We start from the raw sequence: 288,358 nt of genomic DNA, 5'->3' as shown, positions 1-288,358 counted from the left end.
TCTTCTTTCTCTGCGTTCTGCATTCTACAGAATTTAAGGATTATTTTGGGCAGGAATGTATCCCTTACTGCACAAAAAAACATTTCTGACTGTAACACAGGCAACCATGCAGCATGGCGCAAGAGTGCCTGTGTTGGTACTAAGCGGTACACAGAGCGCCTGCGCTAGGAGATAGCAGAAATGCACCATATCTTTGTAAATATGGTGCATTTGTAAATATGGTGCATTCCTGTAGTCCCTCTTTCATTCAATCCATCACAGCAAGTTGCCTTGATGCACTGTGTGGTGTGAAACCTTAGTAAATCTCTTCCTCAGTGTCTGTATACATTTCTAACGCTATACATTGTTAATGTGACCATGACATCTAAAAAGTCCATAACGCCATGCCTTGTTGGTCTTCCATGACCCATTTGTTAATCAGAGCAGGCTCCATTGCAGCACAGAGCAGGGCTTTCAGTGTAAACCCATGCTCTGTTGTCTTTCAGTGTCATGCCCTACTGTGGCATGAAAAGCTTCGAGCTGCCTTGATCATACTCTCCACTCTAGCAAGTAGCGGTTAGGGCCGGACTGGCTGTAGCGGGCACCCGGCATTTCCCCGGTGGGCCGCCAGGGCGGGGGCGGTTTTGGCCCCCTGGGGGGGCGTTTTTGTTACTGGGACGTTTTTGCAGCATAGCTGCAATATCGGCCCTGGAACAAAATTGGCCAAAACCCGCTCTGGCAAACAGCTCTGCCGTCCCCCTCAATCCCTCCTGGGGGGCCGGCCAGACAATTTGCCTGGGCCGGTTTTTGTTTCCAGTCCGGGTCTGGTAGCGGTGGTTCCACCAGAAGTCAGAAGCAAAGTCTGTGCTTTTTTCTGCTACTGTGAAGGGCCAAAGGCCATGGTCTGCAGCAAGGCCCCACTGTAGTCGGAAACAGTTGTTAAATTAACTGCATGAGAAACAAGATGAAGAAAAACAGCAACAAACTGGCTTGTGGCGAAACTGTTTATTTACACCCTCTTTGACTGCCAAGCCCAGAGAGCTGAGAGAAAGCAAGAGAACACATATTGTAGAAAAAACAGGTAATTTCTCCTCCTGCTTTGTAAGCCAACATAAAAGAAACTTCAGAAATATACTATGAGAAAAGGCACTTGTATGAATGTTTGTGGCAGACCACTCGCCAGATAACAGTATTTGAAATGTAGGTCCATCCTTATCCCACCAGTTCATCAGAGTCTCTAGTTTCTACCCTTTTGGCAGAGGATCTTCGAGGTCCCTACCAGTTTTTGAGGGATCTCATGGCTTACAATGCAACTGCCAATAGATGATGTATGGCAGTCAGACCAGTATTTCAAGTTCACTCCATGTGTTTTTTTAGGCACAGCTTGGCATACCTTTTTTTCACAAAGCAGGAGCTAGTTTCAGTTAGGTCAAAAAGTAAAGGCCCTGGTGCGTAGGGATGCATATAGTTCCCAGTCAGGTCTGCAATGCCTCGTATAGAGAATCCAGACAGGGAAAATTGGTGATGTTATCCAGCTCTAAATATGGATGAGCCACCGTCGCTGTGACCTGAAGGGCCAGTGGTGGACAGGCCGAGAGGCTAGGGGGTTCCAGAAGCTTAGCCAACTAAGGCTCTATCATTGTTACTTTGCTGCTCCTTGCCTCTAAATGGGCCAAGGATAAAGAGAAGTTGTGTGTTCAGGGCAGCCACCATTTTTTGCCGAGGTCCTGCATCCACCAACCTCTAAAATAGTTCTGTGGCCTTGGAGGAGTCCAGTAAAGGAATACGTTTACTAGCGTAGGGAACTGATCATCCTCAATTTGGTGAGCACACTGACACCAAAAACACTATGGAACTGTTGTTGAAAGGAACTTAAGGTGGGATTGGATTGAAACAAGTTTTATTCATGTGATCAAGACTCATCAGTCCACCGGGCAGCGTGGCTACTGCCCGGGAAGTGGGCCTCCTAGACTCTGCTCTGCCAGGCCCACTTGTTATAACGCCTTTTCCCTACCGCCTAGAGGGGCAGTTCCTTGGTACCAGGGAAACAACCAAACCACTGATGATGTGGTGCATCTAAAGCACCAATCAATTTCCCCCGCTGTGCTGCTGCACTAAATCTCCGACCCATCACCCTCTCACCACATGACACCCTGGTGAGACGTGCTTGAAGGTAAAATGCCCGCCACTGGGACACAAATCTACAGATGTGACCAGGTAGTGCTGTTTGGATCCACCAACAGCCCCCCCCCCCCCCACAATATTTGGCTTAGCACCCAATTGGGGTGGGTGCCCTTCTACCTTTATTCCTTCCTGCAGTCTTCAAGCCTCCACCTTGAGGAAGCTTAGATGCCATACCTGACTTCAAAATAGCTGCTGCTAGGGCTCATATCGCCCAATAGAATCACCCAGCTCCCCTTGGATCTGCCTGAGTCCTCCAAACAGCCAAAACTGGCCTCAGAGACCCTGTTAAGAATGGGAGCTCCCTTTTGACTGTGACGCTCTTACAAGAAGTTGCTTAGTCTATAGTTTTTTCGCCCGCTGGAGAAGGAGCCTGGCCTACAGTTTAAAATCTGGCCACCTGACACGGATGACCTTCCTTCTCCTTTCCAAGGTTCATAAAATTTTCAGCATATACTCAACCTAGCTGATTTGAATCGCTTGTGGCTGCATCCACCAACACATTCCAAGGACAAATCCTCATCCTGCAAGCACCAAACAAACAGTGGCAAAATGTATTCTTCAAATCCTTTGCTTATTTTTTACAAAGGACTTTGAAATAACACAAGCCTACGAAGTCCCTACCTTAAAACAAAAACAGCACTTCACCCAGAGCTCCAATGGTTAGACCGCTTGTTATTCACACACTGAAGCAATCCTGGCTTCGATAAGAAAGGTGCGAAAAATCAACTAGCAAGGCTCCTCCATTGGTCTCCCAGGACTATTCCAAGGACACTGTCAGAAGATAAATCATTCTTATCCCAGCAGGAAACCCTTAAAGACTTAGCAGTACAATTCTCCTTCATCGGACCAGTTCAGTTGGAGACCACCTACAACAGAAAGTTTAACGTCTTTGAGGACCCCAATGATTTGGACTCATTCCTCACTAAGGTTCAGGGAGTAAACATAAACACTTAGTAATACGGTTGCATGCTCTACATATTTGAATGCTCTACTAATCATGATGAAATTTGCCACTAACCCTCCCTCTTATGAAGTATGAAGCTTGAAGTGTGATGGATAAAGTATGCTCCCTTGGCACAGTGCCTTTCTGTCCTATATGGTTGCCACTGTTGACATCCCCCAACCACTCTATGATACAGCTGTGTTGCAAGGGAAGGTATTGGCTATAACCCTTTCTTGAAGTGCCCATATGATCTGAATATGTCCTAATATGAGTTTAATCCTGACTCTAGATGCTCACCTGTTCGCATTGTTTTAGTACTCTCTATTTTTTGTCTCTACCATCGCTGAGACTCACGGATCAAATATAATACTTAGCTATTTGTCTGCATAATCTACTAACCATCATGTAATTCACCACTAACTCTTTCACGTATGAAGTATGCTACCACTTCACCTGCCTACTAACAAACTCACCATCTTAGTGCACAGCCTATGTATATTCCATTGATGCAAAACCTTTGTATGATCCTGTTACTCACTGTTCAGACATTTTCATTGCTTATTTGTGTGTTAGTTAATCTGTTGCTATCTATATACAAGTTTCCTCCAATAAAACCTCATATTCACATGGAGGAGTTATTTCACACCCAGGTTCTACTGCCATGATTTGCCCTATACAATACATTATCCTGGTAATGCCCTTATCATTCCTCTATAAGCCAATATAAGGGTGGGGCCTCAAGCCTTGTGTGTCTAGGCTTAACCTCCTTGTGTTCTTCACTGCCTAGCCTCCAAATGTGATTACTTCTGTACCTTTCTTTGGTACATTGGTTCTTACTCGCATTGTTCACATTGTCTCTTCCTCTGTCTCTCCCTCTGTCTCTCACACTCTCTCTCTCTTTCTCAAATATGTATGGCATAAAGATCATAAAGATATTATCTCTTAACACGTTTGATGCGTTGAGCTGCCAATGGCCATCGCGAACACTACCTCCGTAGTGCTGCGCACGTCCGTTGGCCAACGCGGCCCACCCCCTCCGCTTAACTGCCGCACCACGATGGAAATGCCGTAGCGATTAAGGGGTTAATGTTGAGGGACCAATTAACCCAGTGAATTCTAGACTACCCCCATAAACTCAAGGGAGGCCTAATACTCCTACAAGAGACAAAAGTTTTGAAAGAAGCTTTCCTTCTAAAGAAACTTTAGGGCAGCGAACTATCCTGCGCCCTAGCCATCATTAAAAAAAAGACAGCCTCATTACCATTATTTTCAACTCCTCTGGCTGTAGAATTACATCCTCGGAAGCGGATCCTAAAAACAGATGGCTCATAACCAAACTTCAAAAAGACAATACCAAAATTATAATTGTGAACATTTACGCTCCCAATTGGAACCTTCCTGCATTTTGGTTGCAACTAAAACAAAAAACAGTCTCTCTTGCCCCCTCACAGCAGAATTATCAGGAGTGGGGATTTTAACCTGTCTTGGGACACTATCATCGATAGGAAATCCTCCTGCCAATTTAAACCAAATAAGTCTCACAAATACATGCTAAATCTATGTAATGACCACAAACTGAAAGACGTATGGAGAATATTCAACTCTACTGGCAAAAACATTTTATTTTTCTCTCATCCCTACAACTTCTTTTCTCGCATAGACTATATTTTAGTTGACAAAACTCATATCACGGTCACCTCCAACCCCACCATCTAACCAATTCTAGTGTCAGATCATAAATGCATATCCCTTCTATATGATATCTTGTTTACCATTACTAAACCTAAATCATGGAGAATGAATGACCTTCTCTCAGAAGACCCCACCTTTAGAGACAAGATTGAAAAAGAGATTATTCAATCTATAGCATTTAACAGAAACATGTGTCCCAACCCTCAAATTGTGCGGGATGCCCTCAAACCACCATTAGCGGTCACATGATCAAACTAATGTAATGGAAAAACAAAAAAGATAATCATACTCTAGATATCCTGGAACAAGAAATAAAGGGGCAGATTTACAAGCCCCTTTCGACACTTTTACTCTGCAGTTGCGTCGTAAACAATGTGCCAAGTTGCCACACATTTACAACGTGATGCATCTAGGGAGATGCGTCACATTGTAAAGCCCTGCTTTACATTATACCTGCCTCAGGTATAATGTATGCAGGGTGGGCGTTCCGACGCCTCGTAAAAGTGAAGCAGTGAAATCTACAAGATTTCACTACGTCACTTCTACGATGCCACTGCATCAAAACCTTGCGCCTGCTTGAAGCAGGCATAAGGAGTGACGCACCAGAATAGGAATTTGCATTCCTGAGCATTGCTGGAGTTTTGTTGCGCTTGCGACATGACTCAAGCAATGCGTTACCTTTACACCAATTGATGCGTGACGCATATGTCAATCATTGTGCCATGGTGTGCCGCATTGTAAATGCGACGCATCCATGGTGGCTAAAATGCAAAGATGCCTCAGTTCTTGTAAATATGCCCCAGAATCTTTAGAAAAAGATATTAAACCTACACGAGTCAGAACACATTTCAACCATTTAACAAAACTAAAGTATGAATACAATAAATTCCTAAGCATCAAAGCACACGTAATTGTTTAAAGACAAAGGCATTTCTTTTTTGCAAACAAATTAAATCAGGGAGTATACGAGCCTCTTCTCTGAAACAAACATACCGTAGACCTAGAATGACCTCCATAACCAATGAACACGGCACACTCACTACCAAAGAGAAGGATAAACTCTCCAACTTTGAAAACATTTACCGCAACTTCTATTCCAAAAGCAACAATACTCCCTACAAGACTTGCCTAATGTCATGCCACTCACCTGGCTCTTGTCCTCAGTGACACTGATAGACCTCTTATCTCTCCTAGGGTGGCATCTGATCAGGGAACTGTAACCGTGACTCAACTCCCGCCCCATAAGGGAAGTGAGGTCGGGACAAAATAACAAACAGAGAGACTTATGTGACTTCGAGATCGTCCACTGTCTTCTTGTGTCATGTGGTCAGAACAGGCCCACTTAGAAATGTGACATTTACATGCTCACTGTAGGATGGTGGCTCTGTATATACTATAGCAAAGTAAGATATAGTGTGTACAGAGTCTTGGGAGTCCCCAGAGGTATAGCAGAGGCTAAATTAGGTAAGTACTAACAGCTCTCTTTTTGGTAGTGTGGGCGAGCAGTTGGGCTTATCTGGAGGGGGAGGGTGTAAGCATTTATTGTATTCACCCAATCAAGACTGATGGCACACACTCAGAGACAGAATCCCAGACCAATTGGGTAAGTATGAAAAAGGTATACTTATATTTTATTTCTAGAACCAGGCAGGACTTAGTACAGGTAGGTGAAATGGACTTTCAATTATAAACCTGTACACAGAAATGCAATTGGGGATGGATTTGCAATTGTTACAGGTTGGAATGTTTTCAAAAAACAGATTCAATTACACATTAATTACTTTTAGAATACTTTTTGATTACTTTGCGATTACAATGATTACTGGGGGAGGAATGCCTAAATACCACACTGACGGATCGCACAATACAAGGTAAGTAAGACTTTTCTTGGTTTATGTTATAGTGACTTTTTTCTCCATACAAAACTACAGTTCAACACTTAAAACATTTTAGGTCCAAAACTCATAACATGGGTTCCTATGGGAGAAAAATGGTTATCAGTTTCACAGGTAAGTAAACGTCTCATGAGTGGGAGTTTTGGGGATTAGGACCAAGGTTCTCCAAGTTCTAGATAGGCACTCAAGTTGCACCACCAGCGACACTGGGGCGGTCGAGTGCAGAGTGCAGGGGCCCTATGGTAAGTTCCTGGGCGACTTGACGTATATTTAACAAGGACCCCCTGAAAACATAGATACTATAGTTCCTAGGTCAGGGAAAACAGCGCAATTGAAAGACAACAACCTAGGCAACTGATGTTTAGAACAGGTTAAGAATAGAAAAGGACAATCGGCTACAACTTGCTACAAAACTCGGTATTTTATTAAATGGTTAAAAAATAGAAAAATCAATGACATAGCACAATTTAAGATTGACGACGAAATGACAAAATTAAAATCCTACAAAACACATTATCAATGAAAAATACATTTTAAAGACTTTACACAAACACAAGTTAAAAAATAGTAGATAAGTGGCACAATGAGTCTCTACGCACGTTTCGGCGGCCAGCGCCTTCTTCTGGAGCAGTCACGTAATTTAAGTAGCAGTGACCGTGAAACTACTGAGGTATAGTTTCTGTTTCTTGTTTAAGTTCTCATTCTGATGATAAAATATTACAGGAGCTGATTAAGTAAAGGTTATTGATTTAATTCCCGCCAACCGGAACCTTTAAGAGAGGATGTTGTTGGTTATATAGACTCAATTGGTGAATTCTTCCAATGGAGGATCTTGTGTGTCAGGATATCTAGTAGCCTTTAGAAATAGGCGTTGTATTTCTCACAGCTGTACAATGTGTTGAACCAAGGTTACGATCTAATAGATGTATGCAGCTTTAAATAACTTCCTGTCTAAAATTGTGGAGCCTTGTTTCAAAAATTATAGACAGTTTATCATGGTTCTTGGATTTTGAACACAAAGGAATTATATTAAAAGATCTCCCTGCCCGAAGATAATCGGCAGGGCTCCGTATATCCGGCGGCAGGTTACCAAGAATGACGATTAGGAACGCGAAAATGATGATCCACCAGCGACACTGGGGCGGTCGAGTGCAGAGTGCAGGGGCCCTATGGTAAGTTCCTGGGCGACGTCTGGAAACCATTGTTTGGGCCACCCAAGGCCATGGGGTGTCGGGTGCAGGGGTGTCTTTTGGTGCCGGGTGTCTTTGCCAACTCTGGTCGTGGTCAGGGGGACCGTTTAGGTTGAGACTGCAGGCATCACCTTGAAGCTTGAGGGAGGTTGGGAATCACCAGATCCCAGGTCAGTATCACTGGGGAGACCTCCTGTTGGTGTTGGGCCACTCAAACTCAGGGCACGGTATTTGGGTGCAGAGTAGTGCAGAATCACGGAGCCGCCGGGATCCCAACTCTGTGGGAGAGTCTTGGCTTGTGCAAATCTGGTGCTCACAGGATACATAGTCAGCTAGTTAAGGGCAGGCAGGTCCTCCAGGCACTGGGGTTGCTGGCTCCTGGACACGCCAGTTTCTTTGCTGACAAAGGGGGTGGGATTGTCATTCAGGAACACGTAGATTATGACACAGAGATAAGCAAACACATTTCTAAAGAGAAGCCCTATAAAAAGCTCAACCACAATCCATTATCAGAGATTAGGAATGAGATATTGCGCATAACTACTGAAGGTTTAGAAGAGGGTTTTCTAACCAAGAAAGAATTTGAGTTCCTCAACACAGACAATTCCAGAACCCCAGTACTCTATACTCTACCGAAGGTACACAAAAGCGTCACCAACCCTCCAGGTAGACCATCCTATGAGGATGTGGTTCCATTTTGGAACCAATTGGGAGATACATTGATTTCTTTATGAAGGAGTTTGTTCCAGCCCAAGACAGCTATGTCCGTGACACCATGCATATGATCAACTTAGTGGATGGCTTACCCTACAATCTGACCACCGACTGTCTAGCAACACTAGACATATCGTCTTTATACACTAACATCCCCTAAAATGAAAGTATCATGGTTAAAGAACAGCTACTGGAAATAAGACCATTACATGTACCCACCTCCTTTACAATTTCATTACTACGGGTTGGGTTACAAATTAACTATTTTGTATCAGGGGGCCAGTATTACCAACAATGCTCTGGTACCAGCATGGGAGCAGTTTTCGCCCCAAATTTAGAGAACATCTACATGGATCATGTAGAACGTATGTATGCACTGAGCAATACTAATCGCCTTCGCACCCCAACTCCGGGACATCATTAACTGCTCCTTCAACACCGCTACCTTCCCGGAGCGCTGGAAGCATGCCGAACTCAGCGCCCTCCTGAAGAAACCTTCAGCAGACCCCACCGAACTTAAGAACTACCGCCCCATCTGGGTGGCCTCCCATTCCCCGCCAAAGTCATAGAGAAGACCGTCAACAAGCAGCTCGCAGCCTTCCTTGACTAATGGCTCCCTCGAGCCTTTACTGTCCGGCTTCCAAGCCAACCATAGCACAAGACCGCCCTCATCGCAGCCACAGACGACATCTGAACCCTACTCGACAATGGGGAAGCAGTGGCCCTCATCCTCCTGGACCTCTCCGCAGCGTTCGACACTGTCTGCCACCGCACCCTAGTACAACGCCTCAAAAACGTCGGGATACAAGATAAGGCATTGGATTGGATCATCTCGTTCCTCGCCGGAAGAACCCAGAGAGTCCGCATCCCCCATATCAGATCTGAGGCCACCGAAGTCATTTGCGGCATACCACAAGGATAATCACGTAGCCCCACCCTCTTCAACGTCTACATGAGCCCCCTCGCATCCATCGCACACCAACACAACCTAAACATTATCTCCTACGCGGACGACACTCAGCTAATCCTCTCCCTCACCAAAGACCCAACCATCGCCAGAACCAACCTACACAAAGGGATTAAAGAAGTAGCCGAGTGGATGAAGAACAGCCGCCGAAAACTGAACTCAGACAAGACAGAAGTCCTCATCCTAGGATCATCCCCCTCTGCCTGGGACGACTCCTGGTGGCCCCCAGCCCTTGGCAGCGCACCCAAACCAACTGACCAAGCTCGCAACCTGGGCTTCATCCTAGACTCCTCCCTCTCGATGACTAGACAAGTCAACGCCGTCTCATCATCATGTTTCAACATCCTACGCATGCTGCGAAAGATCTTCAGATGGATCCCCATCGAAACAAGGAAGACGATCACCCAAGCACTTGTCACCAGCCGACTGGACTACGGTAACACCCTCTACACCTGAACCACGGCCAAACTGCAGAAAAGACTTCAACGCAACCAGAACACCTCCGCTCGACTCATCCTGGACATACCTCGACAAAGCCACTTATCCGAACACCTAGGAAACCTTCACTGGCTCCCCGTCAGCAAGAGAATCACGTTCCGTCTCCTCACCCACGCACATAAGGCCCTCCACGACCTTGGACCCAAATACCTCAACAATCGACTAACCTTTTACACTCCCACCCGCCAACTGCGATCATCCAATGAAGCCCTCGCCACGATTCCACGCATCTGAAGAGCCACCATGGGTGAAGATCCTTCTCCTACCTGGTGGTGAAGACCTGGAACTCCCTCCCCATCCACCTCCATCTTACCCAGGACCACCTCTCCTTTAGAGAACAACGCAAAACCTGGCTGTTCGATCAATAGCGAACCCCTCCCCCTTAAGCGCCTTGAGACCCTCTGGGTGAGTAGCGCGCTATACAAATTTCTGATTTGATTTTGATTTAATCAACAGCGCTCCTGCATCAAATGCTGGTACGGGTACATAGTAAGCATGGGCGAATTTTGCGAATCTGGCGTTCGCGAATTTTGCGAATTTGCGAACTCGCAATCCGCAAAATCCGCGAATTCTCGCGGATTTTTTTTCTTTTTGTGTTCGCAAGGGTTTCTGCCAGTTCGCGAGTATTTGGTACTAGTTCGCAATTGCGAACTTACTTGTCGGCTCGCAACGGTAGCGACTATGTTGTTTCTACGTCTGGTTCATCATCACAGCCTCCCAGCACCCTCTGTTTCACCACTGCCACCCTCTCTTTCACCCATGCCACCCTCTGTTACATCAATGCCACCCTCTGGTTCATCATCACTGTAGAAGATGGGGGGGAAAAGCAAGCACACCTGCCCTGCTTCAACTGACATGAATTAATTTGGGGTTAGTTTATTAACAACACCTGCCCTGCCCCAACTGACAATAATGAATTAGGGGCTAATTAATGTGTCACTGAATTTGAAGTTCCAGCCTGGCACCTGCTTGTCTGCTCCCTTAGCTGTAAATCAGGACCTTTGTGGCATACTGTTAAGGTCAGAGCAGGGTCACACAATAGTTGCAAGTAGGCAACCGAATTCTGGAGGGCCGCCTCAGGAAGCACTACAGGGAATCGTTACAAATCATGAGAATGACCTTTTGCACCTGCTCATTGGTTTTGCTTTTGCAAAAATCGTTTTTCGGTAATTTCGCGCTATTCGCGAGGCTCGGCGTCGTGCGAAACCGACCGCGGAAGCCGCCAATTTGTGCAAATGAGCTTTATATTTTTTTGCGGCGTGTTATTTCGCGATGTTTTTTGCAGTATTTGCGAGACGATTGCAGCGCAACACGCAAATTTACCCCAAGGTCGAGTACGGGCGCGGCCATTTTGTTTGCGTGACGTATTTCCGTTTCCGCCCGCTATGTATAATCTCGCGAAGTAAGCGCATTGTGAGTACAAGTTCACACGAGATCGCGAGGAAAATCGCGTGCGAACTTACTTTCGCGCTCGTGAACGGGCGGCCATCTTGTTTTTCATTCATTTCCTGTGTCTGGGCATGGTGTTTATCCTCTTGCTATCTTTGCCATTCTTTGCTTGTTTTCAGTTTTTTTTCGAACGATTTTGCTTCTTATCTATCCCTCTCTTTTCCTAGCTGTATATTTTTGTCTTTTCTGCTATTTTTGTTTACTTTTAAACTACTTTTTTAAACTCTTTTCTTTTCTTCTTCCCTATCCTATTCCTTCTTAATTTTCTACTTCCTACCTTACCTGCCCAGACCATGGTGAAGCCAGGCGCCGTGAAGCTGCCCAGGCACTTGAGGGCCGCAGCGGCGGCGGGGAGGAGGAGTCCTGGACCCCGTGCCAGGACAGCATGCAGGCGATTGAGGGGGGAGTAGGTGACGCGACGGGAGATCTTCAGCCCGGAGGAAGTGGGCGCGCTGGTCTTCTTCGTCCAGCGCCGCCTGCCCAGGACCATCGCAGGAGGCGGCAGGATCACGGCCGGCTACAACATCCGGGAGCGCCGGAAGCGGTGGCAGAAGGTGTGCTGGGCCATGTCCCAACTCTCTGGGGTCCAGCGCACCTACAGCCAGGCCACCCATCGCTGGACGGACCTCCTGGACCGGGAACGGGACCTGCTGGACCAGCTCGGCTTGGAGATCCCCGGGCTTGGTGAGTAGTAGTAGCTATTTCATCACTCACTACTATGTTTTCTCCTGCTCTGTGTTGTTGTATTGCAAATATTTGTTTTTTACATGGAGCAAGCCAATAATGCTGCTGACGATTACATTGTAGTTAAATTATATTTCAAAATCTTCTGTGCATTTCAGGTGCACTGCTCTCCTTCTCAGTGGCGTTGCTACTATGCTTATTTGTTTTCTATTTTGTGGTCTCATTGGCCTGAGTAACTATTATGTATGAGTGTACTTTACAGAACTGCGTAATGCTAGACACTATGGGGCAGATTACATTTACAAGCCCCTTGCGCCACGTTTACGTTGCCTTGCGTGACGCAACAGCGGCGTAAACGTGGCGCATCCCTGCGAGTCATTTACAGCGTGACACATCTAGGGAGATGCATCACGTTATAAAGCCATTGGCCTGCGCCACAATGGGTGCGTTCCTAGTACGCAGGGTGGGCGGTCCGGCGGCTGTGCCCCTCGCAAAAGTGCCTGCGGTAAATCTACAAGATTTAACGCAGGCACTTCTGCGACGCTGCTACGTCAATTCAATTCCTTATGCCTGCTTGAAGCAGGCGTAAGGACTGACACAGCATGTTAAGTATTGGGTGGCCCTGAGCATTACTGGAGTTGCATTGCGTTGGCGACGTGACTCCAGCGATGCGCCGCTCTTACGTGACGAGATGCGTCACGCAAGTGCCTACCCTTGCGCCAGGGCGCGCCGCATTGTAAATGAGGCGCGTCTGCCGTGTCGCAAGGGTAGTTTTGCGTGATGCATTTGATCTGGCGCATCTCTGGAGATGCGCCAGAACGCGTAAGTAAGTATGCCCCTAAGGGGCAGAATTGCAATTACCGTCGCATCCCTACAAAGCAGCAGGGATGCGCCAGTAATTGTGCGACCCGCTACCACCACCAAACATGGTGCGCCGTATTTGCAATGCGGCACACCATGGGCCCAAAACGTCACCGAAGCTTTACTGCTGGAGTTGCGTCGCAACGATGGCGCAGCTCCAGCAATGCTCTGGGGTACCCTATCTCCCCAATGCTGGGTCAAGCCGTACGTCTGCTTCAAGCAGGTGCAGGGTTTGTGTGACGCATCATTGTCCTAAAGGTGACTGATTGAAATTTTGTAGATTTCCCTCAGCCACTTTTAGGATGTGTTCCAGCGCAGGAATGCCCTCCCTTGTGCCGGAACGCCCCCTGATGGCGCAGGGCTTTAGAACGGGATGCATCTCCCAAATGCGTCACGTTGTTATAATATTATACGCCGCACCATGGCGCCTCTTTTGTTCAGCTGCTGCGTCACAAAAGTCACGCAAAAACGGAGCAAAAGAGCCGCAAGGGGCTTAAATCTGCCCCTTCCTTTGTACCCCTGACAATAAGAAAAATAGTGGCGGTGGATTGATAGTTTGACTATTTAAATGACTGGTTATGTAGCAGGCAACTGTTAGTGTTGTCACTGATCTGACTGAAATCACAATGGAGTTTGTCTGTCACTTTGAGTCTTGCCTGCGGACTGCTGCCTGCCAGTCCTAGGTGAACCTTTCAGTACTTTGTTTAGTGAGTTACGTGACTTTCGAAGTCGCAGGTCCGCAAATCAATGAAAACTAACCCTAATCAATATAATTTCGCGGAAATATTTTGTTATTGTTGTTTTGAAATGTTTGATTTGGTTGACATTGACAAGCAACAATCATCCATGTTTTCTGTTCTTTCTTTCATGTTGTACGTCAGCTCCCCCCAGGGGCGAGGGGACACAGGAGCAGCAGGCGGCAGATGCTGTTGAACAGGGCCAGGATCAGGCAGGCGAGGGCTCCTTTGCTGGCCCCAGTAAGTTTTCATTTTAGACTAGTACCTATTTTTCCTAGCGTTCCTCATTTGATTTTTTCAAAATCGTCTTTGATCTTCTTGTAGACTGTATCTAAATTCTTATCCTGCCTCTACTATGACTCCCTGTGGTATTACTAGATTATTCTTATTAGTCTGTCTGTGTCGCTAACTAAGATTGCACGGTTGGCGAAACTCCCATTCTAGTCAGCAATAGCTCTATCAATTTAGTGCAGTCCTCTGGGATTGTCCATAATGTCTTTTGAAGTGTTCTATCTGCTTTGAAAATTCCCAACTATAAAATGTGAATGACCACCAAGAAAGAATAAGATACTACCTTTTGGTTTGGATAGGAGGACAATCCATACCACTACTGTTGCGGGGACAATTCTTCTGCAGAAACAGAACTATGGACAATAAATAGTGCATTGCTTATCAATTATAATAGGCGCTGTTAGAGTTTCCACATACCTCTGTGATAACAGACTTTGAACCCCCAATGTCCTTACTGACTGACTACATAGTGTAGCACAGTCATTTACCTCCCGAATTCATCGATGATTGATCCCCAATGATGATTATCCAACGTAGCTCAAGAGTACGGAGTCAGAGTCAAGAAGTGTCAGAGGCACGGACTCATGCTTGCAAAAATTGCAAAACCTTTCGCTCAGTCACTCTAGTCTGGACCAAAAAACACAGAGTCTATTTAAGTTTAAAAGCTTTATTAAAAGTAAACACATTTATTAAAATGAATTCATAATAAAACTAAACGTTTAACTGATAATGGAAAAGTGGTTAGTGCTGACGATTAATTGAAGACATTTCTTGTGGTGGAGCCGAGCTCTCCGCTGGTTTCAACTTGATCTTGTTGTTAGAAGTCCATCTTCTGTCTGTGTGGAGGAAAAATGGTGCGTGTTAAAAAGCCAGCCTTCATCAGTTGTGCCAAAAAGTGCAGCAAGACAACACCCTTCCCTGGAAAAAGGGACATTTTTTTTACTTTAGAGTAGACAGTCACAAATTACATTGTTTTCACATGTCTTCATTCCTAGACCAAATACTAGTGAGTGGTTTATTCTAACATTCTTAAATGTACTTTGTAGGTGGAACATCTGGTGGCGGGGCCAGCGCGGAGGTGGTGGTGCTCGACACGGAGGCGGAGGGCAATTCTTCAGGGGAGGAGGCGGCGGCTGTAGTGCCGGCTGTGAGAGTTGAGACGGTGGTGGTGGCGGGCAGAGGTAAGCTCTTATATATTCCTTACTTATTGAGATTGAAGACGTGGCTGGGAAGGAAAGAATATGAGATGCATGGCTGGGTGAATGATGAAGCAATGATGGGTGGAAGGACAACAGCCTGGGTGGGTGACACAGAAACTGTATGTGTCCATATACCTGGATCATGCTACTATCTGACTCTTAGATAGCATATGTGTATCTAGAGCAGGGGTACTCATAGTACGGCCCGCGGGCCGGTGGCGGCCTGGCAAGCCTTCCTTGGCGGTGCGCAGACCTTGCAGACAATCACTGCTCCCCGGCCCCCACAGAGCAGAGGCTTTGTTGTATTTCACCTGTTAGCGCCCCTGCATCTCCACTCTGACAATCACTGCTCCCCCGGCCCCCACAGAGCAGAGTGGAGATGCAGGTCCACAAAGAGGTGAAATAGAACAAAGCCTCTGCTCTGTGGGGCCGGGCGAGCAGTGATTGTCAGGGTGGAGATGCAGGGGCGCTACAACAAACAAAGCCTCAATAATATGTTAATGGTCTTTTAAAGACCTGTTAAGTACTTTGGTGTGGATGTCTGTGTGTGCGCGTTGAGGAAGCTGTCTCAGCCCGGGCTGAAGGCTGACACAGACAGACACACACACAGTGAGATGACAGAGGGGGAGGGAGAGGGAGGGCAGGAGGGAGAGAGAGATGGAGAGGGAGGGCAGGAGGCAGAGCAGGAGGGAGAGAGATGTATGTAAATGCTGGGTCTGGTGGCTCAGTGGTTGAAGTCATCTGCTGCAGGGACCTGTGTGCAACCTCATGGTCACAAGTTTTCGTTTCGCTTTAGCCCCGCCCCCTCTGACTCCGCCCCCACCAGTGCGGCCCTCGGCCACAAACTAGACTGTAAATTTAGCCCCCGAGAGAAAGTTTGTAAGTACCCATGATCTAGAGAGAGTAGACGGTCAGTGGATGAACTAAGTGTAACTTTGAAGAGCATGTAACACTGCACCCGCACGTCCGTTCCAGTGTAGGAAAGGCAAGGAAAAGAAGTTGTAATTTTGTCCAAATACTACCATCAATAGTAGCAGTAGTTTGTTTTGCAAGCACAGCATAGATCCGGTTATTACGGTGGCCACTCCCTACCTCTCTTAATAAGTTTAGTAGTACTCAGTCATTCATGTGTGGATGTATCACTGGTCACTCAATAAAAAGCAAAGCACCTAAAGTCATCCCATATGTAAGCGAAAACATCCCATGTGAAGTGATAGATAATCAGATTATTTATCTTCTTCATTTTCCATTTCTAGTACTCATTTGCACTGTAGGGTGAAAGTTAAATTAATTAAGCAGTAGCCCTTGTAACAGAGTATTCTCAGTGCCACCCGTAATAGAAAAGTAAGAGCTTCACCACCTGCAAGTACTGGACCGGTATAGTAACGCAAGTCTAGGTCACTCATCATGGCGTGTGTCTCTTTTTCTCGGGTGCAAGTTCACTGCGCTGGCATTATGCCGGCTTGCAGAAGATAACGTACCAATTTTCCTAAAGAAGAGACAAGAAGAAGAATAAGACTGGTGTACTTTCATAGTCGACTCCAATGGAAGTCCATAGTGCTCGTAGAATTTGTTCCTTAAACTCCCACTAATGTTAGAGCAAGGATGAAGAAGTGGGAGGTTAGATAGATACTGGCCTCAATAGTTATGTAATGCGCTTGCAAGTTGCTAGTTGTACTGTAACACAAATTTCTGCTGAATGATTGAGTTAATCTTAAAGAGTATTGGTTACAGACTATGTCTTTCTTTCTTCATATAGATGCTCCTTCCAAACCAACAAGGAGGAAGGAGCTGGCTAGAGCGGCCCGGCAACGGAGGATCGATGCCACTGTTGCTGAATATCGGCGGCTGGTGGCCCTGGAGGATGACGAAAGTGCGCAGTCGACCACGACAACAACGTCGGCTGCATCGGCCTCCGTGCCCCCACGGGCTGCCACCCAGCACAGTGCTCCAGCCAGACCGAGCCGGGCTGCCAAAGCCAAACGCCGACGCCGAGCACCAAGGACAACAGCTGCCTCCCACAGCCATTGCAACAACAAGGCACGCCTGAGCCGCAGTACCCTGAGGGTGTCCCGCCTTCAGCAGGAGCTCCACCACTTTACCAATGTGTTGGAGGATCTCCGCTTAGAGCACGCCTTGCTCCGCGAGGAGTTTGATGCCCTGGCCCAAAAAGTCAACAGCATCCACCCATAGTGTCCCTTGCCCCTTTTTTAGAGACTTTTGGGGGGTGGGAATCGGGAGTTGGGTTTGGGACTTTTAAAGGACAACCGTTGGGGTTAGGGAGGGTCTTGCGGGAGATTATTTTGTTAGGGATACAAATATACTTTTTCAAACTTTATCTGAGCGTACCTGTTTTTTACTGCTTTTGAGTCTGGTGGGTGGGGGTTTAACAGTAAGTTTGTTTTCCTGAATAGTCCTAGGACTTTAGTAGTACTACCGTCAATCTCTTGTCTCTCCTAATACTCCATTATACTACCTCCAACCAAACGCTTATCTTACCTGTAATTTGTGTTTGAAAGTAGGGCTAGGCCCAGGGCTGGCTCCACGGGAAACAGCGAATAAGGTTGGCAATCCAGGGCGGATGAAATGTCCTCACTGCGGTGCGGTGGTACTAGTGGTGTGACACAGTGGCAGTTGCATGCCTATGGAAAAAAAGAAAATGAAACCTGGTTTGTCCTTACTGTAGCATTACAACGGTACGATAGAGAATATAGCAGGTGACAGTACACTAGACTACAACAGTGCCACAATGTAGCCTAACAAATGGTAAAGTATTTATAGTATAACTTGTACTTGCGTAGGATTTCTTTTACATTGGCTAATACTACAAGAAATACTACTGAAGCTGAGTAAGTCTAGAATATATCCTCGGATTCCTTCACCAGCCTGTTGCTATGCCCTTATCCTCCCCAGCAAGTGTGTGGAATTATTGTCAGTTAGTCACACATCAAGCAAAACCACACAACCTGGGGGAAGAGGGTTAGGGTTTGTAAAATGGATAGGAATGGGGGTTCCTTTTTGGGTAGGTTTTGTTGAGAGAAAAAAAAAAGCACAGCATGGACAAACAATAATTGAACATAAAGAAATTTTTAGTTACAAAGCTAACCATAAATCTTTTACGTGACATAAAGGAAGTGCATGCACTACTGAATGCATTGTTACAGAAAAGTAAGTAGTACTTTCGACAACCGTGAATGCCAGAATGCGACAGTACAGGGCTACATTAAATTAGGTTAAAAAAATAGCCGAAGTAAAACATATAGAATGGCTGTTGTGATCAATTTAGAAGCAGAGAGAGATCCAAGAAATGCAGTCACACACACTCAATGAATAAAATAATGGATACTGTATCTGTATTGTTGTAGTTGTGCTGTTGAATTTGGTAAGTAAGTTGCATGCAGCAAACAATTCCTCTTATTAGCGGCACTCCTCCATTCCAGCTGACGCTTCGTCCATCAATGTTGGTGACCAGAAGACACCCTGTACACTGCCTGCCTGGCGGATGCTGAATTGCGGCTCGCTAATGTGAAGCCTGACTCCATCCTTTTTTCCCCATTGCAGACTGAAACCCGGCCTGTAATTTTTTGAACGAAAAACAGCACAGATAAATAAATATAAGGTATGTACGCTGTGTAGTGCAAAAAGTCACACTTTGATTTTCCTAATAGACAGTACAACATTTTTGAAAGTGAGTACTCTGTCTGAGTCACTTTTTCAAGGATAAATAAGTATGGGCGAATTAATTTAGCGGATCTTTCCCCTCAAGCTAGGTGTACTGTAAACTGTGTTTTAGAGCAAAATTAGACCTTACCAGCAGTGCTTCCACCCAGACCCTTACTAAAGCCAGTTGCAAAAATGTAGAAGACCCCCAATCAGATCTCAAAAAACGAGGCCTAGCAGAAAACTGGTGACAAAACGTACTTCAAAAGTAAAAGTAGGCCCAAATACCCCCTTACCCACCGTGGATTGTATTCAAACCACTTGCAAGCAAGCAAAAGTATCCATAGCCAGCATCGCTCCAAGACTCGAAAACCCCCCCACCCAAACACAAGCAATAGAAATACTGCTAACCCTAACGAGCCCTAAGTTAAGAATAGTGGCAGAGGCTTTCTTTAACTATGCCAAATCCCCCCTTTCCTACCATGGATTTTCTTTCAAATGACTTGCAACCAAAATTACACATTCTCACGAGTGCTCTAAGACCCCAGAACTCAGTTGCAAAAATCTAGAACACCCCAAAACACATGCAATCCTGCTGCTAGGGCTAACCCTAACGAACCCTAAGTTACAAAAAGTGCCAAAAGGCTTTTCCTTATGGATTTTGTCCCAACCACTTCTATCCGGTATTAGACCTTCCCAGGAATGCCCCAAGACCCGCCAACCCACCCGCCAAAAAGCACAACACCCCCAAACAGCCCAAAAGCAAAACCTCCTACTTACAATATTTCTCGGCCTTCGGTCCAAACGCGCTGTGTAGCTAGGCCATAACTCCGGTTTACCACCACGGAGTTCCTGAAAAGCAAATGCAATCAAGATTAGAGTGTCCCAGCAGTGCTCCCAGACCCCGAAACCCACCCACAAACACCAGGAATCCCCCCAAACAGGCCCCCGAAAACACTACATTAAGCAAAATGTCAGAAATAGCAAAAAAAAATCCTTATGGATTTTGTTCCAACCACTTCTATCCGGTATTAGACCTTCCCAGGAATGCCCCAAGACCCGCCAACCCACCCGCCAAAAAGCACAACACCCCCAAACAGCCCAAAAGCAAAATCTCATACTTACAATATTTCTCGGCCTTCGGTCCAAACGCGCTGTGTAGCTAGGCCATAACTCCGGTTTACCACCACGGATTTCCTGAAAAGCAAATGCAATCAAGATTAGAGTGTCCCAGCAGTGCTCCCAGACCCTGAAACTCACCCACAAACAGCCGGAACCCCCCCAAAGAGCTCCTCAAAGGCAAGCAAGTCAGCAAAAACACAAAATAAATTCCACCTCCGATTTGGTCCAAACCACTTTTATCCGGTATTAGAGCTTCCCAGCAATGGCCCCAGAGCTGTCAACCCAGGAGAAAACAAGTAGAAGACCCCCAAACAGCCAAAGACCAAAAGTACAAAAATGGGGACTTAGTCATTTTTTGGCCAATTTCCCAAATCACTCCGCGCGCGCTCTGCAGCTAGGCCCTAACTCCCCTCTGCCACCATGGATTTGCTTCAAACCTCTTGCAAAGTAAAGTATCCATAGCCAGCAGTGCTCCCAGACCCTGAAACCCACCCACAAACACCAGGAAGCCCCCCAAACAGGCCCCCGAAAACGCTACATTGAACAAAATGTCGGAAATAGCAACAAAAAAATATCCTTATGGATTTTGTCCCAACCACTTCTATCCGGTATTAGACCTTCCCAGGAATGCCCCAAGACCCGCCAACCCACCCGCCAAAAAGCACAACACCCCCAAACAGCCCAAAAGCAAAATCTCATACTTACAATATTTCTCGGCCTTCGGTCCAAACGCGCTGTGTAGCTAGCCCATAACTCCGGTTTACCACCACGGATTTCCTGAAAAGCAAATGCAATCAAGATTAGAGTGTCCCAGCAGTGCTCCCAGACCCCGAAACCCAACCCACAAACACCAGGAAGCCCCCCAAACAGGCCCCCAAAAACGCTACATTGAGCAAAATGTCAGAAATAGCAAAAAAAAAATCCTTATGGATTTTGTCCCAACCACTTCTATCCAGTATTAGACCTTCCCAGGAATGCCCCAAGACCCGCCAAACCACCCGCCAAAAAGCACAACACTCCCAAACAGCCCAAAAGCAAAATCTCATACTTACAATATTTCTCGGCCTTCGGTCCAAACGCCTTGTGTAGCTAGGCCATAACTCCGGTTTACCACCACGGATTTCCTGAAAAGCAAATGCAATCAAGATTAGAGTGTCCCAGCAGTGCTCCCAGACCCCGAAACTCACCCACAAACAGCCGGAACCCCCCCAAAGAGCTCCTCAAAGGCAAGCAAGTCAGCAAAAACACCCAAAAAAATTCCGCCTCCGATTTGGTCCAAACCACTTTTATCCGGTATTAGAGCTTCCCAGCAATGGCCCCAGAGCCGTCAACTCACACGCAAAGAAGTAGAACACCCCCACAAGTGCTGAGTCTTTCTTCATTGGGCGTAAACCAGCCCTCTCCTTTGATGGAAATAGGAGACTGGAGGAGGAGGATAGAGGAGCATGTTCTTCTGAACTTGTGAACCTGAGGAATGCAGACTGCGGCACCTTCAAATCAATAAGCAAACAAGTGAAGACAGTTCTGCTGATGGGCTTGTTTTTTGTGATTAGGTGATTAAAGTTTGAATTATATTAACTGTGCACAACAAAGAAAGACAGGCCCACAGGAATAAAAGTGAATAAGGACGAAAAAGAAAGTTATTGATTCAATGTCTCATTTTCAGGGCTCGGTGTCACGGTCCACGAATAAGAATAAGGCTTCGTCATCATACTCTGCGAATTCAGGCAGGGTGAGCTCAGTGTCACCTGACAGAGAAGAAATTCCCTCATCTATGTTGCTGTCCACCTCGTCTTCATCCGGCGTGCTTTCTCGTACTCTGTAATCTGGTGGTATGAGGTGCTGATTCATCTTGATCATTGTTAACCTCTCCACATTTTTGGGCTAGAGGCGGCTCCGTTTGGAAGTTACAATGTCACCAGCAGCACTGAAAACACGTTCAGAAGACACACTTGTGAGTGGGCAAGACAAGTAGTTTAAAGCCAGGTTGGAGAGCTGTGGCCACAATTCTTTTTTCCTATGCCAATACGCCAATGGGTCAGCATTAACATAGACCTCTGTTGAGTAATTCAGATAGTCCTTCAGCATCGACTCAAGGTGCTCCTCCAAGGTTCCTCCACTTTGCTTAGCTGTTGCTGTGACCTTTTGAGAACCAATACCAAGCCGAGCTAGCCAATCCTCTTCAGCCTCCAATGTTACTGTTGTGTTTGGTGGTGCAGATGATCCGGTTGCCGGTGTCTTTAACGGCTGAGAGGTCACTTGTGCCGCAGCCACAGGTGCAGAAGTGGATTGTTGTGACTGGGGATGGCCTGCTGATGCTGATGTACTGCCTTTTCATTCAATTTTCTGCCGTTCTCTTTCAAACCTCTTGGCTGAGGAGGCTAGCCACTGTTTGTACTTTGTAACATCTTCATCAGCAAAAGGAAAGAATGCTTGGCCTGCCAGCGCCTTTTTGTAGCGTGGATCCAGAATAGTAGCACAAATGTAATGCTGGTTTGAGTGGATCATTTTAAGACGTTCATCACCTTGTAGGCGCTCTAATAATTTCTCCGCCAGAACAAAAGGGTCTTAGTTTTTTTCATCTTTTTGAAACACAGAACCCACCTCCTTCAGTTGGTGCTCCAGCATGTACAACAATGAGATAGCTTTTCCCAAATTACAGTCCTCCTTGCTGACTGCACGCGTGAAGAACTCAAAAGGACGAAGCATGCGTGTCAGGCTTTTAACTATGTCCCATTGCGCCGCACCCATCCTCAGGTCCTCCTTCTGAGCTGTACCCTGTGTTAAGAAATAGTGATCGAGTACCTTATACTGCTCATACAGACGCTCAAGCATGTAGAAGGTTGAGTTCCAACGTGTTGCCACCTCCTGGATGAGTGCTTTCACTGGCATTCAACGTTCATATAGCAGGCTCCTCAGATGCTTCCGGGCCTTAAAAGAATGGCTGAAATGTTTGCACATTTTTCGGCAGGTGTCCACTACCCTGTACGCTGCACTGTCTTTATCACTCAAGAATTTTTTGACAACCAGGTTTATACAGTTTGCCAAACACGGCACTCTGAAATAGTCACCCAGCTCCATGGCCTTAACTACATTGGCGCCATTATCCATGGAAACATAACCGACCTGGCGTTTTTTTGGGGACAGCCAGTCAAGGACCTTTGTGTTAAACACATCCAAAATGTTTTCTGCTGTGTGACGTTTCTCCAAACCAAACATGGCTAGTGTTGCATGTTTCCGAGCAGCTTTAAAAACTTGGTCCGGGTCAACACCTGCGTTTAGCTTTGCTTTAACCCCTGAAAAAGAGACCCAGTGTGCAGTGATGCACATGTAATCAGCGCCTGCGCCACTGGTCCGCATGTCTGTTGTCAGATGTATAGTGTGAACAGCACTCTTCTGCAAAGCTGCCCCAATCACCTCCAGAACATCTTCATGTAGTGCTGGAACCGCAACTCGGGCAAAATAGAACCGGCTAGGAACCTTCCATTTAGGGCAGAGCGCTGCCACTAATTCTAGAAAACCAACCACTTCTACAAAAGAAAAAGGGAGAAGGTCCAGAGCTAGCATTTTAGCCAGCTTATGTTATACAGACGCGTCAGTGGGTGGTTGCGTTCATATTGCGCTTCTGTAAACAACATCTTTTTAATGTTGCCCTGGACCAAGGATTTACGGGATGATGATGATGATATCTTCGACCCAGTTACGCTCGCTGATGAACTTTTTCGCATTGGTGTATCACTCTCTCCCACACTCTTAGTGTGGCTCACATGGGGTGTGCTGCTGACAGGGGTACTGGGTGTAAGTGAAGTGTTTGACACGTCTTCTTCCTCCTCGTCATCATCAGATGAAACATCAACGTTTTCATTACGTGCAATTCGGGCTTCCTTGATTGCCTGTAGGTGTGCAAACCATTGGACAGCGTGCGGTCTCCTAAGATGACCTCTCTGGCCTCCGGTACCATAGTTGGTACCAAACTTACCACGACTAACTCGAAGCTTACAAATGCTACAAATGGCTACGTTTTCCTTTTTTGGGCAAACACTAAAGAAGACCCAAACTGCAGACTTGAAATGTCTTTAGGGGCCGGAGGAGGCAGCGATACTGGTGGTGGTGGTCCTGCTGCTAATGCCAGATGAAGTGGAGGATGTGGATTGCCGAACTTCAGTACGTTTTGCACTTTCACCACCACTAATTGAGGTCGAGGTGGATGGAGGTCCCTTCTTGCGAGGAAGAAATATGGAAGCGGTAGGTGTTGGTGTACTAGTTAACTCCAATGATTGTTGTGTTTCCATTGCCTCCTCGTCGACATCATCATCACGGTCAGCAGCTTCTCGGGATAGGGTCAAAATGTCTCTTTGCTGCATGCCCGCTGGGGCTGCAGTGACCTTTATGATGACTGGCTCGTCGTCGTGAGAGGCTTCATCAGCAGCAGTATCCGCCGTCACTTCTTGTTGAGCCTCATCACACTCCATAGCTATGAGTTTTTCGACGACCTTCCTTTTACGCTTAGGTACCTTTGTCAGATCATGGTGTGCCTCACTCTCAGACTGCCGTGATGGTTCCCAATCTTCATCCAGATCATCAGAAGGAGGTGGGCTTGAAGAAGATGTAGACACCCCCCTTGATCTTTTCCTTGCTAGGGATGTGGAAGACAATGAATGATCATCAGGAGGAGTGGCTTCCTCAAATGATACCTCGGTTTGATTGTCAATTTCCTGATGTGCCCCTACTTCGGGAGGAACAACTATTGTGGGCACTTGTGACCCTCCATGCACCTCTGCTTGCGCATCTCCTTGCGCTGCCTCTCCTTCCACATGTACTTGGGCTTGTACTTGCACATGTTGTTGTTGTTGCGGCTGTGGTTGTTCAACACTTGTCAGATGAGTTATAACAACCTGTGTTGATTCAGGGACATTGCTGCTACTTTCTTTTGCGATGAGCCAACATCACTGGTCGATGGTGATTGAAGAAGTACACTGACTGCCTCTGCAGCACTCAAGGGCTTTGACTTAAGTTGGCGTGGTGGTGGAGGCACTGAGCCCAATGGTGCTCCCAGCTTGGTCCCCAGCAGATCCCGCTGCTGCTGCAGGCGTACTTTCTTTTTTACTCCCAAAAAACGCGGCGGCCGGCACACCAGCCTCCTTGGTAACTTGCTTCTTCTGCTCCTTACTGGCAACTTTCTTGCTAGAGGAGCTACGGAGAACTTTTTTTGGGGCCATCTTCTTCAGAGCAGGTCAGAACAGCAGGCCGCAGTTGCACGAGTTGCAGAGTTGTCTGTGGCCAGACGTGACGTCGCGTGACGTTATGCTGCACACACACACCGCTACAGGACTTCTTCCTGGCACTGGTGGTTCTCTTGAGTCTTGTGCACCTAAAAGCAATGGAAGACAGAGGAGCAACACTGCCCATAACACTCATGAAGTTTTTATGTTACTGTTCTTATGGATGCATGTGGTTGACCCACCCACACACTATTGTAACATTGTTTAGTTTACGCATTTGTATTCTGTGCATAATCATTGATTTGGGTCATTTTGTGTTCTTTGTTGCAGCGCTCCTTGAGAAAGGACTTCTCAGTCCGAAATGCATTGGAGCATTTTTCAAGTTTATGTCGTTTGATGATTGATATCAAGAGTTTGATGATTTATATCAAGAAAGCATAAAATACGTTACAATGAAAATCTTTAAATAAACTCTACAACCTCATTATTTGGAACTTTGATTGAACTTTTACGGAATCTATTGTGTTGTTCAGCACAAAGAACCACATGAGTGTGCCCAACAACAGGGATGCGCCTACACCCCGGTAGCGCACTCAACCCTTCATTCATAAATTCAAGACAACCCACAGAAAGACTAGGCCCATGCACCACTCACTACCCCTGGGCATAATGGATGAAAGCTAGGCAAAATGGGTGCAGGCCTGAGAACACTGCATGCATTCAAAATGGCCCCCTCCCTCCCAGCACATGGCCATGGCCTGTAGCAGCACTCAAAATGGCCCCCAACCACATGGCCTGTCCACAACAGGCCAAAAAAACGAAAATCACAGAAAAATCAGCACAATCCCAAGCCAACCAGCCCCTCCATGATGTTTAAATTCAAGACAACCCACAGAAAGACTAGGCCCATGGACCACTCACTACCCCTGGGCATAATGGATGAAAGCTAGGCAAAATGGGTGCAGGCCTGAGAACACTGCCTGCATTCAAAATGGCCCCCTCCCTCACAGCACATGGCCAGTGCCTGTAGCAGCACTCAAAATGGCCCCCAACCACATGGCCTGTCCACAACAGGCCAAAAAAACGAAAATCACAGAAAAATCAGCACAATCCCAAGCCATCCAGCCCCTCCATGATGTTTAAATTCAAGACAACCCACAGAAAGACTAGGCCCATGCACCACTCACTACTCCTGGGCATAATGGATGAAAGCTAGGCAAAATGGGTGCAGGCCTGAGAACACTGCCTGCATTCAAAATTGCCCCCTCCCTCACAGCACATGGCCAGGGCCTGTAGCAGCACTCAAAATGGCCCCCAACCACATGGTCTGTCCACAACAGGCCAAAAAAACGAAAATCACAGAAAAATCAGCACAATCCCAAGCCATCCAGCCCCTCCATGATGTTTAAATTCAAGACAACCCACAGAAAGACTAGGCCCATGCACCACTCACTACCCCTGGGCATAATGGATGAAAGCTAGGCAAAATGGGTGCAGGCCTGAGAACACTGCCTGCATTCAAAATGGCCCCCTCCCTCACAGCACATGGCCAGGGCCTGTAGCAGCACTCAAAATGGCCCCAACCACATGGCCTGTCCACAACAGGCCAAAAAAACGAAAATCACAGATAAATCAGCACAATCCCAAGCCATCCAGCCCCTCCATGATGTTTAAATTCAAGACAACCCACAGAAAGACTAGGCCCATGCACCACTCACTACCCCTGGTGAAAAGGCCACAATAGGCCAAAGAAACGAAAATCACAGAAAAATCAGCACAATCCCAAGCCATCCAGCCCCTCCATGATGTTTAAATTCAAGAAAACCCACAGAAAGACTAGGCCCATGCAACACTCACTACCCCTGGTGAAAAGGCCACAACAGGCCAAAAAAACAAAAATCACAGAAAAATCAGCACAATCCCAAGCCATCCAGCCCCTCCATGATGTTTAAATTCAAAACACCCCACAGAAACACTCAGTGCACCCACCACTGAGTACCCCTGGGCAAAAGGCCCCAAAACAGCCCAAAAATCGAAAATTCCAAAATTGTAGTTGTAGCAACTGTAATGCCCCAAACAAACTTACTTGTGAAATTTCTAATCCAAAAGTGATCCAAAGAAAGTCAAAAAGGCCTCAAATCCAAATATCCAGCAGCATCCACAAAAAGTAATCCTTCCAGCTCCAGATCCAAATGAAAAGTGACCAGGAGATGGACAAAGCACTGGGAGGAGCCTGCTGGACAGGAACAGGAAGTTGAAGACTGTGCGACACTTCCTTCCTCCCACCCCCCCCTCCCAAAAATGGACTCCTCGCAAAAAAAGTGCAGGCAAATGTCAACCTGAGGAGTTATTCAGATAAAAATCATCATTTCCAGAAGGTTTATGCTGCTTGCTGGTGGATTTCTTGTGCAGAATTGCAAATTTTGTATTTTCGCGAGTGCGAGATTGTTGCTGCTGCTCGCCGCATCTCCAAGCTCGCAATTGCGAAGTACCGCGATACGTGATCACGGCGTACTCGCGTTGACAAACTCTCGCTGTACAAGTTGGCAAGCCGCGATTACGTAATCGCGCTTGCCAAATTCCCGCGGGATCCCGCAGCAAGATCCAAAATGGCGCAGCACTGGCAAAATATCAAGAAAAATAACTCAGCAAACGATGAATGACGGTAAGTAAACGCCGCACGCTGCAAAATTGTATCACCAAGGAAAAAAAATCCGCTGCGTGCTAATTTGCGGATTTTGCGGGAAATTCGCGAATCTCGCGGATTGCGAATTTACCGAAAATCCGCAAAATCCGCGAGCGGAACGGAGTTTACGCCCATGCTTAGTACATAGACAATATCATTCTAATTTGGAGTGGTAATGGAAGGAACTTCTATGAGTTTGTAATATATCTCAACAACATTCAGGCACACCTCACTTTTACGGCCACCTTACACAAATCAACCATAGCATTCCTAGACCTAAACATTCAACACGCAGAAGGCAAGCTATTCACCTCACTCCACAGGAAACCAATTGAAAGAAACACCCTTCTCGCCTAAAAAAGCCATAATCCTCGGCACTCAGGGACGGTCTACCCTTCGGACAGTTCCTGCGAGTTCACAGGAATTGCTCTCTCAAAGAGGATTATAGGTGGGGGGCGGGGTATTGAAAGCCAAATTACTATCCAGGGGGTACCCGAAACAATTCATCAAAAGGTCTTTGAAATGGGCCTGGTACTGCCCCAGGGAGGATTTGTTGACTACCAAAACCAAAACACCACTTAACAAAATAGTATTTGTCAACACCTTTGGGGTGCATACCAACAAAATCCGTAATCTAATTACTAAGAACTGGAACATAATAAGAAGCATAGATCCCTCTATGGAGGTACCGTTGTTTGCTTACAATTGAGGAAAAAACATAAAAGACCATTTGGTCAGATCATCCACTGAGACAACTAAAAAGAAGGAGAACACTCTAGAATCCATGTGGGGTTTACCAGAGGTTAGAGGCCATCACAAATGTGGGAATTGTGTAATTTGTCCCTACACTGAAAATACCAAATCCTTCAAACATGGCGACTGCAAACACACCTTAAATTAGTTTTCGAATTGCAACACTTGGAATGTCGTATACTGCATCTGGTGTTCCTGCGGACTACCGTACATAGGACAGACACAACAACCCATCAAGGCTCGGATAGGACAACATCGCAGCCGCATCAGGTGCTCAGTTGTCAATGCCCTGGCTTTACTCTCCACGCGGGGTGAAACACGTGTCGGTTGTTGTTTTTGCTCGTCTTAAAACAACATTTTTCAAAAGGAAAGATAATGAATAAGAAAAAAAAATATATGAATGAGTGAAAATGGATGGAATAAAGTGAAAAAGCATAAATAAAAAGAACTACTTTCACTCCAAGCATCCTAGTACTGTACTATTTCTATGAAGAAAATACACCCATTGATGAGATGAACATAATATTTGAATAGGACGATTACATGCTCACAACTTTTCTGCTCAGTTGACAATGCCCCTTTGGTCTCACATTATAATGAGAAACACCATACAGCAAATGAGATCAGGTGGCAAGTCATTGACATTGCGAGAGTTCCCGAAAGAGGGGGAGATATAACACAAATACTGTAAAGACGAGAATGTCATTGGATAGACAGAATTTACTCTATTAATAAAGGACTAAATTACGCGGAGGAATGGTGTTGTTTTGTAGCAACACTAAAAGTATAATACCTTGGTTCCCCTTGCCTGACGTCATCTCATTTGTTCTGTTTTTGGCCCTACAATGTGGCCCCACCTAGTCCCCTTGGTACCACTACCAGGGTTGCCAGGACATCAGACAAGCACAGTATAATAACAAATGGAGGCTCCGCTGCAGGACAGAACCCCAGCTACAGGTACACCCAACACTGGCCAAATGATGTTAAAATCGGCGAGCTGCATTAATTTCAGGTATCCATATATGTAGGCACTATCCACCCACATCATTAGTGTACTTTTTCCAACGCTGCAGCAACTTTTTTCTATTCCCATAAGGAGACAGAGAATATGATCACTCGCAGTCGCGGCAAAGATTAGTTTGCCTGCGCACGCTTTCCAACCATTATGGTACCCTACATATGCCTCACGAACGTCCGACAAACACGTTACCGACCGCTGGCAGCGAGACACACACAGATTGCTGACTGCACGTATCCTTCCTGCACCACGAACTACGTATCCAAAGTATGAAACTGGGCTTCGTGTGCACTTTAACCGAGTGCACACATTAGGACCCCCATGGTCACTGATGGCTGCCTCGTTTTTCATTGCAGGAATTTCCCTGTTTCACAGACGCGGTGCCATTACCAGGCTCGCATCATTATCCAACGAACGAGTGGCTCCACATGAATATGCAGACCAATGATTAACTTCAGGAAAATTCATCATAACAGCTGACTCACATGCTCACCTGGGGTAAGTAGTCACCTTGCCGGTTATATGCATCAAAGCCAGCTGAGCCATTTTTTCCCTATCTGACAGAACCATTACTTACTATTTTTCCCTTTTGGTTCTTCCCCCATCTTAACCTCTTGACTCCACCAGAACCCGGATGGGTTTAATTGTGAGTAATTCTGTTCACTTCCACTCACGGTTGGCACCTTACACACAAGTATCTAGCGATTGAAAAAGACAGGTATTTTTCTTTGCCCAACGTGATCCCATGACATAGAGCTACCATAAGTTCCAATTCTCTATCTTATACCACTTTTTGCTCTCTCCCTATTATCAGAGGTCCTGATGAGACCCCATATACTAAGCGGGTCGAAACGCTGTCGACACAATTGATGAAAGTGAACCAGTCACGCAGCACTTATTGCTAAATATGTTTGCTGCATTTACTGTATGAAATATTTTAGTAATGGTCACTTTCCATGTAATATATTTTGTGAAACCTTGTAAATATTGTCACTACATGTCACACTACTGCAATGTTCCTTGTATTTATTGTTATATATTGTTTGATTAATACAGTTCTATATCCTAAGTAACCCTTGGTGTGTCTGGCTCTCTCTCTTTGACATCGATATAACCTGTGTATTGCGATTACACGTCGGATTTATGATTATACCCGACAATTACTAGTCCACTGGAACCACTGTTTCCTTATATAAATTACTTACCTTGGTTCCGCTGTGAGTAGGGTTCCCTTGTTCCCACTTTCAGAGTTTCTTTAATGTAGGCAGGTCGGAGTCGGGACAGGCCAGCAGGACTGCAGTCAAAGCACTTTGTGACCTCTTCTTCCTGGTTCAGCACAGCTCTTCTTCTTTCTTCCTCGAATCTGAGAGGGCAAGATTCAGGGTTGTTCCCCTAATAACTAAATGTAGGGGTGTTTAAAGGGATGTGCAGATTAGGACCAATGGGTCCCTTCTTCTTTCCGTCCCCTCATCTTCAACATGGAGGAGACTGAAATATGTGCTTCACCATGCCTCCGCCACCTGAGAGGTGATTGGCAAAGATGGGCACATCTCTCTTTCTAGCTTGGTTTTCCTGCCGATTCTCCCACCGAAAGTGGGGGACAGAACGAATGGGAGCCAGTAGCTGGGGGCAGCAAAAGGCTGGGACAGCTTTCAAAGGCAGCAGGCCTTTAAAGCTTCCTCTTCATGCACCAAGCCCATCCAAGGGGAGGAGGCATAACACCTCTGCCCAGGATGGGATTTGTTTCAGGACCAAGAGAGTGGAGGCTCTCTACCCAGGGATCCAGAAACCTGTCTGGTGGTGGCAAATAGCAGACAGCCATTCAGGAATAACACCAGGGCTTGTCGGTTTTCAGGGGGCATCTCTAAGATGCCCACTGAGTGCATTTTCATTAAATCCCAACCTGCCATCGGTGTGGATTTAATGTGCTGAGAAGTTTTCAGCAAAACGTTCTCAGTTTTTAATAAAGCCATTAGGGAGCTGTGGAGTTCGTAATGACCAACTCCCAGACCATATACTCTGGCTTTATACACTTACACTATCTATGAATGGACTTAGACACTGTAGGGGTACCAGGTTCATGCCACTGCACCCTCATCTGATGGCTAGTGCACCCTGCTAGAGGGGTTACTTGTCTAGGCCTCATGCAGTTGGATGAAGGCATAGCACACAGGGATGTGTGCCAGGTTGACTCTTCACTTTTCTCTGCACCAAAACACCCAGCCTGCAATGGCAGTGTGGGGGTGTTAAGGTTCGGGCCCCTAAGGGTGGCACAACAGGTGCTGCAGTCCTTAGAGGCCTTCCCTGGTCACAGTGCCCTTGGTACCCATGGTACCTTTTAAAATGGGCTTAGCTGTGGCCAGAGATGTATCAATTATGGGTACAAAGGTACAGTCTTGGGAAAGAACACAGATCCTGGGACCCTGATAGGCAGGGTCCCAGGGCACATCAAGCCAGGTTTCATCAGATGTCAAGCAAAATGTGGGGGTAACCATGCAAAACAGGGGTTCTTTCCTACACAATCCCCACAAACGAAAGAGGATGAGACTAACCTTTCCCAATAGAGTCTTCATTGTCTAAGTGGAAAAATCTGGAAGGGCCATCTGCATTGACATTGGCATTGACATGTAGGGAGAGGGACCACCTCAAATGTTTTGAGTTTTCTCCTTCCATCTTCATCAGCTATCTGGGAGGTCTGTGGTCAGTTTAAACTAGGAAGTGAGTACCAAACAGGTATAGTCTCAAATTCTTCAGGGACCAAACCACAGCATAGGACTCCCTCTCAATGGCACTCCAACACTGCTCCCTGAGGAGTAGCCTTCTGCTTATGAAAGCACATTATAGGTCTTGTCCATCATCATTTGTCTGGGATAGGACCGCTCCTATCCCTAGCTCAGAGGCATCTGCCTGCACTATGAACTGCTTAGAGTAATCGGGAGCCTTAAGAATAGGTGCTGAGAAAATTGGCTCTTTTAGGGTGCCACAAGCCTTTTGACAGCCAAATGTCCATTACATTTTTTGGGCATCTTGTTTGAGGTGGGTTCTGTGAGGGGACTCACAATGGACTCACATCTCTTCACAAACCTCCTGTAGTATCCAGTCAAGCCAAGGAATGCCCTGACTTCGGACTGGGTTGTTGGAGCTTCTCAGTCCAGAATGGTCTAGATTTTAGGTTGAAGGGATTGGACTTGGCCTCCACCTACAAGGTAGCCCAAGTATACAACAGTTCCCTACCCTATCTGGCACTTGTATATCTTGATAGTTAGGCCTGCAGCTTGCAGGGCCTGTAAAACCTTCCCCGGGGGGACCAGGTAATCCTGCCTGGAAGAGCTAAACACAGCAATATCATCAAGATAAGCTGCACTTAAACCTTTCAACTCAGCAGAGACTCGATTCACCAACCTTTGGAAGATGGCAGGGGGATTTCTTGGTCCAAAGGGCATCATACTGAATTGGAAGTGCCCATCAGGTACGGAGAATGCTGTGTTTTCTTTTGCTCCAGTGGCCTTGCTAATCTGCAGGTATCCTGCAGTTAAGTCAAAAGTACATAGGTATTTGGCAGCCTACAACTTACCTCTCAGTTCATCAGCTCTGGGTACAGGGTGTGCATGTGTCTTGGTGACAGCATTGAGGCCTCTGTAGTCCACACACAACATACTTTCTCTCTTTCTACCCTGTGGATGAGGTTTGGGGAGTAGGACAGCAGGGCAGGCCCAGGGGCTCTCAGAAGGTTCAATGACCCCCAACTCCAGCATCTTGCTGACTTCATCCTTGATGTTTTCCTTGACTTGGTCAAACCACCGATATATTTTCTTGTTTTGACTTGTTTTGATACTTAATGGGGTACCTCCCATTCTTCTCCGACAAATGAGAGTGGTCCCCTTACATGATGGCTAAATAAAAGTTCAAAGGGTGAAATTTCTACTCCCTTCTGAGTCACCTCCCTATAGGCAAAAAGCAGGCACAGCAACAGAACATTCCATCTCCTTTTGAGCTTTCCAGTGAGCCCTGTTATCATGCCTTTCAATGACTTGTTGAATCTTACAACAAGGCCATTGGTTTGTGGGTGGTAAAGTGTTTTGAAATTGTGATCACTCATCCCACATGTGTTTTAAATATGCAGACATGAAATTGGAATCTCGGTCTGATTCTACCTCCTTAGGAAACCCTACCCTCGTGAAGACACCAATGAGGGCCTTGGCTACCACAGGGCCTGTAGTAATCCCAAGGGGAATTGCTTCACAACACCTATTAGCATGATCCACTACTACTTTAGGTACTTGTTTAATGAGGCTGTGGGAGGTTCAAGTGGACCCACTATGTCTACTTCTACCCTCTCAAAGGGTACCCCAATCACTGGTACTAATGGATGTCATGCATCTTTCCTGGGTAACACAACACTAGGTATGGTAACAACTTACAGTGTTGGGAAGTTGTGCCTTGAGCATCTAAAGTGCTCAACATTGTCCCAGGTGAAACAACACTTGACCCTTCTTTCTGATGACATGGGACGACAGGACTTTATACTAGGTCCTCGAAAACCACATCAAAAGTGTTTCTTCTATGCGATATACCATGAGGTCTGGAAGGTTTCCAAGCAGGTACCTGCTGAGAGACTGCACAAAATTGTCAAGACAAATTTAGAAAGGCTTTTTAACAAAAGGGGAACGGAAGCGGACGATATTTAATGGGGTCCAGTGTACATGTCCTAAAGTAAAGCTAGCAGCAGAGTACACAGTTCCCCGGGGGGGTGTTTAAGACAATGTGGAGCAGGGAGTTGGTATAATCAATACCGTGGCTGCGAAGAAAGGGTTCCCTAGTCGGAACTTAGAGAGCCTCACACACCCAAAGTAATAAGCGTGAAACACACCCTTACTGGAGGGTGTCCGGTGTCATCATCGGCTCACTGCCCCTCGTCAGACCGGCGCTGCAATGTCTGACGGAGTGCCCAAAGGTACTCTTTTGACGGGGTTCTTTTAGTTCCTAGCCGATGGTGGATGTGGGTGAGGATGAGAGAAGGTGTAGTCAGTGCAATGGTGAGTGAAGGCGATAAAAAAGGTAGTCAGTCCACTTGCAACTTTAATAACGTGGCTGATTCCTTAGTTAAAAGGGGTGGGAGGGGAGTTTAGAGACCGTAAAGGTGTACAGAGCAATAACTCTACCCCCTAGTGTGGTCAACATGTTTCTCGCCAAAAGGCGATTCGTCAGGACCTAAAATAAAGTACTACACAAAGAAACAAAAGTGGACTCAATGCTCTATCTATATAAAGAAAGCACATACAACCTCGCTGGGTCGGAGGACAAGAGGGCCAAGGGGTCCTGCTCTATTTAGGCGACCTAGAGGTAGGAGAACAAAATATAAAGAAAGAAAGAACAGCTCAGGTCAAATGTAACATAGTGACTCAATGCTCAAATCGTGCAGCGTGACTCTTGTGACACAGGCTCCACACTGTGAAAGGTGAAGGGGGGTGGTGTGGAAGGGAGAATCAATTGAACCGGGGAATTTTGGGTGCAATATCCCTTCTCTGGCAAACACCACCCAGATGTCACACTAGGGGAATTACCATTGTGTGTTTATTTAAAAGAAAATTTTTTTGGTATATAACCGAAGCTTTCAAGATAACAACCCGTTCCTCCGGAAACAACAGTAGGCATGCAGCATTAATCAAGTTCTTACCCTAAGGGGATAAAGACTGGGCCCCGCAGCTTGCTCCCGTGAGGCCAGCGTTATAGGGTTTGGATAAACCTATTGGATGTAAAAATTGGTAGCTGATAACCTAGACAGGTAAGGTAGATGTGAATGGTGGTACACTTAGTAGTAGCAAATAGCGGCCCCAGATAGCGTGTAAAACATTCACCCAGCAGCAGTTCATAGTCGTGTCAGGTGTGGAGAAATGGTGGGCGGGATATTCCCCATTTACTCTGACTCCCTAGTTAACAGCACTGGAAACGTATCACTCACACCACTCCTATCCATTGTGATAGGGGACAGGGAGGCAGGGGAGGTACAACCCTCAGCCCCTTTCAGCAATAGGACGGGCGGGGTGGGGGCGGGTACATGGTCAAAAGGGCCATAATATTATGCTCTAAAATGTTGTACTTAGACATACGCTCAGATGGACCCCAGGGAGGCTTATGTGAAGCAACAGCCTGCCCTGTTTCTATGTAGATGGAGACACGGCGGGCTAGGGGCGGGTCAGAACAGTGGCCAGGTGAGGCATAATTGAATCATTTAGACTCTGCATAGCGGGGCCTCAGGGCAGGCTTCCGAACAGCAGGGTGATCTATGGCGGGATCTATGGCGGGGCCCACGCGATAATCGCATAACTCCGCCCGATATTGTCTCGGCATCAACACTCCATGGAGACGATGGGGCTTTTACGGTCTCGAGGTGAAGCTTACCTTGCTGAGGACACTGGATCGGCGGAACACCTACCCCTCACGCTCTCGGCACCTGGTCAGGGTGCGGAGCAGCTGGTGGAGGTTTCTGCCGGTGTTCGCCGTTTTGAAGGGAGTGAGGGCGCATTTGGAATGCGTCACGCGCATGCGCAGTAACCGGTCTGATGCAATGGGCAGAGCTAGATGCTCGAATGGCTAAGTAAAGGGGCCATCTTGGAGGTGGCAATCATGTTTGCACAGATCGCGAAAGGCTTCAAACTCAATATCTCAGGAAGGCAAGTGTCATTAGACCAGAGGGGGAAACGTAACAGGAAGTGCCTGATTGAGTATTTTAACGAAAGTAGCCATAAGGGGTGTAAAGGTGCGGATGTAGGCGCCTATTGTGTCATAGTCTACGCATAATGTCCAGACACTGTCTGCAATGATTGTTAGCTGCCGGGACTGTATGGCTAGACCCAGTCAGTCCGTGAAGTAATGTACTACAGGTGTACTGTTAGGAGGGATCAAGGTGGACTGGGATGGCAGAGCCGGTAACAGTAAGTGGTAAGGGGTTGGGCAGGGGGTAATGTTACACCGCTGGTCAGAGATATATAAGGCGGGAGAGGAATCTCTGGGAAGTGATACCATTACAGTAGGGGTAAACAGGTGTTAGAGAATAAGGTGTCTACCTCGAGACACTCGCCCAGGGAATAGCGTCATTCAGTCCTATTGTGTCTAGCTGGAGGCGATGCACCCATCTCTGTTCAAGCCTGAACAGAGCTTGTCTAGTCATAGCTGGTTGGGACTCGAGCACTAACCATTGGATGCTGTCGGCCGGGTGATTATGTTGTTGGTAATGTTCATACAGTCTCGTATGAGTCTTGGAGCATCGTATGTTGCTCTTATGCTCCGTTATTCTCAATTTGACCTGTCTCATGGTCATCCCGACGTAGAATTTGCCACAAGGGCAGATAAGAAGATAGACACACTTGGAGCTATTACAGTTAGTATGTCTATTCAGTCTCCAGGTGAAAGAGTCTGTTAATGTGATTTCTTTGCACTGTCTAGAGCAACGGCGCCCCAACTGGAACCGGGGCTTCCATCAAGGACCCTTGTTCCACGGACCCCCACAAATGCTGCCTCCATGGCAATACCCCTTTTACCCGCAAGGCCCCCCACAATTCTACCCCCAGAACCCTTTTCACGACAGAGGTTGGGGCAGAGGAAAAGGGCGCAAACGGAACGGCACAAGAGGGGTGCAGTGGCAAGACCAGCCATCGACATCAGCCCCGATGGAAACCAGGAGTGCAGGCTTGAACAGAGATGGGTGCATCGCCTCCAGCTAGACACAATAGGACTGAATGACGCTATTCCCTGGGCGAGTGTCTCGAGGTAGACACCCTATTCTCTAACACCTGTTTACCCCTACTGTAATGGTATCACTTCCCAGAGATTCCTCTCCCGCCTTATATATCTCTGACCAGCGGTGTAACATTACCCCCTGCCCAACCCCTTACCACTTACTGTTACCGGCTCTGCCATCCCAGTCCACCTTGATCCCTCCTAACAGTACACCTGTAGTACATTACTTCACGGACTGACTGGGTCTAGCCATACAGTCCCGGCAGCTAACAATCATTGCAGACAGTGTCTGGACATTATGCGTAGACTATGACACAATAGGCGCCTACATCCGCACCTTTACACCCCTTATGGCTACTTTCGTTAAAATACTCAATCAGGCACTTCCTGTTACGTTTCCCCCTCTGGTCTAATGACACTTGCCTTCCTGAGATATTGAGTTTGAAGCCTTTCGCGATCTGTGCAAACATGATTGCCACCTCCAAGATGGCCCCTTTACTTAGCCATTCGAGCATCTAGCTCTGCCCATTGCATCAGACCGGTTACTGCGCATGCGCGTGACGCATTCCAAATGCGCCCTCACTCCCTTCAAAACGGCGAACACCGGCAGAAACCTCCACCAGCTGCTCCGCACCCTGACCAGGTGCCGAGAGCGTGAGGGGTAGGTGTTCCGCCGATCCAGTGTCCTCAGCAAGGTAAGCTTCACCTCGAGACCGTAAAAGCCCCATCGTCTCCATGGAGTGTTGATGCCGAGACAATATCGGGCGGAGTTATGCGATTATCGCGTGGGCCCCGCCATAGATCCCGCCATAGATCACCCTGCTGTTCGGAAGCCTGCCCTGAGGCCCCGCTATGCAGAGTCTAAATGATTCAATTATGCCTCGCCTGGCCACTGTTCTGACCCGCCCCTAGCCCGCCGTGTCTCCATCTACATAGAAACAGGGCAGGCTGTTGCTTCACATAAGCCTCCCTGGGGTCCATCTGAGCGTATGTCTAAGTACAACATTTTAGAGCATAATATTATGGCCCTTTTGACCATGTACCCGCCCCCACCCCGCCCGTCCTATTGCTGAAAGGGGCTGAGGGTTGTACCTCCCCTGCCTCCCTGTCCCCTATCACAATGGATAGGAGTGGTGTGAGTGATACGTTTCCAGTGCTGTTAACTAGGGAGTCAGAGTAAATGGGGAATATCCCGCCCACCATTTCTCCACACCTAACACGACTATGAACTGCTGCTGGGTGAATGTTTTACACGCTATCTGGGGCCGCTATTTGTTACTACTAAGTGTACCACCATTCACATCTACCTTACCTGTCTAGGTTATCAGCTACCAATGTTTACATCCAATAGGTTTATCCAAACCCTATAACGCTGGCCTCACGGGAGCAAGCTGCGGGGCCCAGTCTTTATCCCCTTAGGGTAAGAACTTGATTAATGCTGCATGCCTACTGTTGTTTCCGGAGGAACGGGTTGTTATCTTGAAAGCTTCGGTTATATACCAAAAAAATTTTCTTTTAAATAAACACACAATGGTAATTCCCCTAGTGTGACATCTGGGTGGTGTTTGCCAGAGAAGGGATATTGCACCCAAAATTCCCCGGTTCAATTGATTCTCCCTTCCACACCACCCCCCTTCACCTTTCACAGTGTGGAGCCTGTGTCACAAGAGTCACGCTGCACGATTTGAGCATTGAGTCACTATGTTACATTTGACCTGAGCTGTTCTTTCTTTCTTTATATTTTGTTCTCCTACCTCTAGGTCGCCTAAATAGAGCAGGACCCCTTGGCCCTCTTGTCCTCCGACCCAGCGAGGTTGTATGTGCTTTCTTTATATAGATAGAGCATTGAGTCCACTTTTGTTTCTTTGTGTAGTACTTTATTTTAGGTCCTGACGAATCGCCTTTTGGCGAGAAACATGTTGACCACACTAGGGGGTAGAGTTATTGCTCTGTACACCTTTACGGTCTCTAAACTCCCCTCCCACCCCTTTTAACTAAGGAATCAGCCACGTTATTAAAGTTGCAAGTGGACTGACTACCTTTTTTATCGCCTTCACTCACCATTGCACTGACTACACCTTCTCTCATCCTCACCCACATCCACCATCGGCTAGGAACTAAAAGAACCCCGTCAAAAGAGTACCTTTGGGCACTCCGTCAGACATTGCAGCGCCGGTCTGACGAGGGGCAGTGAGCCGATGATGACACCGGACACCCTCCAGTAAGGGTGTGTTTCACGCTTATTACTTTGGGTGTGTGAGGCTCTCTAAGTTCCGACTAGGGAACCCTTTCTTCGCAGCCACGGTATTGATTATACCAACTCCCTGCTCCACATTGTCTTAAACACCCCCCCGGGGAACTGTGTACTCTGCTGCTAGCTAAATTTAGAAAGGCTCTCGTAGTAGTTGATAATGGTATGACTATATTGTGCACTAGGATACACTCTCTGGGTAACATCGTGTCATCAGCGATAGACATCATACAGAATGACAAGTCCTCTATTCAACATGGGTAGTCACAGCTTAGTTCAATTAGGTTATTATGCTAGACCCTGCAGACACTACATTCCAGTGCAATAACATAGAGACACCTTTTTTACCTTACAATGTTACAAAGCAGCAAACAATTATGGCATGTACGGATGCAACATACACTATGTTTCACATAGAGAAGTTAGAGAAATTACCATTCATGGTGGAGAAATGCCTTCCTCGGATTGGATTATCCACAGTGTTATTTCTCTACCAATCCTGACATTCCACATCCAATACGATTTACAACACCATCAAGTAGGCAGATACGAAGCGCTAGGAGAGCAATATGTGCAAGTAATGGAATTTACCTTTTGGATATTGCTGTAGAAATGGTGTGACGGAAGTCTCTCTTAGTTGGACTGACTGCGTGAAAACTTCAGGGCATTCCTTGGTGTGTAGGGAGGTTTTACTTCGTGGGGTGTGTAAGGGATCCATGGCAAATTTGTTCTGCTATCTGAAGGGTTCCCCAGCTACTGTGATATGTCCGGCTTTCAGATTGGCTTCAAATGGGAGTTATTTAATGTTGAACGATCAGAGCTACTGTGGCATCAAACTGGGCATCACCAATCTGGTGACCGTTTCTGCAGTCATGACTTGTTGCACACAAGTACTGTTTCTACTTGCCCGCACAGTTAGACAGGCAATGATTTGCACTTCGATAAAGCTTTCAAATGTGCACTTTGATGCTTTGAACAAACTGAAAGTCATACAGTTCCAGAAATATGTGGCCTAAACATCTGCAAATGAGACGTTCAGTCTTCTAGTTGCAAGGTCCTCTTATGAGAAACAGTTGCAACTTAGCACTAATTTCCCACTACATTTTGGGGAACTTGCGCTCTGCAGTTTTAACATGTCTAGCACCACGGTAGTGGTGCTCTTTTTAAGAAAATATGCTCTGCTTTGGTTAGCACATTCCAGAGAGTTTTGGAGTTATTCCATCATTTATATTCTCCATGCCATGAAGCATTTTTGGAAACCTTCTGCTAGTCCTGTTCCTAATTATTGGGACTTTGCTTTTACTTTTTCCGCTATGTCATGGATGCCCCATCAGGAGGCCAAATGGAACTAGCACTACTGCATGTGTTCCTATGTCGTGAACACATGATGCTGTGTTTTTGTACACCTTTGCTTCAGGAACCAAATGAACACTGGTTCTTGTCTTTTCAGCCTGTATGTTATGTTATGTTATGTTATATTGAGCTTGTAAAGCGTGCAGCTACTCAAAGTGTCCCGACTCTGGCTCCTGAAGAAAGGATGAGCAAGTATCAGGTTAAAACAGCAAGGTCTTGAGTTTTTTTTTAAAAAGCACTGGGTCTTGAGTAGTCCTCAGGGCTAAAGGCAGTAGATTCCAGGCCAAACCGGCCTTACGCACAAAGGAGTTACCACCAAGTTGCTGGCGCTTTAACTTTGGAATCTGCATCAGCCATTGGACAGAGGACCGAATCACTCTGCCAGGCACATAGAAGGCAAATCTCCTCTGTAGGTATAGGGGGTCGGTATCATACAAGTCCCAGTGAGCGATGGTTAACATTTTGAATTTCAGGCGGGACTCAACTGGCAGCCAATGCAAGGCACGCAAGTCTGTCCGCACACTATCTCCAGGAGAAAGCCACATAAGGAGTCTAACCGCAGAGTTCTGCATGACCTGTAGTTTTTTGTATGGCTATGCTGTGTGAAGCCAGTACTCCACTGTTTTCTGTGCACTTTTGAGTGTGCCCTGGATATATGCCTAGAACCCAATGGGTTTGGTCTTGGACATTGACCTACTGGTGAGTGACTTGTGTGGATGAGTCTAGTGCCAGTGGCAGGAAAAGGCCCTAAAACACAACACGGAGACACCAAATTTTCATGATCAAAATTTACCTAGTTTGGCGATGAGGGTGCCATGGGTTTAAATACCGGGCTCAGACACTACACAGGTAAATCTACCAAATCCAGAATTATCTGAAAATAAGACACCCAGGTGATTCCAGGGTGGTTTGGCTCAAATGTATCAATATGTTTTCTTACCCAGAATGCAAATATCTAACTATGACCAGAAACAAGCATTGTCAAAATATCTCTTTGAAGTGGCGCATCCCTACGAGGCATTTACAACGTGACGCATCTATGGAGATGCGTCACGGTGTAAGGCCCTGCGCCACATGAAAACTGCCTCAGGTTTCATGGAGGCGTTCGGGTGCAGGGGGGGCGTTCCGTCGCAGGAACGCCCCTGGAAAGTGACTAAGTGAAATCTACAAGATTTCACTGAGTCACTTTCTACGTCATTTCCTTATGCCTGATTGAAGCAGGCGTAAGGGTGATGCACCATGCAATGTAGGGGTGGCCCCTGAGCATTGCAGCAGTCATGTGGCACTTGCGACATGACTCCAGCAATGCGCCACCCGTACGCCGAAAGATGTGTCACGCATCTTCCCTGCCTTGCACCATGGGTGGCGGAGCTGTGGCGCACTGTGGCGCACATTAACTGGCGCATCCCTGGGGATGTGCCAGTTAACGTAAATCTGCCCCCAGGTTTTGAGGAGGGAGAGGTCAACATTCGAGATGTTATGTTATAAAATGTGTAAAACGCATAGCTGTCCCACCAATGGGACGACCCAGCGCTGGAGGCAAGAGCGGAGGGTGAGGGAAGAAGCTAAAGGTCAACGAAAGAGCTAGGTCTTCACCGCCCTCCTGAAGGTCAGTTGGTTGGAGATGCTTCTGATGGAAAGAGTCAGGGAATTCCAGAGGGCCGACGCGAGCACCTTAAATGAACATCCTCTGGTTCTGGTTCTACGAAACAGAGGATTTCGTACCAGATGGACATCGGCCGAGCGTAGATCACGCATCAGGATGTAAGAAGACATAGATCACTCAAATTACTGGGCCTGAGAAACCCTGAACTTGGCATTTAGATAGGGCATGAAGAAGCCAGTTTTCAAGATATGGAAACACATTCAAGTCTGAAGATGAGGAGAGCAATACAGGGTGCATCCAAATCATCTTGGTGAATACAGACCAATAGAAATACCTGTAACTGAAAATGTTGGTTTTGCATACAGAGCCTCAGGTGCTTCCAGGGGTAGATTTATTAATATATCAGTAAATGCAGTGCAGCAGACAAATTTGATGTACTGCATTGAATGAGGAGGAGGGAGCAAAACAGTGCTGTATCTACTAAGGTATGGTGCTTCTGCTCCATAATCCTGTACCACAATCAATTTTACTTGCCTAGCACTATACACACATCTTTGCACCAAAGTGCAAATATGCCTGTGTAATGTCTAGCATGAACTGGAAGGGTTCCTTTCTGTACAAACCACAATGGTCCGATTACGGGTTTGTCAGTCCACGGACCGCCAGACTCATGTCATGGGGGCACGGCGGTGGCGGTCTACCAACTGCCCTATTATGACCATAGCTGTCGGGCTGCTATGGGACCACTGCAGCTACCAGGGATCAGAGATCCCTGTCGGTGAATCTTCGGTCTTAATGTCACAATATGCGAGGCTGGGCTGATGCTGCCCCAGCAAGCAAATTACGAGTTTCCTCACAGGGTTCAGGGACTTCAATTGGTTGAAGCCGTTTCAAGCTGGTTTTTCAAATTTGGACTGCAGAACTTGTGGGATGACCCTGTCTCCATGTTACATATATGTTTTATGTGTTTTCTCATGCTTGCATGCAGGAGCTGTTGTTATGTTATGAGTCTTGGTTCCTGGCACGATCATTATGTTCTAGATTAGAACATCTAATCGGCCCTGGAATCAAGACTGACAGTTGTGTGGAGCTAGCCGGAGCCTCCAGTCTTGTAGCCGGTGGTGCTTCCTTTTCTTATGGAATAAACTCTTTAAAATACTTCAAGAGTCATCTTTTCATCTTAACACTCCATTGTAAAATCAGATAATAAATTGAAAAAAATTTGATACTGGGCTTATGTAAATGTCCATTACGTTACGAATTCCAATAATGGGTCTGTAATCAGCACTTTCTCATATCATGTTTATCCCCATGTATGAAGAATGCCTTGATTTAATATATTAATTTTCAACTAGAAAGTTGAACATAAGATTCCATTACGCGATCTTACCACTGAGGTCTTTTACAGGTAAATGGTGTACTAAGCAAGATCTCAAACTTTGTCCTACATGTGGTTCAAGTAACGAAAATGAGAGACATGTACAATTCTTCTGCAGGGAGTACCATTCCATAAGCTGCAAATGGCTTGTTCCAATCTGCCATGACTTGGCTCCTAGCAGTCACCTGGAAGCTTTCAGGATTTTAAAAAGTGGCACATTGCTAAAAATAGTATTTACTGTTAGTACATTTTTACAAGCAATGCGGTACAAGAGACTAAACTTTTCAAATGCTGTAGACTCCTATGCTCACTAGCTGTTTCCTTTAATTGATATATGTAACTTAATTGACTATTTGCACTATGCACATGTCGCTTTATGTAATTGTTGCATTGCCCCTATTGCTATTCGAGGCTAACGTTGCTAAAGTACAGGTGGCTTTTAGCTACTTGTCTTGTTTTTTTTTCCCTAAGTAACACTTATTTTAATATTATCCTGCCTTTTAGCATCTGTTGCATTTTGCATGGTTAAGTGCGAATGTAAACATTTTTTACTGCCTGGAGGAATATTGGGCCAGATGCATCAAGCATCCATTTTGCGATTCCTTATTAGCGAAAAATAAGGAATCGCTAATAAGGAATAGCAAAATGGAATGCATCAAGCAATCACTATAAAAATAGCGATTCCTTAGAATTCCTTAATTGCGACTCGCAAATTGCGAGTCGCAATTAATGAATACCTCCCCATTAATTCCTATGGGCCTAGAGGCCAATAGGAATGAATGGGAAGACAAGCTCAATTTGCGAATCGCAATTAGCGATTCGCAAAATGAGATTGCGAGTTCAAGGGTGCAGGGGTGTCCAAAGGACACCCTGTTACACCCCTGAATGTGATCTGTGCACATATGTTGCGCACACACATGCCCTTAGGGCATGTGTGTGCGCAACATGAAACTTTGAAAAATGTACAAAAGTGCATTTTTCAAAGTTTTTGCAAATTACCATGAAGTTGTACTTCGTGGTAATTTGCGTGCCCTATTAGCGAATTCGCTATTTTTGATACTTTCATGCATTGCATTTAAGGAATCTCAATTTGAGATTCCTTAAATGCAAACAATCGCAATTTAGCGAATTCTCTATTTGCGATGTTTGCATTTGGGATGATGCATCCCAAATGCAAAAATTGCACTCGCAAAGGGCCAGATTCTGAGAATCTGGCCCTTTTGCGAGCGCATTTCGCTTGATGCATCTGGCCCTTAATGAATTGTATTATGAACTCTTAGAAAAGTTTTAATGATCTTGTTTCACTGCAATTCTAATACGGACATTGTGATTTTGTGGTAACAGGGTGCATATAGGTCCCCCTTTTTACAAAGGAACTATATGTACTATTTTGCTTGCTTATTGTGCAATGGTGCTCTTATGTATTTTTTGTTGTGTATGCTTTGATGGTTATTCAACCGAATAAAGTAATACTACTACCACACAGTGCACAGTGCAGCACACATGCAAAATTGTAAAATGTTGTCAAAATAAAAACATTTTACCTTTTTACGCATGCCTCAAAGAGACACAATTTATCTGGACAAAGCTGTGTCTACCATTATTAGAAGATAGGTCTTTGCACCAAAAAACATGGTTGACTTCATGGGAATACCAATCTACCCTCCCTTTCAGGCAACTTTCCAGCACAAAACAGGTTCTATGCTAGAAAAAAATCCCAAATAAGCATTTGGTACCAGTTTGTGTAACATATGTGATCCAAACCTGCTGCAAAATTTTAATAAATGTGCCCCCGATGTGATGTTGTTATGGGAGCATGAATGTATGCATCCATAGCTATTAGAACAAATGCTTTCTGGAACCATGGGTAATATCCTTTGTAGAGTCTCCTTTTTGAACGGCATTTATTTCACCCATAGATTCAGATATTGCATATCCATTACCAAGCTGAAACCCCCGCAACACTTTTGCCACCAGAAAGATTCTTGGGTAAACTTCCTTTCTCCTCTCTGTCTGTGGGACTGAATTGACGGCTTTCTTCATATCTTGGTCCTTGATATCATTTTCAAATGGAGCTTTGGACTCCTTCATTCTGGCCTGCAACCTGAATCAGAATGTGTAGACACAGAGGACCTGATTCACAAAGGTAAGTTATACTTTTAAATAAGTTTGCACTTTGTAGTAAGTTTACTACTTTCACTATTCACCAACTCTAAGTGTAAACATACTACTGTTTAATTTACACGTCTCCAAACCAGAGAAATGCATCTGGCTTATTCTGGGGTGTGTGGGTGACATACTTTCTTAACCCCTTCTATGCTCATGACGAGCCTGGGCTCATCATAACTGCTGCAGCGCACCCATGCACAATTAATTTCCCGCCTAGGTGGCAGAATTAATCAGTGGGCGGGGTTGTGACGAGCCCAGCTTATCATGAGTACAGCTCTACTGTGACTCATGATGAGCTGGGCTCGTCATGAGCACGCGGCGCAGCGACTCCCCCGCGCCGTGGGGGAATTACCCCTGCGGCGAAGGGGTTAACCCTTCCCTAAACACCTCTTACTCCTCCCTTATCCCAACCCCTTTAGCAGAAAGTTACCCCTTTTCCACACCACTCCCATGTGCCCATCCCACATTTATGACTGAAATCATACATGCAACAGTTACACTTTGTAAAATGCCTTGTAGTAATACAAAATGTACTACAAAGTGCAGTACCCATGCATCTGAAGTAGACATTTTCCAATGTTCCACAAACTGCTGAATCGGAAACAAACGTCCCCTGCCTCCTTGATTCTTTCTCCAGGAGATGTCCTCATTATATTAGTCATCCACTTGAGAAAGCAACAGGCCACAGTTCCAACTCAAATCTTCTGAACAGGAATACCCTTACAATACACCTTCTTCTTGTACAAATGTGTAGTTCCTCAATGAAATAAGCTTCTCTGGCATCAATTTTATGTTTTCTTTTCAGTTATAAAGATAATTAAAGTTCAAATATTTACTCTTTTCACCATCCAACAGCCTGTTCCTACATCTTATTTCTGACTGTTATGGCTGATTTTGGCTCTATTTGGGTGTTGAAGGAAAATTATTATTTGATCATATTGCGCCATCTGAAAAAGAGCAAGGTGAACTTGAAGGGATGATCTAATTGAAGAAAAAAAGAGAATGCAGCCTCATTTCAACAAAACTATGATTTATATTACGCAGATAGGGAACTTCACCACACACATGGCGGAGTACCTGGTCTGTCTAGCCATTGATCTTACCTCTCTATTTTTGGTCGGATGGACCCTCAGGTTTCCAACTATGGGGGCATATTATCAAGCAGCAGTGATAATTATTGCTGGCCGCGCTTAGCGTGAAATTATTTCTTCGCTGGCTATCTATGGAAACTATCGCCATGCTAGTGCTGTATTACCAACGCATTCAGAAAAGGGGGTGTGATGAACAGAGTGTCTGAATTAAGCAGACCACTCTTACCCAGTCCAAAGATCAGGGCTTGATCCATCACCGTTTTTTAGCTCACTGCACCATCCCAGCTCAGAACCTGGCTACATGCAAATTAGTCTGTTCCTGTCCCAGTGCATGATGGAAACAGGGAAAACCAAACTACCAAGCCAATTCTTATACTGGGAAGGAAACAAGCTTCCGGGGACCGGTTTCTGGCATTTCAGCCGTCGTAGGCCCGGCTTGCTTGAATCCTGATAGTGCAATGAGCAAGGGACTCACATCTGAGTATACCCTTCCACGCTTATGGTGGACAAAATGATTCAGAAAAGGGGGTGGTGATGAACAGAGTGTCTGAATTAAGCAGACCACTCTTACCCAGTCCAAAGATCAGGGCTTGATCCATCACCGTTTTTTAGCTCACTGCACCATCCCAGCTCAGAACCTGGCTACATGCAAATCAGTCTGTTCCTGTCCCAGTGCATGATGGGAACAGGGCAGACAAAACTACCAAGCCAATTCTTCACTAGAAAGGAGACAAGCTACCGGGGACCGGTTTCTGGCATTTCAGCCGTCGTCGGCCCGGCTTGCTTGAATCCGGCTGCTCACTAAACTTTCTGTGCCTTCACAAGAGCTACTGTGGGGGTGGCTCCTGTGAAAGCACAGAAATCACTGCAGAGCTGGCAGTAATCTGCCAACATGGAGGTTGGTAGTCCATCAGGAAATTAAAGGTAATGACTTGTCCTCCGCCACCCTGCGGACAAGCAATAAACAAGGCCCTTGGTAACTCAGTTAAGTGTGGAAAAGGCAATTTTTATGAATTACAACAAATTTCCCCTAAATAGAGTTACATCTCATCTGCATGGGGCACTGTGATTACACTCCCCCTCAAACATACATTAAGTATCCTCAGCGGTAGGAAATCTGAATATTTAGCAGACCTGCAGTGACTGTTGCTGGCCGAGGCACACACAGGGGGCCACTAGGGAGGTCTGGACTCTAGTGTTGCCTGGGCAACCCACACCCCGCCCCTCTCCATCCTGGTTGGACTCCCCCCATCTCCAGCCTGGTTGCGGCACACAAGGGGCGTCACTTCCTGGACTTGGGGGAGGGTATATATCCCTCCCCCACCATTTTGGCGACCTCTTTTGATCGCTGCACACGCCGTTGAGAAGGGTCGTTCATTGTTGTTGTTATTGTTGCAGGCCTGGTCGTGCCTCATGCGTGCCACGCGATATCAGTCAGGGTGAGTGCTCCATAGCCACCCCCGTCCCTGTCCCTGGGACATTCCCAGGTTGTACAGGGGCTATGGCACGGACAGCCATGGGGCGGGTGCAAGCTCTTCCAAGCAAGGTGGCCAACTGTGGCCTTAGGGCACGAACCGGTCCAGCAGTCTTCCCCCCTTCACCCATGCCTTCCCCCGCCCGGGTCCCCACCAGGCAGGACAGGGTCAGGGGGATCATGCCCACTCTAGGTTCCCAGGTTGGGCCCCCACAGAAAACCGAATGGCCAACGTTGCGGCCAGGGCCGTGCTGGGGACGGGGGCAAGGAAGGCTGGGAGATGCTGATTGGCCGCTGCCTGCGCTGGCCTAACGAGCCAGCCGCAACTGAGGAGCGCTTTTAGTTGTCCCGGTGTCCGCCAGGCACGCCCCGGTTCTTCACTGGCATGGGCAAGTTGCAGCGCAGTGAGATTGTAGGCGCATGGGAGCCTCCGGCGGGTAGTTCATGGGGGAAGAGATCAAACGACCCCGGCATCAGCGCTGAGGGTCGAGGTATCTTAGCGGAGCCAGGCAGGGGATCAGCCAACGCAGCGTAGAGCCGCGCTACCCCCCACATGAGGGGCAGGGAGTGCAACATTGCGGGGGAGAAGGGAGAGCAACGAGCCTCGCTGGTCGGCCTCCCCTGGAGACTGCCTTCCTAGGTAGAGTTGCCTTCATTTTAAAGACGCATGAATGTGGGGGTCTAAATCCCGCTAGCGTGGTGCTTTGAAAGCATAGTGCATTTGGGGCAATCCTGCCATCATGGTCCTTAAGCGTAGATGCCGTCTGCCCTGATACCGTTTGTCTGGCGTGTGTGGTCTTACATCCCTTGTCCAGTGAGCAGGGGCCGGCTGCATGGCGTTGTTGCAGTGAAGCAGCCACTTGCTCACTTTGCTTTGCCCACACCTCTGCTTCGCTCCCATTGTCTCTGTGCACCCCCACCCTATCCCGGTTTGGTTGAGATGCATGGGCCCCATGCCTCCCCACCTGGCCGTCGTATATGGCCGGCCATCAACCCTCGACCATGGTCCCTTGGGTCGTCCAAAATGGGGGCAACCAGGGTCTGGGGATGACTCGCTTTCACTCTGTGACTGGTTGGTTTCACTCAGTGGCCACTGTGTGGTCAGTGACGGGGAGGGTGGCCTGCGGGCGTTTCTCACCTTGGCACCACACCGCACTCGGATGGTGTTGGCAGCATTGGTGGTTGGGAGGGCTTCCCGGGGTGAGCCAGACCTAGTCCTTTGGATGCAAGGCCCGTACCTTGGCACTTTGATTTCATTGGGTTCTGCCCACAGGAGTTGCATCCTGTTCCGCTGTTCGGACGAGTCTGTCCTGTAGGGAGAAGCTCGCTGTAGGAAGAAGGTCGGTCCTTGAGGCCCTTGCAGTCCCCCATCCTCAATCGTTTAGTAGAGCTGTATAAGTGCATGTTGCCTGGGTGATTGCGTGAAGCAGGGGTGTGTGGGTTCGAAACCCAACGTACATCTGAACCCATCCTCGTCTGAGAGTATGGCGCCGGGGAGCAGGGATGCGCATGCGACCAGGTGGATTTCATCGCATCATGGGTTCAATCAGACCTGAACAGTTCAGTATTTTCTTTTATTGTTTTGTGGGCTAATGGTTCAGTATGGCCTTCCATGCAATTGCTTCCACTGCCGTGGGGTGGACACGCTGGTGTAGGATCCCCATGTGACAGGGCATAGGGTGAATGGCCTTTGATGGATCCCGTGCAATCGGATGCATGCTGCTCTTGCCACTGCTAAAAATTACCTTTTAACTGTATACAGGGCGCAGTGCTTTTGCAGGGCAACACATTTATGGCCTGCTTAGTGTAGCCAGTAACAGTAGCACAGGCGCAAGGTCTAGAGTTTTCGCGTGACAAGCCTCTCGAAGTCAAGAGTTCAACACCCAGCAGTGAAGCCAAGGTCTTTTTTCTGACTGTGCCCTGTCTATTGTCAAACTTTGCTTTGAGCTATTTTATTATTATTATTATAATTTTAATTCATATTAATTACGGGGGGCGCTAACGGAATGCCATAGCCATCGAGGCAACATGGGGAGGCTTACGTACTAACTGACATACCTTTGGTTTGGCCGTGTATTTCCAGAGTGCAATGAGGTGTTTATGCCGTCGGTGGCACTGTCCCAATGTTGTTGTTTCTCCTTCCTAGCAGGAGTATGGGAAAGTGAACATTTATTGGGTTCTCACTTGCAATCCATTAAAAGGCGCACCTCGGGCCTCGTCCTTAGTACCGGGCTTGGTGGGCTGCATTGGACAATGGGGTTCTCCCAGGCCAATGTTAAGTGAAACACGGTACTTGTTTGTTGTAAGGACATGGTAGCTATCTATCGGGTTTTCACAGAAAGCACGGAGCCTACCGCAGTTTAGCTGTTATGCATCCCGGCCACTAGAGGGCACTGTGACTCTATCCCCCAGCAATTTGACAACAAAGGTGTATCATGAGTTGTCTACTGTTAAAGGCTGTTTTGATGCTGTTGCAGCACCTGATGTTAAAGCCTTTATTTGAATCTATTTATCATGTTTTCACATAGAGCACGGAGCCCACCGCGGGCCAGCCGTATGCATTTGGGCCACTAGAGGGCACTGCTACCATGCACCATATAAGTACCAGCCGGTGTTCCCCATGTAATGATTTTTTTCCTGCAATTATTTAACACCTTGGCTGCTAGGCGTTTTCCCGCTGTGTGCTGGAAATTGCTTTATTACTTTATTCATGACGAGCTCAGCTCGTCATCAGCACAGCTCAACTGTGCATCATGACGAGCTGAGCTCGTCATAAGCATCGAAAGGGTTAAAAGGCTCACATGAGGCTTAGCTTTTGGTACCATGCTTGCACTTGTATAAGGGCGCCGCTCCGGTACTGAGGTCGTCTGGTGATGCTTGCGATGCACTCACCAGGTGGGCCTGCTTGTGTGCCCCGAGGGGCCACGTTCCTGGTGACCCCTCGGGCCACCAGGTTTACCACCCAATAGTATTGGGTGGTAAATAACGTATTCTTAAGGGTCTGTGGCACTGTTTACTGTGCCACCTACATCTCGATTTACAGTATCAGTAAATTTACCGAATCAATATTTTACCAAATCGGTAAATTTACCGCTAATAGTAACAAACTGCAGGCGAAGGATTAAGTGGCCTGACTTAGAAGCCTCCCCTAGTAAACTTGCCGAACTTTATGTGTCTATTGTCCCGCTCATCGAAGAGATGGGGAATTTTGATGGCCTGGGAGGAGCTACTAATATCCACGTTAAAATGGTTGCTAAGCTAAAGGACACTTTATATCCCTTGAGAAGGATGAATCACCTACGGACCACGACGAACCGTTGGTTCAATAGTTCCTGCCGAAATGCTAAAACGGCACTGATGGTAGCGCTAAAAGCCAAAGACGTTGAGGCAACTAGGGCACTTCGTATCAAGTATAGAAAGGTAATTTGTGATGCGAAGAAGGAAAGGGAAGCCTCCATGTGGGTGGAGCTGGGAGTTGCGCTTAGCTGCAAAGATCTAAAGTCTTTTTGGCTGATTGTGGCAGCCGGGCTTAGTGGGTTCACTCATACTCCCCCTCCTAACATCGCTTCTGCTGTCTGGGAAGACCATTTTAGTGCCCTGTATGGCACTTTAGAACCCAATAAGCCGCCTGTAATTGCTCCTGAATCTGAGCAAAGTTCAAGTACTATTCGGGCGAATGGAAGTGAGTGGCCAACCTTAGTCCCGGTATGTCCTGATCCATTGGACTATATCACCTTAGCCGAGGTAGAGTCTGCTATATGTAAACTGCTCCCTAATAAGGCTCCTGGATTAGACAAACTACCTGGAGAGTTATTCAGGACCCAGCCTAAGATTTGGGCACCATATTTGGTGGTCCTATTTAATGATATTCTGAGGGGCGGTTATCTGCCTCCTACTTGGCAGGGAGCTGAAATTGTCCCAATATTAAAAAAGGGTTGCCCGCTAACGCCCTCTAATTATAGACCCATAAGTTTAATTGACACCTCACAAAAACTGATGGGGAGGGTTATCCTTGATAGGTTACTTGACTGGATTAATGAGAATGAGATCTTGTCTCCCCTACAAGCGGGCTTTAGGGCCGGAACTTCCACTCTAGACCAGATATTTCGCCTGCAGGTCCTATACTGGAAGACAGCGAAGGTGGAGGGTGGCAGCCTCTACCTTGTATTTGTGGACCTGCGGGCCGCGTTTGATCTAGTTTCACGTGCCAAACTGTGGAAGGTGCTTGCCAATTTGGGACTACCTTCTTATCTTTTGGCCATCCTCTCTAGGTTGCATGAAAATAACTTTGCTCAGGTCCGGTGTGGCAGTAATGGCGAATTGACGCGTCCGTTTCCTGTCCAAAAGGGAGTCCGTCAGGGGTGTGTCCTGGCGCCCACGCTATTCAGTCTCTACATTAATGGTCTTGTAGATCATCTGAATGGCGTGGAAACAATGATGCCCCTAAGTTGATAACTGGTAGAGTGCCCGCTCTGATGTTCGCAGACGACACCTTGTTGCTTTCTCGAACATCATCGGGCATTCAAAGGATACTCAACGGCTTTGTGGAGTTCTGTGAGCTCCGGGGACTAGAGATCAATTTAGACAAAACGAAATTCATGATCTTTAATCCCCCAAAGAGAGTGCGGTCAAATCCGTCTCTATATGGCACCCCCTTGAAAGGGTCCAAACATTTGTTTACTTGGGTGTCACCTTGACGGAACACTTTGAATGGAATATGCATATAGACAAGTCTGCACTCAAGTTATCCCAGCTGGTGGGAGGTTTGGGTAAGGTGTTTAGGGAGTCAACATTTAGACCAGTGTCTCCAGTACTGGAGATATATTCCCGACAGGCAAGAACTGCGGCAATTTATGGGGCGGAACTTTGGGGGCACAAGAAGTCAACCACTCTTAAAAAGGCAGAGCAGTTGTTTATGAGAAATCTAGTTGGGTTACCACTGAGCACCCCGCTGATCCCCCTTAGGTTTGATCTTGGTATAGCTTCAATTGAGGAGATTATAAGTGCAAGGCCAATCATGTATTGGAAGAGGCTGTGGTCAGCTCCTGAATTGGCCACCTATAGGGCCGAATTCTGTGAGGTATGGAGTGCTCTTCCCAACAAGAGGATTCCATAGCTCCAGTATATTAAATTTACTGGTGACCAGCTGGGTTTTCCGGAACTGTGGGAAGCACCACAGTCCATCTGTATGGGGATACCAAAAAAGGACCTCCACTCACTGATGCATAGACAGTACCATGATACATTATTGAGCTCTGCGCTATTGGGTAGGCTGACTACTGAGTTCCTCCTGGTTAAACCGGAACCGAGAACAGAGGAATTCATGGACTTGATTGAGCCACCACTTGCCCGAAAGTTATACCTTCAGCTCAGGCATGGCACATTACCAATTAGGCCATTTTCATCCAAGTGGTTATCTTCTAATATTGCATCATGTCCTGCATGTGATTATAAAGTTGAAAATATAACGCATGTACTATTTTTCTGCCCTGGCTATCATGTAATTAGAAAATGTTGGCTGATCCCAATATGTAGAAACTTGGGTTTTGTGCACTTTACTCAAGCGTGTAGGATATTAACATATGACACCCAACCTTCTATTGTGTTTGCGGTTTCTCGCTATCTGCTTAGCATGTGGCGTAGGAGGCAATCCTTTTTAGTTTAAAATGTGGCGCATATGCTTTTTTTCTTTTTAAATTATTGTGTAACTAGATAGCTTTGGTTTAATGCTTTTTTAAAACATTTTATGACTATTTATTGTATTATTAACACTTGTACTGATGTATTTATATGTAGTTTTATGGCCAGTTTGACCGAAATAAAGTTATCTAAGTAAGTAAATTTACTGATTCTGTAAATCTCAAGCCCCCTACATGTCAAACACCAAATACCGGTTGGTAACGGCCGAAATCGGCCGTTACCGACCGGTATTTGGTCTCCTACATCTGGCCCATAGTCATTTACTACTGTTTTCTACAAATTAAGTACTCGTGTGAAATTTGTGAGGTCCTTGGGCACAGCTGGGGCCGCCTTCACATCAGGATATCAGGGTGTGTTGCATGTCTTTCACCTGCTAGGGCATCGATATACATGAGCAGACCTGGCCAGTGCACCATGTTTTATTCTGCAAGGGTATCTAGAGTGGGTTGTGTTACAGTTTGCCTCAAATGCAAGTTTAACATGTGCAGTGTGTGTGAAGACAACAGATATCTTGCAGAGAAATATGGTGTTGGTTTCATGCAACATCCATAAATAGTATTGTTTAGATCATAACAGGACATCCAAATGAGAGTGAGCGGGGAGTCACAGATATTATTGACAGTAATATTAGTTAGCTGCTGCTGTTTTCATAGGTTGAAAACACAAGTCACTACCCCAGAATATTGAGGCAAACAAAATTTGAACTTGGCAAGAGTGCTCTTGCAGTACCAGCAACCTGGCAAGAGGGGGCAATTGGATATCAGCGCAAGATAATGACTCCTGAAGGTACACATGAGCCAGCATTCGTTTGCAGGGAAAAACACCTTTCTTGCCCGCGTGTCCTTGGCTCCAAGCAGTGGCAGATTAGGCGCCTACCAAGTTCCGATTGGAAATGATGGTACACTGCAGTTGGCACTAAAGGTTTAATAGACATAGTGGACGGAACACTCAGTGCATTGTGATGTGGGTAATTCTATATGGCACAACCTACCATAGAGTGGGGCCCCTCTGCAGTGAGGGAAGCAAGAGTTCCAGACTTTCCTGGGCCTGATGGATGGCGCAGGCAACCAATTTGACACAGCCAAAACAAGTTTTCATTAGCGCTGCAAGCACAGTGGCATTGGGGCCTTAGAAGAGCAGCTAGCCCCTTGCTCCCTGATTAGGTACAGTGCGACCCACCTTGATGGGAAGTGGATTTCACTTGTGCATTAGCGACCATGAATACAAGTATACGAGGGGCTCTGCCCACACTAAAGTTGGTCAAGATCACACAAAGTAGGTGATGAGAGATTGCGGTGTCAGTCACACATGTCGATTTTTAATGGGAAAAGAAGTAAGTCGGGCTTGATAACTCTGGCTTCTACCTGCATTGATGTGAATAAATTCCTAGGCAACAATATAACAATGAAAAAGGACAAGGTTGCAAAAAAGACATGTATTGAAAAAAAACTATCAAAAAGAGTTCATATTTATTACATAAAATTAACAGATCATATATTGCATAATCATCATCAATGAATACAGTGTTCATTCGAGATACGAATAGAAAATGTCAGGTTCAGGATTGAGTCAGAGATCATTACTGAGCAATCTCCCAGTACGGGGGACTGTCAAGTGCTCATCATATAAATCCTGTTCTAATATCTTAAGTGGTGAGGATTTTTCTCATAATGGATTTTCCACTAAAGCTTGTGATATTTGGAACTGTAAAACCATGAATACTGTCTACTTCATCCTTTGCCCTTGTGGCTTAGGTTATGTGGGCGAGACCTCCAGATCCATTCAGGCTCGCCTCACTGAACATAGGTCTGCAGTCAGGACAGGGAAATTCACAGCTCCCCTGGTGAAACATTTTGCGGAAATAAAACATAAACCGGAAGATTTTCAATGGCGCATTCTGGAAAAAATCAGAACACCTGATAACAAGGGTGGGTGCGCTATCTGCAAGAAAAAAGAAGTATATTAGATTTTTGTTCTGGACACTTTTAAACAGGGATTGAATAGTGAAATCCCTTGGGAAAATGCGATATTTTAACCATCTTGCCATTTTCCTTGTTTACGTATTCTGTAGTCTGTAGTCTGCAACTAATTATAAAGTCATAAATTGGTAGTGTAATATGGGTTTATACCTATTACCCGTATCAACAGTCTTTTAGTTAGAGGATCTGAATAGAATACTATATTAGCCCCATCAAGGTTTTTGTTGTTTTAAATTTGTTTATTATTTAACTTACGATCGAGCTACAAGTCTGCTTAAATGGTGTTTATACCTTTAAAAATCCTTTTGCGGTCAATCACATGACCTTTGACCTGCTCATGTGGTATATTTAAAATTGCGTTGCACCCGACTCTAGAGATACACCTTCGAACCGCCGTGAGACGCGAACAGCCAACTTTTATTTATTTATTTATTGGTTTGTATAGCGCTGGAATCAACTCTCAGTGGAGTATCTCTGCGCTTTGACACCTGTAGAACACCAAGAAATAAATGTGGGAGAAAATTAAATTTCATTTTTAAACAGTATTGTTTTCAATTGTTTACGGAATTTTAGATGATCTGTACATTGTTTAAGTGATAGAGGAAGTTTGTTCCAGAGGGTAGGTCCTGCTATGGAAAGTGCCTTACTCCCGTGTCTGGCTTTCTTAGCCCGTGGTACCTGCAAAAGGAAACCATTGCTGGACCTAAGAGATCGAGTGGGGGTGTAAGGGACAAATTTATTTTTCAAATAGGCAGGTCTTTGGCCATTTAGGCACTTGTGAATCAAACAACATGTTTTAAATTTCGTTCTCTGCCGGACAGAAAGCCAGTGTAATTGATCAAGAAGGGGTTTGGAGGCAGTTCTAGGAGGGGCATTAAGAACCAAGCGGGCCGCCGTATTCTGGATGACTTGTAGTCTATCCAATACCCCTTCATTGGCGGCAAGCAGTAGACCATTACAATAGTCAATCCTGCTTAGAACAAGTGCCTGGACTAAAGTTCTCCTCACCGAATCAGGCAGAAGAGGAAAGACCTTGCGCAGTAGACTGATGGCATGAAAGCATATACCTGAGATATAATTCACATGTTGCTTGAAAGTCAGATCTTGAGCCAGACGGACCCCTAGGTTCTTTACAATCGACTTGGGTTCGGGAACAACACCCAAGTCGCTGGGCCACCAGTCTGGAGACCAAAGAAGTTTAGCTTCCCCAAACAACATAACCTCAGTTTTACTGACGTTGCACTGAAGGCAGTTGGCCGACATCCATTGTGCCACTGCCTTCATACCAGCTGAAAAGGAGCTCTTCACTTCAGCGGAGATGGTTTTGAACGGGAAGAGGAGCTGCGTGTCATCAGCATATGACACGGGGATGAAACCGTACTTACGCATCACTCTTGCCAGGGGTGCCACATAGATGTTAAAAAGAGTAGGGCTCAAACAAGAGCCCTGTGGCACCCCTTTTGAAATCTCTACCTCCGCTGACCGATATGCACCCAAGGTGACACTCTGGGTGCGGTCGGATAGGAAGCTTTTTAGCCAAGCAAGGGCTTTGTTTTTGATCCCGGCGTTCGACAACCTTTCTGTCAAGATGGAATGTGACACGGTGTCGAACGCCGCTGATAGATCTAACAAAACCAGGATCACTGAATAACCCCTGTCTTGGTACATGTGCAGGTCGTCAGTCACGGATACCAAGGTGGATTCCGTACTATGCCTTGGCCTAAACCCAGACTGGGAATAGTCAAGAACGTCTGCCAGTTCGATATATCTGGATAGATGGAAATTAACATGCTTTTCAGATATTTTCCCAAGAAAAGGTAGCAGTGAGATTGGCCTTAAATTGGTCAATTCCGTCCAAGGAATGGTGGTGTTCTTCCTAATGGGTCTGACAAGGGCTCGTTTCCAATTTTTAGGGACATGGCCGGAGGTGAGAGAAAAATTCACAAGTTGCTCAAAAACAGGGCAAAGCTGTCCTGCTAAAGCAGGTATAATCCTTGCTGCCGCGTCCCTGTAGACACACATGCGACCGTAATTAGGTAAGCAGCAGTTAGTGCTTTGTTTGTTATCTAGCCCGTAGTCTACTACGACAAGTTCTCTTTGTCGTTGTTGAGTTAGTTAATCGGTTAATTTTTAAGTGTTTTAGAACTAAGTATAACACTTGGTTTCTTTATTTTGTTATCCCAGACTCGTATTATCGAGCAGTACGCCGTTGTCTATAGTTATACCGTTTGACGATCGTGAGACTACAACAGCCATCTCCTGTTGCAGCGTCTCCCCCTTTTAATTTGGTAAGTGTTTTCGAGCGCTACCTTGGTTATCTAGTTGGTTACTTGTGCAAGAGTTTAGTGAGGGTGACTATGTAGTTTGAGCGGCTTCTCGGGTATTACATTGTCTGTCGTATTTATTTATAATTTCAGACTCAGATATTTTGGGGTCCTTTTACTTCGTGGATTTTAACCAAGGGACACGACGATTTCCGATTATTTCACCTATCTGCATAAATACAAGTGTGGTTCATGACTCAATCACTCTAACAGAAATCTGCTTCCTTCGTATGTTGCGTTTTTAGGTAAGCGTGAATATCAGTCAGGCGCTAAGTAATAAATTACCATATGTCCTTAACCTAATTCTTTTGGACACGCTTATTCATTGTAGATTTTACATTTATGCCATCTGGAGTTCTACGCTATCGAGCATCTGTTGACTGAAGGTGTCCCTAGGAATTCATTTGGACACCCCATAGTAGACGTTCTACTTTATAAATACGGTGAGCAGATCTAAACTTTAAAATATTCTTCTGCATAAGTGCACTACGATAAGGACGTTAGCATTATGTGATATTCACTTCTTTTATACCTGCAGAACCTCAAGATATATTTTATAAAAACATTTGTTAATGTTAGTTCTTAATTTTACTGCAGTGAAAACCATCATTGTAATATTATGACAGATCTCTAGAAAGGTGAGCACAAGGGTTGGTTCTTTTTGTCAGCTTTATATCGCTGTATTTAGAAACGTGAATTTACAAATTTGATACCCTCGATTATAATTATATTTGCTGCTTTCATCAAAGTAACCTTTTTGTCCTCTCATTGGGCCCTTTTACATGTGGAACATCAAGATTATGTGACTACTCAGATATTGTATTATAAACTGCTCATAATATGCCATTTATGTTCTCTATTTATGAAATTGGGATAAGGTTTGCTTTGTAAATAGGTCTTTTACTATTTTGGATTAAATATATGGTTTTGATGAATTGTATGTTTTCCTAATGAATGTATAGATTTTAACCTAATGTTATATATTGATTATTTTTCTTTTTCTTTTTTCTTTTTTCTTTTTTTATTATGTATTTCTGAATACTTTGTGGCTCCTGAAGAAGGCGTTCTTTTAACGCCGAAACGCGCGGCAAGTATATTAATTGTCTACTTTTTTAATTATATGTTCGTTTATTGATTGTTTATTATTTACTGTATGTTTTTAATTCAACACTGTATTCATTGATGATGATTATGCAATATATGATCTGTTAATTTTATTATGTAATAAATATGAACTCTTTTTGATAGTTTTTTTTCAATACATGTCTTTTTTGCAACCTTGTCCTTTTTCATTGTTATATTGTTGCCTAGAAATTTATTGCACACAAATTGTTTTCCCTGTCCTAGGAATATTAATATTTCTCACTCAGGGGGTCCTTGTTGCTCACATATTCTACCTGCATTGGCACATCATGTCAGGAGTGATGGTAAAAGAATTTTACACTACAGGCAGGAAAGGTTAACACCCATCCACATCAAGCGATTGGAAGGTCATCCTTGGCCGCAGATGCCCAGCTCAGTATCCAGCCCCTGTTGTGGTCAGTTTCACCCTAGTTGGAGTGAGAGTAAGGGGTTATCTAGCCAGCATTTTAGGGTGCGATCCCTGCCCGCCCCATCAGAGTAAGGGGTAATCTAGCCATCGTCTTGGGGTGCGATCTCGCCCCCCCATTTGTATTGTCATGGCAGCGGAATGCTGTTTTGTGCCGTTGTGGGGGGCGAGGCAGCCTGAGGGGGTAGAAGCTGCACCCTAGTCATGGCATGAAGCCAATAGTACACAGCACTATGGTGATATGTTATGCCTTAGTTGGGCATTAGGCACTTATGATATGCGTCCTCCTACAAGTGTTAGTAGGGTACACTGCTCATTGAGTGGATGCATTAGGTGTTATCATAAGTACAGTTCCTACCAGCAGCTATGGGGTTGTGCTAACTGGAGCAGTAGGACTGTGGCCCAATTGACCTAGTGAGTTATGTAATCCAATGTAATTAAAATAACCTGTATGGAGTCCCTCTAGTGTACCTAGTGTGCCACGGTAGGAGTGTGGTTGGCACTTTACAGTTACACTGCCTCTGGGCTTAGCCAAAATCTCTGCCTAGCCACCTAGGGGGGTGGGCTGGTTTCAGCTTAAGTGTGTACCCCCTTCTCCTGACTAGAGAGGTGGATTCAGCCAGTCCCAGGTGCATACACTAGCCAACCAGAAACTCCATTTACAACATTGGTAGAGAATGCCTAGGATTTGTTTGCGGTCCATTTTCAACCACCCCACTGGGCGAATGTTTTAGGCCACAAGGTTTGTGGAGGGCTCTAGTGTGGGAGTCTGTTGAAGAGCTAAGGTCAGGCTAGGATGTCTCGCGCTTTCGCCGCATGGTTGAGTCCCAGCGGATTGTATTAGGGTGAGCTGGCTCTGAGTCAGGAAGCGCTGATAGATAGCTAGTTAGATAGATAGTTCGCGATAGATAAGTATCAACGAGTGGGTAACAGACACCTGCTCTTAAGCAACATCGTGCCCCGGGGGCACGCGCGCTGCACAAACACAGAGTTTCAACCACAAGGGTGCCAAGTAGCAAAAACCAGTAAATAGGTTTAAGAGGTGTGTCTCTGGCCTTACAGCTGTGTGAATCCATTATCATTTAGAGGTATGCCCAGGCGAGAATTGGGTGCTTCTGAAGGTTCTCATGACCAATGCTGTTTGTGGTATCTCCGGGTGGATCCACTGGAAGTGTACTGCAGCTAGCATGAAACTGGGAACCTGGGATTCTGACACTTACTGTGCTTGGTGGGGATGCAGTCAGCCAACCGTACCGTCCCAATAAATGGGGTAACTAGGTGTCAAGCACAATGGGCACACCAAGCTGATTGTTTAAGGTCATCCTGGGCCGCATTTACACAGCCCAGTAGGAACGTTACATCTGGGTGGAGCCTTCCCATTTAAAGGTACGCCCGGAGGAAAATTATGTGCTCCTTAAGGTTCCAATGACCTAGGTGGTGTGTGGCATCTCCCACATCAAATGTTAGGCACCATATTACAGATAGAGTGCCCTCTATCGACAGATTCTCTAAGCGGGTATGCCTAGGGGGCTTCACCAGAGGGAGCCGAGCGGGCGAAATTCCCATAAGAAATAAGGGATGCAGGGCCATTGCTGGAGGGCAGCCTTGCTCATTGTCTCATACGCCTAGTGGTGGACATTCCTGTGCGCCTTGATTTAGCAAGTAAAGGGACTGTGCCAAGGTTAAGTATAATTTGTCTCGGCCTAATAGCCTAGGTAGGCAAGCGGGGGTAGGAGCAGTTTCGTAAAAAGTGAGCTGCTGTCCCAGAGATGGGAGACACATGTGTCCAGACACACACAGGGCTAGGAGGGTGGCAGCTTATGTGATCAGCATATAGGTGGTGCATTGTGAGCCAGGGTATCTGAAACTGTCCCTCCCAGAGTTGGGGCGGGCTGCGTCATGTGACGCAGTGGAACTTTCCCGCGTGGGGTGAACAGTGCTTGCCACAACTTCACAGGCCAAAAGGGCTTTTTGTTTCATCAGACACTAGCTGATCCAAGCTAACGTCAAGGGTGCACTGCTTAAATTAGACAGATACTCTAAGCTGGCATGCCTAGGGAGTTCCACCACAAAGGGAACTGAACGGGCAAAATTCCCATAAAGAATAAGGGATACATGGCAAGGGCAGGAGGGCCCATTGCTCATTGTCACACACATCTAGTGATAAACACTCCTGTGCGTCATGATTTAGCAAGCAAAGGGACTGTTCACAGGTTAAGTATAATCCTTCTCGCCATATTAGCCAAAGTAGGCAGGCGGGTGGGGGAGTGGTCACCTAGCAAATGGGCTGCTGTCCCATAGATGGGGCATGCAGGTGTTCAAGCACACGCAGTGTTAGAAGGACGGCCGCTAAGTGAGATCAGCAAATAGATGGGGCAATTTGAGCCATGGTTCCTGCATTCTCCCCGCCCAGAGTTGGCACGGGGCTGAGGCATGTGATGCAGTGGAACTTTCCCGCATGAGGGTGACAAGTTCTTGGCACAACTTCACATGCCAAAAAGGCCTTTTGTTTCATCAGACACTAGCTGACCCAGGCTAACGTCAAGGGCTATTGGGATATAGATGGGGTCATCTATAACCAGTAGGGATGGTTCTCTTTCATCTAGATTTGCCGGAGGCTCTAGACAGGAAAGGTTGCAGGTAAGACTATATCTGTATTGGTGGGGGGCTCTGGCAGCAACGGTGGCCGCCTCCAGAGCTGTGGCCGAGTTACAGGGCAATCTGTAAGCAAAGGGGTACAGAAGGGTACCTCTGCGCAGCACCATGGTGGGTGCCAGAGCCAAATCCTAGGAGCCTCATGGGAGGTTCCTGGAAAACTGTGTCGGCACCCTGCTAGTCCTTTGGGCGGTTGTGGGCCTGAACAACTGGGGGGTTTGCTATGCGACACTCTGCCCTGAAAGGGGCTTGAGTAAGAAGGTACCAACGGTCACGTGATCCAAGAAGAGGATCACTAGTAGGGGCAGCACAGGCGGGGATTGCCCCAGTGCTGTCTGGCTCATCAGGCAGGCAGGCAGCCCAGTTGGTTGCCTGCCCTTGGATCGCCCATAAGATACCCCACCTATTACATAACGGTGTATGTAATAAACCTACAGCAACTTTACCCAAACAAAAAATTGTGTTGTGTGTTTATTTATGGGAAATTTATATATGTTGGAGGGGTGGACAAGGATGCCATTGATGATTCTATGCTGCTGCCAAGGCACCCACAGGGGGCCACTAAAGAGGTCAGCACTCTAGTGTCGCCTGGGCACCCCACACCCCCATCCCCTTCAGGGGCAGGGTTTCTGGTTGGAGTCCCCCCCCTCTCCAGCCTGGTTGCGGCACACAAAGGGCGTCACTTCCTGGGCGCCCAGGACTTGAGGGAGGGTATATATCCCTCCACCCACCATTTTGGCTACCTCTTTTGTTCGCCGCACACGCCGTCTCCCTCCCTCCCGCTTACCCGGCGTGGGGGTGGCAGGAGGGGGCAGAGAATATTGTAATGTTTTCCTTTTTTCATTGCAGGCGGAGTTACAGGGCGATCTGGAAGCAAAGGGGTACAGAAGGGTACCTCTGCGCGGCACCATGAAGTGTGCCTGAGCCAAATCCTAGGAGCCTCATTGGAGGTTCCTGGAAAACCGTGTAGGCGCCCCGCTAGTCCTTTGGGCGGTTGTGGGCCTGAACAACCTGGGGGTTTGCTATGCGACGCTCCATCCTGAAAGGGGCGTGAGTAAAAAGTACCAACGGTCAGGGGATCCGGGAAGAGGATCACTAGTAAGAGCAGCACAGGCGGGGTTCGCCCCAGTGCTGCCTGGCTAATCAGGCGGGCAGGCGGCCCAGTTGGTTGCCTGCCCTTGGATTGCCCATAAGATAACCCACCTATTACATAATGGTGTATGTAATAAACCTGCAGCAACTTTACCCAAACAAAAAATTGTGTTGTGTGTTTATTTATGGGAAATGTATATTATGTTGGAGGGGTGGAAAAGGATGCCAATGGCGAAACTATGTGTGTGAAGGGTCCCTCTAACAAAAATGCAATGATCCTGACTTTGGAAACTGCATTTCACATGTAAAGTTATACATGGTAATATGTATTCGTGTGGAGTAGAGTTCACCTATGTAGAGGAAATTGGGTTTGAAATCTACACAGTGTGCTTAAAGAGAAAATTTAAGATGAGCTATTTTTCATACACTGAAGCTTAATCTGTCTCCAGCATCGCGTCATTTGTGATGAAGCTTTGGAATGGGCTCATTGGAGCTGTGAAAATTGTCTCCCGCCATCACACTCGTCTGTTCCTCACAGAGCAGCATGATTGAAAAGTTGCACTGACCGACAATTACCACAGGATCACAATGATGTAACAGTTACTCAATTTTAGAAGAAGACATGGAGCAAATGAAGGCTGAAAAGGTCAGTTTTTCAAAGCATGTTACTTAGTACAGGGACACTAGGGGGCATATTACCAACAACTAGCGATAATTTTTGTCTCTAACTTGTTTAGAGACAAAAATTATCGCCGCATATCGGCGATTTTTATCACAGATAAACCTTGCTATTAGCAAGGTTTATCGCAAATGCGATAAAAAACAGCCGCAATGCATGAATATCGCTGAAAAGACAGCGATATTCATGCATTATCGAGCAAATGCTCTTAGCCATGTTATCCACCTCCCATTGGATAACATGGCTAAGAACTGCTCAGGGCAGGTGTTAGCTTTTGGAGATATTCGCGCTTAGCGCGAATATCTCCAAAAGTTGGTAATAGGAGATAGCGATGTTAGGGACTGTTTCCAGTCGCTAACATCTTGGCACGCCCACTTTGCATGTCATTAGTGATAAATATCACTGACATGCAAAGCGGGGCCCAAGATGGTCACTATCTCCTATTAGCTGTCACTAACTGGTGTTAGCGACAGCTTGGTAATAGGGAGATAATTTTATCTCCGCTTTCTTGGCTTTTAAAGGCAAAAAAGCGGAGATAAACCCCCTTGATAATATGCCCCAAAGTTATTCAATTATTATACATTTTAAACATTTTCCAAAATATATTTCCGAACCAATATTGCCGATACACAACATGTGAAATAATATTCTCTATGTGTAGATTGAGTACTATTGAGGTACATTTAATTGTGCATATAATATGCTAGTGAGGTATAATTTGTTTTCAGGATACATTAAGGAATTTATCACTGTTTTTTTCAGTTTTTCAAATCTCTCACTCCAGATGGGACCATTAGGAAACCAATTAGATCTTTCGGAAAGAATGTTTGACTATGCCTCATAGCTGATCGAGAATAATTCTCTTCAGGGGGAAGTGTAAGAGATTGCACTTTCCATTTAGATTGCAAGTGTGTCGATCAGAATATTAACTCAGACCAGCTCTAAGGAAAATTTGTGTCATGCCAGTGCATACATTATACAGTATGCATTATTATACAGTATTAATACAATAGTGGCAGCAAGTTTTTGCAAGGACTTTTAAAAGTCAAAATGTTCACAAAAATAGGTATTTCCAGATTGGGGAACTTTGCAGCATTTGTAAAATGTGCAGGTTCTGGTAATGGACGATAACTTATAAATATTTTGTGCAGTGCAACAACCCCTAAACATATGGGCAACTTGATTGTTGCCACCCTTACTCTGGGGACATGAGGGTGCCTATGGAAATGGAATAGAAGTTGCCTATAACGATAATTCACAAATCTGAAACCCTTCCACAAGGTAGTTGGGACCTGCTTGTAATTAGGCGTAGGAGTTATATGGATTTCAATGAAGTGAATATTTCAAAGAGAGTAAGATGGTGCTCTCACATTGGCTAAAGCTGGAGCTAATAATTGCCAATTGGCCATAAAGCATGTCATTCTTCAACTATTAGGACGCCTGTCTTCTGTGGATACATTAAGATAAGTGAAGATTCTCACCCATTCCACCGATGGGCCAATGCAGGGCCACCAATCGCATCCTGTGGGCAGTAGCATAGCAAGGATAGCATGGGCAGTGGCAGTGGCATAGCTACGTTGCCATGGGATCTAGTGCAAGATGTGTAATTGGGCCACCTCAATAGGGTGACATCTCAGTCTATAAGCTGCTCCCAACTCTCCTCAACCTCCTTCGATAGTCTGCATCTGTCATATAATAACTAACTACCATTCTCATACACACAATATTGTATTTGCACTCTCAGCACTATATTTCTGCAAGTCAAAGCCATATCCCTAAAAAACATTAACAAAGCAAATAGGTTTGGCCCTGGTAAAGAAACAACATGCAGGGACCCCACATTCACACTGCTACCCTCACAAAGGTGCATCCCAGACTCTGCACGCACACAGGCATATGCCTCACTTCGCACTCACACAGGCACAACTTCCAACCTGTAGACCACATACCCTGTGCTGACAAAAGAGGATGTTAACTGTACATTCTCACAGGCACACATGTCACAATGCACTCTCTGAAAATGGCAGCTTTCCTGCACTCACACAAGTATACTGCTAACACACAGGTACACTGCTCACTAAAAAGGTGCAGAGTTTGGATAGATGATGGCATAGGAGACACAGATTGAGTATCTGGTGCATAGAGCCAGTAGTACAATTCCAAGCTGTTGAGACATGCTACACTGAAGCCTGAATGTCCACTGAGGTTATCTAATCTCCCATTAGCCACAAATGGACCAGCTCTGCAGACTATGGGAACCTGAAGCTTGTGGAATTTTGCAGGGAGGCGTCATGGCATCATAAAAAGCCTGACCTACCATCTAAATAAACAAGGTTGTTCTTTTCTTTGTAGTTCAAGCAAGTGCTAAAAAAGAAAGAAAACAAAAAAATGTGAACTAAATGTGGAGGGCATGAGCTGCAGTAAAACATATAAAAGTAAAGCTTTCCACTGGTCTGCCATCTTCAAACAGGAGAAGTTGTGTGCAGAGTATACAAACTACCATTTCAAGATTGTGTCATAGCTTTGAAGCTTGCAACAGTGATTCCTGGTGCTCTGAATAAGAAAGTTATGGTCCATTGGCAATGGCAGTACCAATGCTAGTACTCTCATTACTCAAATAGCACTAGTTTGCATTTGCATGAACTGCTGGGGAATGAACTTAAATAAAATATCTCTAGAATTTGGACTCCGATGAATGCAGAGAAACACCCTAAGTAAACTACTATTAATTAGGCTGTCAGACATCCTAAAGTCAAACGGTTGTGTACTAGGCAGAGGCAAACATTGGCAACAAACACAGTGGCCTAAGAGGGCTGATCGACTGCTTAATTGTATGTTTGCTGTTCAAAAGAGCTGAACTGATATGAGAACAATTCAGTTTCTGAAGTGGGCTTACCCAAGGCAAGTTTTCTCTAAGAAAGATATTTTATTATTTTTGTGAAAATAAGAACCTGGTGAGACTGCTAGAACACTCTTTTTGTTAGACCAAAAACACACAGAAATAAATAGAGTGCAAGGATCAGGCGTACAAGGTTCCTTGACTCACATGCATAAGGCATGCAGCATTGACCAAGAGCATCACAATCTTCCCTGAAAGACTCTTCCCAAGTGTGGTACTGCAGGACGAGAGCAAGTTTCTTTCAAAGGGATTGAACAAGTATGCTACTGCATGGCTACCCAGTGCAAGATTCCTTCAAAAACACAGAACAAATGTGTTACTGAAGGGCCAGTGCAAGCTTCACCCAAAGCCATAAAACAGGTGTGGCACTGCAGAGTCAGTGCAAGCTTCTTTCAAAGACATGGAACAGGTGTGGTACTCAGGGTCAGTGAAAGCTTGATTCAAAGACATGGAACAAGTGTGGTACCATGTAAGCTTCCTTCTAAGACACTGAACAAGTGTGATATACCAGGGTCATTGGAAGCTTCCTTTGAAGACATCTAACAAGTGTGGCACTGGGCAGCACCATTTAATGCCTCCCTTAAATACAAAGAACAAGCAGGATTTCAGAGTTGGTGTAAGTTAAGGAACAGCACTGGGATGCATGAGTGCAAACTTGACTCACATACATCACAAAAATTACACACACAAAACAGGTATGGTGCCAGACAAGAGTACATGCTACCCTCCATCCATAGAATGCATACCTATTTGGTCAGAAACAGTGCAAGCTTCGCTTGCATGCAGAGAACATGGGCAGCATCTGCAGCACACTCTCAATGTGGCGCATTTGGCAGCAGTGTAAATTCCTCTCACACACAGCACATGTACGAGATGGTTATCAGCGGTGCAAGCTAAAATATCTTCACCTACAAAACAGGTATCACACTTGCAGCAACATCTAAGCTTATTTCAGGCATATAATACCAAGGATAAAGTATAGAGGTGAGTGAGCCACTGAAGGCTCAAGTCAGACGCCAGATGTCCTCTTGAGCCCTCAAGCTCAAAATGTGCTGAGCTTTCTTGAGGTTTCTGCTCCTACCCAATGCTTTGCCCTCATTCACTAAGAACAAAAGACAAACAAATAAACTATGCTATCGAACAGGAGCCAGAAAGGGATACCAATCTAGTGGCTGAATTACACAGTGTGAAACCAGAAAACCTGGGATCAATCCTGGCTTGGCCACCTGATCAAACTGTGTGATCCTAGGCAATTATTTGATGTTATCGTGCCTCCTTTTTTTTCATTAATGCATATTGAAAAACCTTGAAATACATCAAGTTGTGTGCTGTACAAAATTCTCCTATGTTTTACTTAATGGACTATAATGCTGCTCTGTGTAATAAAAGAATATAGCCCACATGCAGGGTGCATGTGACAACTAACGTGCCTCTTACTTCACGGATGGTATTGTTGTTGAAGTGGGTGAGGGTATGAATGTTTGTAGGTTCATGTTTAAAAAAGATCACCTTTATTAAAAGCCCCTCAATGCAGTGATATCATCTGATTCACTAAGGTTAAATGCTTGCCAAAGAAACATAGTTTTTTGAATTTTAAAGACACTCTGGGCTCTTAGTGGCACATGCATCATTGCACCCGTTTGCGATTCCTAAATTGCGAAAATTATGGAATTGCAATTTAGAAATTGCAAACGGCAATGCATGATTAAATCGCAAATATTTTTGTGAATTCTTAATTTTCCTTAATTGCGATTCGCATTTTGCGAATCGCAATTAAGGAAAATCTTCCCATTGATTCCTATGGTCCAAAAGGCCCATAGGAATCAATGGGAAGGCATTAACATTTTTGCGATTTTCATTTTGCAAATCACAAGTTATTAATGCATTTTAAGGGTGCCGAGGGGGGTCCAAAGGACCCGCCCCCCCCCCCCCCGGCACCCTTGAAATGCTATTTTAAGTGCAAGTTTCACACACACATGTCCAAAGGGCATGTGTGTGTGTAACATGACACTTTCAAAAATGGTTTTTTGAGCATATTTGAAAGATTTCGCAAATTAACACGAGGTTCACCCTCGTGTTAATTTGCTCCCCCTATTTGCGAATTCGCATTTTTTTAAACATTCATGCATTGCATTTAAGTAATCGCAAAAATGCGATTCCTTAAATTCAATCGCATTTTTAGAAATCGCAAAAAATTGCGATTCTAAAAAATTGTTTAATGCATCCCAAAAAGTGATTTTGGAATCGCAAACGGCCGGATTTTGCGATACGCACCGTTTGCGACTCCAAAATCACTTGATGCATGTGCCCCTTAGAGCTAAGACAGACCCTTGACACATCTCTCCTTGTTAATTCGTTGGCTTGCCCATTTTTACTACAGTACTGTGGATAACAGTAACTATAGTTATCCCTCTCACCGTATCTTGCTCTGGGGAGCAACATCTTATTTCCTGATATTCTGTTTGGTTTCTACCGCTCTCGGAAGGATAAATGCTCCTACTTTTGTTTTAATAAAGAAAAATTGTGCATTAGCGACACAAAGAAGATGTTTTAAAGATACCTGTGCATCTTTTTAGCATAAAATGAAACAAACAACACTCAAATTATTCATTTACTCTGTTCCAGCGCTCTGACTTGACAATGTTTTTTACTAACTGCCATTGGGTGCCGACCACCCGTCAGACTGAATGCAGTTGATAACTGTGATTGCATTATCTTCAGAAGCCACCCAGTAGTATGAGCTAACCTATTAACTGGCCTCTGCTGGTGTCAGGTATTCAGTGCTGAATGGTGCCCTCTGTATTTATAAAAGTGAGCATGCGTACTGCTCTGCCATTCAGTACACACACAATGAGGCCTTTGCAGTGCCCCAACATATGCATGAGTAGATTCTGCAACTCGGAGCCTGACTCCTGCAGCTGAGAGAATTGGATGGAGGTAACAGCACTCCCCCAGGGCTGTAAGAGCCTCCGAGGCCCTAGTAGGCAGGGAAATCATAGGGATTCTGAAACATCCAAGCATCACACAAAGAACAAGTGTCACAAACGTGCTGTGCCATTTAGAAGGAGAGTGGTAACAGTGGTAACAGTGTAGTATGTAGCTGGTGTCTTATTTAGGAGCACACACATAATTATATTACTAAGGCACAGTGGGGTAGCCACTGGCATTGACATACAGCACATATTCCATCGACATGACCACTAAATTTGCACAGACATAGAGTTTTACTGTATACATAATCTGTGAAAATGTGGTTTCATAAAAAATTTGTCATTTGTGCATCATCATTTGTGATTCACCAAGTAGTGTCTTGATATGCTTTGATCCAAATAAAGTCTTTGTTTCCAATGCTCTTCAGAGTAGAAAAAATATCTTCATTTGTGGTTTACTTTCCCACCAGAAACATTGTCATATAGTTCACTTAACAAAATCCTCAAACTTTGCCTAAGCTAAAGAAAAGTAAATATCATTCTTCATGTTAAAAGAATAAGCAGCAATTTGTCACAAGAATAGACTGACATTTGACATCTGTCTCTGAACGCACAGCAAATGTGACAGAATATAAGCAAAACCTAAAGGCTTCTTTAATGCTTGTTCATCCCTGAAACTCCAGCATGGATATTTAGGTGCCCTTTCAGAGATCACGGGGCTGCTGTAATTGGGCCCCTCACACCTCTAAGACCCGGTGCATTGCACCGGCTGCACCACTGATAGCTACACTCGTGGGCATGGGCCCTGGTGCAAGACTGGTGATTTTGCATCCTTCTGCTTTCTTACTCACCCTAAAAGCTACTGTTTAGAAATATTTTATGATAAAAGGCACACCCATGTCTATTTGTCTGTTATGAAAACAGACTAAATGTCTAAAAGCAATTAAAAACGTAGGGGAAAATTTACCAAAAAGGCACGCAGCGGAGCAAATCAACTTGTTGCGCTGCACTGCGTAAGAGTGAAAGGGCAGGAATGCACAGTATTTAACATAATATGGGCCATTCCTGTCTTTTTCCAGCGCTGGCGCACAATGTGCTGCCTAGCGCCAGTGAAGGCACCCTTGCACCATGGCGCAGGGGTGCCAGCATTATAAGCAGGATTGGTTTTGTGCAGTGGAGGACACCCTCCTGCCAGTCGCGGTCGGTAGTAGGAGTTCCTGCAGGGAGGTGACGTGGGGAGGGGCAGGGTGGGGGGGTAGTAATGTATGGATTACGGAGTTTAACAGGTAAGTAAACATATGAATAAATAAAACGAATTTCGTTGTGTGCACTGCATCACCAAATACGATGCAGTGCACGCAAAGAAAATCGTTTTATTTATTTATATGTTTACTTCCCTGTTAAACTCCGTAATCCATACATTACTACCCCCCACCCTGCCCCTCCTCCTCCCCATGTCACCGCCCTGCAGGCACTCCTACTACCGACTGCGGCTGCCTCCTGCGCCAAAACACCCCCCTGAGGCATTTTTCTCTTTCTCTGTGTGATGCAGGACTGGGGCAAGCTTTAAAGTTAAGTACAACCACGATGTATACAAGGACCAGGTGAGCCCTACTGAAAATGGTACCTTTTGAATTGTTCTTTGTTTTAGAAGTTTGATTCCTTCAGTGGAAGCTGCTGTAAAAGCAGGTCGAACACTGATGCACCCTCGACAGATGGCTGAGCAGGAAAGTCTTGTTCCCAGTTCTGTTCTCCAAAGTTTTTTTTTTAGAAAAGTACTAAGTCCAACCTTTTATAAATCAGTCTGAGGAGTACACTTTAGCACCAAACCAGTGTTAAAGGAACTGAGGGACCCTTTTTGGTGACTAACACTCACTTCAGCATAGTTTAAGGAAGGCTACATTGTGGCTCCAGAATGGACTGGTAACTGGGCATTTTGAAAGCGAGACAAAAATGTGCTTAAGTAGCATAAATAAAAATGGTGTAAAATGTGTATTAAACTGGTTGTCTCTGTAGACTTGTTGTGTCCCTGTACGTCACAGGACGTCATTGGCCATTCACTTTGAGTCACTTCTGGGCTTCTTGTGAACAAGAATGCAGGTCCAACATGCCTTCCTTATTTCAGTGCTGCTATTAATGTCGATGTGTGCCAGTGGGTGGCGGACAGGCCTTATTTACTATTAAGAAATGGGTTGGGGTACCTACTTTCTTCAATCTGTAGAGATGTCAAGCATGTCTAGGTAGACAAAGGCAGGGACAGGCCTGGTGTCAGATTCCTTTGTGTGGGGATGGAGCATGGACATTAGAAAATTAAGTGGGCTAGCAAAGTGCCACACCCTCTCATCCTGGCATGATAGGTCACACCTCTACACATCCATGCTTTATTGTTCCTTGACTGGACACAATCTACACTCCTAGTAGGAGAGCACATCAATCTTCAGCTACCTTTTTAACCCCTTCCATGCTGATGACGGAACCGCTCTGTCACCAGCCTCGGTTGCGCTGTGCTGGTGACGGAGCGGTTCCATCACGGTCCGCTCGGCGCGCCTGCGCGGCGCTGATTTCGTGCATGCGCGGTGAGTTCTATTGAGCGGGCGGGGCCGTGACGGAACCGCTCCGCCACAAGCAAAGCACGCCCGAGGCCCGTGATGTAGCAGTTCCGTCAAGAGCATGGGAGCGCCGCGCGGACCCCTCCCCCTAGCGCTGCGGCAGAATTGCCGCCGCAGCAAAGAGGTTAAACATAGAGCCAGGCCTCAGAAACTTTAGCTAGCTAAATTGCATGTGAATCAATAAGCCATGCTCAAACATAAATAAGATTTTACATTTCTAAAATTTATTTGTAAAAATACATTTTACGTACATTGATTTGGCATTCACCTTCTCATGGTTGTTTAAAATGAGAAGTATAAACAATAAAATGAATTGTGAGGTACCAGTCAACCCCTCAAATAAAAGAGGTGATTTACCCATACCCACATTTTTCAGTGTCATTTGATGAAATGACACTCACCTTTCTATCACTACATAACTCACATAAAAGTGAATTTAAAGCTAAATACACAGAAACATCAATATACAGGCATCTTACCTCTGAGATATGTACATTACTAATAATTGTGCTCCCACATTTGAAACTTACACCAATTTTTTATAGTGATCAATAAGATGTCAGAAAGATGTTTCCTATGTAAACATAATAAATGTAAATTATGTATTTTGAGAATCTTACACATTATGCATAATAAACAATAAATCCAAAAGGTAGCACTGAATAATATTAGTAAGAGTAAAATAATTTTAGAGTTTATCCTCCTTACCATATCACTTTTTACATTTGCTACATTGTTATTAAACATAATTTTAAAATTAGACAACATAGCTACATTTCATATTTTGTATTACCTACATGAGGTATCATTGAAGGTAAGTAGGTCGTTAGTGTAAATTTTGGAGATTTATTTATATATATGTTTTCAGTTTTATAATACTAATCACACAATAAAACGTATCCTTATGTGTAGAAGTTTTTACTTACTTCACGTCTGAGATCTATATCTTCTTCCCCCCCACTGTCATCTTCATGGTGTAATTCTCCAACATCACACTGGTCTTCATCATGTAAGTCAACATTGGGTATGAATCGTAGGTTCCTTCCAGAGCAATAATGTATAGCATGCAACAAACAGCTAAAATTTGGTAAACAATTTTCAGGTGAATAGAGAAGGGCACCAGACTTTTCAAGGTAACTGAATTGTGCTTTGAGGAGCCCAAAAGTGCGCTCCATAGGCCTCCTCTTGTTCTGCCATGTGCCACAGCGAAGCAACCTTCCCTTGGCATTATTGGATTCTGCAGCGGTGGTAACACTATGGTCTGCTTGGACATGCTGAGTCTCCTGAAAAAAATTATAATATACCAAAAATGTAAAGTAATGTTAACTTAAGATAACCATTATTGTCAAGTAATTTAAAAAAATGATTAGGACGCTTATGAACAAGCCAGGCCCTCATTGAGTCATGTGTCTATCCTAGGAATTGTGCATGTGCACTTGTAATGTATAGGTCTAGGATGCAGACAATCTGTACATTGATTGACTGAAAATGTTTCTGGTTTCTGTATACTTGCTCCTAGTAATGTGGGTATATCAAGGAAATAAAGGCCTCATTTATGAGGAATTGGCGTAGGGCAGCACTGAAAGCATTCTTGCTGCACTGCCCTAAGCCAATGTGAAAGGGCACAAATACACTGTATTAATGAAGTACGGTGCGTTTTTGTCCTTTGTCCCAGCACTGGCACACAATTTAGTGTCTAGTGCCAATATAGGCAACCTTGCACCATGGTGCAAGGGTGCCTCTGTTGCAAATAGGGTTGTTTTTGTGCAGGAAGAGAAATCTTCCTGCTCAAAAACAATGCAGAGGTGTGTTTTCCACTTTGGAAAGAGAAAAAAACCCAAGGAGAAATACAATTATTTCTCATTGTTTTGTCTGGTCTGGGGAGGCGTAAGGTTTTGGCATTCCCCAGGTTTTACCTGATTAAGTATATCTAGGGAAGCGTCAAAATCCATGATTTGCTTTGTCTTACTCCATATCTATGAGGCCATGCAAAGCCATAGAGAGTGGCTTAGTGTCACCTCATAGATATGATTGAGAGGCATGCTGCACCGGAGTGTCAAAAAAAGTGAGCCTGGAAGCTCAAGCCTCTGATAAATAAGCCCGTATGTCTCATCAATGGCACCAATAACAAATATGGTACCTCCCAGATCAGAAAAGTCACCTTTATATTGTTCACAGTACCCATATAAATGGGATATTGTATAAAATCATTTTTGGTAATGCTGTTGCACACATAAGAATGTAGCTTGCGACATTCCATTATAATCACCAATGGTGTACAGGAAGGATCCAGTTGCAGTAAAATGCCGTACAGCACGTGTTTTCACAAATGGTGTAATTACGGTGGAGTTCCTATTTAGAGACAGAAGTCTGATAAGAGCTGACATGACAAGTCCAAGATGGTCTGGCAGTTCAGTCTACATTTTTTTATTATTTGCCTTAGCTGCATGGTGTTATGGTCAGGGAAAGGTCTGAATACTCTGGGCTGGCGTTGTCTGGCTCTGGCAGGGGCCACCTGCAGTGCCTGTAGTTTTTGTGGTCTACAATTGAAAAAAACCAATAGGAGCTTCATGAATCTGATTTTGAACTATTTATTTGTTAATATACAGATATATATTCTTTTAATGTAAAAAAATGTACGTTGTTTGTATGCACTTCATGTTTTCAAATTTTCTTTTCCATCCATCAATGGGGGTTTAAATTATACAGTGTACAACATAAATGTATAATTTTTATCTTTTTCAGGAGGACGTATACTTGAAGGATGGAATAATGTAAACACATCATATTTATGACAACCCACCATTTTATCTATCTCCAATGTAAACACATCATATTTCTGACAACCCACCATTTTATCTATCTCCATCGAACTTTCTTGAATTATACACATGGCATATCTAAAATGGCAGATACCTGACATGCATATCATGCAAGACGGACATAAAATGCCAACTTGGACGTCTGTTGGTCAACGACGTAACCATACGATCCATTGGTATTTATTGGGTAGTTCGCTGTGCAAAACATAATTATTCATGTACACGTCCGTTGATGTTTGCTGACAGGTCCCAGCAAGCAACAGCAAACATAACTCCGCTTTCTGCAAGCCGGAGGTGTCAAACAGCTCCACTTTTCAGAAAGCGGAGTTTTCATCTGTTTTGGAAAAAGATGAAAACATTTGTTCTGACAGACAGGAAGCTACCTTTCAGCAGCCCTCTGTCTGTCAGAGCAATGCTGGCTCCCATAGGAGGAGGGATGGTGGCTGGGGCCGCGGGGGCCTTGAGGCTCCCCCCACGGTCCCATTGCACACTGGGTGCTCTGGGGGCTCCCAGGTGGCGGGCCCCGGAAGTGGGGGTTCCCGGGTTCCGATTCCAAAATCATCCTGGGTAGGGGACTGCAAACCCCTCTACCCACAGTAAAAAAAATGAAGAATAATTCAAGTGTTTTTTCTTTGCAGTTTCAACTTGTGAAGTTATCTGTTGAAGACGCTCAAACAACAATCACATTCGTAAAGTTAAAGACACAGAAGGTCACTGTAGACATTTCCTTGGTGTTCTTTACACAGCTGTAGTGTAAGAGATGCACTATATATTTAGCCAACGAAGTAGCACTTACTGATTAGCCAGTAGAAAGTATTCAGTTGGGTAGATGTGGTGCACAAAGGGATGGTGCTTTGGATACATAACCAATTCTAAACAAAAAATGTGCCTAAGTCTATAATTTATTATAAGCTTTTTTGATTTTTAGCTCATAAGCCAAACATATTGCTTTATGTTTTAAGCTTGTACTTTATTTGCACTTATTTTAGAAAACTCTTTTTATACTTTTGTCATACAATTTTTTAATGAAAAGGAAAAAAGTTCATACTTGACAAGTGTTACAAGACATATTACAATACATAAATATTTACAATACACTTACTGTGCTATACATACTATGTTACAATACATATACATATATCCAAATACCAATTATGACCCTAAGTATAATTTATACAATGAACCAATCAGTTTCATGAATCCTCAAAAAAATCCATACGAGTACAGAACTCTTGAATATTCAATTAATTCAAAAAGTTAGAAAGAAATCATTTATTTTTCTGTACTACTTTGTTTTCTGCATATGCCGATGCGTTTCGAGTCATAGATACATAGTGTCTAGACTCTCATCAGGGCTCTCTGTTTGTCTGCATAGAATGTACAAAAAGATTTTTAATTAGAACCATATTAAAAAATAATTAAACATTTTCTTTATTTCGGCTCCCTTTTTATTTAATTTTTCATACCTTCAGGGATGAAGGTGTTTGTCCTCTATTATGCCACCAATAGCTTTCTATTTATATTCTCGGTTGGTTGTTTTTTACGATTCTCTGTTGAAAACACAGTGAATCAGTACCAATAATTTTGACATTGGGTGCTTTTATTTATTGTCACTTCGTTCGACTTTCAACATACCTAATAGGTTCCCGTCCTCAACCTGCAGTGGTTTACTTCATTATATCGCCATCTCTGTGTTGTAATTTTATTCGATACTATTTCTGCAAACGCTCTCCCACTCTGCATTTGGAGAAAGCTTTATTAAACTATGGCCTATTCACCATATGTGTCTTTATTGCGATGCAATTCAAAAACAACAAATCGTACCTTTTTGTCTCTTTCGCTTGTGAAGACAGCCTGACGCCCTGTTCGTGGGGGCTTATTTTGAGCCAGCTGTCGTTCTATCAATAAACATTATAGCAGTCAGTAACTTGGTTGCTCTGATTTTTCAGATACTTTGTTGCAAGGCGGTCGCTTACGCTTCCCTCACCTGCCTACCTTAGTTATTAGAATCCCGAGTCTCTGTATTCAGGGAGTTGCTTGAATGGTTGGCGGTACCTGTATTACAAAAGCCAACCGTTACTTTTATTGCGGAGGCTTCGCACTTTGCTTTTAATAAAGAGAGACAAACACGTTTCGGTTTCTTACTTATCAATCGTGCATGTTGGCCATCTTTCTTCTTTCTCATCTGGTGAACCTCTAGCGTAGCGAAGCCAGTTGAGGGCCACCACAAATGTGGTGTGTAAACACAATGGAAGGTACTGAATTCAAACAGAAAGAGTTCGAATGACTAAGACTTACTACGAGTCCCATAATGCAGTGCGTTGTGCTGACCAATAGGAGCAAGGTGTAGGAATAAGTAGTCTGTAAGAAGAAGGACTAACAATCGCATCGCTAGAGGTTCTATATCCGGCTAAAGAGCCCATATCAAGGGCTAAATTGATCCTGGGTTGCTTGTCTTACGGTTCAGGGAGGACCTGGCATGGCAGTTCAGGTTGGACTATTTCATGAGGAACAGGGTCAAGAATGATTTGTATATGGTTAGGTCCAAACTGAGGTAGCATATTAGGCAAAAAACTAAGGCTTGGGAAGCGACCCTAAGTAATTGCCAGTGGCTGAGAATAATTCAAGCGTTCCTTCTATTACCTTGTTGTTTTTGCATTTGATACCGTAAGAGCGCTGGGTATGCCCGGATGTGGGCCCCGGCCTCACTATGCCACTGGAATCAGCTTTACCTGGCTGAAAAGCCCATAACAAGAGCGAACCCAGCCGGGGGTTGCTTGTGTTCCATTTCAGTAAGGACCTGCCCTGGCATTTTGGGTTGGATTGTTCCCATGAGGCACAGGGTCAAGACTGAATTGCTTCTGGCTGGATCCAAACTGTAGTGTAAAGGCATGCAAAAATGAATGGACTGGGATGCAACCCGAATGACTGGCAGTAGCTGAGATTAAGTCAAGCATTCCATCCATCACTTTGTTGTTTTTTTTCATTTGATACCCTAAATACACCAGTTATGCCCAGATATTGTTCCCGGGCTTCCTGTGCCACTAGAGCCAAGCTATAACTGGCTAAGGAGCCCATATCAAGGGCTAAATTATCCTGGGTTGCTTGTGTTCATGTTCAGGGAAGACCTGGCCTGGCAGTTTGGACTGAAGTGTTCCCTTGAGGAACAGGGTCAAGACTCATTTTCATATGACTGGGTCCAAACTGAGGTGGTATGGTGGGTGAAAAACAATGAATTGGGTTGCAGCTCCAGCTGATTGGCAGTGGCTGAGATCAATTCAAGGATTCCATCCATCACCTTGCTGTTTTTTCATTTGTTCTCTAGAGAAGGCAACGTCTTTTATCTAGTCAGTGGTGTTAGGAGGAGGGGCCCTGATCCAACCACAGGTCTGTTTTTTTGCTAGAGGAAACAGCACTCTCACCAGCCACATGACCAGTTTTGGAATATACTTAGTGTAGCCGAGTAGTGCAGTCACAGGGGCACACTCAATTGAGGTTTCCACAATTTCTGTTATTGCATGAAAAACTTCTACCCAGTAATGTGGAATTGGTGGGCAGTCCCATGAAAAGTGAAAGAAGCCAGCAGGCTTACATGGGCATCGAGGGCACTGCATATATCTTACAGGGCCTATTCTATGTAAGTACTGAGGTGTAATATATTGCTGAACTTGAAAAGGAGCAACTTATGCCTGTAATTAATAGATATAAGTTTAGTTTGGGAGCATCAGTATTTCCATACCTGCAGGCCTATATCCTGGGCCATATCTATCTTCTGTTTCTCGAAGGTCTGTTCTTGTGCAAGTCGCTGTGTACAACAACTACAAGACGGAGACCAAGTCCCTTTGGGCTGTTTAATTAATTAATTGGGTGAGCGGGGGGAACACAGGTGGTTGCACAGGGAAGGTAAGCCAGGCTGATAATGCTATATGTGCCAGGTGCACATAGTCAAATATTTCAAAGAGCATACTGTCTCTGTCACTGCAGAATTGGTCAAAAGTAAGATACGTACCCTCTATGACTACTTGTCCCACCTTAAGCAGACCTGCATCTCTCAGCCTATTCTTCCCTTCTTTGTGCAATGTTGGGGGAGGCAGGACTTGTCAAGGAGAGGCATGTGTGGTGAGTATAAGTGCTCATGGCCAGCCTCTACTGTCATATGCCAGATGGACCAGGTGACAGTCTGTACAGTTTGGTCCAGCCTCAGGAGTTTGGTGGGGATTTAGGTATGAGATACACTCAGCAGCACCTGATCTTTTTCTATAATGATATGAGGAGCATCATGTGTCTGATAAAATCAGAATGTGATGTAACTGTTATAAACATAAAGTCCTCGAGCCAGGTGTATAAATAGGATAGCTTTATTTAAGTTGAGTTGCAGGTTAGGTTCTTAAGATGTAAAGGTAAAATCCCACCAGGAGTGACCTCCCTGTCACTCATAACGCTGCATGGTAATATCATTCAATGTGTGGTTCTGCAAACCCTGAGTGATCATAAGGTAGTGTGAGGGTTTCCCAACCCAGCCTCAGGTTGCGACTGCCTATACCAACCTAGTCAAGGTTGTTGTACATTTTTTTAAAAGGCCTCTTTCAGTGGTATAGGGATGTTGTGGAACATATATAGCAACACAGGGAGCACTAGCATATCAACCGTAGGTAGTGGGAGTGATGTCCACCTCTCAATATGTTCCGTTAATTTACAAGCACAGGACCGTGATTTTTCGTATTATTTTAAGTCTATCCTAGTGGAAGGTTATCCCTAAATATTGGAGCGAGCTGTCATACCAACGCAAGGGGAAATCCATGGTTAGCCTACTGACCAAGGCAGTTAATAGAAACATTTAGGATTTTGGTCAGTTAATGAGAATTCTGGACATTTATCCATACTGCACAAGTTCAGCTATGAGTGGTGGAAGATTTATATCTGGATCTTTGAAAAAGAGTAGTATGTCATCTGCAAATAGCAACAGTGATATACACTTATTTGGGCAAGTAAATCCCCAGTGGGAGTATATATTTCTCAACCAGGTGACCAAAGGCTCCATGGCGAGAGCAAACATGAGGGGGGAGAGGAGGCATACCTGTCACTTGCCCCTGCCAATGAGGAACAGCTCTGAGAGGCAGCCATTAAAACGGATCCTATCAAGTTAGTATATAGCAGTTTAATTAAGTTCAATGTTTCGAAGGATATACCCAGTTTACATAGCATGACAAACAGAAATGACCACTCAAGTTACCCAAATGGCTTTTCAGCTTTAAGGAGTACAGATACGGTGTTCAAATTCAGCCAGACCCGCGCCAAGACTGCAAAAAAAGTTCAGACGTTATTGAGCATGACCCTGCTCAAGATAAATACCAATTACTCAGGCATAATTAGGCTGTTCATGAAGGGAGCCACTCTATTCGCAACGATACATATGAGTATCTCATTATCTAGATTTAACAGGGATTATGGCCTGCAGACTGGCAAAGATGTTCATCCTTTCTAGGTTTCAGTAACACCATGATGACCATCTCTCTATTCGTGGGAGACAGCTCACCAGACTCCGTTGATTCTTGATAGAGTGTAGCATGATATGGTATTAGAATCAATTTCAACGTTTTGTAAAACTCAGATGTTAGGTTGCCAGTATCCAGAGACTTTCCACTCATTAGGCAGTCAACAGTTACAACTATTTCTTGCTTTTCAATGGGCTCATTAGGAACTCTCTGGTGATCTCTTCCATCCACGCAGTGCCATCTAAATATCATTGTATGTTACCAATAGATAGTCATGTGTAAGACTGTATAATATGCATGAACCTGACTAATTAAGGTGGACCGGTCCCCATATATTTCCCCAATGTAAAGCTTGAGGAATTGCATAGTATCCTGGGTATGTGCTCTCTTTAGAAACAATGACAGGGTTTTACTTGGATGGTCACTTTCTGCCTATTTGCAGGCCTCAGTGTCTTTAGTTATGTATTTCATTTACCTATCCATTAGTTTTCTTACCTCCTGAGTGCTCCTCCTCAAGTCTGAAAATGTTTGTGGTCTGTGGGTCAATTTATATGTTTTGCCAACTACCACAGTCTGGCTTTCTCATGCACTAGGAGCATCTGAATTGACTTTAATACCCCTAATTATTTGCCCAGGGTGAAGCCCCTGAAATACACTTTGAATGGTTCCCACTCCATGGTACAGCGTGCCACAGTTTCGGTGTTTTTCTCAAAAAACTGCACAATTGCTTCACGCCGGTCCAAATGCCATGTACCTAAGGGCCCTGTTGGGGAATCGCCAGTGTGTTAAGCTGTCAAGAGGAAGTTCAAGCGCAACTACAATTGGGAAATCATTAGACAGGGTTGTGGGCTAATGTGCTACATGTACAATCCATGGAAACACCTTTGCAAAGGAAAGCCAAACATCACTGCAAGAGTTGGTGTCATGTATAGCAGAGTAGTAAGAGTATACTTGTTGTTCTGTGGCATATATCTCTCTGCTCACACCTCTTTTCTCCTTCCATGGCAAACATCTGATGCACAACATGGCAGCTTTTGGATAATTTGTGCAATTAGAGTTGCTGCTATCGATCTTGGGGCATGGTTAGGTTAAAATCCCCCCATATTATATTAAGTGCCATAAGCTAGCCATCCAGTGAAACCAAGCCCTCAGAAACATAGACAGTTTATGTTGGGGGCATGGGAGTTAATCAGGATGATGGTATTGCCATTCACTTTGTCTTCTACATAGAGATACCCCCTACGGTGTCTCCATGTTCAAATGGTGGGTTAAAACTCGAAGATTTTCTAATAGGTTTGGCTATACCACTGGCACATATGCTGTCTGTGGCAAAATACTTATCCTGCTCCCAAGAGCATGCAGACATGTTATCATCAGTTGCACCGAGGTTTGCTTTTTGTAGGAACCCAATCCTCATGTGGTGCCTATCCAAATACGGTTTTATAGGAACACTTTGACTTTTACTCATTTAAATCTCTGAAGGTCAAGTGTAACGGAGATCTGAATAATGCTGTCCTGTTTTGGTGTGAGTGAAACTTGTAACAAACACAAAAAGATGATGGATGGAGTGCTGAACCTTTTCAAACGTTCACCCTCAGTCAAGAGATCTGGGTTAAATACATTGTTCCTTTGCGAACCCTGCCACACCAATTTGGACCCAGACATATGCAAATCAGTCTTGACCCTGCTCCCCATGGGAACAGTCCATGTAGAACTGCCAGACCAGGTCTGCCCTTGACCGGAAACAGTTGAAAAGTTTCAGCACTCTGTCTATCATCTAGTTGTATTTAAGATTTTTGCCCTAAGTGGCTAAAGTATGCCCAGACTTGGGTCCCTTGCCTGCTGTGCACTGGATTCAAGCTAGCCTGGCTTATAAGGGGTGATACCCCAATAAATGTCCCAAGATGCTTGTTTCTGGTCCAGGGAAGACCTGGCCTGGCAGTTTGGGCTGGACTGTTCCCATGGGGAGCAGAGTCAAGACTAATTCATGCATTTGTGGCAGAGCTACATGAGCTTCAGGAGGGTGAATTAGAGCACATTTTTGGAGTGAGAGGACCACTTCAAGCAGCTTTCTTTGGCTGGAACCAAGCCCCCCCTCACAAAAGGAATTCTAAGTTAAACCTGACTGCTTGTTGCAAAACTACTAGAAGATTAAGCACATGTTTATTTTTAGACAAATATTGTGGTTAATATTTGAAGTGGGTCATTAGACACCTAGCCAACTCCCTATTATACTTACGTTTTTTTCAGAACAGATTATAACACAGTGGATGCCAAAAATAGTATTGTCAATTCCAATCTCCTTACTCAATTTGACTTCAACATATATTGGCACAATAATGAAGGGAGTCCTGGTGCCTGAATCATTTTTGGGGGCATACCGCAGTGCCCTTCGAAATGCAAGCGGAGAAGTAAGCAGCTCTACCATAGCAATTGCGGCAGTGGAATCCACTCCTCTCCATACTCAGCATGTACTGGAGAATGCCTTCTTCCAATACACAATCAATGAGATTAAAATTACACACTCTTCTAACAAAAAAAGGAGTAATTATTCTGATATATATGGAATGCAGTCTTAGTCCATGGGAGGGATATGACCCACACTAGTGAAAAAATCTATCAGATTTATTTGACTATTAGGACATGTTGATTCAGTAAATAAAGATGTTCTTCATTTAATGTCACATGCAATCTGAGAATTGAGGGCCTAACTTCTACTTTATTTATAGGTACTGAAAATTAAATTTGGAAACAAAGATTGTATTTTCTAAGGACGGAACACTCCCTCACAAACATGATGACAAATATGTTTGACATAATATATTTGTTATAAAACAAAATGCTCTTGCAAGATGACAAACAACATCACCATCACATTTTTTCAAGAATGATCCATCAACGACATCCGCTAAGTATTTTTAAATGTTCATACTAATATGACGAAAACACAGCAAAAAAATATAAAGATTTACTTTTCTTTCACATACAGGCAATCTTCAGAGCTAGCGAAGGAGACTGCCAAGAAGATGGGGAATAGGATGTGCGCTGGGAGCCAGAAGGAGGGGCTGGACGGGAGGTTAATACAGCCTCAGAGTTTGAGGCTTCCGCATCAGACGAACCCAATGTGATAGTTGATCCAATCCCATCTGCAGGATATAAAGATCTATCAGCACCATCCCTACTATTATTATTATTAATTATTATTAAATTAAATGTATAAGGCGCACAGCTACCCATAGGTTTCCAGGCGCCAAAGGAAACAATACGTAAGAAAGAACAGTATCTACTGATTAAATAGCCACGTTTTAAGGCCCTTACAAAAGTTTTTGTGACTGGTTTCATGACGCGAGGTGTGGGTAATGAATTCCACAGCATGGGGCCAGATACGACAAGGACTGCCCGCCCATACGTGACAGTTTGAACTTAGGAACTAGAAATTTGGCTTGAAAGGAAGATCGAAGTAGGCGTGTCGAAAGATATGAATGTGCAAGGGAGCTCAGGTATTGGGGTGCTGGGCCCAGCTTGATCTTATGCATATAACATAAGGCCTTAAATTTAGTGCAATTCTCTATTCTGAGCCAGTAGAGGTCACGGAGAGCACCTGAGGTAGAAGACTTTTTCGGTACATGACAGAGCAGTCTAGCCGCATAGTTCTGAACAACTTGCAGTTTGAGAACTAGCTCCTTATTTGCTCCTAGTTATAGGATGTTGCCATAGTCCAGCCTGGACATAATCAGGGCCTGGATCACAGTTCTTTGTGTGGGACCAGGCAACATCCAAAGTATTTTACGGTGCCATTTTAGAATGGTGAAGCAAGTTGATGCAACCTTGACTGCTTGCTGCTTCATAGACAGCTGATCATCTATGACCATGCCTAGATTACGTGCTGTTTGTACCGGGTGAGGCAGATTGCCCACTTGGGAGGGCCAGTGACTTGGGCCCCAAAGGTCTTTGTTATTCCCCAGGATCAGAACCTCAGTTTTTCCACCATTTAACTTGAGGCAATTAGTGTGCATCCAACTAGCTAACTTTTACAGCCCTACCTGTAAAGATGATACCATGGATGGCTTGGTGGAGGATAAGGAGAAAAGAAGCTGAGTGTCATCCGCATAAGAAAAGACAGACAACCCAGCTTCTTCTGCAATTGTAGCTAGAGGGTTAACATAGACATTTATTAGCGCACGGCTAAGGATCGAGCCCTGTGGTACTCCATAAGGAGACGCATAGTTCTTAGAGCTAGCAGATGGGAAAAAAACCTGAAAGGTCAGGCCGCTAAGAAAATGTTTGATCCATTCAAGTGCTGATCCGACTATACCCAGGGATTGAAGTACTTTTAATAGAACAGTGTGTGACTCAGTGTCAAAAGCGGCACTTAAGTCAAGCAAAATGAGTGCCACCGTTTCACTCCTGGCCAGATGTTGGAGCAAAGTTTCCGGGACCCCCAGGAGTGTGGTCTCTGTGGAGTACCCTGCTCTAAAACCTGATTGTAACATGTGCAAGATTTTATAAAATTCCACGAACTGCATGAGTTGTTGATTAAGGTGTTTTTCCAAGATTTTCGAAAAAGCGGCTCAGCATTGGGCTTTTTCAAAAGGGAAAAACCATACCGTGTTTCCACGCGGCTGGTAGAATTGCTTCCCCCATGATGCATTTAGTAACTCCATAATAATTTCCAATGAAGTACAACAACAACAACTTTATTGTATGATTCATTAAAATCCTTTACAAAAACAGGAGAAAGAGAAAGTTAGAAAAGGTAAAAATAAAATACATCAAATCTAAATAAAACAACAAAATGTTAAAATGCTAAGATACTATAAAGTGACTGTACGCAAGTAACTTAGCACCAAAAAAGATCCATTTAGAAACAACGCATGCAGAATTTGGCATGCGGGGGATATGGAAATTGCTGAGGGCATCCTGTTCATAGCAAAAGTTAGTATAGACATAAATAATATTAAAAGTGCTATGCTAAGTAATTTCATGTGTCAGTGGTACTTGAAGCATGATTTATTCAACTGTCACTTCTCTGGCCGATCGTAAGAACATTCCAGCAGCTGCATAAAACTTCCCAATTAGTGCCAGCTCCATTGGGACTGTGGTGGTGTGGGTGTGCCTTAAGGCCTCCTTTTACATGATCTAACGCCGTAATGTATAAACATAGTCCTTAAATACATGCGCCTTGGGGACAGCAAAGCTGGGCAGCAGCAAATGATGTGCTCTGCAGATTCTGTGTGGTGTTGACACAGGCAACAACCGGACCCAGTTTTTCCAGTGGGCTCTATAGTCTTGTATAGGCAACGTTAAGAGCCTCACCCTCATGCCATTTTGTAAGGCTTGCCTTCCAAGGCCTGCTTTTAAGTAGGGCTGGCATGTGGTACTTCCATGTAAATTAATAAGGCCTTCTGCACCTAGGACTGATCTGATCAGTTCAAGGTCCTGTTGTCTCGAGATGGTCTTGCCACACTTTTTTAGCAAGATCTTTAAACTACACTTTGTTAATGATATGTGTTGAAAGTTCAATTGATGGTCCCTGTGTGTTTTTTGGCCATCAAGAGATACCTCGCCCAGCAACTATTGTTAATTGTAAAGACCACCTGTAGCGCTGCCCTGATTGTGCCCGGACATGCATTGATCACGTTATGTTGGAATTTGACTGTCTTTTTTGCATTCAATGTCTGTTGCTGTAATGTTGAACTCTAGTAGGAACAGTGAACACCTGGTCATGTAAGGGAGCTTGAAGACTTTTCTATATGCCATTTTGTATAGGCCCTCCAAATTTTTTGGTCAACAAACTAGGAAAGACATGTGGGCCATAGCTGAGTTTAGACATTAGCTTGGCTTGCATTACTCGTCGTATCCCCTCCATTGAGTGACTTACAAGCTTGTGGTGTAATTTGCACAAGCCGTATGTTACCTTAGCTGCTTTTGCCTCCAGTGCTTTACCCTGCAGTACTGGTCTGCAGGTATCTGTAAATTGTACTCCTAGGTAGGTGTACTTATTGGTCGTGCTTATCCTTAGAGGGCTCAGCTGCCATGCCAATGATTGTTTTTTTGACTTGTGACCAAAGATCAGCACTTTTGTCTTAGATGCATTAGCTATGAGCTTGTTTTCCATGTTGTAATTATGTAGCGTATCTAATTGCCTTTTCATGCTAATTCTTGTGTGAGCCAATAAAATGAGATCATCCGCATACCGCATAATTGGCAATCTAAGGTGGCCCAATTTTAAAGGACAGATGTTAGTTCTTAACAGTGCTTCTCCCAGGTCCGCGGTGTATAAGTTAAAGAGGGTGGGGACGATCACGCAGCCCTGTTTTAGCCCCTTGTACGTGAAGATCTTGGCAGTTGCACATGTGCTAGTGAGCTTAACTCACACCCACGTGGCGGTGTAGAGTGAAAAGACGACCGCAAGCAGTTTACACGGTATACCCCACTTAGGCAATTTTGTCCACAGAATGTTTCGATCAACTCCATCAACGGCGGCACTGTAGTCCACAAAACATGCATATAATGGAGGGGAGGTGGCCCCAGTTGCATTTGTTGCCAGATATGAAAGTGTGATGGCGTAGTCCTTGGTGGACGAATTTGGCTGAAGGCCAGTCTGGTAATGCAAGATTACTTGATTTTTCGTGATCCATGACTCTAGCTCTTTCAAGAGCATTTTTGCGAAGGTCTTTCCTTCCATGTCGAGTAGTGCAATCAGCGAATAATTCCCTGGGTCGGAGGCATCCACCTTTTTATGAATGGGATGTAGGATGGAGCCTTTCCATGAATCCGGAACAGCAGAAAAGTTATAGAAATTATTGAATAAGGCCTAAACGTAGCGTGCCCAGTATTCACGATCTTTCCTAAAAATATGACCAGGCAGCCCATTGGGCCCTGGCGCCCCATCCTTCCTGATGCCCTGGAGGATGGTTAGTATTTCCCTTTCTGTTTGGTAAGGATACGCCGCATTTCTCTCTTCATATTGGTAGTCTTCTACCTTGACGATGCTTGCCATGGATGTTTTTTGGTCGACATATAGGCTGGTGGCATGAGCAGCTAATTTGTTAGCAGGCACAGCATTGTGGGCATGATGGCCACCATTTAGACCATTGACATATCTCCAAAATGTCTTGCTTTTGTTGTGTGCTGGTAATGCATAGATGTTTCTCCATTTTTCCTCTCTGCTAGTTTGTTTCAGTTGCCAGGCAATTTTTTTGTGCGTTTTTCTTGCTGTCTTCAATTGTCTTTAAATTCGAATGGACTTTTCCTTCCTATGCTTTGATTCTGCCAAGCGGCATCTCTTTTTCCTCTGAATGAAGATTTGGTTGTCAGTGTAGTAAAATTGCCCCAGATGCGTATGTTTTTTATTGTAAGTAGGCTGCTTTCCTGGAGCCAAGGCATTGAATAGCGAAGTCGTAGTTTCCGCCCAGCTGCTCTGTGGGCCAATTATGCATATGTTCTGCTTCCATTTAGTATACTTTGCCCATCTTATGGGACCCCATTTAATGAATTTAATTGAAGCTGTTTCATTATGTAGAATGAGCATATTGCCTGCAGTTATATGTTCCTCATGCATCATAGTGCTAGTGTTGACAAGAACAGAGATTGTTTGGTGATCACTGCCGGGAGTGTGCAGTACCTTATACTCTTCACATCTTCTCAACAAGTTCTTACTCAGGAAGATGTAGTCAAGCGTTGAGATGTTTTTAAATGTAGGTTGTGGAGTCGTTGTCAGCTGCCCTATGTTATTCGCAGACCCCAGGTTGGATTCATTATTACAGGCTTCCATAAGATTACGACTGCTGTCCTCATGATTTTGTTCCGGGCCACATAGGTCTCTTATGTTAAAGTCCCCAGTGATGATACATCAATGTCCAGGGTTCTCTTGGAGGTATTCTATAACAACTTATAATCAGTTGTGAAGGAAGAAGGAAAGTGTGATCCATTCAGCTTCCTTGTTCATAGTATTTATAATCAAATGAGAAGGGATCACTTGTGTTGCTTTAACCTGGGTTTGCAGGTAGCGTACTTCTGTCCCAATTAAAAAATCCTCATGCACACGTCTGTTAAGCGAGAGCGGCATATCTTTATTCTCCGTTTTTTAGACTTGTGTGTGCATAATCATGGGGTTAGTGGTTTATGCACCCTCCACCAGGAGGAAAACCCTTGGTTACAGCAGTAGTGATTAGTGATAGGGAAGTGTTGTGCCGTGAAAGAATAAAAAGGCTTGTAAACCCTGTATCTCCAATTTTAATAAAGCAGGGTGCGAGACTATTAAAATTGTAGGTGTGTGTATTGAGACAATTGAGGTATCTCACACACTGGTATTCATTGTTCTAAAAAGGTCGACATGTTTCAACCATGATTCGCCAGCAAGGGTCGATTGGGCTTTCTTCAGGACCAAGTGAAGATAGAGACCAAGGGCGTCTCTGTGATGGTGATAACACTAGAACAGGATTGTATGTTCAGATGTAGTGAATGGTGAAGGGCATATTAGTCCTTCTCTATTGGTGGTCCCGTAGGTACCTGTAATGAGTAAACAAACATGAAAAAACAAGGGTATTGGGGGTTCTCTGTGTAGGACAAACAAAAACATAAAGCTAATTTTGCTAAAAATTGCTGTACTTCTTTGTATAGCAACTAGAAAATGGCAATACTTTTCGTTCCACACACCACTGTCTTTTTAGGTCAACTCACTCATACCTTTCGCAAAAACACAGGTGTGTTGGTCTGCTTGGCAAAATTCACACTTATTCAGTGACCGTTATTCATTGTAAAAATTAATAATCAGTATCATCTGTATTTATTCATTTTCACACTGAGGATTTATGCAGTCGTTTTCCCTTTAACATGGGCAGTAGCTACATGGTAGTATGTGCTCAATTAGCTCAGGAGCTAAAATGTGTATCCTCTATTTGGTAATACTTGGAGCGTATTGCTCTTCCTCTTTGTTAAAGATTCGGTATTAGACGTGTAACAAGTTTACCAAATGGTATCTCAAATGCCCCATAATTGACTGACACACTCATTAGTGCAGCCCCTTTCTTATCTGATTGTTGATAAGACCCCCGTATTAGTTATTCAGATGTCGGCTAAATATGTAGAAAATAGCCGCGTAATACGGGACCCTGAAAACACACTCGTAATTGGCACAGTAACGTTTTACCTTAAAACAATCCGTGGCGTGCTGTCCACGGAGCCCTCGATGGTCTAAGGAGCCTTCTACAAATAAGCGATACCATCTCGAAAGTGTCCCCGTACTACCTGCGGTCCTGTCAGTACTGTGCTGACTCCCCCATCGGGGTCCCGGTTCCATGGCTCTGTTTCCGGGTCACGTTTAACAAATGTTGGTATGGAAACAGAAAAAAGACTGTTTCTAATGCCAAGTGTCCCGAATTGTTTAAAATAGTAGGGGGACGTGGTAATAAATCTATTGGTATTAAAAACCTTACCCTCACAATTCATAGTGCGTTATTCTGGTATTTGGCTCTCGTGATGAAAAAGTTGAAAAAAGTGCTTTTTTGCCGAGTATCTCGAATTATTTAAGATAGACACAGGGGACGTGGTAGTAATTCTGTTAATGTTGAAAACATACGTCAACATTGCCCTCATAATTTGTTGTGCATTTTTTGGTGTTTTACTCACATGGCGATATGTATTGGACATGTGATTCTCATGTCATATTGCACATAACAGGGCTTCATTAGTTTGTGAGGGAAAGAAGTAAAATAAATGTGTACAGTCTATGATTTACGGTTAAAGGGATGTTCTTCAGATGGTACATATATGTTAATATATTGGCTGCATGTACTTCAGAGGCATTGTTGTTAACAGTCTAATGGAACTCAGTTCAGTTTAGTGGCAGAATTAACATCTGTTAAGGCTGTGCCAGGGGATATTGTCATTTAACCCTTCGCTATCTGTCTTCAATCTGTCCACCCACTGTTGTTCTTTTTCGAACAAGACTTTTTCGGCATTGTGACCTTTATTTACTAGGGGCTCCAATACTATCCATTGTAGATCACCAGTCGTATGTCCTGCATCAATGTAGTGAGTGACCATTTTTGTGGTTCCTTTTCTGCATTTTATGTTACTTCGATGTTCTCCTATACGTAATTTCACCTTCCTGCAGGTCATGCCAATATAACGTTTGTTACATGGAAATGTAATCATGTATATGACATGGCTTGTATTGCAATTCGTATGATTGCGGATTGTCCATGTCAGGTTTGGCAGTAGTTTGATTTCTTTTGTTGGTTTTGTGAGTCCAAACACAGAGCACGACCCGCAAGGGAAATTTCCTGTCACTGGTTGCAGGTCCCAGAGTCGAGGGACTTGAGTTTTTTTCTCTATTGGTCTGGTATGGACCAGCAGGTCTTTGAGGTTACGTGTCCTTCTGTTGGCAAATCGTGGTTTAGGCCACTTGATGTTGGCTGAAGTGACAATTTTTCAATTTTTGTTAATGATCTTCTTTAGATCATTTTGGGCAGAGCTGTACGTAGTCACACATGTCAACAGGTCTTTTTCTTGTTGTCTTTCCGTAGGTTCCAACAGACTGTCTCTATTTTGATTTCGTGCTCTTTTTTTGCATTTGTTGATGATGCCCCCGTCTGACTACTAGGTATAGCGCTGAGATACTCCCGGGTGATTACGCGCTCTATAAAAACCTTAAATTAAATAAATAAATTTTCTGTGGGTAATCACGATCTTTTAATTTACCACACAGGTCTTCAGCTTGTTTTTTATATTCTCCAGTTGTGCTACAATTCCTACGTCGCCTCAAAAATTGGCTGTAAGGCAGGTTTTCTCTCAGTGGACGTGGATGGAAACTTTTGAAAGATAGTAAACTGCTTTTAGCTGTGGGTTTGAAAAAAGTTTTGGGTTTCAACTTATTCTCTAACAAGCCTAATGACCCTTTTTTTTGGGTTGAAATATAGGTTAATTACTCCAAATTTAAACGGAGTGCCCTGTACTCTGAACCCATTTATTGTTGTAATCTCGACATCTGGGGTGTACGTGGGCCAGTCATCGATTTGTAGTTGCAGATTTAATTTTGCGAATATCGAGATCCCACCACTTGGTCTTCCGAAGATGTTTTTTTAGCTTGCCATTGTATGGATCGCCTGATAGCCTTTGATGTAATTGGCTGTTTCCATCCAAGTTTCCTGCAAGCATAAAATGTCTACTGTCTTCAGTGATTTCATAGCTTCATTATTGGTCATGATCGACTTTAAACCCTGCCACGTTCCAGCTGATTAGCCTGAACTTAGTGTTTACTATCGCCGTTTTAGTTACTCTATGTTTGTTTGTTTTAAACCTCCCTACTGAGCCACATTGTTGCAGTCCATACGAATTTGGTGTTTTCCTTTTATTAGGAATTTCCCCAATCCTTGGAGTGCAATGTAGAAGTAAGCCATGCCCAATCTTCCTGTTTGTCGACCTGGGAAATGCTCACCTCCTTGCAATGTCTGGTAGTGGTGCCTTTATGTAGCTCAACTTTGATGTCATTGTTGAATAATTGGCTTGAATTTGACTTGGTGCCTCTTAATGTACTACGCTGTGGGCAAGGCACCTCTTATTTTTGTGGCTTCTGAAGTAGAACTTGTGGGTACTTTTCAATTGGACAAATGTCTATCCGGATACCCAAATCCTTAAGTGTGTCTGTTTCTGCCATAATGTTTTGGATGTCTAGCTTATTGAGCCACTTTGTTAGGGTCGACTCCTTGTTCCGTGTCCAAGTGTATTTTTTAAAGTGCTCCGCTACGAGTTGGCTAGATGTTAGATAGGCCAGTGAGGGTATACTTGTCAGAAGATACAGAATGTTTGAACGATTTAGAGTATCACCTGGGCCCCTTGTCTCAAATTCAGGGGTAAAAATCAACATGAACTCCACGTGTGCCAAAAGATCAAGAGCTATGACATTTTCCATACCCTCGTAGCTCGGCCCATGATATGTTTGCGCTGTGGGTATTGTTTGCCCGTTATTCCGACCAGACACAGCATTTGCTTCCTTTTCTGAGTTAATGTTAGGATAGCTAGACTGCTCACGCATCTGACTCCTTTAACCAGGCTATGGAGTCTTCCTTGCTTGTATTATCTCTGTTGTTTGTGTGGGGAGAGCACTTGCTGAATTTTGAACTTTGCATTGGCATTCCCTATGAAGTTGATGGATTTTTATCTCCTGGTATCTATTTGCTGAGCATCTGACCTGTTGAGTGGGAAGTCCTAAAGTTGCTGGTGCCTGGCCTAAGCCTTGGTTCCTGATTTTCTTTCCCTCTCAATGGCTCTACTATAAGGTCACCGGTTTCTGGTCCATTGGCTGGGTTGCCAAAGTTAGTAATCAGCGCCTCAGCATATGTTTTTCCTTGTGGATTTAAGGGGTTTGGATGTTGCGGGGTAGTAAATTTTTCTTGTGTAGGCCTTCGTCTGCTGCGTTGGTGGGCATGTCTGCCAAGAGATTTTCCAGCAGTTGTTCTCATAGGATTCTTTGGATGAGGAACTGTTTCTCATTTGAAAAATGGGATAAATCATAGGGCCCTTTTTATTGCTGGCATTACCAATGTCAGCCTGATTGCCGGGTTGGGTTAAAGAGTGTGTTATTTCATGCTTTTTTTGCATAGTTAGCAGCCCACCTTTCCGTTTGTTTGTTTTTAATACTTTCCGAAGTTTTTTCTTTTGCCGTCTGGATAACTGCCCATCGGTTGCCTTTTGACCTGTGTTCTTGGTTTGATTAACCTCCTCTATGCTGAGTGCAGAGCTGACTCTTTTGGCCAGGGTCGTGCAGATATTTGAAGCTACATTATCATTTATGGCCTCTGAGTCCATAGCTGTAGGAATATTTATGACTCCGGGGCCGCAGTGATAGTCCTGTGTTTCTGAATATTTCCTGTTTAGTGTGGTATTTAGCCGTGCCTCACTATATTGTTTTGTTAACGTTGCCAGCAGATCTGGGAGAATGGTTAATTTCTCCACTACTGCTTCACTGAGGTTTTTTGCAGGGCTTGTGGTACTCCCTGTGCCCTTTTCGCTGACAACCAGCTGGTCAACTTTGTGGCTGATCGTGTCCACTTTTTCGTTAATTATCAAGATTGTTTGCCTCAGCATGTGTATTAAATCCAGCTGGATCTCTAGTTTGTGTGATTGCCAAGAGAGTGCCTTTACAGTTTCCAGTAAGGACGAATTTATTGTGTTCAAGATGTATTCGGGGCCATACTTATCGTTTAAATCTTGTTCGTCACTCTGGGCTCCGCAGTGTCTGCCAGTTGTGGCACCTACAAAGCCCTGTCCCAGTAGCTGCAGTTTAGGATCTGCTATAGGTGTTATTTATGTTAATTCTTGGGATGCCGTACCTGAGATGCTAGCGGCACCTAATTGTTGTTGTGTTTGTGCCCTGCCTTGGTTTCTGGACGTGGAGCAGCTCTAAGAGCTCCCCTGACCGCCAGGATTGATAGAGGCATCCAAATTGTCCTGCAGCTGGTTATTTGAGTGGTGGCGGACTAGAGCCTCTATGACAAAAGTGTTCTTGTTGCAGGTAAGCCCACTAGATTGATGGCCCTGAGGTGGGCCCTGAGGTATGTTTAATGCTTCAACATCATTTGAAAGTCGATGATATCTCAATAATTTGCTCTGGCCCATGTTCCTCCAGTTCATGGTTTTTATATTTAGCAGTGGTATTTCTGATGGCATTGTTAGCCCAGTCTGCCAACTCTACTGTTTCTGCGAGTCTCGCCATCTCTGTGATTAATGTCTCCTCCATACTGTCCTGGACTGTGCTTTTTAAGTTGAGGGGGTTATCCTCGCACGGTGTTACTAGCTCCTGGCAGTATGAAATGAGTTTGGGGCTGTTTTATGATGTACCCCATCTTTCGTCTTGTGGGCCTTGTGAGCGCTGTGGACTTCTATTTTTTGTCTTGTAAAATATTGGTGGATCTGGGGAACCCCTGTTGTTGGTTTGCTAGCCTCTCGGTTTTTGTTGGTGCTACTCATTTTCCTGGCAGCGATTCTGTGTCTTCGGGCCACAAATTCTTTGTGCGAATGCTTCCAATTGGAGTGAAAAGCAGAGAGCTGTAGCCAGGGTCGGATTGGGATCACAATTCGGCCCGGGCACTGGCGAAAAAAGTGGCCCACATTCAAGAGGCGTGGCCCATATTTAAGGGGCGTGGCCCACATTCAAGGGGCGTGCCCTTTAATGAAACACCATTTGCACAGACAAGGAATGAAAGTGGGAGGATACTGTTCTTGCACAGGACACAGGGCCAAGGTGACAATGGCCTACATGCTGAGCAACTAAAAAAAATAGCAAGGCTCCTTTTTGTCACAAAATTATTCCAGCCCTCCAGCACAGGAGCACCTGAAAAGCAGCAAAGCCCCTGCTATTACTAACCTACTTAGCCCTCCCCAGACCTTCACCTCAGGAGCACATGAACAGAGGTAAGGCCCCTGCAATTAGTAAATTAATCAACCCTCCAGGCCTTGGGAAAATGTCCTGGCAGGGGAGCACAAAACACAGCTTTCTGGGTCATCCAAGGTAGCCAGGTAGCCAGGGGGGAGCCTGAGGTGAAGCTGGTGCATGGGAAGTGCCTTCCCAGTGTGTTCTGGCAGTTTGAGTATTTACCATTTACTGTAGTATTACCCTTGTACCTGTGTATGGTACCCTTTTGTAACTTGCACACGTCACTTTTCTCTTGCAACACACTGTTTGCTACCTTTCATTTTTGTTTGCTTTAGATACTTGCACAAGTGCCACCATTGCCTACATAACGTTTGTTCTTGTGCTGGAGTGTCTGCCATTAATTGCAGTATTATACCTCTACTAGTATTTTGTACGCTTTTGTAAACTGCACACATATCACTTTTTTCTCCTGTAATGTATCGTTTGCTCCTCTTGTATATTGGTTGCTCACTATTGTCACTTTTGATTCATGTAACTTAACGTTTGCTTTTGTAATTTGTCCACTTATAATTTTCTCCTCATGTATTATTGCTGTTCCTAGTGTGAAACGCTCTGACACCTTCGGGTAAAGTCTGTTCTATATAAAATCGCATAAATAAATAAATCAACCAAAAAAATTCCAAACATCACCAGACCCCCACAGCAAGACCCATTCTTCCTCGCCCACTATGCCCTGAATGTGAAGGGCTGTGGGCGAGGTGTTAAGACTAACACCGTTTCTGGGCTGCATGGGCCCCAGGGGGCCGAGGTGAAAATGGCTCAAAGGCCTGAGAAACACCTGGCCCCCAGGGAGGCCGATTATTGCAAACAATCGCCCCTCCCTAGCCCAGCCTCAGCTCGATTGCTTGGCAGGGCAGGGGTGAAGGAGAGGCCACAGCTGACAATCGCTGTCTGGCCGCATAGCGAGGCTGCTTTCATTTTCTGTGTCTCTGTCTCCGTGCACTCTGTGGGCCGTTTTTTTTCTCCCCTTTCCTAGTCCACTCTCTGTGGACTGGGACAGGGGCAGGCCCGGACTGGCCGTTGCGGGCACCGGGCAATCCCCCGGTGGGCCGCATGGTTGGGGGCCGGTTTTGGCCCCCTGGGGGCCGTTTTTGTTACAGGGCCGTTATGCTGCTAAAACGGCCCTGTAACAAAAACGGCCGAAAACCGGCCCTGACACAGAGCTCGGTCACACCTCCCCCGCCTCTTGGAGGGGGGGGGGGAGGGGGGCCGGCCGAGCACTTTGCGAGGGCCGGTTCTGGTTCCCAGTCCGGCCCTGGACAGGGGAGAAAAAAAACGGCCCACAGAGGGCCCTGAGGCCAGGGCCGGCTCTAGGCATGTGCAAGCTGTGCACCTGCACAGGGCCACCAAACCCCAGGGGCCACCACGCCAATATATATCCTTAATTTATTAATCCTCTGAGGATGGATACATATTTGCGTGGTGGCCCCTGGCAGGGATTTGGCGGCCTCCGGCTCTGTTCCACTTCTAAACTCCCTGACCCCCTCCCCTCTTTACTGGCCTGCGCGCTCCGCCCCGCCCGGACCCCCTCTTCCAGGCCCCCTACCTACGCTCCCTGCCCAGGGCCACCATGAGCCTAGAGCCGGCCCTGCTGAGGCACCGGCCCTTCGGCCCATTCCCGAATGCCCGCCTTGCCAATCCGCCCCTGGCTGTAGCCTTACCCTGCGTTTCCATGCTCCTGCCCCCTCTATAGCCTTCTGCTGCCTCAAAAGGCTTTGTCGAGATACTATTTGAGCATGCACTTGCTGGGCTTGTGCTGGCTGGTACATTAATTCAGTGACGCAGATTGAAACTAATAGGCAGGTGCTAGATCCTTGTTCTAGATGTTGAAACGTGGTCCGTGGTTTAAGCCAGTCTGCTAATCTGTAGACCGTGGTTTAAGCAGGTGCAGGTGCTAGTTCTTGGTCATGGATGTTGAAAACGTGATTGTAGACGTCCACCTATGATGATTTCCTTTTTAGTGAGCTCACTACAGGGCTCGTGAGCAAGCCTGTAGCACTCGCATTTTGCCACCCCCCAGGCAACGTGTAACTGTAAGCTGAGAGAGCAGGTATGTACAAAAATGGGCAAAAACGGGCAAAGCTGAAGGAGATCGGAGCTAATCTGACCCGTTCCAGGCAAGATGGGTCTAGCTCCTTATGAGGTAAGTAACTATTTGAAAAATCTGACCGAGCCCCTCACCTCATCTCCTGCTACTGTAGCTAATCTCGTCTAGCCAGCTCCTCTCCTCTGCTGCACCCCTTTGGCTGCGGCGGTTCGATGGCAGGGATGCTTCACTTCACTTCACTAATGGCCCCCCTCACTGCGGTGATAATGATGGTGATAGTGGGGGTGGCTTGGCAGCTGCGGCGGTGGCCATTGTGCTAAAATTGCCCCCTTGCTGCAGAGATGTCGATGGTAGCTGTGGAGGCAATGGAGGAAGTGGATACCTCCTTGAAGCTAGGCAGCGGCGGATGTGCTTTGATCGTCAAGCACGCCTCATGCTGCTCTTAGCTCTCCCAATCTCCCCGTCGCGTCCTCACTCTGTCATGACTCACCTTCACTGCACTCGCTGCCCGCTCTCCTCCTGTGGCGGCCCACAGCACAGGCGGTGGCAGAGGCAGCCCCAGCGGGGCTCTCAGCAGCTGACAGCACAGGCAGCGGCAGAGGTGGCTCTCAGCGGCTCACCGTGCTCACAGTGCCGGAGGCGGCAGAGGCGGCTCTCTGTGGGACTCTCAGCGGCTCACAGCACCGGCGGCAGCAGAGGCGGCTCTTAGCGGGGCTCTTAGCGGCTCACAGTGCTCACAGTTCCGGCAGTGGCGGCAGAGGCGGCTCTCAGCGGATTGAGCACGAGGACGTGGCAGGTAACTCTCAGTGGATAGACTTCAAAGTACCTCTTCTCAGTAGACCCTGTGAGGACTGTCTCAGAGTTCCAATGAAGTAGGTTCTAGTTTTTGGAGAATATGAATCAGATTTAAGGCTATTTAAAATAAGATTAAAAGACAAAATATCCAAAGGCAGCCAATTATTTATAATATTAGTAGGTTCCGAATCATGAGTCCCATGTGGCGAGTTACCTCCTAATGAGGGGGTAGCGTTCTTTGTTTGCTGATCCACATTAGTTGTTTCTGTATGTAGTTCTGCATAGATCTTCTCTACTTTGTCAATGAAGAACTTTGCCACGTCCTCACATTGTGGTTAATCAAGCATGGAGGGCATTGGTTGGCAAGTAGCTCTGGAGAGCTCCTTTATTATTTTGAACAGAATTTTGGAATTATTATGTGCAGATGTAATAGTAGTATTAGCATGTTCTGCACAAGCTGCTTGGCACAGGGATTTGTATTCCCTCTTGGCAAGTTTGTGGCTATGCTTAAGTTCAGGCGCATAATCCATCCTCCAACATCTTTCAAAGGCTTTGCATTTTGTTTTTTCAGCTTTTAACTTTCCAGAGAACCAGGGGGCCGGAGGATAGTGGTTATTCAATTTCTTGAAGGTTGTTGGAAGGCAAGTATTAACGGATGTCATGATCCAAGTATGGATGGTATCCGAATCAGATGTCTTAATGGATGAAATAACAGGAATATTGTTCGTAAGATGTTGATTGAGAGAATCAATATCCAGATTCTTACAATTTCTGCACTTAGATTTGGTCAGAAAAGTGAGCAAATTTTTGGGCCGCAGATCAATCCCCACCTTAAAGCCGACCAAAAAATGGTCAGACCAAAGTATGGGAAGAGCTGTCTGGCAAGAGATGTTAGGTAAATTCGAAAAAATAGGATCTAGCAAATGACCAGCCCTATGTGTAGGACCTGAGTCGGAGAGTGACACATTCAAGGCTTCTAAATCGGCTATCAAGGCAGTACCAATCTTACATATAGGATCGTTAAGGTGAATATTAAGTCACCCACAATGGTAAAATTTGCAGCGTCTAACAAGAGAGGGGCAATTAATTGCAGAAACCATGCCGCCCATAACCCCGCTGGGCTTGGCGGACGGTACACCAAAATCCCCGAAAGCGTGAATTGAGGTGAAAAAGCCAGCCTCACAACCTTCAAAAAGTAAATTCTCCCATTTGCACGAAAAAGCCTTTTTTTAAATTATTGCAATGCCACCACCGGTTTTATCCTCACGATCCTTTCCGAAGATTGTGTAAGTGGGTGGTAAGGCAACTGCAACATTGGGCCCCGAACTTTCATGTAACCAAGTTTCCGTAAGGAAAATTTCGTCTGGTTGTGTGTTCTGTAAGAGGTCATAAATAGCCTCTTTATGCTTGGGAAGGGATCTGCAATTTAAATTAAAAAAGGTAAATTTCTTTGTATAAGCTTCAATATTCTTATCCACATCGTGCAGTTGCTTAATAGGGCTCATGCAGGTAATGATATTGGGCGTCTGTAGGTGCACATGAAGCACATGAGGCCACAACACGGACAAGCCATGAGGGGGTTGCCTGGTTTAAACGAGATGCAATTTTCTTGGGAACTCAGCCGTAGTCCCTGTAGGATAGTAGAAGAGTATTTCCTTATATCCTGTCTAAAAGGAGCAGGGGTTGTGGCCCCTGGTCCCGGTCGGGCGCAGACGGGCTTGCCTTTGGCGTGCCACCTGCGTGCCCGCTGAGTGAATTGAGAGGCATTGGTGTCCTGTGCAATCACTGCCTCCTCCACCTTCTACCCGGAAATGCAAAAGTTTGTGGTTCCCGTCACAGCAACCGGGAGAACCCGCGGGGGACCAGGGAGCTGAGCGACAAGAAAATACAGTGCGGAAAAGGGCAGTGCCCAAGAAGCTATTCAATTTTTAATAATAAAAGCAAGTTAAAAAGTTAAAATGCGTGCAGGAGTGAAGCAGCTAGCGCATTTGATATCTTCTAACGCGCATCCGCTGTGCGAAGTGAGAGGCAATAGTTATATCCTGTGCAGCAGCTGGTCTGCTGCCGTCCAATCACTGCCTCCCCCCGCCTCCTACCCGGAAATGCAAAGTCTGTGGTTCCCTTCACAACAACCGGGAGAAGTCGCGGTGGACCGGGGAGCTGAGCGGCAAGAAAATACAGTGCAGGTAAGGGAAGGGCATAAGAAGGTTTTCCATTTTTAATATTAAAAGCAAGTTAAAAAGTTGAAATGCGTGCAGGAGCGAAGCAGCTAGCACCGATGAAACCTTCTGACGCGCGTCCTACCTCCCCTAGTGTAGGCCAATACCGAGTCCCCAAAAGGGCAGAGGTCTCCTTCACCCAGGAAACTAAGATTCTGCCCCTGTCCACCCAGCAGTACTATCTGAGAAGGCTGTGGATCTTTCGTGAAGCCTCCCTGTAGGGCAGACCTCACTGCTGCATGCCAACCAGGGGAGAAACCAACAATTCACCTAGTTTATTTATTTATTTTATTTATTTATTTATAATTACATTTATTAAGCGCGCAGCTACCCGGAGGTTTCCCGGCGCTAAGGCAAACTGAATGGTGTAAAGGGAGGGAGGAACGTCAAACCATAACATTAGATATTGAAAAGCCAAGTTTTTATTCCCTTACGGAATTTCAAAAAGCACAATTCAGAACGCAGAGATTGGGGAAGAGAGTTCCACAAGGAGGGGGCCAGCAGGGAAAACGAACGTCCTCCCATTTTGGCTCTGTTGATGCGTGGAATCTTAAACTTATTCTGCGTGGAGGACCTAAGTGTACGGGGGGGAATATATTTCTGCACCAGAGCAGAGAGATAGTGAGGGGCTCTACCAGTCATGATCTTGTGCATGTAGCAAAGTGCTTTGAAGTTAACTCTGTTCTCGATTCGCAACCAGTGCAGGTTCCGCATATGATGAGTGACCGAGGATCTAGCGGGAAGGTGACAGATAAGGCGAACTGCCATATTCTGTACCACCTGGTACTTCCTGGTAACCTCTTTGGCGGCACCTAAGAGAAGGATGTTCCCATAGTCCAGGCGTGAGATGACAAGAGCCTGGACTACGGTCCTCAGGGTGTCCGCAGGAAGCATCCAGGTGATTTTTCTCAGCCACCTGATGATGGTAGTACAGGTGGCGGAGACTTTCACAGCGTGTTGTTTGAAAGTAAGTTGGTTATCAAAGAGAACCCCAAGATTGCGAGCAGACACTGATGGAATGGGTAGAGGACCCATCTCTGGTGGCCAATGGTGTGGGCCCCAGAGAGAGGTGTCTGGGCCAAACAGGAGCAGTTCTGTTTTGTCCCCGTTTAATTTTAGTTTGTGCTTTAGCATCCAATCCGATATATGTTTCAGGCCGGATTGAAGAGAAGAGGAGGGGAGGTTTTTATTGGTGGAAAGTGAGTAGATGACTTGAGTGTCATCAGCGTAGGAATAAATTGTGAGGCCGGCCTGTTCCGCCAGAAAAGCAAGAGGCCTCACATACAGGTTAAAGAAAAGGAGACTAAGGATAGACCCTTGGGGAACACCGTGAGTGGAGGGGAGAATAGATGAAACAGATGTGGAAGAAAAAACTTGGAACGTGCGATCAGAAAGGAAATTGGCAATCCAGGCCAGGGCGGAACCACCGACACCAACAGCCTCCAAGGTGGACAATAAGATGGAATGGGAGACGGTGTCAAATGCGGCACTCAAGTCAAGCAAGATGAGTGCCACCGTCTCACCATTATCCACTTGGCGTCTGATGGTCTCTGACACGCCAAGGAGAGTGGTTTCCGAGGAGAAGCCAGCCCTGAACCCGGATTGAGAACCATGGAGAAAATTGGAGGATTCAACAAAGGAATTAAGCAAAAAATTAACGTGTTTCTCCAGAATCTTGGAAAAACATGAAAGCAAAGAAATAGGGTGAAAATTGGAAGGGTTGTTGGGGTCTGCGTTGGCCTTTTTTAGTAATGGGACCACCATTGCGTGCTTCCATTCATTTGGGACAATCGCTTCTGTTAGTGAAGCGTTCAGGACATCCAAAATAATGTGGAGTAGGGCTGGGTCCAGAGAGCTCAGAACTTGGGGGGGCATAGGGTCAAGGGGGGAGCCAGATTTGATGTCCTGGAGATACTTTTTTAGAAGTGCGGGGGAAATAGGATCCCAAGCGTGAAGTGGAGTAGAAGTGAGCAAAGAACAGGGAGTAGTAACAGGGGAAGAATTGCGTAGATCTTGAACAGAGTGAGTGGAAGCAGCAGGAGTGGAGTTAAAAATGGCATAGATCTTGTCAATTTTTTCAAGAAAGAAGTTGGCTAGGGCGTTACACTGGGCAGTGTCTAGACAAGGATCCCTGGGTCCCGAGGATGCACCTGAGAGCTCCTTGACTATTTTAAACAGGGCCTTGGGTCTGTTTTGAGCTGTAAGTATGGTGCTGTTAGCAAAATTAGCTCTAGCGGTATCACAGGCCGCATGGTAGGTTTTAAGAGCGGACTTGTATTTTGCTTTGTGATCAGGGTTATAATTGGAACGCCAAATCCGTTCCAATTTTTTGCAGTTGGATTTTTCTAGGCGAAGGGAATCGTTGAACCAGGGTGCCGGGGGGTGATGAACTTGAAATTTATTTTTTTGGGTAGGGAGACAGGAGTCCAAAGCGGTAGTTAACCATGATCTAACAGCAGGTAGCTCTTTAATAGTCATGTTGGAAACCGTAGGTTTAGAATTGGCGAGAAGAGAGTTTAATTTATTTAAATCTAGACGTTTCCAGTTCCTACTGGCTTTGTGAGGTAGGTCGGGCCTAGAGGAATCAGCCACGATCATTTTAATTGAAAAATTAACAACAAAATGGTCTGACCAGAGGACCGGAGTGGAGGATTGATAGGAGATGTCAGTCAGGTTGGAAATGATGGGATCTAAGAGATTACCGGCCTTATGAGTAGGGTCGGAATTGAGAAGATGTAAGTCTAGTGCTTCAAGATCCTGTATGAGGCGTTTAGCAATGGCACAAGAGGCAGAATTGAAATGAATATTTAAGTCACCAACAATAGTGAAGTTGGTTGATTGTACTAAAAAAGGGGCAATGAGTTCAGGAAGTAAAGCAGCCCAGCTGCTAGCTGAGCCTGGCGGGCGGTAAATCAGGGTGCCAGTTAAGGTAAACTGGGGAGAGAGAGTTAGTTTAAACAAACCAGCTTCACAGTTAGGAAAGTCAAGGTCTTCCCATTTGCACGAGAATTCTCTCTTGAAGATGATGGCAATTCCCCCGCCGTCTTTAAGTACTCGATTTCGCCCCACATAGGTGTAATCATTGGGGAGAGCCATGGCGATATCAGGGCCAGAGCTATCATTTAGCCAAGTTTCGGTGGCAAACATGGCAACAGGACTAGCTGTCTCCAAAAGGTCGAAGATATCTCTCTTGTGTTTTGCGAGAGATCGACAGTTAATGCTGATGAAGCTCAGAACGGGGGAGGAGTTGTGCAAAGTGGGAGGAAGAGTGCGCTTAGGGGGGGGAAAATCCCAAAACGTGGATGACAAGCTGTCTGTACATGAATTAAGGGAATTCAGGGCAAGGGAACAGTGGGAACAAGATATGGGCGCATTTTGGCAATTCAGGACAGTATGCGAGGGACATAGTGACCCCCGCAGCCGCAGTAGGGCGGATCGTGAGTAGGAGGTATGAATATGGGCAGAGGGACATGGCCCTGGGCCCGTGCTGGCGCGGACGGGCAGGACTTTGGCACGACTTCGGCGCGAAGTCGGCGCTCCCGCTGCGCTCGTCCGCTGCGCTTCCGCCATTGTGGCATTAAGTATGCCAGAAGAGATAACCACTACACCGCTAACCTGCCAATTGGGGAGCAGGGCGGAAGTGTGGATGAAGGGCGGAAGTCAGAGTTCGCTCGTGTGGCCACCGCCGCTGCAAACCGCACAAGCCGTGGCGGATCAGTGCCAGGAGCGAAGGTAAGGAGGTGGCAATCAATTACACACGTTGCGCCTGAAGCGGCGATCAAATTACAAACGTTGCGCCAGAGCGGCGATCAGAAGAGGTGCGAATGCGTTTTTAAAATCAACACAGTGCAAAGTAAAGCAAAGCGCTGAAAAGCGCTCACTCCAACATAAAATAGTGCTTTTAAAAGTTATTAAAATAACAGGAAACACACGAAGCCTCATCAGCCTCACGTACCAGTTTCTTGCTTTTATTGATGCATACTATTCCCTTTTCTGTGTCTGCCATACAGAGTGTTTTGGTACGCAGCAGAGCCCCCTCAGACAGCACTGCCTCTAACCCATCACCTGCCCCACCATCTCTGCACCATTCCTCTATCCACCCCCATACTCTAACCACAATTCCCCCAGCAACCTTCTCTCCCCAAACCACCACACTTCCAGAACAATGCACAACACACACACACACACACACACACACCCAGAAACACAAAAAAACACACATACATCACAAAGCACTATCACCACTGACCCCAGCACCACACACACAGACTCTCCAGCAACCCATCAACCATCCCAAACTGGCGTGCAGACAAAATTTTGAGTTGGAATTTTCGAACTACAGAAATATCGAGTCCTAAATATCATCAGTGAAAAAAATCGACAGCAAGAATATTGTGGTCAAGAATATCGATTTGAAGGTACAAAATGTTGTTTAAAACAAATAGAGCAGTCAATAATTTTGTTTGCAAAAATAAAGTTGTTTAAAATATCGATTTTTAAAATAGTGTTATGTATTTAGTATATATTTTAAATGTGTGTGAAGTATTATTTTATAAGCATTGTTTATGTTTTTTAATATATGTGTTGAATTTTTAGTGCTTATCAATTTTATTTTAATTACAATTCGTATGTTTTTGTTCTGTAGCTGGTTGGGGGTTTATAGAGGAATAGGGTGGGAAGTAATTTAATCATAATAAATTAATGATATTTTTCTATTTATTAATATTCATTTCATTGAGATTTTATTGTGCTAATTGTGGGAAGTCATTTATTTGTAATTAATTATGAATATGTTGTTAATTAATATTCATTAATCAATTGAAAATTAAATATGGACATTGTGTAATTAATTTTAAGTGTGGGTTGTGGGGTTTATAGGGGTAAAGGGTGGGAAGTAATTTATTTTAAATTGATTATTAATTAGTTGTTAATTAATATTGAATGATTAGGGGGGCGAGGTCTAGCGGTGAAGCAAGATGGCCGCAAGATAAGGACTCTTCGAGGCCAACCCTTCCCTCCCACATATATCCGACTAATGTATCCATGGTCTGAGGTTGGAATCAGCTATCGGAGGACCTGTGGCAAACAATGCGCCCAAGATAGGGGCAAACAGACCTGTAAATCCAGAGATTCAGCCGCTCCCAATATCGGCCTACGACTGGAGGTGAGCCAGGACCCAGAGTGATCGGGTGCCCCGGACTGACACCTTGGCTAGCGGACTTCGCCCTTTAGTGTACCCAGAGAGGTGCCCAAGGACCCAGATCGGCTGCAACTTGGAGGGGAAGCAGGGGCCACCCAGACAAGTGCAGGGGGAGGCAATCCCTGTCACAAGCGCTGGTGTTATGCTGCACCTCCTGACCTAAAAGGGCGTGATCAACCGTTGGGTCTGAGGCCAGCAGAATATTCCGGAGGCCAGAAGAGGATGTAAATGACGAAGACCACACGGCAATCCGGCCCTCTGCCCTGTGAAGAGAGGTGAGCCCTGCGCGCAAATTCCCTACATAGGCATCGGTGTTGCTGTGGGAACGTGAGGTGCAGACGGGGCTCCTGAACACGGTGAGAATAGCACTGGAGTAGCTGCGGGCCCCACTGGAAATCTTAGCCCTGAAGATCCCTGAGGGGCCCACCGTAAAGAGCAATAGTACCGACTGTGAGAAGTTAGCCTGGTATATGATCTCCACTAGTTCTAATGGGCACCTTGCACCAGTCTAATCGACCCTTATTGATGGTGGTTGTAAAGTCAACCTTATAGAAAGCTATCCTAGGGGTAGCAATGGCAAGCAGTCTTCAGGGTAGGACTTCAGAGAGCGAATTAAGCTGGTTGTTTTACCAATTATAATCTCTTGAGTACCAAATAAAAGCACACCACACAAGTTATATTCATATATATATATATATATATATATTTAATCTAAACACAACCCCTCTGGAATCTTTATGAGGTCAGAGGTAAAAGTACAATATAAGGAACTTAGTTAGCATACGATAAGTTGCACAGTATACGCTTTGCCCTAGGGGCTTCACAAACCATATACTAAAATAGTGGTATAAGTACCACGTGAGAAATAGAAAGCAGGCCTGTGGCCTGTGGAATCGCTGGGGCTACTCAGGACAACTAAAGGTTAGGATGTAGGAGGCCCACGAGAGATGCGTGCAGTGTCTAAACACAGCCGCGGGTTACCATTGACTTTCTATGGGAAACGAACAAGTTACAATTTTACAATTTAAGGACACTTCTAAATGAACTACGATGGAACCCTTTTAGACTTAGACTCTAGGAGGGCCAATACCCTCGAGACTACCAAAGTACTCGTGTTACCTCACCCACGGAAGCCGGGTCCATAGGTCTCCTTTGGTGTCGGGTTTCGTCATCGATTTCAAGGGAGAGCTGCAAAGAAGTGCTGCAGGCGACCAGAGGAAAAGTGTCCGGGTGGATCCAAGGGAGGATTGAAGATTTGAAGAACCTGAAAGCAGAGGAGACAGAGTCTGGGCCACCAGCCAGTGACCAGGGCGGCGATAGAATGATGCCACCAGATGTCGGGTGATTTCAGGTGAAAAGGTGAAGTTTGTCTCTTCAGCCACGAGGACCATGAGGTGTCGACGATGACCCGGAGCTGGATTCGAGCTGTCCCATAAAGGATCTAGTTGACTGCGGTGTTGGTATCCGGATTGGACCCAACAAGCCCTGGCAAACGCAACCCATGCAGGATGTCGAGATTGGCTTTGGTGCAGACCAGCAAGGTCTGTGGAACTTCTCCTTTACAGGAAAGTTGGAGCAAGCCTAGCGCAACCAGGAAAGCAAGTTGTAACAAAGGATTGTCTTGTTGGGGGCTCACTAGCCAACGGACTAGGAACTGAAAAGACGTGTTGAGCGGAAATGCACAAAGCGGGCCCGAGCTTTGGTGCAAAAGGTGCTCGGGTCTGGGGATTCAAGCACTCTAATGCACAACTTCGGAATACCTTGGAATGTCGATGCAGGTAGCAAAATGCAGGATGTCCAGGAGTTCCAGTCCCACATTTCTCGTGTCAGCCACGGGTCTCAGGTCTGCTGTGAGCAAAGTTCAGGGTCAGAGATGTCTGGAAGTCTGTGTCCTGTGTCACAGATTCTTCGGATCTGGCGGGAGCCTCGAAAATGCAGACCGCAAAGATGCTGTTGGTGCCTGTTTGAACAGGGTGGTCACTCCTTGACCACAAGGGAGATTTCATCCGTCTTCCAGTCGATATGGAATGTCGAAGGTCCAGGATATATGTTGCAGAGTTTCGTCCAGGGTAATCTAAAGTCCTAGGGACTGGGGTTCTATACTTATAGTAAGTTTAGGGGTTGGACTAACTCTAAGGTACCTCCTATGGGTGGACTTGGGGTCTGGGTGGTTACACCCCTTCCCCTTTGTCCAGTTTTGCACCAGAGCTGGGGCTGTGTGCCCCATCAACCGGTTTGAACTGGAAAATGCATGGAGCACCTAGTGTGCCCCAGGCAGTGTCTGGAAAGCATTCACTGGATGCAGCCCTCCCTGCCCCAATACACAAAGACCCTGTCTGGGGAGGTGACAGCACCTCCCTGGGCAGAAAACCTATTGTCCAGGCCTCCCATGCCAGAGTTTCTTCCAGCAGCAGGAGGTCAGACTCGTGTCTGTGGCAGCAGAATCCATTTTGTGATGGTGAGGCTCTGTATAACTTTAACCGGGTAAACCAGTAATTACATGTCTTCTCCCTCTAGAAGGGTGCAATACTACCCCCGCCTGCCAGGACTGGTGGGGGGTAGTATTCCAAAGTGTTTGACACCATACACAACATGTTTTGATAAAGCCAAACCAAAGTTAGCATTAACCGTGAGGATTATAATGCACTTAAGATTATATGGTATGGCTATGTCATAGAACAGCTATAAGGAGATGGTTCCGAAAGCTGCAGAGGGGCTCAGTTCATGCTAGGGCACCCTCTCACATAAAACCAAGCACTCTGCCTCCAGGATTGTTAAGGCCTGCCATAGGAGTGACTTATAGGTGTATATGTGTCTATATAGGTATATAGATATACGTATACTATATCTAAGTGAGGGGTGCTTACACCACCTTACCCAGGCTGTGTGTACAGACCTGTGGTGTCAGTTTGGAAGGCAAACCAAGGGTGGCACAATACATGCTGCAGCCCCTGGTACGCCTAGGGTGCACCTATGCCCTGGGTACCTATGGTACACTATACAGGGGCTCACAAGGGTGAACATGTAACCAGTCAGGTATGTACCTAAAGTACATGGTATCAATTTAGAGAGAGAACAACTGGGCTGTGGGCCTGATAAGCAGGTCCACAGCCACACTAAATTCGAAGAACCAGAGAATCACAGCAAAAAGTGGGGGTAACCATTGGAAGCAGACCCTACTCTCCTACACCCCCCCCCCCCACCAAACGCAGGGACATTAAACCAAACTTTACCAGTTGAGTCTTCATGTTCTAAGTGGAAATATCTGGAGAGTCCATCTGCATTGGCATGGTTACTCCCAGGTCTGTGTTCCACTGTATAGTCCATCCCCTGTAGGGAAATGGACCACCTGAGCAGTTTGGGATTTTCACCCTTCATCTGTTTAAGCCACAAGAGGGGCTTATGGTCTGTCTGAACTGTGAAGTGAGTACCAAGCAAGTATGGCCTCTGCTTTTTCAGGGCCCAAACCACAGCAAAGGCCTCCCTCTCAATAGCTGACCAACGTTTCTCTCCAGGGGTGAGCCTTCTGCTAATAAAAGCTATTGGCTGGTCTTGACCTTCTTCATTCAATTGTGATAGTACAGCCCCTACCCCAACTCAGAAGCATCTGTTTGAACAATGAATTATTTGGAGTAGTTTGGACTTTGCAGAATGGGAGCAGTGCACATGGCCTGCTTCAGGTCATCAAATGTCTTTTGACAGCTGACTGTCCACTGAACTTACTTAGACATTCTTTTAGAAGTTAAGTCATTCAGGGGTGTCACAGCGGAACCATACCCCTTGAAATATATCCTATAGTACCCAGTCAGGCACTAGAAAGCTCTGATCTCAGTCTGGGTGGTTGGAGCAACCCAGTCCATTATGGTCTGGATTTTTCTCTGCAATGGTTGAACCTGGCCTCCACCTACAAGGTGGCCCAGATACACAACCTGACTCTGCCCTATCTGGCACTTGGTAGCCTTGATAGTTAGGCCTGCTCTCTGCAGGGCCTCCAAAACATATTTCAGGTGGATCAGGTGATCTTCCCAGGTGGCACTAAAGACAGCAATATCATCAAGATAAGCTGCACAGTAGTCATCCAGGCCTGAGAGGACTTTTTTTCACCAACCTTTGAAATGTGGCAGGTGCATTTTTCAGACCAAAGGGCATCACCACAAATTGATAATGCCCACTAGGGGTTGAACATGCTGTCTTTGGCTTGACCTCATCAGCTAACCTGATTTGCCATTAGCCAGCTGTCAGATCAAATGTGCTCAGATATTTGGCGGAGGCCAACTTATCTATGAGCTCATCTGCTTTAGGTATTGGATGGGCATCTGTCTTAGTGACAGCATTGAGACCTCTGTAGTCTACACAAAACCTAATCTCTCTTTTACCACCCTGGGCATGAGGTTTTGGCACCAGGACTACTGGACTAGCTCAAGGGCTATCTGAAGGTTCAATTACTCCCAATTCCAACATTTTCTGGACGTCTGTCCTGATACAGTCCCTGACATGATCAGGTTGCCTGTAAATCTTATTTTTAACAGGCAGACTGTCCCCAGTGCCCACTTCATGAGTGCACCAGGTAGTCTGACTCTGACTCAGTGAAAACATATGTCTGTATGCCTGCAGAACTTGTCTGCAGTTAGTCTGCTGCTGGTCAGTAAGGCTGCCTGCCAAGGCCACACCATCAACTGAACCATCATCAGGGTTCTGAGAGAGCAGGTCTGGGAGAGGGTCACTCTCTTCCTCCTGTCCTTCATCAGTAGCCATGAGCAAGCCCATGTCTGCCCTGCCAACATATGGTTTCAGTCTGTTGACATGAAGCACCTTGTGGGGGTTCCTGGGAGTTTCAAAATCAACCAAATAGGTTACCTCACTCTTCTGTTAAACAATAGTGTGGGGTCCACTCGACTTGTCTTGGAGAGCTGCTGGGGCCACTGGCTCCAACACCCACACTTTATGTCCTGGCTGGTAAACAGTCAGTAAAGCCTTTGGTCATGCCAGGCCTTTTGCAATTCCTGACTTGCCTCAAGGTTTTTGGATGCCTTTTTCATATACTCAGCCATCTGGGAGCGGAGACCAAGTACATAGTCCACAACGTCTTGCTTGGGAAGTTTGAGAGGTAACTCTCATCCTTCCTTCACCAGACCTTACAGGATGCCCAAACAAAAGTTCAAAGGGGCTGTAGCCAACCCTCTTCTGTGGGACCTCTCTGTAAGCAAACAAAAGGCAGGGTAGCAGGATATACCATCTCCACCATAGCTTTTCTGGGAGACCCTTAATTATACCCTTTAAGGTCTTGTTGAACCTTTCAACTAGACCATTGCACTGCGGGTGATAAGGTGTGGTGAACTTATAGTTCACTCCACACTCCTTCCACATTGCAGTTAGGTAACTAGACATGTGGTTTGCACCTCTGTCTGATACAACCTCCTTAGGAAAACCCACTCTTGAGAAAACTCCCAAAAGGGCTCTTGCCACAACAGGTGCTGTAGTGGTCCTAAGTGGTATAGCTTCTGGGTATCTGGTGGCATGATCCACTACCACCAGAATAAACCTGTGCCCGAGGCTGTTTGGGGACCCATTGGTCCTACAATGTCTATCCCAACTCTTTCAAAGGGAACCCCTACCACCGGTAGTGGTATAAGGGGGGCCTTTGTAGTGCTCCCTGCTTTGCCACTGGCTAGGCAGGTCACACAGGAGAAACAAAACTCCTTTGTGTCTTCTGACATGTGGGGCCAGTGAAAATGTGGAACAAGCGTGTCCCAAGTTTTGTTCTGGCCAAGATGTCCTGCTAAGGGAATATCATGGACTAGTGTCAAAAAGAAGCCCCTGAATGCCATGACCAACCTCCTGGAAGCACCAGGCTTGGGGTCTCTACCCTCTGAATACAGGAGCCCTTCATCCCTGTAAACCTTATGGGTTCCACTAGCATTCCCTGCAGCCTCAGAAGCAGCTTGCTGTCTGAGGGGTTTAAGAGAAGGGCAGTCCAACTGCACCTGCCTCAGATCTGCCCTAGAAGGTCCCCCTGCCCCAGGAAACTCAACCTGATCAGGCTCAAGCTCTTCTAGGACAGTTACCTCTTGGGGCTCACAATCAGCTTCCTCAGAAGGCTGATCCTCATTCTGAGGTAGGGGGAAGGCACAGCCTTAACCCTACTGCTCCTTTTCCTGGAAGGCAACTGGTCCATTATTCCAGACTCCAGTGCCTGTTCAGTGTTGCAATGTTTGACCTGTGACCTGGTCACAGCAAGAACATGTGCTGATATGCCCAACATTTCTGCATGTGTCCTAAACTCCACTTCAGACCAAGCTGAAGTCTCTAGGTCATTGCCAAGCAAACATTTTACAGGGAGGTTGGAACTAACAACAACCTTCTTAAGGCCAGTAACCCCTCCCGAGGAGAAATTAACAACTGCTATACTGTGTGTGGTAGTGACATTGCTAGCATTGGTCACTAGGTAAGTTTCACCTAGTATGATCTTCCAGGGTACACAAAGTCAGGTATCACCATGGTGACACTAGCCCCTGTGTCCCTGTAGGCCTGAGCCTCTTTTTCATTGACTAAAGGAGTTTGTCTGTACTTGCCCAAGTTATTGGGACTCACAGGGAAGGACGTATCCATTCCTCCATCACAGATCAAAACAGCTTGAGTTGGTACTCTAACTAGGCCGGAGTCCATCTTAGTTCCCAGGGTTAACCCTACTACACCCTTCTGTTGAGAATCACCACTTGGAGCTGAACTAGGGGGAACAGTTGCCTTAGGGGCATTGGTGGTTGGAGCTGTCTCCTTTTTGGTGCACTCACTGGTCCAGTAAGTATTACTTTTACAAACGTTGCACCAGGGTTTCTTTTGGCCTTCTTTCTTTTTGGATTGTGAGGAGCCCCCACCATTAGAAGCTTTATGGGGACCTTGAGAAGACTTCTGGTCTTTTGCTTTCTCCCCGCCCTTTTGGTCTTGCTTCTTCTGGTCACCACCTTGGTTCTGTACCTTCTGCTTCACCCTGGTTCTGATACATTTCTCTGCCCTCTTACCCAATTCTTGTGGAGAGGTCAACCAGGTGTTGATGCAATAACTGGTTCTGACAATTATTACAAATCTGTTCTCTCATTATAAGGTTATACAATTCTGTATAGTCACTTACTTTACTGCCCAGTAACCAGCCTTCCAGAGCCTTAGTAGCACAATCTACAAAATCTGTCCAGTCCTAAGGCTCTGTCTTTTGGGTATCTCTGAACAGCAACCTATACTGCTCAGTGGTTAGGCCAAACCCATCTATTAGAGCAATCTTCAGGAAATTGTAGTTGTCAGCATCATCTTCTCTAACAGTGAGGAGCTTGTCTCTTCCTTTGTTTGCAAAGGAGAGGCACAAGATTTTTGCCCACTGACTCTGGGGTACCTGCTGTACTTTGCAGGCGCTCTCCAAAGCAGTTATCCACTTGTGGATGTCATCCCCAATCTGATGGGGAGGGACAATCTTGTTTAGGTTTCTATAGTCATAAGACCTACCCCTACCACTAGGGATTATGCTGCCACCAGTGGGCTCTAGCCCACACAATTTTTTCTCTCTTTCAAGAGCTAGGGTCTCTTTCTCAAGGGCAACTTCTTGCCCCTTGATCCTAAGCTTGACTTCTCTCATTCTAGCTTCATGCTCTCTTCTCTGAGGAGATGTTCTCCCCCTGTGAGATGAGGCAGAGGACCCTATTGAGGAACCAGAATGGTGAGATTCACCTGAGTGAGATCTCCGTCTTCTAGGTACACCAGTAGGCCTACCAGGGGGAATGAAGGAGGGACCCTCATGGCCATCTCCATCTTCAGTTAGTCCTGTCTCTCCCAGGTCTGGTTCATCAACCAGTTCCTGGTCTGCACCCTCCTCCTCCTCAGAGTCCTGGTGGGGTACCCCACTTGGATCCTCCTCAGATGAGGGGTGGACCCCCCTCCCCACCACCTAGGGTATCTGGATCTGATGCTCTTGCTAAGTCATCTGCCACCAGGATATCTATGAAGTGTTGGGTGGTTGGACTCTGTCCTTGCTTTAATTTTCTTATGGGACACAATCTTCTCAATTCTTGGAAAGTGAATGTGTCATATTTAGATGTGCTGTTTGATGACATCTCGCAGAGAACCTCTCTAGAAGTTGTAGTCAGGGTGTGCTAAGCCCTCACCACCTACAACTGCTAAATTCAGTAGAACGTATGTATTATATGTCTTGATTCATATGTACCTACAGGTACCTTGATGTGATTTTTTCAAATGATATTCTCAAGATTATTTGGTAAAACAATGCAAACTCTTATCCCTTCCCCTGCACTCCGATTTGAGAAGTTAGCCTGGTATATGATGTCCACTAGTTCTAGTGGGCACCTTGCACCAGTCAAAACAAACAAACAATGTTTTTATTGTTTAGTCAATTAAAACCTTAACAATATAAACACATATATAAAATAGAAGTAAAAACATTAAAAAGAAAACTGTCACATTACATCAAAGAAAAAGTAAAAACAAAAAACATTGTAGGATTTCATTATTCAACATTTTTTTTTACCACATTATTGATCATTAACTGAGCTGAATTCAGTCCTAACAACTGAATTGTTATGTGCCTGTGCAAAAATGTTGAGACATTTTATCAATTTACAGTTTAATTGTATGTCCGATGGATTTAACCATGCTATTATTGCAGCTCTACGGGACCTGTTGCCTCTATCTTTAAAAGATTGTCTGAGAAGAGTAGCTCGAGCATTATGGAGTAGGTTGCATATACAAATTACACAAATTAAATCTTCCTTATGGTAACCACAAAGTCGGCATGATTTTGGCCCTTTGTATAACCATATAGGCTGCTCCGCTATTGTTGGTAATTTCCGAAGCGTACAGCCATTAATTGTTTTGCACCAGTCTAATCAACCCTTATTGATGGTGGTTGTAAAGTCAACCTTATAGAAAGCTATCCTAGGGGTAGCAATGGCAAGCAGTCTTCAGGCTAAGACTTTAGAGAGCGAATTAAGCTTGTTGTTTTACCAAATATAATCTCTTGTACCAAATGAAAGCACACCACACAAGGTATATATCAAATATATATGTATTTAATCTAAACACAACCCCTTTGGACTCTTTATGAGGTCAGAGGTAAAAGTACAATACAAGGAACTTAATTAGCATACGATAAGTTGCACAGTATACGTTTTGCCCTAGGGGCCTCACAAACCATATACTAAAATAGTGGTATAAGAACCACATGAGAAATAGAAGGCAGGCCTGGGGCCTGTGGAATTGCTGGGGCTACTCAGGACAACCAAAGGTTAGGATGTAGGAAGCCCACGGGAGACACGTGCAGTGTCTAAACACAGCCGCGGGGTACCGTTGACTTTCTATGGGAAACGAACAAGTTACAATTTTACAATTTAAGGACACTTCTAAATGAACTACGATGGAACCCTTTTAAACTTAGACACTAGAAGGGCCAATATCCTCAAGACTACCAGAGTACTCGTGTTACCTCACCCACGGAAGCCAGGTGCACAGGTCTCTTTTGGTGTTGGGTTTCGTTGTCGATTTCAATGGAGATCTGCAAAGAAGTGCTGCAGGCGACCAGAGGAAAAGTGTCCGAATGGATCCAAGGGTGGATCGTAGATCTGAAGAACCTGAAAGCAGAGGAGACAGAGTCTGGGCCACTAGCCAGTGACCAGGGCAGAGATAGAACAATGCCACCAGATGTCGGGTGATTTCAGGTGAAAAGGTGACGTTTGTCTCTTCAGCCACGAAGACCAGGGGTGTCGATGACAACCAGGAGCTGGATTCGAGCTGTCCCACAAAGGATCTGGTTGACTGCGATGTTGGTATCCGGATTGGACCCAACAAGCCTTGGCAAACGCAACCCACAAAGGATGTCAAGATTGGCTTCGGTGCAGACCAGCAAGGTCTGTGGAACTTCTCCTTTGCAGGGAAGTTGGAGCAAGCCTGGAGCAACCAGGAAAGCAAGTTGAAACAAAGGATTGTCTTCTTGGGGGCTCACTAGCCAACGGACTAGGAACTGCAAAGGTGTGTTGAGAGGAAATGCAGAAAGCGGGCCTGAGCTTTTGTGCAAAAGGTGCTCTGGTCTGGGGCTTCAAGCACTCCAATGCACAACTTCGGAATACCTTGGAAAGTTGATGCAGGAAGCAAAATTCAGGATGTCCAGGAGTTTCAGTCCCACATTTCTCGTGTCTCCCATGGGTCTCAGCTTTGCTGTGAGCAAAGGTCGGGGTCAGAGATGTCTGGAAGTCTATGTCCTGTGTCGCAGATTCTTCGGATCCGGCGGGAGCCTCGAAAATGCAGACCGGCAAAGATGCTGTTGGTGCCTGTTTGAACAGGGTGGTCACTCCTTAACCACAAGGGAGATTTCTTCCGTCTTCCAGTCAATATGGAATGTCGAAGGTCCAGGATATATGTTGCAGAGTTTCGTTCAGGGTAATCTAAAGTCCTAGGGACTGGGGTTCAATACTTATAGTAAGTTTAGGGGTTGGACTAACTCTAAGGTCCCTCCTATGGGTGGACTTGGGGTGGGGGTGGTTACACCCCTTCCGCTTTTCCAGTTTCGCACCAGCAACCGGTTGAACTGGGAAATGCATGGAGCACCTAGTGTGCCCCAGGCAGTGTCTGGAAAGCATTCACTGAATGCAGCCCTCCCTGCCCCAATACAAAAGATCCTGTCTGGGGAGCCAGCATCTCCCTGGGCAGGAAACCTATTGTCCAGGCCTCCACTGCCAGAGTTTCGTCCAGCAGCAGGAGGGCAGACTCGTGTCTGTGGCAGCAGCATCCATTTTGTGATGCTGAGGCTCTGTTTAACTTTAACCGGATAAACCAGTAACTATCTCCCTCTAGAAGGGTGAAATGCTACCCCTGTCACCAGGACTGGTGGGGGGTTGTATTTCAAAGTGTTTGACACCTTACACAACATGTTTTGATAAAGCCAAACCAAAGTTAGCATTAACCGCGAGGATTATAATGTAATATATATATGGTATGCCTATATCATAGAACAGCTATAAGGAGATGGTTCCGAAATCTGCAGAGGGGCTCTGCTCATGCTAGTGCACCCTCTCACATAAAACCAAGCACTCTGCCTCCAGGATTGTCAAGGCCTGCAATAGGAGGGACTTATAGGTGTATATGTGTCTATATAGGTTTATAGATATAGGTATACTATATCTAAATAAGGGGTGATTACACCACCTTACCCAGGCTGTGTGAACAGACCTGTCATGTCAGTTTGGAAGGCAAACCAGGGGTGGCACAATACCTGCTGCAGCCCCTGGTAGGCTTAGGGTGCACCTATGCCCTGGGAACCTATGGTACACTATACAGGGGCTCACAAGGGTGACCCAGTAACCAATCTGGTATGTACCTAAAATACATGGTATCAATTTAGAGAGAGAACAGCTGGGCTGTGGGCCCGATTAGCAGGTCCAAAGCCACACTAAAGTAAAAAAAACAGATAATCACAAGAAAAAGTAGGGGTAACCATAGGAAGCAGACCCTACTCTCCTACATGACCCCATTTGAAGCCACAAATTGCCCTAAGCTCACATCGGAGTGAAATGCAGTCGGCTGGAAGGTGGTGGCCGAGTGAAGAGCGCAGGAGTTGTTGGGGGATTTGACCTGCAGAAACAGAACAGACTCCACGGCACCAGCGCCCCCGTAGACCCACGATACAGCCGGTGGCTGAGGCTCACTAATGGGGAGGGGATGCACTAGACCAAGGACACCACCCAAAAGCTGAAACCAACCCGCCATCTTGGCCCCAACATCGGTCATCTGTCCCCGGGAGACCACCTGGGAATATCTCTCCTCGTATAACACCCTGTGGTAGACAAACAGGTCAGTGCTGTGGTGGTACACAGGGAAAGAGGGGACGGGCTGACAGGGCCTACCAGCACCTGGGAATCAGCAAACATCTTACAGACGCCTGGGGAAAGCTCTCAGACCTACACTACGGTGGCACACGTAAACCCTGCCGTAATGTCGAAAGCGGGGGGCCCTAAGAACACCCAAAACAACAAACTGGACGGGTACACCTGCCCAAAGGCAGCCATGGTCGAACAGCACCCACCCAAAGAGAAACCTGCGGAAGGACCGGATGCAGGTGTCCCAAAACACACCTTGAAAGATGTGCTGGACGCACTCGGTTAGATCCGTACATCTCTGGAGCAGAGAATGGGCACGATTTCCTCAGAGGTCATGTTAATCAGGGCAGATCTGGCCACGAACAGGGAGAAGGTTAAACTACTTGAGTTAACTACGACAAGTCTGGTAGAAGATACTAATCAGTTGCAGATCGAGGTAGGGGAGCTACAAGCATTCCAAAAATTCGCAGGAGGACTACGAAGGTCACAGCAGATGTAACAATGTACGTATCCTTGGCATGCCTGAAAAAGCAGAGGGACAAGCGGCCGATCCATATGTGGAAAGACTGATAACTAACCACCTTCAACCCAAAGGCCTGTCCAATATCTTCATCATCGAGAGAGCCCACCGGGTGCGGGGGCCGACAGACACCAGGGGCCCCACCTTGTCCCATACTGGCCAGACTTTTAAACTATCCGGACAGAGACATTATATTGCAGACATCCAGAGTTGCTCCACCCACACGGCTCGAAAGTTCGGAGGGCAGCTTCTTTCCGTACTTCACTCAGGCGGTTCAATGGCAGCGCAGATCATTCTTGGGGGTTAAAAAGCGATTGAGAGACAAGGGCCTTAAATATGCCATGTTTGTTCCCGGCGCATCTTCGGGTGGAGGCCAGGGGGAAAACCAGATTCTTTGAGGCTCAGGAGGACGCTGCCAATTGGCTAGACGGGTGGAGAGATCCAGCGGATCACAGCTCCCAGAGAGACTAGGAGGTACTGTGGCCCTGGCCATTTGACATGTGTTTTTGGGCACTGGCAGTTCCCCAGCTTACACAGACTTTCTATAATAAACTATGTGAGGTGCATAACAACAGGTACAAATATGAGGCCGTCCGACTCAGGGAGAACCATTTACATTGTATTAGGCGAGGGGTGGAGGAGAGTGTAACCCCATTTTTCTTCACTTAGTTCAACTTAAGGGCGACAGGCACTCTGCATTGTTGTAATCATGGGCAGTTCGGAGCCCAGAGTGCAGGGGAGCACGGAGGGGGGGAGTTGGGATGGGTTCAAGCAGTTACATGTTCTTAAGGAATCTTCAAGGCATCGCAGTCCAGCAATACAGGCACATTGGTAACACGTGAATGTCCAATAGTATGCAATGGGACAGAGGGTTTAAATTGATGAGCTGGAATGTTAATGGCCTGGGGGACAAAGTAAAGAGAACCGTGGTACTACAGTACATCAAGAGGTACTCCCCTGAAGTAGTGCTACTACAGGAGACACATCTGGTGGGGAATACGTGTAAAGCCCTCAACAGGTGGGGATACAACCTTGTGGTACACTCAGGCTTTACTTCGGGGTAGAAAGGAACAGGTATATCACTTAGGAACTCCTTTCCTCTAATGGTCAAGTCCACCTAAGTAGACACCAGGGGGAGATACGCGGGCATCACGGGACAATGGGAAGGAAAGGTATTGACCCTCATGTCGGTTTATGTGCCGCTGGGCCTCCAGGAACTAGCCTTTAAGGACCTGAGCGCCATTCAGTTGACGGTGCCAGAGGGACTCCTAAAAGTGGGAGGGGACTTGAATGCGGTGGTCAATGGCACCCGAGACAGAAGCCCTCCACAAGAACTTCGCCCCTCCAACAGCTGGCTACCAGATTTTCTGGGGGCAATGGGGTTGCAGGGTATATGGCAGTCGTTTTACACTGACACCACCCAATATACCTACCACTTGGGAGCTCACAGCAGCCAGTCGAGAATAGATTACTTGCTAGCTCCCCGAGGCCACTTGACACATATACGAGAAGTTAGACACATGTCGAGGGGTATATTCGATCATTCCCCAATGTGGGTGCACCTGGTGGTGGGCCATAAAGTAGGAAGTTTTAACAAAAAGGGGTAACCCTGTGTCCCTCAGAACCTGGGTATATGCGATTAACAAACAAGTGGTTCTGTTGGGTAGTGACAATAATTGCTTTAAGTGAGGCTGAAAACAGCTCAGAAACACAAAAGAGCATTTCTCACGGACAGCTCGGTTTGGCGTTCCTATCCGGATCGCTGAGTTTTACTGCGGATAAATACTGCATCGCGGGTTGACCAACGGGCTACCCTCTGGAAACATTCACCACTTGACCGATCCCCTTCCCCCCCCTTGTCTTGATAAAGACCCGCCGCGACCACCAACTGGGACGCAACCAGGGTCGAAACGTTGACGCTCTTTTCTGGCCAAGATAGCTCCAGGAACTTGGACATTAACCATTTGTTTTCCTTGGAATATTTACGTTTACAATACTGGCCTTACAACGACAGAAAACACTTCGTTTTTTTCCCTCCCCCTTCTTCCCCCTTGTGGTTTTATTGTAAATACATGTTCTGTATATAAGTGTCACTATATGCATTGCACTAGTCACTTTGATCACCACAGTCACAATTCGTGAATTTGAAGTACCTATTAGTAATGTAGTGGAATGAAGTAATTCCAGTATATTGTTTACCCTTGTTTTTAATATATATAAAAACTTTGCCTTCAGAGAGTTTCGCTTGTTTTGTGTTTCTGAGCTGTTCTCAGCCTCACTTAAAGCATAAAGTAGGAAGGGTAGCTCCCATCAACCCTTGGCATCTCCGTAACCCAGTGGTTTGCAAGGCACTTCATAACGGGATTGAACAATACTTCATAGAGAATGTGGGGTCGGTGAGCTCTCACCGGACACTGTGGGAAGCATTCAAGACGGTAGTCAGGGACCAAGCCCTTTACCAAATAGCGGGCGTGAGGAAGGAAAAGGTTAAGGAGGAGGAAGCACTAGCAACAGAGATCCTTCGATTGGAAGGGGAAATGGTGGAAGGACCCAGCCCAGACACCCTACAAGTACTACAGTTGAAGAGGGATAGTTACAGGGCCTTAGTTACAAACAGAGCCAAGGAATTGGGAAGAGAGACGCTAGGTAGAATCTATGATCAAGGGGATTAGGCTGGGGAATTGATTGCACGGTTAGAAAAAACAAAAGCTGGCAGGCAGACTGGTGCCAGAATTAATTGACGAAGCTGAACACATGATCACGGACCCCCAGAACATCGCAAACACATTTGCCAACCACTTCAAACAGATCTATTCCTCAAAGAACCCCTACACAATGCATGACTCTCTTGATCTCCTACGGGATATAACACTACCTAAACTCTCAGCGTCGGAGCTGGAAAACCTAGAAGGGGCTCTCACGGCAGATGAGGTGGCACAGGCTGTCAGGGGGCTTATGTCAGGGAAGGCATCAGGACCCAACGGTCTACCGATTGAGCTATGTAAAAAAAACTTGGGACGGATATTCTTTCCCCCACTTGTGTAAAATATTTGAGGAGAGCAAGGAACTCGGGGAACTGCCCGAGACCAAAGGACAACAACCCTAGTAATGAGCCACAAGGAAGGTAAGATCCGGACAGACTGTTCCTCCTACAGGCCAATCTCCCTATTGAATGCCAAGCCTAAGATCTTAGCTAAACTCCTCGCCTATAGACTGATCAAAGTCATTAACAATCTGGTACACCCGGATCAATCAGGCTTCGTGCCTCAGCGCAACACTGTTTTGAATTTATGCAGGGTATACGGGGTGATGGGGAGGGCAGCAACCATACAGGAGGAGGCAATATTGTTATCTCTAGACGCCTCCATGGCATTTGATATGCTTGAATGACCCCAATTCATCCAGTGGGTGTGACTCCTCTATTTAAAACCACTAGTCCAGATAGTAGTAAAAAACTAAAAATCTGAGGTATTCGGACTCAATAGAGGAACCAGGCAGGGATGCCCGGTTTCTCCACTCCTGTTTGCCTTGGCCCTGGAACCCCTGGCATCCTGGGTGAGGAGGGACCCGGTGATTTGAGGCTTTAAATGGGCTGAATCGTGGGAGGACCACATCTCACTGTATGCAGATGACATACTATTGTTTCTAACATCCCCAAAGGCCTCGCTCACAGTAGTACTGGACATCTTTGCCATCTTTGGTAGAAGGTACTGAATTAATTGGGTCAAATCAGTATTGTACGTCCTAAAGGGACCTCTTATGGGCCTTCCCAGCAACTGCCCAATATAGATCACCACACTGGGCTTCAAATACCTCGGTATCTATATCACCTCTGATCCCGCAGATAAAATCGCTCAGAACCTACTCCCTCCCTTGCAGAGATTGAAGAAGGATTCGGAGCGTTGGAAGACGCTTCCGCTCTTGATGCTGGGCAAAGCATCCTTATTCAAAATGATGTCCTTACCCCGGTTTCTATACGCCCAGCAAAACTCACTAGATTTGGTTCCCGCAAGCTATTTTAAAGAAATCGAGAGTCTACAACATTGCTTTCACTGGAATTGGAAACTGCGGATAGCACTTCCTAAACTGAATCTCACCTGGTACGATGGGGGTATCACCCTCTCTGATCTTAGAAAATATTACTGGGTATCTCATCTAACAGTCATCAATCATGGCTCTTACAGACAGGTGGGTGATCTGGGCTATGCAATGGATCGTTGGGTACTATCCGGAGGGAACTATCAACGTGCACTCTATTCAAGGGCCGGAAAGGACCGTCTGACCAGACCAACCAAGCATTCGGTGCAAATTTGGCAGGCAGCTAACAGAAGTCTGGGGTGTGACCGTAGGGTAACCCTGGCTACTCCATTATGGGATTCGGAGCTGCTTGGGAATTTCTGGTCATCTAAAGGCTTTGACAAGTGGGACCTCATAGGTATCTCAAAAATAGGCGACCTATGGATAAAGGGTGAGGTCAAGTCATTTTCAGCCCAGCAACAGGAATATGATCTACAGAACATTTTAGATACTTGCAGGTCCGTCACGTGTTGCAATCCTGTCTCCAGAAGGGAGATGCCCCTCCGACTCCTCACCCCTTGAGAAAAGACTCCTTGATGGCTACGTACCAACGACAGCCATATCACTCACCTACAAAAAGTTAGTGAACCACACTGGAGAGCCCTTGTGAAACTGTGGCAAAAGTGGAAAAAGGGATGATATAATACTTGACGATGAAGACTGGGCAATAGTGGTAGCTTCACCATGGGAGGTAGCTATTGCAGCAAGGCTGAGGCTAGTGCAACTCAAAATCTTGCACCGGATATACATCACAGGGCCCTGTATGGTGCAAATAGGAAGAGCAACAGATGATAAATGTAGAAGGGGATGTGGAAGTGAAGGCATGTTCCTCCATATACTGTGGGAATGCGCAATTGTGCAGAGGTGTTGGAAGAAGATACATGAGGTGATGGGCGAGGTGGTAACGCATGCAGTCCCTCTGGAGGATAAGGCGGGTCTCCAGAATATATGTGATCCCACAGATCTAAACAACACACGCATCACCTGGGTAACATTGCTCAGAAATGGGGGGCAGCACAGGCACCTGCGGTCTACGCATGGAAGAGGGATATGGATTGGTGCATGTTCCGTGAAAAATAAGTATATGTAGCTAGGGGATGTCCCAAAAAATGGTCCCACAGTTGGAATGACTGGAACGAGTATAGAGGGGACATTTGTATTCCCCCACTAGTACCAGCTCAAGATGAATCGTTGCAGGCATGATACACATTACCAATTGTTACGAAATTGTGCACTATTGTCTGGGATAGAACGTTGTTATGATGAGAAATGAGAATGTACTGAGATATGCCTTGTGATGTTACTTCCAACTGTTAATGAAAAGAATTAGAAAAAATAATATTGATTAATTAATTCAAAATTAAATATGGGAATTGTGTAATTAATTTTAGGTGCTGGTTGGGGGGGTTTTAGGGGTTAAAGGGTGGGAAGTATTTTTTTTTAAATTAATTAATAATTAGTTGTTTTTAATTGTTTTTAATTTTAAATTGACTGTAGTTGGAATAGTAATTTATACCCCTCTGCTATTCAACACTTTCTGTACTGTTGCACTTATTAGATTGGGAATAGTAAACGTTATCCCTCCGCTATCCAACACTTTCCCTACTGTTGCACTAACGGGACTGGGAATAGTTATGTTTACCCGTCCGCTATTTAACACTTACCCTACTGTTGCCCCTACTGCAGTACAAATAGGTAATTGTATCCCCCCGCTATCCAACACTTTCCCAACTGTTGCACTGACTGAAGTGGGAATAGTAAATGTTATCCCTTCGCTATCCAATACTTTCCTTACTGTTTCACTCACTGGAGTGGGAATAGTAATTTTTACCCCTCTGCTATCGAACACTTTCCATACTGTTGCATTGATTGGAGTGGGAAATTTTAATTTAAATATTTTTAAATAGTGGAATGTTTTGATTAATAATAGAATGTTTTTTAACATACATTTTATGTTATTGGTGTGTGTGTGTATATATTTATATATATGGATTTATTTGTTACATTTTTTTATATTTTTAAAATTATAAAATAAATGTAAATTAATAGTTTATTAATTGTTTTACAGAAATATATATAATAATTATTATATATGTGTGTTTAGCTTTTTTTAAGTTAAGTTTATTTGTTATTTTTGTTAAAATATATATTGTCAATGTATTTTTTTAAATTAAGTTTATTATTTAATATATTTAATATTTATTATTTTATCGTATATAGGAATAAAAACAATATTTTTAGATCTATATTCATGCAATCAATATTTTTTTCAATACCTTTATAAAAAAGGGATTTCAATATTTTTTAAATCTATATTTATGACTCAATATTGTGGTATGGGGACTTTTTGCGTGTCGATGTTTTGTCAGTGAGCCTCACAAACCACAACCTCCATCACCACAGACACCATGTCAGAAATTGGGGTGATTAGTTGAGGGAAATGGAAGCCTCATCCTTGTTACGATGAACCACAGAACTCACAAAATGAGCCTCTGCTTAGCCCGCTGGTAGCTTGGCACAAAATCAGCCAGGCTTAACTTAGAGGCAAAGTATAATGTGTTTATGCAGCCTACAAACAGTAAGAAAGTGGTACTACATCAGAAGAAACATCTCACAACAATTTTGAAAACTAGAATACATGTGTAATCCAATCAGTAGAGCCGGAATTATGAATTTTAAAATGTGTGATGAAAAATAACGCCAGACAGAACAAAGCAACAATAGCAGGTTTCTGAATGTGCAAGACTGGGACAAGTTTAGAAAAACAGAACACATTTTAATGAATAAAATGACACAAAAACAAATTAAATCTAATCAGTAGAAACAAAGTTATTCAATCTTCAAGTTTTAATTAAGTATAGCACCGAAAAGCACAAAGCGCCACGCTCACTCATCTGGTCGTGCTAGACCAGGGGAAATTCAAATTTTCAGGCCAACTGCGATGGACCAAGGGCCGGATAGAGGGTCCAGGTTAGACCAACTGATAAACGTACCTACCCAAAGTCTGAGGCGAAGAGTTCTGTTCCCAGTGGGGAAGGCTGCTTGGAGCAGAAAGAGCATTGCAAATGGTTGTCTCTGTTGCGCTATAGGAAGGCCGGGCGGCGTGGGCTGTTGACGCAGTTGAGCAAAGAGACAAGTGGGCATTGCAGACTATGGTTTCTGGAGATTTGCAGTGGTGGTCACTGTGGACTGTTGTTTTTGTAGCACAAAGTGCAGATCTTTCATTAACGGTAGTGGTTGGCAGTCTCTTTAATATTAACAGTTGGTTCACAGGAGATCCGTACTGGCTGTCGTGGTGGGCGACAGAGACTTGGCACGAGCGGGCCCATTTCTGGTCAGGAACAGCCCAGAATACACAAACCCAAAGTCATTTATAGCATGTGACGAAGGACAATGGCAGAGGCCATCGAATGGTTAGAACAAGAAAATTGCAACTTTCTAAAAATGACATTTTAAGAACTGTCACTTCAAATCCAACTTTACCATTAATGGGTATATTAAATTACAATTAATTTTTGTGAAAACATGATATTTGTACCTCATCCCAATCAAAAGTACCCACTTTACATTTAATAAAGTAACTGAATGTTAACTAATGGGTGAGAGATTAACCTCATAACTGTAGCACTGGTTAACATTGGTAAATCAACAAAAAACACTACCACAGATACCAATACGAGACACACTGAATCACACACCTTAGCACACATCCAACTAAAGTACATCACACACACCCAGACAACCTCCAAAATCTACACCCTCACTGTAGCAAGAAACCAAATGCTCTCTCTCACCCAAGCCTATACTCAAAAACACCCTAACTCCCTCACAAATATCAAACCAAAACACAAACAACGCCCTCAAGCAAATACCCTCCAAAGTCACTACCACACACACACAAATAAACAAAAGAAAGCACCACCACCACTGAACACAGCACAATACACACACACAACCAAAACAAACTACACTTATCCCAACACCCAGTACCTCCCAAACAACGCCATAATTCACCCAATCTGCCCTTACACCTACCGCACACACATCGACTTCTAACTACTAAACCCATCAAAAAAGACCTGACCCTCCCCCTCCTAAATTCTTAGAGGTGCCTGATTAACACCAGCTCTAGGAGTGTGATAAGCCACTTTAGGAGGAGGATATTTAGCACAACATAAAATAAAATGAACAGTGTAAAAAGTGGTGTAAATAGTTATATTTTATGTCAAATTGATTGAGATCCATTTTCTTTTATTAACGGATGTGTATAAAATTTAAGTTGTTTTTAAATATAAAATTATGCTAAATACTTCTTAAAAATATTGCTTCAATACACGTTTACATTTATATTTTGTGATGCAAAATAAAATCAAAAAATACTAAAGTTTTGATTAGTAGGGCAAAATTATTGAAAAATGAAAATGAGAATGCGTATCTGCATTAAATTTACTAAGATGGTAGGATGACAAATAAACAAAGATCAAAATAATTATGAATATAAATAAAATTAAAGGTAAGTTAAAGAGACAACCTTGAAGTTGAGAGGAGTTTAGCATAATAATTTGACATGTAATGAAATGAAACTTACGTTAATGTATTTTAAGATAACATCAGTAAACCTTTGAGAATATTTTTTTAATTGGAAAATTTAGTCACAGCCACATACAAATGTATGAAAAGGTATCCTGTGATTTGAGAAAGTATGGGGTCAATTCTATTTACAGAACAAGAAAAGAAGTTATTTAAAAAAGTAAAGATGGCTTCTTTGATGTGGGCTTCCGTCACATTTATGGAGACATACATCAAAGTGACAACCGATTTTAAAAGGGGGAGCAAATGAAAAATATTGATTTTTGTTTCAAAAAATATTTTCCTTATAAAGCCAGTTCTGAATTATTTTAATTTATCATTACAAACCTTTTAGAACAGAATTACAAATATTATAAAAGGGAAAACAAAGGTCTATTGAAACCATTGTTCCTCTCAGTTGTGTTGATGTCCATTATGAGAACAAACTTATGTTACCTCACTCCACATCCTCATCACTATAGAACCTTCCTCCTGTAGGGACCCCCAGCAGATCCATCCCTCTACTATTTCTCAGAGTGAAAGGTGGCAGACCCACTGGCCCTGAAGATTTATATACACAGAGTCCATGGTGCTCCAAAGCCCCAGACAGGGGTCAGATCTTCTACAGAATCCTGCAAAATCCATTCTCCCTTCCTCTTTCTCTCTCCTATGCAAATGTTTTTAATTGAGCGAGAGTGTTCCAGAAGGTAAGCACCTCTGTTCAATCCTTGGATAACACGTCATCATTTGAATCCTGTCCCATCCCTCCAACACAGCATGTAGGGAAGTCTCAAAATAGAGACTTAAAGTGGTCTGTTGAAAGACCTACTTTGAGAATTAAGACCTGCCTCTAACTGCCACAGCTGCCTGGCCCCTTCTCTATGTAACTTCAAAAAGGTGCCTCTTCTGTGATTGGCTCCTAAATTCCAGCCTTTTCCCTTTGTCCTCCTTGGATGAGCTTTCCCAGGACTAGTGCACTGTAAAAAGAAATTACGACATGTAGATAACACACCCACCCTCGCCTGTCCCATGAACATATCCGAGCACTGGCAAACAGCCCATTGTGTAGAGACACATTTGATCCCCCAGCTGACCATAGGAGTAATGAACTTGGCTCAGTTGGGGGTACAACAGCCTGGACTCTATGTACAAACTGAGTAATGGTAATATAACAAATCCTCACGTGCCAGGAGTACAGTTTTGACAAAAGTGACATTGAATTAGCAATTGGAATACATTTTTGCCATGTGATCAGTGCATCACACTACGTGAAATTGTACTTTGGTTCAGATTTTTCCCCCAATGTATAATACAGTAAGCACACACTCTTCTTAGTCAAGTGCTTCATACTTTCAGACTGTCTAAGTCAGCTGCAGAAAAAACAAAACAGGAGGTGGTGGTTTCAGCCAAGCTATTTATGGCACTCTGGGAAGGTAGGTGGGGCTTGTTTTGCAACATTTCCTGCTTTGTTTTATGAGTCTGGAGGTCGATATTTGCCTCATGACTGGGATGAGGCCTCAAGACAAGACAGAACGTTCCGGCACTGTAAGTGTGAGGGCCTGACTTTTAGTTTTACAGACAGGATACTCTGTCACAAACATGGTGCACTACCTGGTCCATCACAACATTGGTCCACTTGCTTTATATCAACTTGGAAGCCCTACACCCACAAACTGATAAAGCTGAAGTTGTTAGTGTAAACAATCTCCTGATAGTATGCAATGGTAGTTTCTAGTGCACAGAGTAGATGTCTTCCCATCCCTCCACCTATCATCACTACTAGTAAATACTCTCCCCATCCTCTTATGTCAGCCATCTCCCCAATTAATGAATCAACCACCTTTCATACTTCAGGCCTGCGGCCCAACCCTCCACACCTGTAAGCTCACACACGTCCTCCATCCCTTGCCTTCACTATACCTCCAGCTATACTGATAACCCCTCTTCCCTTGTGGACAAACTCAAGGACCTTAGTCAAGACCTTCAGTCACTCAAAGACAATCTTCTGGATGTTATATCCACCATTTCAAAACTCAAGAAGCACTGGACTCTCAACCTGTCTTCTAGGTTTAACAGAACCCCAAACACAAAACAATATTTTCCACCCTCAAGGAGACAGCTTACCTCCACCTGGCATGATACATCAAACAACGAGAAGTCTCTGAGCTTGCTTAAGCGACCCGACCCTACATCAACCCTACCTCCAGACCCTCCGGGTCACGAACCACCTTTCTGATGCTGACATTCACTCCCTTCTGCTATCATATACCACTCGATATAAGGACTCATCACCCATGCCTGTCACTATCCAGACTATACCCATCAACCCGCTAATTCCACCCAGTCTCAAATATAGAACCATGAACAAGCACAACCTACTGCGACTCCCTATTCCACACAAATAAAACTTAGTTACTAGATCTTGTCAATTGAAGGTCCGCAGTACGACATGCAGCTGACATCGCAGATCTCATTCTTACTGAAGATATTGTCCTCCTTATCTCAACTGAAACTTGGCTACTTCTAGTACCACCCTACTATGACATCATGAGACTGGTCAGATCTGGTAGAGCTGGAGGTGGCATAGCATGCGTCTACCGTTCCATGCTCACCTTAAAACATTCACAAACTCTGCCAGTGACCACCTTCCAATGCAGAGATAATGAAATATGGAGCAATGACAAGCTTGTGTGCAAACTTCATAAGATTTATCATCCCCAGGGCAATAACCTACCTTTCATAGAACAAATTATGGAATCTTCTCTAACTCGGCCCAACACACCAACCATATATTCCTTGGAGATTTTAACATACACAGAAACGATTCCAATTACCCCATTATGAACACCTTCACAGCATTCCTTATGAACCTCATCCTCACCCAGACTTGCAATGGCATAACTCATAATAGAAGCTCCACACTACATCTTATCACCGCTAAGGAAATTGCCATACAACTTGAACCCATTACCCCTTGTGACTAGTCAGACCACTACCTGATCACCTTCCTGGAAAAGGTGTTGTCTAGAAAGGGCAAATCTCTTAGAACAAGACAATGGTCAAGAGACTTATGGAATGTTAATATTAACAACCTAGCTTCTATGGGCAACAACAACCGACCCCTCCCACAAACATGACTAATGTGAATGATCTTACTGAACATTACATCCAATCCATTTCAGACATACTGGATTTGACTGCTCCGAAGCATCTTAAAAGAATATGCAGCAGAATTTCTAAACTGTGGTTTAACTGTAACCTAAATGAGGAAAGGCGCAATCTAAGGCTACTGAAAGATTATGGCATGCTTAGTTCCACCAAAATAGAGTTTAGAGAAACAAACAACCAAACCCTATCAGACATCGCACCGGTCACAGTAGGAGCTCCTCAAGGATCCACGCTCTCACCTACTTTATTCAACCTGTACATGGAACCTCTTACCGACATTTTGAAGCTTTCAAACATACATTACTATATGTACACAGATAATACACAATTATATTTGAAAATCTCTTCATCTGATGATATCAAAGCACTCTGCTGCACCCTACTGAAATCTCAACAATGGCTGACTTGTAATCACCTCAAACTTAACACCTTCAAAACAGAACTCCTTTTGATCGCCTCCCACAATCACACTGAGGACTGGCTCAAACAATTGACAGCTCTCAACTGCTCCCTCCATATTATTTACCCTACTCGATCTTTAGGTGTAAATTTGGCAAATGCCTGAATATGCAAGATCATATCAGTGCAACCACCAGGAGAGTCAATCACATATTGAACACCCTAAGGAAAATCAAACCCTTCCTGCCCTCAAATGACATTAGGCTAGCTGTCCAATCCCTAGTCATCTCACAATTAGATTACAGGAGTGCTACTCTTGCAGGCTTACCCAAAGTAAAGCTGGTTCCGCTAAAGGCCATTTTGAACTCAGCTGCCAGGCCCATAACAGGATCCAGAATAATTGACTACATTACTCCAGTCCTAAAACATCTAAAATACGTCCTGTTTGAAGCAAGAATTCAACTAATGATTGCCTGCATGACACACAATGCCCTTCACTATAACACTCCTGTCTACCTAGCTAAAAAACTTGCTCTATTCGGTAGTTGTCGCTCCTTAAGAAGAGCAAACTCCCTATTGTTGAAAACACAACAAAGAGAAAACTTACAATTGCTCCTTTTCTGTCCTTGCCCCAAGAATATGAAACGCATTACGTCCTGAAAGCAGAAAAAAACCCTCGACTAACTCCTTAAAAAACATAAAAAAGCTTCTGATGCATACATTCCTTCATTAGGAGTCCTGAAGTCTCTCAGCTTGTCTATCTTACCCCAGAACCTAGAGTTGCCTTCCGGATTGATACACTAAGGGGCATATTACCAACAACTAGCGATAATTATCGCTATGTTGGCTTAGCGGCAATATTTTTATCGCCGAGCTACCGCGATTTTTATCGCTTAGGAACCTTGCTATTATCAAGGTTTATCTCCTAAGCGATAAAAATCGGCCGAAATGCATGAATATTGCTGAAAAGTCAGCGATATTCATGCATTACCGAGCTAATGCTCTTAGCCATGTTATCCACCTACCATTGGATAACATCTCTAAGAACTGCTCAGGGGCAGGTGTTAGCTTTTGGAGATAATCGCACTTAGCGCGAATATCTCCAAAAGTTGGTAATAGGAGATAGCGAGGTTAGCAACTGTTTCCAGTTGCTAGCATCTTGGCACACCCACTTTGCATGTCATTAGTGATAAATATCACTGACATGCAAAGCGGGGCCCAAGATGGTCGCTATCTCCTACTAGCTGTCGCTAACTGGTGTTAGCGACAGCTAGGTAATAGGGAGATGATTTTATCTCCGCTTTTTTGGCTTTTAAAGCCAAAAAAGCGGAGATAAACCCCCTTGATAATATGCCCCTAAATTTGTTTGTACCTTGCTTATTCATTGTTAACTGTGGACTTTCCCGATCTTGGTTCAGCCACGCTAACAGATTGTACTTGTGTTGCCCCCGGCTATTCCTTCTGGATTTATTATTTACTTATTCCCTTTCCATGTATGTATGGCAAGACTGCTTTATGTACAGCGCTCTTATACCCGAACGGGTCATGTTCGCGCTATATAAAACTCCTCATATAAATAAAATAAAATAAACCATCAGACCGCCTGCCCTATTTAGAGTGGGTGGTCTGATGTTTTCTTTCTGACAGTCCTAAACAATTAAAATAATATTGCTGCCGCTTCAGTAATATGTATTTGAAAAATCCAAAAAGTGTTGGTGAGCCCAGAGGAGCCGCTGTGGTGGCAGTTTCTGTGAAGGCACAGAGATCACGCATGGCTGGCAATGATCTTACAAAATGGAGGTCGTAGTCTGACAGGGTGCTGGACGTATTTTCCTCTGCCACTTTGATGGGCAAGCGGGCAAAACATGAAAAGTAAATCCGGCCCTATGTCCAAAAACTCGGTGAAGTGTGGAATAGGCATTGTAAATGTTCATGATTCTCCACAAATTACCTCTCGCAGAGTATTCATCTCATTTGCATGGGCCACTTTTATTATACACCCACTCCATTAAATGTAAAGAGTGTTTGGAAATCTGCATATTTAATAGAATCACTGTGAACTGTGTATGACATTCAAGCGAACAATAAAGCAATGATTTCAACTCTGGGAATCAGAGCAGATAGAGTTTTCATTTTTCTGCATATATTTTAGGTTTCACCTGTGCAAAGGAAAAAAGGTTTTGAAAACAACAGCCTGCTTAATGAGACAAATCGAGAAGAGGAGCTATTTTACATTCACTGCTGCATGACCTCTTTATAGGCTTCCCATTAGTCGTGATGAAGCCGTGCAATGGGCTCCGTGGGGCTGTGAAACATTGGCCAGCACCATCAAGCTCTTCTGCTCCTCACAGAGGAGCATAAATGAAAGGTTGCACTGACAGACGATTGATTACCTCAGAGTCACAAGCATGTAACGTTACTCAATCTTAGAAGAAGACATGGTGACAAATGAAGGCTGACAGACGCAGTCTTTCAGACTACGCTGCTTAATAGAGAGAAAGGAAATACCTTGGATATTATACATTTGAACATTTTACAACATATATTTTCCAACCTGTATTGCAGATACAATTCATGAGAAATGTTTTCCCTATGTGCAAATTGTGTGAGACTGGGGTATAATTAATTATGCAAAGCATATGCGAGTAAGCTACAATTCATTTCCAGGTAAATTAAGATGCTTATCTCTGGGATTTTTTTTTTCACGTTTTCATATCTTTCACTCCAGATAAGGGGGCATATATATATGTACAAGGAAATGTTGGAGCGCGGAGCTGTGCTAAATTTGGCAGAGACATGCTCTGATGTTTCAAAAAAGCAGGGATGCACCGTATTTACAACAATACAGAGCACCCCTTTGTTTTCCCTAGTGCTGGAGCTAAAAATAGATGCCTAGCGCCAATGTAGGCACCCTTGCACCATGGTGCAAGGGTGCCTGCATTGCATGCCGGAACATTTTTGTGCAGGAAGGGACACCTTCCTGCATGAAAACAATCTTCAGATGCATATTCCTCAAGTAGAAGTAATGAGGAGAAATACAGAAGGTGTAGCTTTTTGGAGCATTCTCAGGTCTACCAGTTCTGGTAAATTGGGAAATATATCAAAAACCATTAAAGTTGCATGGGTAGACCCACGGAACGCCCATGGAACGCCTTTCTAGGGCAGAGTAAGGCAACTCAGTGATTTGTGCTGCGTTACCTTACTCCAGATTTATGGAGCTACTGAGAGCCACACAAAGTGGCCTCGCATGGCTTCATAAAACAGATGTAAGGTTTGTGTCGCTGTTGTACCATGTTGCATGGTTCAAGGTAGACGGAAACTGGCTCATAATTAGGCCCCTAGGTGTCTGAAAATGTGCATTGTGTCATTGGGAGCAAGGGTTTCTGGGTCAACCTGCTCTGTTGTCTCTCATAGGCATGCTCTGCTGTGGCATGAAGTGCCTTGGTCTGTCTTGATCGTGATTCCCTTCTAGCAGGTAGTGTTAGTTCTCCCAGAGGTCACCTAAAGTTTGTGCTGTGTTTTGACATCGTTAAGAGCCAACTACTGAGTGCAGATCTTCTGAACCATGGGCTGTACACTTTAAAAAAAATACAATATCCTGATCCCACGCTGTATGCTGTGCTGATTCAGAAGGGGTCTGATCATTTATTTTTCCCAACAGCAGCACACAGTTCGAAGAATACCTTAGTAAGTACTTGGGGCCTCATTTATGAGGCTTTGCGTCACTTTTACGCTGCCAGTGCGTCACTTTTTGTGACGCACCAGTGGCGTAAAAAATGAGCCTTGTTGCTCCATATTTACAAAGTGACGCATCTAGGTAGATGCATCACTTTGTAAACCCCTGCGCCACATTATACCTGCGCCAGGTATAATGTATGCAAGGGGGGCGTATTGATGCAAGGAAGGGTCACAGAAGTGACGCAGTGAAATCTATGAGATTTCACTTTGTCACTTTTAGGACGCCATTGCGTCAAAATCTTGCACCTGCCTCACAGCAGGCGTAGGACTGACGCAGGCCCTTTCACATGGGGCTTGCCCCATGTGAAAGGACGCATTGCTGGAGTTGCGTCACTTTTGTGACACACTCCAGCAATGCGTCACTTTTGTGCTTACAGATATGTCAGAAATACTGACGTATCTGTAACTCCTTGTGACATGATGCGTCATACATTAAATATGACGCATCAGGAATGTCGCAAGGAGTGCGCACTGAGAAGTGGCGCATCGCTGCTTTCACGCAGCAATGCATAATTTCTCATAAATGAGGCCCATGGACTACAGACAGCAGAGCTCTAGAACAAAGGGTAATCATTATCTCTTCCTGTATCTGAGCTTTGCTGTAGCTAGCACATGCACTAACTCTGAGATATGTCAAATTAACTCATAGGCTGAAGACATGAAAAAGAAATGCAAAGATCCCAGTCAGCTGCCATAGCTCTGGGGGAGCATGAAGAAGGAGAGCACATTGGGAAAATATGGGCTTGGCTTGATTGCAAGAGAAAAATATAATAAATAAGAACTTGAAGATTGCAAATCTGGATAACAATGCAGAGAAATTAAACAAAGCCGGAACACAACAATTGTTCCTAAAACACAATAAGAAAATATACATAGAAAATCGTGTTAGAAAAAAGTGAAGATGTGGTAGAGAATTTGTTACAAAACACGATATTACTGTCTGATTTCTGATGAATAAGCATTTTTGCTCCCTTTCAAGCAGAAGTAATAGCTGAAATCATCACCAGGCTACACATGGTAAATTCTGCTCGAGCCTCCGATGCCCTCCAAGTTTTATAAAGGTTTTTCAAAATTCTTGAGTCCATTGATCTTTTAATGGGAAAATACATTGATTACTGGAGAATCTCACCCATCGCCATTTTATAATGTATGTATGTATGTATGTATAAATTATTTTGTAGCGCGCTCAATAACTGGAGAGTATCCTGGCGCGAAAATGGGAAAGGCAGAGAAAAGAGCAGCAAGAAAGAAACAGCTTAAATTACACATAAGTTGCACTCCTGAACAGGTGAGTTTTCAAATGTTTCTTGAATTGTGCCACAGTTTGCATGGAACGTAAATGAAGAGGGAGGGCATTCCAGGCCCGAGCCGCGACCACGACAATCGATTGACCGCCGAGTCTGGCTCGCTTGAAACGGGGAAGAAACAATTTGAACAGAGTGGATGATCTGAGGGTACGGGCAGGGACATAAAAGGCAAATCTGTGTCTCAGATATGCTGGACCTTGGTCGTGGGTAGCTCTAAACGCCAGCACCAGGGACTTAAACAAAATGCGTTGTGAAACTGGGAGCCAATGAAGGGTGAGCAGATCGGAACGCACACTCCTCCATCTAGGGACATTGAATATCAAACGCACAGCAGCATTCTGGATAACCTGCAGGCGTTTAACCAGGTAAGCCGGAATGCCACTGAACAGTGCATTAGCGTAGTCCAGTCTTGCCAGTATGAGAGCCCGCGCCACCGTCTCCTTGGCATCCCTAGGGAGCAAGGGGAAGAATTTGCGTAGCATTCTCAAAGTGGCAAAGCAGGTACCTGTGAGCTTCTTTATATGGTCCTCAAATCTGAGATCCTCCCCAAACCAGATCCCAAGGTTTTTTGCAGGGCCCCCCATCACTTTAGGGCTGGGAATGTTCGGAGGCCACAGCGTGCTCCTAAACGAGGGGGGGAAGGAACCATAGAAAAGCACCTCAGATTTGTCCTCATTGCACTTTAGCTGAGCCATGGTCAGCCAGCGAAATACTGAGGACAGACACCGATGGACAACAGAAGTATCCAAAGAATCATCAGGCCAAGTGAACAACAACTGAGTGTCATCAGCATACCCTATGATCTTAGCCCCGTACTGCTCCGCCAAATAAACCAGAGGGGTAATATAAACGTTGAACAGTAAGGGGCTAAGAGTAGATCCCTGGGGGACACCTGTAAGAAGTGGTTTAGGTTCTGAGGCGTAGGGCGGCATCCAGACCTGCTGTGTCCTATCAGAAAGAAAGGAGGACAGCCAGGCAAGAACAACCCCCCCAATACCAATAGCAGACAGCCTGGCGAGAAGGAGCTCATAGGGGACGGTATCGAACGCGGCAGAGAGGTCCAGTAATATCAGGACCGCTCTGCCGCCTCCGTCCAAACAATCCCGGATAGACTCCTTCATCTCCACCAGCGCGGTCTCAGTGCTACACGTCGCCCTAAAGCCCGATTGGGCCGGGTGAAGAGCGTTGGAAGATTCTACAAAGCTCTCCAGTTGTCGAAGAACCACTTTCTCACAAATTTTGGCGAGTGCTGGTAGGAGGGATATGGGTCTGTAGCTGCCAGGGACCATGGCATCCAGTCCCGGTTTTTTCAGAAGCGGCAGAAGTTTGGCTTGTTTCCAGCCGCGAGGGATCACACCAGAGGCCAGTGAAAGATTCACAATCTGGGTGATCTCACTACAGACAATTTCCGCCACCTCCGAAAGCACTCGAGCTGGACACGGGTCGACCGGGGAGCCCGATTTCAAGGACTGAAGGAGAGGAAGTACAGCACAATCGGAGACTGGTACAAAGTTAGTGAGCTGTTGGCCGGAACACGGGCAACGGGAAAGACAGGGGTCAATCGCTAGACGGTCCTCGGGCAACGCCGAGAGTAGGTTCTCCTGAATCCTAGCTATTTTGCTGATGAAAAAAGTAGACAAATCCTCGCACCATTGCGCAGAGGAGGGAAGAGTAACAGCATCAGCAACCGGGGATACAAAACTTTTGACAATGGAGAAGATCTCCCGGCTATTATTGTCTGCTTTGGCAATGCGTCCTGCATAATAACTCCCTTTAGCAGCCTTAATGGCGGTGTAATAGTCTTTTTGGGCCAGGCGTAAAACAGACTTGGCCTCCTCACCGTACCCACATCTCCACGCTCGTTCCAGTTTTTTGCAGCCTAGCTTCAGCTCCCTCAACTCGGGAGAGAACCAGGGCTGCGAAGGAGAGCGTCGGAGTCTGGACACGGTCACGTGTTTGGTGGATATCTCAGCAGCATGCCGTACCCACTCATCAAACCCACAAACCGCCTCATCCAGAATCACCGTGGGTTGGGGGTGAGCTCCGGATAAAGCCTTACTAAACACAGGCAGGTTGATTTTTTGGGTATGAGGCACGGGAGGGGTTGGGCCAGCCTCTATGATCTCCCAGGCGAACCTGACCAGGTCATGATCAGACCAGGTAACTTTTTCCACCTTCACATTCTCGATGGGAAAGTTTGAACAAACCAGATCAAGAAGGTGTCCACCCTCATGCGTCGGAGAAGTCACCCATTGCTTGAGCTGAGCAAGGTCAAGGACTTCACCGAGTCTACGAGCTTCGGGTGAATCAGGGGCATCTACGTGAATATTTAGGTCACCGACCAAAAGGAATTTAGGAAAGCTTAAGGCCCGCGGCACTAGATATTCCGCAAGAGAATCAATAAATTGGTTGGCTTGTCCCGGGGGCCTGTAAATCAATGTCCCTCCTAGGGTGAAATGAGGGGAGATTGTGATAGAAAAGTGGAGAACCTCACCCCCCACATCCGCCACAGGCGGCTCAGTAGTAAAGCGCCACCCCTCTTTAAAAATAGCAGCTAGTCCGCCCCCTCTACCTAGAGGTCTATCCACCCTGACAATCTTAAAGCCTCTGGGGACGGCAAGTTCGACACTAGGGGCGGATGTGCTTGTCATCCACGTCTCTGTGACAAACAGCATCTCCAGCTGGCCGTCCACCAGAAGTTCAAAGACATCGGCGGTATGTCTCACCATGGATCTGGCATTAATCAGCCCAGCTCTAATAGTTGCTGTGCCGGTGTTACTAAGTAAGCGTGGGGGTAGGGATGGCAGTGGTCGGAAGCCACACATGGGGCAGTTTTCCATAATACAATCCTGACCCGCGCGCGGACACATAGGAGCTCCGCCAGGAAGAGCCAGTTTCATTAGATCATGGCGGGAGTACTTGCGCCTCTCTGTGTTAACCCATCCCCGTGGTAACCGGCAAGAGTGGTAGGCCCTGGGCCCGTCCGGGGCACGGACGGGCACAGACGGGCCCTCCTTTGGCGCTCCTTCGGCGCGCAGACGGCGTGCCCGCTGCGCGCGACCGCTGCGCGCTCGAGGGCACATCGCTATTTAAAGCCCAAGCCCCTCCCCGAGCTGGACCGCTAACTCGAGTCCAGCCGGGAACCGGGACTACCAAGATGGCGCCCGACCTGGCCCTCCACTTCAATCGGCACAGGCAAGCCGCGGTGGAACGGGGCCCAGGGGGACCGGTGACAAGCACACGCACACAGCGGTACACAAGGTAGGGTTTAAAAACACATACGATACAATTTAGGAATCAATTGTGAGTGTTTTAAAAAGTATTAAAAAAGGTCAGGAAATAGTCCAGCGTGAAGCGTGTAGCAGAAGAGATTCCCTCGCAGTCTGCTATACCGATCCCAAGCGCTCTTACAAGGTGCTGCCACCACCCTGAACTATTAATGGCCCAATAGTTTGTTTTCTTAAACTAAGGGAAAAATGCTGAAGAAATCAATCCTTATAGGCCCATTACTTTTTAAATAGCAAGTTTTAAATAATCTCAAAGACCCCGCAAACAGGATAGCCCGAAGCACAACTTTATTAATTCATCTCGATCAATGTGGCATTGTCACCAGTAGGCAACTTTACATTAATGCAAATTTTAGGTTGAGCATTCGAGACCTCTTGTATATACTTTAGTATATACTTATATGCGTATGTACTTTGTGGGCTCTGGAGATCAGCCCTAGGACTTGTCCGCTTCCGCTTAGGGACTTTTTTTCTGTTCAACTGCCTATTTAACTGTCTTGATAGAAAACTACCAGTAGAGGTCAGTAAAATATCAGAATTCCTGTCTGCTTGTTCAACTGCCTCTATTTGAATGTTTTGATAGAAAACGACCAGTAGAGGCCAGTAAAACACCAGTATTGCTTTCTGCTGAGGGACTTTCTTTTTTTAATCTTTCTGACAACTGCCTCGATTTAACTTTCTTGATAGAAAACGAACACCAGAGGTCAGTAAAATACCAGAATCACTTTAGCATTCTCTAGATTCCAGTCCATAGAAATTGTCTTCCATGAGCACCCGTAGACAATAATCTTTTATTTTGTTAAATTTGGTATTAACTTGTGGGCAGTTGGTGCCAGCGGGGGTCAGTGGAAAAACAAGTCATGGATCTACTGGAGCTACTATTCTGTGAACCTTGTGATACATTCTAATATTGTATACCTATTGATTGGTCTGTCTATTCATGAGGTTTGTTTAAATGTTTTAATGTCGGTATATGTATTGCTTATGCACTTTTATGGTCTAATTTGACCGAAATAAAGTATATGGATGGAATATTTTATTCAAATCTTGTATTTTCAGTGATATGACCACCGAAGGCCCTGATTTCATATTAAAAACAGAGCTTTAAACTATACCATTTCCAGCTGAAAGGCAATATTTCTCTCCATGTGTTTCCGTACCTGGTGTGTCACGCAGTTTGGTGATTACTTTTTCTCCATGTTAAAGAACAGTCAATGTTTCAGCACCCAGGCTAATGTGCTGCATAGCTAAATACGTATAAAGTCCTAAAGGCAAGACCGATTGCATTGCAAATGCTTGTATTAATTGAAACCATTGACTTGTTTTCTCTACGAATAGGTTATAGTCCAGCCACAAAATTATTTGCTTGCTGTAGAGAAAGCCTTTGATCTTGTGAATTGGCAAAAGCTATTTACCATATTGGAATTAAGCAAAAGGGGGTGGTGATGGACAGAGTTTCTGAATTAAGCAGAATACTCTCACCCAGTCAAGAGATCAGGGCTTGATCCAACACCGTTTTTTAGCTCACTGCAGCATCCCAGCTCAGAACCTGGCTATATGCAAATTAGTCTGTCCCTGGCCCAGTGCATCATGGGAACAGGGCAGACCAAACTACCAAGCCAATTCTTTCACTGGACGGAAACAAGCTTCCAGGGACCGGTTTCTGGCATTACAGCCGTCTTCGGCCCGGCTTGCTTGAATCCTGATGGTGCAATGAGCAAGGGGCTCACATTTGAGTATACCCTTCCACGCTTATGGTGGACAAAACAATTAAGCAAAAGGGGGTGGTGATGGACAGAGTTTCTGAATTAAGCAGAATACTCTCACCCAGTCAAGAGATCAGGGCTTGATCCAACACCGTTTTTTAGCTCACTGCACCATCCCAGCTCAGAACGTGGCTATATGCAAATTAGTCTGTCCCTGGCCCAGTGCATCATGGGAACAGGGCAGACCAAACTACCAAGCCAATTCTTTCACGGGATGGAAACAAGCTTCCGGGGACCGGTTTCTGGCATTACAGCCGTCTTCAGCCCGGCTTGCTTGAATCCTGATGGTGCAATGAGCAAGGGACTCACGTCTGAGTATACCTTTCCACGCTTATGGTGGACAAAACAATTAAGCAAAAGGGGGTGGTGATGGACAGAGTTTCTGAATTAAGCAGAATACTCTCACCCACTCAAGAGATCAGGGCTTGATCCAGCACCGTTTTTTAGCTCACTGCACCATCCCAGCTCAGAACCTGGCTATATGCAAATTAGTCTGTCCCTGGCCCAGTGCATCATGGGAACAGGGAAGACCAAACTACCAAGCCAATTCTTTCACTGGACGGAAACAAGCTTCCGGGGACCGGTTTCTGGCATTACAGCCGTCTTTGGCCCAGCTTGCTTGAATCCTGATGATGCAATGAGCAAGGGACTCACGTCTGAGTATACCCTTCCACGCTTATGGTGGACAAAACAATTAAGCAAAAGGGGGTGGTGATGGACAGAGTTTCTGAATTAAGCAGAATACTCTCACCCACTCAAGAGATCAGGGCTTGATCCAACACCGTTTTTTAGCTCACTGCACCATCCCAGCTCAGAACCTGGCTATATGCAAATTAGTCTGTCCCTGGCCCAGTGCATCATGGGAACAGGGCAGACCAAACTACCAAGCCAATTCTTTCACTGGACGGAAACAAGCTTCCGGGGACCGGTTTCTGGCATTACAGCCGTCTTCGGCCCGGCTTGCTTGAATCCTGATGGTGCAATGAGCAAGGGACTCACGTCTGAGTATACCCCTCCACGCTTATGGTGGACAAAACAATTAAGCAAAAGGGGGTGGTGATGGACAGAGTTTCTGAATTAAGCAGAATACTCTCACCCAGTCAAGAGATCAGGGCTTGATCCAACACCGTTTTTTAGCTCACTGCACCATCCCAGCTCAGAACCTGGCTATATGCAAAATAGTCTGTCCCTGGCCCAGTGCATCATGGGAACAGGGCAGACCAAACTACCAAGCCAATTCTTTCACTGGACGGAAACAAGCTTCCGGGGACCGGTTTCTGGCATTACAGCCGTCTTCGGCCCGGCTTGCTTGAATCCTGATGGTGCAATGAGCAAGGGACTCACGTCTGAGTATACCCTTCCACGCTAATGGTGGACAAAACAATTAAGCAAAAGGGGGTGGTGATGGACAGAGTTTCTGAATTAAGCAGAATACTCTCACCCAGTCAAGAGATCAGGGCTTGATCCAACACCGTTTTTTAGCTCACTGCACCATCCCAGCTCAGAACCTTGCTATATGCAAATTAGTCTGTCCCTGGCCCAGTGCATCATGGGAACAGGGCAGACCAAACTACCAAGCCAATTCTTTCACTGGACGGAAACAAGCTTCCGGGGACCGGTTTCTGGCATTACAGCCGTCTTCGGCCCGGCTTGCTTGAATCCTGATGGTGCAATGAGCAAGGGACTCACGTCTGAGTATACCCTTCCACGCTTATGGTGGACAAAATAATTAAGCAAAAGGGGGTGGTGATGGACAGAGTTTCTGAATTAAGCAGAATACTCTCACCCAGTCAAGAGATCAGGGCTTGATCCAACACCGTTTTTTTAGCTCACTGCACCATCCCAGCTCAGAACCTGGCTATATGCAAATTAGTCTGTCCCTGGCCCAGTGCATGATGGGAACAGGGCAGACCAAACTACCAAGCCAATTCTTTCACTGGACGGAAACAAGCTTCCGGGGACCGGTTTCTGGCATTACAGCCGTCTTCGGCCCGGCTTGCTTGAATCCTGATGGTGCAATGAGCAAAGGACTCACGTCTGAGTATACTCTTCCACGCTTATGGTGGACAAAACAATTAAGCAAAAGGGGGTGGTGATGGACAGAGTTTCTGAATTAAGCAGAATACTCTCACCCAGTCAAGAGAACAGGGCTTGATCCAACACCGTTTTTTAGCTCACTGCACCATCCCAGCTCAGAACCTGGCTATATGCAAATTAGTCTGTCCCTGGCCCAGTGCATCATGGGAACAGGGCAGACCAAACTACCAAGCCAATTCTTTCACTGGATGGAAACAAGCTTCCGGGGACCGGTTTCTGGCATTGCAGCCGTCTTCGGCCCGGCTTGCTTGAATCCTGATGGTGCAATGAGCAAGGGACTCACGTCTGAGTATACCCTTCCACGCTTATGGTGGACAAAACAATTAAGCAAAAGGGGGTGGTGATGGACAGAGTTTCTGAATTAAGCAGAATACTCTCACCCAGTCAAGAGATCAGGGCTTGATCCAACACCGTTTTTTAGCTCACTGCACCATCCCAGCTCAGAACCTGGCTATATGCAAATTAGTCTGTCCCTGGCCCAGTGCATCATGGGAACAGGGCAGACCAAACTACCAAGCCAATTCTTTCACTGGACGGAAACAAGCTTCTGGGGACCGGTTTCTGGCATTACAGCCGTCTTCGGCCCGGCTTGCTTGAATCCTGATGGTGCAATGAGCAAGGGACTCACGTCTGAGTATACCCTTCCACGCTAATGGTGGACAAAACAATTAAGCAAAAGGGGGTGATGATGGACAGAGTTTCTGAATTAAGCAGAATACTCTGACCCAGTCAAGAGATCAGGGCTTGATCCAACACCGTTTTTTAGCTCACTGCACCATCCCAGCTCAGAACCTGGCTATATGTATATTAGTCTGTCCCTGGCCCAGTGCATCATGGGAACAGGGCAGACCAAACTACCAAGCCAATTCTTTCACTGGACGGAAACAAGCTTCCGGGGACCGGTTTCTGGCATTACAGCCGTCTTCGGCCTGGCTTGCTTGAATCCTGATGGTGCAATGAGCAAGGGACTCACGTCTGAATATACCCTTCCACGCTAATGGTGGACAAAACAATTAAGCATAAGGGGGTGGTGATGGACAGAGTTTCTGAATTAAGCAGAATACTCTCACCCAGTCAAGAGATCAGGGCTTGATCCAACACCGTTTTTTAGCTCACTGCACCATCCCAGCTCAGAACCTGGCTATATGCAAATTAGTCTGTCCCTGGCCCAGTGCATCATGGGAACAGGGCAGACCAAACTACCAAGCCAATTCTTTCACTGGATGGAAACAAGCTTCCGGGGACCGGTTTCTGGCATTGCAGCCGTCTTCGGCCCGGCTTGCTTGAATCCTGATGGTGCAATGAGCAAGGGACTCACGTCTGAGTATACCCTTCCACGCTTATGGTGGACAAAACAATTAAGCAAAAGGGGGTGGTGATGGACAGAGTTTCTGAATTAAGCAGAATACTCTCACCCAGTCAAGAGATCAGGGCTTGATCCAACACCGTTTTTTAGCTCACTGCACCATCCCAGCTCAGAACCTGGCTATATGCAAATTAGTCTGTCCCTGGCCCAGTGCATCATGGGAACAGGGCAGACCAAACTACCAAGCCAATTCTTTCACTGGACGGAAACAAGCTTCTGGGGACCGGTTTCTGGCATTACAGCCGTCTTCGGCCCGGCTTGCTTGAATCCTGATGGTGCAATGAGCAAGGGACTCACGTCTGAGTATACCCTTCCACGCTAATGGTGGACAAAACAATTAAGCAAAAGGGGGTGATGATGGACAGAGTTTCTGAATTAAGCAGAATACTCTGACCCAGTCAAGAGATCAGGGCTTGATCCAACACCGTTTTTTAGCTCACTGCACCATCCCAGCTCAGAACCTGGCTATATGTATATTAGTCTGTCCCTGGCCCAGTGCATCATGGGAACAGGGCAGACCAAACTACCAAGCCAATTCTTTCACTGGACGGAAACAAGCTTCCGGGGACCGGTTTCTGGCATTACAGCCGTCTTCGGCCTGGCTTGCTTGAATCCTGATGGTGCAATGAGCAAGGGACTCACGTCTGAATATACCCTTCCACGCTAATGGTGGACAAAACAATTAAGCATAAGGGGGTGGTGATGGACAGAGTTTCTGAATTAAGCAGAATACTCTCACCCAGTCAAGAGATCAGGGCTTGATCCAACACCGTTTTTTAGCTCACTGCACCATTCCAGCTCAGAACCTGGCTATATGCAAATTAGTCTGTCCCTGGCCCAGTGCATCATGGGAACAGGGCAGACCAAACTACCAAGCCAATTCTTTCACTGGACGGAAACAAGCTTCCGGGGACCAGTTTCTGGCATTACAGCCGTCTTCGGCCCGGCTTGCTTGAATCCTGATGGTGCAATGAGCAAGGGACTCACGTCTGAGTATACCCTTCCACGCTTATGGTGGACAAAACAATTAAGCAAACGGGGGTGGTGATGGACAGAGTTTCTGAATTAAGCAGAATACTCTCACCCAGTCAAGAGATCGGGGCTTGATCCAACACTGTTTTTTAGCTCACTGCACCATCCCAGCTCAGAACCTGGCTATATGCAAATTAGTCTGTCCCTGGCCCAGTGCGTCATGGGAACAGGGCAGACCAAACTACCAAGCCAATTCTTTCACTGGACGGAAACAAGCTTCCGGGGACCGATTTCTGGCATTACAGCCGTCTTCGGCCCGGCTTGCTTGAATCCTGATGGTGCAATGAGCAAGGGACTCACGTCTGAGTATACCCTTCCACGCTTATGGTGGACAAAACAATTAAGCAAAAGGAGGTGGTGATGGACAGAGTTTCTGAATTAAGCAGAATACTCTCACCCAGTCAAGAGATCGGGGCTTGATCCAACACCGTTTTTTAGCTCACTGCACCATCCCAGCTCAGAACCTGGCTATATGCAAATTAGTCTGTCCCTGGCCCAGTGCATCATGGGAACAGGGCAGACCAAACTACCAAGCCAATTCTTTGACTGGACGGAAACAAGCTTCCGGGTACCGGTTTCTGGCATTACAGCCGTCTGCTTACTTCAGAAACTCTGTCCATCACCACCCCCTTTTGCTTAATTGTTTTGTCCACCATAAGCGTGGAAGGGTATACTCAGACGTGAGTCCCTTGCTCATTGCACCATCAGGATTCAAGCAAGCCGGGCCGAAGATGGCTGTAATGCCAGAAACCGGCCCCCGGAAGCTTGTTTCCGTCCAGTCAAAGAATTGGCTTGGTAGTTTGGTCTGCCCTGTTCCCATGATGCACTGGGCCAGGGACAGACTAATTTGCATATAGCCAGGTTCTGAGCTGGGATGGTGCAGTGAGCTAAAAAACGGTGTTGGATCAAGCCCTGATCTCTTGACTGGGTGAGAGTATTCTGCTTAATTCAGAAACTCTATCCATCATCACCCCCTTTTGCTTAATTGTTTTGTCCACCATAAGCGTGGAAGGGTATACTCAGACGTGAGTCCCTTGCTCATTGCACCATCAGGATTCAAGCAAGCCGGGCCGAAGACGGCTGTAATGCCAGAAACCGGTCCCCGGAAGCTTGTTTCCATCCAGTCAAAGAATTGGCTTGGTAGTTTGGTCTGCCCTGTTCCCATGATGCACTGGGCCAGGGACAGACTAATTTGCATATAGCCAGGTTCTGAGCTGGGATGGTGCAGTTAACTAAAAAACGGTGTTGGATCAAGCCCTGATCTCTTGACTGGGTGAGAGTATTCTGCTTAATTCAGAAACTCTGTCCATCACCACCCCCTTTTGCTTAATTGTTTTGTCCACCATAAGCGTGGAAGGGTATACTCAGACGTGAGTCCCTTGCTCATTGCACCATCAGGATTCAAGCAAGCCGGGCCGAAGACGGCTGTAATGCCAGAAACCGGTCCCCGGAAGCTTGTTTCCGTCCAGTGAAAGAATTGGCTTGGTAGTTTGGTCTGCCCTGTTCCCATGATGCACTGGGCCAGGGACAGACTAATTTGCATATAGCCAGGTTCTGAGCTGGGATGGTGCAGTGAGCTAAAAAACGGTGTTGGATCAAGCCCTGATCTCTTGACTGGGTGAGAGTATTCTGCTTAATTCAGAAACTCTGTCCATCACCACCCCCTTTTGCTTAATTGTTTTGTCCACCATAAGCGTGGAAGGGTATACTCAGACGTGAGTCCCTTGCTCATTGCACCATCAGGATTCAAGCAAGCCGGGCCGAAGACGGCTGTAATGCCAGAAACCGGTCCCCGGAAGCTTGTTTCCGTTCAGTCAAAGAATTGGCTTGGTAGTTTGGTCTGCCCTGTTCCCATGATGCACTGGGCCAGGGACAGACTCATTTGCATATAGCCAGGTTCTGAGCTGGGATGGTGCAGTGAGCTAAAAAACGGTGCTGGATCAAGCCCTATCTTTTTATTGTTATGATGGTGGCCAGATCTTAGTATTAACTGGTTCAATGGAACTTTATCTCGCCTCCAAATTGAATGCCAGAGGAGGAGTGGGGCTAACTGGATATAGTCTGAAATATAAGGTATGTCCGCTTCCAAGTGTAAGATACCATTTGAGAAGGAGGAGGGTAAACCCACTACAGATTTAAAAAATACATTTTCAATAGTTTGTAGTGGTGTCGTTGCTGCCATACCCCACATCCCAGCACCATAGGTCGCTGCTGCTTTAATTCTAGCCTGATAGATGTTTTTTATGGGTGTTAGTGCTGTAGCCCCCAATTTTCTAGCAAAACCTTTCAGCGCAAAGATACCCCTCTCCATCACCATCTTTCTTCACTCCATTAGTTTTGCCCATAACAAATCTTAGTCAAAGAGGATGCCCACATAGGGAAACAAAGTGACTATCTCGATTTTTTGCACCCCTGCACAAAAGTGCAGTACCTTTTCTTTCTTTGCAGACCCTGCTATTAATACAAACTACTTGGATTGGTTCACTTTAAACTGAAGTGCATCCATAAAGGAGATGTAAGCAGTAATCAACCTTTGTAACCCAATCCCTGTTCTGGAGATTGAAACCGCATCATCTGCATAAGCCAATAAACGTAGCATTTGATTATCGAAAAGGGGGACATCCTTAGTAGCCACTGTCAATACCTTTTCTACTCCGTTTGTGTATAGGGAAATTAGAAAGGGGGCCAATAAACAACTCTGCCTTACACTCCATGATGAAGATTCATGTAGCTGTAAAAAACATACCTAGCGCGAAAGCCTGTGGCATTGATGGAATACCCATTGAATTGTAGAAAATATTTCTGCCACAGAAAAAAACAAATCTATTGCTCTCTATATAATACAATCCTGGAAGGTTGCCATATACCAAAGACATTTATCGAAGCAGTTATAGTTAAGCTTTTTAAAAAAGGGGCAGTCCCCTGATATGCCTGGATCTTATAGGCCTATTAGTTTATTAAATAATGATTACAAACTATTTATGAAAATCATCCCAACGCGAATTACCCTAGTCGCTGCTAGTCTGGTTTAGGAGGGCCAATGTGGCTTTTTACCAAAAAGATTCATCACTAATAATACAAACTTTTTTGTTCAGTCCATCGACTTTTTTCAAATAGTAATACGAAAGCAGCAATTATAATAATTGACGCAGAAAAAGCTTTCGATCTGGTCAATTGGAATATTCTTTTTGCAATATTTTAAAAAAACGATTTTCCCCTAGACTTTGTAGATTTACTCAAGAAATTATACGGTAAATCCCAGGCTAAAATAATAATTAACTCTAAAACTGCTGGTATAGTTGAGATCCAAAGAGGAACTCAACAGGGCTGCACAATGTCATCAGTTTTATTTGCTTTATTCATAGAGCCTTTAGTGAATTTGATACGCCAAAACCACTCAAATAAGCCACCAATAATAGTGCCACCCAAAACTGAAATTATTTGTATACGATCTAAGCAAGCCTTTATCTCAAGGCAGAGAAAACAAATATCAAACTAACATTTGACACAATCAAAACATGTTCGAACCTAGGAGGGTATAAAATCAACAATAGAAAATCTGAGATCCTATTATTCAACTGCCGATATCAGATTCTACCCCAAGCTCTTCAGAATCATGTGTCACAAAATGACCCGGTTTGATACTTGGGCATCCTGGTCACATACTATTTTGCACAGCTTTTTGCACTAAATTATATTACAACACTTAATAAGGTAAGGAATATCCGAAATAGCTGGCATATACTTCCACTATCAATAATTGGAAGAGTTGCATTAATAACAAGTATTTGCAATGCAATAGGTTTCGCATTAGGAAACTTTGAGCTATTAATATTGTAAATGACAACTTTTTTTATGAGTTGGTTTTGAAAATATCTAAATTAATAGCTTTGTCATTTACAATGCCAATAGTTTTTACTTTAGCAAATGTGACACCTATAGCATTTGTGATGCAATATGTGTTGTATTTACGTGACTTAGATGTATTGATATGACAAATAATGGCTTTTCATTTTTTTTATAATTAATACTTAAAAAAAAGCTATTGTAATTTATAATTGGAATAGCTTAAACCTTTGTAAATAACTTTTGTGAAGATTATGTTCAGTATATTTTATTGTGACAAAAATACTAGAAACAGAAGTGAAATATTAACATCTTTTTCTGTCATTAGTAATAAAGCTTGAAACATTGAGAGAATATATTTGAACCAGCTGTTGTTGAATGGCTGCACAGATTGATGCTGTGGTGGCGCTGAGTGATGTTGCGGTGGCGACGAGTGATGTTGTGGCGTTCAGTGATGCTGTGGTACCACATAGTGATGTTGTGGTGCCCCTGAGTGATGCTGTGGTGGTGCTGAGTGATGCTGTGGTGATGCAATAGAGCGAGTGTGATAGATAGATGGAGTGAGGGCGATAGATAGATAGATAGAGGGAGAGTGATAGATAGAGGGAGGGTGATAGAGGGAGGGTGCTAGATAGAGGGAGGGCGATAGATAGAGTGAGGGTGATAGATAGATAGAGTCAGGGTGATAGATAGATAGATAGATAGATAGATAGATAGATAGATAGATAGATAGATAGATAGATAGATAGATAGATAGATAGATAGATAGCAATGGATAGACAGATAGAGTGAGGGCAATAGATAGATAGAGAGAGGGCGATAGATAGATAGAGTGAGGGCGATAGATAGATAGAGTGAGGGCGATAGATAGATAGAGTGAGGGCGATAGATAGAGTAAGGGCGACAGATAGAGTGAGGGCGACAGATAGAGTGAGGGCGACAGATAGATAGTGTGAGGGCGACAGATAGATAGAGTGAGGGCGCCAGATAGATAGAGTGAGGGCGATAGATAGATAGTTATTAGATAGATAGATAGATAGATAGATAGATAGATAGATAGATAGATAGATAGATAGATAGATAGATAGATAGATAGATAGATAGATAGATAGATAGATAGATAGATAGATAGATAGATAGATAGATAGATAGAGTGAGGGGCGATAGATAGATAGTGAGGGAGATAGATAGATGGAGTGAGGGTGATAGACTGATAGATAGAGTGCGGGCGATAGATAGATAGAGGGCGATAGATAGAGTGAGGGCGACAGACAGATAGAGTGAGGACGACAGATAGAGTGAGGGTAACAGATGAGAGTGAGGGCGACAGATAGAGTGCGGGCGACAGAGTGAGGGTGATAGAGTGAGGGCGATAGATTGAGTAAGGTGGCTTCGTGATGGCCGTGGTGGTGACCGTGGTGGACATGGTGGTGGAGGATGTTGTGATGGTGGACGTGGTGGTGGTGGATGTGGTGGTGGTGGTGGACGTGGTCGTGGATGTGGTGGTGGTGGATGTAGTGGTGGATGTGGTGGTGGAGTTGGTGGTGGACTTGGTGGTGGACATGGTGGTGGTAGTGGATATGGTGGTGGTGGACGTGGTAGTGGCCTCATGGTGGATGTGGCCATGGTGGTGGTGGTGGACGTGGTGGTGGCGGTAGTGGTGGTGGACGTGGTGGTGGTGGATGTGATGGTGGTGGAGGTGGGTGTGGTGGTGTGGTGGTGGTGGTGGTGGACGTGATGGTGGTGGAGGTGGGTGTGGTGGTGGACATGGTGGTGGTGGTGGACGTAGTGGTGGTGAATGTGGTGGATGTGGTGGTGGTGGATGTGGTGGTTGTGGACATGGTGGTGGTGGACGTGGTGGTGGTGGTGGATGTGGTGGTAGACAGATATGGTGGTGGATATGGTGATGGTGGTGGACACGGTGGTGGTGGACGCGGTGGTGGGGGACGTGGTGGTGGCGGTGGTCATGGTGGTGGTGGACATGGTGGTGGTGGACGTGGTGGTGGACGTGTTGGTGGTGGTGGACGTGGTGGTGGTGGTGGATGTGGTGGAGATGGATGTGGTGGTGATGGATGTGGTGGTGATGGACGTGGTGGTGATGGACGTGCTGGTGATGGAAGTGGGGGTAATGGACGTGGTGGTGATAGACGTGGTGGTGATGGAAGTGGTGGTGATAGACGTGGTGGTGGAGGTGGGTGTGGTAGACGTGGTGGTGGTGCACATGGTGGTGGTGGATGTAGTGGTGATGGATGTGGTGGTGGATGTGGTGGTGGTGGACATGGTGGACGTGGTGGTGGTGGATGTGGTGGTTGTGGACGTGATGGTGGTGGACGTGAAGGTGGACATGGTTGTTGTGGACGTGGTGGATGTAGTAGTGGATGTGGTGGTGAACTTGGTGGTGGACGTGGTGGTGGTGGACGTAGTGGTGTTAGTGAATGTGTCCCATGGCCCGGTGATTTGGCAGCCTGTAGACAGAAATCATAGGTGCTCACGCATCGGCATCGTCACAATAGGATACGGGCCCAACCTTTGAGTGCAGTCGCTCCCTGAAGACCCGCTCCCCATATTATATGAGCATGTTGGACAATTGTTCCATTCCCTGGTTTAATGTTTTGGATGTTCAGTAGCCCACCTACAATTGTCCAGAGGGTCTACGAACAATTTGGCATATCCTGATAATAAAATGTCCTACATAAAGCAATGCTCAGAAGATTCCATTTGGCTCTTGTTACAATTGAGCTCTGATGATGATCCTGTTGTTTTAAGAGATCAAAAAGCTGTTGAGTACAAAAGTGGACATGCTGTATTATAATTTATTATTGTTTTTTGGGGGGGAGTAACTTCATGATTAGTAATACACATATATGTATGTACATTAGACATGTGTATCACACTTTGCTTGAACATGGAGCATGAGGAGGAAAATAAAAGGTGAAAAGCAAAAAAAGCAGAAGGGGATTTCACTGAAACTAAAGCCAGAGGTCAGCGTCAAGATGCGGAGAAAAGGCGGGGAGGAGCTATAGGTAAACTACTTTGGAGGGGGGGAGTGGAGAAGATAGGATGAATATTCAGAGACTCATGTCTGAGTTTGCTTAAGAAACACATTGGAAAATATAATTTATTTTACTATTGTTATTTTTTACCTTTTGACCATGTTTAACTGCAGGAAAGCAAGGCTGAGGAAGGGGAGGGGGTTTAAGGGTTCTTATAACGGTAATGGCTGTGACCCATGGCTCGGAAATGTGCGCGAGGCTGTCAACTTCAATACACAGGCTTATGTGGTCAGTCTGACGGATGGAGCCCGGCCTGCCCTGCGAGGCTGAGCCCAATCCATATCCCGAGTTAAAAAGCACGAAGTGTGATAAGGGAAGGGGTGGCAAATGGTGAGCATTTTCGCAGCCGCTTTGATGTTCTCAGTGGCCACGCAGCTCACGGAGAACATCAAAGCAGCTGCGAAAGAGCCCCTAAAGGCTGCAGGCGGACAAATGGTGCACGCGCCCGGCGCATATGCACCTTGCCCGATTGCACTTTTGAAATCCCCACTAAATATCTCGCTAAGGCTGATTTGCAAATGGCCATGTCTGAACTAGGGTGGTGTGGAGTGCAAAAGAAAGATGGATTAAGGCCCAGATCTCTGTACTGGGTTGAATGTATGACATTGTTCTGTATTCTGTCCATCAACTGTTGTTTTTGCATTTGTCACCCTGAGTGGGACGGGTATGCTCAGACGTGAGTCCCGTGCTCTCCACACCACTGGAGTCAAGCTATCCTGGCTGATGACGGCTGATAGCCAGAAACCGGTTCTAGGAAGCTTGATTTTGGTCCAGGGAAGACATGGCTTGGCAGCTCGGGCTGGACTGTTCCCATGAGGCACAGCTTTAAGGCTGATTTGCATATGGCCATGTCTAAACTGGGGTGGTGTGGAGTGCAAAACAACAATAGATTTAGGCCCAGATGTCTTTACTGGGGTGAATGTATGACATTGTTCTGCATTCTCTCCATCAACTGTTGTTTTTGCATTTTGTCACCCCGAGTGGGAAGGGAATGCTCAGACGTGAGTCCCGTGCTCTCCACACTACTGGAGTCAAGCTATCCTGGCTGATGAGGGCTGATAGCCAGAAACCGGTCCTAGGATGCATTGATTCCGGTCCAGGGAAGACATGGCTAGGCAATTCGGGCTGGACTGTTCCCATCAGGCACGAACAAGGCTGATTTGCATATGGGCATGTCTGAACTGGGTTGGTGTGGAGTGCAAAATAACGATGGATTTAGGCCCAGATCACTGTACTGGGGTGAATGTATGGCATTGTTCTGCATTCTGTTCATTAACTGTTGTTTTTGCATTTTTCACCCAGAGTGGGAAGGGTATGCTCAGACATGAGTCCCGTGCTCTCCACACCACTGGAGTCAAGCTACCCTGGCTGATGACAGCTGATGGCCAGAAACCGGCTCGTAGGATGCTTGATCCCAGTCCAGGTAAGACATGGCTTGGCAGTTCGGGCTGGACTGTTTTCATGAGGTACAGGGAAAAGGCTGATTTGCATATGGCCATGTCTGAACTATGGTGCTGTGGAGTGCAAAATAACAACGGATTTAGGCCCAGATCTCTGTACTTGGGTGAATGTATGACATTGTTCTGCATTCTGTCCATCAACTGTTGTTTTTGCATTTGTCACCCCGAGTGGGAAGGGTATGCTCAGACGTAAGTCCCGTGCTCTCCACACCACTGGAGTCAAGCTAGTCTGGCTGATGACGTCTGATAGCCAGAAACTGGTCCTAGGATGCTTGATTCCGGTCCAGGGAAGACATGGCTTGGCAGTTCGGGCTGTACTGTTCCCATGAGGCACAGGGTCAAGGCTGATTTGCATATGGCCATGTCCGAACTAGGATGGTGTGGAGTGCAAAATAACGATGGATTTAGGCCCTGATCTCTGTACTCGGGTGAATGAATGACATTGTTCTGCATTCTGTCCATCAACTGTTGTTTTTGCATTTGTCACCCCGAGTGGGAAGGGTATGCTCAGACGTGAGTCCCGTGCTCTCCACACTACTGGAGTCAAGCTATCCTGCCTGATGACGTCTGATAGCCAGAAACCGGTCCTAGGATACTTGATTCCGGTCCAGGGAAGACATGGCTTGGCAGTTCGGGCTGGACTGTTCCCATGAGGCACAGGGTCAAGGCTGATTTGCATATGGCCATGTCTGAACTAGGATGATGTGGAATGAAAAATAACGATAGATTTAGGCCCAGATCTCTGTACTGGGGTGAATGTATGACATTGTTCTGCATTCTGTCCATCAACTGTTGTTTTTGCATTTTTCACCCCGAGAGGGAAGGGTATGCTCAGACGTGAGTCCCGTGCTCTCCACATCACTGGAGTCAACCTATCCTGGCTGATGACAGCTGATAGCCAGAAACTGGTCCTAGGCTGCTTGATTCCGGTCCAGGGAAGACATGGCTTGGCAGTTCAGGGAGGACTGTTCCCATGAGGCACAGGGTCAAGGCTGATTTGCATATGGCTATGTCTGAACTGGAATGGTGTGGAGTGCAAAATAACGATGGATTTAGGCCCAGATCTCTGTACTGGGGTGAATGTATGACATTGTTCTGCATTCTGTCCATCAACTGTTGTTTTTGCATTTGTCACCCCGGGTGGGAAGGGTATGCTCAGACGTGAGTCCCGTGCTCTCCACACCACTGGAGTCAAGCTATCCTGGCTGATGACGGCTGATAGCCAGAAACCGGTCCTAGGATACTTGATTCCGGTCCAGGGAAGACATGGCTTGGCAGTTCGGGCTGGACTGTTCCCATGAGGCACAGGGTCAAGGCTGATTTGCATATGGCCATGTTTGAACTAGGATGGTGTGGAATGCAAAATAACGATGGATTTAGGCCCAGATCTCTGTACTGGGGTGAATGTATGACATTGTTCTGCATTCTGTCCATCAACTGTTGTTTTTGCATTTGTCACCCCGAGTGGGAAGGGTATGCTCAGACGTGAGTCCCATGCTCTCCACACCACTGGAGTCAAGCTATCCTGGCTGATGACGGCTGATAGCCAGAAACTGGTCCTAGGATACTTGATTCCGGTCCAGGGAAGACATGGCTTGGCAGTTCGGGCTGGACTGTTCCCATGAGGCACAGGGTCAAGGCTGATTTGCATATGGCCATGTCTGAACTAGGATGGTGTGGAATGCAAAATAACGATGGATTTAGGCCCAGATCTCTGTACTAGGGTGAATGTATGACATTGTTCTGCATTCTGGCCCTCAACTGTTGTTTTTGCATTTGTCACCCCGAGTGGGAAGCGTATGCTCAGACGTGATTCCCGTGCTCTCCACACCACTGGAGTCAAGCTATCCTGGCTGATGACGGCTGATAGCCAGAAACCGGTCCTAGGATGCATTGATTCCGGTCCAGGGAAGACATGGCTAGGCAATTCGGGCTGGACTGTTCCCATCAGGCACGGACAAGGCTGATTTGCATATGGGCATGTCTGAACTGGGTTGGTGTGGAGTGCAAAATAACGATGGATTTAGGCCCAGATCACTGTACTGGGGTGAATGCATGGCATTGTTCTGCATTCTGTTCATTAACTGTTGTTTTTGCATTTGTCACCCAGAGTGGGAAGGGTATGCTCAGACATGAGTCCCGTGCTCTCCACACCACTGGAGTCAAGCTACCCTGGCTGATGACAGCTGATGGCCAGAAACCGGCTCGTAGGATGCTTGATCCCAGTCCAGGTAAGACATGGCTTGGCAGTTCGGGCTGGACTGTTTTCATGAGGTACAGGGAAAAGGCTGATTTGCATATGGCCATGTCTTAACTATGGTGCTGTGGAGTGCAAAATAACAACGGATTTAGGCCCAGATCTCTCTCCTTGGGTGAATGTATGACATTGTTCTGCATTCTGTCCATCAACTGTTGTTTTTGCATTTGTCACCCCGAGTGGGAAGGGTATGCTCAGACGTAAGTCCCGTGCTCTCCACACCACTGGAGTCAAGCTAGTCTGGCTGATGACGTCTGATAGCCAGAAACCGGTCCTAGGATGCTTGATTCCGGTCCAGGGAAGACATGGCTTGGCAGTTCGGGCTGTACTGTTCCCATGAGGCACAGGGTCAAGGCTGATTTGCATATGGCCATGTCCGAACTAGGATGGTGTGGAGTGCAAAATAACGATGGATTTAGGCCCAGATCTCTGTACTGGGGTGAATTTATGACATTGTTCTGCATTCTGTCCATCAACTGTTGTTTTTGCATTTGTCACCCCGAGTGGGAAGGGTATGCTCAGACGTGAGTCCCGTGCTCTCCACACTACTGGAGTCAAGCTATCCTGCCTGATGACGTCTGATAGCCAGAAACCGGTCCTAGGATACTTGATTCCGGTCCAGGGAAGACATGGCTTGGCAGTTCGGGCTGGACTGTTCCCATGAGGCACAGGGTCAAGGCTGATTTGCATATGGCCATGTCTGAACTAGGATGATGTGGAATGCAAAATAACGATGGATTTAGGCCCAGATCTCTGTACTGCGGTGAATGTATGACATTGTTCTGCATTCTGTCCATCAACTGTTGTTTTTGCATTTTTCACCCCGAGTGGGAAGGGTATGCTCAGACGTGAGTCCCGTGCTCTCCACATCACTGGAGTCAACCTATCCTGGCTGATGACAGCTGATAGCCAGAAACTGGTCCTAGGCTACTTGATTCCGGTCCAGGGAAGACATGGCTTGGCAGTTCAGGGAGGACTATTCCCATGAGGCACAGGGTCAAGGCTGATTTGCATATGGCTATGTCTGAACTGGAATGGTGTGGAGTGCAAAATAACGATGGATTTAGGCCCAGATCTCTGTACGGGGTGAATGTATGACATTGTTCTACATTCTGTCCATCAACTGTTGTTTTTGCATTTGTCACCCCGAGTGGGAAGGGTATGCTGAGACGTGAGTCCCGTGCTCTCCACACCACTGAAGTCAAGCTATCCTGGCTGATGACGGCTGATAGCCAGAAACCGGTCCTAGGACGCTCGATTCCGGTCCAGGAAAGACATGGCTTGGCAGTTCGGGCTGGACTGTTCCCATGAGGCACAGAGTCAAGGCTGATTTGCATATGGCCATGTCTGAACTGAGGTGGTGTGGAGTGCAAAATAACGATGGATTTAGGCCCAGATCTCTGTACTGGGGTGAATGTATGACATTGTTCTGCATTCTGTCCATCAACTGTTGTTTTTGCATTTGTCACCCCGGGTGGGAAGGGTATGCTCAGACGTGAGTCCCGTGCTCTCCACACCACTGGAGTCAAGCTATCCTGGCTGATGACGGCTGATAGCCAGAAACCGGTCCTAGGATACTTGATTCCGGTCCAGGGAAGACATGGCTTGGCAGTTCGGGCTGGACTGTTCCCATGAGGCACAGGGTCAAGGCTGATTTGCATATGGCCATGTTTGAACTAGGATGGTGTGGAATGCAAAATAACGATGGATTTAGGCCCAGATCTCTGTACTGGGGTGAATGTATGACATTGTTCTGCATTCTGTCCATCAACTGTTGTTTTTGCATTTGTCACCCCAAGTGGGAAGGGTATGCTCAGACGTGATTCCCGTGCTCTCCACACTTCTGGAGTCAAGCTATCCTGGCTGATGACGGCTGATAGCCAGAAACCGGTCCTAGGATACTTGATTCCGGTCCAGGGAAGACATGGCTTGGCAGTTCGGGCTGGGTTCCCATGAGGCACAGGGTCAAGGCTGATTTGCATATGGCCATGTCTGAACTGGGGTGGTGTGGAGTGCAAAATACCGGTGGATTTAGGCCCAGATCTCTGTACTGGGGTGAATGTATGACATTGTTCTGCATTTAGTCCCTCAACTGTTGTTTTTGCATTTTTCACCTTGAGTGGGAAGGGTATGCTCAGACGTGAGTCCCGTGCTCTGCACACCACTGGAGTCAAGCTATCCCGGCTGATGACAGCTGATAGCTAGAAACCGGTCCTAGGATGCTTGATTCCGGTCCAGGAAAGACATGGCTTGGCAGTTCAGGGAGGACTGTTCCCATGAGGCACAGGGTCAAGGCTGATTTGTATATGGCCATGTCTGAACTGGAGTGGTGTAGAGTGCAAAATAACGATGGATTTAGGTCCAGATCTATGTACTGGGGTGAATCTATGACATTGGTCCCGCATTCTGTTCATCAACTGTTGTTTTTGCAAAGCTGAACAGGGAACAGCCTTTTCAGTGGAAATTGATCGAAAGCATGTGTGTAGGGGCTCATTTCCTGCCAATCTTTTCTGCAAAGTTTGTGTTTACGCAACGCACCATCAGCTTAAATTTGATAGCTGATTGCTTGTCCTTCCCGGTCCTGTCCCTGTCTCTCACCCTCAAAACACAATACAATGCAACCTTTGATAAGCAGGGTGACAAGAAGCACTGGTCTAAGAGTGGCTTTTTGGGTGACCCGGTCATTAGTGCTCGACAGGATGTCTCATGCACTTTGTGTGACGTGAGTCCTTTATCAGAAGGGAAAACTCTACATTCCTTTTGGGAGAAACTGGGAACACATTCAAGGGCATTAAACTTATTAGGGCAAGGCTTCAAAACACATGCTTTTTTAGTTACATATCCGAGTTGGATCAATATTTTATAAATAAATTGTGTTACCCACTGATTCAGACTAGGGCCTATGGATATCCGCCAGATACGAGAATCGCATGGGCTCCTCACCACAGTTTGCAGGTGGGTCATTACTTTTGCAACAGGAGCTCCACAAAAACCTGCAACCCTTCGCCCCCACAAGTTCTGTCCTGGAGCCTACTAGCAGTGCAACTTACTTCAGAACCCATAGGGGCACATTTGACGTTCTAATCAATAGGCAGGCCTGGGAGACCAACATTAACTTCCTAAAATGTTTATTGGAGTCTCCGGCTGTTGGAGTAATGCCACAGTCAAGGGAGTGTTTGCTCCTCAGCACCTCCCTGTGGCTTTGCCAGTTGTTGGCCCTGGCGCCGGTCTGTGTTTAGCTGTTTACATGCTCAGGTGACAGAATTCAACATTCTGCCTGCTATCACACTGATCTCCCTGCATTCCCACAGTGCAGATCAGCCCCGACTCAGGTTCTCTGCTGTTTAAAGATCTCGGCTCCGCTGTTGCAGCAAAGCTTCGGTGCATTTCAAGAAGCTTCCTGTCTTCCTGTTAACCTGAATTTCTTAACTAGTTCTCTTTCGCATTCAGATTTCCCAGAGATGTATGTCGCAGGGAGTGCCATGGCGTTGCTTCGGTGCTTCGTTTCTTTTTTTTAAAGTGTGCACACTTATTACTGAGTGTGAATCCACGCCTGCAATTCAAAGCCTGTAACTTGAAGCAGGCCTCAAGCTGGTATGTTGTGGTAGGTTTGTGATATGCTTCAAAAGAGGAGCCTTCAGGCATAGTGGGTCATACACAGTGTGATGGAATAGTCGGTCAACAGAGAATGCTTGCTTGGTGGTTTATCTATTTCTTATTAAATATAATGCACTGGCAGTGTCCCTATGCTGTACAGTATGACTCGGCGCCAATGCCGCAAATAATGTTCATTGGCAATAGTGTGTCTCTTCCTAATGTATTCTTCTCGCAGAGATGGTGTGGGGCTGTTGCCTTCATTTAAATGACTAATGGCAGTACTACCATTTGTGACTCAGCAGCTGTCTAAAGCTCTCGGCTCTGCTCTCTTGTGCACACCTCATGGGTCACCAGGATTTTTCATGCACTCCAGCCTAATAAATGCAAAGGAAGCCCTGCCTCCCCATTAGCTGGTATACGTTAGGTGAAACAGTGCTATGGGGAGCAGACAGGGGCAACTTCGGCCATTTCGGGTGGAATCCTTAACCTTGCACTGCACATGGGGGAGGGAAGGGGATGTGAACGGAGTAAAAGTTGAGGCAAAGCTCCGGTGCATTTCAAGAAGCAGGGGGGGGTGGCGTTTTAATGCCCTAGACTCCATGGATATGTTGTGGGCAGCGCCGGCCGGCTGCAGTGATTAATAAAAAGATAACGTGAGACCTGCAATTCTTTGAGTATCGGGCGGGGGCGTATTTGGCCATTCCAGGTTGAATCCTTGCACTGCACATGGGGGAAATAGCAGGGGGTTTGGGGGAGTGGGGGTAACAGAGTAGAAATTGCAGAGAAGCTCTGATAGATTATTTGCCTCCATGGATATGTTGTGGGCAGCGTGGGCCAGACGGCTGCAATGATTATTAAAAAGATAAAGTGAGACCTGCAATTCTTTGAGGATCGGGCGGAGGCGCCTTCGGAGATTCTGGATTAAATCCTAGCACTGCACATGGGGGGAATTATAGTGGGGGGTTAACGGAGTAGAAATTGTGGAGAAGCTCTGATAGATTATTTACCTCCATGAATATGTTGTGGGCAGCGCCGGCCGGCCAGCTGCAATGATTTACAAGCTCTTGGCATTGCGTGGGGGGGGAGCGCATTTCTTTGAAGTATGATGCGGGGGCGGGGGAGCGATTCCTTTGAAGTCTGATGCATGGTGTGCTATGTGCACGCGCCCAGCTCACATGCACTGTAGGCAATCCGCCTTTGGATGCATTTTTGAGAGCCCCTACATAATATCTCGCCATCAAGCATTGCTAAAGCAATGCCGTAGGCTCGACCTAAAAATGATGGTACTTCCATTATTTATTTTTTATTTTCTCAAATGTTTTTATTAAGATTCCACATAACTACTACCTAGAAATAGATCAATCAGTGTGGAATTGTTTCTTGGCAGGGAATAAACCATGTATGAAATTGATAACATTACAATTAAGTCCTGAAGAAATTGGTTTAGCGCTTCCCTACATTCAAAAATACTTCCAAGCCGCCCTCCTAGATTGATGTGGACGTGTAACATCAGCCCGCGACCATGGGCCCAATTTTTATTTTCACTTTATCAAAATTCTCAAGGTATCCAAACGCTATAGATAGAAGACTCCCCGCATAATCCATGATAGACTTAAACAATTGAAGGAAGAATATCGATTTACACCTTTACATTTAGAAACTCAACTAATACACTGTAGGGAACTATGAGTTGCAATCGACACACCAACATTAAAAATATGAGAAAGGCACTCTTCCCAAAATGACAACTATACCACACTCCTGAGAAACTGCACACAATATATTCCCGGAAATATCACCAGGTTGCCCTAGATGTAATCATCAAGGAGGAGACTGGCTCCATATGTGCTTCTCTTGCCCTAAATTAACTGACTATTGTCCTAGGGTTTTTCAGTCGATTAGCAGGTAACTTAAACAGAACATAGACCCAAATCCTACAGTCATCTAATTCAGGATCTTGAATCAAACTTTAACAGTGCCACAAAAACAATTAATTTTTTAATGCCTCCCTAATAGATCAATCTTTAATATTACAAAATTGGAAATCATCAGATTCACCGACATTTGCATAATGGGAAGTCAAAATGAGAAACACAAAAGAAAGGAAAAAACATATTCTCTTAGAATAGGAGCTATCCAGAAATGTTGACAAATATGGGGGGCAGACTAGAATCGAATATTTTATAGACAATACAATAAAAATAAGGTGGAGAATGGACACGGATAGCTGGCATTAATTATAACTTTTTGCTATATATGTTGATAGGCTTAAGAATTTATTTGTACACTACTATTTTTCATATTTGAGTCATGAATTGTTGTTATGGGTCTGTAATTGATTAGCTGGATAAATAAAGCTTTGAAAAACCTTTCTGCCATTTCTTTCCCTTCCCCTTTCCCTTTTCGTCATTTCATGTTCCTCTCCTTCCATTCGCCTTCCACTCCTCCTCTTTTCCCCTTCCTCCCCTCCTCTCTCCTCCCTCTTACACTCTTCTCTTCAACTTCTCTCCCCTCCTCACATCCTTCTACTTCCTTCCCCTACTGCCTCATATACTGTCCTCCCTTCCCTCTTTCCTTCCACTTCAATCTCCCCTCCTCTCTTCTACTTCCTTTCCCTCTCCTATGCCCTTCTCCCCCTCTTCCCTTACCCTACCCCTTTCATCCCCTCCTCTCCCCTCCTCTCACCCTCCCATTCCTCCATCCATCCACTCCACCCTTCTCCCCTCCTCTCTACCCTTCCGGGTCCCTCCCCCTCCCATCTCTTCGTCTTCCCTTTCATCTCCATCTACCATCCCTACCTCTCCCCTCTTCCATCCCCTATCCTTTCCCATCCCATTCCCTCCCTTTCTACCCCTTTCCCTTTCTCCCCCCTCCCACTCTCTTCTTACCCCTCATAATTTCCCTTCCACTTTCATCTCTTACACCCCATTTCCTCTTCCCTCATCTCTACTCCTCTTCCCTTCCACTTCTCTCCTCTTCCCTTCCACATTGAACCCTATCCCTCAAATCCCCTCCCCTCTTACCTTCCTCTTGTATTCCCTATTCTTTCCTTCCACTGTCTTTCACCTCCACCCTTCCATCCCATCCTCTCCATTTCCACTTCCCTCCCCTCCCTCTTCTACCTTCTCCTTTCCCTACCCTTTCCTTCCCCTCTGCTCTTCCCTTCTACTTCCCTTCACCCTCCACCCATCACCTTCACTCCCACCCCCACCTCTTTCCTATCCTCTTCCTTCCATCTTTCATCCTCCTCCTGTTCCCTCCTCCCCCTCTCCATTCCACTTGCATCCCAGCCACATTTCGCATACCCTCTTCTCTTCAGTAGGACTTCCCTCTCTTCCATCCCCTACCCTACCCTCCATTCCTTCTTCTCTTCTACTGTGGTAAATATTTTTGTAATTTACCTTGGTCGGAATTTCTATAATATCAATAAGGTCAAGTATGAAGAGCAGAGTCCGTGGTGGTTCGAATTCATTGGGCCGATTCACAGAACTAACTTAAGACAAAATCCTAAACTTACTACTTTTGGTATTCACAGAAGTTAGGATTTTGTCTTAAGTTTGTCTTAAGACAGACTTAAGACAGATTTAAGTTAGGATTTTGTCTTAAGTCTGTCTTAAGCCTGTCTTAAGTCTGTCTTAAGACAAAATCCTAACTTCTGTGAATACCAAAAGTAGAGAGTTTAGGATTTTGTCTTAAGTTAGTTCTGTGAATCGGCCCCAGGGTCTTTATTCAGTAACTCGAGTTAAGGGAGAGCTCCGTCACCTGAGGAGGATCGGAAGAATCTCTGACTTTCATCAAAGAGGACATGCTATTTATACACAGAAAAGAGGAAGGAGCTTCCCTTGAGCAAAACTCGGATAGCTGTGTTTGTAACAATACAGAAGTCAATAAAACTCGGATAGCCGTGCCGTACTTTTACAGAAATCATAGCAGCGTTACTGTGTCAAAATCATACAGAAGTCATGACAGGAAGAAGCGTGACTGTGTCTTTAATCATGAGGAAGTCACAGCAGAAGCAGAGCATTGAGAAATAACCCTAGGCTGGTTCCTTAGATAAGAGAGAGAGAGAGAGAGAGAGAGAGAGAAAAAGGAGAACTGGTCGTTGACACGATGTCTGGTGTCGTGTCTTTCAGCAAACGGGGGCTCTTCTTCTCGGAATCGGTGCAATTATAGGGAAATGGTTACAAATGGGGGTCTTGTTCTCGGAATCGGCTTAACCATAGGAATGTACAGTTTGAGTGAGGAAGCGGTTTCTCGGAATCGCCCTAACCATAAAAATGTACCTTTGAATTTTAAGAGAAAGGAGAGTGCGTGTGCAACTTTGTGTGCGCGTGATCGGGTTTGCTCGTGTTCTCGTTTGCTTGTTTTCCGGCATGATGGGCTCGGGGACGTGACTGAGAGGGTGTATGATGGGACATAAACTACAAAAAATAATCTTTTTCCACATTCCCTTCTTGACCCATAATATACCCTTTTAAAATTCTTCTTATTATTAGTCTACTTCTATACTCATTAGGCCGTCTACTTGTTCCTGTAACATGATCCTTTCCTTTTCTTTCTTTCTGGACTGGGGTTTGGGAATGCAGGCAGTGGTACAGAAACTACAGAGAGCTGGGCCACACTGAATACAGAGGCAACAGGTGAAGAGAATGGCTAGAGCAAGACCTAGTATCGTAAGGGTCTTCCACCCTCATGAGGACAGGAGGCCCCAGAGCCATCCCGTCAGGGACCAGGCTCCGGTGTCTGCGTCGAGTTTTTTTTAAAGTACATGAAGGCGGGAAATGGCAGAATATACTGAGGGAGCATTATCTGGAATGTATATACAGCAGCTGGATCCGATCAGTTCACATACGCCACCATGGTCCGCTAATATGATATCTAGGACCATACGGTTCTGTAACGTCATGAGTCTATTGGAAGCCATCTCAGCGGTGATGTTACTTAATGCACCAGCTTTTTCGTTTATGGCTCCCTGAACTACACAAGTTCAGTTGTCTTATGTAGCGGCTATTGATCATGGGCCCCCAGAAAGGGATGATTCCTTTGAAGAAATAGCCAGCCTCCTGATCCACTGTGTCTTCAGCATCCATGACCCCCCTTCGCCGTCTATTAATCACGGTCAGAGGATCACTTAGATGATAATCTGCTGGGGCGGTGTAGGTGGGGGGAGGAGAAATGCAATGTAGCATTTCCCGGACCAGCCTTGAGGTAGCCAAGTACGTGCGTGAGGTCCACAAATAAAATAAGTGTTGGGGGCGGTGGTCATTGTTGGGAAGTTTAAGTCAGGTAGGGTGTACGTCTTATTATACTCACTGTCTCCCATCTTCTCACCCTTGCCCTTACCTCTTACACAAAACAGGCCCTTATGAGGTACAGCCAATCCTCCCTCCTCTGTCTGTCTCTTCTGAACTGAGAATGTTTCTCTAAAGGAGGTAGTGTCGTTAAAGAGGGAATAACTGGTATTTTCACTATTATCTGCTCGTCCCCATGTTGCGGTGAAATCTACCATCTTTTGAACAGCGCGAACAGTCTTTGTTTTGATCTCGTTCCAGGTACTAGTGTTCTTGGTCTTGGTTTCAGGGATGTTTTTAACAGAGGCAGAGAATATCATAGAGAGAGAATAGGTAGATCCAGCATAGCCGAAAGGGAGAGGGATAAAAGGCATACCTCCGTGTACGGAGTGTGGCATTAAGCCGCAGACCGAACAGTTGGTTTAGTTGATAACTAGTTGGTGTTGATGGAGTGTGGAGATGAATGTGTTATTGAAGAATTCTTTTCTCCTACTTTCGAAATGCGGGTGAAGATCTATGTGTGAATGTATAGCAGTGTTGTTCAAAAGCGTAGGGGAAGAAAGTAGGAAGGCTAGATGAAGGAACCAACCTAGACAAGCCATGATGCAGAAAATAAGAATCATGATAGAAAGGAAAATGTGAACTTTGTCACGTAACAGTTTCGTACAATGAGTCTTGGTCTTCATGATTTCGGCTGCTTAGTCTGAGTAAAGTATGCGCCAGTGACCGGACACTTCCCAGCAACCGCTTCACCAAGCGTCCGTCTTGGGCTTAATTAGCCACTGGTAGGTCGAGGTCAGGCACAATGTCTCAAGTCTGTTTTGGATAAGATCGCAGTTGCGATTTGTACTCTTCTTTGGGCAAAAGTTCTGGAAGGGGTGAAATAAAGTCTGTTGTTTCAGTGTCTTTAAAGTCTGATGGTTTAGTGTCTCTGGTCTCGGGATCACCATAGTCTGGGACAGGGTAAGCTTCAGTCCATCTGGTTAAGGTACAGACTACTAAGAGGACATACTTGTATCCTCAACATCTTTCCATTTGGATATAATCCATTTGGAGGACTTCAAAGGGATGATCTGGAGGATGGAACCCTCCTTGTTCAATTGATACACTTTTCCCGGGATTGAACTGACAGCAAATCATACAGGTTCGTACTTTTTGTTTGGCTGCTGCACGCAGATGTTTGTTGTGCCATATCAAATTCAGACTGTCTAACATTCCTTTTTCTCTGTGGTGGGCAGGACCATGGGCAGTTTCTATCATTATAGGAACCATTACGTCAGGGAGAAACCATTTGGACTTGTCTTTTGTTACCCAACCTTGATCTGTGTGTGTACCTCCCTCTTCCTCCCATTTTCTCTTTTCGGTCTCTGTGGCTTGATTTTGGGTGTCTACTACATCTTTGGTGGGATCGATAACTGGACAGATAGTTCTAGTGATGGTTTCAGTGCTTAGTGTTCCTGTCTGAGCAGCATGTTTAGCTGTGGCGTCCGCCAGAGCATTGCCTCTAGTGATAGAGTCTATGACTTTGGTATGTGCTTTGCATTTTAGTATAGCTACTTCTGTGGGTCTGTGTACTGCTTCTAGTAGCTGGAGGATAAGATCTCCATGTTGGATCTTTGTTCCATGAGAGGTTAGGAAACCTCTCTCCCTCCACAAAATGCCAGAATTGTGGACGACCCCGAATGCGTACTGTGAATCGGTGTAGATGTTGACTCGTTTTCCTTTAGACCACTCACATGCTTGTGTGAGAGCTATTAGCTCTGCTGCTTGTGCTGAATGTACAGATATCCTAGCTACTAAGAGGACTGTGTTTCTGTAGTGACAGCATAGGCTGCTGAAAGTTCGCCTGATTGGAGGCGCATACAGGAACCGTCTACAAACAGTGTGTGTTCTGGTGTACTTAGAGGGACATCTGTAAGATCAGACCGGAGCTTCGTGACTAGTTCGATTACCTCTAAGCAGTCGTGAATCTGATTGTCAACTGGAATAGTAGGCAGTAATGTAGCTGGGTTGAGGATATTGCATCTTTTGATGACGATATGGGGTTGGAACAGAGTGACTTCGTAACATGTGAGGCGGGTTATGGTCAAGTGTTGTGTTTGTGTCCTATTCAAGATTAGTTCTACTGCATGTGGAACTTGTACTTCAAGAGAGTGTCCTAGTACTATGGAATCACTTTGTCGTATTGCTAGAGCTGTAGCTGCGACAGATTTCAAACAGGCAGGCAAACCTTGTGCAACAGGGTCAAGAGTGCTAGAAAAATAAGCACAGGGACGATGTTTGTTGGCTTGTGTTTGTGTGAGTACTGACAAGGCTGTACCTTCCTGTTCTGTGACAAAGAGGACAAAAGGTTTGGCATAATCAGGTGTAGCTAGGACGGGTGCAGAGCATAATGCTTGTTTAAGGGTGTCAAAAGCAAAAGTATGATCAGGTGTCCATGGTAATGGGAAAGAGGTCGTGGTCGTTAGCTGTATCAGGGGTTTGGCCAAGTATGCAAATTGGGGAATCCACTGTCTACAGTAGGACGTGAGGCCAATAAAGGCACAAACTTCTTTCTGTGTCTTAGGGACAGGAATGTTAAAAATTAGTTGAATTCTTTCAGGTGTGAGTGCCCTACCCTCCTTTGACAGCAGGTGTCCTAGGTAGGCCACCTGCTGTAAACTCAATAGTAATTTCGAGGGTGACACCTTGTGGCCATGTTGTGCAACGAACATTAGGACAATTTGTGATGCTTGTTCACATTCTGGTTCAGAGTGTGCGATGATCAGTAGGTCATCGACATATTGTAACAATGTTGTATTTGTGGGCATAACAATGTCGTCTAACTGTCTTTTAAGTGCCTGACTGTAGATACTGGGACTTTCTGTGTACCCTTGAGGAGCTCTTGTGAAACAGAAACTACGACCTTGTAGTGAGAACCCGAATAGGTACTGACTGTCTTGGTGAATGGGTACACTAAAGAAAGCGTTCTTCAGGTCGATTACAGTAAAATGTGTGGCTTCAGGATCTATAGCTGTTAGCAGAGTACCGATGTCAGAGACCACAGGGTATTGTGGTACCACACACTTGTTTAATTCGCATAGGTCGACCACTAGTCGGTAAACTGGTGGTGCATCGTCATCTGTTCTCTTTCTTACTGGTAAGACTGGTGAATTACATATGTTAGAAGGTACTTCTCTGACTACTCCTTTCTGTATTAAGTCATCGATAATATGGATGAGGGCTTGTTCTGCATCTGGAGGTAACTTGTATTGTCGGACACGAGGTAGGACTACACCTTCTTTTAATGTGACCCTGTGTGGTGTAATGTCCATGAACCCTACGTCAGTCGGATCTGTCGCCCATAGTGTAGCAGGAATGTCTCTTAGTCTGATGTCTAATTCTCGTGTGGTAAAATGACCTTTGAAATCTCGGAGGAATAGTCGTATTCCTTCCGGGGAACAGCATATCACAGCACCCAGTTCCTTTAACGTCTGGATGCTGAGTAAGTTTTCGGGACATGACTTAGTAAGTACCAAATCAGTGGATGTTGTGAGAGGACCAACTTGAAGTGATACTGGTTCAGAAACTTTATTGATGACTGGTGTACCTGAGAAACCCAACGAAATACTATTCGAGCCAGAGAGGGGTACCTTGGGAACTTCGTTGTGCTGTACTGTCGTCCTACTGGCCCCGTTGTCTATTAGAAATTTTGTTTCCTTACCTAAGAGCTTAGCATTTACATAGGGACCCTTTTGGTCGACCGGGACCGGGATCAGCGGACGACTGTCATGTTCCTCCCAGCTGTCTCATGAAATTGAGGGGAATTCAGGATAGGATGACACTGGGTACTGATAGAGTTGGGTGGCAGGTTAAGTATCAGTCGGAGGAGCTGATGTGGGAACAGAGGGTCGTGGGGGATAGTTACGGGGTTGGGTCTTCCAAGTGGCAATATTATGTTGTAATACTGGACAGTCGCGCACAAAGTGACCTGGCTTTTTACAATAATTGCAAGTAACTTTTTCTTGTGACATTTGAGATTGCTTAGGGGTCTGTTGGATTGTATTAGTCTGTGCTACCTATACCTTCATTGAAGTATCCTTTGTTTTTTTCTTTTCTTGTTCATCTCTAATCCTATTTTGGTGATATTGGAGCATCTGAAGTGCTTGTGAAGGGGAGCTTGCTTGCCAAGTACTCTCTACCTTCAGTACTCTATTTCTGATCGCAGGCAAGGCATTTTCTATGAATTTGGAGACAAATAATCGCCTATAGGCGTCTCCACCTGAGGAGAGGCCGCTGTTGATGAGAAAACATTTTTCTAACCTTGTATAATAGTCCCCTATATCCTCATCTGGTTTCTGTTTGCATGCAGAGATAGCATCCCAATCTTCTTTCTTAGTGGTCAGCAACTGGGAGAGTATTTTCGGGAGAAGGCGAGGGAGTTCTAGGACTAGAGGTCCCAAGCCTTGTCCAGCAGCACGAGTACTTTCATCTGTCTCTAAAGCTGTCCATGCTATCTTTTTCCCTTCTACCTCCCAATCTTTTCCTTTTAGTTTGTCATATATCCCTTGAGGCAATAGGACTTTGAGGAGAATATTGAGATCCTTATAGGTAAAAGAACCCATTTGAAGAATATCCTTGAGTTCCCTATGAAAACCCAAAGGATCTTTTTCGTGAGAAGGGACCATTTTCTTAATTTCTAGTATTTCTATTTTTGTCAGGGGAGTGTAGACAAATGTTTGTTGTAGTTTTCCTCCAGAATCTACAACGGGATGTACTTCTCGGAGGGGGAACTGTCCTTGGTCATAGTGATGATGGGGATTTGCGTCGTAACTGTCTGAAAAATATTGGACATATCTCTGTCGTAGGTCAAGGAAGATATTAAGGAATTCTTGTCCCCTGGCCACCCACCTCCCTTCTAAGCAGTCTCGTAAGAGAGAATGTAACTTTTTGGGCGGGCAACCAGTATCTTCGTACATCGTAATGAGGTGTTGAACCATATAGATGCTTGCTAGCCTTTGGAATGTTAGAGGGATCGATAAAAACATTTGAGCGACTATATCAGGGCCATATATAGAGTATTGAGATACCCAATGGGTGCTTGATCGAGCTAGTTCTTTTTCTTGGGTAGTGAGTGGAGGTTCGTCGTCCATCCAATCGTCTAGAGCGTCTTGTGTTCTTTGGAACAACCCATCCGTAGGAGCTGACAATTTCTTATTTTTAATCTTTATTTGTCCACTATTCTGGGAACGAGGGATACGGGAGCGTACTGCTCCTTAAAAAGGAGTTTCTTCTTCCCTGTCTGTACTCTCATTCTCTATTTCCTGAGTAGGGGTGTCTTTTCGATGGAAGTCAGAAACCTTGCTTGTAAAGAGTGGAATAAAAAGATCTATTTCTTTTATCTTATTATAATTATCTGCTAACACTGCTTGATCTAGTTGTAATACGTTATCAGGAACTCTTTTTCCTGCACTGGCTATCATCCTGATAAAACAGGTCATCATGAATCGTGAGAGGCATTTTCTATGCGCTATGGGTCTATTTTTAATAGCTTCCTGTAGGGCTTCTAAATTTTCTCCTGTTCGGAGAGTCTCTTAAATCTTGTTCAGGCAATTTACGACATTCGGTACCTCTCGTATACCTTCTAGAGCTTCTCGTAGACGAAGGGAGATATCTACTTGTGAACATTCCCCTGGGGTCGGGTCGTAATCACATTCAAACATGGGTGGATCCCTGCTTGAGGTGTCAGAGATGGTTTCGGTCTGGGTGACTATTCGTCTGACCGTTATTTGATTGGTATAAGCAGGAGGAGGTGCCATTAAGTAAGTGGTAATGACGTCTTTGGGAGCAGAAGGAGTTTTAGGACATGGAGGTGCTGTGGGAATATTAGGATAATCATCGGACTCTATCTTTTGTGAAAGGACGGGATACATTCCTGTCACGGAGCCCGAGGCCTCCCTCTTTATTGGTTCAAAATTAATATCCGCATTCTGTTCTCGTAAGTTTCTCATCTTACTTTCTTCTGACATTCTATTTGCTTTCTCTACTTTCCTTTGCTCTTTCTGTTCCCTTTGATGTGCTTCTTTTCGCCATAATTCGATACTTTCTAACATCGAGGGTCTTGCTTTCTTTTCCCAACATTTCTTTTCAACTGCCATGATACAATTCAAATCCCATGTGCCACTCTTTGGCCATCTAATCGCAATTTCTAAATCTTGAGTGTACTCTTTCCACAAATCCAAATACAAAACGGCACCTATGCCATATTTTGTATACATAAGAAAACCAGGAGTATCCTTTGGGGGGACTGGTACATCTTGCTCCAGTAACCCCCTCCGGGTACCCAGTTTACACAACTTTGAAAACAAAGGCATTGTGACAACAAACAACAAAAAACTTACACTTGATAACTTGATATATTCTGAGTATCAGAATACAAACATACCGTTTTCTAAAAACCTAGAACCCGTCTTGACCGTGCTCTGAAAAATCAGAACTCGTCTTGACTGTGTTCTGAAAAATCAGAACCTGTCTTGATACACCCCCAGCAGTACTCACTGAGTTGCAGAGAACTTGAAGATCTTGAAGATCTAGACACTGTACTAGTTGCACTGCGCTCTTGATCGGGGGATTTGGCGGGATTCTGAAGACCTCGGACTCGGCAATCTTCACAGGTTTAGGGCTCTGGGTCGAGACTTCCGCTGTCGTCCTCACCGCCTCGTATGGATGCTCAGACCTTGGTACAGCCTCTCTCGGAAATGAAGGAGTTCATGCTGGAACACCCTGCAGCGTGCACTCTTTTGAAGTCCGTCGATGTCTTGAAGAGACCGGTTTGGGTCCGCATCACCGGCGTGTGGGGAGAAAGGAAAGTTCCGGTTCGGGCGCCAATTTGCTGTGGTAAATATTTTAGTAATTTACCTTGGTCGGAATTTCTATAATATCAATAAGGTCAAGTATGAAGAGCAGAGTCCGTGGTGGTTCGAATTCAGGGTCTTTATTCAGTAACTCGAGTTAAGGGAGAGCTCCATCACCTGAGGAGGATCAGAAGAATCTCTAACTTTCATCAAAGAGGACATGGTATTTATACACAGAAAAGAGGAAGGAGCTTCCCTTGAGCAAAACTCGGATAGCTGTGTTTGTAACAATACAGAAGTCAGTAAAACTCGGATAGCCGTGTCGTAATTTTAGAGAAATCATAGCAGCGTTACTGTGTCAAAATCATACAGAAGTCATGACAGGAAGAAGCGTGTCTGTGTCTTTAATCATGAGGAAGTCACGGCAGAAGCAGAGCATTGAGAAATAACCCTAGGCTGGTTCTTTAGATAAGAGAGAGAGAGAGAGAGAGAGAAAGGAGAACTGGTCGTTGACAGGATGTCTGGTGTTGTGTCTTTCAGCAAACGGGGGCTCTTCTTCTCGGAATTGATTGTCGTGGTTTAGCAAATCGGGGCCTATTTCTCGGAATCGGCCCGATTATAGGGAAATGGTTACAATTAGGGGGTCTTGTTCTCGGAATCGGCTTAACCGTAGGAATGTACAGTTTGAGTGAGGAAGCTGTTTCTCGGAATCGCCCTAACCATAAGAATGTAACTTTGAATTTTAAGAGGAAGGAGAGTGCGTGTGCAACTTTGTGTGCGCGTGATCTGGTTTGCTTGTGTTCTCGTTTGCTTGTTTTCTGGCATGATGGGCTCGGGGACGTGACTGAGAGGGTGTATGATGGGACATAAACTACGAAAAATAATCTTTTTCCACACTACTTGCGTCCTTTTCCCATCCCCTTCTCTTCTACTTCCCTCCCAGACCCTATTCCCCCTTTTACTTCTTCTCCCACCCCTACTGTCTTTCCTTCCATGCCTCTTTTCTTTCCACCTCATCCTCCCATCCACTCTTCTCTACTTACCGCTTTCCTTCTACTACCCTCCACTCCATCTTCCCCTCCCATCCTATCCCCGTAGCATCCCTTCCACTTGCCTTTCACCTCCCCTCCCATTTTCCTCCTCTCCCTTACACTCTTCCCTTTCACTTTCCTCCATCCTCTCCCCTCTTCCTCCCCTTCCCATTCCACCTCTCCCCTTCCCATTTCCCTTCCACATTTGTCCACTTCACCACCCTCTTCTTCCCATCCACTTTCCTCCCATCCTTCACTTACCCTCTTCCCTCCCCTCCTTTCTTTCCTTCCGCTCCCTTCCTCTTCCACTTACATTCCACCTTCACCCTCCTTCACCCTCCTTTCCCTCCTCGCTACTCCTCTCTTCCCTTCTATTTCCCTCTACTCTCATCCCCTCATCTCCTATCCCACCCCTTCCACTTCCCCTCCCATCCACACCATTTCCCTACTCTGTACCTTTCCACTTCCCTACCTACCACTCCTTCTTCACCCTCCAATCCCTCCTCCTCTCTGTCTCCCTTTCCTCCCCCTCATATCCCTCCCTTCTTCATCCCTCCCCTCCCCTCTTCCCTTCCACCACCCTTCTCCCATATCTTCTCCTCCGATTTTCCTTTCCTCTTCCCTTCCACCTTACCTTTCCCCCTCCTAACCACTCATCTCCCCTCTCCACTTTCATCATCCTCCCATCCTCTAATCTCCTGTCCCCTATTCGCCTCCACTCCCACCCCACCCCCTCCTCTGCCGTTTCCATTTCCTCCACTCCCCTCTTTTCATACCCTTCTCTCCCATCCGCTACTCTCCCCACAACCCTTCCACCTCCCATATTCCCCCTCCCAGAACCTTCTCTCTTCCCTTCCACTTCCCTCTCCCTCCTCTTGTGCTTGCTTTACCCCTGCCATGCTGTTGTCTCCTGTCTCTCCCTTTTCTCTTCCACTCCTCACCTTCTCCTCTACCCTCCTTCCACCTTCCACTTTCTTTCCTACCACTGTCATTTCCTCATTAACCCTCTTCCCTGCCACTTCTTCCCCTACCCCTCCTATTTCCTTCTCCTCCACTTCTCTTACCCTCCAGTCCCCTCCTCTTCCCTGCGAATTTCCTTCCTCCTCCATGCTCCCATCGCCTCCCTCCCCTCCCCTCTTCCCAACCACTTCCTTACCCTTTTACACCCCTTCCATTTCCCTTCCCTTTCAAAATACTATCCCCAACCCACTTCCTGATCCTGATATCCCACCTCCCTCCTCTCCACTCCCTCTCTTCCTTTCCACTCCCACTTCCTTCCCTATCCTATTTTCCCCTCCTCTTCCCTGTTACTTCCCTCACATCCCTCCACCCTCTCTCCCTCTCCCTTCTCACCTTCCATTCCCTCTGCTCTTCCCAGCCAGTTCCATCCCCATCCTTTCTGCTTCCCTACTACCTCCCCCTCTCAGTCCCGCCTCTCCCCCACCTCCTATTCACTTTTCTCCCATCCCCATTTCTCCTCTTATTCTCTCCCCTCCCTTTTACCTCTTGTATACCCTCTTCTCTTTGCTTCCTTTCCACTTCCACTCCCATACCCTCTTTTCCCGTTCTTCCCTTTTACTTTTCCCCCTTCCATTCCCTCCTCTCTTAACATTGACCCCCCCTCCAGTTCCCTTCCACCTCCCCCCTCCCACCCCCTCCTCTCTATTCCCTTCTTTCCTTCTACACTTCTCTCAAATCCCACACCTTCCATGCCCTCTCATATCCCATCCACTGCCCTTCCATCTCACCATCACCCTCCCATCCCTACCTCTCTCCCATCTTCTACTTTCCTGCAACTTCCCGCAGCCCCTCCCATTCACTTCTCACCCCTCTATCCTTCTCCTTCCCTTCTCTTCCCATCTCCTACTCTCCTGTCCTCTCTTCCCTTCCACTTCTCTCCTATCCCTTCCTTAACCCTTCTGAAATCATTGCCCCCTCTCTCCTTCTCTCCAATTCCTTCCCCTCATCCTTTCCACTTTCCTCCCCATCCCCTCCTGTTTTCTCTTCTGCTTGATCCCATCCCCCCTCACACCCCTCTCCCCATTACCCTTCCTTTTTCCTCCCCTTTTCCCTTCCACCACCCTCCTCCCATGCCATATTATCCCCATTTCCTTTCCACCTCTCCTGCCCCTTTCATCAACTCATCCCTCCTCTACCCTTCCACTTTCGTTCTTCTCCCATCACCTACTCTCCTGTCCGCTTCCATTTCCCTTCCATGCCCTGCTCACCCAATCCCCTCTTTCCATCCCCTTCTCTCCCCCATCCCATTCCCTCCTCTCCCTGCATCCCCTCCATTTCCCTCCCATAAGCTCCTCTCTCCCTTCCACTTCCCTCCCCCTTGCATCCCCTCCTCTCCTTTTGCTTGTCTTCCCCCTCCCATGAACTCTTTCATTCCCTCTTCTTTTACACTCCCATAAGTTTCCTATCCCTCCTTCCCCTTCAACTTTCTTTTCCTCCCTCCTCCCATCACTTCCTTGCCCCTCCAATCTACCACTTCTTTCCCCTCCTATCCCAACCTCTCCCCTACCACTTTTCTCACCCTCCAGCCCCCTCCTCTTCCCTTCTTTCCTTCCACCTTTCTACTCACATCGCCTCTCCCTTCCTCCGTGCTTCCCTTCCTCTTCCTTACCCTCCTCTCCCCTTCCAGTGTCCTCTTCTTCAAGTACCATTCTGTCCCCTACCCCCTTCCAATTTTCTCCCCTCTATCCCATATTTTCCTCTTCTCTCTTCCTTTTTACTTTCCTTATATCCTTCCATCACCCCTCCTCTTCCTTCTCACCTCCTATCCTCTCTCCTCTATTCCCTTCCACCTCCACCTCCAACTTTTATCTCCATCCCCACCTCTTCCTTACACTCTTCCCTCCCATATCTTCCCTCCATCCCTCCCATTTCCCCTTCCCTTCCACTTCCCCATCACCCTGACTTTCCTTTCCCTTCCCTTCCCTTCCCTTTCCTTCTACCTCCCCCTCCCATCACCTCTGCCTTTCACTTCCTTTCCACCTCCCCCTCTCAAACCCTCTTCTCCCCTCCCATCCCCTCTTCTCTTTCAGTTCCCTGCCCCCTCCCATACACCTCTCTCCCTTTCCACTTCTCTTCCACCTCCCCAAAACCCATCCACTCCCCTTTGACATCCTTCTACCTCTGATCCCCTCTCTCCTTCCCTCTTCTCTTCCATTTTCTTCTTTCCAACTCCCCTCATTCCTTCCACTTACCTACTCACCTTTCTTCTTACCCACCTCCTACTCCCCTCTTCCCCTCCTCTTCCCTCTTCAACATCTCTTGTCAATTCTCTCCCATCCCCTACTCCCTTCTTCCCAAACACTTACACTTCCCATCATTCCACTCTACTCCACTTCCACTTCTCTCTTCTCTTCTCTACTCTACTCTACCCATCTTCTTCCCTCCCCCTCCTATCTCCTCTCCCTTCCCATTTTAGCTTCTAACTCCATCCCCTCCTCTTCCCATCCCTTTTTCTTCCGTTCCACTTCCCCTCCCATCTACTTTGTCCTCTTTCCATCCCACTCTCTCCCATCCCCTCCTATTCCCATATCCCTTCCATTTCCCTCCCTCTCCCTTCCATACGCTCTTCTCTTCCACTTCCCTCCCTCTCACATTCTATCCTCTTCTCTTTTGTTTGCCTTCCCCCTTCCATGCCCTTCTCTCCCCTTCCTACCCTTACTCCCCTCTTCCCTTCCACTCCCCTCCTACAATCCCCTCCTTTCCACGTCTACTTTCCTTTACAACCCCATTCCCATCCCCTCCTCAACACTCTTCCCTTCCACTACTTTCTCCTCCCCTCCTATCACCTCCTTCACTTTTCTCAACCTCCAGTTTTTCTCTTTTCTTCCAGCTCCCTACTACCATTGCCTCATCTCTCCTCCCTCCATCCTCTAGACTCCCCTCTACTCTTTCCTTTCACTTTCCTCCCTTCATTCCTATATTTTCACCTCCCCCCTTCCCTTTTTTCTTCCCTTGCATACCTTCACCATCCATGTGAGAAGTTGGCCTGGCATATGATGTCCATGATTCTAGTGGGCACCTTGCACCAGTCCAAATGACCCTTATTGATGGTAGGTTTAAAGTCAACCCTCATAGAAAGCTATCCTAGAGGTAGCTGTGGAGAGCAGCCTTCAGGATGAGACTTAGAGGCGAGTTAAGGTAGCTGCTTTACCACTTATAATCTCTTGAATGATCAAATGAAAGCACACCACACAAGGTATATATACAATATCTATGTATTTATTCTAAACACAACCCCTTTGGACTCTTTATGAGGTCAGAGGTAAAAGTACAATACCAGGAACTTAATTGGCATATGATAAGTTGCACAGTATACGTTATGCCCGAGGGGCCTCACAAACCATATACTAAAATAGTGGTATAAGAACCACGTGAGGGTTAGAAAGCAGGCCTGGGGCCTGTAGAACCGCTAGGGATACTAGGAACCACCCAAGGTAGGGACACAGGAGCTGGCCTCTGTACTTCGGTGCAAAAGGTGCTCGGGCAGGGGCTTCAAATACCCCAATGCACAACTTCAGGATACCTCGGGAAGTAGGTGTAGTTGCAAAAATGCAGGATGTCCAGGAGTTCCAGTCACATGTCTCTTGTGTCCGCTACGGGTCTCAGCTTTGCTGGGAGCTTGGATAAGCTTCAGAGATGTCTGGGAGTCCATGTCCTGCGTCACAGACTCTTCGGGATCCGGCGGGAGCCTCGAAAATGCAGATCGGCAAAGATGCAGTTGGTGCCTGTTTGAACAGGGTGGTCACTCCTTGACCACAAGGGAGATTTCTTCCATCTTCCAGTCGATATGGAATGTCGAAGGTCCAAGATATATGTTGCAGAGTTTCGTCCAGGGTAATCTAAAATCCTAGGGACTGGGATCCTATTATTATAGCAAGTTTAGGGGTTCGACTACCTCTAAGGTCCCTCCTATGGGTGGGCCTGAGGAGGGGGTAGTTACATCCCTTCCCCTTTGTACAGTTTTACACCAGCGCTGGGGCTGAATGCCCCAGCACCCTGTTTGAACTGGGAAATGCATGGAGCACCTTGTCTGCCCCAGGCAGTGTCTGAAAAGCATTCACTGAATGCAACCCACCCTGCCCCAATACACTAAAGCCTGTCTGGGGAGGTGCTAGCACCTCCCTTTGATAGGAAACCTATTGTCCAGGCCTCCCCTGCCGGAGTTTCACTCAGCTGCAGGAGGGAAGACGTCTTTGGCAGCAGCAGCCATTTTGTGATGCTGGGGCTCTGTTTAACTTTAACCGGGTTTACCAGAATGTACATGTCTTCTCCCTCTAGGAGGGTGGAATGCTACCCCCACCACCAGAACTGGTGGAGGGTAGTATTCCAAAGTGCTTGACACCTTACACAACATATTTTGATAAAGCCAAACCAAAGTTAGCATTAACCGCAAGGATTATAATGCACTTAAGAGTATATGGCATGGCTATATCATAGAACAGCTATAAGGAGATGGTTACGAAAGCTGCAGAGGGGCTCAGCTCCTGCTAGGGCACCCTCTCACACAAAACCAAGCACTCTGCCTTCAGGATTGTCAAGGCCTGCCTTAGAAGTGACTTATAGGTTACTATGTGTCTATATGTAAAGGTAGACATAGGTATACCATATCTAAGTAAGGGGTGCTTACACCACCTTACCCAGGCTGTAAGTGCAAACCTGTGGTGTCAGTTTGGAAGGCTAACCAGGGGTGGCACAATACATCCTGCAGCCACTGGTAGGCCTCTGGGGTCCCTATGCCCTGGGTAACCTAAGGTACCATATACAGGGTCTCATAAGTGTGACCCAGTAACCAATCTGGTATGTACCTAAAGTACATGGTATTGATTTAGAGAGAGAACAGCTAGGCTGTGGGCCTGATTAGCAGGGCCACAGCCATACTAAAGTAAAAAAACAGTGAAACACAGAAAAAGTGGGGGTAACCATAGGAAGCAGACCCTACTCGCCTACATAACCCCACCAAACGCAGGGGCATTAAACTAACCTTGACCAGTTGAGTCTTCATGTTCTAAGTGTAAATATCTGGAGAGTCCATCTGCATTGGCATGGTTACTCCCAGGTTTATGTTCCACTATATAGTCCATCCCTGTAGGGAAATGGACAACATGAAATGTTTGGGATTGTCACCATTTATCTGTTTTAGCCATAAGAGGAGCTTATGGTCTGTCTGAACTGTGAAGTGAGTACCAAACAAGTATGGCCTCAGCTTCTTCAGAGCCCAAACCACAGCAAAGGCCTCCCTCTCAATAGCTGACCAACGTTTCTCTCTAGGGGTCGGTCTTCTGCTAATAAATGCTACTGGCTGGTCCTAACCTTCTTCATTCAATTGTGATAGCACAGCCCCTACCCCAACTTGGAAGCATCTGTTTGAACAATGAATTCTTTGGAATAGTTAGGACTTTACAGAATTGGTGCAGTGCACATGGCTTGCTTCACGTCATCAAATGCCTTTTGACAGCTGACTTTCCACTGAACTTTCTTAGGCATTCTTTTAGAAGTTAAGTCATTGAGGGGTGTCACTATGGAACCATTCCCCTTGACAAATCTCCTATAGTGCCCAGTCAGGCCCAAGAAAGTTCTGACCTGAGTGGGTGGTTGGAGCAACACAGTCCATTATGGTCGGGATTTTGCCCTGCAATGGTTGAACCTGGCCTTCACCTACAAGGTGGTCCAGGTACACAACCTGACTCTGCCCTATCTGGCACTTAGTAGCCTTGATAGTTAGGTCTGCTTTTTGCAGGGCCTTCAAAACATTTTTCAGGTGGATCAGGTGATCTTCCCATGTGGAGCTAAAGACAGCAATATCATCAAGATAAGCTGCACAGTAGTCTTCTAGGCCTGTGAGGACTGTATTCACCAACCTTTGAAATGTGGCAGGTGCATTTTTCAGACGATAGGGCATCACCACAAATTGATAATGCCCACTAGAGGTTGAAAATGCTGTATTTGGCTTGGCATCATCAGCTAGTCTGATCTACCAGTAGCCAGCTGTTAGATCAAATGTGCTCAGAAATTTGGCAGATGCCAACTTATCTATGAGCTCATCTGCTCTGGGTTTTGGATGGGCATCAGTCTTAGTGTCTGCATTGAGACCTCTGTAGTCTACACAAAACCTCATCTCTCTCTTACCACCCTGGGTGTGAGGTTTTGGCACTAGGACTATTGGACTAGCCCAAGGGCTATCTGAATGTTCAATCACTCCCAAATTCCAAAATGTTCTGGACTTCAGTCCTGATACAGTCCCTGACATGATCAGGTTGCCTGTAAATCTTATTTTTAACAGGCAGACTGTCCCCAGTGTCCACTTCATAAGTGCACCAGGTAATCTGACTTGGAGTCAGTGAAAACATATGTCTGTATTGTTGCAGAACTTGTCTGCAGTCACTTTTCTGCTGATCAGGTGAGGCTGCCTGCCAAGGCTGCTCCATCAATTGATCCATCATCAGGGTTCTGAGAAAGAAGGTCTGGGAGAGGGTCACTCTCTTCCTCTTGTCCTTCATCAGTAGCCAAGAGCAAGCCCATGTCTGCTCTGTCAACATATGGTTTCAGTCTGTTGACATGAGGCACCCAATGGGGGCTCCTGGGATTTACAAGATCTACCAAATAGGTAACCTCGCCCTTCTGTTTAAAAATAGTGTGGGGTCCCCTCCACTTGTCTTGGAGAGCTGCTGGGGCCACAGGCACCAACACCCACACGTTCTGTCCTGGCTGGTAAACAGTCAGTACAGCCTTTTGGTCATGCTTGGCTTTCTGTAATTCCTGGCTAGCCTCAAGGTTTTTGGTTGCCTTTTTCATGTACTCTGCCATCCGGGAGCAGAGACCAATAGTCCATCATAACCTGTTTAGGGGGTTTGAGAGGTAACTCCCATCCCTCCTTCACTAGACAAAGTGGTCCTCTAACAGGATGTCCAAACAAAAGTTCAAATGGGCTGTAGCCAAACCCCTTCTGTGGAACCTTCCTGTATGCAAACAAAAGGCAGGGTATGGGATATCCCATCTCCGCCTGAGCTTTTCTGGGAGACCCTTGATCATACCGTTTAAGGTCTTGTTAAATCTTTCAACTAGACCATTACACTGTGGATGATAGGGTGTGGTGAATGTGTAGTTCACTCCACACTCCTTTCACATTGCAGTTAAGTAACTTTAAAGAATTTTTTTTTTCATTTGAGCAGAGCAATAGGTACAGAACATACATTTCATAATCAATCTGAATTTTGATTCCAATACATTAAAAGCTTCTTCCTACAGGTAAAAAGGGGTAAAAAAGATAAAGAAGAACCATCGAAGCAGTATCAGCCAATGTAATCATCAACAATTTCCTGAAGAGCAACATGCAAAGTCAGCAATATTTTTGAATAAAGTGCTACTGCAATGAACAAAGATACAATAAAGTGCAATTGTAAAAAAGTGCCAGTGCAAGCTAGTGCAAACAGCATAAAAGTGCAAAAGCTTCTAAAGTGCAACTGTGCCTGTAAACATACTAGTAATCTTGATGAGATGGCTGGCAACAATTTCGACATCCCCGTCTAATCTTTTAATTCATTCTTCCCTTAATTCCTCGAGATTCTCAAAATACTTCCAAGTCTTTTCAAATTTCCTAATAGCTCCCAACCTGCTAGCATACGCTTTTTCGAAATGGCGAGTCCTCCTCATTTTGTTAAGCCATTTTAATTGAGATGGAACTTCCATGGATTTCCAGTTCTGGAGTATTAAAGATCGGGCAATGGAGCAAGATATAAATACAAACCCTTCCTTAGCCTTATTTAACCTCCTCTTGTCTTTGCATATACCGAACAGAGCCACCTCCACCGCTGGCTGAAATTTCTTCCCGATAGCCTGTTCGATATCAGCAAATATGGTCTTCCAAAATGATTCTAGCTGTGGGCAAGTAAAAAAGATATGGTTCCAACCCCCCTGGCCGTTGGCTTGACATCTAAAACATTTATTTTCAACTTCGGGGTACCTTTTCCCTAAGGCCTCTGGTGTCAAATATGCTAGTCAGCGTGATAAGAAAGCCATCCTCTTATAGTTGGCCGCACGTAGGGATTTACTTCCCAGCTGACACAGGGTCACCTAATCTCTATGTGAAAAAATACATTGAGTCGAGATGCCTCTTTTGCTTAAATGGCTATCTACTAATACAGTTTGTCCAATATGGTGAAGCATCCTATACCAGTTTCCTATACCGTTAATTTTTGCCCCGTAAAGGGCTGCTACTGATTCATTTGGGGAATTACAGATGCCACTAATATTTTTTTTGATAAAATGAATAATTTGTAGATATTCAAAAAACATAGGTCGCCTGGGAATATTTGCTCTTGCCGTCACCTCCTGCCAAGTAATCACCCTATTTTGGATGACGAAATGTCTCAACTCTCATAGCCCACAGATTTCCCAGTTTATTATATGGCTAGAGTTTAATTGAAGAACCATTCGGGTACATTTCCTCAGACTCAAATATTGCGAGCCAGAGGAGCCAGAATTAAAAAAAAAAGACTGAAGTCTTTTAATGTCTTATATCTCGTCTTTTCTGGGAACTTAGAAGTTTAAAAAAAAAATTGTATTTGAGAATCTATTTCTTGCAACATTTTACCAAGGAAGAAGCTATCTATAGTATATTTTGGTCCCATCAATCCTTCCACTATATCAAGGAATGCTGCCTCGTAATATGTTTTAGATGAGGTAGAGCAAGACCTCCTTGATCTATTGGAAGTTGTACCACTGGTAACTTGACACTAGATATTTTCTTTCCCCAAATGAATCCTCTAAACATTGGTTCCAACTCTTTAAAAAAGCATGAATTCATTTTAATTGGGACGTTACTAAACAAAAATATGAGCAGTGGTAAAATTGACATTTTAATTAGAGATACCCTGCCTCTCAGCGAGAGAGGGAGTAGAAGCCACTGATCTAAAAGTCTTTTAATTTTGTTTTTCATTCTTATATTATTCAAAACAAATAGTTGATGATAATCGCTAGTCACAAAAATACCAAGATATCTAATTGGGTCCTGACTTGCAGCTTGGACCCGTAAATAAGATGGAAGAAAATTCAGATTGGTGTTGAGAGCGAGGATCTCCGTTTTCTTAGCATTAATTTTGTAGCCCCCTATTTGTTCATAATCTTTAAACTCCCTCATTATATTTTCTATATTTTCTTTATTAGGCAGTAAATATAGGATAATGTCATCAGCAAATAGCCTAAGCTTTGCCATACCGGGAAAGGGGGGCTGGATAGCAGCATTCTCTCTAATCTTTATTACTAAAGGTTCGATAAAAAAAGAAAAAAGCAAAGGGGACTGCGGGCAGCCCTGTCTAGTCCCCTGGTTTACTTCTATCTTTCCGGCCTGTTAATTATACCCTGAGCCGATGCTCCCTGGTAGATGTTATGTAGCATTTCAATAACTTGGGTCGGAAATCCAAATTGGCCGAGGGAGTAGAACAGGGCTGTCCAATTAACCAGGTTGAATGCCTTTTCGGCATCGACCATTAAAATACATGCTGGGGTTAAATTGATGCTAATAAAATCCAAAGCCTGTATTAAAAATTCGGTGTTAGCTGCCATTGATCGTCCCGCTATAAAACCAGTGTGATTACGGTGTATTACCTCCTGTGCTGCAAATACAAATCGTTCGGCCCAAATGTTCATTAAAATCTTATAATCTGAATTTGAAAGACTAATGGTCCTATAAGAGTTAACATCATCTGGATTTTTGTCTTTTTTTACCAAAAGATACAATTATTGATTCTTTAAAATTAGCGGGTACCTGTCCTCCCTGTTTAATGTAATTAAATAGTTTTTTCAAAGGTATGAATAATTCTTTAGAAAAAGCTTTATAAAATTCAATAGGATAACCATCCTGTCCACATGCCTTTGCCCCGGCTGTTGCTGTAATGGAATCTAATATTTCTGTAGTGCTTATTTCTAGCCTGAGTTGATTGACCCGGTTTTCTGAAATTTTAGGAATATCTATATTTGAAAAATATTCCTAGATCAACTCCTCCCCCACCTGGTATTCCCTGGAATAAATATGATCAAAGTGCTCTAAAAAATCTTTGAGATCTTGTCTCCGTTAACTTCTTCCTGACCGTTCTGAGGGTCCCGTATTGTAATTATCATAGCTGACTCTTGCCTCTTTCTCACGGAATTAGCCAGCAGCTTCCCTAGCAACTAGCTGTCTTCGTAAACCTTTTGCTGATGTGCTTTTGCCTGCTCAAGTTGGTTTGGATACTGTTGGAACTGCAGAGCATACTCTTTCTCTACTGCTGACTGTAGTTTAGATATTTTAAGCTTCCTATCATTTGCCTGGGAGGTGGTGTAAGTGATAATCTGGCCACGGGCTGCTACTTTAAACCCACCCCACACTGAAAAGGGCTCGGCTGTGTTATCGTTCACCTTAAAGTACTCAGAGATCCACTCTCTGAAGCCCGCTACCCAGTCCTGATTTTGTAGCAGAGTGCGGTCCAGCTGCCCCCTGGATGGCTCTCTGCTCTTTATTCCAAACACTACCTCGACCTAAATTTTTCCATGATCAGAGAAAGGATTACATCCACTCTCAGTCTTTGAAATCTGCAGGGATCTAGATATTAGAAAAAAATCAATTCTAGATGCTGTCTGGAACTGATGTGAATAACAAGTAAAAAAAATCTTTGTCGGGGTTCCTACAGCGCCAGGGGTCTATTAATTGATATTCAAGTGTGAGAGCATCCAGAATTTCTTTTGTATTTGGTTTTAGTTGTTTCTTATTTTTATTAGAAGTGTCCTTTTTCAAATCTTGAATAAATGTAAAGTCCCCTGCTAGAATAAGCTGACCTGGGGCCCCTCTCAGAAGTGCATTCATTTTTATCAAACTAGAAGTGTCGTCAAGAACGGGGCCATAATAATTCACAAACTTCATAACTTTCCCCTGAAGCCTCGCTACTACCCATATCCAACTCCCCTTGGGGTCTCTTTGAACATGTAAAAATTCCCAGGCCAGTTTTCTTGAGAAATAGATGGCAACGCCTCTCTGGGCAACTCCTGCTGATGCAAAAAAAGCCTGTAAAAAATATCTAGGTATAAATAGTTTGGGGGCATTAGACTTAAGATGGGTCTCCTGCAGGTAAACCACGTGGGGATTAAAATATATTAACCATTTTACAAGGGCACCATATTACAGTTTGTTCCATTGGCATTAATTGACAGGACCTTACATGTATTAGTTTCCATCAAAAGAAGAATTGTTCCTTACTAAGTGTCCTAAGTTTCTTAAATTTTGGATTAAATAATGTCTGCACCTACTGCTCATGCTCTTTTTAACTGCGTTTAACCCCACCCCCTCCCAACCTTTCTTTTTGAGGATCCACCCCCCTCTGGAACGTGGGAACCCACTTGTCCCCCACGCTGCCCACTTTCCACCCCTCTCTTCTGACCTGGGTGTCAACTTGTCACACCCTGAGCAACCCCGTTGACCCCAGAACTCCCCCTAGCAATGTAACATAATAATATTGCTAACCGGCGTAGCGGGAATAGTTGAGAGAGAAGAAAAGAAAAAAAATACCTCCTTGTGCCGCTCTTAATTTCGGGAGCCCTCTATAGTATTTTGTATTACACCGGGAGCTACCATCAGATTTAAAGCAGTTAAACAAGAACCTTCGCCATTACCCTTTGTTATTACTTTAACATTGCCGCTAAATATAAAAGAAGAACAAAGAAAGAGAGAGAAAAAACACTGCCCCTGCACATACATATTTAGACGCTAGCCCCTGCTGATATTTCTTTGAGGAGTGATTGCGCCTCTTCTAGGTCGGTGAACATGAAAACCTTCCCTTTCACCAAGACCTTCAGCTTTGATGTGCCTTAAATAAATGAAGAATTTTAACAAACTCTTTCCTTCTTTATGCGGCAGCGGCAGTCATGTCTGAAAATATGTGGCATTTGATTGTCTCGGTCACGGAGAACTTCCGCTGTTGAAAAGCCTTTGAAAGGATCCTTTCTTTAATCCGGAAATCCGCAAAGTTCAGCAAAATAGTTCTGGGAATCGTTGAATTGGCAAAGTGCTGTGCCGGGACCCTATGAGCTCTCGTGATGGTCAGGTCCCCCTCAAATTCCGGTAGTACTTTCTGCTGGATAAACGAATTGACCCACTGAAGTGGGTGGGGCCCTTCTATTCCTTCTGGAAACCCCACAATCCTAAGATTGGACCATCGAGAATAGTTCTCGAGTTCTTCTAGTTTGCTTTCCAGCGAGTTCTTCTTTTTTACTGCCTCCTTGGCTTCACCCATAGCCAGATTCATTTGGTCTTCCAGAACAGAGATTCTTGCCTCCGCCTCCTGTAGTCTATTTGGGAGTCCCAGCATAGTTTCCTCGAACGTATCCAGTCTAGAGTGTAGAGCCGCTATCTCCACTTGCTGGTTTTTTTTCATCTCGCGTATCTCATCGAGGATCAGATTCAGCATCTCTCGGATATCTAATTGATATCTCGCCTCGGTCTCAGGAGGACTGGCATTTTCTAACAAAATATCAGTATAGATGGTCGTTCCTTTTCGATTAGGTCTCGGCTGAGCTGGCGGGGCCGGTGAAATTGTTTGTATCTCCGATAATAGACTATTTGCAGTCTTTTCTTTAGTTATTACTGCTGACGGCGAAGATAAAGGTTGTAGTGCTGCTGTTTTTGGCGGCGTCTTATTTGCTGCTCCTTCTGCCATTAGTACCTCGCTTTGGGGATTCACTACTAGGGAAGAATCATGTTCGAACATTTCCTGCTCAGTTGCCCCATTCAAAGATAATGGAGGTATGTGAGGCCTCTCCAATCCTTGAATCTGGCACTGCGTTGTAGTTTGACTGGCCAAGTATTGTGTTCCGGGATCCTTTATTTTAGAAGATATCTGCATCGGCTCCGATTTTTCTAGGGATAATGATGATTGATCAATATTTGCCAATAAATTGTTGGCTGGTATAGAGGCAGGATTCTGAGTTACAGGAGATTCTGAGTTTAGAGATTTTGGAGTAGTTCTCTTTGTGAACAAGGGAAAGTCTCTCATCCCTTTACCTACTGTTGCACCTTTTTTCTGGCCATCTTGAATTTGACTACTCGAGGCAGATAGCAACTCCCCCACTTCCAGTAACACAGATATATTCTCAGAGCTTTCGCTATCCTCAACTACATATTTTGACCCTTCGATTTGTGAGAGAGTAGAGGGAAGAGGTAGCTCATCTTCCGAGCTCTCTAAAGTAGTGTCGAGGGCTGCGGTATCTTCTCTATTTTTTTCTTTCTCTTTGTCCTTTGCCGCTTTACGTGAAGCCTTCCTTGCCAGGGCTTGGCGCGTTTTTACTTTCAAGCGGGCAGCTATTTCGGCTTTACTGGGTTTAATATTTACTTCCCCCTCCTTCTGTGGCTTGCCCACAGCTCCTCCTCTTCAGAGCGCTCTATTCTTGTATGGTTTGGACCAAGTTTAGAGGCAGAGGTAGTTGATTACGAAAAAAGAACCCACAGGGAAGAGCTCAGGTCAATAACGAAGCAAAAGCCCCCCAAAAAAAATAATAAATAAAAATTTTAAAAAAATAAAGAGTATTTATCCTCCTTTCCTCCTCACCTCGAGATAAATCACTCTTTTCTCCTTTCTCCTTGCTGTCTCTCCTGCCACTCCTGTTGGGTCCCGAGCAAATCCTTTATTGTTGCAGTCTCACAACCCCATGCCACAGCCTCCAGCCCTGTGTTTCAGCTGCTCCCAGCGCCGGCACAGGAAGAAAAATGCCACATTCAAACATGGCACCAAGATCCCTGAAAGGCATTTAACATCCTCAATGCCTTTTCGAGAGTGAGTTTACAGAATGCCCAGGTAAAGCGCCCTGTAGCTGTTATTTAAATTATCCCCAAGCCGCCAATTTCTTCGACTCGCTACTTCTCTCGCTGCCATCCTGCTACCATTCCACCATTACTGGGGGGGTGGAGACACGGATCACTGAGGCTGAACGGAGGCGTGGAGCTCCGCAGCCATCGTCTCCGCCATGGCAGGTCAAATCTTGATGAAGCCCAGATATTGTGAGCAGCTCCGTGCACTGCTTCTGCAAGGAGTTCCCTCTGCAGTTAAGTAACTTGACATAAAGTTTGCACCTCTGTCAGAAACTGCCTCCTTAGGGAAACCCACTCTTGAGAAAACTCCCAAGAAGGATCTTGCCACAACAGGTGCTTTAGTGGTTCTAAGGGGAATTGCCTCTAGGTACCTGGTGCCATGATCCACTATCACCAGGATCAACCTGTGCCCAGATGCAGTTTGGGGATCCAATGGTCCAACAATGTCAATCCCTACACATTCAAAGGAAACCCCCACCACAGGTAGTGGTATACGGGGGGTCTTTGTAGTGCCACCTGATTTGCCACTGGCTTGGCAAGTGACACAGGAGCGACAAAACTCCTTTGTGTCTTCAGACATTTGGGGCAAGTGAAAGTGAGGGACAATTCTGTCCCAAGTCTTGATCTGGCCCAGGTTTCCTGCTAGGGGAATATCATGGGCTAGGGACAAAAGGAAGCCCCATGAATGCCAAAGGTATGACCAACCTCCTGGAAGCACCAGGCTTGGGGTCTCTACTCTCCGAATACAGGAGCCCTTCATCCCAATAGATTCTATGGGTGCCACTAGAATTCCCACCAGCCTCAGCAGCAGCTTGCTGTCTGAGGGGTTCAAGAGAAGGACAGTCTAACTGCGCCTGACTCAGATCTTCCCTGGAAGGGCCCCCTGTCCCTAAGAACCCAACTTGATCAGATTCAAGCTCCTCTGGGACAGTTCCTTCTTCAGGCTCACAATCAGCTTCCTCAGAAGGCTGATCCTCACTCTGAGTCAGGAGGGAAAGCACAGCCTTAACCCTACTGCTCCTTTTCCTGGTAGGCAACTGGTCCATTATTTCAGAATCCAGTGCCTGTTCAGTGTTACACTTTTTGACCTGTGACCTAGTCACTGCAAGGACATGTGATGAGATTCCTAACATTTTTGCATGAATCCTAAACCCCACTTGAGACCAGGCTGAAGTCTCTAGGTCATTGCCAAGCAAACATTCTACAGGGAGGTCTGAACTTATCATTTAATTTATTCTTTATTTCGGTTAAAATACCCATAAAAGATTACACAAAACAATACAATTATTTCGACGATACATCCTGTGAGAATAAAAACACAATGCTATATAATTCATTATAAAGCGAACCTAGATCAAACCAACCAATTTAATGATGTTCTTGCGGTATTACAAGTTTCATAAATATTAAATAAGTAAAAAGTATTGATTAAAGACAGATTTGAGGAACAACTCTATCAGGACATTCTAAAAAAGAGTACCTATATAAGCAAATAAATACCAATAAAATACATTGTATAAAAAGGATATTCTCATAAAGTAGACTTTTTGCATGATATATAAGTAAATATATATTTCATTTTGATCTAGTAAAGTGCACGTGCCAAGTTCATATTGACTTCCCATTCATTTTCTCGGCCTAGAGTTTCAGACCTTCCCTTTTCCTTATCAAGCTCACACCAAACAAATATCGACTGACACTAAAAACCACAGTCTGCCTGGTATCAGAACATATTAGTCTCTCTGCTTCAAGGCACAATCTAGTGCCAAGCAAACGGCAAATATGTTTTATCAATTTATTCCTGCTGCGAGCATAGGCCGGACAAAAGAACAACAGATGTGCCTCGCTCTCCGTTACACCTAAATCACACGAAACACATCTGTCCTCTTTGTCCTTGCCCAGCGCCCATTTCACTGTATTTGACTTTATTTGTAGGATACCATAACGATATTTGAGATGTAAAGACTTAGACAATTGTGGCTGTATTTCATCTATTAAGGGTTCAAAATCCAATCTATTTTCATTTGAAGGAATTGTGTGGTCAGGGACCCAACGCTAGATGAATGGGACATGGAATCATGTATAAAAGATCAATAGTTTTCCTTTAAAAGCTTTTTTGAGGCCAATGTCAGATTGGACGTCTCATCCCAGTAGTGCCTTAATCCAAATTTAAAAAATCAATCATTCATGTGCTTTAACCAAGTCATCCCCACACCTTCATTTAATCACAGAATTTCTTCTAGACCTTCCCTGTAATGGATAAGCTCTTCTGTGTTCCATAAGCGAACCCAAAACAAAAATGGTCTAAGGTTAGCCTGGTTGTCCACACAACAAAAATTTAAATCCATCAATACAGGAGTCAATGGTGTCCGTGTGGGCAACCTTAATATTTTTCTGAAAAACTTACTTTCACCCACCTTGAATGTTTCATTTACAGTGGGACCACACAGCTCTGCCCGGTACAGTGAAGCCGACTGTGCTTTATATGTGTACACTTCAAGAGCGGGTGAAATTGCTTTGGATGTACAACTTTCGGTTTTCCTTCGAATGGAAATGTGTTCTGGAGGAGTATAGTTCTGCTTTTTTCTAGCTGGGGCCTTCAGGTCAATTTTGAATCCAAGGTAATATCCAAATAGTTAAAATCGTGCACAAACTTGATTGTCTGATTATCCGCAGTTAAATTTTTCCTGAAGGTTTTGTGTGGGTTTATTGACATATATTTTGTTTTACTGGGGTTTATTTCTAGCCCCTTGGCTTTACAGTATTTCCCGAACTAATTTATTAAGTTTTGTAACCCTTTCGGTGTTTGGGAAATTAAAATTGTGTCGTCAGCAAAGAGGAGTGCCAGCACAGGCAGCCCTCTAGCCTAGGGGAGTTATGGTCACTTCCCAAGAGATGATCAGGGATGTCTTTGACATATAAAGAAAATAAAGTTGGAGCGTAAACACACCCCTGTCTTACACCCCTATTAACCTTAATTGGTTTAGTTAATTCGCCTTGTGGACCCTACCTGACCTTTGCCCAATTGTCTTCATGTAATCTTATAATCTGTAGAAGAATTTCCCCCGGGACCCCTTGGTCCTTTAAGGACTTCCACAGGAGATTTCTAGGAACAAGGTCGAACGCTGCTTTTAGGTCCACAAAGGCAATATACAGATGCCCTTTCCTAAATAATATATATTTCCAAGCTATACAAAGGAACCTAAAAACCTGGTCAACCGTGCCAGTCTTCACTCTAAATCCTGCCTGATACTGTGATAAAAGGTTATGTTCCTCAATCCAATCAATCAATGTATTTAAAATTTGCCTAGCATATACCTCCTGCAGAACATTGATAAGACTAATTGGTCGATAATTTGATGGGTTATGTTGATCACCCTTCTTACAAATTGTCGTGATCTCTCCCCCTTTCCTAATTTCAGGTAGTGGTGCACCTGAAGCAAGAGAATTACACAACAGATTAATATAGGGACCCTACACACCTTTGTCATGCTTCCATAGATCTCTTATCAGGACCAGGCGCCTTTCCTGGCTTTAATGCGTCTATGGCTGTGAGGGTTTCCTTTAAACTAAAATATAGGGGTTCGGCGTTTGTTATAGTTTTGTAACTCATCGGGCAATAGTCAATATCATTTAGGGAAGAAGAGTAGAGACTAGAAAAATGTGCTATCCAAGTTTCGGCATCTAGAAAAAGGTCCCTACTGAATCTTCCTTTTTTGTTGCCCTTTAAGATTAATCGCCAAAAGCCAACTTGATCTTTCGCTGCTACTAATAGTTCATCCCAGATGTTCGCCTCCCATTATTTGTTTGCGGAGGTTAACATTTGCCTGTACTTTTTCCCTTAAAGCCACTATGTTTTTAGTTTTAGAAGCCATAATGAGCTCATTTTTTACAGTATGGCATGCTTTATTATACCATGGGTTTTTTAACTCAGCCGCCGCCGTAATCGCATTATTAGCTTCTTTTGGGATTTTACTTAGTATAGGTTCCAAGTCCTAAACGAAATTGTGGTGAATATCCACAACTGGAATATCTAATACAGGAAAATCTATGTACGGGGAGGCCCTATCTACAAGAGCTTCATAAATCTGGTTGATAGCCACTAGGTTATTCTCTATCGAAGGCCATTTTAAAGCTCTCCTGTTGTTACTTACAAGTGGATCTACGTTTCTACTGCCAAATTCCCCTCTTTTTAAGGTTGCAGAGTTGAAAAGGTGAGCTGACAATGACAAACATAGTGGGTAATGGTCACTCTCCACTCTAGTGTCAACTTTTAAGTCCGAGGCCATTGGCCAAAGCTCAATTGAGGTCATTATATAATCTAAATGGCATCTTGTATTCTTCCTAGTAAATGTGTGGGCTGCTGGGCTATCAGATGGTAGACGGCCATTACAAGCTCTTAGGCAATGTCCAGAAACACGTTTTAGTAACTAAGCAACCACTACTGTACATGGCACTGCTAGCTAGCTGTCCAGGAACAGAATGTTATTGGCTAAATCTTATTCCTGAAAAATATTTTCTAGCCCCACCACAGGTTCATATTTGCAATTAAAATTGAATCCCACTATTTTCAATGCCCTTGCCTCAATCGTGCCTAAAAGGTTATTTAACTGCTCAATTACCGTAGATTGTTTACTTGTTAAGTATGGTCTAGAGTATATATTTATTATATAGACTTCCTTTTCATCGGGTGTTTGAAATTTTACTCCCAGGATGTCCTCTGAACATATATCAACTTGTTTGACATCTAGACCAAGAGTAACTTTTACCCAAATACAAAGGCCTCCCTATAGCCTCCCTTTAGCGGAGGGAATAGCAGATTTACTAAAGGTTTTGTAGCCTACTTTGTGTAGAGGATCTATGGACCAAGTTTCTTGCAGCATATTTATATCTTTGTGATCAATATATTTCTGCCACGCCACATCCTCTAAGTTCCTTCTAAGGCCTGCAACGTTCCAGGAGATCAATACTATCTCCTTTAAACTTGCTACCTCACTTTCTTTCATACACCCTGTTACTGTGCTTAATACACAGTTTGATCTAAAATGACTTTTACGACAATTAACTTTGTTAGTAGGAACCATTTTTAGATCAGAGGTAATAACTATTGCGGACCCTTTCTCCTGGGGTTGCAGATGGACTACAGAAAGTTCTACTCATGGCACTGGTAATTATCAGTCTTGGGCATCCAAATCTGACAATGCATGGTAACTGTTTGTCAGTGGCACTGTATACTGCCTAGTTGTTAAATTCCATGATGGTGGTCTATAAAAAAACCCAGTGGAAGTGCACAGATATTAGTATTCATCAAGCTTATTTCCTCTTTCCTAATCAAAATATGAGGTACCAGCTGTGGCCGACGAAAATTTACCACTATGCAATTCCCTTCTATGCTTTTAGCGGATTGGCCAAGCCAGCCTACCCTGGACCATTAATATGTCATTTGTATTGCTTAGATGAAAGTTCTTATTTTTAGCTAACCAATCTATGGTTTTATTCCGGAGATCTTCCCAGCTTTCTTTCTCACTTGTTCTAAGGGCAGGAACGCCAACTAGTATTATCGTATACGGGCATGAAGCAGGGGGCAGATTTAAAATATTTGTTTTGGCAGTTCTGCTCAAATTCCTTGCATCATGTATCCTATCCACTTTAGGAAGTACTGTACAATTCCTCAGTGCCACTGATGATCCTGGGCCAGTTGGTGACACCTGGATTCTATCACCTGCACTAGTCTGCATCCTCTGGGTAGTGCTACCTTAATTTCTTTCCATCGGTTGATGTGCATTTATTTGTGTAATTCTATCCACCCTTTCAACCCTTTCGATATTTCTCCCAGTATGATCTTCAGCTAGTCTGGCCTCCCTATCACTTCCGAAATGTTTTACTATTATTTCTAGGCTGTACAGTTTATCCCATAACTGTGTGAGGCGCTTGTTAAGTAAGCCCTGCATCTCATTAACCATGATTTCTATATTACTAGTGGCATCTGTTGCAACTTCTTTATTATTAGTTGTGCCTACATCAGAGATCAAAGGGTCTGTCTGTATGCCAACAGAGGTGGTATGGATTTGACATCTGTTGGGCACATGTTTCTTATCAGTACTATCCTTTACCTCTAAAGCCCCCCACATTTAGATTTTCTTACAGGAGCCACCCGCTTCCCTTTTGCGGGGTTGCAGCTTTTCTCTTAGCAGCCACATTTTTTGTACCTTGTGCCTAGTAACTCTACACTCCCCCGTTTCCTGCGTCAATTCCCGGGTGCAAACAATAGAAGGACAACTTAACGAGGGTGAAGGAATGGTAGGGGAGTTAATAAATAAACCATCATTTACACTCAAACCCGTACCCATACCCGCTGGTTGAGATTCTCTTAGTGTTAAGGGGTCCATAGATAATCGGCGTTCTGTTAGTTCAATTTCATGAATCAATAATGATTCAGCCCTGAACAAAAAAGCGTCCAGTGTCCCTGATGCACCCTTACATTTCTCCATCTTCTTATAAAACTCAGTTAATTATCTACGCAGCTTGGTCTCAACCAGAGAGCAGAATGACAGTGTTGAGGAATTTCACGGGAGTACAGTTCCTTCCTGCAGCAGGGTATAACTTGTATTCTTCCTGGAGGCAAATGTTAGTGGGGTGGCCTCGTTATCAGCGCCTCCTGGTTCTCTCGAGCGTAGTGCATGGCGTTTCCCCGCAAAGGACAATGGGGGATGTAGTCCCCAGCAGCCGAAGGATAATGACGGCACTTGGGCGGCACTCGGGCTTAGCCTGGCCCCAACAGCCCCAAGCAGCCCCTTGGAGTCAGTAGCCTCTGGTCTTGACAGGTTGTGGCAGGTAAAAACAGCAAACAGGCTCCGTCTAGTCACTGATTGCCACCTGTGTGTCTTTGCTGATAATGACGAGACCAGATGAGCTCCCCCAACGCTATTCCCGACTTTCGCCTTGTGGTGTCCGCAAACAGCACGTTGAGATGCATCCCGACCCCCCTCCAGTCGCTGCACTGCTCGGGGCGTTGCGCATGTATTATACGACCAGCACACCTTCAATGTACTCAGCGTGTCACCCACAGTGCTGTATATGAGGCAAGGGGTGTTTTCACATGACTGTCTTGGTGCTCAGGTCAGTTGGGCTCGGGGGGGTGTCCCCACCACCCTGGTAAGTGGGGCTCCAGGAGCCGTGCGACAGGCCCCGGTGTTGAGGCCTGCCGCATGCAAATACCACACCCTCGCGGGCCGGTACCTCCCGGTCTAAGGAGCCACCCCCCTGTTCCTCCTAAAGCGTAGATGCGGCGACCGGCAGGGCCCCCTGACTGCACGCCACAGCAACTCTCCTCCGCTACAGCAGCGGAATCTCTGGGTGGCTCACCGCTCCCCCCGCCCCTTCAGCCAGCGCAGCCGCCTCTCACAGTAGGTCAGGGATTTCAACCACCCGGATTCACTCCCGGCTCCGGCTGAGGTATCACCGAGGTATCGCCGGCACTTCTCCCGCAGTCGCGGTGCAACTCTTCCTTGCAGCTGCGCGGCTGCTGGAGGCGGTAGACGGATCTCACACCGCGTGAGACCCAGCGCTCCTCAGCCGCAGAAATCTCCTCGCTTTATGATAGGAGAATAAGGACTCAGGGCAGGGGCTCTTAGAAGGATGGGAAAATTGAGTGCTATGGGCAGAGGCTGGGAATCTATAAGGGCGGCATACGTGGCTCTGTGTGTGGAGATGGGCACGTTGTAGTCTCTGAAGCGACTGACTCGGTGAATGTTCGTGAAGGGATCAGGACTTTGTGGCCTTTTGAGAATCGGTAAAGCGAACTGGAGGGCGAGACTTCTGGGCAAAAATTAGTGAACTCAACCTGAGTTCAGATTATTTCAGAATCCAATGCCTGTTCAGTATTACACTTTTTGACCTGTGACCTAGTCACTGCAAGGACAGGTGCTGGGATTCCTAACATTTCTGCATGAGTCCTAAACTCTACTTCAGACCAGGCTGAAGTCTCTAGGTCATTGCCAAGCAACCATTCTACAGGGAGGTCTGAACTTATCACAACCTTCTTACTGCAGGGTACCCCTCCCCAGGAGAAATTAACAACTGCCATACTATTTGTGGTAGTGACATTGCTAGCATTGATCACTTGGTAAGTTTCACCAAGTATCACTTGTCCAGGGTCCACAAAGTCAGGTATCACCATTGGGACACTGGCACATGTGTCCCTATCGGCCTGAGCCTTTTTCTCATTGATTTGTCTGTACTTGCCATCCATGCCCCCATCACAGATCAAAACAGCTTGAGTTGGCACTCTGACTAGGCCAGATTCCATCTCAGTTCCCAGGGTTAACCCTACTACACCCTTCTGTTGAGAACAACCACTTGGAGCTGAACTAGGCGGAACAGTTGCCTTGTGGGCAATGGTGGCTGGAGCTGTCTCCTTTTTGGTGCACTCATTAGAAGCTTTTTGGGGACCTTGTGAAGACTTCTGGTCTTTAGCTTTCTCCCCACCCTTTTAGTCTTGCTTCTTCTGGTCACCACCTTGGTTCTATACCTTCTGCTTCACCCTGGTTCTGACCCACTTTTCTGCCTTTTTTCCCAATTCTTGGGGTGAGGTCAGATCAGAGTCAACCAAGTGCTGATGCAACAACTGGTTCTGACAGTTATTAAGAGCCTGATTATATTATACAATCGTGTATAGTCACACGCTTTAGTGCCCAGTAATCAGCCCTCCAGAGCCTTAGTAGCACAATCCACAAAGACGGTCCAGTCCTGAGTCAGTGTCTTCTGGGTATCTCTGAACTGCAACCTATACTGTTAAGTGGTTAGGCCAAACCCATCTATCAGAGTACGCTTCGGGACTTTGTAATCATCAGCATCCTCTTCTCTGACAGTGAAGAGCTTGTCTCTACCTTTGTCTGCAAAGGAGAGCCACAAGATTGCTGACCACTGCTCCTGGGGTACCTTCTGTACTTTGCAGGCCCTCACCAGTGCAGTGAACCATTTGTGGATGTCATCCCCAGTCTGATAAGGAGGGACAATCTTGTTTAGGTTTCTATGGTCATAAGACCTATCCCTAACACTAGGGATATTACTGCCACCAGGGGATTCTATCCCCATCCTTTTTCTCTCTCTCTCAAGAGCTAGGGTCTCTTTTTCTAAGGCAGTTTCTTGCCTCCTTATCCTAAGCTTGACGTCTTTCATTCTAGCTTCATGTTCCCTCTTCTCAGGAGAAGGTCTCCTCCTATGAGCAGAGGACCCTACAGATGAACTAGAATGGTCAGATTCCACTGAAAGTGATCTTTACCATCTAGGTCCACCACCAGGTCTATGTGGAGGTGATGGAGCAAGGATTCGCACGTAAAGCGACTTGCTCACATTCAAGAACCTCGCATAACCAATAATGTCATTAATCAACCTATTTTGTCATTAATAATGCACTTTCACACAACACGCGGGTGTCCCAGAGATGCTTGCCTATGTGTCTATTAATCCTAATGAAGCTTGCATACTACAGGATCGCTGCTTTACAGAAATCTAGTCTGCGCATGCGTCGGTCATACCCATGTGATGTGACGCACTCGTAGTTCTGGAGGGATTTTTCGCACATGCGCATTACTGCTAAAATGGCCGCTTTGTTTTTAACATGCTCTCTGCTTGCTACTGCCGCTTTTGCTCAGCTGTCTAATTCTGCTTAAACCTCTAATGCTATAGATATTATAAAGTAAGGGGTGCAGTGTAGCTAATCATGGTATACAGTGTATTCATTTTTTCTGTATTTCTAATTTGTTTTCGCTTACTTTTCATGTACCGCGTATCTGTGGGCCTGGGAGTGGGGAGCCTCTCCATCTTAGAAGTCTGAAAGGGACTCATCACGTGACAAGAGAAATGAAGTCTTGCAACAGTGGAACTCAGCCAGCTGGCTGCCGAAACTGAGATGCTCCTGGGAACCTACCCTCTGCCCTAGGAGAAGACTTCGACTTGTACCTGAAATGTATCAACTTATATGATAATGTTTGTGTGCCCTATTGTTTCAGCACTATTAAACCATGGGAACTGGAATGTAAGGGGTGGGTACGAAAAATTAAATATTCATTGTGGGAACACTAAATTTGAAGTGGTGACAATGACCTAACCCCCTCTCTTGTCCAATCCAAAGTTGGGGATCCTGTCAGTTGCAACATTTGTGGGTGGTCCACTGACCCGAAAACAGTATAACTAGTCTAGTTTTAGCTAGAAAAATTGTCTGACTTGTCCGAGTAGCTGACCTGTCACTGACCCTATGAACGCTATAGGTGATTGATACAGAGAGCTGCGGATCACTCTGTCCGTAATTTCCACAAACTCCAAGGGGTGGAATAGTCTTAAGTGCTGGCGAAGCACTTTGCTGGGAGATTCGAGACCCCAATCGGGGTTACTGGCGGATTCCGTGCAGAGAGGGAGTAGCGCAGGCGTTGCATCCAAAGCTGCAGGTGTTGGATGTGCCCTTTGATCAGCCCAGTCCTGATCCAAATCCTGAGGGGTATCCTGTCCTGTCTGTCCATGAGCTGTACCTGCTCGCCTACTTACATCCTAAGGCCTTGAGGGTCCTTGTCCTCTCCTTTTCCCAAACTGACCCGTGGCCTGGGTTAGTCCTCATTCCCGTCCTAGGTAAATATAATTGTGGGTGTCCGTCTATCTATTCTCTTTTCTTCTCTTCCTTTTAATAAAGCATTCTTGCCTATGTTATTCTCCCTGTCTTCTCCAAAAGACTTAACTGCAAACTGTTTATTAGCTATGTTCCATTTTTCCCTTTACCTGTAGGATACTATTGAACTGTTTATTTACTTAGTGTGATAAATTTTACTCTCGTTTAGAACTTATGCTTAAAATAATAGTCAGAATAAGGTCTGTTTAAATCATATGTAGCAAAACTAGCACTTTACTAAATGGTATGTTTTTTCCCACTTTTACTTGCCTTAGTGTAAGCCTGAAAACTGAATAGCATGTTCCCTGTCACCCTTTCCCTGTAGTTTTCGCTCGCACTCAATGGTGCCCACTCTCATTCATAGTTATATTATAGTTCTAATTCCAGTTATTGATATTCTAATCCGTATCAATTTTATTCTCATGGCATATGGACTTTAAATTTTACTATATAAAGTCTTGAAAACCCTTCGGGTGTCTGTGGTCATTACAAATCGTAACTTGTTATGCAAATGTATAAGGTATTTTTGTTAGTCTTATCTCCTACCCACTGCTAGCTCCTGATTCGGTTGGAACATAGGTACCTGTGGCAAGGTCGTAAGTCAGGTACTCTGGAAATAGTAATAAGAAAAACACAAAGAATTACTGATAGTGATGTGTAAACTCGTCCGATTCACAAAAAATTACAGTCTTAATCACATCATGGGCCCAATGCGTGTAACTTGGTGAAATAAAGAGTTGGACGACCTGGGCGCTCTATCAGAGGGATGGAGGGAGGCCCATTTTGGCCCACTTCATCTCTAGGTAGCCCTGAGTATCCCAGGTTTGGTCCATTGACACCAACCTGGTTTGCATCCTCATTATCTTAAGAGTCCTGATGGGGTAACCCACTGGGATCCTCTTCAACTGATGGTTGCACCCCATCCCCATTACCTAGTCTATCTGGATCTGGAGTAGAGAAGCTGGCTCAATGGTTAGAGCGGCAGACCCTAATGCAGTAGTCTGGCCGGGACCAGGGTTCGATTCCTGCCTCAGCGGGTCTTGGGCTCAATTTCCTCGGAACTGATAATTCTCGCCTTGGTGCCTATTCTGATCATGAGCCCCACTCTGCACCTCTGGGCAATAGCTTGCTTAATCTCTACAACGGCCCCAACAACGCTGAGGATGCCTGACTTAACCTTGGGGGTGCCCAGGAGTGGGCTCCTCACAGGGAAAGGCCAGGAAGGGTACCTCGGCGGTATTCTTATAAGCGCCAAGATGCCTCCGGGTAGTCGTGCGCTATATAAGTGCGTAATTATTATTATTATTATTATTATTATTATGGATCTGATGCTTTTTCCAAGTCATCTGCTACTAAGATATCTATCAGATGTAGGGTGGTGGGACTTTGTCCTTGCTTTAATTTCCTTATGGCACACAGACCCCTTAACTCTTAAAATAAAAAGTGTCATATTTAGATGGCAGCACTGGGCTGTCAGCTGGCAGAGACCCACTAGGTCCTGCCTTTAAAGCCATGACTAGTGAGGTGTGGTGTGTGCACCTACCTACAGTACTTGCTTTCCTACTAACCCTCTCTGGTAGTTGTAGTCAGGGTGTGCTAGGCCCTTAAGACCTACAACTACCAAGTTCAGTAGAACTTATGTATTTTAAGCTTGATTTGTATGTACCTACTGGTACCTTATTGTGATTTTTCAAATGATATTCTCAAGAATATTTGGTAAAACAATGCAAGCTCTAATCCCACACGCTGCACACCAATGTGAGAAGTTGGCCTGGTGTTATAAATGGGATCCCTGGCTGGCCAGGGCTTGTGCCAAAGTCAGTCAGAGATCACCATTCCTAAGTCAGGGCAAGGGAGTCACACGCCAAGATAACCCCTGCTCACCCTCTAGGTAACGTGACGCGAGCAGCAAGGCTAAACTTGGAGGCTATGTAGGTTAAGTGTTTGCGCGCGCACCCAGCAACAACACCCAAGGCCCACCACAAAGGAAACTCCACACAAGGTTATATAAAAAATAGCCTTTGTATTATACCAAAACACATTAGATAAGAACACACGCGTTACAATGTGCCAACAGGCACGGGCAGAATTTACAGGGGATGTATACAAGACAGGGACACCTGGACCACTGTCAGGAATAGGCACTTTTAGAACTTAGCACTTAGAACATAGAAGGTAAAATCACTGTAGCACACATTAGCACACAACCAGTAACTACTGCTAACAGGTAAGTACCACCTACGCAACCCTAACCACCTTAGGAGAATATTACGCAGGGCACTAGGACCTCACTAGCAACACCTGTACTAGCAAGAACAACCACCTAAGTATCACCATACATTTAGGGGTAAAGACATAGGAATATTACACATGATGCATCACAACATTCAGAGGTGTAGAAACAAGGCACATGACGCATAAAAACACATTCAGAGGTGCAGGAAAACACAATTGCGCCAAACTCACATAAGTCACAACCTGTGACTGTCCCTAGGCCAACTGGCCTTGTTGGGGCTAGGACGCCCTGTGTCCCAATGTCAGGGGTAAGCATGGGCGGAAAATCCGTTCCACTCGCGGATTCTGCGGATTTTCGGTAAATTCGCAATCCGCGAACGCTCGCGAATTTACCGAAAATCCGCAAATTCGCACGCAGCGGATTTTTCTTTCTTGGTGATACAATTTTGCGGCGTGCAGTGTAAGTTCGCAATTGCGAACATGTAGGTGCGGCGGGCAGCAACAATCTCGCACTCGCGAAATTACATAAATTGCAATTCTGCACAAGAAATCCACGAGCAAGCAGCATAGACCTTCTGAAAATGATGATTTTTATGAGAATAACCCCTCAGGTTGACATTTACCTGCACGTTTTTGGATTTGAGGCCTTTTGACTTTCTTTGGATCACTTTTGGATTAGAAATCAACTTTCACAAGTAAGCTTGTTTGGGGCATTACAGTTGCTGTAATGTTGTTCTGCAGAAAAACGAGTTTTGCTAAACTGAAAGCACTCAGCAGCAGGTGCAAAAGTTCAAATTCATCATCAGTAACCATTCCCTGTAGTGCTTCCTGACTGGGGCCCCTCCAGAGTTCAGTTGCTAGTTGCAACAATTGTATGACCCTGCTCTGACCCTCACAGCCGGATCATAGAATCGCCACAAAGTAGGCCACAAAGGTCCTGGAAAAAAAAATTGCACTGCAACAGAAAGCAAATTACAGATAAGGAAGCAGGTGCCAGACTGGAATTTTAAAACAGTGACACATTAATAAATCAACCCCAAATTAATTCATGTCAGTTGAAGCAGGGCAGGTGTGCTTGCTTTTTCCCCCCATAATCTGCAGTGATGATGAACCAGAGGGTGGCATTGATGTACCAGAGGGTGGCATGGGTGAAACAGAGGGTGGCAGGGGTGAAACAGAGGGTGCTGGGAACCTGTGATGATGAACCAGACGTAGAAACAACATAATCGCGACCGTTGCGAGCCGACATGTAAGTTCACAATTGCGAACTGGTACAAAACCCTCGCGAACTGGCAGAAATCCTTGCGAACACAAAAACAAAAACCGCAAATTCGCGAGAATTCACGGATTTTACGGATTGCGAGTTCGCAAATTCGCAAAATTCGCGAACGCCAGATTCGCAAAATTCGCCCATGCTTAGTCAGGGGGGCCTAAACGTGGCAGCTGCCCACTAAGTGCTGGGCAGCTGTAGAACTCAATAAAATGCCCCCAGATCAGCGTTGGAGCCCGCAGGCTCTAACTACACAAATGCACCCTCACTCAGTGGAGCCTCTCTAGCTCTCTCCTGTTGGAGTCCCCCCTCTGTGGACTCGAGATCACTGGATGCCCCTTTGGAGCCTCACGTGGGTTCTGAACAACGGAAATGCCATGGAGGGCCTTGGGGCTCCTAATCACAAAGGCCCCTGTCGTCGGAGCGGCCCTCTGTCACTCGGAGCTGCTCTGGGCGTAAAGGAAACTGCCCCCAGGATTGATAGAGCCTCTACAGGCAGGGCATAAACCAAAAATGCCCCGATGTGCCCCCTTCGTTGGAGTCCTTCTTGGACTCAAGAGACAATGGCCCCCCCTGGAGCCCGCGAGGCTCTACAGACAGCTGTGCCTGCTCCCGGCACTCTGACCCTGCCCGCAGCTCCCCCCAGCCTGATGACACTCACCGGGCTGTCTCCTCGGGGATGTTTCCTCTCTCTGCGGCGCCAGGACTTCTCCGGATGGGGCAGGGGGACTCCTTCACTGCAGGAGTCCCGCTCGAGCTGACCACTTCTCTGACAGCTCCCGCTCCTCGGGGCTCTCTCTCCAGACACGGCGCCTCTCCAATCCCATCCCAGTGCGTGGTGGGCACCCGCCTGGATTCCTTGAAGCTGGCGCTGCCATGGGCCGGTTCCTTTCTCCCTCAGGCCCCGGAGCGCGGCCTCGGTTCCCGTCTGCTTCCAGCTTCCGGCTTGTCTCTTTTGCTTCCGGCTTCCGCTTGTCCCGCCCCCGGCCTGCCTGACTTCCGGCCGGGCGGCGGCGGCAATTCTTTCGCAGCCACGGGGTTTAGAAATGCCGGGTGGGCACCGGCAAAGGGGGGTGAAGGCGCTCCCTAGCGCGATCGACAAAAATAGAGCGCTCCTCAGTGCTTGTGGACAATAAAAGCGCTCCCAGGCGGTTAGGGGTGAAGTAAAGCGCTTCCAGGCACTTGGAGGGGTGAATGCAGTGCTCCCAAGCGCTATAGCAAAGAAAAAGCGCTTCCAGGCGCTTAGAGAAGCAATCAAGCCCCCCCCCCCCCCTGGCGCTAGAGGAACAAAAAGTGTAGCAACAAGGTCCTTCAGGAGGAGGGGGGCAAGGCTGGGCCCGAAGCCAGCTCACAGGGTCCTCGTGGGCAGGGAGGCAATCCCCAGTGGCGGTCCTCCTGGCGCCCAGGAGCAGCCCCCCTCTGGAAAGGATTCAAGGAGAGAACATTTTCACAGCCCCTCTTTTATACACCTTTTCCCTTTGTCTGGCTTCAGGGTGAGGGGAAAAACCAGTCACAGCTGGTTTGTGAGCACTCTTTATGTGCTCAGCCCCTCACTCTATTCAGTGGCAGGGCTAGGGTCATTACACGCACCACAGGGGGCGGAGCCAGCATTGTGTGGGGAAAGCCCAGCCCTATTCAGGACGCAGGTGCACTCCTCCCCAGCCATCAGCATGCTAATCTCCACACTCACCACTGGGCAGACCCATACAGACTCCTGGAGCCAGGCTCACCAGCCAGCTCCAGCCAATCATGTGCCAGCACACTCACTGCACATGCACACCCTTGTCTAGAAGCGGCACTTCCACACTAGACATATTCACGCCACACATATCATTGCGCAGCATTCAATCACACAAGTCCGCACATACCAAACTCGAGCCTGCACACCTCACGCATCAGGAACTACCAGGGACACAGACATTCCCCATGCATTCCTATGGGAGGGCAGGCCAACCTTACTCCACGCACTCAGAATGCGCACGCACTTTCCACTGGGACACAGTGAAAGTGCGCAGAAACCAAAAATCACTACCACCAATTCACTTTCAAAAAGCAAAAAGTTTAGGGGTGAACCTGCCAGAAGGGCCAAGTCCAACTAACCCCCTTCCAGCCAAAACGCAGGGGAGACCAATCACCACCAATATGGACTTCCCTGCTTGGGGCGATAGAACACGGACGCGGGCCCGCAACTGCAGGGACACCCTCCTGTTCTACGCCACAGTGAACCCCTGGGGTACCTTCTAAAACTACTGTAGGGACTAAGTGGGCTACCACACTGGGATTCCCCAGCTGTCCTCGGCCAGGACCAGGCCATAGGACACCCACGTGCCACCGGTCCTTGCCTATTCGCAGTGTGGGGGGGTAGTAACTCCTGGCACATAGTAGCCATTCTCCACTCTTCCTGTCTGCAAGACAGGACTAAACTGCCACTGATTCTCCAGTCTAGGGTCTACAACCTCAGGCGGACCAGGAGTCTCAGGGGAGGCTCTCTTCCTCCTACCTCTTCCTCTAGGGTTCCTCCGCCTCCTGCGAGGGGGACCCTTAGAACACCATTCACCCAACCTAGGGTTTAACCCCTTAGGTTGCACCGGGGTCAGAGGTGGGCTTTCCCACCCTCTGGACCCCTTTCCAGAGGTCTACACCCTCCCAACTGGAGGGGTTCCCCTGAAAGGAGAACCGTCAGGACGCTGCTTACAGACGTCCTACCCTTCAGGTCAGGCGGATCCTGAACCTGGCCTTCCAATCTCTGGTCTAGAACCTTTGGAGGAATAACTGCCTGGAACTCCAGGACTTCTGGGGATTCACACACCATCCACCTGGGGCTAACAAATGAGACAAATGTTGTGTGACTGTCTGTCTGGCTCAGATCTCCCGTCCCCTGTCCACCTGACAGTGCGCGAAGATCCCCCAGAACAGAAGTGGTGTCACCATGGTCACTACACGGGATCCTATCCCAACTGGGTAGTCCCTGACCCACTGGTTCTTCCACTGGGGAACTCATACGCAATCACTCCTCACGCTGGACTCCTGTACCCTCCCTACCGGAGCGGCACTGCCAGACTCTAGAACCACAGGAGCTCTGGTTACAGACGCTCCAGATCCTCTACTCACTAGGAGATCCTCCTCAAATGGAGTAACAAGACAGCCTAGGTCCCCAACCTGATGTTCCCTCAAGAAACCATCCAAGTCCTGAGGCAGGGCTTTGTGCGTCTGGGGACCCTCGGTCACCCTCTCACTCCTGCTCCACTGAGCCAGGCAGTGAGCCCCTACACCCTCCTCGCTATCCTGGGACCTAGCTGGGCTACACTAAGCCTCTTCCAACATGCTGGGCTGGAAGATACCTGAACCACTACTTTTGGAATCACTCCCTAATGACTCTAGAGAACCTCTAGCACTCTCCCAGCGGTCTGCTTCATCAGCAAGCTCACATGCCTCAGACAATCCACACTCCAACAGGTGTTGGCGCAACGCTGGTGAACAACAACTGAGCAGGTGCTCTTTGACAATCAGATCAAACAGTCTGTCAAAATCAGAGTCAGTGTAAACCTGTACCCAAGCCCACAGTGCTCCACAACATTCATCCTCAAACTCCTTCCGAGACTGGTGAGACAGTTTCCTACTGTCCCTGAACTTCAGCCTTAACTCCTCCTCTGGGGAAACAGGTACCATACTCTGGGGAGTGGGACTGCTCACACTGGGCTCTATATAGCTGCCGCCACTGGACTCAACCCTCCCTGGGGAGTCCAGAAAACTACAACTGCGCGCGGGGAATAGTCTACCCTCCAGAGCTAGTTTGCCTCTGGTGGAGGCCCTCTCAGCCTCCTCTATCCTCTCCTGTGCTAAGACCCTCTCAGTCTCTAACTGTTGCTTTCTAATGCCCAGCTGTGCCATAGCATGGGCATGCTCTAGCCTGAGCTTTTCTAAAGCCAGCTGGTGCTCGCATTTTTCTCCTCCTATCCTCCAACTCCTCTGGGGACAGGGAAAGGGGTGAGGCGCTGCCTCCTACGCTGGACCCAGCAAGGGACTCTCTATCTATGGGGTCTTCTCTATCTGCTGGTATCCATGCACTGTCATCTTCTCCCTCCTCACTGCGCTCAAGATCTCATTGACCCTTTTGCCATAGGATCAGGCTGCTCCTAAGTTCGGGCGGGGTGTCTGACTCACCCACCTCTATGTCTCTCTCACCACAGAACCTTACCAGCTCTAACATACTGTACCTAAACAGATCACAGAAGTCAAAAGTAGGCTCCATTTTGGCGGACGTTCTTGGGGTAAGTTTAACACAGGGAACCTAGGGGGTCTGAGCTAACACAGGAGTACACAATTCAAAAAAGGATTTAGCAAGCTCCCTATCCCAGAGAACTCACCCTCACTTGTCCAGTGCAACACACCATTCATCCACACACAACCCCCCCCTCGGACTGGTAAGGCAGTTTCTACCACCCCTGACTTCTCAATCTGACCACACGTGACACAGGTACCAAACTCTGGGAGCGGGGCGGGGAACAAATGTACTGGACACAATTACACAATTATACCTTAGGAGAAGAAATATGGAACTTCAACAAAAAAACAATAATCCCCAAAATGTGGTAATCTAAAATGCAGAGTTTTGTAGTGTGGCCAGTTGCGGTACAACGCAAACACAAATCCGGATCCTCACCGCCTGCCACCAATGTTAGAAATGGGATCCCTGGCTGGCCAGGGCTTGTGCCAAAGTCAGTCAGAGACCACCATTCCTAAGTCAGGGCAAGGGAGTCACACGCCAAGATAACCCCTGCTCACCCTCTAGGTAACGTGACGGGAGCAGCAAGGCTAAGCCTGGAGGCTATGTAAGTGTTTGCGCACGCACTCAGCAACAACACCCAAGGCCCACCACAAAGGAAACTCCACACAAGGTTATATATAAAAATAGCCTTTGTATTATACCAAAACACATTAGATAAGAACACACACTTTACAATGTGCCAACGGTACACAGACAAAATATCGATTTTTAAATATCGATATACAATAATATCGAAGTTTAAATATCGATGGGACAAAATATGGAAGGTAAGTAATATCGACAGTCTTAATATCGATATTAGTATGATATCAGTAATATCGAAGTTTTAAATATCGATGTCAATAATATCGAAATAAATAACTTCGATGTTACTAATATCAATCTTTAAATAAATTTAGTGTATATTATATTGTTTTTATTATGTTTTATTATTTATTTTTAATGTAATTTAATTAAATATTGTCTTTTACTACTGTAGGGGGTTGTGGGTTTATAGGGGAATAGGGTGGGAAGTAATTTAATTATGTTAAATTAATTATTAATTAGTAGGAATTATTAATTAATTAATTGAGAAATAATTTGTATTAATTTTAATTAATTGATTAATTGATAAATATGTTCTGTAGCGGGTTATGGGTTTATAGGGGAATAGGGTGGGAAGTAATTTAATAATAATTAATTATTTAATATATGTTTGTACATATTTTAATTAATAATTAATTGGTAATTAATTTTTATTAATTAGTTAATTAATTAATATAAATTTGTACATATTTTTAATTAATAATTAGTTGGTAATTAATTAATATTAATTATTTAATTACATTAATTATAGTAATTGTTTTTATATATAATTTTTTGTTATTCTTAATTAATTAATTTGGAAAAAATAATATTAATTATTAAATTAAATTAATTACAGCTAATGTGCTAATATATTTACTTTATTGTTATTGTTACTTAATAATTAATTGGTAATTAAATAATATTAATTAATTTTGGGTAAAGGAGTATTTTTAGGGTTCAGGGTCAGTTTTCAGTTTTTGGGTAAAGGAGTATTTTTAGGGTTCAGGGTTAGTTTTCAGTTCATGGGTACAGGGGTATTTTTAGGGTTCAGGGTCAATTTTCAGTTTTTGGGTAAAGGGGTATTTTTAGGGTTCAGGGTCAGTTTTCAGTTTTTGGGTAAAGGGGTATTTTTAGGGTTGTGGGTCAGTTTTCAGTTTTTGGGTAAAGGGGTATTTTTAGGGTTCAGGGTCAGTTTTTAGTTTTTGGGTAAAGGGGTATTTTTAGGGATAAGGGTCAGTTTTCAGTTCATGGGTAAAGGGGTATTTTTAGGGTTCAGGGTCAGTTTTCAGTTTTTGGGTAAAGGGGTATTTTTAGGGTTCAGGGTCAGTTTTCAGTTTTTGGGTAAAGGGGTATTTTTAGGGTTCAGGGTCAGTTTTGGGTTTTTGGGGTACAGGGATATTTTTAGGGTTAAGGGTCAGTTTTGGGTTTTTGGGGTACAGGCGTACAGGGTAAAAACAAAAAAATATTACATTAAATCAAATAAATAACATAAAAAAATTACATTAAATTATTAAATGTTTTATTTATTTTAAATGTATATGTATTATTTTTAATTTTGTTTTAATATTTGTATTTAATATTTGTTTATTTATATGTATTTTAACATTATTTTTACATTATTATTAATACATTTAAAAAAACAATATTTTTGATTCCGATATTTTTGTACTACGATATTTTTTTTCTCGATATTTTTGTACTTACCTTTTTGAAGATAGGATTCCGATATTTTTGATGTCGATATTTTTGTTCCGATATTTTTGTAGTTCGATATTCTGTCTGTCGATATTATGTCAGACATTCGTGCCAACAGGCACAGGCAGAATTTACAGGGGATATGTACAAGACAGGGCCACCTGGACCACTGTCAGGAATAGGCACTTTTAGAACTTAGCACTTAGAACATAGAATGTAAAATCACTGTAGCACACATTAGCACACAACCAGTAACTACTGGTAACAGGTAAGTACCACCTACGCAACCCTAATCACCTTAGGAGAATATTACGCAGGGCACTAGAACCTCACTAGCAACACCTGTACTAGCAAGAAGAACCACCTAAGTATCACCATACATTTAGGGGTAAAGACATAGGAATATTACACATGATGCATCACAACATTCAGAGGTGTAGAAACAAGGCACATGATGCATAAAAACGCATTCAGAGGTGCAGGAAAACACAATTGCGCCAAACTCACATAAGTCACCACCTGTGACTGTCCCTAGGCCAACTGGCCTTGCTGGGGCTAGGACGCCCTGTGTCCCAATGTCAGGGTGGCCTAAACGTGGCAGCTGCCCAGTAAGTGCTGGGCAGCTGTAGAACTCAATAAAATGCCCCCAGATCAGCGTTGGAGCCCGCAGGCTCTAACTACAAAAATGCCCCCTCACTCGGTGAAGCCTCTCTAGCTCTCTCCTGTTGGAGTCCCCCCTCTGGGGACTCGAGATCACTGATGCCCCCGTGGAGCCTCTTGTGGGCTCTGAACAACGGAAATGCCCAGGGGGGCCTTGGGGCTCCTAATCACAAAGGCCCCTGTCGTCGGAGCGGCCCTCTGTCACTCGGGGTTGCTCTGGGCAAAAAGGAAACTGCCCCCGGAATTGCTGGAGCCTTGACAGGCAGGGCATAAACCAAAAATGCCCAGATGTGCCCCCTTTATTGGAGTCCATCTTGGACTCAAGAGACAATGCCCCCCCCCCCGGAGCCCGCGAGGTTCTACAGACAACTGTGCCTCCTCCCAGCACTCTGAACCTGCCCGCAGCTCCCCCCAGCCCGATGACACTCACCGGGCTGTCTCCTCAGGGACGTTACCTCTCTCTGCGGTGGCAGGACTTCTCTGGACGGGGGCAGGGGGACTCCCTCACTGCAGGAGTCCTGCTCGAGCTGACCACTTCTCTGAGAGCTCCCGCTCCTCGGGGCTCTCTCTCCGGACATGGCGCCTCTCCAATCCCGTCCCAGTGCGGGGTGGGCTCCTGCCTGGATTCCTTGAAGCTGGCGCTGCCGGGGGCCGGTTCCATTCTCCCTCAGGCCCCGGAGCGCGGCCTCGGTTCCTGGCTGCTTCCAGCTTGTCTCTTTTGCTTCCGGTTGTCCGGTTTTCCCGCCCCCGGCCTGTCTGACTTCCGGCGGCGCGGCGGTGGCAATTCTTTCGCAGCCACGGGTTTAGAAATTCCGGGTGGGCACCGGCAAAGGGGGTGAAGGCGCTCCCTAGTGCGATCGACAAAAATAGAGCGCTCCTCAGCGCTTGTGGACAATAAAAGCATTCCCAGGCTCTTAGAGGCAAAGTAAAGCGCTTCAAGGCGCTTGGAGGGGTGACTACAGAGCTCCCAAGCACTATAACAAAGAAAAAGCGCTTCCAGGCGCTTAGAGAAGGAATCAAGCCCCCCCAGGTGCTAGAGGAACAAAAAGTCCAGCAACAAGGTCCTTCAGGAGGAGGGGGGCAAGGCTGGGCCCAGAGTCAGCTCACAGGGTCCTCCTAGGCAGGGAGGCAATCCCCAGTGGCGGTCCTCCTGGCGCCCAGCAGCAGCCCCCCTCTGGAAAGGATTCAAGGAGAGAACATTTTCATGGGGTCACAGCCCCTCTTTTATACACCTTTTCCCTTTGTCTGGCTTCAGGGTGAGGGGAAAAACCAGTCGCAGATGGTTTGTGAGCACTCTTGATGTGCTCAGCCCCTCACTCTATTCACTGGCAGGGCTAGGGTCATTAGACGCACCACAGGGGGCCGAGCCAGCATTGTGTGGGGAAAGCCCAGCCCTATTCTGGACCCAGGTACACTCCTCCCCAGCCATCAACATGCTAATCTCCATACTCACCACCGGGCAGACCCATCCAGACTCCTGGAGCCAGACTCACCAACCAGCTCCAACTAATCACGTGCCAGAACACTCACTGCACACGCATACCCATGTCTAGAAGCGGCACTTCCACACTAGACACATTCACGCCGCACATATCATTGCACAGCATTCAATCACACACATACCAAACTCGAGCCTGCACACCTCACGCATCAGGAACTACCAGGGGCACAGACATTCCCCATGCATTCCTATGGCAGGGCAGGCCAAACTTACTCCACGCACTCAAAGTGCGCACGCACTTTCCACTGGGACACAGTGAAAGTGCGCAGAAACCAAAAATCACTACCACCAATTCACTTTCAAAAAGCAAAATGTTTAGGGGTGAACCTGCCAGAAGGGCGAAGTCCAACACCTGGCATATGATGTCCACTATTTTAGTGGGCATCTTGCATCAGTCCAAATGACCCTTATTGATGGTAGGTTTAAAGTAAACCTTTATAGAAAGCTATCCTAGAGGTAGCTGTGGAGAGCAGTCTTCATGCTACGACTTAGAGGCGAGTTAAGCTAGTTGTTTTACCGATTATAATCTCTTGAATGATCAAATGAAAGCACACCGCACAAGGTATATATCAAATATCTATATGTTTATTCTAAACACAACCCCTTTGGACTCTTTATGAGGTCAGAGGTAAAAGTACAATACAAGAAACTTAATTAGCATACGATAAGTTACACAGTATACGTTATGCCCTAAGGACCAAACCATATACTAAAATAGTGGTATAAGAACCACGTGAGGGTTAGAAAGCAGGCCTAGGGCCTGTAGAACCGCTGGGGTTACCAGGAACGACCCAAGGTAGGGACACTGGAGGCCCACTGTGGACACGTGTAGCGTCTAAACAGAACCACGGATCACCATTGCTTTTTCAATTGAACAAGTTACAATTTTAAAGATTAAGGGCACTTAGAGGTGAACTACGATGGAACCCTTTTAGACTAGGACACTTTGGGAGTCAAGACCCATGGGAGCACCGGAGTACTTGTGTTACCTCACCCAGGGAAGCCGGGTGCATAGGTGTTTTTGGGTGTCGTTTTTCGTTGTTGTTTCCTATGGAGAGCTGCGAAGAAATGCTGCAGGCGACCAGAGGAAAAGTGTCCGGGTGGATCCAATTGTGGATCAGAGCTGGAAGAACCTGAAAGCAGAGAGGACAGAGTCTGGGTCACTAGCCAGTGACCAGGATGGCGAAGAGAAGATGTCAGCCGATGTCGGGTGTTTTCAGGTGAAAGAGGTGAAGCTTGACTCTTCAGCTACGAGGTCCAGGAGGTATCAACGACAACCAGGAGCTGGATTCTAGCTGACCCACAAAGGATCTTGCTTGCTGTTGCGTCAGAATCTGGATTGGAGCTAACAAGCCTTGGCAATAGCAATTCTCGGAAAATGACACGATTGGCTTTGGTGCAGACCAGCAAGGTCTGAGGCACTCCTCCTTTGGAGAGGAGTGAAAGCACGTCTGGAGCAACCAGGAAAGCTCAAGAAATCAAGGACTAGCCTTTGTGGGGGATCACTAGCCAACAGACGAGGAACCAAGAAGATGCCTCGAGCTGCGGTGAAGAAAGGGGACTCACTGGTCACTCGTGGAGTGCTGGCCTCTGTACTTCCGTGCAAAAGGTGCTCGGGCAGGGGCTTCAAATACCCCAATGCACAACTTCAGGATACCTCAGGAAGTGGGTGCAGTTGCAAAAATGCAGGATGTCCAGGAGTTCTGGTCCCACGTATCTCTTGTCAGCTACGGGTCTCAGCTTTGCTGGGAGCTCGGGTCAGCTTCAGAGATGTCTGGAAGTCCATGTCCTGCATCACAGATTCTTTGGGATCCGGCACAAGCCTCGAAAATGCAGACCAGCAAAGATGCAGTTGGTGCCTGTTTGAACAGGGTGGTCACTCCTTGACCACAAGGGAGATTTCTTCTGTCTTCCAGTCGATATGGAATGTCGAAAGTCCAAGATATATGTTGCAGAGTTTCATCCAGGGTAATCTTAAGTCCTAAGGACTGGGATCCTATTCTTATAGCAAGCTTAGGGGTTTGACTAACTCTAAGGTCCCTCCTATGGGTGGACCTGGGAAGGGGTGGTTAGATCCCTTCCCCTTTGTCCAGTTTTGCGCCAGAGCTGAGGCTGAGTGCCCCTGAACCCGGTTTGAACATGGAAAGGCATGGAGCGCCTTTTGTGCCCCAGGCAGTGTCTGAAAAACATTCACTGAATGCAACCCAACCTGCCCCAATACACTAAATCCTGTCTGGGGACAGGAAACCTATTGTCCAGGCCTCCCCTGCTGGAGTTTTGTCCAGAAGCAGGAGGGCAGACTCCTGTCTGTGGCAGCAGCATCCATTTTGTGATGCTTGATGCTGGATGCTGGGTTTACCAGTATGTACATGTCTTCTGCCTGTAGAATGGTGGAATCCTACAAACACTACTAGAACTGGTGGGAGGGGGGTAGTATTACAAAGTTAGTTTTTGACACCTTACATGACATGTTTTGATAAAGCAAAACCAAAGTTAGTATTAACCGCAAGGATTATAATGCACTTAAGAGTATATGGTATGGCTATATCATAGAACAGCTAAAAGGAGAAGTTGCAGAGGGGCTCAGCTCGTGCTAGGGCATCCTCCCACACAAAACCAAGCACTCTGCCTTCAGGATTGTCAAGGCCTGCCATAGAAGTGACTTATAGGTTACTATGTGTCTATATGTAAAGGTAGATATAGGTATACTATATCTAAGTAAGTGGTGCTTACACCACCTTACCCAGGCTGCAAGTGCAGACCTGTGGTGTCATTTTGGAAGGCTAATCAGGGGTAGCACACTACATGCTGCAGCCCCGGCTAGGCCTCTGGGTTTCCTATGCCCTGGGTACCTAAAGTACCATAAACAGGGGTTCATAAGGGTGACCCAGTAAACAATATGGTATGTACCTCAAGTACATGGTATCAATTTAGAGAGAGAACAGCTAGGTTTTGGGCCTGATTAGCAGGGCCACAGCCATACTAAAGTAAAAAAACAGTGAAACACAGCAAAGAGTGGGGGTAACCCTCGGAAGCAGACCCTACTCTCCTACAATCCCCTCCCACTGCCACCTTCATCCTCTCATTTCCCTCCTCTGCCCATTCATTCCATCTCTCTTTTACCTCCTCCTCACATCCCCATCTCTCCCATACCCTCTTCCCTGCCCCTCTTATTCCCTTTTTTCTCCTTCCACATTTCCTTTCGACTTCTCTTCCCGCTACCTCTCCCAAACCCACTTCCCTTCTAATTCCTTTGTCATCTCATCCCTTCCCTGCCACTTCCCCTCTACCTCCCCCTCCCATACACTCTCTTCCCAGCCTCTCCCCTATTCCCCTCCAGTTCCCTTCCCCATTCCATACCCTTCTCTTCCTTTCCACTTCCCTTCCACCTCTCCCTTCCAATCTACGTCCTTTCCCTCTTCTTTCAGTTCACTTCCCTTTCCCATCCCCTCCTGTCTCCTCCCCCTTCCACCCCTCCTTTCCTCTGCCCTCTTCCCTTCCACTTACCGCCTCTCCATCCTGTTATCCTGTTCTCTCTCCTCCCATACTCCTCTCTCTCCTCCCTCTGCCATCTCCTTCTCTTCTCTCCCCTTTCCCTAATCTCCACAATTCCCTTACACTTCTATCCCCTTCTCCCTCCCATCCCTTACACTTCCCTCCTTTCCTATCTCTCCCCGCTCTACTCCCCCTTGACACTCTCCTTTTTCTTCCTCCTCATGCTCATCTTCTCTTCACTTCCCTCTTCCCTCCTGACTCCCCTCATTCATTCCATTTCCCTTTTCGTCTCCTCTGTCTTCTCTTGCATCCCCTACTCCACTTCTCTCCAATTCCCTCCCCACTCTACTTTTCCCATCCACTTCCCACTTCCTTCCTCCCCACTTCAATCACCCTTTCTACTTCCCTCCCTCTCCCATCCACTCATTTCCCTTCCACTTCTCTTATCCCTACTCCATTTTCTACTTCTGTGCTGCTCGTCTTCCAACCTATTTTCACCCTTCCCCTCTACATTTACACTTCCTCCTTCTCATCCCCTCTGCTCCCCTTCAACATCCCTCCCCTTCTATCTCATACCCTCCTTCTCCCCATTCTCTTCCTCCCCTCCCTTCTTCCCTTCCCTACCTCATCCCTTTGACTTCCTTTCCATCTTCCACCTTCCCCACCCAATCCCATTTCTCCCCTGCCCTCTTCCATCCCTCTCCCATCCGTACCTACTCCTACCATCCACCTCATATCTTTATTCCTCTTTCCTCCCGAACCCACTCCATCCTCTCTACTCACCATTTTCCTTCCATTTCCTTTCTTTCCACCCCTCCAATATCAATTTCTCTTCCCTTCCACTGTCCTCCCCCTCCCACCCCTTCCTTTCCACGTCCCTCCTCACATACCCTCTTCTCCCTTATTTGCTTAATCTTCTTTTCCATATGTGCCATGTCTCCTTCCAGCCACTCTTCTCCCCTTTTCCCTCCCCTCCCCATACCCTCTACTCTTCTCTCCAATCTATTTACCTTCCCTATCCCATCCCCTCATCTCTTCCACTTCCTTCCCCACTCCCATCCCACCCTTTTCCACTTCCCTTCCCTTCCCCTCTCCTTCTCATGTCTTCTCTCCCTTTCGCTCATTGCTCCCCCTCCAATCTACTCCATACCCATTCCACCTTTCTCCCTATATCCTCTCCACCCCCTTCCCTTCTATCTCCTACCCAAGGTCTACCCTCCCCACATTGCTTCCACTTCTCACCTATCCCCTCTGTTATCCTTCCAATCCACTCCTCTCTTTTCTTCTCTTCCACTGCCCCTCTCTTCCCTTCTCTTCTTCTCCCGTTCCCTCTTTGTTTCCACTTCTCTGCCATGTCCTCCTTATCTACTCCCGTCTGCTTCCATCCCCTCTTCCATACCCTCCTATCTTCCACATCCCTTCCCACTCCTATCCTCTCCCCCTGCCTTCTTCCACTTCCTTTCCTTCTCTTCTTCTTATGCCCTTCTCCTTTTACTTCTTGCGCCCTCCTCCCATCCTGTAAGAAAACAGGCTTTTCGCAGGTTTCACCCCACTTTTGCCACAATTTGGAATTCTAGCTGCTAGTTTTCGGCTCTGAAAGTGCACCGGAGCCTGCTAACCAGGCAGCAGTGTCCTCTCCTAAATATGATGTGTGTGATTTGGTAACCCCATTGGCAAGTAATTTACCCCCTTATAAGTCCCTGGTAAATGGTACCAGTGGTTCCCAGGGCTTGGAAGTTAAAAGGGTCACCAGGGCCTGAAGCACTGGTGTGACACCCCGAGTGACCCAAGTAAACAGAAGGCAGCAGTTCTGCCACAGCTGACTGCATGAGCAGTGTAAACTGCTCAAACTTGACTTTGCCCTCCCCATGTGTGGCAAATTCAAAGCACAATTTTTAATGTATGCCAGTCACCCCTAAGGTAGACCTCTTGAGCTCAGGAGGCAGGGTGCATCATATTAAAGTCATGGACATGAAAGTGCACGCTTATATGTCCCTATATAGTAGCCTCTTGCCATTAAGGCCTACTATAAGTGATCAGGGGGCCATAGGATAACATGGGCTGGCATCCGGGCATCCCATAGATTGCCATCTTCATTATGCTCCCACTGAAATACGTCATGTTTGATATAAAAAAAACTTGTCTCATTACACCTTGTAAGAAAACAGGCTTTTTTGAGGATGTTCCCTCACTTTTTTCTCCATTTGGACTACTAGCTGCTGATGTATGACTTTGAAAGTGCACTGAAGCCTGCCAACCAGGCCCCAGTGTTAGTGACCACTCCCTAAAACTGATACATGTGAACTAGTAAATCCAATTCACAAGGACTTTAACCCCTTTATAAGTCCCTGGTAAATGATACCAGTGGTACCCAGGACATGGGAGTTATTGGAGTCAACATGGCCTGAAGCTCTGACTGTGCCACCCTGAGTGACCCAAGTAAATAGATGACAGCAGTTCTCTCATTGCAGACTGCATGAGTAGTGCAAGCTGCTTTAACTTTACTTTTCCCTCGTGTGGCATGGTCAAAGCACTTTTTTTTTGTTTATATAGGCCAGTCACCCCTAAGTGTAAGCTTACATGTCCCTATGGTAGCCATTTTCTGTTAAGGGCTACTATAAGTGATTAGCAGGCCTCAGGATAACATGGGCTGGCACATGGCTACCCAGAGGTTGCCAGCTCCATTATGGTACCACTGAAATATGGCATGTTTGGCATCAAACAACTTGTCTCATCACCTGACATGCTTCTCATGCCAGGGTTGATGTGACATACACTAAGGTGGCTACCTTAGAGTTTGCCAACCTTGTTGCCCCAGCCTTTCCTGTGCCATGGCAGACAGCCTGCAGATGCTGCTGCCAAAGAATCTGACCCCGTACCAGGAGGTGTGAACACTCCCAGGAGTCAGAAACAAATGCCTGGCTGGGAAGGAGGTGACACCTCCCTCCCTGACAGGATGACTAGTGAAGTTGCACATAGGGTCGGCAAGCTTCAAAGCTTACACTGCCTCTGATATACATCCATTTAACAACAAGGGGTGGTGATGGACAGAGTCTCTGAATTAAGCAGAATACTCTCACCCAGTCAAGAGATCAGGGCTAGATCCAACACCGTTTTTTAGCTCACTGCACCATCCCAGCTCAGAACCTGGCTATATGCAAATTAGTCTGTTCCTGTCCCAGTGCATGATGGGAACAGGGCAAACCAAACTACCAAGCCAATTCTTACACTGGGAAGGAAACAAGCTTCCGGGGACCGGTTTCTGGCATTTCAGCCGTCGTCGGCCCGGCTTGCTTGAATCCTGATGGTGCAATGAGCAAAGGACTCACATCTGAGTATACCCTTCCACGTTTAGGGTGGACAAAATATTTAACAACAAGGGGTGGTGATGGACAGAGTCTCTGAATTAAGCAGAATACTCTCTCCCAGTCAAGAGATCAGGGCTAGATCCAACACCGTTTTTTAGCTCACTGCACCATCCCAGCTCAGAACCTGGCTATATGCAAATTAGTCTGTTCCTGTCCCAGTGCATGATGGGAACAGGGCAAACCAAACTACCAAGCCAATTCTTACACTGGGAAGGAAACAAGCTTCCGGGGACCGGTTTCTGGCATTTCAGCCGTCGTCGGCCCGGCTTGCTTGAATCCTGATGGTGCAATGAACAAGGGACTCACATCTGAGTATACCCTTCCACGCTTAGGGTGGACAAAATATTTAACAACAAGGGGTGGTGATGGACAGAGTCTCTGAATTAAGCAGAATACCGTTTTTTAGCTCACTGCACCATCCCAGCTCAGAACCTGGCTATATGCAAATTAGTCTGTTCCTGTCCCAGTGCATGATGGGAACAGGGCAGGTCTGCTTAATTCAGACACTCTGTTCATCACCACCCCCCCCCCCCCTTTTCTGAATCTGATATACATCCAGGCTGCTACACTCTCTACACCCTTAAATCACAGATTTAAGGGACACTCCTGACAACTAGAACCTTAGTTCTGATTACAATTTCATGAGAGGACAAAGAAGAGGCTCGAGTCTTTGACTAACAGAACTGCACAAAACAAAGGTGCACCTGTGGCAAACGCCCTACAACTGCTCAACTAAGACTCGTCCCGGGTCAAAGACTGGTTCCCCCAGACAGAGGGACCCCTTTGAGAGCCAAAGGCAATATACTCTCTTGAACTAGAGGCACTAGTCCCCTGCTGCCCCCAGGTAAAAGCACGCTTCCGGAACCAACAAATTGCTGGCCATTGGGCCCTTTGAGGAATTGCCCAAAGGTGAATGGCCCTGTGCTTTGTGGGAAACGTAGTCCTGATCTCCAGCAAGTTTCAGGTATCTACCATTTTGCCCTGAACCTCTGGACGTCGAACTATCTTCCTGCTGACCTAAAAGCTGCCTAGGCTTGTTAGCAGCCAGTCCTGCTACCACTACATTCACTCGACGCTGCAGGTCGAGGGAACCCTGTTGCAGCTTTAACTGACCAACTCAGTGGCCCCGTTGTGGACTTATTGCATCTGTTTCCTCACCAGCACCATCTGGGCAGTAAACCTAGCTCCCCTGTGGCTCTAGCTTCCGCATCAGGGACAGTCAGGACAACTCCGCACCCAGCTTTTTACCATTGACTGCAATGATAAGATTTTGAAGCATTGAATTGCACCGATTTATGTTTCCTTCTAAAATCCATAACCCAAGTTATACTCATCCAATTGTCTTCATTTTGGTGTCTAAATTTATGTACAAATCTGCTTTATTTTGATAAATTGGTGTCACATTGTTTTCGAGTCTTGTCAATTACTTATTGCCCATGTTGGTACTCTGAAAGGCTTAACACATGTTCCATGTAAAGCCTGACTGATATGTGCCACACTACCAGGATGAGGTACATATTTATTAGTTTAAATCCATAGGACCCAGTTGCAGTATTATGAGAGTATTGCATAGTGAAGCCTAACCAACCTCACTGCACAATACTCCACTTTTCTGCAAGGCATAAACATATTATGGCACAGTGTATGCACTGCAAAAGTTAAATCAATAAAAAAAGTTTAAAGAAAATGGCAAGGGCCAGAGTCTGGTTGCGCTTGCAGGCCATCTCTCATCGGATTATACCGACTTGTAAACTTGAGTCAAGATTTCTTGTACCTGGATATCCAGGTGAAGGTATACTGGAGGCAGAAATAATCAGGTGGAGTACTATATCACCCTGAGAGTTTCTCTGCTTTATTTGTAATGAGGGCCTAAGTGGAAGGACGCCATCCGCAAGCACCACAACCTCATCAGGGCAGCCAAGAAGACCTCCTTCAAAGACCGCCTCGACAACAACGCACACAATAGCAAGGAACTCTTCAACATCGTGAAGGAAGTCTCTAACCCCAGCTCCAACACCATCGACATCCCATCATCGCAAGCCCTGTGCGACTCCCTCGCCACCTTCTTCCACCGCAAGATAGCAGACATTCACAACAGCTTCAACACCCAGACAGACCCAACAGACAGCAACACAACAGACCCTCCGTACACCACCGGCCACGACCCCCTGCTAGCCTGGGCCAGTATGAGTGTTGGACTTGGCCCTTCTGGCAGGTTCACCCCTAAACTTTTTGCTTTGTACTAGTGACCCAGTAGTAGTGATTTTTGGTGTTTGTGCACTTTAGCACTGTGGCGCAGTGTAAAGTGCGTGCGCTCTCTGAGTGCGTGTGTGAGAATGGCCTGCCCTCCCATAGGAATGCATGGGGAATGTATGTGACCATGTTAGTTCCTGATGTGTGGGGAGTGCAGGCTCGAGTTTGGTATGTGCGGACTCGTGTGATTGAATGCTGCACAATGATGTATGTGGCATGATTGTATCTAGTATGGAAGGGCCACTTCTAGAAGTGGGCATATTGGTGTAAACTGTGTCTGGCGTGTGATTGGCTGCAGCTGGCTGGTGAGCCTGGCTCCAAGAGTCTGGATGGGTCTGACCCGGTGGTGAGTGTGAAATTAGCACGCTGATGGCTCGGGAGGAGTGCACCTGGGTCCTGAATAGGGCTGGGCTTTACCCACACACTGCTGGCTCCGCTCCCTGTGGTGCGACTGATGACCCTAGCCCTGCCAGTGAATAGAGTGAGGGGCTGAGCACATCAAGAGTGCTGACCAACCAGCTGCAAGTGGTTTCTCCCCTCACCCTGTGCCAGAACAAAGGAATGCTGTGTATAAAGGAGGGGCTGTGTCCCCACACAAACGGTTCTTTTCCTGATCCTACAGAGGGGGGCTGCTGCTGCTACTGCTGGGCGCCAGGAGGAACCGCCGCTTGGGGTCACCTTCCTGCCTGGAGGGACCAGTGAGTTGGCCCCTGGGCCCAGCCTTGCCCCCCCCCATCTTGCTGCATTCCTGGGAGGACTGGTCCTGGACTTTTTGGTTCCTCTAGCGCCTGGAGAGGCTTTATTTTATCCTAAAGCACCTGGGAGCGCTGTATTTTGGCCTTTAGCGCTGGGAGCGCTTTATTTCCATTTGGGCCGTTATTGGTGCACTAGCGCAGGGAGAGCTTTATGCTGTGCTAGCGCTTGGGAGCGCTTCTGTCACTTTGGCCGGTGCCCATCCGGCATTGCCCCTCCTGGATTGCTGCCTCGAGGGTGCCCACCCCTCATTAGGTCAAAGCGCACCATCCCTTGCAGTACGGGGAGACTGTACGCTGCGTGGGGATCAGAAGCGCACCGCAGTACGAACTGTACAAGCCTAGTACGACTCGTACCCTTGGTTCGCCAAACCTAGGGAGTACGCGTCTCACGCGGGATGCGTGAGACTCGGTAGGCTCCTGTGCCGGTGAGCCTACGAGGCGTACTGAGAGGTGTACTGTGAGGCGTACTGGGCGCAGAAGTTCGAGGCATACTAAGGCCCGCAGTAAAGCTTTTTGAAGCGTACGCTCGAGGCGTACTGAGGCCCGTATCGTGGGTTTGTGAAGTGTACCCTCGAGGCGTACTGAGGCGCGCACCGCACCTGTGTAAGAGTACGCTCAAGGAGTACTGAGGGGCTCCAGAGAGAAGCCATCCCGGGAAGCAGCATCCCGGACGAAGCAGAGACCACGGCAACAGGAGTCCGGTGAGTGTGCCAGAGAAGAGGTAAAGGGGCGGCGTCGGGGCACATTGCCCATGCCCGCCCTTCCAGTGCTAGGTCCTCGCAGCACTCAGGGTAGAGCGGCCCCGGCAGACAGCGGGACGCTCCTCTATCTAGGTGGCACCTGTTGTTCTTGGAGCCACAAGAGGCTCAAGGCGCCATTTGTCTCAGAGCCCACGAGAGGCTCAAAGCGCCCCAGTTCTTTTTAGAGCCCAGAGAGGCTCAGGGGCATCACTTTGTATTGTGAGCCCCAGAGGAGAGCCAGGAGGCACGTTGGTGCCAAGCTCCATTCTCCAGCTGCCCAGCACTTAGTGGGCAGCTGCTCCGTTTAGGCCCCTGACTTTGGGACACAGGGCGTCCTAGCCCAACAAGGCCAGTTGGCCTAGGGACAGTCACAGGTGGTGACTTATGTGAGTTTGGCGCAATTGTGTTTTCCTGCACCTCTGAATGTGTTTTGATGCATCATGTGCCTTGTGCTTACACCGCTGAATGTATGTTTATGCATCATGTGTTTTCCTTCCCTACACCTCTGAATGTGTTGTGATGCATCATGTGTAATGTGCTTATAGCCCTACAGGTATTGTGATACTTAGGTGGTTGTTTTCTCCTAGTACAGGTGTTGCTAGTGAGGTCCTGGTTCCCTGCGTGACATTCTCCTAAGGTGGTTAGGGTTGCGTAGGTGGTACCTATCTCTAACCAGTGGTTACTGGTTGTGTGCTTTATGTTCTGTTGTATTACTACTATATGTGCTATGTGCTAATTATTATTCCTACAAGTGCTAATTCTACCAAGTACTAAGTCGGAAAGTGCATATTCCTGACAGTGGTCCATGTGGCCCTGTCTGGTACATATCTCCTGTAAATTTTGCCTGTGCCTGTTGGCACATTGTAAAGCGTGTGTTTTTTTATCTAATGTGTTTTGGTATAATACAAAGGCTATTTTTATATTTAACCTTGTGTGGAGTTTCCTTTGTGGTGGGCCTTGGGTGTTGTTGCTGGGGTGCGTGCGCAAATAGTTAACTCACATAGCCTCCAAGTTTAGCCTTGCTGCTCGTGTCACGTTACCTAGAGAGTGAGCAGGGGTTATCTTGGCGTGTAACTCCCTTGCCCTGACTTAGGAATGGTGGTCTCTGACTGACTTCGGCGCAAGCCCTGGCCAGCCAGGGATCCAATTTCTAACAGTAAGCATCAATGGCACCATCAAGACCATGCGCTCAATCCACTTCGGCTCTCCGTCGGACCCATTCCCGCACCACGTCTTCAACAGAGCAAGCAGCACCATCGCACCCCATCTGCGCAAAGTCATCAATCTCTCCATCGAGACCGCAACCTTCCCAGAGATCTGGAAACATGCTGAGATCAACGCCCTACTCAAAAAACCTAAGGCAGACCCAAGAGACCTCAAGAACTTCTGCTCTCTTTCCCGGCCAAGGTCATCGAGAAAACCGTCAACAGACAGCTAACCCGATACCTCGAAGAATACAGAATCCTGGACCCTTCCCAGTCAGAGTTCCGCAGCAACCACAGCATCGAGACTGCCCTCAACGCTGCCACTGACGACATCAGGACCCTGCTGGACAACGGCGAGAACGCAGCACACATCCCCGTAGACCTCTCCGTCGCCTTCGACCGAACACTATGCGCACGCCTCCACGCCGCAGGGATCTGAGACAAGGTTCTGGATTGAACCACCTCCTTCCTCTCTGGCAGAACCCAGAGCATCCGCCTCCCCCATTCCGTTCCAAAGCCTCCGAGATCATCTGCGGCATACCCCAGGGATCCTCCCTCAGCCCGACGCTGTTCAACATTTACATGGTCCCGCTCGCACACATAGCCCGACAGCACAACCTCAACATAATCTCCTACACCGACGACACTCAGATGATCCTCTCCCTCATCAAGGACCCAATCACAGCCAAAGCCAACCTCCACGAAGGAATGAAGGCTGCCGCCAACTGGATGAAGACCAGCCGTCTGAAGCTGAACTCAGACAAGACGGAGGTCCTCATCCTCGGCTCCAACCCTTCAGCCTGGGATGACTCCTGGTGGCCGTCGGCACTGGGGACAGCCCCGACACCCATCGACCACGCAAGCAACCTGGGAATCATCCTCGACTCAACGCTCTCAATGACCAAGCAAGTCAACGCCGTCTCCTCCTCCTGCTTCAACTCCCTCCGCATTCTCCACAAGATCTACAGAAGGCTTTCCTTCTACATCCCCAACTGCCAGCTATGCTCTGACAGCCTTTCACTCACCACCGTCCCGCGCATCCGAAGAACAACCACCGGTGGGAGATCCTTCTCCCACCTCGCCGTCAAGACTTGGAACACCCTCGCATTGAGCCTACGACAGACCTAAGACCTGCTGACCTTCAGTAGGATACTCAATACCTGGCTGGTCGATTAGTAGCGCCCCCCCCCCCAGCGCCTTGAGACCCTCACGGGTATGTAGTGCGCTTTACAAATGATTGATTGATTGAAGGGGATGAGGAAAGGAAAGTGAGAGGTTCATAGAAAGAAAACAAAGAGCAGCGTAGAGCTAGGGAGAAGATAGAAAAGACAGAATGAAGAAATCTAAGACATTGTGCTGTAGGTACACTAGCCATTCTTTATTCTATTTTCCTTACCTCCCTACGATATGGTTTCCCAGCACCCATTTCCCTATTACAGATTTCTCAGTGCCACCACCTGTTTCCCTGAGAAATGGTCTCGTGGACTTTCAGCACCCATCTCCAGTATTCCATATCACTTATCTTACCCTCCTTGGTCCCAAGTTTACCGTCAACGCAAAGGAAAGACCGCCCATGGACTTCAATGGGACCTCACACATTTAAACATTCGTCATCTTCAAAACAAAGTTTCATCTCCATTGATTTAAATGTGTTCACCCTGCAAAACTGCTCCGTCCTACCCACTTTCTCTATAACTTTTCCCTTTTTATTCCTCATGCCCCTCGCCCGAGTGCCCTCATCAGTCCAGTTTATTGGGCATTTAAGCATCATTATCACCCTTCTTTCTTCACAACCTCTACCTCCCTTTTGCCATTATTTCGCTCATTGAGTTACCCCCACCCACCACAGTTTACTGATCATTATCCATTTATTACCTCTCAGCCCCTACCTCCCTTTTGTCTTCCTCACTGAGTTCTCCTACCCGCCCACATTTTTACAAATGTGATCCACAAGCACTCAGTGACTGGATCCCTGGAAGTACTTTTAAAAATGAAAAAGGTGCCAGAGACATCGAGCTGTTCCGTGTCACTGGGTCAGCACTACATGCTTCCAGAGCTACAGCCAATCAGAGCCTGTCTGACCAAAGCCATCCTGAGCTGCATCTGGACACTGAGAAGCCAGACACTGGAATGGGGCAGCGGGTGAGCATTTGAACAAGGTGAGTAAATAAACTAAATGAAAACCGAACTGAAAACTTAACTCCAAACCAAATTGAAACTAACATGAAACTGACTTTAAGCCCCCATTGACCTAAATCCCTAATTTCTTTACCCCAATTCGCCAACTCACAGACCCTCCAACACATTTCTTCCATTCTCAATGTAGTTCTTCTCTTTCCCATATCTCCCCCCACTCCCTCTCTGCTTCCCTGCGTTCTCCATTCTGCCACTTTCCTCTGTCTCCAGGCTCTTCTCTTCTCTATTGCCTTGCAAACCCACACATTATTCTAAAGCCCAGCTGATCCCTTTCTCCCATTACTTTCTCTTTGGCTGCTCCTTTCTGCATGTCTTGTTCTTTTCTTTCCCTTCCCATCCCCATCACTTGTAGTTGTCACCTGCTTTTTCCTTCATGCATCCTCCTTCTGTTCCCATCTCACCTTATCTGCCTATTACCTTCTACCTTCTTCAGCTCCTGTCATTCCTAACACTTCTCCTCCTAGCTTTTCATCCCCACCCCCTCTATCTTTCTTAATCCATCTCTCTGCCCTGTCCAGTGTCCTCCTACCTCTTCCCTGCCAAATCCCTGTCCATTACCTTGCAATACCCTCTTACATCTTTCACTTATGCTTGCTTCTGTACCCAGAGCCACCCTTATCTACCCTACACAAGCACTGTTTTCCCTTATCTTCTCTATCCTTTCCACTTTGTTTCCCATCCCTTCACTCCCTTTCAATTCCCTTACAGTCCCTCCCTTTCATGCCTGCTGTTTCTTCCGAACCCATTTGTTTCCTCCCCACTTATTACTCCCACCTACTCATTCTCCATAGCAGTTTCCCTTCTATTTCAGGTCCATCCTCTTTTTCTCATCCCTTCCTCTCTATAAATACCCCTTTCCTTCGCCCCCTTTTCCAGTTCCCATCATCCTTTCCTCCCCTTCCCACTCCACCAAACCATTCCAGCGTATCCCTTCTATTAATGTCCATTTTCTTTCTTTAACTTCTCATTCTCCCACCCTGTTCCTATCCTTTCCTCATCACTGCTCTCCTTTCCCTACCTTAGCGCTTATCCTCTTTTCCTCCTTCCTTCCCCATCACTTTTATATTCTATACATTACAGTGCCCTCGCTTATCCTTCCTCTTCTATGCTATCCTTCCTCTTACCTACCCTACTTGATCCTTTGATTTCTCTGCCAACCCAGCTCTTTTGTTTCCTAACCTTTTCCCTTCGATTTCCTTTGTCTTTTTCTCCTCCCTTCCCATCTTTTTCAATAGCCCTATTCTAAATCCCCCCCCCCTCGCTTCCCTCATTATCTAGCACCAGTTTATGCAATTCCCTTAACTACCCTACTCCATTCATTTCCTCATGGAGAGGAGGGGAGAGAAGTGGAATGAAAGAGGGAGAGGAGTGGAGGCAATAGGTGGGGGAGTGAAAGGGAAGACGTCAGTGGAGAGTAGGGGGTGGGATGGGAGATAAGGGGATGGGGAGAGGAAATAGAAGGGAAGAGGGGGAAATTGGAGGGAGAGGTGGAATGGGAGTAGAACAGGAAAGGATGAGAGGGGAGGGAATTAGAAGAGGGGATGGGAGGTAAGTGGAAGAGGTGAAAAGAGGGAATGGGAAAGGGAGGGGATGGAAGTGGAAAGGAAGAGGGAGAGGGAGAGGAGGGGATCGGAAGGGAAAAGGAAAGGAATGGAGTGGATGGGAGGGAAGTGGAAGAGGGGTGGGAAGAGAGAAGGAAAAGGGACAAAGGGAGGGGAAATGAAAGAATGAGTGAGCAGTGGAAGGGAAGAGATGAGGGGATGGGTGTGAAGTGGAAGAGTGGAGGGAATGAAAGATGAGTGGATGGAAGAGGAAGCAGAAGGGGAGAGGAGAGGCCGGGAAGGAGAAGTGGATGGAAATGAAGAGGAGGGGATGGGAGGGGTTTGGATGTGGAAGTAAAAATGGGAGAAAAGAAGAGGGAATGGAGGAGGAGGGAAGTGGAAGAAGTGAGTAGAGGAACGGAGTGGAAGTGAAGAGGGGAGTGGAGATGAGGGAAGTGGAAGGGAAGGATTGAGGAGGGGAGTGGAGGGGATGGGAGGTGAGGTGAGGCGAGGTGAGAGGAAAGAGGTGAATGGAGAGGAGACGATGAGAAGGGAGAGATGTGAAAGTGGAGGGAGATGATTAGACTGAAATTTAGAAGGGAAGTAGAAAGGAGGAGCAGGGGATGGGGAGGGAAGTGAAAGGGGAGTGAAGGGAAGTAGAAGAGGGGAGTGGAGATGAGTAAAGTGGAAATGAAGAGAGAGAGAGTGGGGAGGATAGGAAGGAGAGGTTGAAGTAAAGAGGTGTGAGGTGAGAAGAGGCTATTGGAGGGGACATATGGGTATGGCAAGGAGACAGAAGGCAGAGGAGGGGATCAGAGGGGGAGGTGAAAGGGAAATAGATGGGAGCGGAGTGTGAGGGAAGATAATCAGAGGGGGAGAAGAGAGCAGGGGAAGGAAGGGAAGAAGATGGAGAAAAGAGGGGTTGGGAAGGGCGAGGGGCGGGAAATGGTGGAATGGAGTGAGGACGGAAGAGGAAGGAAAAATAGGAAGAGGGAAGTGGAAGGGAAGAGGGGAGCTGAAAGGAGCAGATGGGAGGTGTGGGAAATGGAAGTGGAATGGAAGAAAGGAGTGCGGAAGAGTGAAGTGGAAGGGAAGTAGGGAGAGGAGATCATTGGAGGGGATAGGAGGGAGAAGTAGAAGGAAGTAGAGAGGAGGCGATGGGAGGGGGGATGAGGGGAAGGGAAGTAGAAGGTACGAGAAGGAGAAGTGAGGAGAAGGGGAAGAACGTGAAAGGGGAGAGGATCGGAGAGGGATGAGTGGGGATGGCAGAGGATGGAATAGGCGGGGATGGTGGAGGGGATGGGAGGGAAGTGAAAGGGAAGAGGGAGGAGGAGGGGATTGGATTAAAGATTAGAGGGGTGGGAAGTGAAAGGGAAGAGGGGAGAAAGGGGGAGAGCATGGGAAAGGAGAAGAGGGGATGGGAGGGGGGAAGCGTACAGAGATAAAAGAGGATGGGAAGGGAAAGGAAGTAGAAGGGAAGAGGGGAAGGGAGAGGAAAGGATGGGAGGGGAGGGGAGGGAAGCTGAAGGGGAAAGGAGTGGATGGCCGGGGAAGTGAAGTGGAAGGAACTAGTCCAGTGGGGAAGAGAGGGGTGGAAGGGAAAAGGGGAGTGGGAAGAAGGAAATGAAAGGGAAGATGGAAATGAGAAAGAGGGAAGTAGACGGGGACGAGTTTCACAGATGGGAGAGGAGAGAGAGCAGACAGTGAGAAAGAAGTGCAAGGGAAGAAGGGAGTGGGGGATGGCAGAGAACAGAGGGGAGCGGAAAGGGGAGGAGAGGAGAGGAAGAAAAGAGGGGAGTTGGGAGAAGCAAGAGGTTAATGGAAGGGAAGATGAAAGTGGGGTGGAGGGGAGAGGACAGTGGGGGAGGGAAGAGCAGAGTGGGAGTGAAGAAAGAAATAAAGAGAGGAGAGAAATGGAAAAGGGGAGATGAGGGGATGGGAGGGGTGAGGAGAGGGAAGTCACTGGGATGACAGAGGAGGGCATGGTGGGGGGAGAGAACTATAAGGGAAAGGGAATGGTGAGTAGGCAACTGGAGGAGAGGGCTGATTAGGAGATTGGGAGGGGAAGAAGTGTGTGGGATGGGTAGGAGAGGAGGGAGAAGGGTATAGGAGGGATAAAGGGGAGGGAAGTGGAAGGTAAATGGGGAGGGAGAGGAGGGAATAGGAGGGGGTTGGAAGGGAAGAAGAATGGATGTGAGTTGGAAGGCAGGAAGCAGAGGGGAAGAGAAGAGAGGATGGGATGGGGATGGGGAGGGGAACAGTGGGGATGGGTAGAGGGAGAGAAGTGTAAGGGAAAGGGAAGGGTGAGTAGGCAACTGGAGAGAGGGAGACTGGGAGGGGAAGAAGTAGGGAGAGGAGAGGAGAGGAGAGAGGAGGGTATGAGAGGGTGGAAGTGAAGGGAAGCAGGGAAGAAGAGATGGGAGGAGAGAAGATGGGATGGGAAGGAAGTAGAAAAGAAGAGAGGACAGGACAGGGGGATAAAGGAGGGTGTAAAAGTGGTAGGGGAAGGGAGAGGATTTGAAGGGAAAAGGGAAGGGGAAGATAAGGAAAGTAAACTAGAAAGGAAGAGGAGGGGAATGGGTGGGAAAGTAGAAGGGAAGGGGAGAATAGAGTATGGAGATGTGGAAAGGAAGAGGGAAGGGGTTAGATGGGAAGGAAGTGCAAGAGAAGGGAAGTGAAGAGGGTATGGTTGGGGTGAACGGGAGAGAAGTGGAAGTTAATCGGGAGGGAGAGGAGGGACTGGGAGGGGTGGAAGGGAAGTTGAAGGGATGTGAGGGGGAAGGCAGGGAAGTAGAGGGGAAGAGAAGAGAGGATGGGATGAGAGGCAGGAGGGGAGGGGAGAAGCAGAGATGGTTAGAGGGATATGAGAGAGGTAGAAGATAAGAGGGGAAGGGAAAGAGGGGAAGAAGGGGGGCGAAAAGGGGAGGGGAGAGGGGGGAAGTCGAGAGGAGGGAGCTGAGATGAGAGTATGGGACAGAAGTGGAGGGAAAGAGGGAGGGAAGTGGAAGGGAAGATAAAAGGTTATAGGAGGATTTGAGGGGAGGGAAGTGAAAGGGACATGGGGAGAAGAGGGGTGTGAGGGGGATGAAAGAGGGGAGAGGAGTGAGATAGTAGGTTGGAGAAGGAAAGGGAAAGAAGTGGAACAGAAGAGGGTATGAGAGAGGTGGGAATGGGAGGTAGAAGTGGAAGGGAAATAGATGGGAGAGAAGTGGAGAGGAGGGAAATAAAGAGAAAGAGGGGAGTAGAGAGGAAGGGATGGGAGGGTGGAAGAGGAGGCGAGTGGAAGGAAAGAGAGGAGGGGAATGAAGTGGGAAGTGGAAGGGAACAGAGTGGTGATGAGGGGATGGGAGGGAAGTTGAAGTGAAGAGGGGGGTTGGAATGGGAGGAGAGGGAAGTGAAGGGGAGAAGGGGAGGGGAGAGAGGAGGTGAGAGGGGGTATAGAAGGGAGGGGGAAAGTGGGACTGGATGGGAGAAAAAGGGAAGAGAGTATTGTGGAAGGGAAGAGGGTAGAGGTACAGATGAGAGGGGAGATGGTAAGTGGGAATAAAAGAGGGAATCAAAGGAAGTAAACGATAAAGGGGCATGGAGAGGAATAGATGGGAGGGGTAGTGTAAACAAAGTGGAAGTGTAAGAAAGTGAAAGGAAGAAGAGGAGGAACAATACGTGGATTAGAGGGAAGTTTTAGGGAAGGGGTGGGAGGAGGCCGAAAGTGGAAGGGAAGAGAAGAGGGTATTTGGAGGGTCAACAGAATGGAAGTGGAAGAGGAATGAGAGGGGATGGGAGATGGAATTGGATGGGAAGTGGAAGGGATGAGAGAGGGTGGGGAATGGAGGGCAATGGAAGAGGGAAATAGGTAATGGGAGGTGGGAGGGGACAGGAGAAGAGGGGATGTGTGTAGGGATGTAAGGGAGGTAGAAGGGAAGATGGGAGAAGAGGGGAGAGGAGGGCATGGAAGGGTGGAGGTGGAAGGAAATTAGACAGGGAGGGAAGGGGAGGGTAGGGTATGAGGGGGTGGAAGGGAATTGGACAGGTAGGAAAGTGGTAGAGAATATGGGAGGATATGAGGGGATGGGAGAGAAGTAGACAGCAAAACGAGGGGATTGGCAGAGGAAGGAAGTGGAAGGGGATGGGAAGGAGGGAAGTTAAAGGGAAAAGTGAAGTGGAGATGAGATGAGGGAAGTGGAAGGGAAGAGGGGAGAGGAGGGGAGTGGATAGGAGAGGAAGTAGAAGAAGAAGGAAGCAGAGGGGATGGGGTAAGTAGGAGAAGAGGGAAGTAGAAGGAAAGAGGTGGTGGAAAGGTCAAGGGAAGAGGAGAGGGGAGATTTGAGAGATAAGGGGAACACATAGGGGACTAGATAAGAGAAGGAGGGGGAGTGGAGAAGAAGGGGAGGGAAGTAGGAGGTGAAAGAAGAGGGGATGGGGTGAAGGGAGGAAAATGCAGCAGAATGGGTAGGAGATAAGGGAGGGAATAGGAGGGGAAAAGAGGGTGAAGAGGTAGGAAAATGGGAGAGATTACAAGGGCATGTGAGGTGAAGGGAAGGTGTAGGGGAAGTTGGAAGGGAAGTGGAAGAATCGGGAAAGGTGGGGGAGTGAAGCAGGAGAGGGGAGTGTTAGAATAGAAATTGTTTTGTTTATGCATTATCCTATGTAAGTAAGCATTCACTGCACCATTTTCTATTTAGGCGCCATTTTGAATCATGATCAAAACTCGTTCTTTATTATGTCTGAGAAAATGCCTCCAATGAGTTTATCTTCTCCAAGGTAGGGCTTTGATTCAGTAATGAAAACACTGCTCTTATTAGCACATACCTTTCTTCCTAGATAGAGGCCTTCTCCCGCTTGTCTAGTGGTGGGGATGGGCAGAACGATCTTGAATAATGTGTGCCCTGCCTCAGAATTGAAACTTACTTTTTCTTCTTCACTGTTTTGCTGTATCTGCCTGGAAAATTTCATTGTGGGTGTACCTTCATTGAGCCTGAAATGTACATAATGTATCTTTATGCTTGTTGATGTCAGTCCTTCTGCAGCACTCCTAGCGACTGGGCAAACAGGGCTCCGCTCTGAGTATACTTTGAATAAACAGTTATTGGTTTGTATTCTCCACTGTCTGACCAACTCTTCAATTGGTACGGAAGGCTGAGAGATGGTATTTAATGACCCAGGTGACCCTAAACGGGTAACTTCCTTCAGTGGGCACCTAAACAGGGACTCCTTTGGGTGATTGATCCATCCCCTGCTGCGGACGGGGGTAGGTTGAGGCTATCGTCGGGTCGGACTGATGGTTCAGGTATTAATTGCATGCACCTGCCCCTTCTGTTCTGCCGGATGGTGCCTCACCCAGTGGTCATCCCAACTGGAGTCCTATATGGCGAAACCCTTGGATCTGACTCTGACCGCTTGGTCGGAAGAGTCGGCAGTGGAGAATTGGTTCATTTGTGCTGCTCATATCAGGTGAGTTTGTTTTGGTTCTTTGTGGATATGATACCATTGTGGTTTGAGTTTGATACGGTCTGAGGACCGTTTTGATAAAAGCATTTGCAATTGCTTTGCCAGGCATAAATATCAAACTTGTTTTCTTCTTGAAAGATGCCTGGAATAAGTAAGTTTTTCTCTTTGTGTTGTCGATGATGTTCTGCAGATGCTTGACTAGGAAAAGCCCAGCCAGAGCCTCCAGAAGGCACTCCTAATTTTGATATGTATCTGAAGCATGGTCTTGGCCCTATTATGTTTATTAAATGATGGCATAAATATATGAGGGACAATGCTGAGTTACAGTGGCCATTGATGGGCACCTTTGATGAACAAAAGATTGGGGTTTTGCAGGAGCAGTTGTTTACAAGACAAAGTAGGCAGTCAATGTTTGATTCCCTCAGACCGTGGCAGACAGCAGCTAAGCAGAGACGATTGAAGATGAAAAAAGATGTACGAAAAGGGAGAATGCAGACATTGACTCAGAAGGCAGGAGTTGAATTTGAAGATAGGAGGTTTTGTTTACAGATTGATAAATCGTATTTTGCCCAAGAGGAAAATGATACTTTTGTGGGGGAATTGTTAGACACTCGACCCCCAGCCCCATATGCCCCGCAGAGGATATATCCTGTTCTTCCTTCATTATCACAGCAGCCTGTTAAAACTGCTCCAACTGTTCCTGTATCTACTACTGTCGCTTTGATGGCTTTGGCCATGGCACCCCCTGCTCCCTCTTTGTCTTCGCCATCTGTGGCAACTGTCACTGTTAGCACTTCTACTGTCTCGCCTCCAGCGCAACAGCCAGCGATGATTGTACCAGTTACTTCTGTTGCTTCTCTTTCTTAGGTTCTTCACCCCGATATTTTTGAGTGTTGAGACGCCAGTACGGGTTTAAAGGATAGGATTAGGCTACATTTAAGGAGTGAATGGGCCCATAAGTGCAATCTGGAGTGGGGGATGAAGAGAAGAAGGTAGTAGCTGATCAGGCTGTGTAGTGGGTCGTAATCCCATTTATAGTGCGGAGGATGTTTGGACAGATATGCGAGATTTTGAGCCCTTTGTACAGCAGCATGCTCTTAAGCACATGTCTGCTACGTTGATTGGTCTTTGGCAGCAACATTTTGGGAATGAGACACTGCAAATCCTATTTGATATTAGAGATCATGTGTATGCTAGTGGTCTGAAGCCGGCCACCTTTTTGATAATATTACAGGGCTAATTGCTTATAGGGGTAGTTTGCATGAGAAGAGTCCTACCCCGCTGTCTCAGGTTCTGATGCGGGAAGTTCACCCTATATATCACCCAGAATTACCTGAGTAAATGGATCAGCGTAGTACTGTCACTAGAATGGGTGTAGCGGCCCGTTTTCAAGAACGGTGGGTTTATACTCCATGGAAAAGAAGGGAGGTCCTATCTCTTAAGACTCATTTGCATGATCCTAGGAAAAATCCTACTGTTTATTATAAAGAACTGACATAGGCTGCCTCTTCTATTGTAATGACCCTTGCTGATATTGAGATGTTCTTTGGTCTTCTTGTTCCGGTTGATATTTGGAGACAGGTGCATACTCAAGACCATGTCGCGGAGTTGGGTGGTACATGGGATGGGATCAAAGGATGTGATCAGGAGCGGAAGCCATGTGATAAGCCCTGAGCCGAGATACTTGCTTTACCAGGTCGCATTATTACATATATGCACTCTCTTATTCTGTCAAAGAAGATACGTTGGGATAAGTTGACAGCTTGCCAACAGAAAAAGGATGAGAGCATGTCTGATTTCTTTTCTCGGTTTGAAGATACGTTTTTGGACTATAGTGGCAGGATATGTCCTTTGAGGGAAGAGTTAGGTTGTTTGTTTATAGATTTGTTTTTAACGTACTTTCTGAAATTGCAACTCGTTTACAGGCGTCTGAGAGTACATGGTCCACCTCTTCATCCTCTGTTATTTAGAATATGGCTCAATATTATGAACATCGTGACCAAGAGGAGAAAGAAAAGACAGAGAAAAAGCATAAGGATTTAAAGATGAAGGTGCTGTTGCAACCAGCGTTTAGAGGAAATGGTAGAGGACATGGTGGTCTTGCCAGACAGCTTCCTCGCACTGGTAGGTAGCCCACTCAACACCTTTGGGGCCGAGTCAGTGTGCATATTGTAAGGAAGAGGGCCATTGGCGTAGTGAGTGTTGTGTGCTTTTGCAAAAGGTGGAGGTTCCTAGAGGACGACCCATAGAGCTCAAAGTGCTGCGGTTTCTCAGGGTCATTCTGATTACAATTATTTTAATGACCCTTGCAATGGACAGTATTATCATGAAAATTATGGTATGGATGAAGCAACAGGGTTGTCTTATAGATAGGATTGAGGGTTAGAGTGACGGACCAGTTCCGATACCTGCAGATCAGCGTGGTCCTTATGTCACTGCAGATTTGCATGGCTCGACTAAGGAGTTTTTGGTGGACACAGGTGCACCAGAGAGTTCTGTTTCTTGATCTTTGGTCCCTGGGTCGGCTCTATCTGGCCATAATAATGTTTCAGTAGGTTTTTCAGGTGTACCGGTTGTATCCCCATTTCACGCCCCCTTGCATTGACTGCTGCTCCTTTCACTGTGTACTCCCCGTTTTTGTTGACGTTCAATTGTGGTGGAAATTTGATGGGTTTGGATTTATTGAAGAAATTGCATGCTACTATTTATTGTTCATCGGAAGGTGCTTATATGATGATTGGCCCAAATGTGAGTACCAGTGTCTGTCTTACCCCCTTCCTGTTGAATTTGCTAATATGGGCAGCAGGTGATACAGATGTAGGACTATTGCATATACCACCAATTTCAATACCTGTCGAAAACAATGCCGTTTTGCCTCACAGTCCTCATTTTAAAATACCCCAGGTGGCAGAACGGGCCCTTCTATAGAGTATTCAGGATTTGATATATAATGGAGTAGTTGAAGAGAGTCTGCCAATATTTGTAATGGACCCATTCTTCTGATTCTTAAACGGACACCCTATGGTGATCATGAGGATGTTTACCGTTTTGTGATTGATTTGCGTGAAGTTAATAAAATTGTGGTTCCTCGGTTTCCAGTAGTTCCTGATATTACAACACTTCTGACAATGATTCCCACTACTGCTAAATTCTTTTCTGTTATTGATCTGAAAAATGCACTCTTTAGTATTCCTATTCATCCAGTTCAACCTAGCTGGTAGGAACTTTAGGTTCTGTCAAGCTCCTCAGGGTTATAAAGAGAGTCGGAGTATTTATAGCCAGCCATTGAAGGGTCAGTTGGGTTCTGTGTAGTTTCCATCAGGTAATGTATTGGTGCAGTATGTTGACAATTTACTTATCGCTTCTGACACAGAGCAGGGTTGTAGAGACAGTAGAGTTAAACTGCTGTTACATTTAGCTCAATTATAAAGGAGGAGAACCTGGCTGTCAATTTCACATGCTGCTTTTTATTGTAGCAGACTAAAGCTAAGACCAATAGGTTCTTAAGCCAATTATGTCTTATTCACAAAACTGTTATCACATTTGGTATTTTTATATAACATTTGCTTCATGTATGAGTCAAATACACATTAAATACAAAGTGACTATCAAACATGACTATATACAACAATGTGCACAAAGAAAGTGTGAGCATAAATCATATATATCTCAATAAACAAAACTGACAATTACACCAGAAAATATTTGACACAAATAATACAAAGCAGTTCCTACAGGCCCTATTACTTAGCAAGAATCAGGAGTCTGCTGCCACAAGGGATACATGCTACACTATGGGATACAGCTTGAATTAAAGCCCCCTATAGAGGATAAAAGCGTGACTCGAAGCCCTTTGTAGCAAAATGAGAAAGGAAATGCCGGTGCATTTCCAATCCCACATTGTAGTTACGGGATTTTCATCAGGGCAGAAGGACGGTGTAACCTACAAATTAAGATGAATAAAACATGTTACCTCTAGCATTAAAAGCCTTTTTATCGTGTGAATGTTTATTTACCATATTTGGTATATTCAATAAAGTACCTGATATTGTAGTCCTGAGTGTTTTAAGCTTCTTGGTTTAACTGGGCATTTTCAAGGACCTAGAAGAGCCAGGGCATTGGATGTCAGAATATGTTTTTATTATTAGGACATTCTCTCACAATTGTAACAGGATATCATAGCGTTTGTACTTACAAAAATATCCTGAAAAGGATAATGCAATTTTGATCATCCAGATATTTTAGGCGATGGCTTCCTCAATGAAATTCTCGCATGCACGGGTCAATTGCTGCACTGACTGTAAAAGGAGACAACAAAAACACAGACTTGTTTCATTTACTTTATATTTGGAGAGTTAGAAACAATGTAACAACGCACTGCGGTATTTGAAATGCTAGCGCACTTACTTATAACCTCTTGTGAAAGAGGCAGCCTTTGTTCTGCTTTCTTGTCTTTCAGTACGATTGCGCTGTGAATCTGAAAGAACAAATTGCGCGTTTTGTATCATTGGCTCTTTTAATGAAAAGGGTGATACTTTTTACTCAAGTGCTGTGAACGAGTTACTTACTTTAGTCTTCGTTAGGAACCAGTTTTTCAAGCGTCATTAGTCCAGCTCTTTCTACTCACTCGGAAGTGATTCTGAGTGTGTGGTTCGACAATAACAGGTTTGACAGGAAGTGCTAATGGCACCTACTATCCTGAATTATGGGATCTGTAGTACATTTAGCTCAGTTTGGACATAACGTTTCTCTTTCTAAATTTCAGTATTGTCGACAGCAGGTCACCTACTTAGGTCACCTACTGTCGAAGAAGGGTAGGAGGTTGACTACTGAGCGTATTAGTACAAATGTTAAAATGCCCATTCCACAAACTCAGAAAGATGTGCGTGCTTTTATAGGTATCACTTCCTACTGTCGCTAATGGATACCTAACTATTCTCTGCTAATTATGCCTTTGCTTGCATTAACAATGAAAGAAGTGCATGAGCCTTTGCCTTGGACGCCTGAATGTCAACAGTCTTTTGAGCAATTGAAAGCTGTACTTTGTTCGGCTCCAGTACTCGGCACACCTAATTATGGCAAACCGTTTGTGTTGTACGTCCATGAGATGGCTGGTTGCACGCTTTCTGTTCTAACACATAAATTTGGGGATAAGCAACAGCTGTGTGCTTATTTATCTGCAGTGCCTGTTTCTGTTGTGAGAGCCCTCCCGAGTCATCTCCGAGCGGTCGTGGCTGTGGCCACTTCAATTAGACAATCAGCTGAACTTATGCTTGATACTGACCTCACAGTCATGGTATCCCATGCTGTGGACAAGCTTTTGAATAAGACAAAGACACAGCACCTCACCAGTGCACGTCTTATCGGCTATGAAGTAACATTGTTTGCTAAACATAACACACAATTAAACGATGTGCTACTCTGAACACAGTCACGTTACTACCCCTCCTTTCCGAGAGTGATGAAGTTGATGAACATGATTGTATCTTCTGTATGGAGAAAGAGACGAAAGGATGGTTAGACTTGACTGATGTTCCCTTATCTGATACACACAGGGAACTATATGTCAATGGCTCTTGTTTTAAATTACCTTATGGCACCACCACTGCAGCCTATGCTATTACCACATTGCACATGGTAGTAGAGATGTCACAGGTCCTTTATCAGTCAGCTCAAGCTGCCCAGTTACCTGCCCTTATTCGAGCTTGTGAATTGAGCAAGGGACTGGTTGTCAATATTTATACTGACAGCCAGTATGCCTTTGGGGTTGCGCAACATTTTGGGTGACTCTGGGCGGAGAGAGAGTTCCTTCACATGGCACCAAAATCCAAAATGGGCACCTCATATTGAGGCTTTTGTCTCCCCAAGAAAATTGACACTCCCCAAGAAATTTGCAATTGTAAGTGTGGTGCCCACCGGAAGGTTACTGATGATATAGTTAGAGGAAATGCTTTTATTGATGAGATTGATAAGGAAACAGCCTGGACAAAAATTAAAAGAATGTTTGTAGCAGGTCCAGCTGGGTGAGTCCCTGAAGTTTTCATGTTTGAAGATACCCTCGAAAGTGCAAAGGAGATACAAAGTGAAGCCAGAATAGAAGAGTTAGCAGTATGGCAGGAAAGTACAGCACAGTTGAATGACAAAGGATGTTGGATTGATAAATCAGGGAAGCAGAGATGGATGTTCCCAGATGCATATGTTCTTTCTGTGGTTATTATGGCCCACTATCCAACTCACATTAGTGCTAAAGGCATGTGTAAATTGCTAGATCCTGTATGGCAGAATGATAATATTTCCAAGACAGCTGCACACTTAGTGCAGTACTGCATGGTAAGCATGATGCATAATCATGGGAAAGGCACCCTTACACCCCCTGGAAACTTTGCACCACCCACTTTTCCTTTTGAGGTCCTTCAAATGGATTATATCAAATTAGATGGATGCAATAATCTTAAATATGTTTCGGTGGTTGTTTGTGCATTTAATAAATGGGTTTAGGCTTACCCCACTAAAGACAATACGGCCGTTACGACTGCAAAGGTGCTCCTGAAGGAGTTCTTTCCTCATTTCGGCTTGCCCCGAGTGATCTGGAGTGACAACGGAATTAATTTTAATGCAAATGTGATCTAATTGAGTTGTAAGGGTCTTCATATTAAGCAAAAATTCCATGCTGCCAATCATCCTCAGCGGGTCTGGTTGAGAAGTACAATGGTACTCTCAAACTGAAATTGACAAAAATTCAGGAAATTACAGGGTTACAGTGGCCAGATGCTTTTCCATTAGCACTTTTGTCAACAAGAATGACAGCTCATTCTAGACTAGGATTGTCACTGTATGAGGTTGTGTTCGGACGCCCGGCAAATGTCTAGGACGTCCTGCGTCCTCAACGGTTCTCTGAAATTGAGTACCCTATGTTGATTAATTATCTTGGCCAGCTAAAAGAAAGAATACATTCTATTCATCAACAGGCTCAGGAGCCCCTGCCTTCCACACAAGAGAGACCCGGCCATGGCATTCAGCCTGGAGATTTTGTTCTTCTCTGGAATTTTCAGAGAAAGAAAAGTTTGGTGCCGCATTGGAAGGGGCCGATACAGGTCTTGTTGGTGATGTACAAAGCTGTGAAAGTTGTTGGCCACAAGAACAGTGTTGGTAACAATTTAGCCTTAATTTCTGCTATGAGTACTTTACATTTGCCATTTGCATTGGCCTAATAACTTTCTCCTTTGCTATCTTGAAGCATTGTTATATTTTGCAGGCATGTGAGATGGCTGTTTGTTTCTTCTAACGTGGCTCGTTCCCTATTTTCAGCTTATCGCAGTTATTATTTTCTTCATATTTTATTTCAGTAAGGGGTCAGTAGGCACTGTGCTTTTCCTTTTGTTTTCATTCCTGTTACTCCACTCCCACAGAACAAAAGTCACCTGGGCAGAAATAGGTTTCTATACCCTCCAAACTCAACAGTGTACATATTGCTCATTGATCAATGTAATCAAAGTAGCATATTCCACTCACCTTTGTATTAGTGAATACAGTCAAGGCAATAGGACCCCAAAAAGTCAAGGTCGGATTGGGCAAATTTGACAAGGAAATGTAGAGGGACTTGGCATTAATTTTGGCAAATAGTTGTTTATAAAATGTTGTTTGGAAGATCTTTGGAGTTCCTGAAGCTAGGATCTTTTTCAAGCTGTGAGTTAAGGATTGTTCACTGGTTTTCTTGTTTAAAATTATGCAATTCACCCACTTTATTGCTAGCTTTGTTGCTTTCATGTGTATCGCCAAGGTGTTATACCTTACTTGTCCTCCTATGTGGACCTTGTGGATCCATGAAGACTATCGAGGTTGCAAGCCTCAGTTGAACTTGTTGTTCCTGATGAAAGTCATCCAGCATGCTCATCCGTTTTTCCTAAAGTATTGAGTAAGTATTCAACTTTACCGTACTTTATCCTTTATCTCTTAACACCTTAATTTATATTTCGAGTGGTTTGTTCACCGAGTCCCTAATTTCAACTTTTGTCTATTTTTTTATTTTATAGGTGGTTTAGATACTAAATTACCATGTTCAAGTGTTTACCAATACTTTTTTTCATCCTACAGCTGACCCTTTGTTTTTCAAAATGCTCTCTATTTCTTTAACTTTGAAGAATCAGGCTAATAAAATAAAGAATGTTCTCATCATTAGTTCATTTGTTTGTGCGGGCTATTCGGGAATATTCCATGTTTATTATTGGGTTACATACTTCAATTTACCCATTACAAGGATCTCTCTTTCTTCTTTCTTTTATCACTAGGGTTTTATATTTTTTATATCCTTTAAATTTTTTGCACATGATGGCAGAGCATGGATGGCACATGGAAGCTACATTTAAGATTGGTATGTTTGGTATTGAATTTCCAAAGGTGCCACAATGCTGTGTCGGACTCTGGCTTCTGGTGGGAGATGTAAGTGGCTCGTTCACTTTTGTCAAATTCATTTTCAATTACTTTTTTTTCCACCTAACATTTCATTGCCAGTTATATTTGCATTTTTCAACTACTAGTTCATATAAATCATATCTGTTTGACGGTTTTCTTCTCCTTGCCTCTAACCCCCTTAACTTTTAAACTTGGCACTTTTAAAATGTGATATCCCTGCAGAAATACGAACTGTGAGTATAAATTTGCCATCTTTCCAAATGTATTGTAAGTCTATCTATAACGCTTTGTTCCATAGAAATATTTTTTCATTATTGTTTAAGATAAAAGTAAGTAATCCATCTTTACATTAAGCCATGCTTTTTCCATTATTAACAATCTTTTAAATTTTGAGTTCAAGCTGTTTTCAATTTGCCTAATTAGTATGTCAATCATTTCTTATAGTGTGATTTTTAAATATTTTCTTTAATATAAAAAATAATTTCTTAACATATTTAAAATGTCCATGAATTTAATGCAAAATTAAACCTATTAAAAATAAGAGATAGATAAGTTTATGGTACATTTACCATTTTATCGGATATTGAAGCTACATCAGTAACTCAAGTTTATATTGTGCTTAACAATATTTTAAATTCACTATGCTATGTGCAAACATCTAGAATCATTCAAAACCACAATTATGTATTAATGTGTACACTGACCAACACTTTACATGTAAACAACCAATATATAATTTGAAAATAAATACACCCCCACAACCATAATGGAGTACATTTCACAAATATATATTTTATATCCTGCTATTTCCTGCTAGGTACAGGCTCTGTTCATGCGAACAATTACTTTGGACTTTAGTTTGCCATAAATTGGACAGAAAAACTGAACAGTTTCATCACTTTATCATGCATTTTGATAATACAAATTTAATTTTAATTTACTGGTTCATCTTCCTAATTGCTAAAAATGGTTACTTAGAGAGAACCACACATAATCTTGAGGTACAGGGAACGTGTATGTTCCTGGCTGATAAAATCTATTAATTTCGTGGCTTGGCATACAGATTTTTTTTAAAGTTAGTTGCTTGTTAGACTCCCTAGCAAGGAAGATTAGTCTCATTGAATTTGTATTTTTTTTTATAGTGGTATCCACTTTCCAGATCTACTGTACCTGAATCCAGAATTTCTATAGGCACAGATCATTAAATGTCTTTTTTAGCACCCTTATCGATTTCTATTCTCCCTGCATTTGCCAAATTAACATTTTGCATGCCCCCCTTGACATGTCACCATGTGATTCTGCTCCCTATTTTAATTAAATTGATTGGTGTGGTTTAAAAAATGTATTGACATTATCTCTTGAATTCCCTGATGCAAGTCGAAAAGAATTTGTCGATTGCACTTTTGTAGACCCACCAGGCTTTTAAGTTATATTTTATAATTTCTGCTTAGTGCAGTGCTGTTATCATGTCCCCATGGTTCTTTGATTTCCACTGCTTGCCTTGCAGTATTCCAATTTTTTTTACATAGATGTTGTATTGCAACAGCCAGCTGTTTTATAATTAGTGTTTTTATTGATATCTGTCAGTCCCCGTAGCCTAACTTGTTTAATCTTAGTCACAATTATTCACACTCCAGTACTATTTAAGGTCTTTAGTTCTTACTCTCACAAACTTGCTCACCCTTACCTTTTTTGTGTAGTCATCTATTTGGTCTTGAATATGTACATTGGAAGACACCAGTCACTCTAAAATTCATTACAACTATCAATCACTTTTTCCAGTCTCCCTCTGGTTTTGGACAACCACAACCAGTCCTCATGATAGATGTATCTTTTTTTAACTTCCGCCAACTGAGAGCTAATCAGTAACACAATTTGATAATGAAGCAATACAGTTATTATTGAATGTGAGGAAGACGTGTGTGCCATGGAGGCATACCTTGCATTGTTTCCTTTACATTATAACTTATAAAGCAGACGAATCCCCACCTTCTATCTTCGCTCTACCGAAGTGCAACTGTTAGTAAGGAGAAGAGATTTCAGAAGAGCTCAATGTGTAGGTGTCTTCAGAATACTAAATAGTCTGAGCATTTCAGATTGTGACTGGGAAGTGTATTCCACTAGGAATTGGGCTACGTAATAAAAGGCTTTCCCACCTGTGCTGGATTTTTCAACACGAGGTTCCCAAAGTTTTGACATAGAGCCTCACTCGAGTGTTCAGGATTGCTGGTAACTGGTAAGCCTATCTGCTACATACCTAGGGCCACTGCCATTGAGTTCTTTCTGAACTTGTTCTTTTACATGGGTGCATTTTTTTCTTTCTTTTAAAATATTGAATTAATTCTTTTTACTCACAATGTTTAACTATTTATGTACATTGTGTGTATAGGGATATCTTTTGGTTTCACAATCATGTACTTACCTTGTTCATAATTGTGTATATATTAAATATGTTTTTTTATAGAAAAGTCTGCCCCGTGTTACCCAATTTATATTTTCGAGACATATGTCCTCCTAAAAAAATTACTTCTCTTCCCTCTTAATGTTTTATTAATCATTAGTTCACCACTAATCAGCGTTGAACAGTAAATAATCTTTCCAGATATAACCATTGAACTAACTTTTCAAACAAAATCCCTTGCAGCCATCTTTCAACGTATTTCTTGTCAACAATGCATCTGATTTTAAATTTGATCTGCTCGTTTATTGTAAACCAGTGTAATCCTTCAAGTAGGGCAAAGATGCGGTCCTAGTGGGAGAGTTGGAGACAAAGCGGCAGCTGTGTTTTGAACCACCTTAACTCTATCTAGGGAGGACTTGTTAGCTGAAATCAGAAGACCATTGCAATAGTCTAGGTGGCTAATTAATAATGTTTTGAGGAGTGTTTTACGCACACTCAGAGTTAGAAGAGGGAAAACCTTAGCGTATGCAAGCATGCGACTGCGGTGGTGCTGCCGTGCTCCTTCATATACTTTTTTTTGTCCATTATTATGTCCAATTATTTTACCATAGTTTTATGAGCCATTGCAGCACATGTTTCAGTTGTCCACAATGCTGGGGAGCAAAGCAGAGGGGCATCTCCGAATAACATAATCTCACTTTTCCCTGCAGTTAACTGCTGGAATTTGTTCATCATCCAAGCATCAAAGGCTGTCATGCCTTCTGAAAATGTCACATTGATGTTGGGAGAGTTTTTGTCGAAACCCATTAAAAGCTGTGTGGCATCATGGTATGAGATTGGAATCATGCATCGTTCCCTGACTTTATCTACCGGAGTAGGTACGAAAAAGTTAAACAATGTTAGATTAATACAAGATCCCTGTGGTTCTCCTTTGGTCAACTCCAAGGTTCGAGATCTATAGGCGCCTACCTTGATGGTTTGCGTGCTGTGAGTTAGAAAACATGATAACCACTTAAAGGCTAGACCATGGATTCCAATCTCCCTCAGTCTTTTGAGCAGAATGGAATGGGATATTGCGTCAAAGTCCGCTGAGAATTCCAGCAGCACCAGTAGTGCTGCTTGTTCATTGTCCAGGGAATGTCTTAAGTTGTCAATAAAGGCAATCAGTGCTGTCTCTGTACTAAACCTAGGCCAAAGCCCATACTGGGAAGGGGTGAGGCTACCCATTACTTCAATGTTCTCGCTGAGGTGTTTATTAATGTTTTTTTCATGATTTTACACAAATGCGGTAACAAAGACATGGTGAGTTAATAAGATAGATCATCCTGTGAGGCATTGGGTTTCTTTGATATAGGGATTATTTGTGTGGCTATCTATTCGGATGGTAAACGGCCCTTGTTCAATTTGAGATTAAGGATTGAGTAGACAGCCGGGGACAACTATTTATTCAGTCATGAATATAGTTTAGCCGGAAGAACGTCCTGATGGTAACTTGACTTTATCTTTTCCATTAAAGTTTCCACAGTTTCAGATGTTAGAGGGGTTGAAGCATTCCAGAGAATTCACATTTGTTGAAAGTAAGGGGCGGTCAATAGAAATATCAATCAACAGTTCCCTCTCTTTAATAAATTTGTCATAAAAATTCACAATTTTCTGAAAAAAAGTGATTGTCTATCTTATCACAGAGTTCTTGTGATGGGGTAACTTCATTGTGACATGCTTTAGGATTTGTGAAGGAGTAGGGGATTCAATTCAGTTCTTTAAAGGAATTCCCCACCTGACTAAGTTGTGACTCAATGTGTGCTCTATGTTCATTTATTAATTCCTTATGATATCGTCCGAGACCTGTCTTGTACCTATTTTTGTCATTTGTGTCATGGTAGAGACGCCAGCGTCTTTCCATCTTCTTCCAAAGGCTTTTTCCTTCCTTTCATTTCGTGACAACCATGCTGCATGCATGTTTCTGGTCAAATTGGAGTTAACTTTTAAAGGGGCCAATCGATCTAAATTTGCTTCTACTATGGTCTTGTAATTATCCAAACCTTCCTCAAACTTTTCTAATGTTACTTTGACATTGTCCGTTAATGCGTCTGCGAAACGTTCTTGCGTGATTTTATGCCATTGTTTCCGAAGGCTGCATGAGGTTTTGGCAGAAGCAGGAGCGGCTTTAGAACCTTTTATTTTAAAAATAAGTAGAGAATGATCAGACCATCTAATAGGGCAGAGGGTCACTTAAGCGATGTAGCTAAGTTGGTCTTAATTAGATCAAAGTTATGACTTGCAAGATGTGAGGGCCGTTTGTTGATCATATCTAGTCCTAAGGCAGTTAAGTCTGATAAAACCATTGCGGTATCTGCATAGGTGTTAATCTCACTATGTAAATTGAAGTCTCCTAGAAGTAAGAAGTGTGTACTTGAGATAATGTTAGGGGCAATTAGTTCCATAAGTGTGAAAAATTCTTTAGGGGTCCTGGGGGCCGTTATAAATGTTCCCCTTTCCAATAGCAGTGTGATTGAAAACCGATTTATATTTTATTGGCAATACGTTGTTAAAGTATGGATACATTAGTAGAGTTTTTAGAGCAGCGGCTATACCTACGCCCAGCTTGTACTACATCTCAAGTCATTGGATACGGTAGCCATCAGATTTTGACACCATAATCGTTGGAAAGGAGCTCGGTTTCACACAGGTTTCTGTTCAATACACTTATTTTGTTGATCCTTGAAAAATCAATTCCCGGATTTTTATAGCATGCTTGGAAAATGATCTAACATAGCCAGAAAGCAGTGTTAGCTATTCTTACTAATAGAGTATTTGGGGGGGAGGGAAGTTGTTTATGTCAACGTTTGATTGTCTCTTAGCATGGGCTGGTAGCAGAGATCCCAATTGTTCATGTCTCAATTCTAGACTATGTAATTGGCAGTTACAACATGCAATTGGTCCCTCCATCTCTGGGAGGGTCTTAGAGGAACATTTCCAAGGGCTTGTCCATCTTTGTGCAATAAAATTTATGCTTCTGTAAGAAAATTTCTGGTGCCGGCTAACCCCTGGTTTGGAAGTAGCAGATTTCATTCATCCTGGAAACAGATCTGCATCGACGGGCTTGACGGGCTTCCCTTTGGCACGCTGGCGTCACACCCATGTGCGTCGGCTATGGCTTTGGTTTAATTAGATATGGGTAGCAGCCAGACTGCTGACCCGTTGAATACATGTACATCATGGTTTACAAAAAAGCCTTGGTTTACTTTCTTCATTCTACACCATAGTTAGTGAACATTCCCCTCAGTGATTAGCCTAATCAAGTGCAGTCCCAATGAGCAACCACTATAACTTCCCTTGGTGGACCACATTTAATATTGCACCCAGTTAAACAAACGCCATGTAACTATCTTACTTTGTCACTCCCACCTTCCTAAGTTTAACCTGAAAGAATTTGAATGCATCATTAATGGTATTAACCTTGTCCATACTTTTTCCTGCAGATTTTCAAATATTTGGTGGTCCTTACACCAGTTCAACAACTTCTGAAGTATTGTATTTCTTTAAATTGCCAAAATATTTTTAGTTAAGCATTGCATTCTAACTTTCTGGTTCACCTCTTTGTTGTTTATTTTATTTATTTATTATTTAAACTTGTAGAGCGCAACAGCTACCCGTGAGGGTCTCCCGGCGCTAAGATACTGCAGCTAACAAAAGATGGATTGGCTAAAAGTTTATAGGTCGAAAAGCCAGGTCTTAACGGCTTTATGAAAACATATAATGCTGTCCTCAGACCGGATGGCCAGAGGGAGGGAATTCCACAGCTTGGGCCCTAAATAAGAGAAGTAACGACCTCCCATTCTGGAGAGCTTAATCCTGGGAACAGAGAAGAGGCATTGAGAAGAGGAGCGGAGGGAACGGGAAGGAAAGTAAGGTTTTACTAGGGTCTGTAGGTAACTCGGAGCCACCTTATGCCTGATCTTATGCATGTAAGTGAGGGCCTTGAACTTCACTCGGTTTTCGACCCTCAACCAGTGAAGATCCCGGAGGTGGTCAGATATATGGTCAGTTTTGCGGCAACCGCTGAGAAGGCGCGCTGCAGCATTTTGGACTAGTTGCAGGCATCGAATGACAGCCGTGGCCGCCCGGAGGTAGAGTATGTTGCCATAGTCCAACCTGGAGGTGACCAAGGCACCCACCACCGCCCTTCTTGTGTCATCAGGCAGCATCCACAGGATCTTGCGAAGCCAACGTATAATGGTGAAACATGTGGCAGATACTTTGCTAACTTGACATTGCATTGTCAGGCCCCTGTCCATGACAACGCCCAAATTTTGTACCTACTCCACTGGTACAGGGAGGGGACCTCGGTTTGCTGGCCAGTGTCTTGAGGTCCACAGGTTTGGCTTCTGACCTAGGACAAGGACCTCCGTCTTCTCGCCATTCAGTTTGAGGAGGTTGTGATTCATCCATTTTGCTATTTCACCAAGACCAAACTGAAGGCGGGAGGAGGAGGCCTCGCCACTGTTCGTAAGCGAAAAGATAACCTGGGAGTCGTCGGCATATGTGAATAACGTAAGGCCGACATCATCAGCTATGTGAGCTAAGGGGGAGACATAAAGATTAAAAAGTAGGGGACTGAGGATAGAACACTGAGGGACACCATGGAGCTGTGAATAAGTATTAGAAGTAGCAGACTGGGAGAAAATTTGAAAGGTGCGTTTAGAAAGAAAGGAGGCCAACCAGTCCAAAGCTAGTCCTTCCACGCCCATGGTGGCTAAGGCGTCAAGAAGGATTTTGTGGGAGATGGTGTCAAACGCCGCGCTTGTTCAATGTTTGTTTAATACATAGGGGCCCATTAGGATGTAGGGCGGATCGCCACCGCCCACATGGCTGTGGCGATCCACCCTACACCCTAGCCCGCCCGCCACCCTTTCCCCCCGCCATATTAGTATATTGGGTGGACCGTGGAGGACGGGAAGACCGTCCGCCGCTTTTTCGCCCGGTCGACAAGTCGGCTGGGCGACAAGTCGAGCGGGTGGAAAAGGGTTTTATATGGTGTCCGTGTCTGCTAGAAACCGCCATCCATATCAGGATGCAGGCGGAAGGGAGCCTTTCCGTGGTGGTGTTGCCACCACGGAAACGCATGCAAATTTCGAGGTTGGGGGCCAGTTGTGGGCCCCCAGGATGTTGGGGGGCACATGAGGGGTATCTATGGTACCCCCTCCATGTGCATGCACAACATGGCAGGCACCGCGCGGTTCCTGCCACATTGTGCATGCACATGCACAACATGCATTTTGGGCATTGGGGCAGGCGGTGCTAAAAGCACCGCCCACCACAATGTTGAAAATGAAGGATGCGCCCGCCAGTGTGGCATGCGCATCCTAATGTCACCCATATGGCGGCAGTCCTACCTTGCTGTTGTTTTGTTTTTTCGTATTGTTTTAACTTATGGAAGCTGGGGAAAAAAATTGAACATTGTAAATATTTTATAATGATAATGTGTTTTGTGTTTGTATTTTCTTTTGTGTAAAGTTTGTTATATTTGAAACAATTACCCTGGTATATTGTTTTACTGTTGTCCACTGTATTTTGTTCTTTCTTTGTTTAGATGTTCTGGACTTTTGATGTTGTATTGAAGTTATCTGTTCATATAAAAAGAAAATTAGAGCAAGTATAGTAGTTTTAACTTTTTTATATTTCGCATGTTTTTAGAAAAAAGCATCTCATGGAATAAGGATAGTTCTTTTAATCTTATCACTATCCAGCATTTATTTTTCTTACTTTGTTGCATTTGAGAAAATTACCTTGGAATAGGATTTTGCTGGTGTCCAGTGTATTTTGGGATTTCTTTGTTGAGGTGTTGTTTACCTTTGATGTTGTATTGTAGTAATCTATTGATATAAAAATAAAATTAGAGTATGAATAGTAGTTTAAACATTTTAATATTATGCATGATTTTTAATCAAGCAGCTTTTGGAGTAACGATATGTATTTGAATTGTATTACTATCCAGAATTTTCAGTGAGCCAAACACCCTTTGGAGTTGGAATAGTAATTTTAACCGAAGCACCATCCAGCACTTTGTATTAGGCAAGCATCTTTTGGAGTTGAAATAGTTATTTTAACTTAAATACTATCCAGCACATTCTTTTAGGCAAGTGTATTTTGGAGTAGGAATAGTTCTTTTAACCTAAACACCATCCAGCATTTTCTCTGAGGCAAACACACTTTGGAGTAGGAATAGCAATTTTAACATACTACTATCCTGCATATTTTTACAATCTAGCACCTCTTGGAGTTGGAATAGTAATTTTAAACTAAGCACTATCCAGCACTGTCTATTACGCAAGCTTTTTTGGAGTTGGAATAGTTATTTTAACCTACACACTATCCATCGCTTTCTATGAGGCAAATACCCTTTGGAGTAGGAATAGTAATTTTAAGAAAGTACTATCCTGCATATTTTTACAATCAAGCACCTTTTGGAGTTGGAAGAGTCATTTTAACTTAAGCACTATCCAGCACTTTCTTCTAGGAAAGCATCTTTTGGAGTTGGAATAGGTGTTTTAACTTAAACACTATCCAGCATTTTCTCTTCGGCAAGAATCTTTTGGAGTAGGAGTAGTTATTTTAACCTAAACAGTATCCAGTATTTTCTCTGAGGCAAAAACGCTTTGGGGGAGTTATAATAATTTTAATATACTACAATGTTGCATATTTTTCGAATGAAGTACCTTTTGGAGTTGGAATAGTCATTTTAACTTAAGCATTATCCAGCACTTTCCATTAGGCAATCATTTTTTGGCGTTGGAATAGTTATTTTAACTTAAACACTATCTAGCATTTTTTTTTAGGCAAGCATATTTTGGAGTAGGAATATTTATTTTAAATGAAACATTATACAGTATTTTCTGCGAGGCAAAAACCCTTTGGAGTAAGACTAGTAATTTTATTATATTATTACTTGCAGTTTTTTTAATTCAAGTGTAAAAATTATTTAAATGGCAATATTAGTTTAACTTAGAATATTTTTTGTAAAGTGAAATATTTTTATGTTTTTTGTTTGGAGTGTCGTTATTTTTAGCATTATTTACTATAAAGCAAGTATTTTACATCTTGTTTTATATAGAAGAAAAAAAATGTGGGTCCCGATTCACAAAATTAACTTAAGACAAAATCCTAAACGTACTACTTTTGGTTGTAACGTCATATATTCACTAAATAGAAATCCAACACCAATTTACAAAAATAAAGTACATGTTTATAATAATTTAAACTCCAAAATGAACACTATTGCATACATACAACCTGAATTATGCATTTTAGAAGGAAAAATAAATCTTAGCAATTCACTACTGCAGAACTTTAGCTTTGCGATCAATGGGAAAAGCAAATGGGGGTTACCCAATCTCCAAAGGGGTAGCATGGCACCAAGCGGGCAGGCCAAACTTCGAGGACATGTGAAGCACTCACGCAGTATCCACAGACGACACACCAGGCACACTACAAAAAAGACGCAACTCCACCTTTGGTTGGAAAAGAAGAAGTTTAGTGATATCTCCAACCTGTAAGGTAAAAAGGAAAAATACACTGGTAATCACAACAAGGCGCCAACTGGCACCCAAGCCAAGTACTTCAGTGGGGGATTATTATTATCCTCCAGCACGCAATCCTCCCAGCCCACTGCCTCCAGAGGGGCCACAGCTTCCTGGGGGCACCGACCTCCCCAAACAGCGTCTGACAGGCGCACCTCATTGAGGGGAGGGGCGAACAGTTCCACAGCCAGCCCCAGGGGCACACTCCTCACCTCCTGGGGGGCTCAGGCCCACAGCATTCCTCCTCTTCTGGGCACCTCTTTCTCTCAGCGCTGGCGTAGTTCAAGGTCCCACAGTGTCTGGGACCTGGGTAGGGGCCCTCCCTTATCAGGGGCCCATGGGGACAGCAGAGGGGGGGTTTATAGGGGTGCAGGGCCCAGCTCACAGGCCCACGCGGTAGCACCTCACAGCAGGTCCCCTCTCTTCTTTGTCCCCGCGCTGACTGACTCTCTGGTGGCACTTCTCCCCATTTATACCCTCTTCCCTCACAGGGCCAGCACCTTCCGGAATGTTGGCAAATCTGGCCTAAACTGGTTCTAGGGGAGGGGGTGAGCACCCTGGGTGCCAGGCTTTCCCTCCAAAAGCTAGGGGTAGCTGGGGATTAATGACTAGACCACAACCTAACGCATTCAGGTGGCACTACCCAGGGCCATGGCATCCATTTTAAAATCACAGTACATTTTAGTCGGGTACATTTTTAAAATGGGGATTGTTTTCTGCACACCATTTAATAACATTTAATTTTACAATAGGGCAACTCTTACCACACATGGTCCATACATATTTAATACCATGGGGGAGACATTCAAATTAGGGGGGCAAAAAGCGAAAAAAGTTGGGGGGAAAAGGCCAAGTCCAACACAACTCCCCCCCAGCCAAAAGCCAGGGTAGGCCAATCATTGCCTTGATGGACTTCCCTGCTTGGGGCGGAAAAAGGTGGACGCAGGCCCGCAACTACAGGAGCACCTGCAGTCTCTTCTCCACTCCGGAACCCAATGGTTCTCTCTCGCTACCCTCCCTTCAGCAACAAAACTACCCCACTGGTGTTCCCTAGTGGAATGTTTTTCTTTCCTAGAGTGGGAGGCTCTAGCCTCAGGCTGGTAATACTCTTGGACCACTCTCTTCTCTCCAAATTGCCACTGGTCAACCCACCTGGGGTCTACACCCTCAGGCTGACCAGCCCTTAGGGGCGAGGCTCCCCTCCCCCTACTTCTCCTCCTAGGGTTCCTCCATTTCCTACGCCTGGGGACACCCTCACACAACTCTCTCCCCAACCTGGAGTCGAAACCCACAGGCTGAACCGGTGACAGGGGCGAGTCCTCCCTCTCCCTGCACCCCCTCCCAGAGTTCCGCACCCTCCTACCCGGAGAAATACCCCTGGGAGTTACTTCTGGGGGGACTCTGGTTACAGATGTCCCTCCCACCAGGGCAGGCAACTCCTGTCCCTGGCCACCCAACCCGGGGTCTGCGCCCTGTGGCTGAGCTGGTGACAGAGAAGAGACCTTCCTCCCTCTGCACCCCCTCCCAGAGTTCCGCACCCTCCCGACTGGAGTAGTACCCCTGGGAGTCGAATTGGTAGGGACCTGAATTACAGGAACCCCACCCTCCAGGCCAGGCAACTCCTGAACCTGAACCCCCAGTCCAGGATCTAAACCCTGAGACTGGTCAGACCCCCGAACCACTGAAGCTCTGATTATCGATGCTCCAGGTTCTCCTGACATAAGGGGATCCCACCCTCTGGATGACACATCGGGACAGCCTAGACCCCCAACCTGGGGTTCTCTTAAAGAACACTCCAGGCCCGGTGACCACAGCTGGGGCACCTCGGGACACCTCCCCGTCTCACTCCCTTCAGGATCACTCCCCTCAGCCTTCCCAGACGCTCTGGCATTTACCCAGAGGTCTGCCTCCCGTGCAAGTTCCCTGGGGTCTGAGAACCCGCACTGCAACAGATGGTGACGCAGTCTTGGGAAACAACTCCTCAGCATGTGCTCCCGGATAACGGCATGGCACAGCCCTTCCCAATCCTCCACTGCTCTCCTCACCACCCAATCCTCCAGTACAGTCCAACACACCTCCTCAAACTCTCCCCAGGACTGATGGGACAGCTTTCCCCTGCCCCTGAACACTAACCCGTCCTCCTCTTCCGGGGAATCAGGCACAGTCTCCTGGGCTTCGGGAGTGGGACTCCTTGCACTGGACCTACACTCGCTGCCACCACTGGATCCCACCCTCCTCGGTGAATCCAGACTCCTAAAACAACTCTCAGGGGACAACCTACCCACCTGAGCTGATCTCTCTCTTGCAAAGGCCCTCTCCGCCTCCGCCATCCTCTCCAGCGCTAGGACTTTTTCAGTCTCTAGTCGCTGCTCTTCTACCCTCAGCTGCGCTAAGCCCTCGGCATGCCTGAGCTTTGCCAGCGCCAGCTGATACTCCCTCTCTTCTCTCCTATCTACCCAGTGTTCTGGGGACAGGGAAAGGGATGGGGCAGTGCCCCCGGGACTGGACCCAGTGCGGGACTCCCTATCTACGGTGTCCTCAACAGCTCCTGGCGTCTCCGCCCTCTCAAACTCTTCCTCCTCCTCATCGGAGTAATTACCTCCCAGGGTTCTGGATGGGGAGCCCTCTCTCTGGTCTCTAACCCACTGACCCTTCAAAACCGCGGGAGGGTAGTCAGATAAGTCCCCACCAATCTCTAAGGGCTCTCCTCTCTTGAGGGCCTCATAGAGAAACAAATTTCTCCTGATGTTTCCTACTGGGGGTATCCCTCTCTCCAGGAGGAAATCTATCACCTCCTGTTCGGTGTACTCCATCAGTTCCACTTCCTGGTAAACCAACCCCATCGTGGCGAGGTACACCCGGGACACACCCTCCCAGTGGAACAAGGGGACAATACAGAATACTCTTCAGGAGGAAGCAATCAAAAAACACAATATTCAGCCAAACAATAATAATCCCCACAACAAGGCTCGGATAACATCCAAAGCTCTATTTGCAGTGTAACCCGTGGCCGCTGTGGTACTGCGCAAGCACAAGTCCTATCCCACCGCTTGCCACCAATGTAAGAAATGGGGGTTACCCAATCTCCAAAGGGGTAGCATGGCACCAAGCGGGCAGGCCAAACTTCGAGGACATGTGAAGCACTCACGCAGTATCCACAGACGACACACCAGGCACACTACAAAAGAGACGCAACTCCACCTTTGGTTGGAAAAGAAAAAGTTTAGTGATATCTCCAACCTGTAAGGTAAAAAGGAAAAATACACTGGTAATCACAACAAGGCGCCAACTGGCACCCAAGCCAAGTACTTCAGTGGGGGATTATTTACATGGGACAAAAAGGGTTGAGTCCAAAGTCCATGCTGAAAGGAAAATGGTTGGTTAAATGAACATTAGACCTGGGGCCAATCTGGCGGGGCCAACTCAGGCTCTCATCCTCGGGGGTAGGCTGTAATTGCAAAATCCAACATTATGCATGAATACACCTCAGGCGTTATATCGCCTAACCCCACCCCTGTAAGGGAATAACAACAGGTTATCACAGTATACAACTTACAGGAACACCTGGAATAAATCAGTTCAACAGCTCATAAACCTGGGGCATAGACAGGGGCCTGAGATGACTCGTCAGGCCAGCTTAGTGGCACCCTTGCAGTAAAAGGGAACACCCAGATTTACTCCACCCTCCACTTGCGGATATAAAACAACAGGTAGGAAGGCACCTGGCATTCAATAATATCTGAGGTATACACCTTAGGCGTCAAGGGTAACCTGGGAACATGGCTTTTCAGCCCCCAACCAGCAACATAAACTTTAGGCAGTGCGTTGGCAACAACTCTTCCCGGGTCACCTTAGAGGAGACAATATCCCCTGGGCATAGAACCTAAGGCCTACAAACCTCAACATAGGGTAGACCCTCCTCAGGGCATAAACGTATAGATTAAATGTTAAGCCTATCCTCTAGGGGTCGGAGCACCTGTACATGAGCTTCACGACCTGTCTGGGACCCTATGCACCACAGGTAACAGGCAACCATTAGGCATCACTGTCAATTCATTCCTCAGGTGACTGTCCACCCCAGGGTCCACCTATACGGCCCGAACTGGAAGCACCTACAACCTTGTGCCCTATCACGAGGTGTCTTAAGTGTACAAGTCATGGGTGGGGGCGAGCACCGACCCTGTGCCCCGCTGCCCTCTCCACCCTCTTTATATGCCCCACTCACCGGCTGCTCCCGGGGATGTCCATTGGGCTGCTGGTCCCTTTCTCAAGGCGGCCGGTCAGTCAAGGTGAGGGGAGGGGCAGGCACCGACTCGTACCTCGACGCCCCCTCCCACTCGCTCCAATATGGGGGGCACAGCTTATTCCGTCACCTGGGATCTCCCAGAAGGGCTGCAAGGCACACACGTTACTGGGACATCCGACCGCTCACTCCTGCGGCGTCAGCAGTAGCCACTACCCGCGCAGGGCTCTCCGCTCCTCATGAGAGCCCTGCCGACCCCCAGCACTCCTCTGGCTCTCAGAGCTTCTTTCGCAGGCCTGCGGGGACTTCTTCGGTAGACTCGGGGAGGGGCAGGTACCAATCCTGTACCTCGAGGCCCCCTCCCTCTCTCCCTTCAGCGACGGCCTCTGCGGGCACCGACCGGCGGGGTGCGCTCCCGCTCCGGTCTCTTGCTATCGGGGTTCCCCCTCGACCATGGGGGCCCCGCATCGGCGCTTCACCCGGGTCCCCCCCTTCCTCACAGGGACCCATGGGCTTGGGAACGGCCCCTCTCCTCTGGCTGCCCGGCCGGCAGCCAATCCCTGCGCGGCCTTTCTGGCTCACGGTCGCGCAGGCCAATCAGTGCGCGGCGGGGGCGGGCCGATGACGCGTCAGGCCCCCGTCACGTGATGCAGGAGACAGCGGCCTCAGGGCCTAGCGCGGCCCTCTCTCCACTTCGGCGGCGCCCTCCTGACACCGGGGGTCGCTGCAACGATGCGCCACCCAGCGGGGGAAGGTCTCCTCGCAGCGCCGGGCTACGGCGGTAAAATCGGCGGTACAAGGGGTAGGCTCCCTTTTTAATTAATTATATTTATTAGCCAAAGCGCGCCTCCACAACGGCGCTATTCACAAGCTGCCACAGTCTCCACAGTACACGGCGCTATTCACAGCGCACCGCTCCTCCCTCGCTGCTCACACAGCTCTCAGGGCCACAAGCACTAGGGGGTCCCAACAGTCCCAGGGCCCAGCGCTTTCACAGAGGACAGCAATGAGGGGTAGGCTCCCTTCTGGTCCGTTTCTCCTCACGCAGAGCGCGCGCCACAACAAGGGGTAAGCTCCCTCAGCGCTGTTCAGTCACAAGCTTCCTCAGGCCACACAGCAGGCACAGCGCTATCACTGGCAGGGGCCGCTTTGCGATCTTCTAGCGCTCAGGGCTCCTCAACTTCCAGGGTCCTGAGACACAAAGGGCACAGTTCCTCCAGCAGGGCGCAATCCTCCCAGCCCACTGCCTCCAGAGGGGCCACAGCTTCCTGGGGGCACCGACCTCCCCAAACAGCGTCTGACAGGCGCACCTCATTGAGAGGAGGGGCGAACAGTTCCACAGCCAGCCCCAGGGGCACACTCCTCACCTCCTGGGGGGCTCAGGCCCACAGCATTCCTCCTCTTCTGGGCACTTCTTTCTCTCAGCGCTGGCGTAGTTCAAGGTCCCACAGTGTCTGGGACCTGGGTAGGGGCCCTCCCTTATCAGGGGCCCATGGGGACAGCAGAGGGGGGGTTTATAGGGGTGCAGGGCCCAGCTCACAGGCCCATGTGGCGGTAGCACCTCACAGCAGGTCCCCTCTCTTCTTTGTCCCCGCGCTGACTGACTCTCTGGTGGCAATTCTCCCCATTTATACCCTCTTCCCTCACAGGGCCAGCACCTTCCGGAATGTTGGCAAATCTGGCCTAAACTGGTTCTAGGGGAGGGGGTGAGCACCCTGGGTGCCAGGCTTTCCCTCCAAAAGCTAGGGATAGCTGGGTATTAATGACTAGACCGCCAACCTAACGCATTCAGGTGGCACTACCCAGGGCCATGGCATCCATTTTAAAATCACAGTACATTTTAGTCGGGTACATTTTTAAAATGGGGATTGTTTTCTGCACACCATTTAATCACATTTAATTTTACAATAGGGCAACTCTTACCACACATGGTCCATACATATTTAATACCATGGGGGAGACATTCAAATTAGGGGGGCAAAAATTTGGGGGAAAAAGGCCAAGTCCAACAGAGTTGTATGAAACCCAAGGAGGGTTAGGTGATGTGGGTCCCAGGATCAAGCCATGACAGTCAGTTCGATTTTCCCTGGCTCAAGAAGCCTGGGTGCAGAGCTGTCCTGGCTGTCCAAGGTGCTGAGGCGGAAGCCCTCAGGGTAGCTGGTTTTACTGCTTACATGGTGCTTGTGAGGAAACAGGTGTAAAAAGTTGACAATGAAGCTGCTGCTAGCTTCGGATGAAGGTGTTACAGAGTTCCCTCGAGGAGCAGCATGGAGTAAAGGTGATGGTTGCTGGACTGGCCCCCAGAAAACCTTTCCCATCAGTAAGTTCAGCAAGAAGTTCTTTCACTATCTGGAGGTCACGAGGAGAATGGTAGCCACCTGAAACTTGCTGGAGGTCAGGACTATACTTCCCACAATGCACTGGACTAACTACTTTTGGGTGATCCCCTTGGAGGGCCAGATGGCCAGCGCTTCTTTGTTTCTGGTATATTGTTTTTACCTGACCACTGCAGGGGACCTGGGCCACTAGTCTAAGGGAGTCTAGAGTTACCTTTGGCTCTAAAAGGGGTCCCTCTGTCTGGGGGAACCAGTCTTTGGTCCGGAATGAGTCGCAGTGGTGCAGTTCCAGTAAGGTTGAGATAGGTGTAGAGTATCACACCTTTGCTTTGTGCAGATCCTGTTGTCACAGATATGGGTCTCTTCTTTGTCCTAGTGGCAGTGAAATCAGAACTGAGTTCCTGGTGTCAGGGGTGCCCCTTAATTCCTAGATATATGGCTGTTAGGAGTGTGGGTGCAAGTGGCCAATTGGCTATTAGCCCCATCCGCTAATCTGCCCCTGAGGTACCACATCCATTTGGTTGAGCCATCTTTGCTAACCAGAATTCTCTATTCTGCCACTCCCATAAAGGGCAGAAACCTTCCTGGGCTGTACAGATCAGGTAGCCAACCCCAGGGGTGTTACTAGCCTTCTGGGGGTGTGCACCTCCTGGTTACCTCATTTTCCTGTCTGCCCAGGTGCAAATGTTGGTGGGGCCTGTGGGGGGGGCTGCTTCCTCCTTAGGGAGGCAGCCTGGTTGTATATTAGAGTTGTTGTAAGCTTAGAAAGCTCACCACTTTGATGTGCCACTTCACTAGCCATCCTGTCAGGAAGGAACGTGTCCTCTCCTTTCAGTCTAGGCCTTTGTTTCTGACTCCTGGGAATGTTCTCACATCCTGGCAGGGAGCATATTCCTGTCTTGGTGGTAGGAGCTGCAGGCTGCCAGCTATAGCACAGGAAAGGCTGGGGCAACTATGTGGGCAACCTCTAAGGTAGCAACGTGGGTGCATGCCACAAAGACTCTGCCACGAGAATCATGTCAGTGGTGACGAGGCAATTTGTTTACTTTAGTACTGGTTGTGTCCTTCATAAATACTTTATACATTGCCTCTAAGTTAAGCCTGACAATTTTTGTGTCAAGCTACCAGAGGGCTAAGCATAGGTTAATTTAGTGACTTTAGTGGCTAATTTTGACAGGGATTGTGGCTGTTGCTTGAGCAGGGTTAACACCCCACTAAACAAACATCCAATTTCTCACAGTGTTGATCCACATAACTCCTACCACCCAGTGATCCCATACTTCTCCTAATAAAACATGGTACTCACTTGTGCGGCTGAGCCTAGTGCAACTGACAGGAAATGCCCAACGCGCATTGTGGAGACATCACATTTTTGCCATCAAAATTAACCCATATTATCGATGTGGGTAACAGTATTAGTTGAGCCCGACTTCTGTTGCCACCCAGAGAAACATACTAAACTCAGACATTTCTGAAAAATTGACACTAAGGGATGTATTGTGTGGTCCCCTCTATATTTGTTTGGCCAGAATGCCCTGTAAATGGCTAAAATTGTGCATTTTCCACAATATCTGTGAGGGGAACTTCCAGATTCCAGTGGCAGCTTGTAGGGAACAGTGGCAGGGGGGCTGGGGAAGGTGAGGGAGGCTAAGAAAAAAAAGAAAGAAAAGTGAACTTGCCTGGTGATTGGCATTGACAGCTGCTGCCTCTCCTCTGAGCAGGAACCGGGAAGCTCCCAGACTCCCTTGATCAACCACAACTCAGCCTTAAGCAGTGTTGTGATTGGTCTGAGCGCTGTGGCTCAGTGATCAGATGGGGATTGGGAGGCCGGGCATGTTCTCCACTAAGGCTGTATAATACACGAGACGGCCGGCCAAAATGTCATGCACACTTAAGGTGCAGCCACCACTCCTCCTCCAGCCTCGACGTTAGGGAAGGCTGCCCCGCCCGAAATCTGGCTGCACTGCGGTGGAACTGCAGTACTAAAAATGAAATGATAATAACAGATGTTCCGTTAATATAATTTTATTTTTACTTTGCACTGCTTTAAAGCAGCGGAGGAGCCGCCCCTGCCAGACTCTATGGGGATCCACAAAATTCCAACCACTCAGTGTTCCCATATTACTCCCAAATAAAAACAGTACTCAGTGGTGTGGCTGAGGCTAGCACTTACATTGAAGAATCCCCAAAACTAAATGTGGAGACCTCAAAATCAAAATCGGCACATTTTGAAAACATGGGTAGCAGCGGTATTTGGGACTGCGCCACTAAATTCCAACATTTCTCAACATGGAACCATACAGTGGAGTTGAGGGTGGTGTGAATTGTGTGGATGCCCTGACAATCTCAAATTTTGGCTAACCACACCTGTTTCTACCCATTTCTGTGAGAGACAGTTCCAGGATCTGCAGGGATCCACAAAATACCTACGACCCACCATTGACTCCGAATTGCATAATCTTATAACATAACTTCCCATTCGAAGGAACTTGCATCTGTTGTGATCATCCATGGATGCTCTTCACTCGGAAAAATCATCTCTCCAGATTTAAAGTGATTAGCAACAATACAAATTCCTGCTTCACTTGCTGTGAGATTGGAACCAGTTTCTCCTAAATCTTGAGACTTCTGGGACCAGTGTGTGTGGAAATGAAGCAATATGGGATACAGGCATAGACGTATCCAAGGTACTAAAAAGACACATGATGCTGTGAGACTCTGCAATCTCTTCTGATCCAGCGAAGTGCGGGCTAGGTTCTGGGTAAGACAGCCACTGCTGAACTATCAATATTAATTTTATCGTACCCTCCGCCTTCTGGTCAAAGGAGCTAGGTATCCGCCCAAATTGGGTTAACCTACAATTAAGGTACCTCATTGGTAGGTTTTTTTGAGTGCTTGGTTCACAGGTGATAAAAATTTTGAACCAACCACTGTGTAGATATTCTACATATATTGGTCCTGAATAATTGCCACATGATCCCTCAGACGCATAAGGCAAGAAACATGTCGACCTCTAATTCATAGCCACTACTGAACATAAACTCAGCGGTGACTCACATCCTCTGTTTTAATTGGGAACAGTGGGCTGGTTGATTAAACTGGATTTGTTGCACCACTGAACCCGTTTTTACCCTTCTCCACACTTTCCCTACACACTTGTCACTCACATCTACACCACAGGACTCCATACTTGCACTGCACCCAATGGCCTGGGAAAAAAAGATCTCTGCCAAAGAACCCCTCATAGGATGCCCGTCAGGCATTGCAGCGCTGGTCTGATGAGGAGCATGCCCTATGATGAAGCATGACACCCAGCCGGGTGTGTGAGGGCCCGACTTTCCAAATTGGGAGGCACCTTGTCTCTACCATAGGTTCAGGGTAGTAGAGTGTCCCAGCCTCTTCCCCCTTTCGTGCTGTCTCCCGTAGGAACTGCATACCTTTTCTGCCAACTCTCCAATATCAACCATAGACATTCCTGTGCATAACAATGCTAAAGAAACTTTGGATTTGAAACCAAATGACAAATAGTTTCTGACCTTGAATCTAGAAGGAAATCCATTTAGGAGTTAAACCTGGTGCCTTTGGAAAAACAGGTTTTAAGAAGTGAAAGGTAAACAATTCTTCCAATTGCGATGCAGCATATGCCTTTCTGAGGCATTCCTGGATCACTTTGAGACTGCCTTGAGCTTCTCATTAGGGCATGAAGAAGCCAGTTGTCAAGGCATGGAAAGACATTCCAGTCTGCAGGTGGAAAAAGGTGATCAAGGGTGCTACCATCCTGGTGAGTACTCGAGGAGCTGACTTGAGTTCAAAGTGAGGTACCCGAAACTGAAAATGTTGGTTTTTAATACAGAACCTTGGGTGCTTCTAGTTGTAGACTTAGTAATGTATCATGAAACACAGCGCAGCACACAAAGTTGATGATCTGTGTTGTGAAAGAGGGAGAGAGCAGGACAGGGACACATCTTCTAAGATGTGGCACCATTGCTCTCTTCCCCAGTGCAAAATCATTCTCCCTAGGGCAATGCACACACCTTTGCATCATTGTGCAAACGTATTGCATGATGCCTATCGAAGGTTTTGTACCAGAAGGGCACCGTTCCAGTACAATGCACTATTTCTAAACAAACTCAAAACATATCCTCTGCAGGATACATGCAAAGTCCGAATGTTTTGGAGAAATAAAAGAAAATTCTCCTTTTTAACATCATTCTCTTGCGCTGCTCCACATTACTTTGCGCCATGGGGGGCGCACCAAGGGTGGTGCATGGGCGTTCCCATGCAACAATCCAAGATTTCTCAAGCTAAACCCAATATACTAAAATCAGTAGATTGAGTTTAGCATGAGAAAACTGCGTCCTTTTAAACTAGGCACAAGGAAGGAGAAATGCTTTCATTTCTCCTTCCTTTTCCGTCTTTGCATACATGCTGCACTGTGCACCAGGCATGCAAACTTGGAAAAGCTTTCCCTTGTGTCGTAACCTTCCTGTTCAAAACCTATGCTGGACTCATGCACACACCCTAGCACTGCAGTGCTAAGTGGTGTGCATGGTGCACGGCAGCTGTAATCAGCCCCAGTGCAAGGGAAAGGGGAGGAGAGAGCCATATCTTTGAAGATATGGTGCACTCCTGCTCCCTCCCTGTCACACAATGCAGTGGGGGCTGTGCTTCATTGTGCGACTTTTTCATAAATCTCTCCCAAAGTCAACAGAGTGCACCTCCCAAATTACTTCAAGTACCCATGCATCTGAAGTGAACCAGCTTTTTATTTCTTTTGTGTCTTCTCTGCATACTCTTAGTGTGTTTGCTGTATTGAGAAGTGGGCTGCTCGTTCCTGGGTGTTTTTTTAAAGGCGGAATTCCCTGAGGAGTCTGATTACACTGATTGTGTCTGATGTTGTCTAAATTATGATTATTTTTTATCTTTAAACAATCAATGTAGTCTTTCTTCCAACTCTGAACCAAAAGAGTTCTGTCCATGAAAAGGTATATGTAGACAGGCTGCCTTTTGGTATGATCTGTATGCCAGTCCTTAAATACCGAATGAATGGATGTGTGTGGAGATCGCACTCTATGTTTTAGAACAGTAATTCAAGCTAGATTGATATGTGTGCTATGTTAGAGTAATGCCTGCTAGCATTGATGAGTAACCTTGAAAGGGGTCCAGCCCCACAGGGCTGCTGGGACTCTAACATGCAACTACAAGAAAATAGTGTTCATAAAATACCATTTTATTCTTGTTTTTCAAAGATCAATAGTACAATGTTCAAATTTTTACAATTCACATAGCATAACAAAAATTTTGACGTTAATGCAACATATATAGCATGTATTGTGAAATCATTTTGAATTAAAATAAAATCACCCAATGCATTTCGGGGCCAATTGCCCCTTTGTCAGGGGTTCTGTGAAGAAAATCAAATAAAGGAGGACGTATTAAACAATGCCTATTTTTTCTTGTTTGTTTTACTATTTATACAATAGGTGGATTGTAGTTATTATACATAAGACATCTTAATGGGTGATATTTTATAGTAAATCAATGGGTGTGGGGTTGAGTGATGTTATAAATACTTTAGTGGGGATGGCTTAGTTTATAAAATGATGGAAGCAACCTTGTTTATAGGATTCTCTTACCTATTCAAAATGATAAGATTTTCGAGGATACCAGATGAATCAGGCTTTATGTCCGATCATGGCGGTAATTTCTGTGTATAGATAATATGGGAGAAGTTTTTTAATATACAAGTGGAGCTTTTAAGCGTTTGATAACTAGTGGTAAAAATCAGGCTTACCTGTCGTTGTGACGACGATAGGGCTGATTGAGGTAACCTAAAGGTGAAAGCATTACTTGAATGTAAAAAGTTTGCTGTTTTGGGCATAGTTTTAGAAACATGACAGGGCAAAAAGAAGATAATATTGAGACACGCTGGTCTTACCTGCAGGCAGTGACGCACTATTAGTAATGTGTAGTTTTTCCATTCGGGGTGATGAAGAAACTACATAAATAAAAAGCTGTGATTTAGAATTACATTCGGTGAATGTCGTACCGAAGTTGCTATTAAGAGCGTTAAGCAGGCTTACTGAGAAAGGATTCAGTCTTCTCAATACTAGAATGTGAGTCTATCTGCAAAGTGTTCCGCGTTCGTAACAGCGATGCGATAGCGACGCGATAACGAGGTCCTATTTCTATGTCGGCTGATGTGAAATGAAAGTTTCATGGATATTAAAACGGGACTTCGCCGATGGCGTGTCGGTCATGTTTGTTGAAATGAAACAGATTATATTTTCTTAAAAATAAAACTGAATAGCGTGAAGACAACCTGTGCGAATTTTATTGAGTATCACAGTAATAAAATGTTGATTAGGAGGGAAATTAAAGATATGAGTTGCGAAGCACGGTTAGAGTTAGAGTTTTCGTGCAGTGGTCATAGAGATAGGGCTATGGAATTTTGGTAGATGGTGAATTTTTTGGGGGAGATAAACAAAACTTTATTGTTTACTTCCATCTTGAATGATAGGATGATTAGGATAATTATTAGGAAATATTTACTATGTCGCTTAATCATTACACATAAAGTGACTTAGAAAGTTTAGACTATTTGACTGGTACATAGATATAAACAAGACATTATTATAATACATATAAACACCTTCAGTATCTTGCTAAATATCATACCCATTATAAAAATATGTCTAGTACACTCGTATACTGGTGTTTGTGTGTTTATGTGTAGGAGTCTGTAAGAATTGCGTGTGGGGTCTCTGGTGGATGACAGGTTGCAATTTGTTCACTTTATTTATAAGAAGCATATCATTTCCAATTTGTTATTTAATCCGAATGGTATCAGAGTTTGTAATTTTTTCATCAAGAAAACTTCTCTTTGGAGGAGGATTTTAGAGTTGTCGAATCCTGGTTTTTGCGGTACCAATTCTATGATTTGGAACTTCGGTTGCGCTATTGTATGACGATGTTCTGTCCAGTGTACTGCCAGTGGTGTATTACTTTTATTGCAAATTCTGCTCTTATGTTCTGAAAGTCTTGTCTTCATTTTTCTCTCAGTTTTGCCCACATATAAAAGTCCGCAAGGGCATTTGATCATATACACTAAATGGTCTGAGTCACAATTTGCCGAATGTCTTAGTTGAATTTTTTCTCCGCTTCTTGGATGTTGTAATATGTTGCCTGTAATTGCATTATTACAGTTCTTACAGTTCCAGCATTTAGTAGTGCCTTTGTGATTGAGTTGATGTCCAAGTTCTGGTTACTTCAAGCGTTTTGTAAGAAGTTCTTTTAAGTTTTGCGCCCATTTATAGGCGAAAAGTGGCTTTTCTTTGAAAAGTGCTCCGAAATCGTTTTCGGTTTCTAAGATTTCCCATCTTTTGAGGATTATTTTCTTGATGTCTCGTGATGCGGATGAGTATTTTGAAACGAAAAGCATTCTTTTGCTGTTTTTTTGGGGGGTTTTCTCGAGTAGTTGAGATCTAGAGATTTCGTTGACTTTTGCTAATTGCATATCCAATTGTTTAGATGGGTAACCGCGTGTGATGTATCTTTGTTTTTGATCTTCAAGTGTTTTAATGCATGTTGATTGTTCTGAAGACATACGTTTGATTCGCATAAATTGAGAAATAGGCAAATTATTGATCAGAGTGGGGTGAAAGCTTTCGTATAGTAGTGCTGTATTTTTGTCTGTTGGTTTTCTGAAGACACTGGTTTGAATTTGTTGGTTTTTCAGTTCAATCAGTACGTCTAGAAATGGTAGGGCGTTCTTGTTGATATGATGAGTGAATTGAATTCTAGGATCCACTTGGTTGAGAGTTTTTATATTGTTCAGCAATGATATTTCACTGTTTCTCCAAATTAAGAATATATCGTCGATATATCTTTTGTAGTAGATCAATCCATTTTGCCATGTTTGATCAGCCATAATGTAGTCATTTTCGAATTTGGCCATAAAAATATTGGCGTATACACAGGCTCCTGGAAAACCCTTGGCAGTGCCATTGAGTTGTAAGTAGTATTCCTCTTGCCACATGAAGTAATTGTTGTTTAAGCAAAATTCTAGAAGTTGATTAATGAAGCACTTCAATGTCTCAGGTTTGTCTTGTTGTAGCAAGGCCCATTCAATTGCTTCTAATACTAGGGCATGTGGAATAGAGGTGTATAGCGCTACGACGTCTTTAGAACATAAAGTGAAATTTTCATTTTGTTCAAGGTAAATAGTTGTGAGGCTTCTTAAAAAGTCTGATGAGTCTTCAATGTAGCTTGACCATTGTTGGATGAATGGTTGAAGATGATGGTCGATGAATATCCCAGGATTTTCAAAAATAGATTCACACCCTGATATTATTGGCCTAAAAGGAGGATTTCTTAGGTTTTTGTGTATTTTAGGGAGAAAATACATTTTCGGTCTCCTTGGGTAGGTTTGCCATAGGTATCTTTTGATGTTTGAGTTAATCCAGTTTAGTTGATGGGCTTGATCTAAGATGGTGCTGAGTGTTTTAGCTAGATCAGTTGTTGGATCTGTGTCAAGTTTTGCATATGTATTTGTTTCAAGAACATGTTCTGTGGCTTTCTGCAGGTAAAAATCTGTATCCATTATGACTCGTCCTCCTCCTTTGTCTGCTCTCTGAATTATGATTGTATCATTCTTGGCCAGTGATTGCAATGCACTGTATTCAGCTTGTGATAAGTTTTTTAGGTGTCTTTTGTATTGAATTTTACTTAGGTCAGCTTTCACTAGAGTCCAACTACAATACAAAATATGTGGGGCATGTTACCAGAGACTGGACACTCCCCCTGGGGTAGTTTTGCAGCCTGCGCGACAACATCAACCATAAAAAGTTGTAATGTGAATGGCAGAGAGTTGATACTACGTCAACATTCAAATTGTCTAACAAAAAATGTTATATATTGTATACAGTGTCTGTGCCTGTTAACATACATTGGCAAGACCACACAAGAAATCAAAAAACGCATTTTGCAACACCATATGGTGTAATGTTACCACAGCTCCACTAGTTTAACACTACCAACAGAAATTACACATGCCATCTGAAATGAAATGGTTTGTACTTGAAGTTGTAAAAATTACAAAGAGGTGACAGAATGTCGATCGGCTGCTCACACAGAAAGAAAAAAAAATAGATTTGGTCATGTAACACAGTTGAAAGAGGACTGAATCCTTTAATTGAGTGGCATGTTTTGGCAACACTTTGACTTAGTTCTACACTCCTTGGTCCTCAGTCTCTTTAAAATGTTTTTGATGTTCTTGCTGTATGTGAATGGTGGTCGACTGTGTAGGTATGGCGCCTATACTCATACTTGGTCCAACAATTGTTTGAGTACTGTTAGAGAGTCATGGTTACACTCTACTGGTGAGTGACACGCCGTAGGTTGAACGGGAAGGTAGAAGTTGATATTATAGTGTACATTGTGAGAGCCGTGAAATTATAATATATGCTCTTGCGCACTAGTTATTTCATTTTATGTTTGGGCCCCCACAACGCCGACTTGATTAATCTTGGATATGGGACTATTTTTATTCATATATAACCTTTTCTCTTTAGATTTGGCAACACATGTTTGTGAGTATTAGTTCCTTATGGGTCATTCTAAGATGGCCACTGTAGTGGTGGGCAATCAGATGCTTTCGAGCTTCCGGCGTTGCTATTGTGTACTATGAACATCTCCACGCCGCATTTAAATAAGTTGGGCGAGTAAGTTCTGTACATATCACTTTTTCTTGTACAAAAGTTACATGTGTGGGTTCAGGTGTTTGTTACCAAAGCTAATGAAGACTAACAAAAATTTGTGGATGTGCGAGTGTTCTTCATTATTGATGAGAAGGTTTCACTATTTCTACATAAAGCCAGCTATCCAGTGGCATTTGCCTGCATTTATAGCTATAACTTGGGTACAGATAATGGATTATGAGGTTTTATTTAAGCCACTATAAGATGGCCGCTTCAGTAGAATGCGTTGTGACGCTATTACGCTTCCGGTGGGCTGACTGTTTTTACTCGTTGCTTGTTCCACGCCGTACTCGTTCGTTTGAGTCGGGTGTTTACAGACCAAGTGAGGCTGGTTCCTGTATCAAGTAAGTTTGTTCTCGAGTTCCATATACCCTCTTTTTGGAATCTATTGGTGCGCTGGACGGTTTAAAGGATCGTGCATTGAATCCATATGTTTATTTTTGACTGCAGGCAAATAATAGCTTTTGCAGTGATTACGTGAGTAAGCTGTGTTATTTCAACACTGGTGTTATTTATCACTAATGTGGTGATGACTTTATATCTATGTGGTGTAGGCTTATTGACCTCGTAATTTGGTTACCCACTACAAACATTGGTGGATTGTGGTGATGGTTCATATATGTTTATTATTTGGAGTTTGGCTGGCTTAGACCTACGTTTATTAGTTCAAATTAGGAACTAACACTATGCTCTTGGTTCACCAACATATGTAGGTGGTGAGATGTCAAATTGAATTGGACATGTGAGTATAGTCTTTGATTGATTGATGGGGTCTTTTATATAGTGAACTTTATGCCAGCCCTGTACATAGTGGCATATGGACTTATATGTATATTTCTACATTAGACGCTTTGAAAAATTTCATTAGAGGACAAGCTTGTCTTATTACCTCTTCTGGAAGTATTCCAAAAAGTGAGTAGACTTTATTTAATCAGTATGCACTATTGTGGTTCAGTTGTCACATTGGATTTTGGTTTAGGTACCTCATTGAGGCTGCACATTTGGGATGTGTTTTTAATATGTGGTGGTTGAGTGAACACGGAGGGTGTACATAACCAATGTTGTTGTCTTTATGTGCATCTTATAAATGCAGGGATGACGCATACATTTTTTATTCTAAAGATGGTCCCGATGATCCTTTAGACCAACAGGGGACCGAAACGTCGACGCCCAACATCATTTTGCTTATATGTTAATTTGACTGATTACAAATTTGTTGAAATACTGTGTTTAATTTCTATGAATATGGTGTTTGGTTTGTCCATAAGTCTAAGCAAAAGATGTTCTAACACTACTGTTAACTAACTGCAGAATTTCAGTAGTTTGTCCGTTTCCAGGAATTGAATAACATGAAGAAAGAATTCCAGTTGAATAAATTATACCTTTTTGATAGATTCGGGTATATATGTAATTTTTCCCTGCTTTATTGAACTTAATGATCATGAATTTGACATTGGTATAAAGTATAAATTATCTGAAATGTTTCCTCTAGGGACAATGAGATTTTGTTATTGATTATACCCAGTCCCAAGGGGACTATTGAAACAGCAGGGCCTGCCAGACTCAATCCTAACGCCGATCATTGACATTGTACAGTAACACCTGGATGCAGGTAAAGATCGACAATGGACAGAGGTTAACCCGGAAGATAAACACCTTTGATGGAGTAAAGCAAGGCTGTGTGCTGGCCCCTCACCTCTTTAATTTATTCATGGTCGACCTTACTGTAAGACTTGATCAGATCAATGCTCATCCACCGTGGCTAAGTAATCTCTGTGTAACACACCTATCCTATGCCGATGATGTGGTCCTACTAAGCCAGACGAGAATAGGCTTGCAACGTCTACTACAGGAATTGGCCTGTTACACAAAACAGAACTTGCTACAAATAAACAGCGCAAAAACAAAAACCATGGTTATAACCCGGCGCCACAAAGTACCACCAACCTTCACAATAGACAATGTTAAACTGGAAGCAGTTAAAAGTTACATGTATCTCAGGACACTACTGGACAAGCGCCTTAATTTCATTACGCATTTCAATATGAAAAAAAGGGCACGGTCCTGTTGTACGCTTTTAGTAGCCTAGTGACCAAACTTAAAGGCCCTCTGGTCTCCCCCTGCTAACAATAATGAAAGCTAAGTTACTCCCAACAATAGCTTATGGGAGCATATGACATCATGGCAAGAGTGCACAACTCCTGGGCAAAGTTCAAATGAAAATCTGCAAGCATGTGTTTGCGTTACCAAGCAATGCATCGCCCGCACAAGTCAGACTCGGATTTGGTTTGCAATCCCAAGTGCTGTTGAAAAAGTATGAGACTTTAAAATTTTGGTACGATGTCTGGATGTACCAAGAAATTGCGGTCTATCGTGCCATGTGGGAAACAATTAGCAATAGTCCCAACTCACAATACGCCAAGTACCTTAAATTGCCATTAGAATCAACTGAGTTGGCTGCACTCTGGGAAACTTAGGGCTCCATTACGATGTCGGGCGGATCGCCACCCTTTTCCCCCCCGCCACATTACAATGGCGGGGGGGACCACAACGGAGAGAAACACCGCCCGCCACTTTTCCGCCCTGGTCGCCTTGCGGCCGGGGCGGAAAAGGAATAATATGGTGGCGGTGTCTAATAGACACCGCCAGACATATTAAGATGAGTGGTGTGCAGTGCCTTTCCGCGGCGATGCCGCCACGGAAAGGCATGCGGTCTTCCCTCTGGGGGCCCGCTGCGGGCCCCCGAGTGAAGTACAGGTGGGGGGTGCACGTGGGGGGTACCTGTGGTACCCCCCTTCATTGTCATTTGCAAAGCGGCAGGCACCGCGCGGTGCCTGCCGCTTTGCATATGACAATGTTAAAGTGCATTTTCAGCATTGTGGCGGGCGGTGCAGAGAGCACCACCCGCCACAATGCTGAAAATACAGGATGTGCCCGCCACTGTGGCGGGCACATCCTAATGGCACCCCCTGGACCCCCGCCCTTATGGCGGGCGGTCCCGATTTACGATGGGATGACGGGCAGGCAAAGCCCACCCGTCATCCTAATGGAGCCCTAAGCTTCCAGTACTTTCCTTCAAACAGTTGGTAAAGAAGGCTGCCAACAGGCATTCGTTGCTCAATGATAAATTAACTTTCAGTCATCGGTCCCATGCCTGGATGACAATTCAATCTTATAAAAACTAGTACCGGCAGCCTTCTTAGACCTTGCTTTCTCGCCATTCATCAAACGTAAACACCTCAACTTAAGGCTGGATAGCTTCCCAACAAATGCTGATTTACCAAAGTGGAAGCCCCAAGAATGTGACGTATGCGGTTTATGTGGCTCAGGAAGACAAGACTTCATCCATCTGATTTGTATTTGTCCGGCTCTGATCCAGGAACGTCGGATTTGGTTAAAAACCAAGTTTAAGGAATACGGAATACGTACCTGCCGATCATACAACTTCTATGCTCAGTAGATCCGCAACTCATTTGCAGGGCAGCCAAATTCATTGACAATTTTGAGAAAAAGCAAAGAACACTGACAAAGTCTTCAATCAGTAACATGTTTATCTTCAAACTTGAAAGACATTCTCATTTTAATAACTTTTTATCATTCACACAGCAGTGTAAATTTTCTGTGTTTTAGTATATTGTCGTAACTATACTTTAAAGTATTATTATCAGTCCCAAGGGGATTATTGGGTGGCTCTATTATATTTAGTATCGCCAATGCAGGCACACTTGCTCTATTGTGCACGGGTGTCTACATTGCATGAAAAGATTGTTTATGTGCAACAAGATGCCCCTTCCTGCACTTAAACAATCAGTCATGGCTTGTTGTAACTTCTTTGTGTGCTGCAGAATGAAGCACACATAAAAGTTGCAACTCGTTGTTTTTTCAAATGATTGTTTATGTGCAGGAGGGGACACCTTTTCAATTAACTAGACTATATCTAAAATTCAGTATTGCGGAAAACAAACATGCTTATGCATAGCGAAAGAAGATTGGTGAATTCTCAGAAAGATTTTTTTTCACTTTCTTCTTCATTTTCCCTTTTTCCTATCCCCACTTTTAAAATAATTTTTGTTTACCAACGTCCCACACTGTATGTGTAAAGGCCTGATTTACAGTTTGGTGGACAGGATAATTCACACCGGTTATTCAAGCCTTGGGTTCACTAGCTCTATTTAGAGTTGAAAGGGTCATCACGTTTCTGATGGTGGTGCCCTCACTGGCTATTTCAGTTCAAAAAAATTATCAAAAGACATTGGGGAATTATGAAAGCAGAACCAGATTTTCATACCATCTGCGATAATCCCCCCATTTTTGCATATACCAGAGGGAAAAATTTAGGTGAACTCCTGAAACCTAGTACTCCCACTTCTCTAACCTACAGAGGCACCAGACCATGTTTGCATTGTGGGAATTGTAACAACATTATAAGAGGTACTACCATAACCCATCCGATGAAGGGACATAACATCAAATTGCGGGTGAACGCAACTTGCAATACGTCTGATGTAATCTACATGCTCAAATGCCCTTGCGGCAAAGTGTATGTTGGGAAGACTGAAAGAAAAATTAAAACGCGAATTAATGAACATAAATTGAACACAAGAACCCATAATCAAAAATCATCAGTTGCAATTCACTATTCAGAAGAACATCATAATGTGGCACAATTACAATTCCTTGTACTTGAAACAGTTTGTAATAAAGAAGGAGTGGACAACAATAAACTTCTTCTTCAAAGAGAGACATGTTGGATTTACACCATGAACTCGAGTAAACCTTTTGGTTTAAATGATCGCATTGAATTTGCGTGTTACCTTTAATGTACATATGGCAATTTTGTTATGCTGTAACCATATTCCTTTTTTCTACTTGTACGATGCCAGGAACACCCCTCACCATGTGCTTATGTTTTTAATGTAATGTACACATTTTACATCACTCAATTTCCTCTCACGTATTATTTATTTTTTCTCGACCGCGTTTTAAATTTTATTTTCATTTACTTTTTCTATTTTTGTGCCGCTTGTCACCGTTGAAACCCGCCAGCCCACTCGCGATCTGATAGTCTTTTTTCTATTAATATTGGTCACATGGCCGGTACCCGACAACCTATCGGATTGCTTCCGCTTCGGTATCAGGAAGCAACCCAAACACACGTCAGAATCGCTTCTCGACATTTGCAAACCTGCAATCTGCAGGAGACGCTATGCGTCTTACCATGTAAGTTGCCTTTTAGATTTCTCGAGATTCATTGCACACTATTGGGTATTCTATAACGGGATATCCTCATGATTATGTTATCACTTCAGTTTTCAGCTCCTTGTTGAATTTTGGCGCGAAATCGACATGTAAGTCTAATCCCCGTTTTTTTGTTTCACTTTAACTTTGCGTTTACGTTCACATTCACTACCACAAACCTTAAGCACGCGTGTTATGCATGGTTTGAATCGTACAGAATTTAAGTCTACTCAGCTGATTATCGTTGTATTTAAGAGAATATATTTCTTGTTTATTTTTATAGCACATGCTCTCTGATGAAGGGCATATAGTGCCCGAAAGGTATTGGGGGACATTACTATAAGCTATGATGTCAATGAAATATGTATGAAACATGCAAGAATTGAAATGAGGATAATCAACTTAACAGAATGAATTGAAAAAATGAATGAATAAAATAAATAAATCTTCAACAACAGTGACATATAATTGTTTTGTAAGGAATCCTTGATTTATTATCCAGTAGAAATAGGTGTGCACCAGGGGATGCAACTAATGGCCCATTACAAGCACTTTTCTTCACAGGAGCTGCCATCACAGCTCACCTTGCAAGCCCTTGTGGTGCTTGGTAAATCTAGAGTAACGCAAGGTAGCACAAGTCACTGGATTGCGCTACTCTGCTTCAGGGAGGTGTCCCAAGGATGAAAGGTTGGTGTTCCCATGCATACATCCATAGATTTTTGTGCATTCCCAGATTTACCATCAGTGGTAGACCTGGGAATGTGTCAAAAAGCTATGCCTTCCCAGGGGAGGCGTAATGAGAGAATTATCTTAATTTTCCATTGTTTTTCCTCTTTCTGAGTGCTGCATTCTGCATCACTAGAAAGAGGAAAACAGCCTCAAAAGTTTGATTTTGTGCAGGACAGCTTCACTTCCTGCACAAAAACAATCCTATCTGCAACGCAGGCACAGTTATGCAAGGTTGCCTGCTTTGACGATAGGCAGTCAAAAGTGAGGCAGTGCAAGAGAGGGCAGAAATGAGCCATGTCTTGATAGATATGGCACATCCCTGCCTTCTCCCTTTCTAGCAGCGCTGCAGGCTGTCCTCCTACATTGCATGAAAAAATTATAAATATGGCTCACAATGTTCTCAGCAACACAGACACATGGCAGGTTGTCTGCCAAACAATAAATCAAAACCTAGGACTGAAAACTTGGTCAAGTGTGTGCTCCAGCGGAAGCGTTGGTAATTTTTTTATTACTCATTTACTATATTTCCAATATATCATGAACAAACTTTATTATAACCAAATGTTTGGGCCCATAGAAACTCGATAGCCACTTACAAACATCTAATCCTTCGATACATCTTTGGTAGAGCTAATGGGGACTCAGATAATAAGAGACGGATGCTATTTCCTTCATGAGGACCTATAATGAAGAAAAATCCTGTCTAACCTCAATAGTCACAATATACATTACATCAATAACTCATTAATAAAGGCAAACTCTCAATACCTATCAAGTCACTTTTATCTAATATTTCAACATATGAATGGTCATAATACAAAGTACATTTAGTATCAATATTTTTGTTAATTCAATGTTACAGATTAAATCAAAATAACAAAAATACAGGTCATGGCAAATACATTATAAAATCAATCACAAGAGAAAGGGGCAGAGAGAGAATAAAGGAATATATATCATTGCAAATATCAGAAATGCAATTCAGAAAATCATACAAACCGAAGATCAATGAGCTAATGTGCAGGGTGCAATAATCAGAAGATAGCTAACCCTTCAGCCAAAGGGTTATAGCTTAAGCAACATTCAACAGCCAGTGATGTGCTAGGCAATCAGGATAGTTTAAAGATTTGGACCAACAGCATGCCACGCCCAAGATTTGCAAGGAATATAATAATCTAGAGTAGCATAAAGAGTGCAGCAGCAGAGTTCTCTCCTCAAGAAAAATCGGCTACTCCACAGTTCTTTTCTCACGGTAATAATTAAATCCCAAATCTTCACAAATCCAACGCCCTAGTTTTTCAATTTCACAGTTCCACACAATTTCATTGGTCAGGTTTATGAGGTGATCATCGTCCAAGCCAGTTCATCTGGATTTCTCTGTTATAGTTCTTTGTTAAAATTAATGTTACCATCGTTCTTCGAAAGCAGGGAAAATATTGTAACTCGTCCAACCGGAGGAAGGAAACTCTAGTGATACCTTAAACACAGCTAAACTAAACTAAACAAATAAATCAGCATTTTAGAAATAATGAAGGACAAAATACATTCTTCTGAGGCCTACATTAGAAAAAAGGAAATAACTCTAGCAGAGTTTGAAGCCTTCATAGAGAAACCATAAATAATAGTTTTTCTGAAGATTAAAACATACTTTAGTTAGGAGATTAAAAGAAATACATAGGGAAACTGATATTCAAAGATTCATTATTGTAATTAAACGTATAAGTTAAATCAAATTTCACAGCTCTAATGGCTGTCATATTGGACGGCAGGGCGACACATAGGAGAAACCGTCACTACAGACGTCCCCATACCACTACCAGCAAACCACCGAATGCTGCTACCAGGTACCAAACCTATACGTACTCGGCCACTACAGAGGTCCATAGCCCGCAGCTGCATGATGTGTATTCACCGCATGTCCAAAACACGGCCGCCGTACTCACCCTTGCTGCCACTGGTAGGCTTCCCCCGAGGGGACACATACTACACGCAGGGAACACTTCAGGTCTGGACAGAGTTGTCAGTCACAGAGGTAGAATCATTCTTCAAAGAGGGACAGTTGAAAACATACGACCAGATAATGGAGCAATATGATATCCCCCCCGGGCAATTCTTAATCCACAGGCAATTAATAGATAGCAGCCGTAAATATTGGAATCCTAACACAGGGGAGCCCACACCACACCCAGTGATACACACGATCGTGCACATGGGAGTGGGGCGACATCTGGTCACTTGGCTTTACAAGGCGATACGTACACGGATCCTCCCATCCCTTCAACCCCTGCGTCAGAAGTGGGAGACGGACATAGGCAGAGTGGTCCACAACAAAGAATGGAGCATGGCCCTGGAATACCCCAAAAAAGTATCCAGAAATGCAAGTTTCTGTAACATACAGTTTAACATCCTCCATAGAGCGTATCTCACACCACGCCGACAGCATCGCTTCTTTCCAGACACACACTTTGCCTGCCCCCGCTGTCAAACCCCGGAAGCAGATTTCAAGCACATGTTCTGGGACTGCCCCACACTCCAAGGGTTCTGGAATACAGTCCATCGGACCCTCGAAGAGGTAACTGCCATCACAACCATGTCTACATGGGAAGCATGTGCGCTCGGGATCTTCCGCAGGCGGAAGACTGAAAAAGTGCACTATCGTTTCCTATCACTGGCCATTCTTTTGGCAAAGCGGGGAATAGCCATGCATTGGAGGACCCCCACGGGACCACCGGAAGCAGCCTGGATAGGCGCCATACATAAATGGGGTAAAGCGGAGGAGGAGACACTCCGGGAGGAGGAAGTGAAAGGGCACCGCAAACACCCTATATCCCTAGTTTGGGCCCAGTTAATGCACGGCTTCACACAGGCAACGAGTCCACAAGAGTCACCGCCGGTTTCACAGTCCCAGACCCGAACAGCCACTCCGGCCCCTACACCTCAATGACACAGTCACAACCTTACCTGGGCACCACATAGCTCCGCCCCTTTGACCCCTGTTATCCATCCCACGCTACTGACTTCCCGCACGCTACCGCACTATGCAATCAAAGAAAAATTGCAACCCCACCCCAGCATGGCCGATAACCTCCTGCCTACTCCCTGAACCCCCTCCCCCTCACCAGGTTAACCCCAAAGGTTGTAAAAGTTAGAAAGTTTAGACTCGAGGGGGTATCCCCCCTACCAATGGTTTATTGGAAAGACCTATAGACAAGGACGACATGACGACACATGCAGGCACAAATCATGCTGGCCTCGTCTACACTATCTGAGGTGACTGAGTAAAAGTCAACATACCACAGGGTCATTACCACGCTAAGAACGGTGGGTCGCTCACCGCGGACAGTCTCTGCTCTTCTCAGGGGTACGCTACTGACGTTGCATGGGACTATTTGGTAAACATTAATGGACCGAACAGCTTGGATTGGTTGATCAACACATGAATACTATATAGGGAAGGCTACTCGGCGTTTACTGATAATGTGTACTTATGGTCATTCACTACTGTACTGCATAATCACTGTCATGCTGAATGTAAAATGTAAACAAAAACCCAATAGACAATTTAAACAAAAAAAAAGTATAATCTAATTTCAAAACATACATTATTAATTGGTCAGCTATTTTCTTGTTATGAAAAAGAAAACATAAACATAGACATTTACTCCAAGCATTTTCTCTATCATTATTTTCAAAATTCTACTTTGTAAGTTTGCTTCAGTACTTTATCAAGTTTCATTCTCATATGATTATTTTTAAATTCATTCATTGAATCACTTCATATGTTTGTCTATACTCTCTATATGTTTTATTTGCTGTTTTCCTGTTAAACATGTCGTGTTTCCTTGCACATTTTCTTGTACTTTTGAAGGTTTTTCATGGTTAATAATTTCACACTATTAGTTATTTTTCGTGAATGACACACGTATGAGTAGATTTGATCAAGCAAAATTATTCGCAAACAATCATGATTCATCATGTGGCAGAGGCATTGCAAATATTTTTGAATATCCAAAAATTTACAGTTTTAGGATGTTCATCTAATTTTCTTAGGCCTGATAGAGCGCTTACAGCACTCTAAATTGTATTGGTGCAGTATACTCATGGTTTAAACCCACTCACATATATTTTATCATTTGCAGTGTTTTATGCTTTTTAAGATGCAATTATTCACGCTATATAAGTATTAAAATGTAGTGTATGCATTGAAGTAGGATTTACATGTATTAGGGACACTCATAATTCCTTTATGCATAATGTGCAGGATGACATTATACCCATATAAATGTAACTGTGTGTTGTTTAAGTTTCCTGCACAGTAGGCCTAAACCTGCAGGTTGTTGTTGGTTTTTAATCCTTGGTTGCTCAAGAAATAATTAAATGAATCCTTTTTGTGTGCGAAGACAGTATGTTCTCATCCTTCTGCAGGTGCAGGAATTCGAACTCGTTATTCTTAGATTTAAGGACATACCCGAAATGTCTTTGAAGAATACTGAAAAGCGAGAAGGGAGGATGCCTTCCATGCCTGGCCTATCTCAACCCCAAGGCCACTGGAAGACAAGAAGAATTTAATTAAAGCTTCTATGGAAATCTCCTGGAAAAATATTACAAGTGAAACAGCTCTTCATGCGACGCATTTAGGGGGGATGAATTTTGTCTTTTTGTATGATGCGCAGGGATAGAGTGGAGGGACTTCTACATTTTTCTTCGGAGAAGGAGCATCTTAGAGCGAGCTCCATAGCCTTAAGCTATTAGACCCATTTAACGTGAGTACTTCTTAGAAAGTCAACACGTGCCGACACCTTTTGGGTATGTTATAAGGGAAATAGGCAGGACCCTCAGTGAGAGCAGTGTAGGGAAAGATAACTTTTATTTTTCTTCCTCATGAAAAAGGATTTGAACTCAGCTTCAATTCTGTGTTACATTTTGATTTTGGAATTCATTACATTATGCCTTTTATGCCGAATGAATTATATTAGTAAACTCGGCTCTGTGTTGATTTTCATGTACCTATATTCTCTGCTATTAAGGTGTGTTTATATTCAATTATTTTCGGCCTTATAATAATAGCCATAATCTGGAATTTGGAGTCGGTGGTCTTTTAAACATGACTGCATTGTAAGTATAATCTTTAATTGTTTACTCCCCTCAACCACTTTCAGCAGGCAAATAAAAGACTATCTGTGCTGAATTTTGTAGGGAAGGCAAGGACTGAATTTAGCGTAATCAGGCCACTCTGATTACATTGCCTCTCAAACATCTATTAAGTATTAAGAGTGCTTTGAAATCTGCATATCTCACAGAACTGCTGTGATCTGTGTGTGATGTCCACACAAACAGAAATGCAATTATCTCGCTTTTGGTAATGGGATCAGATCTCGACTTCTCAAAATGTTCCAAATCTTTTAAGCTTGATCTATGCAGGGGAAAGGGGTTTTGGCATCAACACAGTCTGCTTAAAGATATAAAAAGAGAAGCAAAGCTATTTTCCAGTCACTGCCGCGAAACCTCTTTCCAGCATCACATTTGTTGTGATGAAGCTTTGCAGTGGGAGTATTGAAGCAGTGAGACACTGACCTGCACCATCAAGCTGTTCTGTTCCTCACAGGGGAGTGTAAATGAAAGGTTGCATTGACAGAGGATTACCTCAGGCTCACAAGCATGTAACGTACTCAATCTTAGAAGAAAGCATGAAGCCAAACGAAGGCTGACAAACACTGGGGCATATTTATTAGAAAATGACACAGCGTGGCACTGCATGCCAGCTTGCTGCGCTGAGCTGTGTCATTAGGAAATTGCAGGGATGCATCATATTTACAATAATATGATACATCCCTGTGCTTTCCTCTGAGCAAACACAGGCACCCTTGCACCATGGTGCAGGGGTGCTTACGTTGCAGGGATGATTGTTTTTGTGCAGGAAGGGACACCTTCCTGAACAAAAACAATAATTGATGGCGTTTTCCTTCTATGTGTGCTGTAGAATGTAGCACACATAGAAAAAGCAGGTATTTCTCCTCGCTGCGCCACTTTAATGCCTCCCCTGGGAAGGCGTTGGATTGTGATTCATTCCCAGGTTTAAGAAACCTTGCAAATCTGGGAATGTGCCAGAGGAATCCCCTTTTCATGCAGAAAAACCAATGGAACGCCCCTTTCATGCAGTGTGATCAGTGCTTTAAATGGGGGGAAAATAGTGCAGGTACTCATTTAAATATGGCGAGTGGGCGGGGCAAAGAGCAAGACATGCCGATACTACTTACTACATACCAAAACACGAGAAATGTCTTTCAATAAACTGCGCAGGTTTGTTTACTCATTACACACAACGAAAGCCAAACACAGCGATATTTTAAAGTTTCCTTGTTTTGTAATGTATACAACATCAATACTGTTAATTGCTGTTGCTTGGCACAACTCTATATATTCTCGATTGACACAAAGAAACAAGCAGGCATGCACATACAAAGCATTCCACACATTTCATTTAATATAACTTATAATACAGCGTCTCTATTCTCCCCGCTACCGCTCCCCCCTCCCCTTTGCTCTCGTTTTCGTCGCACACAAAAATAATCATAGGCAAGCACACATACAAGCAGACAAACATAAACAGACAGTTAACAAAAGAATCAGGTGGAATTAAAGCCATTCGAACCTGGTAGCCTCCCACGGCTTTCTTAATTACGCTGTCAACACCGGGCTGCCTCGATGTCTGTGTTTGCAGCACAGCATGATGGTGAACACCCAGATGGTGAACACCCGGACGGTATGCAGATGAGCCCAAGCTGAATTGTTCAGCTGGGCTCGGCTCAGATCTACACAATGAAAGGCCGCCAGCACCAGAGTTTTATGAGTACCGGTACTCTCCTCTACAATAGAGAAGTGCTGGTACTCAGAGGGATAAATGTAAGAAGTGCCGGTACTCAGTACTGGTGAGTACAGGCCAATTTAAAGCACTGAGTGTAATGCTTGAATGGGGGCCATATATACAAAGCCATGAAAAAGCCACACAGGGTGGCTTTGCGTGTCGTTGTAAATATGGCTCAGCATTGTGCTCCACCGGAGCGACAAAAAAAGTGATGGTCTGGTGGCATAGGGGCCTTGTAAATATGCCCTCTATCTGTCACATTACGTTAGTTAGTACAGGAATAAGAAATGTTCTGATTTTTATACATTTTGCAACATATATTGTCCAACCCATAATGAGGATGAAGTTAATGTGAAAAATATATTCTCTCTATGGAAATCGTGCGCTCTTGAGGTATAATATTTATACAACTGATCTGCTAGTAAGGTGTAGTTCATTTTCTGGTGCATTAATGTATTCAACATTGGATTTTCTTGAAGATCTGATATTTTTCCCTCCAGATGAGAACATTAGGGAACCAATAGGAGCTGTAGCTGAGGAGGTTTGATTATGCCTTCTATCTGATCAGGTATGATTCTCTTCAGGGGAAATCATAAGAGATTGCACGTTTCAGTTAGATTGCAGTGTTTCAAGCAGAATATTAAATCAGACCAGCTCTAGAGAAATTACTGTGCCACCAGTACATACATTCAGGGAATGAGTCAGGGTGCATGCGGGTGGACAGCGTCCACCCACTATTTTCACAGGGAGTACCCAGTCCACCCTGCCAACGAATTTGGGCAACACTGAATAATTTGCTGAACTCATCTCGGTGTACTTTCCAAACACCAGGACACATTCAGCAGTGCCTGCACGTTGTCTGCTTTCCAATTGCAAAAAGCGACAACGTGCAGGCGGGGATGGGGATTTCTTATTTTAGACTCCTGCTGGGCCCATAACAAAGGCCGGTTTTAAGGAGTCATCAGGCCTCCTTTTGTTCAAGTCTCATGGCTGGGAGCAGTCAGGAGCCTCACACCTGATGCAAATGAAGCATAGGGGAAACAAAGGCTCACACCTTCTTAGCACTTCACACATACTTAAGAGAAGCAGCTTTTCACTTTGTACAGTCCCTCTTTATGAGCTATGCATGCACAGTAAGAATGTCAGATGTGTTGGTCTTTCCCAGTATTTACACAAAATAAATTGTTTTATATAGAGCTTACTTCCCCTGAGGAGGTGGTGAAATAATTTAAATACCAGTATTTTTTCTTGTATAGACCTACTCTTCTCTTAATCCAGGGTGTCAGACGCTTTACATCCGACCTGCATATTACATATAAAATAAAGTATATATGTTTGTAAATGAATGTATAGGATGTGTTACATATAACTGGGGGATTACAAGGTGTAGGGGTCACATATGGGGGCTGATTCACAGAACTAATTTAGGACAAAATCATAATCTTACTACTTTTGGTATTCACAGAGGGTATTTAGTAGTCTTAAATTAGGATTTTGTCTTAAATTAAGATTTTGTCTTAAATTAGGATTTTGTCTTAAATTAGGGTTTTGTCTTAAATTACGATTTTATCTTAAGTTAAACTTAAGACAAACTTAAGTTAAGTTTAATTTAAGACAAAATCGTAATTTAAGATAAAATCCTAACTTAAGACATAAGTTTAGGATTTTGTCTTAAGTTAATTCTGTGAATCGGCCCCATCATCTCCCAAAGCTCACTGTGCAATTATCCTCGCAATGCGCTCAAACGTACATATGATAGACCTGCTGAACATATATGTGAGGGCTTAAGATCTGAGGCCACTTCTTGTGATGCCACTTTATGTAAAGTCATGGCTTGTAATGCCATTTCTAGTGATGTAAATTCCTGTGATGTCACATGTGATCTCATGTGCCGTGATGTCATGCACCTTGATGTCATGTGCTGTGGTCACGCACCTTGATGTCACGCACCGTGATGTCGCTTGCAAGCTACCTAACTAGGTTATTCTCCTCACCTCATTTTTAGGACTTATGCCCTGCATACATCATACAGTATGCATTATTATAGGGCAGAATCAGCTGGTTGTTTGAAAGACTTTTGAAAGTCAACATATTTGAAAATACCTTTTTTTCCAGAGGGAAGTTTCGTACATGGAGAAATGCAAGACTGGTGGGGACTCTGCCCCATGCAAGGATCCAGACCTCCCAAGTCCCACCAGGGTAAAACCAGTACTTTATCCTTTTTTATCTTCTGCTATGGAGGATTTAAATGAGGAAATTACAAATGTTGAGGAAGAATTGGCTCAACAAGTTCGCCCTCTCACAATGGGCGTACTGACAGGCATTGTATACTTACCTAACACAAGCTCCTCAGAAACCCCCAGGGAGGAGTGGCACCCCAACAATGCTCATGTTCAGCTCCTCAGCTCCCCCAATGAGGGGGTGGCGCCCTCAACACTGCTCATTTCAGGTGATAGTATATCAGACAGATATGTCGCCTTGTGAGGGTGCCCTACCTCCCATTGACAGCGGGATGGAGCATGCAGCTGATTCCCTCCTGCTGTCGAGTAAGCCAAAAAAAAGGGAATTGGACTGCTTCAGAAAAGGGAGCCTTGGTCCTCTCTGGCTCAAACAAAGGAGTTCTCTCTAACTAAACCAATTGAGGCTTTTTATCAGCAATAAGATCCAAGACTGTGTGGACACCCTTTATACAAAGTTGGAGTCCCTAATAAAGAGGCTTCTTCATCTACTAGAGATGCACTCCTGGAACATTGAGCAAGGTATCGCAGGAATTAAGGGTCAGAGACTTTTTAAGGCATGGGCAAAGTGGGCCCTGGCCCAGGACCCCAGCCTTTCAGGGGGGGCCACTGATAGAGCCAGCTCCGTTCTGTAGAAAGTCCTGACCTGTTGACCTTGAACAGTTCTTAAACAGATTGTTTTAACTACTGTTTTCCTTTAATTTATGTTTAATGTGAGTGATATGGCCATGCAATATTCATAAACAAAGCTTGTTTTAGCTCAAAACAGGACCTTACATAGGAGAAATAGGAGGGGACCACAATGATTATTTGCATTAATATTAGTGCGCTGCTGCTGCATCATAATATTAAAAAAATTTCACTTTGCCTGAATATTAGATGCAAATAGATTTAGAATTTTGACCAGTGTCTGCCTGTGCACTTGCCAAAGATGACATGAAAGAGCTGTAACTGGATCATTAATTCAAAGCTCTTCCCAACAGGGGCCTCCAAAATGCATTTGGCCCAGGGGTCCCCAAATCCTTCAGATGTCCTTTTTAACAGTGTTTAACCTCTGTCAGTCACATCCACCCATCTCTCTCAGGACCACCGGCTGACACACCTGAATGGGTTATGGACCACACGCTTTGTTATCAATTTTGCAAAGGGTGATGCCCTTATATCCAGACAAGAGGCCCTTGCGGACCGGGGCAGGCATATCTCACCAAGTGAGTCAACTGTCATAGACATCATGTTTCTCTCCACCAGTTCTGGCCCGGTAATCCTGATCGTTAACTAAGTCCAAATTCTGGTCCCATCACTGACCTCCCCCAGAAGCAACCCCCTGTGTTGTGATCCTTTGAAATGTGCCGCTTCTGATCGGTCATACGTATGCCCAATTTGAAAAACAATGTGTCCCGCTGGATTGGCGCACATTTGAACCTGGGCCCTTCCATTCACGACCGGATCAACATTGTTAGAAGGGTCCGATGTCTAGGAAAAGGTGAAAAGAATACAGGCCTCCTCTAACATAGACACTCTGGACTCATTTATCCACACACCGACTGAGAATCAGCTGGGGCTTGCAAATTTAATCATCACTGTGAACTTTTATAGATCTATGCAAAAGCCCCATTGATGATGTGAGCAATTCTGCTAGGTGCATGTTATCTATGAGTCTACTTATGGGACAAACCAAAGAAGGGTGTGAGATCTAAATACTGTGTTAACTTATTTTAATCTTGTTTTTTCTTTGGACAAAATCTTTAATTACTACACAGACTGAACTGGAAGGGGTTGTGCCTCCATTACTGATTATATTTTTGTTTCTGCACCCTTTTACCTTATGATCTCTAATTGCAACATCTCCGACGGTGTTTTTAGTGACCACAATCTGGTCTCTCTTGCCCTGGAAGTGTCATTTTCATCTGTTCACAAAATGGTGAGGGCCCCAGGTGATCGTTGTTCAAACTGTCAGGGCAGACGACTAAGATGACCCACAGTAGTCTCTGAGCATTTTAAACATCCACTGTTCCATAGTTGCGCCCAGGACACTTTAACCTGCCTTGATCTTTCTTAACACCTCAGATCATGCAATTTTAACGTTGGGAGCATTTCTAAAAAATAGCTGAACTCCTACATTCACCAGTTAGTACACCCTCCCTAACTGCCCCTAAGTTGTTGACCTCAGTTGCTCCAAGGCTCTACGGAATCTAAAATGTGCCCCAAAAACAATCCCTAGAGCTGGTGAGCGAGTAGCTATCTCTCGGCGTATGTATAAAAAGGTACTTAGTAGGAGAAACAGGACCTTGAAGAACGCAGCCTGGGCTGATCATATGTAAGCGAATACTTGGAAAAATAGCACTGCCTTTTGTCGTATTATTAACCACCCCTGCTTTGCATGAGAGGACGCCTCTACTTTATGTCATCCCATCACGGCCTGTCAATGGGTTATCCATTTTGATGGTATATATAACTGTTCATTGCCCTCTGTCACACCAGAGACAGGAACCTTAACTTGGGATAGGGTGAACCTTGAATTTTATTTAGAGGAGACTACACAGGGTGTCATGAGTCATACTAGACCAGGGGTTTCCAAACCGGTCCTGGAGGGCCGGATCCATGCCAGATTTTTTAAATAACTACATGTATCTCAATGGGGATATCCAAAAAATCTGGCATGGATCCGGCCCTCCAGGACCGGTTTGGTGACCCCTGTACTAGACAAAAGGCCTCGGGTCCTGATGGAATCCTCTGGACCTGTTTGCTAGCGATGTGGAATTGTGGGGTCCAACGTTGAATTAGATCCTTAATGCGACAGACAGGGAAGGTAAATCTTCCCTCCCTCTTGGTCCATGGCAGTTATAGTGCCAGTTTTTAAATAGGGCAATAAAGACAATCCGCAGTGTTACAGGCCTATATCGCTTATTGGTTCTGTCGTAAAGGTCTTGGGTGTGTGTTATTGGACAGACTATCTTGATGGGAAATAACATTATCTCAGATTCACAATGTGGCTTTAGGCAAGGCAAATCTACCATTGAGCAATGTTTGAATGTATGATATTCAGCAAATATACTGTTCTACGCTCCTAGTCAGTCCATCTCGCCTTTATGGACCTTACATCGGCCTTTCACGTTGTCAATCGTGAGAAACTGTGGAGCATCCTTTTGCGAATGGGGCAGACCCAAACATAGTTTATTTTTTACGGGATCTCCATGCAAATGTGACCGCATCTGTCAGACACAAGAATGATTCTGCATGTACAAACAGTTTTAAAATGAAGAGAGGGGTGCCCCAAGGGTGCATTCTTGTCCATTTTATATTTGCCCTCTACTTAAATGGGCTTGAACAGGCGCTAGTAACTGCCAATGTAGACTGCCCCATATTGGCTCTAGAACCATTCCGGCATTTTATATGTGGATGACGCAGTTTTGCTTGCAAGGACAGCCAAGGGTCTGCAAGGCCTTTTGAACTCATTTGAGATGTTCATGAGTAAGTTGGATCCCTATGCTAATCTTACTAAATCTTGCATTATGGTGGTGGGTCCTCACTCGACAAGATCTAAAACTTTCAGCATGAGCAACTCACTGCTGACAAAGGTCAGGGATTTTCACTATTCGGGTTGCAAGGCACCCCTAATCATAGCAGAGAAATAGGAACTAATTAGGACTAATGCAGCTGTACTTAGCTTTGCAAGAAGACTTGGGTATAGACCCCTCAAGGCATTAGTCGGGATTTACCAGGCCAAGTGCTTTTCAAAGGTATCCTATGGGAGTGATATCTGGGGAAATGTGGCTACAAATGAACTCCAGACTGTAAAAAATAATGAGCATATTTACAAGCCCCTATGATCACAGACACATCACTTTTTACTATGTTGCAGTGGCAAAAGGGTCTTTGCCTTATTTACAAGGCGATGTTAAAGCCGGTTAACGCCGCCTTGTAAATAAGGCCCCCTTACATGCTGTACAAAATGTGAAAGGGGAGGGCAATGGGTGTTGTGGTCGGCGTTCTGCCGCAACACCCATTGATTTTGATGGTGCCCCATATTTACAAGGGTGGCGGAAATATGGGGCAACGCCTAAATTAAGACCAGGGAAAACCTAGTTTGAACATGGCTAAACAATGAGAAATGCTTTATTTCTCCTCCTTTTTGTTGTTTGTATGTGTGCTGCGTAGTGCAGCATACATAGAAACAGCAAAACACCATGAAGAATTGTTTATGTGCAGGAAGATGTCCCTTCCTGCACATAAACAATCTTTAAAAAAATGACGTTTGACAACTTCTATGTGTGCTACACAATGCAGCACACATTGGAGTTACAAATCGCCATTTGTGATTGTTAATGTGCAGGAAGGGACACCTTCCTGCACATAAACAATCATTTCCCCAACGCAGGCACCATTGTACCATGGTGCAAGGGTGCCTGCATTGGTGCTAGGGAGCTTAATTTTGTGCCAGCACTAGGGGAAATGCAGGGGTACCCCGCATCTTTGTAAATACGACTCATACCTGCATTTTTAGAATGGTGGAGTCTGCCATTAGCACTTTTTGCTTAACACCATACTCCATCATTCTGATGTACATATGCCCCATAATTTCTAAGACACCTGCTATGCATCTCCAAAGTACATCAACCTTTTGAGTGCACAAGAAGTTGGGAGTCAAGTATCTTAGTGATCAGATAGCCCTTTGTTCGGCTGGATCAGGATATTGGCCAAGGAGGAACTCAGCATGAACCGTTTAATACTGAGGTACTGTTTGTTACTTCACTACAATGCAAAGACCCCTTTGCTCAAGTATGTTAGGGATTCCTTCCAGAGGATAGGAAGGGTGGCGTCATTTTCTATTCCAGAGGGTATACGCAAAGCAGATTACAAATGAGTAAAGGAGCATTTTCTCAAATGAAATATATTAATAAGAGAGGAGTCCGTACTGCCGTAACCTTCCATTTGAAAGTATGTAATGCTGAATACTATTCACGATATGAAGGTCTATTTAACATTAGTGAAAACCAACAGGGAAAGGTTTGGCTTATGCGATTTAGATTTAATTAATTGCATCTGTCTTTAGCCCACCCTAGAGGTTAAAGAGACCTTAAATCCCTGGGTCCCTTCAGCTGCGACAATAGGTCTCCGCAGGACACGTTACATTTTATCATATTTTGTTAATGTTATACTGTGCCCAGGAGATCTTTTAGTGTTCAATTATTTAAAGATAGAAGCTTTTTACAAGTTAACACAGCACTTTTGTTTTTACAGATGTTACCGATGAGTTCACTGTCTTAAATGTTGTATCTTTCCTAAGAGCCTTATCACCCTAAGGAGTTCACAGGAAGATTAATCATGCTGCTTAATTTTTATGTATTACTAGCTTTACCCGGCCATGCGTTACTGTGGCTCAGTGTGGTTAAATGGAAGAGAAAGAAAAGAGTAAGCACACATTTCTAATATGTTTAATTTCACAATGCTTGTGGGTATACAATATGTTTTTGTCCATCCTAATCTATGTAGACTTTTGTACATATGCGTCCCTTGTATTTGTTGCTCAGCAACCAAATCAATAGGGTCTGTTCGGGTTGCAAAGTGAACCAACTCCTCCATCCTCCCTCCTTCCACTTCCCGGTCTACCATCCTGACACCAACTGTCCATCCTAATATATGTAGACTATTGTCTACATGCGTCCCTTGTATTTGTTGCCCAGCAACCAAATCGATAGGGTCTGTTTGGCCTTTCGATTAAAAACATGCGCGTATTGGACACACGCGTTTTGGAATACAAAGTTGTGTATATATAAACACGCGCTAATGTTGCAAAGTGAACCAACTCCTCCCCCCTCCCTCCACCCACTTCCCGGTCTGCCATCCTGACACCAACTGTCCAAACTAATATATGTAGACTATTGTCTCTATGCTTCCTTTCCTAATGTTGCCAAGTGAACCAACTCCTCCCCCTCCCTCCACCCACTTCCCGGTCTGCCATCCTGACACCAACTGTCCATCCTAATATACGTAGACTATTGCCTCTATGCGTCTATTGTAGTTGTTCCGCAGCAACCCAATCAATAGGGTCTGTTCGTTCATTAGATTAAAAACACGCGTGTATTTGACATACGCGCATTCTAATCCAACGTTGTGTATATATAAACACGCGCTTATTCAAATTCAACGTTCAACTTGGAAGTTGGCCATTGTCAAGCCTTTATTGAAAAAGCCAACCTTGGATCCCGGGATCCTAAAAAACTTTCAGCCCATATCCCTTCTCCCTGCCCCCGCCAAGATGCTCGAGGCAAACCTCAATTACCATCTCAGCGCCTTCCTTGACATTGCTAGCCTGCTAAACCCTTCTCAGCATGGTTTTCGGAAGGCGCACAGCACCGAGTCAGCCCTCACAGTGGTGGTCAACAACATCCACGCTAAGGTCGGCAGTGGTCAGACTACCCTTCTAATCGACCTTACAGCCGCTTTTGACACCCTGTCTCCCTCCATCCTTGCCTCGCGTCTCGGTGAGATGGGAGTGGAAGGACCGGCTTTGGGTCTCTTGACATCCTACCCCAACCAGCGTGCTCATAAGATCAAACTGGGCAACTTCCTTTCCTTCGCCAAGCCTTTGCAATGTGGGGTCCCACAGGGCTCATCTCTGAGCCCCACACTTTTCAACATATATGTGGCCCCAGTTTCAGAAAAAAGACAACGGTGGAGGATTCCCAACCGAACAGCACCTGGTCAAATATTCTCACAATATTAGTTTGGACCCACACTATAATATATGGGAAAATCTGTGTGCACACTTCTAAAACACCCACCGTTACAATGTTGGTTCAAGACATGAACTATTGTATACTTTAAACAAGGTCAAGGTGCACCACTTTAGGATTTGTAGACACTGATAACTTTTGATGAGATTAACAGCAATAATCACATTAGTTTGTTACTTGTGTTCTTTTAGAGTTCTTTATTGAGTTCAGTTGAGAGTAAAAAAACACACAGGAGCTACAGCCGACGCGTTTCGTCCTCTTGGGACTTCTTCAGGGCTGTTTACAAA

Source organism: Lissotriton vulgaris, chromosome 8, assembly GCF_964263255.1.
Source record: "Lissotriton vulgaris chromosome 8, aLisVul1.2, whole genome shotgun sequence".
Lineage (NCBI taxonomy): Eukaryota > Metazoa > Chordata > Amphibia > Caudata > Salamandridae > Lissotriton > Lissotriton vulgaris.
Note: the sequence above shows the minus strand (reverse complement) of the source record.